General features: G+C 42.4%; 4 protein-coding genes and 2 long non-coding RNA genes across 14 annotated transcripts in view; 1 reads left to right on the top strand and 5 right to left on the bottom strand.

Moving 5' to 3' along the window:
- Nucleotides 1-19,241: 19,241 nt before the first annotated feature.
- PARVA (parvin alpha) lies at nucleotides 19,242-82,136 on the bottom strand. 2 transcript variants are annotated; one of them, XM_059475173.1, is made up of 13 exons: nucleotides 81,898-82,136; nucleotides 43,153-43,242; nucleotides 42,983-43,053; nucleotides 42,268-42,370; nucleotides 39,919-40,059; nucleotides 37,886-38,001; nucleotides 32,401-32,459; nucleotides 31,551-31,570; nucleotides 30,330-30,391; nucleotides 29,604-29,672; nucleotides 28,269-28,370; nucleotides 27,432-27,504; nucleotides 19,242-24,123 (listed from the first exon to the last, which is right to left on the bottom strand). In XM_059475173.1, the coding sequence occupies exons 1-13, from the start codon at nucleotides 82,031-82,033 to the stop codon at nucleotides 24,047-24,049; spliced, it is 1,119 nt and encodes a 372-aa protein (XP_059331156.1). In that variant the 5' UTR covers nucleotides 82,034-82,136; the 3' UTR covers nucleotides 19,242-24,046. The 2 variants fall into 2 exon arrangements, with proteins under 2 accessions (XP_059331156.1, XP_059331157.1); XM_059475174.1 differs by having other exon boundaries at nucleotides 81,884-82,119.
- Nucleotides 82,137-87,171: 5,035 nt separating this feature from the next.
- On the bottom strand, nucleotides 87,172-117,569 carry LOC132074221 (F-actin-monooxygenase MICAL2-like). The gene is made up of 10 exons (XM_059473854.1): nucleotides 117,410-117,569; nucleotides 115,267-115,459; nucleotides 111,252-111,444; nucleotides 103,000-104,158; nucleotides 98,852-98,946; nucleotides 96,900-96,992; nucleotides 95,404-95,497; nucleotides 91,510-91,609; nucleotides 90,995-91,068; nucleotides 87,172-90,255 (listed from the first exon to the last, which is right to left on the bottom strand). Exons 1-10 carry the CDS (start codon nucleotides 117,567-117,569, stop codon nucleotides 90,071-90,073), a joined length of 2,346 nt encoding a protein of 781 aa, XP_059329837.1. The 3' UTR covers nucleotides 87,172-90,070.
- A 10,446-nt stretch (nucleotides 117,570-128,015) lies between these two features.
- MICAL2 (microtubule associated monooxygenase, calponin and LIM domain containing 2) lies at nucleotides 128,016-204,021 on the bottom strand. Of its 6 annotated transcripts, XM_059473704.1 has the most exons (27): nucleotides 203,945-204,021; nucleotides 179,850-180,201; nucleotides 162,314-162,521; nucleotides 161,566-161,682; nucleotides 160,511-160,612; nucleotides 158,520-158,675; nucleotides 157,218-157,318; nucleotides 154,802-155,059; nucleotides 153,911-154,026; nucleotides 152,767-152,893; nucleotides 152,488-152,578; nucleotides 152,248-152,395; nucleotides 150,214-150,413; nucleotides 149,219-149,331; nucleotides 146,088-146,159; nucleotides 145,363-145,512; nucleotides 144,145-144,249; nucleotides 142,714-142,932; nucleotides 142,410-142,511; nucleotides 141,684-141,812; nucleotides 136,048-136,146; nucleotides 135,555-135,635; nucleotides 134,017-134,203; nucleotides 132,852-132,940; nucleotides 132,428-132,527; nucleotides 129,516-129,573; nucleotides 128,016-128,238 (listed from the first exon to the last, which is right to left on the bottom strand). In XM_059473704.1, the coding sequence occupies exons 2-26, from the start codon at nucleotides 180,111-180,113 to the stop codon at nucleotides 129,533-129,535; spliced, it is 3,375 nt and encodes a 1,124-aa protein (XP_059329687.1). In that variant the 5' UTR covers nucleotides 180,114-180,201; nucleotides 203,945-204,021; the 3' UTR covers nucleotides 128,016-128,238; nucleotides 129,516-129,532. The 6 variants fall into 6 exon arrangements, 5 of the variants coding, with proteins under 5 accessions (XP_059329687.1, XP_059329686.1, XP_059329684.1 ...); XR_009418591.1 differs by having other exon boundaries at nucleotides 129,516-132,527; XM_059473703.1 differs by having other exon boundaries at nucleotides 128,016-129,573.
- Nucleotides 204,022-204,635: 614 nt separating this feature from the next.
- Nucleotides 204,636-206,556, bottom strand: LOC132074174 (uncharacterized). The gene is made up of 3 exons (XR_009418593.1): nucleotides 206,469-206,556; nucleotides 204,927-204,973; nucleotides 204,636-204,820 (listed from the first exon to the last, which is right to left on the bottom strand). It is a non-coding gene; the product is annotated as an uncharacterized LOC132074174 (long non-coding RNA).
- An 11,115-nt stretch (nucleotides 206,557-217,671) lies between these two features.
- Nucleotides 217,672-226,654, bottom strand: LOC132074897 (uncharacterized). Of its 3 annotated transcripts, none has more exons than XR_009418663.1 (6): nucleotides 226,573-226,654; nucleotides 224,594-224,678; nucleotides 222,733-222,858; nucleotides 222,258-222,377; nucleotides 221,793-221,899; nucleotides 217,672-218,233 (listed from the first exon to the last, which is right to left on the bottom strand). It is a non-coding gene; the product is annotated as an uncharacterized LOC132074897 (long non-coding RNA). The 3 variants fall into 3 exon arrangements; XR_009418664.1 differs by having other exon boundaries at nucleotides 221,793-221,852; XR_009418665.1 differs by lacking the exon at nucleotides 217,672-218,233 and adding an exon at nucleotides 218,251-219,773.
- Nucleotides 226,655-243,740: 17,086 nt separating this feature from the next.
- DKK3 (dickkopf WNT signaling pathway inhibitor 3) overlaps nucleotides 243,741-243,793 on the top strand; it is a 24,002-nt gene continuing 23,949 nt past the window's right edge. The window contains exon 1 of the mRNA XM_059474388.1: nucleotides 243,741-243,793. This exon is cut by the window's right edge and continues 151 nt beyond it. Within this exon, the coding sequence (XP_059330371.1) occupies nucleotides 243,786-243,793 (8 nt within the window). The 5' untranslated portion in view covers nucleotides 243,741-243,785.

Here is a 243,793-nt window from a genome sequence, read left to right as displayed (position 1 = left end):
TCAAAGCACTCTATTCACACAGAGCAGTTCATTGTCACACCACCCCGATGCCCTGAGCATTAGTATTTCCATTTTACTAACTGGAAATTGGAATGGGAAGTCAGAGCAATCCTCACAGCAGCTAAGGTAACAGCAAAATTCAGCACCATGCAAATACACCTGCAGCACATCACACTTTCCTAATGCAATCACACACACCTCACTGCCTTCAAGTAGTTTTTCTTTCTTATTTACATACAAAAATCCTCCCAGCTCTGGTTATTCTTCCAACTTTCTGGTCTCTGGTAGAGTTGAAGAGCCAAGCTCCATTCCACAAATCAGGTTCCAAAACACTCTAAATGAGCACAACCTCTTTGTGCCCTAAGATATTCCACCCCAAATGTATCCCAGGTGCAACCAATACTTTTAAAAAGCCATCTTTCTAATTTATTCACTTCCTACGAGGTCACAGAGTCATCTAAATTCCTTGTGGGCACAGAACTGAGGTTCACTGAAAATCAGGCCCCAGCTGAGCTTTGGTGAATTCTTAAAGTAAGCAATTAAATGGCTTGTAAAAGAGAGGCATTTCCAAGCTGACATCAGTAACTCTTGGAAAGAGCTGAAGCTCAGAGGAGCTGTGTTCTCAGTTGCAGTAGAGCATTCAGCAATGTGAAACTCTTTCCAAGCACATGCAAAGGGGAGCAATTTGATTTATTAACAACAGTGGCCTGACATACACAGCTGTAGGCAGGTGAAGGCTTTGGAGTCACTTTTAGCGGCCAAAGGCAAGTAAAGAAGAAACCCTGGCTAGTGGTTAGACATAATTTGAATCCTGTGGCCCCTTCCTTGGGAACTGTTTCCTCCTCTAATCTTGTCCATATCAGCCAAGGGCAGTGGCACCCCTGCCGCCCTCAGCACAAAAGGTTCTGTGACCCACTCTGCTCCTGTGAGCCCTTCACACAAACAATTCCTTGAACAAAACCTTCACCAAAACACCTATTTTTTCATGAGAATATTGCCATCCACTCCCTTGCAGCAAGGCAGTCAAGCTGCAGTCCTCTCAGCACTGAAGGAAAATCAGGCTTGATGTCCTCCTCTGCCTGAGGTAAATCCCCTGCTCCGAGCCCCTCGGAGGGAGCCCTGCCCACAGAGAGCAGCAGGTTCTCCTCCAGAGACATTGGTGGCATTGCACTGTGCTCCTGGCAGAGGAAAGCAGTGGGTTTCTCCCAGAGTTTCTGTGCAAGGTTGCTATTATATCCAATAGTGGTTGTTGCCCCTTCAGCTGGGAACTGGAGTGGGATAGAATCTCCCTTTTCCATGAGACCAGAGCATGGCCACCAGTGGGGCTTTCAGAGAGGCAAGGGGGCTCCATCAGTGGTGTGGCCCCAGTGTAGCCTGGGGAAAATGTCCTTGTTGGCTTCATCTGGGCTGGAATGGGGCACTGATGCATTGTACCTCCTGCTCTCTCTGCTCCCTTTTGCAATAAAAGAATTAAGGGTTGAAAAAGGGCCAGAGGCAATGGGAAATCTAAAGGCAGTTGGAAGGAACAGAAGGAGCCCTCATTGACTTCACATCTCAATCCTGTGCTGGGCTCCTGACCAGGCATTATGGCAAAACAATGGGGAAAATAAACTTGCATGGGATGGAGTTGTTTCAGTAACACACCAACATAAACATCCTACCTGTGAAACACTGCCCACAGCTCCTTGGTCTGCTCCTTTTCTCTGGGTGACTGCTCATTAACTCAGGCCAGTAGAAAACAGTGAGTAAAAACAGTTTGTTTGAGATGTGGGATTGTTCTTCTGGCCAGGTTTGAAGGGTTTGTGGCCATTTACCAACATCTCATGAGCACAGGCTCACAAAAGTGGCTGCTCAGTTTTGTCAGAGCTTTCCATGGCATCCATGTGAATCCTGCAGACAGGGAATGAATCTGGCATCCAGGCTGCAGCACTGGGGAGGGACTTCTATTTCTGCCTAATTTTTTATCTCCAAAAGCATGAAAAGATCCATTAAGGTGTGGCAAATGGGCAACGTGTGCTGTGCTCTCCTATGGCACCACCACCACCAACTGATGGCCTGTGTTATTGGTGAGGAGGAGAGCAGAGCTATTAAAAACCTAATTTATGTCTCTTTCCTCAGCATGTGACTCAAACCAGTTTTGCAATCAGTTACAGGTTAACTAGCCAGGGTTAGGCAGGGTGGGGCCTGCAGCAGATTGCAAAACTGGTTTATTCAATTCACAGGGCGAGAAAACATCCTCAAAAACAGGCATTCTAGAGGAGGAGCAGATACCCTGCTGTCATTTACAGCCCCAGGTGGATGTGGGGTGTACCACAGAGCTGCTGTGCCTGAAAGCTTTCCTTTGGTGTTAAACTGAGGCAGGGGCAATACAGAAAAAAATAATTAAATTGTATCAAAAATCTCTTGTAAATGTGTTAAAATATGTGACAGATAGTTTCAGAATCTCACACCCTCTCTTCTTATCAAGGCAGTTCTTTTTAATATTTCCAGACAATACAAATGTAGGCATTGTACAACACTCAGAGAAAAGGTGAAGTATATGATATACTTTTCTTTATGCAGCCAATAACATGATTGTATTTGGGAGTTTTTCCAGTCTACAGTCTTAGAAAAGTCATCATAAACCAAGAGCCCTGCTTTCACTTGCATTAGTGGGCCTTTTGTGCTGCTCCAGCCATGTAAAGAGGTCCTAAGTTTTAAGTTAAAAAGGCACTTTAGCCAATTTCACAGATACCACAGAGTATTCTGGGTTAGAGAGGACTCACAAGGGTGGTTGAGCCCAAGTTTTGAGTGTAACACGGTCCCAGCAGTGAACATTTGTAGTGGTGAGACACCAGGACGGGCAGGGGGCTCAGAGGAGCTCCCTTCCCAGGGAGGTTTTGGGAAGTTGGGATGTGCACGTGCCAGGATGGTCTGGGAGCATTTGATCCCATTTCAGTGCAGGGCTAGACTGAGTGATTTCCTGAAATCCCTCACGTTCTGCAGTTCTAAACATTTCTGGTTCCCTATGAGACAATGTCTTTGTGTGTCAGTCAGTGTGGTCTGGTTCTATCCCCAGAACATTGCTCTGTATTTTGGTAAAGGCTATCAGCTTACCCACTGTAGTAGTGAAAATTAAAAACTGCATTCCTGAAATTGGCCCATATCCTAACAACATACCAAAGAAAATACACAGAAAAAGTATCACACATCATTTAAGTGAGATTGTTTCTTCTGTGTTTGCTACAGTGTAAACATATTTTCACTTCTTGCTCCCCCAAACTGTCCAGCCCAGCTGAGTTGTGAGCAGTGATCCTAAGGACATCCCACTATTGTGCTTTTAAAAAAATGTAATTCAAGATTCCTCCTTTCATCTATAGATCCCCCAAAACAGTTTGAAGTCCTGCTCTGTCTACATGGCAGGCTGATTTTTTACCCAGAAGATGTCGTTTTTAATCCTCAGTGCCCATGTGTGACCGTGGTCACAGGGCTTTGCAGGTGAAGAGAGACGAAAGTGTTGACTCCACGATCAGAAGGCTTGATTTATTATTTTATGATATATATATTACCTTATGACTATACTAAAAAGAATGGAGAGAAAAGTTCTGAGAAGGCTAGCTAAGCTAAGAATAGAAAAGAATGAATAACAAAGGTCTGTGTCTCGGCAGAGAGCGAGAACAGCTCTGCTGTGAGTGCTCAGTAAATCCAAACATCCACCCGAGACCAATCACAGATCCAGCTGTTGCACTCCACAGCAGCAGATAACCACTGCCCACATTCTCCTCCTGGGGCCTCAGCTTCCCAAAGGGAAAATCCTAAAGAAAGGATTTTTATGAAAAATATCTGTGACACCCATGCTCTGGGCTGCAATATCTCCTTAGTGCCCATGCTGTGCTCTGCCTGCAATATCTCCTCAGTGCCAGTGCAGCCCAGTTCCCAAATTTCCACAATGAAAAAGGAACTTCAGCTTGTGCAGACATTGCTGCCAGCATTTTGTAGTGTCCTATCCATGCTAGAGGCACTGGTCCCAAGGGAATCAGGCCAGAGCTGATTTCCCTGCTCTGGAAGGGAAGGGGAGCAGCCACTCTGGGTCACTGCAGCCCAGAACTTTGCACTGTGCGTTTCCTCCCTCAGGAGCCACAGGCTGCTTTGTTGAGATCACACACAATCAGGTCTCAGGGCACTTCTTGGTGGTAGCTATTGGGGAAAAAACCTCAGATAATTGTGAAATGCTCTGGTGGGACCTGCAGAAATGTGGGCTTTATTCCTGGCCGTGGGACCTGCTGGAAGACTGACTTCAAAGGAACCTTTTAACCCCTTCGTGTCCCAGTTCCCCTGGGCTGCAGAAGAGGCACACTGACCTGCTCTGTGCTGCTGCCATGCCACATGGGCTGAGCTCCTTTGGGGAGCAAGGCTGGCCAAGCCTGGTGCCACCTCCCTCCTGTCCCTGCACAGCTGGGCAGCTGCTAGGGCAGCCAGGACAGACCTTGGCAGCACCCTCATCCACAAAACCAGCAGCAGTTTTTATTGTTGTTGTGACTGCAGCTGCTTGACAGAAATCCCATAAAGCCTGAGGTTGTAAAAAATAATAAAAACATTTAAGGTTGCAAAAAAGTTACTTGGATGCCAAGTGGGCACGGCCAGAAGGGACCCATCACAAACACCAACACTGCTCTCATGGAGAGCCCTGGGTCACCCTGCACAGAGCCCTGACACACCTCAGCTCATCCCTTCCCAGAGAAACCCTCAGAGAAAGCCTCAGCCAAAGCTTCCTCCACTCCAACCAGGCTGCTCCAGCTGCTCTGCAGCTGTGCTGCCCAAATCCAATTCATCAGGCAAAAGTTCCTTTGCCAACACCTCACCCCCTGCATCCTCTGCATCCCCTGCACCCCTGCCCATGCAATGCCTGTATTTGGTTATTTCATGGAAGCCAAGCTCCTCGTTTTTAACTCTGATCTGCAGTTATGTCTCATCTCGGAATGTTCTATCCCAGCCTGTGGAGCATTATGGAAGTTGGTATTTTTCTAGGGCGATAAAATCTGCCTCTCAGAAAATCTATGATGAAGATTTATGAAAAAAAAAAAATTCAGGTAAAGTTTAGTTGATTTTAATTTTTATGGCTCCTCTGGATGGCAGGACAGCTGTATTGGCTGCATAACATATTTTTTAGAGTAAGGAATATATAGCCATCTGTTCAGCTCATAACATTGCGTTAATAGGTATCTCAAATTTCAACTCAAGAAATAAACATTTTAATAAATAACATAACAGCAAGAAACTTGGATTAATTGATGGACACTTAGCTGTAGTAGTAGTGCATCTGTTTGAGTTACTCATTACAGAAATATTCAGGTACAAAGCACTTGGCTAAATGGGACCTTTAGCTAAAAAGCATTTAAAACCTGCTTTTCCTGGAAGCTTGTGACTGAGACTAAAAACAAGACCTGGCAAAAAGATTTCCAGGTTTGTGTTGACACTTGGACACAATTTTAGAGAGATGAGAGACCTTCAGTAACCATTTATTCACCCAAGCTTCATAAACTTCTCCTACAGGAGATGAGCCAGAGATGAGCCTTTAGAGAACTTCAGACCCAGCTGGATTTGGAGGTCAGACCTCTAACTCTAGAGAAAGAATAAAGACCTTGCAAAATGAGTGAGTATTTTAAATTAATTAATTAAATTTAAATTAATTAATTAAATTAATCCCCAAATTGTGTAGCCCCTGTAGGACAGTATCCTGCTGAAGTGGTCTCAGTGCAGGCCACAGTCAGCTCTGAGCTTGTTGTTTCAAGCTTGCACAGGTAAGCTTGAAACAACCAAATAAAAGTGTGGTTTGGGGCTTTTTCTTCTTCAAAAGGCTCTTTTTGCTGCACAGTAAAAAGAAGTGCAAAGAGCTCTAACTCCAGGTGTGGATGCCAAGATGAAGAAAATGTCACCCTCAAGCAGATGGTGCTGCTGATGCAGAAGGTCAGAGACTTGGAAATTCATTTAAACAACCCAAAACAAAAGCAAGGGAAGGGTGGAGACAGTCCATTATTATCTTTGAATATTAAAAAGAGGGTTGAGGAAGCACAGCAGACAATGAAAGCCAGTTTATCTTTAGATTAGCTGCAGAAAATACATTTGACTTCTTTAATAAGAACTCGAGGGAGTCATAAGCCACCAGAATGAATCCTGGTGAGATCCTTGGACTGACAGGTGCAGATCTCACCTGAGTGTGAGGAACCCACGGAGGACACAGCATCAGCATCATGAACCTCTTCACACCAGGTCTCATTGCAGGGATTCCACTTGCCCACACTTTTACCTGGGTGCTGGAGGGGGCTGAGTGCCCTGGCTGGTGCTGCTCCTGGCCCAAGCTTTAATTTTAGGGCTGGGAAGAGCACAGAGCTGCTGACATCTTCTTCTGCCATCCCCAGACAGCTTCCAGCTCCAGCTCAGCAGGCTGGTGAATCCCAGCCCTTTGTGGCTGGCACAGGTCAGATGTGACACTGGAGAAGTTACAAGAATATGGCTTTGTGATTTCATAAAGTACCTTCACAGGAACTAATTAGGGGGTAAGTTATTAATGGAGAAACCACTGAGTTATGAATGAACTGCCAGTGGCTCTGCCAAGCAGCTTGCATCAGCAATTACAGCCCTAAATGTTCTGGGTAAAAGCACACTTAACAGGACCCTTTCAGGGGCTGGGCAGTCTCTGTCACAGGAACAATTTCGTGGTTCCTTTGTCTGTGCCAGCCACAGAAGGGCCTGGAAGATCTGTGATCTCTATTCAACTTCTGTGACAAGAATTTGCACCCATCTTTGCTATTCATTAACCACTTCTTTCCCCTCCCCCAGATTTTAGCTCTTATGCCTGGGGAGAAAATGTGATTCAAGCATATTTTGGAACAGCAAGATCTCCCTGAGCTTGCACAGAGCCTAATAGGAGGTTTGTGAATATATACTGCCCTATTCACATTGATCAGTACCTTCACTGGCCTCACAACCACAAAACTGCTGATTTTTCAGCAATATACCAAAACTGATTAAATTTTTCATGCGGGCTTTCCCAGAGACACAGTGCTCTACACTTTGTTTGTGTGCTCTGCTGCAATCCCCCAGCAGCAGTTCCTATTCCAGTGGTTTTCCTGGAGGCAGGAATCTGTGGGATTGTGGTGCATCACTCCCTCCATGCAGCCAGGCAGCTGCAGAGCTCACCTGTGGCCCTGCTGGTGTGGCCACACAGAGGTGACACCAGGAGCCCACAGCACCGGCCTCTGGATCTCCAAGGTTGCTCAGAAATGGGTATTCCCACACGAAAACCCGCCAGCCCATCCATCTGCAGGAGGCAAAACCAACCAGTAAGCTGTATTTTTTCCTTATCCCTAGAACAGCTTGTCAAAATCCAAGCAGCTTTTAACAGTTGCACAGTGAAACACAAGCATCGACAAGCTTCTGCAAACACACAGCTCCAAACAGAAATAATTCCCACACAAATAGCCTGCCACAGCTCAGCAGCACACACAGAGTCTGAAAACTCTTGCAAACAGAAAGAGACGCGGCATCTGACTGGAAAGAACAGCTTTCTATCTTGGTTTTAAAATGGAGTTGAAAAAAAAAAAATGATCTTCCATTTTCATCTGTTCTTTATTAAGAATCACATAAAAAAAAAAAAAAAAGAGAAATCTTCATCTTGAAGTTTCCTAAGTAAGAAACTGGCTGCTGGTACAGTATTTCCTATTTGTTAGTATCCAAGTACTTCCAGATTATGATTAAAATATTATGAGCTGCTTTTATGAGAGCTAAGTCATGTAAGGAGGTTTATATGGGCTATTGCAACCCTCCTATCAACTGCAACTTTGCTTAAGGCTACTGTTTATGCTTTCAGAAAATACTGGAGATATCCAAGGTCTAAGGCACCAGAAAAAAGGAAAAGCAGACAAGCATCTGTCATGCTACATGGAAAATGAATCCTTCTGGCAACTCCTGCCCAGCCCTAGATTAATATGGATTTACAATTAACATCATCAGTGAATCAAGCAGCGTTGTAATTGTTTTTGCAGCTATTCCAAAACTTTCTTCTGCACAGACATAACCTAATTCTAACTTAGTGAGACAGAACAGCTTGACACATTTGTTATCTAAAGACCACTTCAGCCAAAGAACATAATGAAAAAGCATGGGAACTTGACTCAGAAGCAAAGGCTCTTCTTTAATATTGGTTCTAAAAATAAAAAAGCCTCTCCCCCTTACAACTCTCATTATTTCTGATTCTTGAAGGTCTAATTTTGCCCCAAGGACTGCTTCAAAAATACATTCTCTTTGATAGGATTGCTTAACACTGCTCAGTCGAGTGGGATTAGAGCCTTCTGAGGAAAAGAACATATTTCTCATTCACTTTCTTGACTAATTAGCAAAGGTTACTTTGGGAACCCTTAGCTGTAGATGCATCACTCACCTCTTCCTCACAGTGCAGAGCAGGGGCAGGCAGGGCTGTGGCACCAGAGCCCCGAGGAGCAGCCCTGAGCCCAACCAGGCCTCTTCGTGAGAATTCATCAGCTTCCTCCCGTTCCCTTCCTGAAACTCAGTGCATTTGAACAGACACACAAAGTAAATAAAAAGAATGTGCCTGAGTTTGCTCAGCTCTGAGGTCTAAGAAGCAAACAGGGACTCTCACTCTGTGTGCTGCTGGGTTTTCACTGTGGATTGCACCATCAATGCATTCAGGTATTGACACCTGAAATAAATTCTGATAAGGCAAAATCAGATAATAAAGTAAATAAATTATAAATAAATCCGATAATAAAAATAAATTCTGACAAGACAAAATCAGATCCAGGGGTCTGAGTCTACAGTTCTCATTAAACCAAAAGCAGAACTGTTGTTGGCATTTATGCTAAATAATGACTCAGACCATTGTAATATATGATATGATATGATATGATATGATATGATATGATATGATATATAATATAATATAATATAATATAATATAATATAATATAATATAATATAATATAATATAATATAATATAATATAATATAATATAATATAATATAATATAATATAATATAATATAATATAATATCTATGAATAATATAAATAATATATAATATTGTTGGGAATTGTCACTTCCCCATGCCCAAAGAGCATTTTTCACTTGCTGGCAGAGGTCAGTAGATGCTAAAAAAAAAAAAAAAAAAAAAAAAAAAAAAAGAAGAAAAAAAGAAAAATGAATAAGAAGTAAAACCAAAAGAATCCAGGAACATCATTCTTAAAGCACTGCCAGAGCTTCCATTTAGACAAGAGTAGTTGGGGTTGGGTCTATTACAGCAGGTGATGAAATCCATTCCTCTTCATTAGACAAAATGGAACCTACCTGATCATAGGATTTAACTGCTTGCTTCTCTTTCTTGAAGTCATGTCCTAAAAAAATGGTCCCTGAGCTTGACAGCATTAGTGATTGATATTAATTCTGCCTGACAGCATTTTGGGACTTTTGCAAAGACTCCTCAGCTAGAGCTGAGCTGTGAAAAAATCCTCTTCTTCCCTAAATGCAGCAGAATGTGATGTGTTGCCATGTCCACCAACTGCAGACACGATTTTTCAGCAGCTCCAGGGATGGATGTAACACAGCTGTGACCATGAAGCTTCTGGGAAGCACAGAAGGACCTCTGGGACTCTGCAAGCCTCCCTGACACTTCCAGAGAGGGGTTCTACATCCAGATTTCTCCCTCTGGGCTAAAACCACCACATCAGGCACCAAGGAATCAGTGGAGTCTGAAAGATTGCAATGTAGCGTTTTACCTTGCCCCAGAACATCAGAGGGAGTGTGAATTGGCTGCTGAGCAAACCCTTCAGCAGCACATCTGGAAAGGAGCATCCAACAGGGCCAGATGTGGATGTTCATAGGAGGCCTTGGCCTCCAAAGATGCTGAAGTACCAATCTAGAGGGCTGTGAACAAACAAAAGCCTAGTTCTTCAATTCTATCTGGGCAGCCAGCTCCTAGCAGTATTGGCAGGCAGGAGGCCTTTAAGGATGTGGGACAGCAATTCAGATTTCAACAGAGCAGTGACCACCAGAGTCCTGCTTGACTCTGCTTGACTCTGTCAAGCTGCTTCACTCTGCCCCGAAGGCAGACATTAGGGAATGCCTGACACTGGCAGTGAAGCAGGCATATCTAAAAAATCCAAGTAAATTAGCCATGGTCTGGATGGAAACATGGTGGCAGAGTAATGAAAGGAAATAATTTTATTTCTAGAGATATGGTTGAATGCCTAAACTTCACTATGGACTTCATTTCAGAAGCTGTAAGCAGTCATGACAGAATAACTAAACCAATCAAAACCTTTTCAGAATGTTTCACTGATAATAATGCAACTGTCTGGTTCCTTGCTACAACCAGAAACAGATGCAAATAAGAACAGTAATATGATGAATTGTTAATACAAAATCAAGTTAAAACACTAATTAAACCCAAATGTCTATATAGAATGTACATTTGGTTATTAATCTTGCTGGGACAACGTTCTGGCCAGGAGGCAGTTAAACTTTTGTATTTTGAATTTGATCTTGCCTTGTCATGAAACAAATTTGAAAATTCTGTAGGTGGTATCTATTAAAAAACTTCCAGTCTGAAGCACATGGTTAGCACAGGACAAATGTTCTACATGGATATGCATGAAAGATTCTGCCTCAAAAATTTTCCTTAAATCAGAGCACTTTAATAAGCACATGTTCTCTATCCCCTGTTGGGAAGCAGGTCCTGTGGTCAGGTAGAGCACTCTGGGCAGTTTCACAGGAAAATGGTTAATGTGCATCACAACAAACTGTCACGCTTTTGGGAAAAGCAGCTCTGCCATGGTGTGTTCTGAATTACAGGCAGGCCTCAAATGGGCTCCAGATGCCAAGTCACCAGTTCAGATGTCCCATCTGTCCCAGCATCTATTGCATTTCTTCAGAAATTTGGGCACATTACAAAAAGGGGGTTTTTTTGGTGCCTCTCTTTTCCCTCTCACCTCCTCTGCCAACATCACCTCCTTTAAGATGTGAAGCCTCCAAATGCCTCCCTTTGGGGGCAGCTTTTGCAGAGGAGTCCCACTTTGGATGCTGTTCTGACTCACCACAGTAAAAGAAATCGTTTTTTCTTCTCCTCACACAGTAGTGCCCACTCCCAATTTTGCAATACAGAATCCCTGATCCACGTACATCCCTAATACAACTCTCCTGAAGTGAACGAAATGACTTCAAGAACTGTTTTGGCTGTTGATTTGAATACTAAAATAAAGTGCCTCATCCAGTGAGAAAGTAGAAACTTAACACAGACCTCAGTGTGTTAGACAGCCTTGTCACCACAGCTCTGTGTTTGCTTTTGAATAGGTTCATTATCCACATCCGTTACTTCTAAATCTGGATATTGCATTTGTTACGCAAAAAAGAGAATTACTTTAACTGCTCAGACAGCTGAGTTCCAGCACATGCTAACAGCCCAACTGCCCTCATTTAAAGAGATATTCAGACCTCTAATAGAATGTTGGTTTTTAAGAGTTTCCTCTCCTAAAGCACACGTAACTACCATGTACCATTGCCATCTAGTGGAAAGGTAAGTAAGGACGCAGGTTTTCTCCACAGCTACCCGTGATGATCTCTGAAGATTATTTTAGCTAAGTTGGAAGTGTATTGTTGGAGCCCACACATGTCTCAGTGCCTGCCCTGCTCCCAGGGAAATCAATACCTTTCCATTTTTCTTGTCTTTTGGTACGATAAGGAGAAGTGTTTGATTGCTGTTAGCAATCCGCTGAGATTTTTTTTTTTCCCTGTAACAGGGGAAACTTAGCTTGTTTCCTTATCTTTGATTAAAAGTAATATTAAGTACCTTAACAGAAATACAGCATGCTAGTGGATACCCAGGGTCGATGAGGATGTATTTCAGAAACAACTGCTGTGACAGGAGAGGTGGTGGAACAGCAGAAATAGGAATAACACTGCAGTAATGCAGCTTCTCCCTGGTTCATCTGAAAGAATGAAATCAATGCAGCTTTTTGCCATTCAAAGAGTATGGAAGTTTTGGGAAGGCTGGCAGAGTAAGCAGCAAATTGAGGAGCTTCTATACGAAAACTCTAGTCAGGCTGGAAGACTTACTTCTTGTAGCCATTTGTTTAATGACTTTACATCTGCTGTAACATTCAAAGAAGTCAGCAGAGCTCAAGTGTTAGACAGCTGCTCCTAAAAAACCCAAGGAGGGTGCACTTTGCTCATCTTCCTCACAGCCTTTACATAAGGATGAGAAATGTTACACAGACACACTGGAGAGCCTCAAAGACAAAATACACGATATCTAGTTTTACTAGATTCTTATCATTTGCAGTTCACCCTAAAACTCCCACACATTTGTTTCTTAATGTCCCTCATGCTCCGTTAAACCTCACTACAGCAATGTTCCCATAGGAATGTGGCCACTTGCCAGACTCTCTCATGAACGTTTCATTAATCTTCTTGGCTCTCATACAAACTACAAAACATTATTTGTTAGTAATTTAACTGTTTTGCTCCCAAATGTGCCAGAAATGTGATCTTTGCTATGCTTTCATTCAAGAATACACAAGGATAATTATAGAGTAAAGGAAAAGAGGTTTTTTTACATTTAGCAAGATACTGTGCCAAGAAAGGTGAACTGATTACATCTCGTTTCTGGAATTAATTCTCATGCTATCCTGGATGCCAAATCACTCTCAAATGTTAAGATCTAACTGAAACTTAGCAAAGTACATGTTTAGGTACAGTTTTATTTCATTACATTACACAAATATCTCTGACTTCTTTGAATAATTCAGATCATACCATATAACCTACTTATTTCAGAGGATAATTTAACAGAAAATATAATTTCTGTTTTCTAGAAGTCTGGCCTGACCCATGCCCAGTGGTGTGGAGAAAAGACAATTGCTGGCTTTGCAGGAAGGAGGAAGAGTCTTGGAAAGCCTGCAAAGCTTTCAAAGCACACATGACTAAAGAGAAGGAAAGAGATTTAAAGGAGCTTCATCTTCTACAGAGCAGGGGGAATTAATTCTAGACATGCAAATAAATACACAACGTTTATTTCAGAAAATGGGAAACTTCAGAGTGGGATCTGTGGATAAAGCTGTCCTCAGGTGCATATGACACTGTTAGGAGAGAAGTAGGTTTTATGTGGGCTTAAAACCCAACAGTATCACACAGACAGAAATGCAACTCAACTTCAAGTGAGAAGTGAAACATCTTAATTTCCTAAGTTCCATTACCTTCATATATGTAAAATCCATGGGGTTTGATTTTTTTTTTTTTTTTAACTAACTTATAAGAAGTACAGTTAATGCCTGAAATCCCATGTTCCCTTTTAAACAAGGGACTGTTTTCAACAATGTGCATCCATGGCACTGAAAGCAAAGAAATGTGCATCAGCAATGGAGGGCTGAAGAGTAAAGAGAGAATTAAGGCTGCAGCCATTTAAATGGACAGGAACAGAGAATTAAAGGGATGGGGATGAACAACAGCACTTTTATGGATCTGTTTTCTCTTCTGCCTTCTCTAAGTGCACACAAGATACCAAAACACTTGGGAGGTATCCAAGCTCAGGCTCTTTTGAGATTTTTCCAGTACATTTTGGATTTAATATTGTTCTGCAATGTAATGGGCAGAGACATGGAGCCACACTCTTCATGGTGTGCAGGCACTGAACTCCAGTCTGGGAGAGCAGACATGTATGTGACCAGCCAAGAATGAAGCTTTGCCCACAGCCTGTTTGCTGGCTCTGAATTTGGATATTTTTCTCAAAAAAAAAAAAATCCTCAGGAGAAAAAAAGAAGTTATTGCAAATTACGTTGTAGGATATGCTGGGTTGTGGCAAGAAGGGATTGATACAGCTCTTTCAATTCTACCTGTAAAATTATAGCAGCTGAAAACTGCAGCACTAGGAGTCAATAGAGCATAACTGACCTAATTTCTTATTTTGATTTCATAACTAAAAACAACTCCAGGGAACCCTGAGCACAGAGTCTTGCTCAACCCACACCATAATTGGACTGGCTGATTGAACTAGCTGGTTTGCTAAAATTGTGTTCTGATTAAATTGTAAGACCTTTTCTCCAAATGGCAAAGCTCTCCTCCCTGTAATTCCTGAGAGATCTACCCGAGAATTACAGTCTAAAGAAGAAGAGAGTGCACAGTGTCAGGCAGCCTCTGTTGTTCCCCTCAGCAAGTTATAAATAAATATAGAATACTAACAGTGCTCTGTACTAGAGAAAGCCAAGATCAAGGCCAAGTGTCACAGTCCTCCCTGAAAATAATTGCAGCATGCAATATAATCCCACATGCTCTAGCAATATGTGGTCTAAATAGAGATGAACAGCATAGAACTGGATTGTGGGTGGTGGAATTGTACCAGACCTTGGGAATTTTATGCTAATTAAGAAATGCTGATTAATACAGAATGGTGAGTTTTAATAAGCCAGTAATAAAAGTGAAATTGAGTTTAAATAACAGGTGTGTCTTGATTCCTTGAAACAAATCTTCTGATTTTCAATTGGGAGAATTAATCTAGTGGAAAATTTTGTCTGGCTTAAGAGAGCAGTTTTCTGTTGGTGTGTCATTCCCCCATACCAGGGGTCTGCCTGGGTAACTGAGCCATTGGGAGAGAAGTCTTGGAAGCAGTAGAAGTTAACGGGCTTGACACCAAAATTACGGGGTGAGGTTGTGTCACACTGGAGGAGGGAACAGAGGATCACAAGAGTTCTGGGGCTGAAGTGTTGAAGACCCAGCAGCACAGGATAGTTCAGGTTAAATTCCTGTAAGTGCTCAGAAGGAAAATTACAGGTTTGCTGAGAAATATTTTAATGAAGGTGCTGGGACTGTTGTGCCCACCAAGACCCATCCTCTTTCTCACAACAGGATCCAAATGCTTCTTCCCCCTTCTAGTGGCACAACTGAACATTCCTTGAGTACAAAGGGAAGGAGAGCCCTGGATCTTTTCCATTTCTGAGCATGCATGGTAACAGGAACATCCTGAGGTATGATGCAGATTTCCTTGTACAAATATCCCCAAAGGAGGGAGAGGTGACTCTGAGAAATTTGCCCATTACTGTCAAATCCACATCCTTCTCTGCACCCTGGTGTAGATCCACAATGCTTTATAGAATATATAAAGGAGCTCTGTCCAATAGAGGGATGTGACTATAAGCATAAAAAAAGGAATCTAGACAGGATTGGTGTGGGGGGATAGAATGTAAGAAAATAAAGATAATGCAGAAGGTAATCTCACCTTTGAGGAGTTGCAGCTGTACTAATCACCAAAGATTAGGAACAGGCCTGCCCTTAACAGGCCACAGCTGTGTCCAATAAAAAGATGAGTGCCACAAAAGAGTGGGTTAGCTGGGTGAGGAGAGAGTTGGAGTTTGTTGGTTGTGCTGTGAAGGAGTCAGTGCTGTGAGGAGGTGACCATGAGAAACCACCAAGAAGGCATGGAACTTTTGCAATAAAATGAAAACAGTTTGGTATATCCAACCTCAACCAGTGATGGCATAAGAAATCCACTGTAGCAAAGGAAACATGAAAAGCAATGGAATTGCTAGTTATCAGCAATGGAATTTCAGAAGTTAATGCTCAAAACTTCCAGCTGAGGCATACACACATCCTTGAAATGCAGCATGAATATTTGCAATAGCAATAGATAAATCCATGCCCTAACTCTGCCTCCTACCACCTGGGCAACTTTCTACAGTGATTGGGAATTGCAGAATCTAACAATTTTCTGCCACACCACCTTGTCCGGCACAGGAGGACAGTGTTCCTTCCAAGACAGAAAAACCTCTGGGTCTGGACATGGAGCTCTGGCTAAACGAAGCCGAGTCTGCTACGTGCCTTTAATTTCCTTGCCTTGGTGAAAGCTTAATGTCACCACTGAGGCATGGAGAAGGTGGGTTAGGGCTTCATCAGGAGTAACTGGCAGCAGGCAGAGCTGAGGGCACATCTCCATTAAGTGCTCTAAGCCACTGGAATGAAACTGTGGCACTGCAGAGTCTGGGAAGCAGTGGTCCCCACGCAAGTTTTCATTTCAGAGCGCCTCAAGCTCAGCCTCTTTTAAAACCTGACCTTTTCCCTCCAGCCCTCCCCTTCATGCTCCAGGTAGCCTGGGCCCTGCCAAAGCAGAAACCCAACTTACCAGACACCAGACAGCTGGTGGCACACAGAGCCCACTCCTGATTAGTTCATCGCTCTGGGTTAGCTTGTGTCCAGCTGGCCCATCCTTCCTGTGTTACAGGAGCATGCTGCAAACCATGAAGTGATCACAGCAACACACATTCCTTTCTTTTCCCTGCAGCCTCCCCTTCATTCTGTGCTGTTTCTTTAGCTTATTTACATGGCTCAGTGGAGCCATCCCACCCCACCACAATCTCTGAGTGCCTGCATTCAGAGCCCCTAAAGTGCCATGAGGAAATCTTACTTAATGATAAGTAAGATTCAGGCTTTGATTTCTGTCAGGATTACAGAGGGGTGGTTTTGTTTCCTTGGTTGTATTTTGATTCTTTTGAACTTGTGTAAATATAATTAGTATCACTTCTGTTTTGACAGTACTCCAAGTAGCGGCTCAGATAACCCTCCCTGCAATTTAAATTTGAGTTTATTTAATATTGCTTTATAAAGAGAAGGCACAATGACCCAATTAGAAATACTGACAAGTATACTGACCAAATCTTTACATTTTATCTTCAAGAAGAAAGAAAAGAAAAAAATCTCAGGCAGCAAAATTAGGAAAATCACAATGGGAACTGCCACCTTAAGACTACTTCTATTGAAATTCAAACCATCACAACTTTGTTTTCCATTTATCTGAATTACGACTGGAAATATTTTCCCAATGTACTAGAATTCTAAATTTTTTTTGTTGTTGTTCTTACAGTTTGCAAAGCAAACAATCCAACCATATTAATTCCAATACTTTAACAGTCTATCAAATACAGCAGCTCTGTCACTTACCTTTCAGGCTACTGCATTCATAGGAATCTTTTTATTTTGTAGCATTATCTCATATAAATACACATGTAAGTTTAGCACAAACCGTAAAAATGTGTTGTACACTTCAGCTAATCTAGTATCTTTCATTTCTAAGGAGGATTTGGGTGGAGGCCAAGTTAATTAAAACCAGAATAGAACTGGGTTCTATTCACATGAGTCATACACCTCTGATTCACAATAGAGTCTGTGCAGCTAATGGGTTAATTTGTCCTGATAACAGAAAAAAATAAGCTGGAGGTTATGACTGTTTGGAGTGAGTGCTGGTTTCAGACAGTAGATGTACAAGGTTTTTATGCCATTGAGAACACAGACCTGCTCTAATGATGTCCTCTCTCTGTCTATTCAAGTGCTGTAACAAACAGTTCAGAAAGATCTGGAGGCACAGAAGGCTCAGAAATGCAGGCCTGACGCCTTCAAAGCTCTATTATTGTAACAATGTGCACATGGAAGTGTTTAAGTCACTGTCACAGAGAGGGAAGTCTCAGCCACATGCAAGCAGCCAGCAATGCTGGCAAGAGGCTGATGGCCCTGCAGCATTCAAGGGGAAGGATTCCTCCCCCAGGCACCCGGGAAATCCACACACCTCCTTACCCCAGTGCTGAGCACCCACCTCTCCACCACAGAAATGTGGAAATCTTCTAAGCCAACAACCTGCCTCCTGTCCCTGTGCCCCTGGGCACTGGCACCACCCCAGCCTCACTGGTCACTTTTAACTCCTTGTTTTACACCACAACCCAAAGGCAGAAAGGGGCACTCGGTCCCTAATCCACACCTGTCATTCCTATCATGAGATAGAGAGGCTCACAGCACAGAATTCCCCCCTGCCTTCCTGCAGGACTGTGAGCCTCTCAAGACAAGTACTTCATCACCATCCCTGCACTCAGTGTATCATCACATATATATTATGCAGAGTGCTGGCAAAGAGAAGTAGAAGCTCAGCAGGAACTTTGCAGTGAAACAGAGGCAAGACAGAGGTCTGTCTGTTTTCTCTTCAAAACATGTTTGGGAATTTTAACAGTTTTTGATTGACTGAAATACAGAAGCAGGCCTTACAGGAGGCCCAGAAGACAGGTTCTTCCCCTAAATCCTTTTCCACCTTTTCAACAGCTTAATCACCAGCTATGCTCCCTCTTCTGCTCTCCTTCTGTCTCAGTTAATGTGGAGTTACTCTGCACACTGAGTTCAGCTTAGGCATCAACAGTGCCCCTCCAACAATAGTAAAAACACCATTTCTCCTTCATTTCATACTGCAGGATTCTAAAGAGGATGAGGAGTAACTCCCATGGCTGCAGAAGGGTATTAAAGCCAGATCTTTTGCTTTCTGTGTGAACAGCAATGAAAAGATTCAGGTAGCCAGACCGTGACCTTTGTGTTGTACTGCAATGTTTGAAGAAGAGCAAGTCTTGTTCTTCAGGACAAAACCCACAAAATTTAGGACAAAAGCTCCAAGTGCTTATGGTGGGGGTTGAGAATGTGGATCCTAAGCAAGCAGAATTGCTTCTATCCAGCCCTGAGTAAAACTGGAGACTGAAGACTGGCATTAAAACTCACCCTGTCTTTAGTGCTCCCTGTTGATTAGGCAGCTCTGCTTGGTGGTTTCAGCTTTACAAGCAGACCTAAAGATCAAACACCTGCTTCTGGACTCCAGCCAGTAATTCAGTGGCTATAAATGTCGATCTGGAGCACTTTAGATGCCTATATTTTGGACTGGTTCCAAGCTCTGCATTGAAGCTCCTACATTAAAAGGTCGCAACAAAAACAAGTTTATAAAAAAATAGATCTCAAAATCTTCCTAAATGCAATTATTTTCTGACACAGACATTATAATTTCAATGTTTTGCTAACATTTTGTTAGATTCAGAATTACCAAAATTGCTCTGCAGAGAATTGCATTATATCCAGGGGGGATATCCCCACTGAAGTGCCCAGCACCACAAAGTTAAAAGTAAAGGTGTTCTTTGCTGCTTTGAGTCAAAGACAGCATTTCCTGACCTGCTGCTGTTAATCATTTCAAACATATGTTTACATGATTGCTTTTGCCAGCCCCCGTTCAGCTGTCACCAGCCCCCACAGAATATAATAATAAACACCTTGCACACCCACAAAGGGGTTACTGGAAAAGGCTTGGGTGCATGGAGAGGTCTGGAAGTTTTGAGAACACAAAACACACAGCTTCCCTAATTTTTTGTCAGACAACTCATTCTTTGACCCAACAACAACATGCAGGGTTGATTTTCAGGTGCAAATTTTATTGTGAATCATAACAAAAGGTTTCAGGAAAAGCACAGGAAAAAAAAATCAGCAAGAGTGTGTCTTTTACTTACAGAGTACATATATTCTGTGAAAGCTACTAACTCTGCAGCTGAAGGCAATGCAGCTTAATTTTAACTAAAAATTATTTTCAGATGCATGTTCAGCAAATTTTGAAAATATTCTTTTTTTCTCAGTTAGTTTGATATTGAAATTGAGGACCAAATGTTTCAATGACTACTATTGTTGCAGCGTGCATGGTATTAAATTGTCAGACAAAAAAGAAAATCTCATTATTGCAGAAACAATCTCACAGAAAATATTTTCAGAATACATAAAATTAGCCCTTGTAAATGTTGAATGACTCAAAAGCTCTTTGGAAAAATCTGTGGATATTGAGGTACGCCTAATTTCAAAATTTTGGTGGTGCTATGTCAAGTTTTCATGTGACAAATCAAAGTAAAATATCTTCATGCAAGCTAATTGTAACTTTTTACAAAGGATTTCTTCAGTCTGTAATTGCACCTTGACTGTGAAGAGAAAGCCCACATTAATTCTTACAATAAAATGACAAAAGTCATACAGGTAACAGTCTAAAAATCATGCAAGAGGTCTTCAAGGCACTGTTTTCTCTTTGAATGCTTGGCCATTGATGAAGGTTGTTTTGAGAGGAAGACAAGAATAACAAAAACAAGACCTAAGGCTGGCATCTAGTATATTAAATATCACATATATCTTTACCTAATGAAATAAACTTCTAAAAGCCATTCTGCTTTACAACACTGTGGCTTGCAGCAAGGTGTCTGCTAAAACAACCTGAAACATGAATTTAAAACCATACTTCCAGAATGAAAAGTAAGAACAAAAGCCAACCAATACCCCAATCATCATGGTCTGCTTGAATGCAGCCATCCTCCAGCACTGCAATGCTCTCTAAGAGAGGCTCTGGTGATTCCTGCCACAATTCACTGCAGTGGATTAGGACCTCATCCAGCTCCTGCTGGTCCACTTGAATTCCTGAGCTATGGAGCTGCAAGGGCTGCCACCCTCTGTAACATGACTAGGAAATGTAAAGAACTGCATTCTGCAGTCAGCACATTTAATAGGAAACTTGGTTCGTCTGGACTCCATCAGAAATACAGAGCAATCCAATTCTGGGCGTTATGAGTGTGTCTTGGGTAAAATCATGCAAAGGTTCCTTTTTATAGGACTTGTTCTTTATGGCAAATAACAGCCAGTCAGCTGAGAAAGAAATCTGAAAGGAGCTGACCTCAAGATATTAGGATTTTAGGTAATTATCTTGACAACAGCTTATTGACACATTATGAAAAATCTGTAGCTCCTCTTGAAAAAAAAAACCCAAACAGCAAGTTCTGTGTGCTTCAAAGAGCACACCAGGATCCATCAGGAGGGAAAGGATGCCCATCTCCAGCCACAGAAGAAACCTAGATATCCTATTGCTGGATGCAATGGATGAATCAGAAGTCACAGAAAATTGCTCTTTTGGGGGGTTTCACAATGCCCCAGCAGCAGCAATGATTACTGCTTGATTGCCTCTCGAGGCAGGCCAAGAACTGGCCACTTTTTGGTGGGCCCAGCTGCCTGTGGGGCACATTGGTCTGGTGGGTGGGATCCCAAAACCACCACGAGATCCTCAGGAAGGGCCCTGGATTTACCCCAGCTGGCTTTAGGATCCACAGGGCTGAGACAGCAGCCTGGGGACCACAGGCTCCCTCTGGGACCAGGGGAGGAACTGGCCTCTCCAGGTGGCAGCTCATGTCTCACACGAGCTCAATCAATTGATTTGGGTCCACTTAATCATCTTAAGTAATTATAAATAAACCTGGGATTGGCTAAAATTTAAACAACTTCTATCTTGATATAAACAGTGAGGAGAATTCTGCTTTCAGCAGTATGTCAGAGTGCATTGCTGTGTATCAAGAATAAAAAAATGTAGGTGTGGCAGAATTTGGCCCAAATAACTTTTCCCTTCCCTGAAGGAAAGGGCTGGCCTACACCAACTGCTGAAAAGCAAACTGTCTACAATAGTATTCTATATTTCTCTTATATTCTGAATCAAAGCAATAAATATTAGATATAATCTCTATATTGGATGAATCTCTATATTGGATTTCATATTTATCTGATAGCTATTTAAATCTACATTGTCAAAAATATAAGCAGTGACCCACTCCTACATGGCAGCATATACTATTTGTGTGTAACTGTTCAAACTATCACATGGATCTATATTTACATAGGACACTGTTGTTTATATAGCAGATTTTCATTAACATAAATTCTTACCATGGGATTGATAATTGTGGAAAGGCTGGATATTATTTAAATGCTTCTACAGTTCTCCATAATTGCATTTCAATGTGAGGATTTAATAATTCTGTCTCAGTTTTATGTTTTATAAGGATGGAAATGGAGCCTGACAGATAAATCTCCAATAATGTTATACCCATATAGCACAAGAAATACTTATTTGCAAGTCCAGGCAAAGAAAACTGCTTCAGTGTTCACTTTACCCATACAAATCTCCTCTTAAAAGAAAGTGCACTCCTGAAAACAAAGGCTGTCAAAATCCTTCAGCACTGTTGAAATGTAAAAGAGTTGCAGCTGAGCATGGTCTGCAGAAAAAACATAATTTGTTTTTTAATTAGCTATTACAATTACTACTAGGTGTGCAAATGAAAAGCTTGCATGTTAAACATTAAAATAAGCTGAAATTGCTGCTGATATATACACGAGAAATTCTGTCTCCGTTTGCTCAAAAAAACTTTGGTTCATTCCTATTGTTTAGCTTCTCAGATACTAAAGCTATAATGAAAATGTTCATTTTCATTGAGGTCAAAATGTCAAAATGTCCAGCTATTTCTCCCTGTAAAGGGGAAATAAATGTTGTTTTCTGTACCTCTAATTTCAGAAACTCAGTTTAAAACACACAGGTAAGAAAATATTTTAACCAAGATATTTAGAGTGCTTCTTACTCAGATATTCTTAATCAGATAATTTCTGAGATCAGAGAACACCCAGGCATTGTCCTTTGAATTGAATATTGACTTTCCCTTGGAAAAGTTCATATTATGTCTCAGGAAAATAATTTTGTAGCCCCCCAGCAGAAGTCAGCATCACCTTATTACCAAATACCAGCTGGCTTTTAGCAAAGACAGAAAATCATTGCTGGAGTTCCCTCTGTGCTGACATTGTACTGGAAAGCTCTACATGAAAGAAAAAGAAAAAAAGCCCTGGCAAATGGAAAGATGTAATGCTTTACATCATGAGTGACACCCAGCTGTTACTGAGTGTCCCTGCCAGCTCTGCCTTTCTGCTGGTGACCATTCAAGCACTGCCCCATCGCTTCTCCTTGACCTGAGCCAGCCCTGCTCCAGCTGCAGGGCTGTTAGCAGCTCTCCTTCCTGCACCAAGCACTCCCAAGATTTCCGAAGAGTTACCAAGGAATTTCAGCCTGAGGAATTTTTTTCCTGGCTGTGTAAAGCAGGACCCCAAGAATCTGTGGTGGCAACGGAGCGCTTTGTTTCAGAAGTGATGCAGGCAGCCTCCAGCAGCTTCCTCTGGAAGCACAACTGGAGCTTGGTAACAGTCTAAGGGAAGAATCATCTCCCATTTCCCTTTTGTGTCTTTGTTAAAGCTAAAACCAAACAGATAACAGCTCAATTGGTGGTAATTAAATTTTTTAAAAAAATCTTTGTAGCCATGTAAAATCACCAAAGAACTTTACACTCTAATGGAATCTTTGGATGGAAGTAGTTTTGACCATTTCTAGAAAATGAATCTTATTTCTTCATGTTGAACATTATGCAGTTCATTATGACGAACATACATTCATCATAAAATCAACCAAAGGGACAATTCTAAATTCTATTTAGCAATGAATCTGAACTTGCAATCTGATAATCCTGTGATTAAACTGCCAAAATAAAAAAAAACCATTCTTCTACTTTTTAAACGTTATAATAACACAAATATTATAGAAAAGCTGTATTATAGAGGTGTGTCTTCCTGAAAAGTGTTCTTTGCAAAAAAGATCTCTTCCTTGAACAAAAGCAAGTGACAAGCTGCAAAGTGTGGTTCTGTGGAATGCTCAATAGCACATATTGAAGCAGAGCATCACATCATAGTAAGTCTGAAGGAATGAGTAGGCCACTTCAGTTTGTACCCATAAAATTAAAGCCTAATAATAGCACTGGAACTATATATTCAGCAGGTTAAGCTTCTTCTTCTTAGCTGTCATGTGAACAAGTGTATTTAACTGTTTCTCCCCATGCACATTCCTCACAATTAGAATGGAACTGTCTTATCATGGATAGAAAATATTCTTCCCCTCCCTAGATTAAAAAAAGATTAATGTAAAAAAATAATTAAGTACTCAGTACAGAATATTCCTATGATTGGCCCCAAAGGCTGATTTGAATCAAACTTACTAATTTTCTCTTCATTGTTGCTTCACCTATTAAAAACAGTGTGAAGACAAGAATGTCTCCCAGACAAGACAGAATTATCCCAGAATGAAGACATGAATTCTCCCAGAAAATACCCAGATACCTTCCCCCAACTCCTTTTTTCTTTATAAGTTATATTAGATTTAAATCTACTGTGAAAATAGTAGTGCCAGAATAATCAACTAAAAACCAAAAATTCTTCAGGTAAATGGATTTGTTCCTTTTAGGATAGAGATGCAGAGGAATACTTATGGAAGATAGGCTAGTTATGATGTTTTCTTTGTCAACACTCCTTTGTGACTCAAATAAATTCTTCACTCCACATTCCTGTATTTGGAAAACAGATTGTACAGTACTCTCAGTGTAGACTTCAAGTCACAATTTACAATATCTAGAAAAAAGACAAGGGAAGACAAATTAGTAACTTCATTAGCTCCAAATGTTTTCCAGAAAAAAGTGCCCATTCCCCACTCCTTTCCGTTGCTCACATTGATAACCATGAACATTAGATCACAAGGACAGCAAAAAGAGTAGAAATATCAATAAAACACAATTTTCAAACTGGCAACTCAAAACTTGGTGTTTTAACCACTTCTAATTAGGGATACAAGTAGCTCTTGCTGCTGATGATGAAACGTAGCCAAGCTCAGATGCTCCTGAGTCAAAGTGTGCCCAGGATTACACATACTTGTATGACTTCATCTTCAGACAGTTGTGGCTGGAAAGTAATGATTTTGAAAAAAAGTCATCAGGCAGCAACCAATGGAAGCTTCCTCTTATGTAAGAATTGTAGGACTTGGCACACTCTGGACTGCAACATCCTTCACTAGGCCCAATTGCAGCAGGATAGCTAGAGGCAAGTTTAAATTTTCCAGAGGATCTAAAGAAGCTAGGTATACAAGTACTCCTTGAACAAACATCTGAAAATTCTTTGAGTTAGCTGACATTCATGGCTGAATCAGTCCTCAGAAACTCAACATCTAGAGTAAAGGATTTATATGAAACAAAAAGCTAATGAATACCTTCTGTTTCAAAGAGCAGTTCTTGAGAAAGTCAATATTATTTCACAAGAAATCTATAAAACAAACTGACAAGCACTACTGCAGCAGTCTACACCAGTGCTTGAGTCGATATCAAACAGGGATTCAGAACTGCCCCAGAAAGAGCAGAGTGGAATCAGAATTGTCCCATCTCTTTCTGCTGAATGCATAAGAACTCAAATTCCTAACTGTGGTTCTTGGAATTGGCCAAAACTTCCAAGTGAGCCCAGTAAATGGTGCATATAGTCACCAGAGTTTAGCCATTATATTTTTCTACATTGATGTTTCTCACAGATTGTGAAGGGTCACACTTTAAATAATTAATCCAATCAAACCTATGCCTGGTAAGTGTGCCAACTAAAGACATTGAATTTACGTCCATGGACAAAGGGTGGAAACACTCAAGGCTAGATTTTATTCTGGGCCTTGGTCATATAACCAGAGCCAGCATTGGTTTGTGGCTCTTTATAAATCAGATGAAAAATGCTTGGTATAAAATGCAGAGGAAATGCCAAAAGCTGCAGGAAGGGTGCATTGCCCCCACAACATCCCACAGCAATCTCTAATACTGTTTGCATGCAACACTGGAAGTTTCCTCTTTCAGGCCAGCAGCAAGGTGCAGAATTACTTTTTTTCCAAATACAGAACTTCTATTATTAAAGAAGTAACTTTGTTAGTTCTTTGCAAAGACACCACGACAAAAAAGATACCACCACCACAACAACAAAATCCCACAGAAGGGCTCAAAGTAAAAGAAGCACACTCCCAGAGAAAGATGGGTTATTCCCATTGCTACATGGGGTTTGACCAGCACATGTAACATTTTACTGGTTGTAAGTAAGTTTCTAAAAGAGAAACTTGAGTTTGGCTTTGATGTACACATTGCAAGGAGCTCTGAAAAAGCTCAAACTGCAAATGAATTCACTATAGATTCAGCAGATTAATGTTCCAGCCATTTTTAAAGTAAAAGGTCACAGAAAGCTTTTTAAGACCTTTTTGATTATATTGCAAATAACCCAAATAAACTGTTGACCCCATAAAAATCATTGGTTTTCATACTCATTTATTTAACTGCATTCTTTTTTTTTCCCCACTAAATATGTTTCTCATATTCTAAAGCACTTTTCAGCATATTTTTTCCTCAAGGACCTCAAAGAAACAGTGTAGGAATTCAAAGAGTATTTAGTGTACACATTTAGGGTAAGATCCTTTTCAATACTCTTTTGCTCACTGGAAATTTTAAGTACGGGCATTGTGCCCAATGTAACAACACATAAAACACATGTGTTTTTCCATTCACTTTGGGCAGGAAGTTTCATATTAAGCATTTCAATAATTGCACAAGAAATGTCTTATATATGCTGAAATATCCTTATGGCTTGATTTATACTGGAAAAATTAGCTGTCCCCTAGAGCAATAAATACCTGAAAAATTAAATGCCATAAGAATTTTAAACCATCCATGGGGAGCAAGGGATCACAGATACTCTGTGTTTTACTTGGATCCCTCGATTTCACTGTTTCCTCGTTCTCACTTTGACTATTTCAGACATAAAGGCTTGTGATACACTCACCAGTGGTACAGCTAAGCATGACTGTGGATAAGAGTTCAACCAGTCAAAAGAAGTAAAAAAACCAGGCTGGGTAGGTGGAGATTTAATGCACAGGCTCGATCCTGAGATGCATTATTTGTGTGTGTGTGTGTGTGTGTGTGTGTGTGTCTGTGGCTGTTATAACCTGGAAGTTGGGAGGGATGGAAAAAACCCTGAATGGAGCAGAACCTGATTGAGCAAGCAGTGCCTGAATCTCCCAAGAGTTCTGACTGCTAGAAGCAGCACTCTGACATGAGCTTATGTCAGCTCCTCAGGGAATGACAATCCAATATTGTGGCAGGAAAAGACTGTGAAATGTAAGTCTGAAATTGGCCTTGAAAAGACACAGCTACGTTGATTTTTGTGGCAGGTAACCAGCAGGAGCCCAGATATCATTCCTGGTGGGAAGAGGGGAGGAGAAGCTGCACACCCAGCTCCTCACAGGAGGAGCAACAAGAGATACCCATTGCCCTGGTGAATCCAGGGCTCTGTCTCCAGCCTGAAAAGCTGGATTTGAACACTGTATGTGTATGAACAACGAGGAGTGGAATCCCAATGCTCCCAAAGTCAGCAGCAAAACCTTTATCCTCCCTGAAGCACATTCTACTGTCAGTCCCCAGCTCTACATCTAATTTGAATATGCATTATTAGGTCCTGCATCCAAAGGCAGGTATGTGAACATTTGAAATTCAGCTTCCACAACATCTCCTTCATTTGTGAAAATCTTATAAATTACTGGAATACTCAAGGTTTAGCGTAAAAATGTGAGATGGAGGAAAATGGAGCAATTGGAGCAACTGACACCTGCCAGTGACACCAATCACAACTGTGCTCTCTTTCTTTCAGGGAATATTGGAGTATTACTGCATATGTTTGGCCAATGAATAAAGGAAGCATTGCAACCTTTGAAAAAGAGCATTTAAAATACAGAGTTCCCTGAGCACTACAAAATGTACCTTGCCTTTTGCTGCTGATTAACTTTACCTTCACTTAGCCACACTGTAACCTTGTGAGATCTGGAGCCCACACAAATTTTTAAGGAGACAGAAAAAAGGTAGAACAGGTACCTTCTGGTCTTGGCTTTGGTTTTTCCAATCCACCATCCTGCATTAGCTCAAATGCAAAGGATACATTGACAACCTGGCAATACAACAGAGGCAGTCACTCTTGTGAACTTTACAGTGCAAATGGTCAAGACAAGACATATTTAAAAGATATTCAAAAGGAAAAAATAGTCAGGGCTCTGTAGATCTGGTCTTTGGAATCCAGACAGTCCATTGTTTTGCTGTTTCTGGGTGATGGTGGTTGCAGAAAGATAAAGGTAATTGAAAGTTAACATGAACTAACACAACCCTTAATAAAATTACTCTCAAGTAAGCACAGCCCACTTCCTACAAGTTCAAAAATTGGAACATGATGGCCCCTGAAGTGCTCTTGTCTTGAACAGACAGATGAATTGCCTGGATAGCTACAGACACTGATGTAATGTTGGTCTTAAATTGACACATTGTACATATATGCCTTTATGCTTCCAAAACCCTTTAAACCTTTCCAACATTAAATTCTTGGATTTTGGACACACAAAGAAAATCAATTCTGTCATCAGTGCCTGTGTGTAATCCTATATATGTTAATGAACAGTAGGTCTTGTATAATGACAGCACCACACAATGGCTCCCAAAATCTGTTAATACTTGCTAACCACCCCATCATTAATATAATTTTCTGTCTCATTCCAGCTAAGTATTAATACTGATTTTTAAATACTTGGAAATGGTTAGCAGTACAGTCCTTTCCTGACTTCAGCTATTAGCATCAAACTTATGCACAAAAGTTTGTGTTATCCTTCTACAACTAGACATATTTATATGCTTGGTTTTAACAGAAAGATGAAATCTAGTTACCTTTTGTTCAAAACTATCAGGAGTCAAAAAGAAGCTGTGCAGGGGAACAAAATAGCCTTCCAAGAGACCCATTAGCAGGACTAAGTACACTCCATCTGCAAACTGTGGAAAAAAAAAACCAAAACATTTCTCAGTACATTTTCTGAAAAATAGTTCACTGCTTTCCTTATTTGACAATGGAGTCCTGGAACAGATTTGCCCAGGGAAGTGACCAAGGCTGGATGGGGCTCTGAGCAAGCTGCTCTGGTGGAGGTGTCTCTGCAGGAGGAGTGGAGCTGGATGATCTTTAAGGTCCCCTCTAACCCAAACCATTCCATGTTTCTGTGGTTTTGTCACTCTCACTCCTACCCCAGTGGCATCAGGTCTATGGGTCTACCAGCCCATCACCTTCCTCAGGCAGGTGATTTTCCTTCAGCTGATGGAAATACAACCTCTCACTTCAGGGAATGCTGTTTCAGATAAATGCTTAAGGAGTTTCTAGGTACATTTGAATGTTTTCCCCCAAGGTAAATGATGCAATGAGCAGAAATAGGGAATGCCCTTTTGAAAGCCTTTACACACAATTTCCATCTAAATCCTAATTTTACCTTTGAAAAAATCTCTATCAGATGGGTAGGTGTGTAAATAAAGCAGAAATTCTTAATAACATGAACCAAGACGTAAAATAAAGCCTGACCTGAAGACACCTGGGGTTTTTTGAGAGTGCAGATCCCAATCCCTTCCTGCCTGACCCCGTAATTTTCTTACAATAACTGCTGCAGTTGTTCACATGGGGAGGTATTAATACAGCAGGATTAAGCTTTTCTTTTAGCTTCTTTTCAGCCAATTTAGCAGCTGAGAACACGACAGAAGAGCATGCAGCACATTATTTCTGTGGTGCAATCAAGCCTGCAGCCCAGCTGTACAGCTGCCTGTACACTTGAGCAGCTTTGCTCTGGAGAATCCTGAATTCCCCCTGAATGGAGGCTTTGTGATCCCATGTGCTTGTGCAAAGGTAGGCAGGAAACAACTGCTCAGCCTGGCACTGCAGCAAACCAAGTGCACACAACCCCTTCCTGACCAAAACAAGCAGGTCCTCCTTGCAGCACTTGGCAGCACCCACAAGGTAGCATTTGGTAATTAATTTTTATGTTAATGGAGATACTAAACTGTTTTAGATGCTTGATTGGTGAGGTTCTTCTTTGTATGTCTTTAGAAATGAAGGATTTCCTGCTGAAATAACATCTTAGAGCTCATTGAACAATAATTCAGTGAAATTTCTGGATAAAGCTGAGGGCACAGTGCACAACAGAGTGCAACTACCTCTCCCCTTTAAGAAAGGCTATAAAATCCTACCTGTGTATCCAGTTCAGTCACCTCTAAATTCAACTTATTCAGATGCTTGTTCACAAAGGTGATGAGAGTCTGAAATATGAAAACACTGCAATGAAGGCCTATTCAGCAGGGCAGCAGCTCAACACCAGCAGTGTGAACTCCACTCAGAAGAGAATCTGTGTGAGTGAAGAGACTGCAACACAATCTCCAAATTTTGAAGAACAGAACTAAAATGAATGTGGATATATATATATATATATATATATATATATATATATATATATATATATATATATAAATACACTGTTAAAACATAGAAAACCCCCAAATTTTTAGCAGACTAGGGAGAAGTGGGTAATTGGACTCCACTCAAATCTGACAGCAGCCAAAATACTCTAGGGTCAAACCTCTGGCAGCTGTAAACTGGATATCTCATTGGCATCAGTACAGTCAATGTACCAGTTGGGTTCTACTCAGCACACACTTTGTGAGAATTCTCCTGATGGAAACTTTGATAACTGTATGTTGTTCCATGTTCCAAAGTTAAGTTTGTGCTGCTAAACATTAAATAAAAACTAAGATTATAATCATGACTTTGTGTATTTAAGCATAAAGCTTAATTGTATTTAATGTATGCAAAGCATGCCATTATACATTATATCCACACACAGCACATCCACACCATCTGATACACACAAGCATGCACATGAGCACATGAGGTATTTCAGAAATAAAAAACCTTCCAACCTTTTTCACTACATTGAGCTTGTCTGGGGCATGGTCAAATAAAGTGTCGAATGCATCTCTTTCTGAAAAACATTCAGGGCCATTAATATACTGGGCAGCAGTTGTTCCAGTGCAGAATAAACACTTCCTGAGACACACATTCATTTCAGACAGCACAGTCAGCAAAATGGTTCAATACAGTCTCTGAATTCCAAGTGCCAAGGAGTTTGCATACTTCTCTCTTGCTGTGAGCTGTCAGTAACTTATTCTCTATTATTCACAAAAAAGCATCATTTTCAGGTAGGATTTGGGTCACCTAAAGACCCTGTTTCTCAAAAATGAGCTAAGAATAGCATCTTTATGCATGAGATCTTGAACAGCCAGATAGAGACAGCCAAGTAACCAAATCATTTCTGTAGAAGAACATGAGTTTACATTAGTCACTATCTACAGAGGAAGATTTTCCCCAAGGGCCACTGACTGCATTATTAAGCAGGTTTATGATTAAACTTCTGCAATACAATCCTTTGTACAGATGTTTTTGGCCATTCTCTGAGGCAATTTAGGACAGCCAACCTAAGGTAGCATGACTGGAGTGATACTGCAGCCACCTTCTGAAAAAAAGAGAAAAATACATAAAAAGGCACCAGAGCCTTTTCTGAGCAATTTGTGTTTCAACAACCACCTGAATAACAGCAAATGACTCAACAAACATTCATATTCCTCAATTTAAGAAAAAACCCAAAGGCATTTGTGGAAGGCAGACTTTACACCAAGCAAGACTCAGGGGAGTGGTTTCTATTGTCCAGCCTCAATCCTGGCAGTGAGACACACGAGGCACAGGGCCTGCTGAATAATGACTCCACATCTTTAAAGTATAAGTAGGTAATGGATGTGGAATATCAACATTCACCAGCTGGTTCATGATAAGACACCATTTCACATTGCTGGGAACTCAGGACCATCAATACCACTGCAGTAATGTTCTGCAGGTTAAACCACAAAGCATATGCAAATTAACAAGTGCTGGACAGCAATGAAATGTGTTTTAAAGATGGTCAGAGTGATTTTATTGGCTTTTTTCCCCTTGTGTTAACTGCCACAACAGCCTGTGGTGCTTATTTACCAGGGCAACCTGAAATCCTCTCCTTTCTTGCCACTTGATCAAAGTGACCACCCACTGCAGAACTCATGTACCCTCTGGCTGCCTCAAGAAAAGAGACAATAATCAAATGAACTTACCATGCCTTCCTGATAATGCCCTGGGGGGAAAAAATGGAAAAGAACGAAACAGTTACATATAATTCACCTGCAGATATTGTGCTGCAATAAAACCCAGCATACATGGTATGATCTTCATACCATGATCTTCAGCTTGTTGACTAATGGATTTAGGAGAATTTTGGGAATAACTTCACCAAGTTACTCCAGGGTTAGTCTGGAGTCTATCAGTATAATATCTCTAGTCTCCACCAAAGTCTCACAGGAGGCCAGATCCCATATTCCCTACTTTGAACCAGACCAGCACACCCTGCCTGAGTAAAGAAGGCTTTTCCATGTTGATTTTGAGAAAACTCTTCCCTCTGCTTCAAAGATGCATCTACCACACCAACCACAATAGAAATCCAGCCCAAACAAGGCTTGGGCTGGGTTCTTAGGAACTGCAGGATTTTGCTCCAGTTGATCCTTCATATAACTATCACACATAAATCCATACAGATTAATAATAAGTCAGTAGTGCAGCTTCTCTCCATTCAATTAGAAACCTGGATATTCTACTACTGTTCCCTTTTGGTTTGGAACAACTTTTCTGTTATGAAATGTTCAGTGAGATGGCACATACAAGGCTTACTACCATCATTTTACACACCTAAAGTCCTGCTTTTAGTTCCCCACCTCTCTATTTCCTCCCCCTTTTGTATTTTTAGATGGTTGTTTGCAGCTCTTGAAAAGGCTAAAATACAGTCACTGGCTGATGCATCATCTTCCCTGGAACCCCAATACTGAAAGCTAAATATCAGCAAATGTTTGAATTTCTGAGACACATCTGTGTTCAATTACTGTACTGCTGGCAAATGTGGTGTTGACATACTCAGTGTTACCAGTTATTTCCTCTTGGATTTGTCGAGACTGGAGGATTCCTTCTCGTTTCTGCAAAAAGGAAAAAAGCGACATTTTTCTCACTAAAGTTTAATGCTTCGGGTACAGTAAAAATTTGTGATCCACAAATATAATTAGATAAGAAACCTGCAGAATAAGACCTTTTCTTACACAAATTTTCACAAGTAATATATTATTTTACCTTGCAAGTATTTCAGAGAACTCTTTTATACATTAACAAGAAACCTGAAACTCCACCTGTAGAAGGAAGTATTTATTTTCCTTTCTCCATTGTTCTTAATTCACTTTTCTTTTAAAGGCCCCAATTCAGCGAGACATTTGAAACACCCAAACACACATGTAAGTATTTTGGTGGAGACAGATCTAGGTGAGCTGAATTAAGCCCTGTATTTCAATGAACAGCTTGGCAGATGGTGCCCATGCTTCTCTTTTGCAAAAATCGTGCTCCCAGGCTATTTGCTCTTTTTGTTCTTTTCTTTTTGCCCTGTTTGTACTCTTTTTTTTTTTTTTTTCCTCAGTGTTTCCTTTCTCTGCTGACAAACAGCTCTATAGGCTTCTGACAGAAACCAAAAATCCACACTGCCATGCTGGTCCAGCAGTGACTCTGATGTTCCCCAGATGGGAGCTGGTGCTGAGGAGCCTTTGCCCAGAGGCTGTGCCCAACCTGGCAGAAGCCAGCTCCAGTCACTGCTGCTTGAATCAGCTGCAAAATGCAGCACTTGAAGAGTTTGACACTGTTTCAGTTTGCTGATCACACTCATCTGGGGCTGCTGTAAATACCACACATATGTTTTGCCTCTCTTTGTGCTCTCTCTGTCAATCCTGTTCGCTGGTATTACCAAAAATTTGCAGTACACAGAGACAAGTCAGGCAAATGCTGACAACTCCATTTCAAGTCTAGACAAGATATCAGGCAATTACTCATGATTCTTCACTCCCTGTCATACAAGGAAATGAGAAAAATAGATTTATGCTGGTCCTATACTCATCTTCTATGTGGAAAAGCAAAAAGGAGAATTACCTTTAGAAAAGTCCTTCATGGCATCTGTCCTGGGGCTGCTGCTTTCTCCTTCCTTGGAGAAGACAGCACATCCCTACCTGAGGCAGTCCTCAGTGTGTGATGTGCTGAGGACTGAGCCAGGCTTGTCTATTCCTTCCACTACTAAAATACATTTCTTGATATATTTTTCCTTCTACATTGTATTACTAAAATATATCAATAAATATATTTATTTGTCAAGTAAAGCTGAACACGGCCCTCTGGGTCATTCCAGACTGGCACCTGGAGCAATGTGAACTGTCCTTGCAGCTAGATGACAGTTTCAGGGGGTTTCCATGCTATTTTTGAAAGTCCAGTTTCTAAATATCTTGCACATAGTGAAAAATGCATTGAGGGAGGACCCTGGAGAACTTAAAAGACAGAGGGGAGTCGAGTGTGTTACACTGTGGAAGAGGGGGCACAGAGCAGCTGCAGAGGCACTGCCTATCAAAGCCTGAGGAAGAATGACATAATTTAGAATGACATAATTTAGGGCTACCTCCACTCCCAGCGTGTGCAGACAGCAGTGAGTGCTGTCTCCAGAACTAACTGAAAGCCCAAGTCACAATCTAGCTCATGCTAGCACAACTTGGAACTTCACTCTGTTTGGTATTTTTGTTTATTTTTCCCTTTGCTGCAGGGTGAAAGGAAACTTTTATTTCCTCCTCATGAGGACTCTGATATGCCATTGATGCCTCATGCAGCAAGAACCCTGCTGCTCTCATCTCCCACAGGGGCTGAGCACCACAGCAATGCCATCTGTAGCTTTCAGTGATCAGACTGGGAATATGGGAACAGAAAAAGGTTTATAATGCTCTACACCTTCTCTCTGCAAGCACACAAAAACTGCCAGAAATATACTCCAGCACTGATATTAAAAATATTTGCTTTTGCGATAAAATGCAGCTAAAATATTAAAAGAAAAAAATCCACAGCCTTGTTGTTGACAATAACAACAAAAACAAACAAAAACCCCAAACCAAAATGATCCCAAACCCTTGTTTTGTGTCTGGCACCTGACCACTAACACTGATGGGATTTCCACACTGCCCAAACACAATGTGCATCCCCTGGACACTCATTTGACCAGCACATGTCAAGACAGACTTTCCTATACCTACGATTTGTAAAAAGACAGGTAAATTCCCAATGGAATGGACCCTAAAACACGGGTCTAAGCACCTTCTCTGAAGGCTGCTTCTCAGAATCTCTTGCTCTTTAAAAACTCTTCACTCAGAATTGACCCCAGCACTGACGTCACCTATTGTGAGGTTTGTCTTATACTAGACAGAGAATGACACAATATTCCTGAAAATACAGAGAGGTGCTGCTGAGGACTGAAAGACTATCCAGCATGTTTCTTAAAGGCAACAGTGGCTAAAATTAAAACAACAAGCTATAAAAATCAATTATTTGAAAGTCCCTGAGAAAAGAGGCATGAATTAAAATTCCCCATTAAAAAGAAAAGCTGGAGATGCATTCCAGTGATAACAGAAGACCTTAATGAACAGGCTTGGCATTTTCTTCCCTCACAGCTGAAAGACTTCAGAAGGCCCTGAAGATATTCCTAATCAGTTGCCATTTAAAATTGGCAACTCCCTAGAACAAAAAAAGGTAGTACATCTGGAATTAGAAAAGATCTCTTATCTCCTTTTGAGTCAGCATTTTTATGTGACTGAGGGCCAGCTGCTTAATTTCCCCCACAAAGCCCCAGTCTGAAAACCTTGCCATTATTTGGATGGCTTTTTGCCTATGTCTTGTTACAACTCATTTCACCTGGAGGACCATGTTTTATAATTGCCCCACCAAAGTGAAATGCAGAATTATTCTGGAGCTTGAAAGAACAAATGCATTTGTCAGGGGTCCAGAGAAGACTTCACTGGAACCTGGAGGCAGTGCTGCTCCAAACCCTTTCAGACCTTCCCAGGCAGTGGTACCAAGGATCTCTGATTAGGGCTGTGATTTACACACTCATCTCATCCCAATAATTCCCCAGCTCTGCCTAAGAGCAGTTCATGCACCCCAGAACTGCTGTCCCAGAACATGCTGAAGCCATTCCGGCTGCTCTGCCAATGCATTCTTACACTCTCAGATTTCCATCTCTTGGACACAAACAATCTGTCATCTAACCATCCGTGGATGGTAGAAATACATAATTTTTAAGAAGAGGCAAAATGATGACAAGACCTAGCTCTCCAAAAAAGCTCTCAGTCATTTCAGTAGATATGATCAAACAAAGCCTGGGCTTTGTTCAAAGTTATTTATTCTACTGTTATGGCAGGAAAAGAAAATAATAGAGTAGCTACAAAAGGTCCAACTATCGCATTTTTTCCTAAATCAGCTTAAACCCCGATTTCATATCACTCTCATTGCTAACAGCTTTTGTACAAAAGAGCCAAAGGAAATAAGCTTTCATAAGAACTAGGCTGATTACCTGTTAGACATGAGCACATTTTTTGTTTCACAAATATGCTTTTTCTATTTCAATAAACTACATCCAGCCAACATAGCAACCCTCACGTTTTATGTGTTTCTATGCCTAACAAAATCATGAAATGAATTAAGGGAGTCTTTCTTAAAAGACTTCATAAAACCACTTTGTTCCTTTATTTCTGTCTCTCCTGTTCTCTTTATTAAACCATGCACAGCAGAATTTTGAAACAGCTACTGCATAGTCTGTTAAGCTTCCCTAGGCTTGATCTTTCTTTACAGAATGCATAAGTGTTCAGAACATGAGGCGTGCAAGCCTGACCACTAAATCAGCCATTAGGACCTGCTGATGGTTGATTAAAACTTCTGTGAGTTCAAAGAGTACATGATGCATGATATAGAATCAGTCCCATCACACAGGATGCGAAAGACAGATTTAAAAAATAAAAATAAAACCTTCACCCACCATTAAAAAAAAAAGAGAAATGTCTGAAACAATTACAGCAATTACAATTACAGTAAATATACTGGCCCCCACCCTCTGTTAATAGGAATCAGCAGGAATCCAGTGAATCTGGAGTTCACTGGATTTCACCAAGGTCAGGGTCTGCAGGACAAAATCTCCTTCAACATGACTTGGAGATTATTCTGGTGGAACTGCCTCCCCTGCCAACCACTGGCGCCTGAGCTGCAGCTGTGCAACCAAGAGTGAGCCAGATTCTCCCACTACTTATTGTTTTAAATTGGTTTATCTGTACTGACTTCAGTGGATTTGCTCTTGAACTACATTAGCCTGTTAAACAAGAGGATAATGATGCCCACTGATTTAAACTGGAATTTTGTCTGGAGGTATGGAATGACAGCAGAGGTTCTGATTCTTTCTTTAAGGACTGTGTTATTTTTCTCATTTAGTTTTTCATCATTAAGATGCCCTGCTCACTGTACTCCAGTTGGTTTTGGTGGAACTTTGAGATAAACCAGTATAAATAATACATTTATAATAGCCAAAGGTTAGGTTTCTTCAAAGCCTTAGACATATAAGTGCAGATTCCCAGGGATTGTCCTTCATCATCTGTAGAGAAACCCATGAAGCAGAATCTGAGTCAATGAGTCACTACCAGACACCAGTGACACATTTACCAGAGACTCTCCTTCAGATTTCTCCCTAAGTTACAAAACTTGTCCTATTTGAATTCTACAAGAGAGAATGTTTACTTTCTCAGATCTGTCTTGCAGATTTTCAGCCACACAAAACTTGAGCAATAGCTCTTTCACCCAGTTACTTCAGGGTAACATCAGTTCAAAGACATAAATAAAGACAGTTGCAGTGTGAAAAATAAAGGCGAAGTTAATTGAGAGAAAGAAAAGCAGATTAAATGAGAAGAGGACAAATAAGATAACGAAAGTACAAGTTCAGCTGAAAGAAAAATGATGAACAGGAAAACATGAATTTGAATGGATGAGGGTCCAATAAGGAGACTGACAAAAGATTTAGTTGATGGGGATTTTTTTGCATGCTTTTGAGAAAACCAACACTGTAATCAGACTAAATTAGCATGCACAGAGCTGAAAAAGAAGTTAGTCACCTAACATAAATGCGAATGTAATAAACAGTGACAATTCATCATTCAGTGCCAAGAATAATTTGAATCTCTACACAAGTGAGAAGAGCATCAAAAAATGGGGAAAATAATAATTCTAGCGATCATTCCGGGTGATAAACACATTCCAACAATAATGTTTAATGTATTTTTACTGTCACAGTCTGGCCACTTCACAGTCAAAGTAAGACATTGTGAGGCACAGCTCAAGCTGGGAAAGCAGATTTTTCTCTTCTCATGCCTTTTCCAGGGAAGTTGCACTGGTGCTCCTTGTCAGCCAAGGAGACACACATGTGCCTGCCCAGCCAGAAACTCCTGGTGCATTTTTCAAGAAACCCCTCAGTCAACTTCACAACACTACCAAGAGCTGTTAAAGCCCCTCTTACCTGCACAACAACCACCTGGATGGACACATGGTCAGGGAGTCGGATTGGTGCTCGAAAATACTGAGATAATGCAACCAGAAGATGAAGTATGGCTACGAGACTTTTAGCATGAACAGCTGAAATAGACATTAAAAGCACAAGTTACAAACTGCAAAGTAACTAGGGCACAGATTTTTACTTCTGCTTAGGATACAGGGATTATGGGACTCCTTTCCTCTTGCCACCTGGAGCCAGGGGGCACCTTTAAGGCACCCCATCAGCACCAATGCACTACTCTTTGCAATATGTCTGAGTGTCACAGGCTCATGGAGATGGAAATCTAAAGCTAATCCAAAAGCCAGATTTTATGTACAACAGTTTAAGTGCTGTCTCTGCATTCTCCTTGCCTCTCTTTTATTCCCTTTACTTCAATAAGGATTTATGGACTATCAGAAAGATATTTTTGTACTCATAACATGCATTTATTCATTTTTAAGTGTCACAATGTCTGCAGGATGATAAATGAGCCTGTTTTGGCACAAGCCTTAAGCAATAACTTATTAAACTCAATGACTCAAACATTCCTCATGAAGTTGTTCTAGTTCTGTTACTGAAGGTTTTTTCAGTGGGTTTCATATATGGGTAGTTAACACTAACACAACTTACAAGACATCAAAAGCCAAACTGTAGGAAATCCTTGATCAAGCATCAAACCATTGGCATGCATGTGGATAATTTCCAATCCTTATTATTTTCTTTCTTCTTCTTCTTCTTCTATTTTGTTTTTGCATTCCCCAAAGTAGTATTGCTAAAAGATCTCTGACACTGCTGTGCACTTAGATTTTTTGTACTTGAACTAATCATTAAGTACTACCTTACTGCACTGCTGAAACTCGATCAGACTCACTAAAATGCCCTTCTCCATAATCCTACAGTGCAAGTCTCAGCTATGCCATGCAGATACACATTGCTATAAAATGTGGCATTGCTGGCAAATGCTGCTGGAGGGCCCATGGTCAGAGATGAGGTGCTTTAGCAGAACACTACAAAGATGTCTGTCTGCCTACCACCAGCGTGTGCTACAGCTGGACACAGCTGCTGCTCTCTATCTCTATTCCAGCTCTAAAACACATGTAAAACATTAAATTAAAACTAGGAGTTAAATTGTCAGGCCACTCCAAACACCCTGCCTCCATCTGCATAATAAAGAATGGAAAGAAAACTTGGGGCAGGTTGAAAAAAGAAGGGGACAAAAAATTCAGCAGGACCACAGACAGGGGAAAGTCAAATGGCCAAATATTCACTCTTCCTCCCTTGAGATATTTCTCTCCTTCTAACTAATTGTTGTGAATGGAACATGAAACAAAACTGCTCAGCACAAGACAGGTACAGGAGACAGGGAAAATGTGATGTACTGGTCAAGGTATTCACCAGCATGAAATGATTCTGAAAACCAAACTTAAAACAGATTAAGAGGCCTAATTTTCTACAACTGATAACCTGCTTTCTCCAATACATATACACTGAAGTGTCTTGTGCTGGGCCACTGAAGACATTTCTATGAGATATGTTCATTTTTAATACAATAGACCAGGAAAGGCACAGAATTAGTCTTGATTAGAGTTTTGTAACCAAAACTAGTGGTTCAGACTTTGCCTGAAATTATCAGAAATATTATTCATATCTATGTCACAAATTTCACACAGAGTTCTAGGACCTAACTGTCCTTATGTCCATCTGCTGCATTTCTGCAGGTACTTGCCTATTTCAACAAGCCAATTTAGCAATACAAAACTTAAGCTGGTATGCACACGGACTTCAGAGCAAAGCCACCACACTTGGACAGGCTCTGAGAAGACACCTAACTGGCACAGAAGGCTGACACCAGTAAAGAGGACAGAGTGGCACATCTGGAAGTGCCCTTCAGAGCAGTTCCTGCCATAAATCCCAGGTTTCAGCCCTCCCATGCCACTGGATATTTCAGAACTCCAGATGGCACCTACAACCTCCCAGCTGTCAACAGATGAGAACAGCACAGCAAACACAAAACTTACAGTCAACATTCCACTTAATGCTTCTTGGAGGGAGTTTAAGGGTTTCATTGATCTTTTCAAGCACTGTCTGTAGCTTCTGTTTCTGAGCAATTTCAGACTGAGTAACTTCTGCAACATTCAGCTTCTCACTTTCAAGCTTCTCTGAAGTGATAGAAGAAAGAATGGAAGAGAAAAAAATTATCAGCTCCATGAAGAACACGAAGACATTCCATACACCCAGAGGAACATTCAGGAGACATCAGACTTCCTAATTTTGTATCTAAGGTTTTCCAGAGCCACTTTTCCTCTACACTTCTGAGCTCCTAAAGATAAGTTCACATTTTGCCTTTAGTTGCACACTGACAAGGAGAAGGCTCTATGCCACACCACTGGCTAACAAACATTTGCTGCAACTCCCTTTAGGGAGCACCAGACTTGGACATAAGGCCCTTTACTTGTATTGCTTCTGCTTGAAGGTCATTCTGCTTGCAAGTGGCTTGCACAGCAGACCATCAAACCTAGCAAACAGACACCAACTTTATTTCATCAGTCTCAGCCTCCCAGCTTCTACCTCAGATGCAGGAGATAAAAATTTTACTTGGCCTAGTAGTGATAAAATGGAAGTGATTCCGTATTCATAGAGGCAGAGAATGCATCAAAGAAAGGCAAACAAGTTTTCATGAAAACAACTAAAACCTCAGGCAAATTTCTCTCTATGAAAGCACAGCCATTTTCTGCACTTAAAATTTGCAGTAGATTTTAAAATACTTTAGGAATTGGTTTGTTACAATTAGTACAGTTGCTATGTATATACATACGTGGTTTATTGTTAACCCTTAAAGAATAAGCAAAGAAAATACAGCAGCTCCCTGGTGACAATACCAGAAACAAAATGCTTGGTCACTTATCAATCTACTTCTACAAAAGAGTATTTTGTTAAGATTTATCTTTTTTGGTAGGAGCTGATCTTGTTCCTATCAAAGCCAACTGAGTATCTTTCCAAAGTGAGTGAGCCTAAACCACCAGCCTAAGAGCTGCTATCTCCTAACCCAGCCTAAGAGCTGCTATCTTCTAATCTAGCCTAAGAACTGCTATCTTCTAATCCAGCCTAAGAATTGCTATCTTCTAATCCAGCCTAAGAGCTGCTGCTATCTCCTAATCCAGCCTAAGAGCTACTATCTTCTAATCCAGCCTAAGAGCTGCTATCTTCTAATCTAGCCTAAGAGCTGCTATCTCCTAACCCAGCCTAAGAGCTGCTATCTTCTAATGCAGCCTAAGAGCTGCTGCTATCTCCTAATGCAGCCTAAGAGCTGCTATCTCCTAATCCTGCCTAAGAGCTGCTATCTCCTAATCCAGCCTAAGAGCTGCTATCTCCTAATCCAGCCTAAGAGCTGCTATCTGCATAGGTTTCTTGCACCTCCTCACCACAAGACTGAAGATTTAGTAAGCAGAGACCTGATCCACAAGGAATTAAGGGTAATGGAAAAGATTCCTCTGAAATCAATAAATGCTAGATCAGTGTATGCATATTTAGAGTCAGGCTGCACCTGATACACATGTTGTGAATTTTGGGTGAAGACACTGGAGATCTGCCCATGACAATCCAACTGCTCAGTCTGGGCAAATCCAGTCCATCACAATATATTCAACAGCTTAACCATTCATAGAAGGGAATAGTCTGTGAAGTCTTTATTAGAAGTGCTCACATGATGTTTGAAGATTCATTTAGGATACTGGAAAGAAATTTACTGGAGACTTTATGAGCTGTAATAACTAAGAAAATGGCTTTCAAGCCAACAGTGTAAAAAGCACATGCCAACACTGCATTAGCAGTTTCTTGTCTCTATCTGTTTCTCAGCTGAAGCTCAGATTGCAGTCCACTGGGCACCATTACCTCAGCCATGTTAAAAGCCAGACATCAAACCAGAAAGAAAATCCAACTTTCCAGGGGAACCTTGCGATGAACAAACTATAGCATGGAAGGAGCAGAGATTAAAAACATCCACCATGGCACTGAGACTGCCCTTGCCTTCAAACTTACTTTCCACTTGTAACATGGCAAAGTTTGTGCAGCCCATATGCAGGTAATAAATTTAATTGGAGTGAAGAGTGCTGCCAAGACAAGAGCCCTCCCTCTGCAGCACCCCAGGTAGGCTTTGTGCTGCTCTCACCAGCTGCAGAGCACCACACATTGCACTGAGCCACGAGGGCTGTGCACACAGCCCATTGCTCAGGGGGCTCATAACACAATGCTATTTTTGTACCACTTAGTGCCATAAATGTAAGATGATACCGAGGCTCCTGGGCAGGAACAAGAGATCCACTTCTTGACAAAGTGCTTTAACACCGTGCACGTGTATTTTTTCTTACCAAATAATTTCTGCAATACTTGTCCATCATACAGGTCTTCAGCCAAGTCTTTCACAATAATCCTCTCTCCTACCAACACATCATTAATCCAGTCAATTAATACCTATGTGGGAAACACACATTTGGCAGTATTATACACTATTCATTTGCAATTTAAACCACATGCCATTTTTCTTAGCAGAAAGAATACCAAAGCTGCAGTGGCTCAAAATACAGTCTGACATACCTTCAGGAGCAAACAGGAAAAACTCAGGAAGGACTCACCTGAGGTGGTTGTGCCAATGCACCACAAGGTCTGGACAAACACTAATTAATGCAGTATCTTCTGGACTGAAATCTTTCCCTTGCTTTCAGTAGAATTTTAACATCTTATTGTGTTAAAGGTGCTGAAGTTGATTTTGATGAAGCATCCTGCTAAAGTTCTAACCCCAAGAATCACAAAGACAAGGGAAGATCAGCATGATCTTCAATTGGGGATGGGATGGGACTGAGAATCTGGCCTCAGGATTTTAACAGAAATTTTAAAGTCTCCCTGTGCCACATCTAGAGAAAGATACTGCCACAAATGACCTCCCCATTTCACTGGGATGTACGCACCATGTGGTTCCAACTAATTAACATCTAACTAGTGCTTTCAAGTGCTCAAGTGAAAGAGGCAGGGGTGGCATTAAAAAATAGCTCCACTTTCCTGACAGGGTTTACATGCTTTCATTACCTTCATTAGTTCTTGCAATTTTGGATCATTTCTTGAATTTGGATCCACCATTGTTCGGACTTCATTTTCCTCTGGAAGGTTTAAAAGAAAAACATTAGAAACTATCCCAGGCACAACACTTCATTTTACAGCAAGTTTTCGAGTTGAGATGTAAAATTTTTGTGAATTACCTAGCATAGTGTCCTCAGGGTCTAGTTCAAATGGAATGGGACTGAGAGGTAAGTTAATGGCATTTATTCCTTCTTCCTGTAATTCAGACACTAGGAAATAAAAAAAGAAAAGCTTGGTCAAATTTCAATTTAATTTTACTTACTATTTCACTCTCACTAAAAGTAGCATTAATTGTCTTAATTTCTTTATAAGAACATGACTCTATTAGATAAGCCACTGGGTGTAACTACAGCAATAAAGTAAAGCTAACAAAAATGGGAGGCCCAGCCAACAAATCTTTACTTTCATGAGTACATTTTTCACGGATAATGGTGCTGGAACCAACACAATTATCTCAAATCTTTTCCAGGACATGGCCCATTGTCCTCAAAATTTTAAAAGGCTTGCTTGCATGTTAATGGTCCTGACACTTTAACACTAATGAATCATTTCAGCTGAGGGAGATGGTTATTGCTCTCAGTATGTCACCGTGGCTCTAGGGATGTTTCAAGTTTAGCTCCTTGGGAAGAGCTGGTGTGGCTGTGCACCCACCCACCCATGCAGGAGTCACCAGGCTGAGGAGCCATCCCAGCCTGAAGGTGCAGCACTCAGCACATTCTGCTGCCCAGGATGCTGATGGGTCTGCACTGTCCAGCTGGAGCAGGCTGCAGGATGCTTCTGGCCTGTGCTCTTGGCCTTTCCTCAGCAGAAATCACAGCAGCAAGACACAGTGTAGGATGATGAGCCCCCAGAAAAGGGGTTCAGTCTGCAGGTTAGTGTGCAGTCAATGCAGGTTGAAAAAGAACTTGGACATAGAAATGGAGAAGTAATCCAAGAACCCACAGTTTGGAGATGTTGTCACTAAATATAGACAAGGTCTTACTCAGCCAAAGTCCCCGAATTCTGCAAAAATCAATGTTCTTGAGAAGAAAAGACCAGAAAGACCCAGAGAAGTGGTGTAAAGGGAAGCCTGTCACTTGTTCTGTGACAGGCTAGAGCAACTTTGTTCATTCCTCTGGGTGACCCAAACTTTAATAGGTTGCAAAGACAAAACCCTCCCTTCAGTGCCCAAAGGAAGAGCCTCCCTAAGAGAGGGCAAGGAATCCCAACAAGGCCACACACCATCCTGTGCTGTGGAAGAGCTCCCAGCACGGAGCAGGGAGGGAACCAGAGCAGGGATCACACGAGTTTGTACCTTGCTTTGAGAACAATCAGTGCAAAGCTGATTCACCAATCCAGGAAAGGGGCTCACTGTCTTAGCCATGACCAGACAGTAATGTTGCTTTGACCACTCAATTTCCAACCAGAAGTGGTTGTTAGCTCATCTGTTCCAGTCAGAGTTTACACTTAAATAACTTAATCCAAAAATCCTACATATGGCCTAAAGATTCAGGCAGCTGTCCACAGCTTCTGACATGTACTGAAATATCTGACTGATGTGCAGATGCAAGATTCACCATCCAACAATTCAGATTTACCAGCTGATCCTTTCCCCAGTTTGTTCGGAAAATCACAGAGACAATTTGGTTTCTAAGAAAACAGAGAACTACTCTAAAGATCTTCTGTTTTATTTCTGCCCTCATGGCTGCCTCATAAATCAGCTTTACTTCCTTGGTGCATTAAGTGTAGCTAAATTCACATGAACACTGTGATCATCAGTCAGTTGGTGTGATAACAGGCTTAGAAATTTACAAATATTTTCTTACGTCCCATGAAATGTTTTGTGGTCTGCCAGATGAAATGTTTCTGTGCATGCTTCAAGGATCTGTGTAGCTGTATTCAAGCATCTATGAAAGACTCACACCAATAATGGCTGCCAGAATGTTTATTACTTTTAATGGTACAAAAATAACTCTGAAAAATCCACTACCTTCAACACTGAACCCATAACTTCACTCCATACACTCACCCTGCTTATGTATCTGTAACAGACAAATACTGAGCAGCTCTAAAGAGTCATAAACCCATGCTGACAATAACAGTTCCCTCGACTGTTGTATATCCTCTAAAACTGATGGCTGAAAGCAATGGACCAAATGAATCCCTGATGTAACTCCACTGAGTTCTGAGGAGTTACAGCAAGGATGAAGTTGGTCTAGCATGTACAATCTCGGGAACTGCTTGCACATTAAGTAATGGCAATTGTTGAAACTGCTAGCACTCCTTGGAGAAAATCACTGTTGGTTTCTTGGTTTCATTAACCTCTCTGAATTTTTTTTTTTTTTTTTTGTTATGGGCAAATGTCAGCGTGTAGAAAACATCCCTGTGGAGGTCTTTCTGCTCTGAAATGTTTAGCTCATGGAGGACTACACACAAAGCCTCCTAGGCAGAAAACGTGGGATTTTTTCACATCAGTCCCAAGGGGGAGCATAGTAAATAAAATCTATTCAAGCCAACTGCCTCCCCTGAGCTCTCCTGTCCCAAAGGGCTGGAGGCTCTGCTTGGGTGAGACACACTGGAGAAAGCAGTCAGCTCATTTTCCAAGTGAAGGACAGTAGTGAAAGCTTTTGGTTCCTCTCTCCCGGGAGCAGCCCTCTGGCAGAGCTTGCTGACAATTTTGCAAGGAGACTGAGTGGACCTTTCAAGGTGGAAAGTTATGTAAGGAATTCTTTACAAGGCCCACTGAACCTTGCCATACCTGTCCTCTAGCATGCACAACACTCTATCTTTAATAACATGACCTCCATCATATTCTCAGAGAAAATAAGAGAAAGCAAATAAACTCCTGCCACATCTTTGAGTGAAAAGTGAACATAAAATACAAGTAAGACAACAAGAAATATACAAGGGGAACTAAAACACTGGCATGTTCTAGAATGTAAGTGCTCTATTTACTGCCCAACAGGGGCCAAGCTCTGCTTGCTGTACACAGCTGTAAGCACAGACATTTTGCACACCTGCCAGAGCCATTTGCAGAACCTCCAGATGATCCAAAGATCCCAGATGGATCCCGGTTTTAGAGAGCACAGCTCCTCCTCACCTCTGCTTTCTGCAGGGCACAACCCATGCCCCAGGCTGGTATTAGCCCCCTAATAAAGGGACTCATGCCCTCCTGTCCCCCACAAGCAGAAAACATGATGCAGAAACCTTGAGCCTGACAGCATCTTTTTCATTTCTTTCCCACTACTAAAAAGCAGAGATTTAACTGCAGATTAGTAATGCTACTAAATGGAGCAGGTAAGCACACGCATTATAACAAGCTGTATTAAACTGAGAGAAAACGTACTATGTAGTATAGCTTCACTTTCTAAGACTTTCCATCAAAAAAAATACCATGACAAATCACTGCTATACACTTAGGTGTTTATAGAGCAACCACAAATATGTGATTGAGGTTAAGAGTTTGCATACCACAGTTTCAGTAGAGGAGTCCATTTTTCAGCCTCTTCTCATTAATTTGTTTTAATTAATTTTCATGGAAATCACTTCAGCAACTTAGTATTTTAATAAAAAGAAAGAACACAGCATTGGGGCAATTTTTTGCAGCAGCAGAAATTAACATAATCTAATTTCTTGAAATACTTTGAGGAGTGGCTTTGGAGCATCAGTAAGGGCACTCCAAGCCTTACAGGAAGGGAGGAGGGGATGGGATGGACCTGCAGCAGCTCAGGTACCACTCAGGCTGCCAGAGCAGGGCACTGGGAGCTGTGGCAGCTCCTGTGAAGGACAGCACCCAGGCGTGGCCACTGCACAAGGCCAGCAATTGGAGCTCAGACCCTCTGCTGTGACCCAGATCCAGCCCAGGTCATCAGCTCACCGTGCTGGCATTGGGAAGATTAGGGACTTCATCCCTTTGGGCACGACAGCAAAATCCAGCCCTCCTTTTTTTTCAGTCACTATGCTGAATGGAACTGGGGGAATGCACTTTCAAAGCAAGACCCTGAAAAGCAACAGCTACATCTGGGCCAGACAAGTTTCTGTGGATTGGCAATGTGGAAGTCCCAGTTTTAACTCTGGATGAGGAATGGACATTTCTGCTCAGACTTCTGATTCAGCTCCACGTGCCAAATTTCTTATGATGTAATCAAGTGCAACTCCACTGCTATCAGCTGTCAACAGACTTCCTCCCATCATGCCAGCACCAAATTTGGCCCCAGAGCCGGGGAGCCCTCGAGCCTCTATCAACAGCAACTACAGCAGCTATTTTAAGCTGGATGGAATTCTTACTGTTTTAGATGCTCTAGGATTACGAGGTCATAAACCTGTGCTATCAAACACAGGCGTGTGCTCTGAGCCAGAGCCCTGTGATGTGTGCATCCAGCTGCCCTTGGAGCTGCACATCTGAGATGCAGCACGGCCCACAGCTTCAAATTGCCTTAATTCCTCCAGTACATGCAGCCTGTTGCTCCACATTGTATTTATTAGACAGTTTCATTTGGGTTTTTTACTCATTTATTTTGTGTGCTTGAAGGCTTTTTGCTGCCCTATTTAGTATTCAGGGCTTAGAGTCATTCTGATTTGAATGAAACACATCTCATTATTTAACTGAGCTCAGCCATGCCACATCACCAGTGCACTCTCTGTGGTTTAGATGTATTTTATATCCATCAGAAGAATCATGAAACAAATGCAGCAAGATGCAGAGTAAAACAGCCTCTCCTCTGAGTGCTGCAGCCATGTCTTCCCCATGTAACTGGGTCTGTACTTACAAAATTAAAATTACTGAAGTGCAATGACAGGAATGGATGAATCCTGAAATTGTGCAATTAACTAGAACCAAACCATCATTTTGGAGGAGCACAATGCCACAGTGCTTCTAACCTCAATCTTTCAAATCCAGGAGGTTTAGATAGATGCATATACAACTACAGACATATATACATACATAACATTTCTGCAGGTCTTCAATATGCCTTATTTTCTGTAGCATAAGGATTTTCCATTCACGCTTCTCAGCATTTTTAAGGTTTCACATAAATTGAGTTGGGTTTTTTTTGTTTTGGTTTGGGTGTTGATTTTTTGTTTCTTTTTTTTTTTTTTTTTTTCTTTTTGTGGAAGCTGAGATTTGCTGACATTCACATGACTCCAAGAGTTTAAGCTTTCTATAAGAAAGGCAAAATCTCCCTGATATTTTAAACTGCCACAGTAGGCAGCAGCTTTACATGTCATGTCTCTATCTTAAGCTATTTTTTCCTGGAACAAGCACCATTTGGAAGGCTAGCTGCAGACATCATATTGCCAGAATAACCCTGGATATTTGCATGTATGCCCACATTCAAACATACATGCCTATGCTACACACATTTAGATAGGTAGCCAGAAATTACAGCCAGTTTAGAAAAATGCTGATTTTCAGCACGAAATGCCTTTACTGCTCTTGTATATGACAAACACTCAATTATAGCAGAGCCAAATGTAGATGAATTGGGTTTTGGTTTCACATTCCCTTTATTGGGTGCAAATTTCTGGTAAATGCCCACGACCTCGATGGTTTGCTTTTGTAACCACTCGGGCACAACAGCAGCTTTAGTTCTTCTACTGCCTTGATAGCCTGTAATGCAGACTTGAGTGTAAATGACTGTATCCACACAGACCTCAGTGGATTTGTGCTGATTTATACCAGCTCACTGGCTCAGCACGGCTCCTGTTCCCTCTGATATAATTCTAGTGGGGTAATTCTGGATTTGTACTGGTAAATGAGAGAACTGACCAAAATTACTTAAGACAGCTAGAGAATGAGAGGAAAAAAGAAAACAAAAACACTTTCAAAAAGTCATAGTTCAGGCTTCTATAGAATTATACTATTTAGTCAAGAAAACTTACATAATTGCTTTCTGGGCCATCTATCCAAAATGTTAATTTCTAATACCTGTGCATGTGGATCCAATATGTCCACAAAGGGAAAAGAAAATATTAATCTAAAATAGTACTGCCTAATTTTCTGTAATACATAATTCATTAAACATGGATTCTAGCAGCTCAACTTTAGCTCTGAAACAAAAGAAATCCACACAAAAGACAATAAATCTGCTTTACACATGGTACTAAAATGATCCAATGGATTTATAGATGTTTACAAGTTTGCAGAGTGTGACACAGCGTCCACCAGAAATTTGATATTCACAGCACAAAACATCATAAACATATGTCTGCAACTACAAAAGGGCCTTTTTATGTGGGGATCATTGTTAAAATTGTCTTCAGAACATAAACCTTAAGTTGTAAATGCTACTCTCCATTTATTCTCCAAGACATAACAAATGAGGGAAGAAAAGCAGAGATATGTTTGTAATTGAAAATGTTTCTCAGGAAATGATCTGTACAGGAACATCATTCTCATTCCATTAACTGCTGACTCCAAGCCAACCATTTGTAAAAGTAAATAAATATGCAAACTGGCTGACAACAATGTGCCTGCCTTTAATGTTTCTGCATTAGTACTCAGTCTCCAAAAAAGAATCTATTTTCTTTTCTCATTTCTCCATTAAACCAAACATGGCATGCACACAAAAAGAACAGGAGTAATGCTGTTCACAATAAAAGATAGGAGAAATGCTATTATTTGATTTTCATGTATGCAAAACAAATTAAATGCCTTTTACCTTGAACTTTCTCTGAAGTCCAAAGCCACGCTCAAGGACCTCAGTGACTAGTTTGGTGTTCCTTTCTCTTTTTGGAATTGGCAGGGAAAAAAAGCCTCCACAGACAGACAGACAGATGTCTGGTTTGGGTAGGTAAAAAACAACAAATCAGGAAGCAAACTCAGTCCTTTTTCAAAAGAGTACACGTGATTCTTTTTTGCCAGCTTCACTAAGCCTTCTATGCTTTCTCATTTCATTTGGGATGAAGGTTCTTTCTCAGAATTCCCCTCTAGTTTCTAAGAGGTAATAAGCAGTGAAGTGCCAAGCTAACACAGATGCCAATCATTCCATTCATTCCTTCTACACATCCTCTCAACACATCTTTTAAAATACCTAAGCAGTATCTGCAGACATTTTGAAAATCCTGTCACCCTTTAACACCCAACAGGACTGTTAAAAACCCTACTGAAAAATCCCAAAAGGCAATTTTGGGAATAAATACAGACAAGAGTTCAATTGATGCTGATTCTCATTCCCACTGAAGAACAAATCGTGCGTATGAGAAATGCTGAGACCATTCCAAGTTCTTATCAAAATGTGCTGTGTGGAATCTGATCCCAAAACAAACTCCAAAGAGCTTGAGATACGTTGGTACGGTGTTTGTGCAACAGAAACATGCAGGTTGTTAGCTGCTCTGCACGTGGTATCCCTACATAGAAAATAATTTATTGAAACAAATCCTTTGACAGCAAAGTACTTCATGGAAACCAATCCTCTGCCAGCTAAGATTTCCAACTTACTGAGAGATCTCTGAACTGATTTACTGAGGGATCTCAGAACAACACAGAGCACTTGGGGCCATACAGAGAGGAAGGGAAAGCATTTGTATCCTCCTCACTGACATTTTGATATTTCTCAAGTTACAACAAATCTGCAGGTAGTAATACCCAAAAGAGAGGCAGCCAGACCTTTTGGTGCAAGTGGGGGCAATTGTTCTTCTTACATGCTCACCAGCTTGCTGCAACATTTTTTTCAAACACTGAGGAGTGTAGAAGCAGATTTTACAGGGCTGACTTGCCTCATTTTGTGAATCACCAACCAACCAAGAGCAGCTATTCCAACATCAACAAGAAGCGCTCATGCAGAGAAGACAAAACCAAGGATCTGTTCCAAGAAGTCTTTCCCAGCTCAACAAGTTCTAGCTATTCCTGAGAGAAAACCCAAAATTAGTTCTCAGGAATGTGAGGGCACACTAGTAGCAAGCTGAGGATTTCCTGAATTTCTTGCTCTTTTCTTCTTGTGTATATAAGCCTTGTTCCTGAAGGACAGAAAGTTAAGAGAGACCCACTGCAGCTCAGTAATCTAGATGAGTGCATTTTCTTGAAAGAAAGAAAAAAAAAAATTACTACTTTTACTGGAAAGTTTGAGCTCCTTCTCATGGACTACAAACTGGTTTATGTGTCACACATTGTCCCCATTTTCAAACTGCAGTTACTAGAACTACTTGTGTTTTGAGATAAGCAACTCATCATCTTCAAGGAAAGACTGTGGCAAAGGATTAAAAGATTTTTAGTAAGTGGCCAAGCATTTCTATGTGCCAGAAGGAAAAAAAACCCCCAAAACACATTAGTATCTTACAAGAGCTTCAAGATCTTTGTTTACTATCAAAATCAACCAGGATGAAGTCTGGGGTTGACACCAAGGCTGGAGAAGCAGCAAACACAAGAAAGATGGGATAAGAATCACCTGAAGAAATTAAAATAATAATGAATACAAATATGTAGATATATTACTTATTTGCATAACTGGTAGTTTGCAGTCCACTTTTTGCTACCTTCTGTGTCAATCCTGAATGTCTAACCCTGGTTCTCAGATTCAGCAGCAGAACTGACTTGCAACATCTAATTCTGTTTTTCCTCTTGACTTTAAAGATTTTCAATTTCTTGCTATGTTTAATATTTGTGCCTAACACACAGATGGTTTCTTAAAGTCTCTGCAATATGTCCCAGGGAATTGGAGTTTATAGTCAAGGACAGAATCAGGGTCTAATTTGGGAATTGGGATCTAGAGACAGGCCTTCAACATGGCAAAAACAGGCTGTGGCTTTGGCTGGATCAACAGAAACCCAGCCACATTCTGAAAGAAAAAGGGATGGATTTGGTAAAAGGCTGCAAATGAAACCTTAAAATGGAAGAAATGTATCTTCTAGCATCCTGAAGACAAAACTGCCCTTCAGAGCTCTCATGGCCAACGTAGAGGTTAATGTGAATTTGAGAGCAGAAAAGCTTCAGGCTTTGACCTGAGAAAGGGAAAGCTCCTTATCTCACATGGGTGTGCACTGCCAAGCTGCACACCATTTGTGTGGAGCCCCTCTGCTTTTCCCAGCCATACATAGCTCAGGGATGAGAAGGGATGTATCAGGGCTGTCTGTGGAAACCCCTGGCTGGAGGGAGGACTTTGGTCAGCTGGCATAAATCACAGTGTGGTGTGATCAATAGTGTGGCTGTGCTATCCTCCTCAAACACATTTACACAAAAGTGCAAGATGATGATGCAAGACAGGACTTTGGTAGCACAAACTAGAAATTGTGTTTGGCTTAGGAAAGAAGAATTTGTTCTCAGTTTGCACAGGAAATAAATCAACACTTTCCAGCCTAGGTTTTCAAATCCCTTAATCAGAATTAATTCATTTACCAGAGGAAAACAGCAGTATCCTCATTCTGCAGCATAGAAAAAAACACAATTCTAGTTTAAGGCATTCATCTACATGTTTCCTTTCTGGAGACAAAATTGACTTGTAAAATGGAAGCCTAGCATTAAAATACAGCCTTTAAAGCTCATCTGTAATGCTACATTAGCCTGACAGAGCAGACAGGAATACCTGTACCTTTTGCTTTCCAAACCCCTGTCATGGCAAAGAAAACACCCCTTTTCCCATATAAACCAGCAGCAATGATTTTCATCCAGCCCTGTGGCTTGCTCTTCATGGGCCCTTCCTGGTACCCTCTGTGCATTCCTAATTTTGCTTATTTCCTTATAAAATCAAACAGCTGCTCCAGCTTCCAAATGCCCGGTCTAAAACAAACACCTGACTGAACTGTTCTATCTGATCTTGGTGTTTCTGTGAAGACAGCATGGTAAGGGCAGAGCTCTGACCTGCACCTGCACTGCCACTGCCTCTTCCAAGAGATCTCCAACATGCTGGAATTTCAGAGCAGCCCTTGCTAGCACCTGTCAAGAGCTGTCAGACAAGGGAAGCATCCCTGGGTGAACTCCTACCTATTAAATGCATTTCCTGGGTTGCTGTCATTGCCAATGTACCAATTTCATCATGAGGAACAATCACAGCAACAGTGCCTGTGGCTGTATTTCCTGTCCCACTTTGCAGGTGGGCATACCTAAACCTGCAGCTTAATCATTGATGTAGATAACCTCAAATGGGTTTTACTCCATGGCACTGACACATTTGGAGTTTCCCCAAAATAATCTGCAGCCTTCTGCTTTGAGGTTGTGAGTTTGTGTTACTGCTCCTCTTAGAAAGTGCATAGTACCATGAGGTTTTCATTTTAATAAGCATGAATATTAAAACTTACTGACTGCATAACACATAGTCCATTTGAAAATTGCTATCCCAAACATGCATTTGACTACAAATGAAAACTTGCCCTGAATGGAAATTCAGCTGATAAAAATCACTATTTTCACACTGGAGCCAGTGTTACCCCAAGACTGCATTTGTACTAAACTGAAGCTAACTGGAACACATAAACTTATGAAACATCACAGGGTGAAACAGCTAATTCTATTTCATATTGCAGAAATACTTCCACGAAATAATATTAAACATTAACAGACTGCTGTATCTTCTTCTTCTTCTTTTACCCAGGAAAAACAAAGTCTGACAGGAGTAAGAAGGAAATAAACTCTCATTCTTATCTTCAAAATATTGCAAACCAAAAATAAAAATTGCAAAAATTGTAGAAATTGTAAAAACACGGGGTCGGAAAGCAATAAGCAGAAAAGCAAAACAACCAGATGAGTGGGTCTGGGCTCCTACCTTTAGGGCAAAATGCTCCACAGCCCATCGTAGGGTCGCTGGGCCACCCTCATAGTGCATCCCAGGGGGAACTGCAGTCCTGGAGGTGCTGGAAGCTCTGGCAGGGCCCTGTGCTGCTGCTTTCAGAGGAGCTGGTTCAGCTTTGGAGCTGTTTTGCACCAGAATGGTCCAAGCACATCTCAACTCCTGGCTCAGAGCATCGCTTCAGAACAAGCGACTGACTGCCTATATAATTTAATATGATGCCACATGAGACTCATAGACCATCTGCAAAAGAAACTAAATCTGCTTTTTGCAGCTTGGTGAGCTGTGTTGTGAAGGCTGGGATGCAGTTTTGATTGTGTGCTTTTGTTATCAGTCATACAACTAAACAAAGTGCTCAAAGGGCAAGTGCAAAACGCACATTTTTAGCAATCCCAGTCTGTTTCTGTTCTGGGTAACTTGTACCTTTTCCCCTTGTAACTGAATAAAGTCACAGCTCCCCTCAAAGCATAGGAAAAATATGTGCATACACACTGCAACATTTGATGGGAAATTTCTTTCTCTTTCTTTTTTTTTTTTCTTTTGTTTGGTTTTAATTTTTCGTTTTAGTTTTCATTTTTGTTGTTGTGAAACAAAGTCTGATCAACAGGAGTTACTTGAATCCTGTTGTCTGAATTAAGATGCGTGTATTATATTACCAAATATTACCAAATTCAGATCCTGATCACAGTATTCTTTTCTCCACAAATACTTCCCTACTGAAATAGCAACACACACGGAACAAGGACTAAGCCCTGAAACAGGCAAAAGCATATAAAAAGCTAAAAGGCACAGGAAAGGAGAGGTATGAGCCATCAAAAAATAATAAACTACTGGTAAGAAATAAACTAGTTTTATGGTCTATGGGCTCTTCCAAAGGGGAACAGTAATGAAAATATAATCTAAAGCAATTACTTACTTGGGCTAAAAATCAAATTCCTATGAAGTTTTCTACAGACTAAAACCTTTCAGAAGCTATAAAATGTCAAAGTGCTTGTTTCAACTTGGAGCAGGAGGAGGGAAGTGACACATCCCTGGCTCATTTTGAAGTCATGGAAAGTAGTTACCTTTCTAATTTCCAATGGAACTCCATTTAAAATACCTGTGCCAAAAGACAACTATGGAGAATGGAGTGGTATTAACTGTTCAGGATTATTCAGCTCAGCTACATAGCATCCCTCCCCAGGTTTCATAACAGATGTGACTCCTTGCAGAAGTCTCAGAGCTCTTGTCAGTGTTCTGACACCACATTCTCTGCCAGTTCTAAGGAGTCTCTGATACACACAGGTCTGCAGCCTTTAGGTCACTCCTAAAAGCATCTTTCCCTGCCAGCATTTCTATTTCATGCTGCACTCACAAGCAGTAATGGGGCTCCCCATTCTGCCTCCTGGAGTCCCACTGCCTTCTGGCACTGAAAACCTGCATTGCTGGGCTGCTGAATAGCAGCATTCAACTACACACAACACTGAGCTGGCAGCTCTTTACCAGGCTTTCCTTTTCTTGATTTCTGAAAAGAATCACAAGTGTCCCACATACTTTATTATGGCAATCCTGTTTGGGACACAAGTACAGCTAAAGGAGAACATGCTTCACTTGAAATGTCAAGAAGGATGCTGAAAGTTATTATATATTAAATCCAAAGTCACAGTTACCTGCATCATCAATTCAATCACTTATTTTATAAGTGCTTATTTACATCTGTTCATAAAATAGTATATTTTTACATTATTATATCATGAAGTCCAAAGTATTTTTTGACATTATTGTATCATGAAGTCCAAAGTCACAGTTACCTGCATCATCAATTCAATCACTTATTTTATAAGTGCTTATTTACATCTGTTCATAAAGTAGTATTTTTTGCATGCACAAAAGCAGTTATTTTACAAAAAATAGTAAATGAAATTTGTTTCTTTTATGCTGAGCTTTTATACCTACAGAAGCAGACAAAGTCATGCCCAGGTAGTAGGTGAGGTTACAGCAGGGTAAGAAGGCTGCAAATTAGCTAAAGCAGAGCTCTTTCCTCAGAGAGTATGACATGGCAAGAAGTGGAAAACTTCAGCAGGGCCGAAGTACACAGCTTGGGGACCCAGTAGAGGAATTTCCTCCTTTCCATAATTAATTTTCACTTGCCACAAATGTAAATTCAAGCAGGGTTCGATTTCTAATTCCTGCAATATAACAACACCTTTCAAAAAGCCTGTGCACTCCTCCCTCCCCTTAGCAGAGGTCACTGCAGGGAGAAACCCAGCACATTGAGAAGATGCTTTGGGCCTAGAGTTTCCCCAACTGTTCCTGAGGGCTCATTCTCAACCCTGCAATTTTCAGCTTTGTAAAACAGAAATATACCAGGCAGGACTAAAGTCTTATTCAAGCCGTTTTGGCCATCAATACAGGAAACAATTCAAAGGCAACATGACACTGATAGCTTAATTTGTGAAAATGGATAAATACTGGATCTGCCACATAGCACATTAACCCATGTAACAAATAAATACAGAAATAGCACTGCAATACTTGGTTAAAAGGTTTTGGTTCACAGAGGAGGAAATTCAATTAAAGTATGTAATGTCAATTACTGTCATTTGTAATTTTATTTTGCTTCCCTAGAAACAATACAGATGCAGGATTCTAAAGTTACCTGCATGTTTGATGCAAATGGGATAAAATTATCTTGGTTCTGAGAAAATCCAGATAGTAGTAAGGAAAAAACCCCACAGTTTCACCTAACCTCACTCGTGGATGGTCTTCAGAGTGCTGATTACATGAGAACTGACAAGCCTTCCATTTAAACACATAAGCCAACAACCCAGACCTGAAACAGGACTTATATGCTTCAAAAGTGATATTAAGTCATCAGAAAGGCTGGGAGGAGAGCAACTGCTTAATTCTCAGCTACTGCAAATGGGCACAGCCTTACTAAAGCCAACAGAAGAGCACTGACTGACAGCAGAAGAGAATTTGCCTTACTGTTAACACTGATTGATTCCAATTGGAAAATTACAGGGTCAGGTCCTTAATGCTCCTGTCTCCTTTGCCCTGCTCTGTGTGAAAGTGACTAAAAGTCACGTGGAAGACTCCAAGCATCCCAGCAGCACAGAAACAAACATCAGATCCCACCAGTCCCTTTTCCCCTCTGCCACGGGAAATGCCCTGCAGCAGCAGCAGCAGCACCCAGCTCTGCCTTCACACCAACAGCAGAGCTCAGTGCTGCACAGGAGCATCCTCCCCACTGCATCTTCTGCTGACTCAGGAAACAATACAAAAATGGATTAACTAAAGTTACTGGTGCTGAAATAAATGCCAGGCATCTTTCTACCTTGCACACTACAATATGAGCTACACCAGAACTAGCAGAGAATCTGCTGTAAAGACCTCCAATCCAAGCCATTTTCTTTTAAGCATCGCCACTTCTAAATATGGAAGCATCCTGCCTTTGAAAACCCATACCTTCCTCAATAGTGCAATGCTACAGTAAAATGATGATTAGAATGATAGGAAAGAGCAAACAAAAGAAAGACTAAATCAATAAGATGCTTTCTTATGCCTCTAAATGATACACATAAATTGTGTCTATCAGGTTCCCCCAGGCTATTTCAGGAGCAAGCAGAACACAAAATGATGCAGATTCATTACAAAAAGTCTAAATCTAATCTACCTGAATTTAAAATGCCAGGAATCATGTAAATGGAAGCAAAGATGACAGACTTTGCATGTTATACATAAGCAGAAACAGGAGTCACATAAACTGGGAGTCACACAAAGTGCTCATTTACCAAGAAATTACAGGTGAGATCCTTGGCAGTGCCAACATCTATTGGTGTAAGTGCAGAGAGGACAGAGGCGTCTCCACACTGCCCTTGTGCCTTCCCCTGCCCTCCAGAGGATGCCATGAGCCTGGCACTGGGGCTCAGGGGTGGCACTGAGGGTATGGGTGACATTTAACCTCTCCTCTCCACCCACCAAGGCTAAAATCCAAAAGAGAAGAATTCCAGCACAGGCTGTGTGATGCAAAGGGAGAAGGTAGATCCCAGAGTTATGTTTTTAGACATGCAAATTAAAATGGTGTCCTTCCCAAATAACACATGAATGCTGACAAAAGTCATTTAAAAGGGTCAATCACAACTAGATCTGGGTGGCAAATGCAAGAAAATTAGACTCTTGAAAAATAAAATACTACTGATATGACACAGTTCACCTATAATATAACTGACATATGGCAAAAAATGCATTGACAAGAACCTGAGAAACTCCAGCTCTCCCAGAATCTTACTGTTATTTGCAATGCACCTTGCAAGGTCCAAGTGTTACTCAACACAGGCAGGCCCATGGCCTTTTCCCCTGAACACACAGGAGAAAGAGAATGATGTTATACCTATAAATACACACACTTTTTTATGCCTCATACCATAAACAAAATCTTTACTACAACCATACATGCACACAAAATTGGATCATTTGGAACACTCAATAGTACAGCCTCTCTCTCCTAACAGGCCAGCCTCATTCCCTGCCATTAAATCAAGACACATTCAGGTCTGAAACCTTCACCTGGAGCCAGACCTCTTGACTTGCTATGTGCTGACATTTTAAACTGAATGCAGGAATAGTTCTCCTCTCATTTTCTAAGCTATGCTGGATCAAAATCTAAACCTCAGCAATGCTCCTGAAAAGACAAATCAACCTCAAAGTCAACAGAATCTCAGCAGCATAAACCCAGTAAGCAGATCAGACCTAAATCATAACTCCTGCAGGTTTCTCTTGTTGCACAAAAATATTACTCAGCAATAGGCAACACAATTGTTTACCAAATAATTTACTCATTTTTATGTCATTATTTCTCAAGTGGAAAAAGTACTGACTTGCAGGGATGCACTAAATTGGCTCAAAGTTTGTGCCAGAGCAATAGGAAAAAAACCCTTGATTTATAGACCTGCACATTAACAAGTGCCTCTTTCTTGTTACTCTCTCTCTGCCTTCCATTTAGAGTTCATGTTACCGGAGCTGGATTTCCTCTAGGCTGGGCCCTATTCAGAGCCTGCATTACCAGCCCAGTTGCACTGGAGAGTCTGTTCCCAGAATCCTGCCAAGCTGGCAGGATGGTTCCTCAGAGACTACTTTGCCTGACATGCAGTAAGCTATTTATTGACACACCACTGTTCCCATTCAGTTCTGCACCTAAGCACTCAACTGGATAGCAGTTCCATATGTTGGATCTGTTACACTCCTCTGGAAAATTATATTACTTTGGGTAAATAAAAAGCTAAGAGCAGCAGGAAAAATATCATAAAAATGCAGCCAAATTTGTTTCATCCTGCCTCCATCAGCAAATTTGGTCTATGACCTCTGAATATGAGTCATGCAAGTGCTTTAAAACTTGCAATGATTTATATGTTCAGGATAGGAAGTTCAAGGCTTATATTTCTGCTCCCCTACCATACATTATTATTCTTTATACACAATTTCTTGATAATTATCTATCTGAAATATATAGGCATCTTTTTTCCCTACTTTGTGGTGCACATTAACCAAAACCATTCATCTCAATAACCAGTCTCAGGGTTCTTGGCAGAGTAGAGCTGAATGTGTAGGTTATTCCTGGAACCATACTAGGCTGATGCTCTCATCATAGTTTTAGTCATGGAAACAGGCTTGCACCAAGACAGGCATTGTTCGTTAAAAGGAAATTCCTGGCATATCTGTGAGAAAAGAGGAGTAATAGGGTATACCACTTAAAATGTAGTATTTGCACAGGGCTCTTCATTAGAAGGCTTTAGTCTGCTCTACAAATCAGGTGATGCTTTCTGAAGCTTTGGGCTCGTGTCCTGCTGAGAAACCACTCTCTGTATTCACAGTCCCTCTGCAGCACAGCTTCACTCCACGAGACCTCCCTTCACACAAGAGCAACGAGTTCTCTTCAAGCTCTGAAGAGATCCAGCAAAAGAGCTGACTTTCCAGTTTCTCTAAGCATTAGTAGTGGGGCTTTTTGATCCACAAACCTGCATTTTCTATGGCATATTTGACCTTTAACACAACACTTGCAAGGTTTTGAGGAGGGTCTCTCTGCCTTGAAAGGGATAATTTGCTTCCCTTGTGATTCAGCCCCATGAGAAGCACAGGGCAGCTCTAGCCATGGCTATGTGACTTCACCATGAGGGACCAGCTCTGAATTGTAGCGAGCTGCCACTGGTTAAGCACTCTTTTCCTGTGAAATTCAGCAAAGAGCACCTTCACTGAATAACAGTGTAAAAATCTATCTACACAGATAAATTCTTTGCAGCTCTAGTCTGCAGCACTTCCCTCTGTAGGACATTTCAAGACAGCAAAAGCAAAGTGTCTCTCTCATCAGAGTCTGGGGAGTTTGTGTGACACTGGTGTTTATCCTCTTTGCTCTCTTGGACTGGTCCTGCCCAGACAATGAAAACCTTTTCATCTCATCTCTCCAGAGTACTAACAGAGATCAATAATTCTGCTTTATCAAATGTAAAATCTCTGGGGTCTTGTGAATCATGTGCTGGCAGCTTTATTTAGATGGAAATCTATGTTCATCCCTGGGAAGCCTTGCTTTATAAAATGATTTTCTGTAACATTCAGACTTCAGTTGATCTTTCAAATAATTTCTGGGCTGAATGAGTTAAAACACAGGTGAAGTTTCCCTGCTGAATGATCAGCTCAAGCACAAAACCTGACCTGACAGATCTGGATCAGTTTTAGAAGTCGGCTGCAAAATGTTACATCAGTGAGCAAGTTAATCCTAAGGCAGGACCTGAAAGCTTCTGTTTTTCTTCAAATGTTTCCATTTTCATTAGTACTACAGGGCATGTCAGGCGAATCCTGCCCTTTGTTACTTGTGCAGCCCGATTGCAATTAAGCTAACAAGTCTGCTGTAGTACAGGATGGTGTCCAAACCCTTTTCATAGCTGTGGTAGCTCAGGAAGAAGAAAGCAAACCCTTAATTTGTCACTGAGGTAAGCATTTATCGACTGTGGGACCAAAGGAAGGTCAACACATCTCTGCTGTTTCACAACTACAATGGCACTTTAAGCCTCTGATACCACTTTGATGCAGACAATGGCCATTATCACTATTTCATGAATATGAGAACAGACACATAGAGGGAAAAAAAAAAAGAAAGAGAATTTGCACGCAGCCCCAGAGCAGAGCAGGATTAGTGCTCAGAAGCCGCTGGCTCCCAGCACAGGCTCAGTCCCCACATCATCACTCTCACCCACATCCCCCTCCCCTCACCCTCCGTCCTGATTCAAGCTGGTCACCTCAGCACTGCTGTCCCCTTCCAAGGCCTGTGTTTGTTATCACCTTTCCAATCTCCCACTCCGCCACTCGCCCCCCACGGCTTCCCCCTTCTGCGCCCTACAGCTGCAGGCAGAGAGCCAGAGCTGCTGTGTCCAAGGAATCTTGTTTTCCAGATCCCACAGGCAGCAGAACCAGATAGGTAAATGATGAAAAACAGTGCCCCATGTTGCCAATCTAATTTATCATATTTTGAATGAAGGTATTAAAAATATGAAAATTATTATTGACTCTCTCTCGTCCCATTTAGTGGCACCTTAGACTGATCATTTGAACTTTGCCTTAGAAATCTGTTTCCAGAATTAACTGCTGATTTTACATTACATCCTAGACTGACTATTTCTCACCATAATCTCCAGCCCTCTCTGCTCCCTGTAAAGCATTTCAATTTCTGAAAAGGCTTTAAACAATATTAGGAAGAGAATCTGATAGTCTATGCTTCTAGGCAGAACCAAATTCAAAACCACTGTACAGGCAAAAAAAAAAAAAATTTTGTGGATCAATCAAAGCTGAGTTCAAGAAAGAGAAGCTGTTGCCTTTAAGGTCAGAGGAATCTCCCACCTTGTGGAAGAGGCTGAGGCAGGCAAGCCGTGCTGAAGAGCAGAGAGGAGACTCTCAGAGCCTGGCCAGGTTCACACAATTGCAGCTCCCTGTGCCCCAGCACAGAGCACCTGCATGCAAATGCAGCAGCACCAGCCCAGGGGCTCCGAAGGGAACCACTTGCCATAAGTAAATGCACTTTGACAGCAGCTCCTAATAAGAGGAAGGAAATGAGGGAGAGAAAGAAAAGTGATAGGAGACAAAAGGACTTTATAAAACTGGGCTTTATTGCTTTCATTTGCAGCATTTTCCCTTTGTTCTGTTGAGCCTTCCAATTCCAGATACTGCACAAAAGAGATACCTGTCTAAAAAAGTTTATTTCAATCTGAAACTGACTTGTAAGATGCTTCACTAATTCAACAGCCCATTATCAGGAGCAACAATGAGCTACCTCTAATTAATTTGGTGCAGCCTTTGCTTCTGATACCAATCAAATCAATATTAATGGGGAGTTTGTGCTCTCTCATTATAGCACAAAAAGGGTACCAATCTTCTCATGAAGATTTTTGGACCATAAACTGTGTTTGAGGTCAGCATAACGGGCTTCTTCCCACACCCTTTTTTTCAACCAGAATGGGAAAAAATATATAATGACGTGCTATTTAGTACCTGGATAAAAATCTACACTCAGGCTGCCTACACCAAAAGACTGAAACCAGTTCAATATGAAGAAATCTCAGTCTAAGAAAATAAAGATTTTAGTAGCTCGCAGAGCTCAAATTAAACACTTAAATAGGTAACACTAGATATTTCTCATGCTGCCTCACATTTCTCTATTTATTTTTATCTGCAGGATCAGGCGTGTTAGAGAGGGAGGCCTGGTAAGAATTGCCTCAGCCATCATTCTTGGTTACTTACATCTGTGGTCAATTTTCCACACTTTCTTCCATAAAAGGTAAACGAGGCACTGTACTTGCAACAGGATAATCTAAACAATATGAACAATGTTACTGTTGAAGACCATCTGGCTCATCAAGCACAGCTCCAGACTTTTAACTCCTTGAATAAAGTGTGGAACCCCACAGTGGTTTTTGTTTTTTGGGGTTTTTTGGGTTTGTTTTTTTTTTTTTTAATCCAAAATTCATTTTTAAAATGGTAAAACTAGAGGTCCTGGAGACACGAGGGATTCAGACAGGGAGAAAACTCAGTTTCTGGTTTTATCCTTTTTGTACCTTATGTATGTTGCAATCCAGGCTGCATACAAACGCTTGGACGTCAAATTTTCCTATTTAAAAAAAGCCCTCCTCGAGTAACTGGTCTGTGTGGGGTTGGTGTTCCAGAGGGGAGACAAGAGGGTTAAGTATTTCATAACTCACTTCAACTTAATGGCCTGATTCTGCCACTTCTTAAAAGGTAATAAAAGTCAAAGGAGGGTCACCAGGAATTAGAGGAAAACAGGGGGGAGGGATAAGGGTGAATGCCTCCAAAGAAGGCTTTTGCTAATTGCACACACAATTTCTTATCTGTAGATAAATTAACAAGTGGCGGCTCTCAGGGAGAAGAACGTGAAAGCAGCACAGGAACAAAACAACCTGGAAGAGGGCGAGCCAGCAGGGAGAACACCGCGATCCCCAAAGTCCAAAGAGCAGAGGAAGCTCTGGAGCTGTTTGTGCCCCATCCTCAGAGGCAGCCCATGGCTCTGTGCCTCAGTTTCCCCAGGGCAGCTCTGCCAGGGCTCACCTCAGCTCTGGAATACAGAAGGGCAGCCAGTCGTGGCTTACAGCACAACAGACACACAGGAGTTAAATATTCTTACACTCACAAAAGGCCACAGACCTCAAATCACGCTTGGTTTTCAGCTGAGCAACACAAAGAATTAGATTTTGTTGTGGGTCTCGGTTCAGTTTTCGCTCAGCTCCCTGATTTCTCTGTGCACAGAGCGGGTTAAAAAGCCCTGTAAGCCTTGGCTGTAACAGGGCAGGGCTTTGGTCCTCAAGGGGGCTGTTATCCTCCAAAGAAGTTTTAATGGCATTACAAAAACCAAACCAAAACAAAACAATAAAAACATCCAAAACAAAACCAAAACCCCACAACCAACTGGTTGCTGAAATACTTCAATGCTTTTTATTTAATTTCTAAACATATTTTTGGAAAGGAAAGCAAAGAAAAGGAATTAGACCATAGTTGGATTTTTTTTTCTTTTTGTGTAAACATAAAAATTAATTTTCATATTCAGCGGTTCCTTGCTTTAAATTCTGCATCTTGCTTTAACTAGAAACATCAGCCTATCTGGTTTCTAGGTAGAGCACACACAGGGCTGAACCTTCCCCTACAGTAAATTCTTCCAGCCACTCCCAAAAACATGTGCCCACAGCCCTTTTTCAAAGTCTACTCTAATTCAGATCTAATTTTCATTGAAGCTAATATATCATAAGCCCACTGCAAGATGTACTGACATACATATGCTGAATTCTTGGCTTACAAAATCATTTTAAGATGCAAGAAGGACTTTTAAAAATTATTTTTAAAGAAATTGTATTTAATATATGCTCATGACTCATCAATTGAAAGGAAAAAGCAATGTTACAGTAAGCAAGATCAGGCAGTTTTATGATTAATGGGGTCAAAAAGTTAGAATTCATGTTTAAAACTTTGGTTACTCACACTGAAACAATTAACCCTATCTATCGAGCATCAGGCCCCCAAAAAAATGCAAAATTTCAGAAAGAAGCAACTCCATGTTACAAAACACTTATTTTGGTGTGTGCTCCTTCACTTCAAAAACAGAGCAACAGATTTCACTTTTTTACCAAGAGATTCTCTGTGTGTAACTCGGAGAACTTCCAAAGCAAATCTGGCTTTGAAGCCTGAGACGTTAGAGTACAATGTATAAACCAGGCTTGCCCTAATGCCTATTTTGCTGCAAAAGCACCCTGTTTTCTGCTGCCCCAACATAAAGACCCTTTCCTCCTACTTGAGCTAATATCAGGATTTGAAAAATGAAAACAGAAGTCATTTGATCAGCAAGGAATCTGCAGCCAAAACCTCCCGTGCGATCGTGACAGCCCCGGTTACAAAAGCGCTGCCAATTGTATCGTAGCTCAGAGAAAAATCATTCCTTTATGTTGCCCTGCTTTTTAAAGATTTTTAAAGTCTTCTGATGTTTACATTCTTGTAATGAACCTTCTCACATATTATCTGTAAATAACTTATTGTTTTGCAATCTTTTATGGAAGAAGAGAAATTTGATGGGCTGTTGGTTTGTCCAGTGTCATTGGAGAGGTGGCACTATCACCCTCCAATCCACTGCCACTTTTGGAAATCTATAAATGTTGGAGTCAAAAATAAACTGTTTTTTCTACCTTGAGAACAGCAGCGTGTCCGTGTCGTGTTGTTTTGTGTCTTATAGTAACATTTAAATTAATTTTGCTGCTAACTTGACTGAATGTTCATGATATTGATCATCAAATGCACTGTAAGCAGCTCCTGGATTTTAATTAAGAGCATTCCACAGGAATAATGCTAACACGTGCTGAGTGATAAACATATAAGCACTAATACTGTTCTGTAAAGCCTTAAATTACACGCTCCACTGTGCTGCATTTAAATCCTAGAAGACACTGGCACCAATTGCTGGGATTACAACTTTCAATTAAACCTAGAGCTAAATTACTGGATTTCTAACCATTTCTTTAATCCACACCTGTCTGCTAAGCTTTTCACCACATTCACACTCAATAACCCTTAACATTTTTCATTGAGAAAGCTCAAAGGTTCTTCCAAATTTAATCCCCGTCACCGCTCCACTTCACACATCTGGAAACTGAGGGCACACAATAATTAAATATCCCAAACTAATGCAGGAACCTGTGCCATGGCCACTGCTTTTGAAAGGGGCAATTGCACCTTGTTCCACACTTGTTGATCAATCTCACTCCCACCTGATCATCATCTCTTGTGCGAGTATTCACATGGTAAATTATGCCAGGAAAGAGCTTCAGATTAAAACTGAGGGGTAAAAGGAGTCACTGCATGTAAATGAACACAGCTGTAGCCATTATTTATGAGGCACCTCTAGGTGGGCACATTTCTAGGCTTCTTCTACACCTTTCTATATTGACTCAGCACAATCAAAGTCTACAGCTGCCTTTGAAAACCTCAGTCATGTTCTCATCTAGTTGAAAAGAGATAAAAGAAGAAAACAAAACCAAAATATTTTTTCCTCCTGATTCGGGACTGTTCTCTAGATTCATTTAGTAGCCTGGTAAAAAGTAGTCTGTTGAACAGATATGCTCTGGGCATAAGATCTGTCACAAATCAAAATTATTGAGAATGATTCTGTCTTTCACCCAATGTTTGATATATCTCATTAGGTATATTGAAATCCTTGTACACACCAGAAGAAAATGGTCTGAGTATTTTGAGAAGTGTGAAGCTAACATGTATCACTTCTGAGGAAAAATATTACCCTCTCCTTTTTTGGTTGTCATCACAAAAGCAGGTAGTTGTTTCCTGCAGATGAAATCCCTGAAACTGCACATTCTAGTCTGTACTCTGCAGTAACTGCTTTGAAGCAAAAATAAAAATTCTTGGGTTGCAGCTTCTTGTGCAAAGGTTTCCATGTCAGTAACAACAATGTGTGTAACACTTTTAAAGCCTGATGAACTAGAAGACAAGGAGGACTCTGCTAAACACAAAATCCCTTACAGTGCCTGGGTAAAACAACTGAAGAAAACCGCTGCAGCTGCTTGTACTGTCTCTAGGTTTTGGCATTCATTATTTAAGTTCAGTGGAAACTGTTCAGCCTTGAAGTAGACTGACTCATGCACTTTAACTTCCAATTTCCTGCAAACAATCCATTAGTTTTTGGCAAGTTTCATACTGTACAGTACTTCCCTGAAAAGGGCAGCTCCCAAACTCTACTGATTTCTGCAGCATTTTTGCAGTTTAATCAAAGTAGAATTTGTACTTGTGCCCTTGCAATACTGAGTGTGATCCCCACCTGAAGGTGTCTGACACACTTATCAGAGGCAGATGAATGACTTTGCTTAGAAAGGTTCTCTTCAAATGTACTTGCTGGGACAAATCCTACTGGGCTGTACTGTATGGGCATTTCTCACAGCTTAGATGTGCACTGTTAAGTTTTACCTGACAAGGAAAGCAAAACCAATATTTTCATACTACCTACACCTCTCCCAAAAGTGCACTACCTACCCTTACATTTCTCTGCTTTTATAACAGCTGAAATGAGTTACTTGCTAACTAAATGCTAATTCCATCATTTGCAGCTACAATGGTTTTAAAATTTAGCATTCCCTTCAAATATTTTGTCCCCAAGTGATATCTGAAATATGTCAGTAACTCAGAATGGAAAATACCTGTGGTAGCTCCATTGCCACCAGTGGGTAACTGTATATAAATGTGGTCTAGTAAGCAGGGACTAGTAAAATAATTCTTCCATCCCCAGGATGCAATTATTTAAAAATGAGAAAAGAGATGAAAGCATCAACATAAATACATGTGCATACTCTTTTCAAAGCACTCAGTGGGATTCCAAATCTCCAGTTTAGCTGACACAGTAGAAGAGCTTTCGACATTAAAATTATTTTTTTTTTTTACTCTGTGCACCTTGCAGAGGTGTGTGGCACTGGAATCTTGAGTTTATCCACATTCTAAAAAAGCTACAGCAAACAGCAGCACAGATTTTCTCACCCCAGCACACCAAATCTCCATCTACACAAGGCAATCATAAATAGGTTGCACAGTTTTCATGTTCATTCAGGGCCTTAGCCCTCTCTCCTGGGACTGTCAGCAAGCACAATTTAATAACTGCGATGTGCAAACTGCTCCACTCTTTACAAGAGCTGAGCCCATCTCACCCAAGGGTTTCACTTCAGTGATACAACCATCAAATGGGTAGTGGCCATCGTGGCAGTGTCCCCCTGCAACCATCTAGGCAAGGTGGTCTAGTAGCAAAAAAGTTGACCAAAATGTAGAAGCAAGCTCTAGAATGTTTTGAAAGGCTTGTTTCTAAGTGTTTAAAAATACATTGTGACTACCAGGTGATTTTAGATATTGTGGGAACTGAAGTGGTTATGGCTGTGGAACTTAAGCACCTAGACCTGCTATGTTATTTGTGTGTTCAAAAGACACCTACCAGTTAAAAATGAGCGAGATAATAAAGCTCTACAGGTGCCTGCATTCCAGCTGAGAGAAGTCCAACAGGTATTTCCATGCTGCTGTACATGAACACAGTCATAAACCTGACTCCAACAGCAGGTGCTTATTTCCCAGCTTCCTTTCCCAAGCTAGACTGTGCACAGGCATTTCCACTGTAAATAAGATACACAAAGATGGCAGACCAAAGTTGTAGCAGTTATTACTTACTGCTGAGGGTACCTTCTTTTCTGCACAATTATGTGATGTTTCATAGCAACTCTAAGTTTGTATTATTTCTTGGTATATGTGTTGTTATCCTCCACCTCAGAAAGAACTCTCTCCTACCTTGCTGAAGCCCCTGGGAAGTAGCCCCAAAGACTGATTAAAAGTTCAGATAATTAGCATAAGCTTCCTTTCCCTTTTTCCTTTCCTTTCCTTTCCTTTCCTTTCCTTTCCTTTCCTTTCCTTTCCTTTCCTTTCCTTTCCTTTCCTTTCCTTTCCTTTCCTTTCCTTTCCTTTCCTTTCCTTTCCTTTCCTTTCCTTTCCCCTTTCCTTTCCCCTTTCCTTTCCCCTTTCCTGACATTTCCTGTCCTGACATTTCCTTTCCTTTCCTGACATTTCCTGACATTTCCTTTCCTTTCCTTTTTCCTTTCCTTTCCCTCTTCCTGTCTGTTTTTTTTAATAGACTCCCATTTCCCCACTTTTAAAAATGTGCAATTTCTTGCAGCTTTCCTTAAGGCTGATAGCTCCATTCCCTCTTTGCACTCCATTTCCAAGCCTTAGCAGAGAATGTGCCTATTTAGTCCTTCAGCTCTGCCTACTCTGACACGATCCATGTATGCACCTCTTGGAGCCATCAATGCTTTCTTGACTTGCATCTTTGACTTGTCTGCTTGCAGGCTCATTGTCAGGAGGGGAATTAAGTGGTTTGTCAGACTGATCCCAAGTGCTTAGCATCTGAACAGCGTGAAGTTTTACTCCACTGAGTAAGAAAACATTTCCCACAACCTCATCCCTCCAGCCATAAGTGACTACATACAATTCTACTTCCCTGACAAAAGAATAAAACTTACAGACATCCTTATCTCCCTGGGATTTATTACTGGAGCTGGAGACTGACGGTTTGAACTGGGGAAGTGAATGAAGCAGAGCTGGCACGCCAGTCATCCAGGGGTTAAGCTAATTTGTTAGTGCCCTTGCTGTTTCTTGCTGTCAGCCACAGTGCATCCACTCTTTAAATTCTGAAAAGAACACCGACCTTTAATCTGTGGTATTAGTTCCTTTGACAAAATGGAAGATTATGTCCTTCTCCCACAAGCCTTCATGCGAAGCTTAGCCAGCTTCCATCTGGTCTGGCTAATTAAATGTAAGTTAACATTAAGTTAAGAGCCAGCTCCAGCCCACAGACCTTCTATTTTGCAACGGCAGATTTATTAATTGCCTGAACTATTTGAGTATTTAATACCAATTTTTGATTACTTTTATTTCCTTTGCTCTTTCATGAAAACGGGGAAAAATGTTTTTGAAGACATATTTGCATAATTCAGTTCAGAAACACCAAACACCAAGATGTGCTAATAAGATTCTGAGCAGCCATAACACTGTCAGGTTTTTTTCTTCTGTATTTGACATGTTAATAAAGTACCATCATAACAGTGTGAAGGATCTGCCTATTATGCACAAGATGTGGAATCACTGGAGCTGCACACTTAAAGCTGGCCCTGACCCACAGTCTGGCCCTACATGTACTAAAAGTACAGCCAGTTGCTGTATTCCTTATTCAGTCAAAACTTTCCTTGACCTTAATGGGCGTCTTGTCTGAATGAAGAACAAAGGGATTACTTCTAATATGGGAAGCTAGTAATTAGAATCATGCCCACAGCTGACTTTTGATAAAATTAATTCGTAAAAATGAAAATACAAAGAATTTACAAAGTCAAAATCATGCTTTGCACTGTTTTAATATTAACTCTATGTAGGTCTGGTGCCTAATCTATTTCACTGTATTTAACATTAGATGTTAGAGAAGAAATATATACACTTCACTATATATACTTATATATAGTATATATAAGAAATATATACACTACACTATATACTTCAAGACTTTTAAAATAAATAATACAGTGAAGTTAGATTTATAAATTTTTTTAACATGTGACATTACTTTGAGAAAGACTGTTATTATGTCAAAGATCTTAAACCTCTTAACCAAGCCTTCCTTCTTTGGGATAGAGTCAACGATCACATAAAGAAATGTTATTTCTTCATATATCTATTTAATATAATTCCTGCTGCTACTGTATGTAAAGCATATTAAAAATTCAAACTCCAGGAAACTTCTACCTAGTTCACATATAAAAACCAATCGACCAACCAATGAGCCCCAACCAGTTAAAAGTTCAGTTTCGTATTAAAATCTAAACTGTATCAGGACACACATCAGAGAGTTAAAAAACCAACCAAAACCATGAATGGCACAAAGCTGCCTAATGGAGCAAGACTAACCACAGAAATGAGGAGACCACTGCTTCCTTCCACTTCTTTGCCTGCAGAAGATCACATGAGAAAATCAATTCACCTTTTCTGTCTCAGTTGCCCAAGCAGATGGTGCAGGGAGAACAAACATTTCTCCTTTTATGATCTCACCTTAAAATTCTCAGGTGTTTCAGTCAGACGAGATGTTCTGTGTAAGGCCAGATTGTTACCAGCTAATATTATGTTGGGAATAGCAAAGGACAAGCAATTTACTTCTAGGAGACTCTGAAAACAAAACTGCTATTTTAGAGGGTGCAAGACCAACAACAGCATTTCTGACTATCTGTTTATAATATGGGGTTTTCTTATCAACTTATTCTCTTCTCTCATCTATCCATTAAATTATAATGACCTGTTTCCAGAAAGCCCAAACAATCCAGACCAAAAACCCCAACCCCCTTCTCATTAAGCTTTCATTCTCTGTCTTATCTTCTGTCCTGCTTACTTTACATTTGTGTTCTCTCTGTGTACACCAACTCTGTTTATTTTGATAGCTTACCCCGGGAATGCTGTTCTGCACAGAATTATCTTTTACTCAGGCAACAGGAGAATGTCTGATAAAACCCACAAGGGGGAAGTCCCTCAAAAACGAAATACAAGAGCCCAAACGCAGTCTGAACGTACTGGTTTGACTCTAAGGCCAGACAGGGCTTTCTGCTACAGGCCATTAGGATTCAGCTCGTTTTCAGAACAGCAGGCGTGCACTCAGGATCTGCCGAGCTCCATTGCGACACAGCAGCAGCCGATTCCTCCGGACTCGTTCCTGGCACTCGGGCTGCTCACACCGGCTTTCCCCGTCAGCTGGAGCCACCTTGTGCCCTGCAGAGCACCTGCACCCTGCGGGCTGCTGAGACAAAACTGGCGGTGCGTGCTGGCTCCCTCTGCATCACGCAACAGCTCCTAAAAACGTTTACTCGGGTTCTACATAAACCGTTTCATTTGGGAGTCACCGCGACAAGTCGGTTAAGGATGATTTATTTGCGGGTAACTATTTCAAGTCAGTTAAAAGTGAACAGGATAATAAAGCTGCAGATCAACTGGATGCTGATTATTTTGTTTCCAACTCAACCCACCACTGCAGTAAGGATTTACGAGTAATACAGGACACTAAGTCACTTGAACACTCGTGGGATAATGAGGAATACCACCACTATTTTCCAGTTTATTCCGTGTCCTTACATATGATTGAGAATTATAACAAAGCAGCGACAAGAACGCGAGACCACGAGCTGCTCTGCTGCCAGTTTTACTTTGCAGTCAAACAGCAAAGTATCTTTCTCTGCAGTAATGAATTTGAGTGCACAGCATAAGAATGTTTAAAAGTGCTGCAATTCAGATTTGGCCGCTAGCCATAAAATTCTAATGCAGCTTTCAAACATGTCTAAAGTCAGAGTTCATTTTTTTGGTCTCATTATAAAATAGGGATCACATGAATCAAATAGGTGTGGACAAACTTCCAGAAGCTACTGGGGCAAATTATGACTTGGGCCCAAATCTGCCATATTCCTGTTATTCTGACAGGATCAATATCAAATGTGTTGAGGATATGAGGGTACTGAGCCAATAGATATCTCCTTTCCTTCTCAAAGCAAGAGTGATGTTCGTTATTCCAAGTGGGTAGGACAGATGTGATCACACCTTCTAATAAAATTAATACTTATCATTTAAACACATGAGACCTGACATTTCTTCTTAAACCTGAAAGCATAAGCCACAAAAACCCACAAACAAACCACAAAATCCAAACCCCTGAACTACACAGTTAGAATGAAAAGTGTTCTGACCTTTTACCATTCTTCTTCTTCATGCATCCTGACGACAAGTTAGGCATATCATCCTTTGAATTCAGCTCTGCAATACATTATACTGCATTTACTCTGAGCACTCTGACATTATCATTATCTTCTTTTGTGCCCAACAGCAACTGCAGCTCCTATAATACCATTATTGTAATTAAGAACAATCTGAACCATTGACAGCATTGCCTCATTTGCTCTAGAATCCCCTGTGCATTAGTGTTCTTCTAAACCAATATTTCACTATTAATAGTTTGCTACTTTAGAACTGCCTATGGTTAAAAAAAATAAAAAAATTAGGCCTCAGCCTAACTCAGTGGCCAAAGAAAAACCTGCTAAGAAAAAAATAAATAAAAGGCTGTGCACTGGCAAACTGTTACACTTTTCTTTACATGTGTTGAAAATGGATTCACACCCTGCCAACCTATTCAGGCCGTTACCCAGGTGAGGAAGCTTATTTTGGCTTGCTTCAAAAGGACCACCTGGACAGATACAAAAGAAAACATCTCTTCTCCCACTAAATGTACCCAAAGTCTAAACTCTAAATGTACCCTGTCTAAACTCTCCCTTTCATTAATCCAGCTCACAGTTGGGTAAGTAGGGCACAGCAATTTAGGCATTCTTGTCTGGGAGATTCTGACCTTAACTCCCGGCCCTGCAGCACACGTGCTCTGCAGGCTGCCTGCACCCTGCCCATGTGTTTGCTGGGGGGACACCTGCCTGTCCCTGGGCCAGGAGGTGCTCAGCCATAGCCCTGTGACCAACTAACACCCCTGACACATTAACATGCACCTCTCAGAACCCAGAAAGCCCAGAAATGGCCCCGTCATCAGAGGCAACTTCCATTTTCCCTCTGCACTAAGGGAGAAGCTGGAGTGCTTAATTCTACCAGAGAAGAACCCAGCAATCATTACCTGCACGCTGTCTGTTACCATGGCTGGTAACGTGGAGTTTTAGGTATTTGTAGTAGATGTGAACATGGGAAAGCACCGTACGAAGATGACAAAAGAAACACGGCTAGTGGAAAAGAGCTGGTAACTCCCAAGGAAATTTACATTGATGTGGCAGACTTTTTCTGCTTCTGAACACGTATTTCATTGAAAAAATTACCAACCTTATGTTAAAGGAATATTCAGGAAATGGCAATGCTCAGGCTACGTTTGGAATTTTTTATTCTTTCAAAGCTTTTGCAGTGTGAGATTGTATTTTTATGTCTGGGAAATCACTACTGGGCTGGAGCTGCTTCTCTCTGCACCAGATGGGGAACAGTGCTCACTGACAATTGTTGCACCTCTCTCTTCCTAAAGTCCCTTTTCCCAAGTGGGATTTCATGGGTTTCCCTATGAATAAAAGCTAATATCACTCATCACTGGATCAATGCCACAGACTGCTCTACCACTCCACTGGAAGGGCCAAGAACAGCAGCAGCTCTGTGCTAAGCAGGAGCAGAGAAGCCAGAGGGACTTAACCATAACTGCAACTACCAAGAATGACCCACAGAAATTCATATTCCAGGTTTTTTCTTTCACAAAAGTAATTATCTAAGAAAAAGTAACATATTGTCAACCATGGTACACTGTGTGCTGCTTGACACAAAGATCAATAAGAAGTCAGGAAGGGAAGTGCTAAGATTAAAAGGAAAGCAGTATTGCCAAGTCAGGACCTTTTGTGTTAAATCCACATATATGATCAGAACATTTCATAGCACCACATGCAATTATTTCCCATGGACTACTACAAAATTGAAAGGAAACCAGAGTATTTGGGAGACTGTAGAGCTTTGTTATTTCACCCTGCAGTTCTTTAATATTTTGAGAAAGATGACTGCTTGCTGAACAGTGGTACAGTCTAGAGGCAGGTGCAGGATTTGGGTGAACAGATGGTGGCTAATCTTCCTAATACAGCTCTGCCAGCACAACTCACTCTTGACCAGTCACATCCCTAGGTTTTTTCTGGCCCTTGGTTTTCCCTGGCCTCAGCACAGCTTTTCAAGGGGTAGTTGCAGAGTAGACTAAGGATTCACAAAAGGCTATTGATCTGATTTTGCTTGTGGTCCAAGACATCTTTTGTTTGTATTTCAGTTTGGTCACTAAAGTGAATTAACTCACTGGTGCACTCAACACAGACATACACACCCAATTCCAACAGGGACAAAGGTATTCAAGCCAAATAACATTATCTATTAGTAAGTATTAGCACACCAAGCAGAAAATGCATGAGGATGCATGCAGAGAGCAAGGCTTTGCTGCTCAGTGCTCCAACTACAGAGCAGCACAGGAACTCCTACGAGCTGGAGAAGGCAGACAGAACACACAGAGAGCAAGCTACACCTTCAGCCCCAGCCCAGCAACTGCTGATTTCACCCACAGCAACACCAGCATTTTGCTGAAAAAGACTGCAGAACTCTGGATTAAGTTATTAGGAAGCACTTGATCTCAGATACAGTGACACAACAAACAAACTGGACTGTCCTTATCTTAATCTCCGTGAGAAAGGCAGAGAGGCCAGCACTGAACAGTTCTGCAGGGAGGGCATCATTTAATGGTTGGGAAGGGCATTAAAGAAAGAAAATAAAAATTAGGATACATCCCAGAGATTCTGTCCAAGGGAGACTTCTAGAAGCACAGACCTGTACTTACAGGAAGCTGCCTTTAAAGTGAGGGGTTTCAGAAGATGTAAATCCAATTTGGCCTCTAGGTCTTCTCTTACCTTCAGGGCAGATTCCTTTAAATGCTATGGGAAATATCAGAGCCCTGAAACTCCAGATTCTCTTGACAGCTCACTCACTTCACTGAGGGTGAAAACTTTATCCTCAGTTGAGCACCTCATATTTATTCTACAGCATTACTCAATTATATCCACTTTCACTCTGCAAACCAGATATATGTTTTTACGAGGATGACCTAAGGGAATGCATGTTTTAAATATGGATGTGTAAAGGAAAAATTAGCACTGAAACAAAAGTGCATCAATCTGAGCTGGTGCCTAGCTGGTTTTGGTGGGGGTTTTTGGGGGTTTTTTTTGTTTGTTTGTTTTTTGGGGGGGTTGTTGTTGTTTTGTTGGTTTTTTGTGGGTTTTTTGTTTCTTTGTTTTGCTTGGTTTTGTTTTTTGGTTTTTTTTTCTTTTCCATGGCTCCATCCTGTAATCTGAAAGCACTGGAGGCTCTTCAACCAATTGTTCAATGCATGTTTATTTTTAGCTGAAACCTCAGCTCAGACGATGAAAGAATTACTGAAATAGGAAAAAGTCAGGAAATAAAAGGCATACTTCTGCAGCAGCTGACTTGCCCACATAATTTAGGCTTTTGCAAGTCAAATGCAAAGACAGAGTTCAGTGGCTCTACTGCCCTCATGCAGGTAGTCAGAGAACAGCAGAATTCTGGTTTGGGTCAGAACAGGAGGTCAAAGCCCAGGGTAGAAATGCCTGGCAGAAATGCCTTCTTTCCAATACTAACAGGAAAGGGCAAGCCAACAGAAGCTTCGTAACAGCTTCATAATGCTAACAACATGTCACAACAGGTATTTTATGATTTCTGAACACAAGATGTCTCTGATGGCCTACGTGATTCACACATGGACCACTGGAGACATATAAGATCCACACAGACTTGCTTTTAGCCCCCACCCCCCATTCCTTTTAAAAAACACTTCTGGCATCCAAAACACCTCACAGCAGTAATTTTCAGAAAATAATAAAATAATCATGCACACACTCAGCTGTACCATGATAGCCCAGCTCTGGATATACTCTCATTTACCAGAAAAGCTGGCACCTGGGACTCACATATTCCTGCAGATTTGAGCTGCACACGAAACACACAGACTGAGCATAGCCAGACTGGGCCCTGCATGAACTTTGAAACAATGATTAACAAGACATTTTAAAACAAACAATTAAACAAGAATAATTTCAGGATCATATTTTATTTTTGAGATTCAGAAACGCATTCACAATATTTCATGTCTTTCTCTGAACCACCTGGAGCCAGAGGCTATTAAAAAGGGGGAGACAAAGAAAGCTCCACCTGGGCAGAGCCCAGCTGGACAGATGCTGAACAGCCCCAAGTGGCGCAGAGATGCCATCCACATTTATCCCTGGGAGCTCTGGCATTCACATTCTCTGAAAAATCCCTTTGCCCAGGAGTTTTCTCCTGGGAAGCTAAGAAGCCTCAGAGAAAAAGGGAAACAATAATTATCTCATTTGCTTCTCCTGTGTTGTGCTCATGTGGAATGCGTTTGGAGATTGTTTACCCACAGGTGATTGTTTCATTGGATTCATGTGAGTTGTTTTCACTCTTTGGCCAATGAATGCCAAACTGTGTCAGGACTCTGGAGAGAGTCAGGAGTTTTCATTAATATCTTTTTAGCCTTCTGTAAGTATCCTTTCTGTATTCTTTAGTATAGTTTCGTATAGTATTCTTTAGTATAGTTTCGTATAGTATTCTTTAATACAATATAGTACCATAAAATAATAAATTAGCATTCTGAGAACATGGAGTCAGATCCAACATTCCTCCCTGCCAATACAATAGAGCTGCACCTGCAGGGCCATTGCCATCCCAGCCCAAGCAACAGGAGGGTGTTCAGCTTTCAGAGGCAATTCTCTTCCTTCCCACTGAGCAATCCCTTCCACCAGCACAGCACAGCACAGGCCTCCCCAGACAATGCCCTGACAATCTGGCTACAAAGCACACCACCAGCAGCCTGGTGCTGTCCTCCTGAGGAGTTTCTGTCCTACTGCACACGTGCTCAGAAGGCCTGAAGCAGTGAAGTGACAACAAACAAAGCAAGTGGACCTCCCCTCTACTTTTCTGTTTGTCCACGTTCCTTCCACAGAACAGAAGTATTTTATGTCCTTAAGAGAACTTGCTCCAAGGCAGTAATTCCTTCAACGGTGATGCTAGCAGGTTTTGCCCAGCATCACCAGGGACACGGAAACGCGCAGCACAGAATGCAGGGAAAGGATTCTGAGCACATTGCAGGTGCTGTGCAGTGGGGCTGGTGGAGAGCCACGGTCATGTGAGACAGCAAAACCAGCAGCTCAGGCACTCTGATGGCACTGCAAGGCCCGGGGCGATGCACTGGTACGTGCAGTGAAAGGCAGAATGGGAGCAGCATTGGTGAGAGTGACAGTAAAGCCTTTCCCACATCTCCTTTCCCCAGGAGACACCGCATGCCATCCTCTGAACACCAGTATGAAATTAGCACCCAGGAGCTCATTTCCATCATTCATGAGATACATCAGCAAATACAACGGTAGGACACAGATCATTTCTTCCAGCTCCTGATTTTAAATGCAGCATCAGGGAAGAGCAGAGGAAAAGAAAAGCCTGCTGAGTGTTTCAGCCAGCCGAAAATCTCTCACACAAGAAACAGACAAGCACAAACATCTACTGACACAAAAACTAGTCATTTACAATTGCTGTGCAGTAAGTTGCAGAAACAGGTCCAAAGAAAATGAGTCAATTAAAATCTACCAGAACACTTCTTGTACATCAAAAAATAAGTTCCTATTTCATTGGAAAAAGCCCAGAGCAAGACCAAGGCATGATCTTTCTGTCAGTGAGCCCCACAGCAAAGCATTTTACTCATGGATTGCAGAAAGACAATCATTCTATGTAAAACACCTGAAAAGCTTTCATCAGCCTACATTTACTCTATGCATTCTGAGATTTTTCTGATTTCATATTATACCATAAAATACATGAAGTAAAGATTAAGAAAGTTAAGGTTATTATCAAAACCCATCAGAATTTACAATATTTTACACTGTTAACATACTCTTCCCTGAGGCACATAGAGAGGCACACTGCCACATACCAAAATTAAATCAAAACAAGACAAACACAAAAAGAAGAAATATCACAAGTGGAGGACAGCAGAAAATTCATTCTTTCTCCTGCCCATCAGCCCCAAATAAACTAGGCAGAAGAGCAGTCAAATTACCGAAATTGATGTCACATCTATTGGCAAACTGACTGAGCCTGTACAATTGCTCTCCACCAAATTCACGTCTTCAAGCTGTCTGTTCCCCATCTGCTCCTCTGCAATTTAAGCAATTCTGAACTTCACTCTCTGTACCCAAATGTGTAACAGGTTTATCAGCATGTCAGGGCCCATTCTTTACATTCTCCACTAAGGTAAGCTATTAGGGGGAGAAAATTTTCTGTGTTTATAATAGCCAGGCCAGGAAAATTCAAGGAGGACAATCACACATGACCTTACTAAATCCACCATGAAAAATTCATTAGATAACACAATCTCCACTATCCCCCCCGCCCCCAAATGTTTTTTAAAAAGGCCATTTTGTTCTCTTACATGTGTTTAAAGGCATGTTTAGTACACAGTACAAAATACTGTAACAAGCTTACAGAAAATCGAATTTGTGGGCCTTTTTTGCTCATATGATGAGCTCCACCATGTATGTGAACCCCTGGCAGATAAGGACTGGGATCCTTCACTAGCATATATGGGGTGGCCAATCTTTAAATGCCTTTCAGCAATAAAGGGGAGGGAACCTTATTAAAAACCACAAACAACTTTTGCACACCACAGTTCAGTTTGCAGACAGGCTGTCAAGTATTTTAGTCTTTGTTCACAATTCTCTCACTGCCTAAAAAGCTAATTTAATTAATTCCAAACATAGTTAATAATTTGTAATTTAGCTACCTTAACAGAATGCATGCTCCATTTAGAGATGCAGCTGCAGATGCTCTCACAGGGAAGAGCAAAGCACAATGCTCTGATCCTGGAATTACACCACTGGTGATGAGATGCTGTAAATGAAAACCAGACTATGGCTCTACGTGACAGACAACATCAACAAATCTGAGCTCCAAATTCCAGATTTTACCAAATACTCTCTAATATGTAATGGCAATGTATTTTCCATATTAACATATGTCTTATGCTATGACTGATCCCTGCTTACATCCTGTGTGATATCTCAAGTATCTCAGGTTATTCTCTTTGTTTTGGTCAGTAACTTGTTCATTTCACTTGTCTAAACTACCCTCACCTCTTCCACTGGTGGACCTCTTACCACTGCCAAGAACTTTGAAATACATAAGCAAAAGTTTGCTATATATTTTATATATATATGTATGCATATAAATTACCATCAATACTGAAATTGCATTTTATGTTGTATTATAAACGATTTCTGCTACACCTAGAACTACATAAACTTTACTCTCTTCATAAATAATCTACATTACTCTTCATCATAAAGTCACTTCAGATCCTAAAGGATTTTCATTTGGTGAAGTACTTTGGCACTGGCTCTGTTGTTGCAATATACAAAAGTGTAGTTTTGACAACAATCAAAACACCTCTTGATGACAAAAATACAAAACTCACAGACATGTAATAATGTATCACCTACAACAGTTACCCACATATATAGCAGAGATGGTACTAAAATGTAACCAGCATAGCCCCTACAAGAGATAAAATATATTTTGCATTATTAAAAACCACCAGTTCTTAGCCCTTGAGGTGAAACACTGGAGTAAATCAGTTTGCTTCTCTCCTCTATGTAACAGCAGAATTTACACCAACTGAAAGACATGGAAATTTTTCAGATGTCCCTCATTTATACTGACTTATACTGACCATTTTCCTATACAACCTGTGTGTAAGCAGCTGAAAAACCACATGCACTTCTATGACCGAGACCCACCTCCATGGGAAACCTGCCACAGGTTGGTCAAAGCAGGGAAAAACCACCAAAGCTCAGATCCTAGATGAACAAGCAAACTGACCTCTGAAATTCCTACCTAGGCTTCAAAAACACCTGGAGCACCACAAAAAAACCCAGCACAACTTAAGATGGAACCTATGTGGGCCACAGCCAGCAAGGCACAATGCTCATTAATTGTTTGCAAACTTGTATGTATTTTTAGTAGAGAAAAATATCAAGAAGTAAGAAAGTGGACAGGCTTCACAGTAAGGCTCAAGCCACCTGAATGTGTTAAAACCCATAAATCAATAAAAAGAAAGATAAGATAGCATACTATCAATTTCACTCCTATATATGCTTCCACCAGATAAAGGTCACAAATACACACTCAAGTAAAAATTTAACAGTGAATTTAACACAATACATTTTTGTCCATCAGCAAATAACAGTCATGACAAAGTTAATAAAAAACCCCCAGCTCTCTAAACCAGTTATTTTTAGACAAACCTTGGAAAATTGGGAAACACAAAAGACAAGGACAATGCAGTTTCAAAATTTCAAAAGGACAGATGATAAAGAAATGGCAGGTGCAGGTTTTAATCAATAAATGTAATACATTAATGAGAAGAAATATGATTTCACAGAATAAATATTCTTGTAAGATTACAAGATATGGATAAAAGTAACTGCTGCCTCTAACAGTTTGCTGGAGATTTGTGACTTCTGCCACTAAGGAAAAATGCATTTAATAGTAAAAACAGTACTAATGACAATGTAATGGACATACCCAAACCGCCACATAGGCTTACTTAAAGACCTCTAAACACATCTACAGCATGGACTCATCAAGGAAGATTGTTGCTAGTTCAACGTTGCTAATAAGTCACAAATACACAAATTTTGAAAAGTAGGTAATTATTGGAGCTGTCATTCTTTACTATTTCATCAACATCTGGTCCATCTGCAATGACCAGAAAAAGCCAAATAATGTGAGCACAGTTGTGCAACATGGATCTAATTGAAAAGCAAGGCCGTACATCACAGAAAGATGACGTGACAGCTACAGAATGAGGAGCTGAACCCTCCCAAGTGGTGTCACCCTGATCCCCAGCACTGGTGCTGCTCTGAAACGCTGCGTGCCTGGCTCCAGCGCTGTGTGTGCATGGGGAGCAAGGGGCTGCTGAGCCTCACACCCTTCCTCACACTCACAAGCAATGAATTCTGCTTGAAAAACTCACTGAAGCGACTGTTGCGTTAGCTCTATTTGTATCACATTTAAATTAAGTTCAGCTGTGAAAACGATGGGTGAGCGAGGGTAAATTTCCATTCTCTCGCTGTCATGGGATTTCACACAGGAAAATTCAGCGGGGGGCGGGTACTAACTCGCATGTACGGACAAAGAACCAGTCCGTTGTACATGCTCGGCCTTCTATAAAGGTTCTTCTTCTATAAAGTAGAAGTATTTTGCTCAGCACGAGGATAACTGCGCTCCGAGCCGCGGAGGAACGATCGCTGCTCTGGAACTCGTGTCAGAGGCGTGCATTGCACAGAGCGCTGTGTGCTGACCGCACCGCACCGCACCGCTGGGTGACTCACGCCAGGTTTGGGGGGCCCACGGCACCGGGTTTTGGGGTGGCCGCACCCCAGCAGCGGAGGCAAATCCCGCTGAGGGAAAAAATCCCCGTGCGCTCCCAGGCCTGCGGGGCCCGCCGGGCGCCCGGGCCGCTGTGGGCAGCGCTCCTTCCATCCGTCCTTCCCCGGCCGGGCCCGCAGGCGGACCGCGGGAGCGGCCCCATACACAGATCCAGCACACAAACGCTGCACACACACTGCGGGAGCGGCCCCGCACCCAGATCCCACACACAGACCCCGGGAGCGGCGCCGCACCCAGATCCCGCACACAAACGCTGCACACACACTCCGGGAGCGGCCCCCCACAGAAGGCCCCGGGAATGGTGCCGGCGGGCCGGGGCGGCTCCTCCCTCGTCGCTCGCCTGCCTGCCCACCCCACCCCGCACGTCCTTCCCCGCCAGCCCCTTCCTCCCGCTCCCCAGAGCCTTTTCCTCTCCCCCTGTCTCCTCCCTCCCTCCCCCCCACACAGTAAGGTAACTCCCAGGAAATATGCGAACCTGTTAATTTTTACCTTCCTTGGCTTTCTTCCTCCTGGCCAGCGTGCCGCCGAGCTTGCCCAGGAAGGAGTCATCCTTCTTTCTGGAGGGGGGAGATTTCGGGGTGGGGGACTTGGGGGAAGAAGGGGATTTCTGCGGGGAGGTTGCCATGCTGGGCCAGCCGCCGCCGGCGCTGCGGGATGGAGCAGCGGCACGGCTCCGAAGCCCCGCTGCCGTGGGAGGCTGTTCCCGGCTCTGAACGGAAGCGGAATTATTTCAAGCATTTGAGGCAGCTCCTGCTCCGCTCTCCCGGCTCTCCCGCTCCTTCCCTCCCTCCTCCCGCCCTCCCTCCCGCCGGGGAGGGCCCGCTCGCCTCGCACGGCTCCCGGTGGCCCCGGGCGGTGCGGGAGCCGCTCCGCTCCCGGCTGGGGGGAATCGGCATTCGGGGGGCCCAAGGGAGCCGGGGCAGCGCCTCGCCCCCCGCTCCATCCTCCGGCCGCGCACAGGGGCCGGGCACAGCGGGGCTGGGTGGGTGAGTGACCCAGGTACCATGGGTGCCGAAGGGTGAAGGTAGGTGTGGGCACAGTGCTCACACCGCTCAGTTCAGCCTCAGCTGCCCCACAGTGAAGGGCAGCTGAAGGATAGCAGGGTCACAGCTGCCAGCAGATGTTTGTACGTCCATAGGAAAATAGAATCATAGTCAGGGTTGGAAGGGTTAAGGATAATCTAGTTTCCAACACGCTGCTATGGACAGGGATGCCTTCAATTAGACTTGATTGTTTAAAGCCTCGTTTAACCTTGCCTTGAACACTTCCATGGATGGAGTGTCCAGAGTTTCTCTGGAGAGCTTGTTGCAGTGTCTCACCACCCTCCCAATAAAGAGTTTCTTCCTAATATCTTGTCTAAACCTACACTTCTTCAGCTTAAGGCCATTTCCCCTTCTTCTGTCACTACCTGCCCTCGCAAGAAGTCCCTCTGAGGTGTCCTGTAACCCCCCTTTAGGTACTGGCGGGCTGCTAGGTCTCCCTGAAGCATTCTCCAGGCTGAACAACCCCAACTTTCTCAACCTGTATTCATGGGAGAGGTGCTCCAGCCCTCTGAGCGCCTTGGTGGCCTCCTCAGGACATGCTCCATCAAGTTCATCTCTCTTGTGTTGGAGGCCCCACACCTGGGCACACAAAAGAACTTATGAAGCAATAAAGTCTCACTAAATAGTTTCCTGCAAGTTAAATTTCAAGCGTACTACAGACATTTCAGTCTGGATAACATTTTGCAAAGCTCTTCTGCCTGCTCGTCCTCTGTGTCTGTGGTGAGAAGCAGCGGGCAGTCATATCCACTGCTACAAAACAAAACAACTGTTGTAGGCAGACCAGTATAAAAAGGCTGTGGAAGGAAAGGTGACTTAACATGATAGATTGCCTATACCAACCCTGCTTTGATTTGCAGATGAGCAGCTTAAGGAAGGTTTAAAACAGATAATTTGCTGTGACTGGTTCAGGAGGCATCCAGGAGTGGAACAGCATTAATGTCATCTGGATGCACTACTTTCACTTACCACTTAATCACTTGATTAACAATTCAGGCAAAAAGCCACACACACTTCATGCAAATATCTAGCTATCCATTAGGCATAATAAGTGAAATGAAATTACCATGAGGATATTTCTAAATCAGCTAATAATTGTTGTGTTTTTACAAGCTGGTAATGTTGGTTAGCTGATGAGAGGTAGACATCAATGTCTATTTGTTGCATGCAGTTTGTGTGTGCCCTGGAAAAAAACTCTATTCATCCATCCTGCTATCAGTTATAAACAGGAATGAGCCCGAGGCTGAGCACAATCCTTTCCTTACATTTACCCTCTGGTTCTAGCACCAGTTACTGTCTCAGGCCTTTTCTCTTTGGATTTCAGCCTGAATTTCACACATTATTCTCTTTTTGCAGAAGTGCTGCTTATACAGTGTATGTATCATTTTAAATAACATAATAAACGACAGCTTCAAAAGGAGAAATACACACATCATGCGCTTTTTAAAATATGCCTGTAAACCTGTGCTATTTACAAACAGAGCAGTGACCCAGCTGAATCTCCATTTGGAGCCAAATGACTATGCATGGATGTCAATATCGGATTTTGTGGGCACAGCAGAAGAGAGAACATTTTGGTAAGCACAAGTGCACTTGCCTTTGTACCCCTGTGTTTGTGGTAAATACAGAAGGAACAAGCCAGATGCCTCACAAAGAGCAGTGGGTACTGAGCTGTGCAGTACAGAGTGGTCAGAAATCAACAAACATTTGTCAATTCCCTCACAAAACTCTTAAAAAGACACAGAATTGTTCCTATTTCTCAGCACTCAGTATATGTAAATTAATGATAAATACAGTGTTACTTATTTGATAGCCTTGTGAACTATGGGAGTTTGACATCACAAGGTGAAAAAAATTAAATGAAACAAAGTGTTTAAGATGAAATTTATCAGATCCGGAAACTCAAATTCTGTGTGCTTTAAGTAATGATGCTAAACATCATCCTGGTATTCACTACTTTTGGTAACATGTTGTTACATCAATTAGTCATTCATAAAACTGGGCCAAGTTTACCTGCCTTTACAACTGTCCTTCTTGAGATAGCTTCAGGAAAAAAAAAATCAGTATTATGTTTTTTTTTTTCCTTAAGAAGTTTCAGTTGTAGCCTTTGTTTGGGCCTGTAGTTATGTACAGGTGTGTTACACAAATGTTCTAGCAAGCACAATACTGGCATGCAGTGACACCATGATATTCCCAGAAAAATCCCTTCACCAGGATTTTTCTCCTGAGAAGCTGAAAGCCTCAGAAAAGAAATGTGAACAATAATTATCTGATTGCTTGGAATGTGGTCTGGAGGTTGCTCGAAAACAGGTACATCTTGGATTGCTTCCATGTGAATTGTTTTTAATTAATGAACAATCCCAGTCCAGCTGTGTCAGACTCTCTGGTCAGTCACAGGTTTTTATTATTCATTCTTGTTAAGCCTTCTGATGTCTCCTTTCTCTTTCTTTAGCACAGTTTTAGTATATAATTTCTTTTAATATAATATAATATCATAGCATATAATAATAATAAATCAGCGTTCTGAGAACAAGGAGTCAAATTCTCATCTCTCACCTCATCCTGTGGTTTCTTCTGTTACTCATGAGAAGCAACAGAAGAAACCACAATTTTTCTCATAAATATCAGGCAAAGAGATCTGTGTGAAGTCCAGCAAGTACCTTGCCCATTTGAAGGAACAGCATTTGCATGCTGCCACGGCAAACCCATTGTGCTAAACAATGCCAAAATGTGTGGTCAATGAAAGCCCAGCAGGGACAGCTTAAAAACAAAAATCTTAACAGCAGCAAAGTCACAAAAGCTACACAGTGTCTCCAATCTGCTATGCCACATCCTGTTACTTGCTCAAGCAAGGAAGAAAACAGTGTATCTCTCATGGAAAATAACTACTAAACTAATGCAAAAATCTTAGTTGAAATCAGAATGCATTGGGCTACAAAACAGAAGTTTCAAGGCACAAGACCTTTAAATTTGTTTCCTATGGTCAAACACACTGAAAATCAGTGAGGTGTCCTTTTACCTTGGAGGCAAATGGGTTGGTCTTGGTTCAAACAGTGATTTACAAAATTGTTTTCCCCAAGCTTTTTATAGAATCACAGAATTAAGTTTGAACAGACCTTTAAGATCAAGTCCAGCCATTAACCCAGTGCTGCCAAATCCACACTGAACCACATCCCTAAACACCAACTGAGTTTCTTTAGACCTGTGATCTTTTGAAAAGGGGATAAGGAGGGTGTGTGCATGCACTGTGATTAGAAGAGCCCCAGTAAATTCCTGTGGTGGCATTTCTATTCTGCTCCTGGGACAGAAAAGTCCACAAGATGGAAGGGAAAGGACATGACAGTGAAAGGAAAATCTCAGTTCAAAGATGCCAGAAATGACACTGACCTCTGAAGAGAAGCAGCTGTCTGTCAGAACCCAGGAAATTCCTCTGGCTGCCCCGGAGGACTCAGGACCCTGCCCGGGGGGCTCAGAGACCTTGGCACAGAGCCCAAGACCCCTGTGCCTTTGATTTAGCCCTTGGAGCAAATTACCACCTTTATCTGAAGAATTACAAGTCAAGAGAGTTTAAGTAAAATAATAGTTTGTCACAGGGTGAAAAATAGGATTTTTGGGTTTTTTAGAATGGGGGCTTGGGGTCCCAAGATGGAGGAATTTGGGTGTACCCTGTCCTTCTTCTTTCTTCTTCTTGGCCTCCATCTTCCGGGTGATGCTGGCACTTTTAGATTGGTTTAGGGTAGAAGCTCACTGTCTAACACAGGTGATAGGTGTTGGGAAGTTATGGTAAATAATGTACACGTAGATTTTAGTATAAAAAGATAACACTGCCCGAGGGTGTGTGCCTCTGTCCTGCTGAGCAGATCTCAGCAGGCCAGAGAAAGAATTTCATAGATAAAAAACAATAAACAACCTTGAGAATGAGAACTGAAGAGCTCTGACTCCTTCTTCGACCGCCGGGCTGGGAAGAGAGACTTTCTAACCCATCTCGGGTCACTGTGAGCAGCAGAGATTCTGAGAGCTGTCCGTCTGTCCTGTGAGGAGGAGAGACCCATCCATCAGTCCAGAGTCACTGAGCAGGGCACAATCATGCTGGCTTATCCTCTTCTCTCCTCTGGGCAGCACATGGTCTGGGTCAGTGAGACTCTCCCACTGCTGGAAAGCAACAAAACAAGATGACCTGATAGAGGGAAAGTTAGTGCCATTGGAAAATTGACAATTAATTGGCAATTATGATTTTGATCACCATTTTGTCAACATTTTTCCTTTGAGTCTTGAAGGAGCTGTTGTAATTTGTGTGTCAAGCCCAAGGAAAGCAGCTGGTGAATTCCTGTGTAAGTATGTGTGGAAGTTGTTGGTCTCCTGGGGTTTGTAATCTCTTCTGTTAGAGATGCCCCCTAACCCCAGTGTCATTATTTCTGAACCACAAAAGGAATCTGTGCGTGGCAAGATGCTGTGATTTACTTACCAGTACATGAGTTCAGAAAATGATTTAATTTCTTTAGCTAAAGATCTGTCCTCATCTACCATTATTGTGCTGTAGGTATCAGTAGAAAGAAATTTCTATGGAAATTATCTGGGGACTTCAAGAGTGAGCCAGAATTTTATTCTTTCAAATAGATAATTTCTCACAACCAGCCCATTTAGACACACTCAGTACATTCCAGCACATCACGTTATACCCCAAAATGACAGTGCTATACCCCAAAATGACAGTGCCATCAACTTGAAAATGAACAAATCTATTACAAATGAGGGAGCCAAGTTACAGAAAACATTGAGCAGCAAGAAAACTGATAACCAAACCTGTGTTTAAATACATTTCTAGTAGCAGCCAACCATAATAAATTGACCTGGCAACAGTGCACATAGCTTCTCCTTTTTTTAACACCCTTCTCTACTCTCACAGTACACAAAGACCTGCTTTAAACGACTTAGGAGTTTATGATTTTCTAAATCACTTGCACAGTTTATTTTTGGGTCTGATCTTGTGAGGTACTTAATATCAGGCAGGGCAGCAGTAGCCTGACAGGTTTTTCCACCCAAGAGCAGACAGTTTTGGGTGGAACCCATGTAACCACCACAGGGCATCTAGAAAAGTGCTTCTTTAGCAGAGAATGTTTTTGATGTCCATAAAGTTCTGATGGCCCTCAGCTCCTGCAGACTCTGATACTCTCAAGAGTGCAAGTCTTTGAAGCTCAAGGGAAAGCACCCTTTGGAGTTTGGTTTTATAGCTGAACAGGTATCTATCTGCTGTAAACTGAAATCTCAGGGCATATTTGCAGCAGCAAGACTAATGTGAATGGGACTACTTAATTGTAAAAGTGAGGTGAGAAAACCAATCTTTGATATAACTGGAGATTTCTGCAGAATTCTCCTCCTTTGCCAAGCTCTAAGAATTTTGCTTTCAAACTTTTGAAAAATACCTTGAAATCATTATGATTTTCACAGAAAATGATGACATTCCCTAGACTGTCTTTTTCTACAGGACTGCATGAGGGAGGATTGGGGACAGTGATAAAACCCAGAAATTTTCTCCACCGAACTGGAAATACCAGCAGATCTCAACAGAGAAAATGAAAATATTTATTGCTGCTCTGCCTCTCCTACTTTGTGTCAGTCTTAAGTAATAGAGTTAGTTTAAAGAATCAATCACTGCAATCCATCTCAGTAAAAATGTCATCTGAAGATCAGGTATGCTTAGCCTATGAATGAGAGGGGGAAAAAGTCTGGTGGTAAATTTTGGAAAACATTTAAGTATTTCTTCCATATCTTTTCACTGTGATGGAAGACAAATTGTATGTTAAAGCCCTGAATGCTGTGTTTTAAGGGTATCCCTTCAAGTTACAGTCACTGAGAACACTGTTTAAAATCTTAATTCATATTTAATTGCTAATTATGTACCAAACCTGTAAAGCTGTCTACTCTACAAGGCATAGTTTTGCTGTACACAGCTGTTAGAAATACACATTTTTCAATCAAAATCAGAGACAACATCCAAACTGTAAGATGCAATCAGACACTCTTACCCTCTCCAAACAGTCTAATAAATAGATATAAATAAATATTGCAGAGCAATAGTATAAAGCTTGCACCAACAGAGGTATATTATTTATCTGTGACCAATAGCAAAAACTTGCTTTTACCTTTAGAAAGGATATTTCAAATTTCTTGCAATAAAGAATGAAAAACAAAAACAAAACCAAACCAACCCTAAAGATAACTCAGAAATTATTGTGACAGGATCCAGTGTGTCTGTTACTTTACCAGTACCCACCAAGAGGTTTTTCAGTTTAAAGCTTTTTTAATAGGAATGCTTCTATCTTTGGCTGTACCACAGGCAGATGCTGCAAATTTGCACCATTCACAAAATAATGAGAACATCAAATCTTCTCAGAGCACGAGGTAAAATGATAGTCAAAAAACAGTCTTTCAGTTTCCTCTTGTTTTTTCCAGTTAGAAAATCTAGTGTATCACACATACAGCTGGGAATATTACCAATCTTAAATTGGCAGAATTATCTCAGATTTAAGAAGTTATTTAAATTAGAATATCTGCATGCCTTTTTGCCAATATCTACAAATGCATGTACAAAAAAGATAGGAGATCGTCCCTTTAAGCAAAAAATATGCATATATTCTCAAGCAGCAGGATAAATGTAATTGAAATACACTCACAATATTTTCTATCAAATGTTGATACTAAAAACTCAACATTTTTGCAGTTCTTTTATGGGATGGTTCTCGGGGAAGTCTTTAACTACTATACCATTTATTACACCCAACAATACAATTTGTGATGTGTTTTGTGAAGAAATTGTAAAGTATGCCCTAGTAAATTCTGCCCTATAGTCCAATTGGGACTGAATTACTATTTTTAAATTATCTTTTTGCTGATTTTAAAGACCTTAGTCTCTGATATACAGAAACCTTTTTGTGCATGTAACAGCTGTAAGGATAGTCACCCCTTTGATAATCCCTTACACTTTTACAAAATGCAGGCATTTAATAATGCTTTAACTTCTTGTTCAAAAATACACAGTGCAATAAAACTTATAAATACCTGAAAAATTAATTTCTGGTGTTGCATTTACAGTAGTTTTAGCAAGTGCTCATATGTAGTTATTAGTCAAATGACTCTTCCTCCACCAGAAATAAAGACTAACCCTATTTTTATGAGATGCTTGTTTTCTGACTTTTCTATACTTGACCACGGCTTGGCTGTGCCAAAATATTAACAAAGCCACACAGAGATTCAGACAAACAGATGGAGAGTAAGGCTGTCTCAGAAGTACTAAATGATGTCATCATGTTCCTCAGAAACTCTACTCTCAGCATTAAAATAAAATTCCAAGAGCATAATGGAGTTCTGATTTGCCTTTCACTGGCCCTGGTGCCTGTCAGACAGACACATTCAGTCCAAATCTGGATCCCAGTGATCCTTTGAGCTCACAGTGAAATGACTGTCTCTGGTCTAAGCAAAAGACCTGCTTTAAAGCTTTTGATAACAAAATGACGTGCTTCCCAAATAAGTTGATTTAAAATTTGAATTCCTTCATTTTCCAGAAGAGTGTATCTCCGTGAGAGGGAATACTGCTGAAAGGATGTTTATTTGCATGTGGCTGTTTAAATCCTGCTCAGCTGATAACCTGTAGATAAAATAAGGCTTTCAAAGTGCTGGTCTTCTGCTCTTTCTTTCACTCTCTGCTCTTCTAAGGCACATACGAGTCTGTCCCTTTCTTCAACCACTTTCATCATCTCGGTAAAAATTTCATCCTCCTCGTTCAGATCCATCTCATCTTTAAGGCTGTCTAAAAGGCCACAAAAAAGAGGTTAAGAACCAGATCACTGTTTGCATTTTAACTGTTGGTGCACAGCTTGAATTAACATTATCATCAACGACAAATGTAGTCAGTAGCAATTAGTATGGTTAAAGTTACAGCTTAGGAAAATTTTCTCCTGGATTTGGGCCACTTGAAGTTGATCATTTGGGTTCCTAGAGTCTATAGTTGATCTGGTACAAAATTTAGACTGGAAGGGATAGGAAAAGCACTACTTAATTATAGAAGCAATTAAGCTGTAGTTTAAATTTAGCTCACAAGGTAAAAATCCCTACATGAAATGTAGTACCTGTAAGGAAATGGAAAGCATTTTTCAGAAAATGTAGTGAAACCTGCCATCACTTGCAATCCACATGCCTAGAACAAATCAGGATATTTTGGGATACTCAGTGCTATGGAAGCACTCTTCTCCCTGCATTGCTCCTCCCCACGCTCCTTTTCAAATCCCAAATGAAAGGACAAACCCAGGCTGTAATCCCAAGTACTTCACAGCAGTCCCAAAACACTGTGGTGCCCAGCAATGCTGCATAAGAGCAGAAAATCTCTTCTCTTAGGTGACAGAAGAAGTCACTTTCCATTGGTGTCCATCATCAGCTGGCCTGGAGAGCTGCCTGAGGGAGCACAGGAGCCTCAGCCACCCTTTTTGGAGCAAGCAGGGTTGGCACAGTCTGTCCCTGGGGGCTGCAGCACACTGTCCCCTCTGACTTACCATCAATGGCCATTTTCTCTCTCAGCTTTTGCTCCAGCCTGCTTTGGTGGTCCTCCAATTTTAGCTCTTGGGCTCTGGGTGCAGCAAAAAGTATGTTAAAGAAGCAGCTTTTTTCAGTGAAGACATATATGTTAACATGATTTCAATTCTGGGATTCTGTGTTGTGTTTATCTGGTATTTTCTCTTGCCAAAGCTGAAAGGTCTGCCTGTGCCAACATCTCCAGAGCAGCTCCAGGAGTACCACTGCCACCTTTTACATTAGGTATGGGGTTAAACTCCCCCATGCACAGCAATGCTTAAGGCTTTGAACCACCTGTGCTTTGCTGGTGGCACCCACATTGTAATTCTGCATAGGGCTGAACCCACACATGAAGGGCCTCCAGAGCTACTCTGGATTTTATTCCTCAGCTGTCTCAAATGCAGCACACAGGAAGGTGTTCAGGTGTATTGTGAGTTGTGAGTACATTTTTCCCTCTCCCCTCCCATCTTTAATACTTCTGCTTGTTCTTACTTACATAATCAGGAGCTCAGACTCATAACGCATTAATTTATTCTTCTCCATGACCAGCTCAAACCATTCATGTAGCATCTGATTTTCATCCTTTGTGCCCGAATCTGTGGGAAATAGGAGACTTCAGTGTGCTTTCTTTCCAATGCTTTTGCCAACTAAGCTCTCCTGTGTAAGCCCACATGACTCCAAATGGAGATGGTTTTGGTGTGACTTACCCCAGTAATGGCTGAGTACAACAGGTATGACATTTTTGTCTATTTTTGGTTGACACTTGTGGCTTATTGCAGCTAAAGATGCATTGGATTTAAAAAAACTTTCGTCCTTAAGTTTTTCCTTTCAAATAATCACATATTGGGCACTATTTCTGTCTCTTAGCTCAGTGTCTCCTTTGAAACTGGGCTTCAGAGCTGAACTGTGTCTTGGTGGATATTCCATTAACACCATCTGCCTTCAGGATGTGCACACTGGCAGCTTAATCCCTGCTTCCAGTGGGCATCAGACACACCACTGCAAATCCTCTCCAAATTTCCCTTCACTTGTCAACTGGCCTCTAAATCTGTATCTGCTTTCAATGACAAATCTATGATAACTGGGTGGTTTTATAACACAAGGCATCACTGATGGACAGCCTTTCTCCCAAAGAGCTCACAGCTTGACTCTGCCTCGCTGTAGAAAAGGGTGGATCTCTCTCACTGGGTAAGGACCTTTACTCTCCTAAAATACCATCTGAACAAAACTCCTTGGCAATGAAGAACCCCTGGGTGTTTTCAAATGGCAAGTCAGAGCACATATGTATTTCTTTTCCTTGCTGTCCTTTTTAACATCCTCGTGACTTCACATTTCCCATTCATTTTTTCACAAAACAAAGCCACCCCATCTCCCTTTGATGCAGAGTTACAGCAACACTGATGGCACTGCCAGCACACCTCCCACATCTGTTCTGCCTGTTCCTGCTGCTGCCACACTTTAGAAACTCTGTCTCTCTAATAAAAGACTGTGTATTGTAGCTTGATTGAGGTAAGCAAAGATACTGCAGTTTGCAAAAAACCACTCGTTTTCATAAAATCCACAAAAAGATGCAATAAAAGTAGCCCTTGTTTTGCCTCCTCCTCCATCCCACAGAATCCCCCTAAGCGTTCCCAGTGGCATTTTTCCCCTGAGCTTTTCAAATGTTTGTTACTAGCAATTTAAATACTTATTTAAGTCTGATGGAGCGCTCAATGCCTTCCAAGGGCAGAACAAACCAAAGAAGCATTTTGGATGATACAGTTTGACAGATATTTTTAATAGGTTAGAGGAAAAACAGTTTGTGAGTTTGTTTTGTGAGGCATGTTGGCTTTTCCCTACAGCATTGCTAAAGCAAACCTGTCCTGGTTTACCCAAGTCTCTTGACTGAGATCCATTTGAAAGTCAGCCATTCTTCTTATTACATCAGAGGCATTTCTATTTTCATCACTTTTGAGGGAATTGTATATAGGCTGTGGAGGAGTATTTACTGAACACTCCTCTCAAAACCTGAACCTTCTCAGACTGATGCTTCACTGTCCCTTCTTACAGTCATCACACAGTAAAGGGATCTTGGCCAGTTTGCACCTTTTTAGGTACAGTTAAACCTCATATTCCTTATTTCTATTGCACCTTTTTAGGTACAGTTAAACCTCATATTCCTTATTTCTACAGGCTTGCAACTGATTTCTTTTGACTCTGTTGAAAATTCCGAGACACCTCAGATATGTTTTTTGTGAAATCAAAAACTAGCTCCAACATGTGCAGATATTTATTCACCTTCCAAAGCATGGAGACATTTCCTAATGTTCTCTCAACATAGGTTTTCTTCTTTACCATCATTGTTCACGACTTGATTAGTCAACTGAACCCTTATGCTAATTTCAGTGGAAAACGTGTTTTGAGATTTTTATTTCTGTATTTTCTTGTAGGCAGAAGCTCTCCATAAGCCTTCACAAATGTCAGTGAAAAACAAAGCAATGGTACATCACTGATTTATTATTTGGTATTTTGAAGCAGAATAAAGGAAATAACGAATATGAAAAATTATTCATAGGACTGATATTATTTCTTCTCATTTTTGGGGGTGGCTTTTTTTTTGGGTTTGTGGTTTTTTCCCTAATGCATGAATTATTGTCACTACAATTACAAGATCATCAAAACCTCATTTTGCTCATCAGTCTTCATGGCAGTTGTTTCACACCCACGCATGTTCTCTTCTAATTCAGTTGAGGAGCTAATGAATAACTCCCCCTAACAAAGAGGCCATTCATCCCAGGCTTGCAGAATTATTAGAGGAGAGTTGCGTAAATGTCACTGCAAACTGCTGTTTGCAGGCCTGCCTCTAAATTTGGTTATTCACAACCTTTGCAGCTCAATATTATTGCTGAACTGTGATCGTTTTCTAATTACCTTAATAATACCTATTAAATCACTTGAATTGCATAAGCGCAGACCTGCTTAAATACAACTTAACCTAATAAACACTAGTCATTCATTAAAAAGTAATGCTCATTATTTTTAGGAAGCTTGAACAGAATATTAAACTCAGCAGTTCCTGCATCATTACACATATGTTATTGTGAGCAACAAAGCACTCACATTTTGTCTGGGGAGCTCATGGCTTTTGCACCAGAAGAGTTATTGAGAGACAGTAACATCCTACCTTTCAGTATCTGCCCTATTTGTAACTGGCCACCTACACACAAACAATCAACAGGGAGAAAAAAACAGTACTTTCACCTTAATGAGGGCAATCCAATTACCAGGGATGGTAAGAGAATGAGAAGTATCGATCTCTTGGCAGGCAGCCTTCTTTAGGAAATGCGATTGTCAAAACAGCAACAACAAGAAGTGGCTCTAGGCCATTTATCCTGGCATTCTGTGCCTATCCCAAGAGCTAGAAGCTTCTTGTCCCTCTATATTTTTGAGGTTTACAAAAAAGAACCGCCTTCATAAAAATCAGAAGAAAAAAGCTAACTCTGTAATTCTCACAGCCTTTTTAGCAGACTTTCTCACAGGCAGTGAGTGGGGTGCTGTTTGATAAAGGGTTATGATTTCATTTAAGAAAAATAGATTATAAATTTTTAGATAAAATTTGGAATAGGCTGACACAGTCAATTCTAGGAAATTAGTTAATAAATATGAAAGGTTGGGTGAATGCTCTCTTGCTGAACTTAGTGTTCAGAACAGGGGTGAGAGCTGCTATGAAATGTGGTCAAAAGACCAGCATGGAGGGGTTGGACTGGATTGCCTGGTTAAGACAACAACAAGATCAGGTGCCAAAACATATCTGGGTTTTCCATGTTGTGCAAGTGCCTGTCAGGAGAATACAAGGCTGCCATCCCCTGCCATCCTCTGGGGGAAGAGCTGTGCTGGTGGGGTCTGTGCCTGTAGCCTGCTGTTGCTATAGCATGGCCACTGGCTCTAATCATATTAATGGCATTTCACACTCCAGGAAAGTCATTAAAGACTCTGTTACTAGGCACGGGCTGCTGCTGGCTTGGTAACTGAGATACAGCTCCTGGAAACCTCACTGGTTCCCTCCACAAGATGAAATTTAGCTCAGAATGGGACTTAAAAAAAAAAAAAAGTGTGGGGGAGGTGGTGTTGGGGGAAATGTAAATTCACATTCAATAGCATTGTCATTAATTCCAAATCTATGATAACCAACAGAAAATTTAAAGTATTCAATGTAAAGGTGCTTGAGCTAACAGAGAGTTTGAGAAAAAGGTTTATCAATCATTTTTGTCGTGCCAGTTATTGTTCCTTTTCGGATTTTGCACCAAACTATTTCCATGACAACCATTAAAACCCTGTGTTTTGGAACAGGTTAAAAATCCCACCACAGGTTAAAAATCCCACCACTGAACAAGCAAACTGCTTTGTGTACCTGCTTCTCCTCTTAGTTCTCTCTCCAGTTCGACACCAAAAATCTCCAAAGTTCTTTGTCTTTCCTCCAGTTCTTCTAACTGGCGCTGGATTGCCTGCAAAAATGTAATGATAGAAAAGCTACAGACACAGCTTCAAAATTCAGAGCCAAAAGATGGCCTCAGTTCTCAGAGAAACAGCTTGGAAAGGTCTTGGAGGAGTCGTGGCTCCTGCCAACTCATTGCGTGTCCCAGGCACCTAAGCAATTCAAATATGCCACCAGGTGCCTGTCACAACTTTATCTAAGTATCACAGGCACCAAAAGAACCTCAGCTTTTTCTGAGTTGTAGCTCTCCCATTGTAAAAAAAGAGATCACAACATTTCTGTGTCTCACAAGGTGCAAAAAGTCAATATTTTCACATTTAGAGACATAGATTCTGAGATATTACATTAGTAAAGCTCATATAAATAGGGAAGGTTTACAGCTGGAAAGCTCTGCTTGCTTTTTTATTGTCCATGGGAATTTTGTTTGGTTTGCTTTCATATTTCACCACATTTTGACCCAGAAAGAAAAGGATCTAATAGCTGTGACAATTCAGTGGCACTTCAGGAAGGATTTCTACATCCATTGTCCATTCCCTCTGAAATAAGACTTTTAGAGGTGTGGTGGGGATAAAAAGCATGAAGCACCTTAAAAGGTTGAAATGTCAAAGAGAGATGCTCAGCAGTTCCCATTTCAGTCTGTGTTAGGGCATTCCAAGCCAAGCCCTCAGCAACAGCCTAACAAATACAAAAGATCGTTCAAAAAGTTTGGATTTCATTGTCTCCACAAAGCATTGAAACAAGAGTAGTCACATATGCATCTAATGTCACCTGGAGATCATTTACAATTCTGAGATAAAAAACTAAAACACAGCTTCTCTTCCCATGTATTGAGCAGGATACATCTGAGATCAAATTGTGCAGAAGTGCATGTACAAATCTTAAACTGTAATTGGAAATAATCACACATCAGTAGAGTCCAGAGCTTTCCTAGCATGCTCTGAACAGCAGGGCCTGTATAAAATGAAGTGGCTCTCTGTCATTAAGGGGAAAAATGATTCACTTTCGTTGTTGTAGCAGGGAGAGAACAAAAGCCATCACTGCATTTTTGTATCCTCCTGTCATGCACAGAGGTAATGGCTCAGTTTCATACATTCTACAGGGCTGATGTTACTTCCCCTTTCTATCTCTCTCCCTCTTCAGTTCCCTTCTCTTATTTCCAGCCACTATTCCCTCTTGTTCTTCATGCACATTTACAAAATCATGATGCCAATTATGATGATCTCCAGGGACTGACATGGGTTTGTCAGGGCCCTGGCACAGGCTCCTTCCTGCTGCTGCTGCTGGGGCATTTCAGCACAGAGAGCAGAGAGCCATGCTGAGGAGTGAGGGGAGCTGCAGAGCCCCTTTGGGTCCCCCCATCCTCACCAGTCACTCCTGGGGACAAAGGGGACGTCTGTGAGCTGCATTTTCACCTGTGCTTTGTGAAGCCTCTTCAGCTCCTCTTGTTTAATCAACTGCTTTGTCTCCTTCTCCAGCTTCCTTCTCTTTCTGAGAGCCTTTTTTGCCTATAAGAGACACAGAGGGAAAGAAAAAGGCAATCAAAGCACGAGCCTGCCATTGCAGCTTTCCTCAAAGCTCCCCCAGAACCACGGAGCCCCTGAGGGTGGGACTGACCCTGGGGACAGTCTGAGCCCATCCCCTGCCCTGAGCAGGCTCAGCTACTGCAGGCAGAAGGGAAACAGCCATGTAGGAGCATTTACAGGCATTTGCTATGCTGCCTTTAAAGCTTTACAAGCTCCCAAGGCAGCCCTCAGTGGGTGTCAATAAAACATTTCCAAATCACAAAGCTGGCTGTATACAACATCCCACTATACACGGCCATGCAGAGGCTGGGGAAAGCACCAGTTTAAGGAAATGCAACCTATTTCCCTTGCTGGAGCTCTAAAGTGGTGAATTCACATCATGGGACACTACTTGAAGCCCTGTGAAACCTTCCCTAACGCCATTGCTGTGCTGCATTACAGAGACTTTTGCTTTTCCCCAGGGCACTTATTGCTGCTGTTGGGAGACCAGGACAGCACAGGGAATCAACTGCCAGGGAATCACCTGCCATTTCTCCATCTTGCCTTTGACCCAAGCTGTCCTGAAGTGCTTCAAGGCTGTGGTGTTCCCATTTTGGAGGAGGCAGGATACATGAGCACCATAGACGGGACAAAATTAAAAACTTACCCAGCCAGGAAGTCACTAAAATTATTCCCACCAAGTTTTGCCAGACACAAATGGTGGCACTGGCAAAATAGCAGCCAGAAGTGGCATGAAAAGGGATGGTAGGAGACTGCTGAAAGAAGCACACCGAGTGGGGAATGTGCATCCAAACTGAGCCACTGGTAATGCCCATGTGCAACAGCTGCTCCTTCTTCCCCTTTCTGGCAGCTTTCCTGGAGCTCTGCCTTCTCCCTGCCCTGGTCCTGCCCTGCCTGAACTGCTGGGGTCACTCCTATCCAGCTTGTTCCTATGTCTCCCTTCTTTTCTCTATTTTATTTAAACCTGCTTTAATTCCCCATGACATTATTGTACTGCAGATTGCCTTTCCTGTAACAGGCAAGATGAATGAAGAATTCCTGCCATCTCAGCACACCCTGACACAGAGCCACTGGGGACAAGTGCTGCCACACATTGCTCTGCTTTGGCTCCACTTTTTCCATTCAAAGTCCCACTTGGAACAGATATTTTTCAGTCTTTTTCAGTACTTTGCTTTCCTTCCTCTTCCCCCCCACCCCCAAAGGCATTAAATCAAAAGGCCCCCTCATACTATAAATCACATTTACTGATATCCTACACAGGAAAGAGATATAACACCTTTCTGGTGGGCCTTCAGACAACAGAAGCTGTGTTTCCTCACCTCAGAGCTGGGTTGGAGGGTTCAGGGGGCTGTAGCCCCCAGCTCCTGCTGTCAGCCCTTTTGGGGTACAGGGCCTGGGGGGGATTTATCCTAATCAGCACAAGTGGGTGAGCCACAAACAGAGTGTTTTCCAGGCAACCTGCCTGCAGCTCTTCTCCAATGAATCTGCATTCCCCCAAAGGAAATCTGCATCTGTTTGGTTTGGTTTTTTTTCAATAGCTTGCTTGTTGGGCTACTTATTTAAGGCCACTTAAGGATCAGCTTCAAAGCAGCTTCAGTGAAACATTTCTGTTTGTCAGATGAAGACCTCCTCTGTCAGTGCTGGTATAACCAGGGGAAATTGAAGGTCCAAAGAGGCAAAAGAATTGTTGATGTTCATCAGTCTTAATGTAATGACATGTAACCTCCAATGTTCCAATCCCCACTTTGAGGAACTGCTGCATGTTTTAGATCAAAATCATATGACGAATTTTCAATACAGCCCAACTAGGGAAATACCTTTCTGTTTCCAACTCAAATTACCTTGTGTGTTAATGAAGGCTTGGATTCAAACTCCTCATCAGAGGATGAAGTAGAATAGTCAGTAGCTTGTTTTCTGACAGGTATGTGTTTATATCCTAAAACACAATAATAAAACGATCAGTGAAGCAAAAAATACTGTTCTTTAACTTAAACAGACACTTTGCACCTGCCCTGAGTACTAATCAGCAGCACCTAGAGCAATTTGGACATTCAACTGACAACACTAATTAAATTTTTTATCCCTGTCAAAAACTGTCTGGCCATATATTTTATTTTTTTCTAGGTACTCCAAACAAATAAATTAATTCCTTGAGCACCCTGCATGTAGCACGCTGTTCTGAATGCACTCAACATTCATTAAAATGTATATCTGAAGTTAGCCATATTACCCAAATGATTGTATAAGGCTCACTATACAGTGTAATTGAATGCACAAAGTCTGAGCCAGCTCTTAAACAAATTACCCTTATGTGGCTTGTAGCATCTGGCACCCATTTTTACTACATGACATCTGCTCAGTGTAAAATAGTTGGCGTCAGAATGTCTGGTCATATAAAAAAATCACAAATGTAATCAGAAGCAAATGGACTAAGAGAACAGGGCTTTATCACACAGCCTCATGCAACATAAATATTTCATTAATTATGTCTAAACAAATGTCACTTATTTTTCTGCTTTAGGAATATTATCACATCATTGGGCTGTTGATTAAAATGCCATAAGAAGTCAGGAAAATCTGTACATCACAACAATACACTCCATAAGGAAAACTCAAAGTCTGCCTTTGGAAGAAACATGCTTTCAGAATTATAAATTAAATTACATTTAATTGCAGCAATTTCATCTTGCCTGTTTTTCCAGCATCTTGTTTCAACTGGGTGTAAATATTTGAATTTCTTCTTAATTTGTCTAATGCGTAGCTTCATTCTCTTTAATTCAGAAAATAAAACCTCTTTTGGAACATCTGTCTCTATGCTTCAACCTGCTGCAGGGTTAATGATTAACAGCTGGCCATCTTGGAAATGTACATAATTTAAAGCTAACACTGTTAGTTTTTCTTTGTATCTACAAGGCAACAGTTGGCTTTCTAGGTGTGTTCAGATTGAAATCTCCTCCCCTTCTCCCAGTGTAGATATTTCTTCTTTGCCTTGCTCTGGGTCCCAGGTCTGAATTAGGACTTTTGCCTCCAGCCCTCATTTAAACTCAGAATCCATGAAACGTTGTTCATCCCATTGTCCTCCCCTTTGGGTGATATCAATAATTTAGGAAGCATTACAAGGTCTGGAGGAGAAGCAGCCTGCTCCATACAATGAGACAAACAAGCAACAAAAATCCCCAAACCAAAACCCAAAAAAACCCCTCCAACCAAACAGGGTGAGATAGGCAGAACTTAGCCAACAGCTGTGAGAATTTGGACAAAACAAACATAACAATGTTCAAACTTAGGGACTTTACTGAGTCATTAAGATCTGACATTTAGAACTGCAGTACTAAAGTTAGATGATAACAATTTGCCTCCAAATATGACAAGCCTAAAGCTTGAGCTGCTGCGGAGCTGATATCAAAAATGTAGGTTCTTTTCCAAATATTAACTCAAGTCCTCCAGACATGGGCTTTCACTTTCCAGGCATCTCATTCCTTCAGACTGGGAGTTATTTATTGCATATTTCTTATTTCCTGAGTACTCTAGCATCTCCCTCATTTCCAAATTAGCATATGTCATGCTAGAGCTTTCCCTCCCCATGGAACAAGCCCTCAGATGGAAGTGCAGTGCTTTTGAGAACCTCTCCCTTAACATGAACACCCAAGGTACTCATGTTCCCAGGTAGCCTGAGGTCCCCTGGAAAGCAAGGGAGCTGTGATGTGAAGAGCTCCTGAGGTGATGCCCTGAGTTAGATGTGGGAGCATTTCTGATTGTCCTGCAGATTCCCAGGGAAACCCAGCCCTGGTGTCCATCTGCCTGTCACAGCTCACTGCCCTTTCCTCCCTGGGCTGTTTTTGTGCCATGCAGCCTGAACACACAGAATGTCTTGGAGCAGGAACTGTTCTGATTACATGATGCTGTATTCATCTCTTGGCTTCCTCCACAACTGTCCAAGACTGCATATTTTTGTAAAGTCATGGGATTAATCCTGACCACTGTAAGAACTTCAGTGTTTTACAAGAGAGAGAGATAAAGTTACACACATCTCCTGGGGCACTGGTGTCCAAAATGAGATGGAAGCTGGTAGGAAATGGAAGGAATGGTCAGTAGGAATCCAGAAGAATGAGCAGCAGAGAGAGAGGACTTGGCTTGGTTTCATATCTCTGCTTCTCCACAGATTTCTCATGTGGTCTTATGCTTGTAATGAATTTTCTAGTGCCTCAGCTCCCCTTCTAAAATACAAAATCAGTGCAAAAGCAGTGTCCTCACTGAGCAGACACTGCAAACACACAGAGCTTCTGGGGCACAACAATGCAGTAATGGGAACCTGAAACATTTGCAAGCAATCCCTTCCCAGTCTGAGTGAGCACAAAACCAGCAAAGAGAGCTCACAGCACGTTAAATTTCCTCATCAGCTGAATTGGCTATCCTGCCTAAAGTATCAGTAATTAACATGGCACTTTGGCATTTTTTTTAATTTCAAAAGGTCAAGTAGGCTTAGGAGAGAACAGTTAGCCATCTGATTGAACAATTTCATTGATCAGTTCTTTGGGGGCAGTTTTACTGCAGGTTGGAACACAAAGGAAGCATCAGAGGACAAAAGCCTTAAAGATATTTGTGCAGTAAATAAAAAATCTGAAATAGGTGCTGGGAGTACTTTTATCCCTTAAAGAAATTTTCTGAAATTTGTAGTAAATTTCAAGAGAGGAAAATAATAACAAGAAGTGTGTGCCTAAAGCTTGTCATCACTTCATGGCTAAAGTTTGCCAAGCCTGGGCCTCTGACAAGGGCCTGTATGAGACAGAAATGCCATTTCTGAGAGTCAAACAGGACTCAGCTCTTTACTAGTTTTACTATTTACAGATTTACTCAAATATGAATGTTTTAAAAACTTCAGAGAGCTACAATGTTGAAACATTGAAGATAACAGATTACTGGGCAAATCACTAGATTAGAGCTTCATTTTCTTTTTTTTTTCTAAACAGATTTTGTATTGCCTATATTCAATAATTGTAATAATTTAATAATTTCTCTTCTGGCTTGGACAGCAGAGGAATCCAACATGTTACACCAGCATGTTATTTCAAAATATTTTCAGCATAAATCAAGTATAGCATTATTCAAACTTGCAAGAACTTTTCCCATTTCAGTATGAGCACAACATACCAATTACTGCAAAAATATTTCACACCTGAATCTGTGCTGCACTTAATTCTTTCTGAGGCTCTGCTCACATCACTCAGACTGCTCTTGGTCTGGCATCAATATTTCTTGGACTTGTCTGCAGTTTTAATACTAACCTTTCTCTAGCAAGCAAACAAGAAAATTGATGCCTTTTAATCACTGCCAAGATAGACTCACAAATAGGTCAGAGGAGGTCAATAAGGTGCTCTCTCCTCTCAGACTGAACAACAAGGGGATATTAATGACACTGCAAAGCTCCCAAAAGTATGTCCACAGTGGTCACTGACAGCAGAGCTGAGGAGACACGTGCTGAGGAAGCACAAACACAGAGCAAAGCTTCTTGCTGCTGCAACCATATTGCTTCAGTCTCTGGTTCCTCATGCAGGGAAAACAAATATACTCTGCACTGCAAAAACTGGAGCTTTTGGTGCTTGTCCTTCTGCTTGCCTGCTCTCGTCCCCCTTCCACAGCCCAGTGTCAGTGCAGAAGCTGCTGTGCCCAGCGTGCCACTCTGCCTTGCCACCCCTGACCCAAACATGTCCCAGCAGCAGGGAGCAGCAAACCAAACTCTGGTCCAGCAAGATGCTTCTGCTTGCAAGTCCACTCCACTCCTTTAAATCTGTAGCAACTCCTGAACTTTAGCCACAAAATTGTAGGAAATACCTAGAAATTAAACATAGCACACCACAGGTGTGTGCCTGCACGGGCATGCACAGGTCTTTCAAAGGTTAAGTGCTATTACACAATAATAATAATAGTGATGATGATGATAACAGTAATAATAATAATAATAATAAAGTAATTCCTCTGGTGTCCTCACCTGTGAAAGGATAGCACAACCTCTCTGGAGAATGGTCCTTAAGGACAGGCAGAGATGACACCAAGGAATTCCGTTCCCTCTCATGAGCTTTGCTTCTCAGTCTGTTGAAGAGTGACCCTTTCTGTGCACAGTCACCCAGACTGTCCTTGGGCTCTGCAGATGAAAGGGGAGTGGACTTTTCCTTACAGACACATATTTCATCCATGGGAGTCCCCAGAGGACTGTCCTCAAAGGTGAACTTTTCTAGGAGTCCTGGGACCTCCTCCATCCTAGTGCAAGCTGGTTTCTGAGGTATATGGGCTGTCTTGGAGGGCCTGTGGGGTGTGAAGGATACCTCCTCCCTGGAGTCCCTTAGAGATATCCCTTCTGAACCCACAGAAGAACGAGACTGATTTGAGTAAGGGCTCCCATCCCCTACATATTTTCCTGCCCACTCCCTTATTTTAGGATGCTGTGACTGAGTGTTGTTGTTGTTCCTGTTCCTTTGGCTCAGGGAATACCCAGGAGCGCTGGGGAAGCTGAAGAAGGCTTGTTCTGAGGAGGCTTTGACTTTGGTGTCCAAGTCCTGCTTTAATCCTTCTGGAGCTGAGGTCAGAGGCTCCCAAATGGACCTTCTGATGGCATGGGCTATGAGCCTCAGTGGGGACTTTGGCTGGGTGGCTGCATGCTCCCTGGACACCACATCTGGAGCCCTCAGAGCACCCTTGGTGTGCACTGATGAAGCTGGTGGAGAACCATCTGCAAATAGGGGCAGTTGTCCAGGGCAGCCAGGGCGTTTGAACGCTTCTTTTGTCCAGGCAGCATCCCTTTTGTCCAGAGCCATGGGGGCTCTGTTCTTTGCCCAGCCTGCACTGCTCCCTCCTGGCTCTGTCCTGTCTGAGCCACACAAGGGCTGCTGCTGCCTCTGTTTTGCCTCCTTAAATTCTTGCTCAAACTCCTCTTCTGGGTGCCTGGTGGCTTTGCCATCTTTCTCTTTCAAGTCCAGAGATGACTGTGTGTTTGTCTCCCTGTTAAGGTGCTCTGGTTCAAAGGTGTATTTCCATGTTTTTTCCTTCCAGTCCCAGGTTGAGCTGTCACTGTCTGTGTCTTCAGGCTCAGGAAAATCAGCAGCCAGTGTCTGATTCCCAGCAGGGCTCTGTGGAGAGCCCGTGGTGCTGCTCTGAAAGGGACAGTGGGGAACATAGCAATGGGTGTCTTCAGGCATCCCCCTGGCTTTTTCTTTTCTTTGAAACACCGGGCTGCAGGGTTTGAAATGTCCTCTTGGAATTTCTGGTGATTTCTTGTAAGAAGCCAACTGTGAAGTACATTAAAAAAAATTATTTTAGGGATATAAAAACACTGCTTTGTGTAGCTTGTATTTCATAAAATATTTTATTCCACTTTAATCTCAGCATAATAGTAATGAACATAATGTTTAATTTATACACAAATACACGTGTAGATGATAATGTGAGAAAAGCTTTTCTCCCTAAAGGGCTAATATTTCTCTAGGAGTAGCAATCTAATAATAGTGGAAATTTTAATAGTCTAAAAATAATGTTATTCATCTTTATGAATTACCTTTAATATTTTCTTTAGAAAGAAACAATCCTATATCCAGGAAAGCAGACAAGAGCAGATCTGCTCTATTCTCCTGTGCATTCCAGTTGCATCACCTTAGAGTTTTGAGCAAGCAAAAGAGACCATTATCCATCCTCTTCAAATTTCTAATAAACACTACATGTTTATGTAGTGCAGGTAGGAATGGAAAAAGTGACCCAGGAAAGATTATAAAATGTAAAATGGTAGTTTTATACAATTAAATTAGTTCCCTCTCGTGGTTATTTTTCCTTTGGTAAAGGCTTAAATTCATTACTCCAGCCACCAAAATCTTCTGCTAAAGATAGTAACAGGGATAAATACCCACTTTATGTAGCCAGCAGAACAAAACTAGAGTTCTTCCTTCCTTCTTAAAAGGGAGGCATTTTATCATCAGTGCTATGTGATAATGGATGCTGTGAAGATTGAATTCCTGCTTCCACTTCTGTACCAGATACCCAAATTCACATGGGTGAAGCCATTAATCTGTCTGACTTTTCACTTCCCAGAAGCAGCAGAAGCAAGGCAATAATGATTGCACTTTGTTTGATGACTAAAGTTGTTACTGGCCAGGATTTTGGATTAAAAAAGAAAAAACAAAAAACCCACAAAACGTAAGAAACAATAAACAAATAAACACCCTGTTAATCCTTGCTTTCCAGCGTAAGGAAAAGGGCTGTGAGCAGTGCTGGTAGGGCAGGAGCTGAATGGAGTCAGGCAGTGCTGTGCAGCTCTGCTCCCCTGGGACCTTCCCTTCCTGGCCCCATTGTCCTGCACCGGATCTCAGCCACCACCATGGACGTGGAAGAGTTCATTTTTTTCCCAACACAGGCCCAGAGGTCAAGTAATTTTAGTCATGTTTAACCCAAGGGTGGGACAAGTGTCCAGGGCATGGAGGATGTGTGCTGGTCCCTGCTCCACCTGGCTCCAGGGACTCTTTGCTCAGGATGGGCAGTCAGGACTCCTGCACTGCTGCACTCATGGCAGGCCCACCCTTCCTCATTCTTAAAAAAACTAAAAATAAAAAGCCTTCAGAAAACACCATGGAAATCTGAGGTCCTGAAGGACCCAGAAGATGCTCCTGAGCAGTGGGAGTTGTGAAGTCCTTTTCCAGCCTAAACTATTCTGTGATTTTATGACTGATGCGACAGATTAGTGGCTAACTCCTTGTGTGACTGAGGCCTGAGTCTCACAGACACTTGATTTGGGAATGATCACATCAAATCCAAGTCTCTTCCCTCTGTACAGCACAAGTCTGGCTCCACCCTCAGTGGTCACTGTGAGGACCAAAGCTCTTTAAAGGAGCAGGGACAGCTTGCTGAGAGTCCCAGCCATCCTGCTGTGCACAATTCCCTTTGTACCTGTGTCTGGGAGTGCTTCTCTGCAGCACCATGCTGGCAGCTCCCTGAGCTCTCCTTCCCTTGTGGCCCAGGTCTCTTGCTTGACAGCAGAGGAAAGCCTGCAAAATACACAACTTTTACCCTCCCATTGGTATTGACTTTGTCTATAAATATCTAAAATGAAGCCTGCAATTGAAGAAGAAGAGCAGAAGATTAAACAGCCTCCTGAGTAGAGTTAAACCTGAAGAACTGACCTGCAGCATGGAAGTTTATGGCCTCACTCACATATGTGTGTGCCTGCTGTGCCAAACACATGTTGATATTTTCAGTTCAGGACCTGAACTGCTTCCACTTCAGGGCTGGATGTAGTGAAGCAGCTTTGGAGTTCCAGGAAACTTCTGGAAAGCCAGTCCTCTTTAGAGGGCCTTCAGGCCTCAGAAGCAGAGGCAGTCAAAGCAACCTGTGACTTTTGAACTTTGGGTAATTCCAAGAAATGAAGGAAATGGATGACTCCTGAGAGGGCTGTCCATCACAATGGGGACAAAATAGGAGATGCATCCACCTGCAGGCAGCAGGGACAGAAAAAAAGTCCCCCAAGTCAGGACAACAGGCAACAAGATCTGCTGGGATCAGGCAGGGTAATTAATTACTAAAGGAGGCAACACCCACCTGAAGGGAGGCAGGAGAACTTTCCCTACTTGTGCCTATGGGAATTTTACATAACAAATAATCTTTGGACAAACAAAAGTATCCTGATCCAAGATATTATCATGTCCAGCTATAACATGACAAGTATATTCACAGCTCAGTCATTAACTCCCAAACCCAAGCATTAGTCTATGGGGAGAATTCCTGCCCACCCCAGCTCTCATGGGCACACATGAGAACATTGCTCCACACAAAGCCACAGCCCCCACCTGTCACAGGGAAAACAGTTTCGTTCCCACCAAGATGCTGAACCTGTATTTTCAGCTTTGCTTTCAAAACAGGATTTAAATTTTTTTAAAAAAAAGTTCCCTAGGGCACTATCATGATCTTCTTGGCCCCAAATCCCAAGATAAATTAGGAGCACGGTGTTCCCTGTGGCTGTGCATGGGGATTAAAGGTTTTGAAAGGTAATATCCTGCTCTGAGCCTTTCAGCCAATATAGCCATGACACTGATTTCCTCTCCTTGGCTGCCTATCCTGTGCTGTTTATGAAACATATGTGTTTGGGGAAATATGCCTGAAAAGGAGACTGAGGTTTTTTTCATGTGACTGATGATCACATCAATTCCTTTAATCAAATTGGATTAAATATAGAAACTACGACTTACAGTCTTCCTCCAGAGAGTAAAAAAAGCTTTTATTCTGCTCCCAGTGTATGCTGACTGTGCTTTACACCTCATTCTAACAGCATACTTGAGCTGCAGGCAGACTCATGCAGCACATTGCTTCCCTCTCAAAGGCTTTTAGCTCCCTCTACAGCCCTCGAGCACACGGAAGATTTTAACAAAATGATGGAAAAATTAATTGGCAAACCTGTAAGTAATGCCCTTGCTGAGAACAAGCTGAAAATCAGTCAGAATTAAGAGTGACACCCCCTCCAGTCTTCTCTGCTTTCCTCTCTAACAATCTTTCTTACCCCACACACAAACCTGGATCAAGAACCATTATTGATCTTTTAAAAACTGAGATCAATTCAGGCAAGACTTTAAATCCAAGCCTTTGGTGGAGCCAAACTCTGCTGTCTCTGCCAATTCCCACGTGCTCTACAGTGCTCCAGAGGCAGAGCCAAGGCTGGCAGGGATGCCAGGAGACCCTGGGGACACCGTGTCCCACCTGCTCATGCCAGGCATGGTGGGGCACCCCAGGAGCCTCTCAGAGCCTCCTGGCACAGGCAATCCCAGGGCATGCAGCCCTGTCTGTCTGTCTGTCTAGCACAGCTGCCTCTGCAGGGACAGACCTTCACAGAGCTTGTGGGAGCCTCCTCTCAGGAGCATGGAATGGCTCTGTGTGTGCCCTACTGAGATTTACTGAGTTATCCTGAGGCACCCAGGCCTCCAGGGCACTGTGGGTGGGCAGTGACAGTGCTCATGTGTACCTGATTGAAGGCAAGGCTGATGCCAGGAAGAGGAAATGCATCTTATCTCATCATTTGAGATATAAAAATTCATCCCACAGCACAGGGACTTGACAATAATCTCAAAGCTTTCTTGTGCATTCAAAGCAAGCTGAAATGCCTCTGCTTGAGCACCGGTCCCAGCATGGGCACAGGGATCCTGCCTGCTTCAGCAGCAAAGCCATAACTTCTCTGGGATGCTGGGCAGCAGCAGAAATGCCCCTGGCTGCAGAGGGCAGCTTGGGGCAGGGTTAAAGAGCAGCTGTCCCCACCATTCCCAAATCCTGCTGTCCCTGTGCCCAGGCACTCAGTTCCCTGCACAGATCCCACCCTGCTGCTGCTGGACACGCACGTTTCACACTCCAGCCTGCCAACACCCCCACTCCCAAACACAGCTGCACCTCTGGGGGGCTCTGGGGGCTGCTGGGCTCCCCCAGCCCCTCTCTGGTGAGGCCATTCCCAGCAGGAACCTGCCAGTCCTTGGGGCACAGGCAGGGAGGTGGGGGCTGTGCAGGCACGAGGGACATCCAGCCCAGGCAGCAGGGCTGAAACCAGGGCTGGTGTCTGTGCCATTCACATTCTCTGAAATATCCCCTCTCCCAGGAGTTTCACCTGAGAAGCTGAGAAGCCTCAGAGAAAAAGGGAAACAATTCTTATCTCATTTGCTTCTCCTGTGTTGTGCTCATGTGCAATGTGTTTGGAGATTGTTTACCCACAGGTGATTGTTCCATTGGATTCTGCTGTGAGTTGTTTTGGCTCTTTGGCCAATCAGGGCCAAGCTGCGTCAGGACTCTGGAGAGAGTCACAAGTTTTCATTATTATCTTTTTAGCCTTCTGTAAGTATCCTTTCTGTATCTTTAGTATAGCATTCTTTAATATAATGTAGTATCATAAAATAATAAATTAGCCTTCTGAGACCATGGAGTCAGATCCATCGTTCCTGCCCCCATCTGGGGGGAACCCAAATACAACAGGTGTATTGTCTGGGGACCCCAGCCCAGGAGGAAGGTTACCTCAGCTGGGAGGGGTGACCACACTGTGTATCAGAAATTAATAGAGACAATCTCTGTCAAAATCACTGCATTCCTGTGTGACTCCCACAGGGAAAGGCAGGTCAGCCCAAAGCAAGGAAAACTGCTACAGGACAAGAACCACTAACACTTATTTTCACCATCTCACCTCTTGGGATTGGCTTTGTCCCTTTCACCAACCCAGAAATATCACCTGGGGGTTTTTTACCCAACAGAAAAGAAGTGACAGCACCAGTGGGAGTGTGTCAACAGGCACCTCCAGGAGCACTTCCAGTGAGTGACACCAGGTCAGCCCCAGAGCCACACCTGATCAAAGACAATCAGTGCAGGCAGGCTAGAAACAAAATCTGCAGCTCTGGGACAGGACTGTGTGTTCCCACCTGGAGAATGAAGTGGACACCACCTGCCGAGGGTGCAGTCACACAGAAAGGGAGTTTGATCTTTTGAGGGTAAGAAAATGGAAAGAAACATTTGGTGTGTTTTAGATCTCTTGTTTTCTCAACTAGTGACTCAAAATACAAAACTAGTAGTGACTAGTGACTCAAAACCACAGAAACTCTAAAGGAAAAGAGGGAATACAGACAGCTAAAGGACAAGAAAACAGCATGAATAGTAGATACAATCACTTCTCAGGCTCTACTCACTTGTTTGGATTTTTCTCCTCCAATTCTGATACTTATTTAACGCCGTGGACTGGAAACTGTTGGCTCTCTGGAGTGCTGGGCAGAAACAGAGGGGACACAGGGTAAGCTAATGCAGCACAAGCCGGAGAGCAAACGTGGAGCTGGGGAGAACAGGAGGCAGGAGGAGCAGAACCCCAAATTCCTGGGGCAGGGGCTCCGTTCTCCGAGCAGCTGCAGCCGGGAGAGGGCAGCGCGCATCCGCAGGGATGCAGGAGCAGCTCCGAGCCCTGCCTGACCCCGAACCCAACAGGGATGGGGCAGGAAAACAGCCCAGCAAACAGGGATCCACCCCAGCAAACAGGGACGGGAGCAGTAAAAACACCCCAGCAAAAGGGATGGGAGAAGGAAAAACCCCCCAGCAAAAGGGATGGGAGAAGGAAAAACCCCCCAGCAAACAGGGATGGGGCAGGAAAAACAGCCCAGCAAAGAGGGATGGGAGAAGGAAAAACACCTCAGCAAACAGGGATGGGAGAAGGAAAAACCCCCCAGCAAACAGGGATGGGGCAGGAAAAACACCTCAACAAACAGGGATGGGAGCAGGAAAAACACCTCAGCAAACAGGGATGGGGCAGGAAAAACACCTCAACAAACAGGGATGGGAGCAGGAAAAACACCTCAGCAAACAGGGATGGGGCAGGAAAAACACCCCAGGATGGAGCAGGAAAAACACCCCAGAAACAGGGATGGGGCAGGAAAAACAGCCCAGCAAACAGGGATGGGGCAGGAAAAACAGCCCAGCAAACAGGGATGGGGCAGGAAAAACACCTCAACAAACAGGGATGGGGGCAGTGGGAAACTGGGGACGAAGAGGGACAAAATCCTTTGGTGGCTACATGGAGCCACAAGCTGCTGGGCACCTTTTGGTCTGCTGCTGTCCTTTTGCATCAAACAAGGGCTCCTTATTCAAGAGGGGATTTAAATTGCTGTGTAAAATTCCCTCTTTTCTGCTAGGATTAAAAATGCATATATGGATGTGGGAGTGGTGGGAGATGGGAAGAAAGGAACGCTGGCAGCCTTTTATTTTCTGCAGAACCATGTCTTTGGCTGTTTTGTGCACATCTTTTAGTTGTGACCAGCTCCAGAGAAGAGTTTCTTTCCAGTCTTTGAAGGCAGACTGCTCCCAAACCCCTCCCCACCTCCCTGCTAGCTATGTCCTTTCCTCCCTGTGCTTTCACTGGGCACAAAACCATGCAGCAGCTACCTGTAGAAACCCAAATTGTTGCAAGCAGAGCTCTCCAGTGATTCCCAGCCTCACCCTTGCCTAGGCAGTGCTGCAGATTACCTAACACCACCCTAACAGTTTACTGGTGGGAAAACATCCCTCCCACCCCTGCAAGCCAAGCACAAGGCACAGCTCCTCCAGGCTACCCTGCGCTGTGGGAATGGTGCTTTTGGGCAGAAAAAAGACAGAAACCCCCCCAAAAAGACAACCTGGCCACACTGCAGGAACAGCCTCCACTTTGAACAGTCTCCCCCAGTCCTACCTGCACCCTCAGAGAGGCTGCTGGAGCACCCCCACGCCAGGGTACTGCTTACCATCAGCCACTTTGGATGTTTTGGAGCTTTCCTGGGGCACCGTGGGGCTCCTGATGAGCGATGCCCACCTCGGGATGGGGCTGGAGCAGGCGGGGGGCGAGGCTGGCACCAAGGGATGGGCTTCACCCACCTCTGAGCTCGAGGAGCCCCCGGGCACATCAAACTCCAGCTCAGAGCTACAGGGGAAAGGGAGAGAAAAATGCGTGATTGGCTTTTGGCAAATATTGAAATGAGTATTATATGGGTTGTGTTAGAAAGTTATGCTGTATTAATTCTCTTAAGCATGTGGTAAATATAGTTTTAGGTTATAACATCATGTTAAAATAGAAACTATGCTATGTAGGGTACTTTTTTTTAAAGGGAGGACTCACAGTGAGACAGCAGCCACAGGACACCTGAATCTTTCAGAGAAAGAGAAAAAGAATTTATTGCCCCATTATCAGAAGAAATTAACTTCTTCCCACCTCACTCGGCCCTGAAGATGCCGTCAGGATTCAGAGGAAGAAGCTGACACTGCCCAGACAGAATCCTGTGTTTGAATGGAATTTATGCATCATGTATGAGGTGTATGAATATGCAACAGGCTGTTGCTGTTAAGGGTTAATCCTCTGTTAACGTGGGTTCTTTTTCGGGCTTATTTTGCCCAGAAAAGGTACCTGGACCATCTATAACTCTTTGTTTTTATTGTCTCATATTGTTCTAATCCAAATTGTCCAAATTATTATTACTCTAACTATATTACTATTTATATAACTATTTTATTACTATTAAACTTTTAAAAACAAGTGATTGGTGGTTTTCACAAGGGCAAGATGGAAGTGGGACATTTCAGGGGGTGCAGCCAGCACCAGCATGAACCCTGACAGCAGTGTGGGTGTTTCAGAGGAAGAGGTGCCTGGCAGCCAAAGCTGATGGCCTCATTTTCCTCCTTTCATCACCACGATGCCAGGACTGTGATTTGCTGTGGGTGCTACCCAGCTGAGCTATCCCCATTGCCATCAGAGTCTGGATTTGCACCCACAGCCACAAGGTTCAGCACCTGGGATCAAACCCCTCAGTGCTCACACAGCAAGGCCAGGCACTTCTGCCTGCAAGTATGAACTGAGGGAAACAGCATTTGCAGTGCTGGGATTGGCCTGGAAACAATGCACCGTGCCCTGTTCACATTTTTCCTGCAGATTTGTGAAAATATGAGGAGAAAGGAGCCTGGAGGAGAGGCGTGAGGACAGCCACAGGCCCAGCAAGCAAGGCTGAGTCAAGAAGCTGGAGAAAATTGTAAGCATAAGTCTAGAGAGAGAGGATTGGGTGAAGCTACTTAAGCAGCCTTCAAACGTGCAAAAGGTGTCTGTAGGAAAGAAGGAAACAAACTCTGCTCATTCCTGGGAGCCACTGGGCCAGCCCATGGAACAGTGAGCAGCACAGGGAGGCACCTGAGCTGATCAGAGGCAGATTATGGCATCCCCTTGAGTAAATGTAATTAAAAATACACCACACAAACACACCATGCACATCCTGACCTTGCCTCAGGGCACAGCAACCTTTTGAGGTGATTATTAGCCCTTTTTCTAGTAACCAGGCCATTTCTTTCATCTCTGAAGTCCAGGCTGTAGGGAACAGACACCATCAGCCCTTCTGATGTGACCACGTTGCCATTGCAGCCACACATGAGTGCACTGCAGCAGGATCCCTCTCAGCCTCTTTTGCATGCCAACAATACTGCCAACCTAATTTATTCCCACCTAAATCTATTCCTCTGATGATTAATAGCTGTGCCTCAAAAGAAGAGGATTTCACATTGCGAGCAGTCCTGCTGGCATGGCAGGAGAACGCTGCTCTGTGTTTGTACAGAAGAAAGCAGGGTTTTATTGTCACAGCCCAGCAGGAAGAAGAGGAAGAGGAGAGGCTGCAGGCCTGTATAAAGGCACACATGTGGGTAGCACCCACCAGTGCTGGCCCCCAGCTGCGCCCAGATCCAGCCAGCAGTGCAGGGAGGCCAGGGCAGGCAGGACAGCAGGGAAGTGAGCGCCTCTCCAGGTGCACTGCTCTCTGAACAGCAGGCTGAACCACAGTGGCCTTGAATGTCATGCTAAAACACACTTTTTAAGCTGCCTTTCAACCATAGCAAAGTCAACCATACAGATAGATACAGACATATATATGTAGAAGTATAAATATATAAAGTCTTTGACCCTGTGTGAGACCCGGTGTGGATGGAGAGACACCACACTGAGATTGGGCAGAACGCCACACCAAAGGAAAGGAAAAAGCCCTGCCATGAACATTGATTGATATCTTTCTGTTTTAAAGAGCAAAACATGTATTTTCCTTGGCCAGCAAGGAGGTAAGTGCTCTAGTATGAGGTTTCTCCTCTTGTCTCTGCTGGAAAGGGGGTCATTATTCACATTATTCAAAGCCTGAACTGCACAGCTGTCACTGCTGGTTTTCCCAGTCCCCCCGAGTTCCCTGCAGCCGGCCCAGCAGTGCCATTTGTCACTTGCTGTTTCTCTTGTCCCCCCTTTCAGGCAGGGACTGTCCTGCTGGAGCAGAGGGGGCATTCACTCCTGTGCCACTGGCACCCTCTGTGCTGTCACCCCTGTGCCAGGTCCTGCTGTCCAGCCCCAGGGGAAGGAGCTGATCCCTCAGATCAGGGGATTAGCTGGCTTCCATCACTGCCAGGACACCAGGAGCTGCAGGGTGCTAGCAGGGGATGCAGCACATGCTCTGCAGAGGAGCTGTCAAACAGGCAGGAAACCCTTCCCAGTGTTCTCCATTTCCTCATGGACAGGCTCATCCTTCCCTGTAAGAGCACCCAGCACTCACAGGGCACAAACCCCATTTACAGCCACCTCAGGGAACAGCAGGAGGTTGCATTTCTCAGGGCCAGGCTGCTCTCTAAAAGCTGCACACAGCACTACAAGTGGGTGTTTAGAGAGTGTCAGAAATCTGAATGAGCTTCCCAGCAGAGCAGCAGTGTTTGCATCAATTGGTCTCTTGGGTTTGCCTTTTCTCCTTTTTGTTTTTCACTTCCCCTCTTACTGTTTAGTTCTCAGTAAGGAAAAGTGCTTTACTCAGGGGAAACCAATCTAATCTTCAGATGGAATGAACTGCCACAGAACCCTGCCCAAAAGCAAATATATTCTCATGACTATGTAGAAATTGGGCTTCCTCTGACAGCTCCCCAAGGTTCATCAAATTTCAGATTTCTTAGGGATGGGCAGGCTCTCAAAACCCAGGAGAGGCCCAGGGTGTGGAGCTGCAGGATGGGCCCAAGGTGGGAGGTGGCCACGTCACAGGATGCACCTTTTGCCATAACACACCCACTGCCCAAATCCCAAATCCCTGTGTAACAAAAACTGTCCATTCCAAGAGCTGAACCCAAGCTGATCACAGCAATGCTTTACCCTCTGATCCAGGCCCCTGTGTGGGATGGGAATGTTTGAACATTTCCTGCAAAGTGATTCATGTGCCTTGTAGGGATTTATGGTTGCGGTTAAGAACAACTGTTATTCTGAGCATTTGTGAGGGTTTTTTTTTGTTTGGTTCTTTTCTCCCACCCTCCTTTGTTGTACATACATCCAGTACTATATTATGTTATGATTTTCTTTAGCATTCCAGAGAAAAGCAAACTGCTCTTGCAGCTTTAGTTGTGTTTTAGGTACCTGCTAGCATCACTGGTGACTATGACTCGAACAGCCAGGAGGTTGTGCTCAGCCATCTCCTCCTCAGGGATGACCCAAGGAGAAAAAGGAAAAGCAAACTGGTCTTGCAGCTTTAGTTATGTTTTAGGTACCTAAAAGCAAACTGCTTTTGTAGGTTTAGTTGTGTTTTAGGTACCTAAAAGCAAACGGTTCTTGTAGCTTTAGTTGTATCTTAAGTACTGCTAGCATCACTGGTGACCATGACTCGAACGGCCAGGAGATGCCCAGCCATCTCCTCCTCAGGGATGACCCAAAGAGAAAAGCAAACTGCTCTTGTAGGTTTAGCTGTGTTTTAGGTACCTGCTAGCATCACTGGTGACCATGACTCGAACGGCCAGGAGGTTGTGCTCAGCCATCTCCTCCTCGGGGATGACCCTCACGATGGCCCACTCGGGGGAAGGGGGGCACAACCAGGGCTCCAGCTCCTGCTCTTCAGGGATGCTCCTTGCCTTCTTGGGGGAGCTGGGCTCATCAGCCACGGGCAGGCAGCAGCCTGGAAGGCACAAAGGGGACAGCAGGCTGTTAGGGGAGGAGGGAGTCCATGGGGCACCTTGCCCCTGCACTTGAGTGGTCCTTGGCTGGTGGTTTCTGCCTGGGGTCCCCAAAGGCACAGGCAAAGTGTGTGCACTGACAGCCTGGCATGGCAGAAACACCCCTCCAGCCCAGGACAGCCCTGTCAGGGCTCCTCAGCTTGGATCCAGAGAGAAGGAACCTTCAGGGGCAGCCTCAGCTTCTGCAGCTGCGGGTCCGTATTGTATTTGCTGGGACCCCCGTGGCAGGCAGGAATGATGGATCTGACTCCATGTTCTCAGAAGGCTAATTTATTATTTTATGGTACTATATTATATTAAAGAATACTATACTAAACTATACTACAGAATAGAGAAAGGATACTTACAGAAGGCTAAAAAGATAATAATGAAAACTCATGACACTTTCCAGAGCCCCGACACAGCTTGGCCCTGATTGGCCAAAGAGTGAAAACAACTCACAGCAGAATCCAATGAAACAATCACCTGTGGGTAAACAATCTCCAAACACATTCCACATGAGCACAACACAGGAGAAGCAAATGAGATAATTATTGTTTTCCTTTTTCTCTAAGGCTTCTTAGCTTCCCAGGAGAAAAATCCTGGGTGAAGGGGTTTTTCAGAGAATGTGACAGGTCCTGTGATATCAGCCTGGTGCCTGGTGGCAGCAGTGCCACACGTGCCAGCCACACAAGTAGGGATTTATGGACTTTTTTCCAGCCTCTTATGGACCTGTGTGCATGGCAGGAGGCAGATGAACCAACCTTGCTTGGATGGCTGAACCTTCAGCCTCACCCTGCAAGTTTAGGTCAGTTTAGGACAGCAGGAATGAATAAAATAAACACAGACCTCCTCAGGTTATTTTTGATTGCGTACAGCAAATACAGAACCTGGTTTGTGAAAAGCAGCAGCATCCCAGCAGCTGAACAGTGCTGTCCCTGAACTTCACATTCAGGCAGGGGAAGTAAAGAGTAAAGCCATGTTTCCCTCGCTCAAGTGGTTGAGACAGGAGATAATTTCTCCCTGTGAAATCCTTCACTTCTGAGCAACCTTTTCTACCCACAATTTCCCACCCAAGCAGATACAAACATATCAGCTGCAAAGTTCCCTGGGGCTGGGTGCAGAAGGGACAAATGACAAGCTCCAGGAGAGTGGCTGTGCCCATGTGTGGTGCTTTACCTGCATCCAATTCAACACTGTCCTTCTAATTTACACCTAGACTGGGGGAAAAAACATCAAACTTGGGACATGGCTTATTTTCTGATCTGCTGGAGCAAACCATCCAGTTAACATCAATTAAACTATTTAACTTGCAGTGCCTCCATTTATTGCAGGAGTGCACTCACTCCATCCTTCTGTTTGCAGGAGTTTTTAGCTTGAACACGCTCAGGCCCTGCATCCAGCTCAATAGCACCACAGCAGCCACATGTTTCTTGACTGCAGAGGTTTCATTTCCTCTGGGAGATGTGAGGAAATTCATACCTCTCTGATTTTTATGTCTGACTTCTAGTTCGGCCAAACCAGGCCACCCACCCAAGGATGCAGCTAAGGAAAATTCAGTGTTCTGAGCCAATTTGTAAACCCCAGATCTTCCAACTCAGCTTTCTCCTTAAAAGATGGTGCATTTTACATGAAAATCAGAGCAAGCAAATGCAAATAATATTTTACCAGCTCGTTCTATAAGTTCTGCACCCATGCTGGCAATAAACACTGCCCAAGGTCACTTCAAGGGGCTGCCAAAGAAAGTCAGTTTTGCCATCGGCTCGCACACTCAGTGTGTTCCTTCCCACCCCACTCTACTATGCTTTCCCTGCCACACTACCAGGAAAGAGGAGAAAACATGTTTATGACTAGCAGACACACAGCTGGAGACCATCAAAACCCACAGCCAGACAGACAGACAGACTACCTACAGTGATTGCTAGCACGGTTCCTGAACGTGAACACATTTCCAGTCAACACGTCCCTCTGCAATGCCTTGCTGCACATCCAGTTTCCAACCATAACAGAGATGGTGAAGGACCTCAGGGTGCCACCATCAGGACACCAGATGACAGTGATGGATGGCACCATTACCTCTCTGAAGAGGTAAATTTCTGTGCTTGCTTTTTTCTATTGCATTCTTCTTTTTTTTTTTTTTTATTTCTTTCTGGCATTACAACCTCTCCACTTCTTGAACTCTGCACCCAGGAGCTGACCCTCCCAGCAGGCTGTTAAAACAGCAGAGTCCTTTCTGAGCAAGTTCAGTTTACATCCACAGTGATGCCAAGCAGGTTCAAGACCAGCACCCCTGCCCATGGCAGATCTCTGTAGATCCCTTCCCACTCAAACCACTCAAGGATTTGAAAGCAAACCCACTCCTTACTAACATATTTTATCAGTATTTGTAGTGAGACATATAAATTGAATAAATTACATTGCACTCAGCTCCATCAAAGCAGAAACTTGACCATCTTGGTGTTCCTGTGCGTGGGACACCCACATGGGCATGTGAACTCCAACACTGGCTTACGCATTCTGCAGGGACTTCTTTACAGCTCTTATTTTGCACAGCTAGAGAAGAAGGGCTATGTGAACTAATTTCTGCTGAATCAGCCCAGAGGCTGAGTACTCACACAAAGGTGAGGCACACATTTATGCTGCTGGACAGATGTTAGGCTAAATTAGAAGCAGGTCATTCAGAAATTTCCAGCCTCACAGCTCTCCCTGAATCCTGAACAGCCAGCCATCCTTGGTCCTCAGTGAGATGTCAGCACAGCAAGGCTGAGCAGGAGGACCCTGATTTTCTGGAATTCTGACTTCAGGGTGGAAAGCAGGCTGTAAACCTCAGTGCCCATCATAGTGCAGATTGAGACTGCCAGGACCTCAGAATGCCAGTGAAGGACTTCAGGCTGCTGTTGCTTGAGTCCTTTACTAACTCTGTGCCTGGCTCTTGAGTATCTCCAGCAAGGGACACTCCACACCCTCCCTGGGCAACCTGCACAGCCACTGCACAGCACAGACGCTCTTCCTCATGTTCAGGTGGAACCTCCCGTGCACCAACTTCTGTCCATTGCCTCTTGTCCTAGTGCTCAGCGCCACTGAGCAGAGCCTGGCTCTGCCCTCTTTTCACCCTCCCTTCAGATACTGATAGACTTTGATTAAGTCCCTCTCAGTCATCTGTTCTCAAGGCTCAAATCTCTCAGCCTGTCCTCATCAGAGGATGCTCCAGCAGCCTAATCATTTCCTCCCCAGGACAGGAGGTTTTTGACTAGAAGCCAAGAGGCTGAGTCAGAGGAACTGAGTTTATCTAAATTAAAGCTGCAGAGGCATGGTGTGTGCAGGATGGAACAGGCACAGCCCTGTTCCTGCTGTGCAGAGGGTGCCATGCCATGACCTCTGCGGGGCCTCACCAGAGGAAGCCCCACTCCTCAGGAAACAGGCCCTCAAAATAGCATTTGTGTAAGGAATTACTTCATTTCCACCGTGCTCACTCCACGCGTCCCACTCCCTGTGCCTCAGCATCCTACAGACTTCCAGGAGGGAATTTGCCTGCTACACAGCACACTTTGGGCTGGAGGCCCTGCTAATCCTTGGCCTAAACACCCAACTGACCCAGGGAAAGGGGGTTTGTCATAGATGCTACGTATAAATTCGTGCTGAGGCTATAGTAATCTCACCTGAAGAAAATCCTGGCATGCCAAAGGAGGATTATGGAGAAATTCCCTCTGATGAGATTGCAGCAATATGCACCAAGATCCTAGCCTGAATATTCATCTCCAGAAATGTTGATTCCAGAGGATTATTCATCTGACCAAACCCCAGCAATATGCATTGAATATGCATCATCAGTAAGATAAATCTGTGTCTCCTAGAATGTATATTGCAGGAGATTTTCCTCTAACAAGGTGAATTATTTACCAGCTTTGGGAAACTCTCAGCAAGAGCAACAGCAAGGAAGGAAAAACTACATGAATATGCCAAGAGGATAAGATCAACATAAGAAAGCAAGAACCCCTTCCCAGCAACCTTCAGAGCTTGGAAATGCATAAAACAGACTTAGTGAGAGCTGTCTCTGGGTGATGCACAGAGGAGAGGAGCCATAGTGGCCCCCCATCTCACCCAACGCTGTGAGCCTGGTTCAGCACTGATCTGAGCTTTGCTTGTGGCCTTTTTACCTTTGTATTTAAATTATGGAATAAATTCTCCTTATTAATCCAACTGCCTAATTCTTTTATAACAGGCTGGAGGAGCAGGACAAGGCCCTGTGGGAAGGTGTGAGCATTGTGTCACCCACATATGATGATCCTTCTCATCCATAACCCTGCCCCAGTCTTTGGCTGACTTGCATTTAGAGCAAAGAACATGGCTTTAGAGTTTGTGGGGTTTTTCTGTTTGTTTGCTTGTTTGGTGGTTGGGGTTTTTAACTTTTTTTTATGCAAGCAGTGAAGCTTAGCTGCCTTCAGCTGCTTAAGAGCAGCAACACATCCAGTGATTTGAACAGAACAATCACATATTCATCTGGCCTTCCCACTCAAACATGATGAAAAATGTGGATAAAAACAATTTCTCCTTTGTCTGCATTTCAAAACTCACCTCACCCTCCTCACATGGGCAGAGAAACGACTGTTTTCCTTACAGGGCAAGGATTTAGCTAAGCCCTGTGGTAACTGAGAAGTATTCCCAAGGCTTCAGCTTGCAGGGCTTGTACCTGGGTTGGCTCTCACCCAGAGGTCAGAGCTGGTCAAAACTGACTCCTATCCATGGGCTTGGCCAAAGAGCCCCTGCAAACCCCAAGGACAGATACAGATACAAACCCCTTCCCTTTAAAACATAATTTTTCTCTCCATTAAGTGTCATGCCAAGTGTTTTAATTCAATGTTGTGCCAGCTCATCTTGGTATTAAAGACAGAAATGTCTGCACCAGGCCTTGAATTAGTCAGAGATGCGGCAGTGAGGGACAAAGACATTATAAAAGACCTTTCCCTCCATCTCTCTGGAGATGCTTTCCCTGGCTGAGCCCTTCAGGAAGCTCATGGGCTCAAGGCCTTGTCTTGCTAACCAAAAGCAGGCAAACTCAGCACAGCTCTTCTGCTTGCTCAAAGTTCAGTGCAACCCTGAATTTGCAAGCCTCTCTCAATGACAGACTTGTAAAATTCACATTGCTTACAGAGTGATTATCCACCATAACCTAAAAAGCATTTCTACCTTTTTTCTTTTTTTAAATAACTTTTTGTAATGGCAGCCTCAGTCTGGATGCATTTCAGCATCTAACAGGGCCTTCATGCAGCACCACTGTCCTGCAAAGGCTCGGTGCCTGTCGCAGACATCCTTTTCACTAAAAATCCTTTCTTTAGGATTTTCCCTTCTGGGAAGCTGAAGGCCCAGAAAAAGAATGGAAACATTGGTTATCTGCTGCTGTGGAATGCAACAGGTGCACCTGTGACTGGCCCATGTTGGATGTGTATAGTTAATGGCCAATCAAGGACCAAGCTCTCTCTGGGACAGAGTGGGAGAGAGCTCCTTTGTTATTCATTCCTTTTCTATTCTTAGCTTAGCTAGCCTTCTGAGAACTTTTCCTTCTATTTCTTTTTAGTATAGTCATAATGCACTATATATATATCATAAAATAATAACTCAAGCCTTCTGAACATAGAATCAACATTCTCGTCTCTCTCTTCACCTGCAAATCCTTGTGACCACAGTCACAGGTGCCCAAGGCAGGAACATGGCAGTGAAACCTGATGTCCCCACAGTTGTTGCCTTTCCTAATGGAAATTCTTCCAAAACCGTGCCTTGGATCAACTCATTTGGAGAGCCAAAGTGATCCCAAGGTCCAGAAACAAGAATAGAGAAATCTCCTGGTATGTGGGGTCAGGGCCTCTGGCATCTCAAGAGGTTCTGCTGATACTTTAGGTTTCCTTTCTTCCCTGGGTATGAGGGCAAAGCTGACAGTGCAGCAGAGCAGTGGAGAGACCTTCCCTGTCTGTATTGTGCTGCCTGTTGCAGACACGAGCCACATGGATATTCTTACAGCCTGAAAGCTTGCAGTGACACCCTGCTCGGAGGTGAGATGACAATGGGCTTTGCTGAGCTGATGAAAACACCCTGGGAGTCCCTGGCACGGGTCCCCTTCAGAAACGTGCCCAGCAGCAGTGTGCCACTACAGCTGTGCCAAAGAAGCTGCCCTTTCCAAAGGGGCTTAGCTCTACCCACCCGGGACACCCTCTCTGATTCCCAAGGCAAGGCATTGATCACTGCAGCATCCCAGTGCCCCCAGCCCTAGGGCCAGGGCTGGCACCAGGCACGAGCAGGAGATGCTGGGTGTGCTGCCAGTCCTGCCACACAAGGCAGCCTGACTCCAGCCCTGTTGGGGAAGATGAAACAGGAAAGCCTTGTAAATATGATTGTCTGGCAAAAGATTTTGAGAATATGGAAAGTATAAGTGAGATTGAAATGAAAGCAAGCTTTGAGATACCTTAGCTACTGAACAACTGGAAAACAATGGTGTGGCTGGCTGAAGGCAATCCCCTTTTGATGGAACAACACCCTCTGCTTGCAGACAGGCCCAAGGCTCAGAGCAGACCCTACAGCTCGGCAGAAGGGGCCCAAAGAGGAGTTTCAAGGGTTTAAAATGTAACACAGTATGGTAATGCAATGATTCTTACAGGCTGTATGTAAATGCTATAGGATTTGTATCTTGTACTAGATTGGTTAGTGAGAATTAGAATATTCAGCACAGAAATTATTTATGGTATTGTAAAGGGGACCTCGCTCTCTTAAGCTTTTGCTCTCTTACCCCTTTTTACTCTCTTATCCTCTCATCCTCTCTCCCCCTCTCTTCTCTGGGCCCTGCTCTGAGCTGTGTTTGGCAGCTCCCAGCAGGGCCCTGCACCCAGGCCCTTTGCAATAAACCCCAAGTTCCAGCAGGGCCCTGCACCCAGGCCCTTTGCAATAAACCCCAAATGCCAGCAGGGCCCTGCACCCAGGCCCTTTGCAATAAACCCCAAATCCCAGCAGGGCCCTGCACCCAGGCCCTTTGCAATAAACCCCAAATGCCAGCAGGGCCCTGCACCCAAACCCTTGGCAATAAACCCCAAATCCCAGCAGGGCCCTGCACCCAGGCCCTTGGCAATAAACCCCAGTTCCACAACCTGGCTTCAGAGATCTCTGCTCTCTGTCTGTCCTGACCATCCTACCCCCAAAGCTCCTATACAGCCTGGCTGCTGCTGCTGCTCCTGACTCATGTGCCAAGGCAGATGACACTGCTGTGACCTGGCACGGAGGTGACACGGCCCTGGGAACCTGCCAGCTTCAGGCAGAGCCAAGCTCCTGCTGGGGCAGCTGGACCGGGTCAGCCGCCTCCTCCCCTGCCCACAGTGGCACAAAGCCTGGGCTCTGCCAAAAACCATTCCCCTCCCTGCCAGCAGCCACGCAGCTCAGACACCAGCTGGCCCAGGGCAGCTGCCTTTGATCAGCTCCTCCCAGGAGTGGCTGCTCCCCACGTGCCTCTCTCCAGCACGGACAAAAATGGTCAAAGATGCTCCGGTGAAAATCCCCAACCAAGGCAGCTGCAGCCAGCTCTCCATCAATTGGATGCTGCTGGGCCACAAACAGCAGGAAGTGTTCCCATTTCTCCTCCCTCCTCCTCTGTAGCTGGTTTTAAGTTATGTGAGGGGAATTAATTTTTAAGCAAATCCTGTGGGATTTTTTGGCTAAAGTGAGTCAGACCAAACGGGAGCCCCACATAAGAGGAAAGGGGGAGTGAACCTCACCAAGTCAACCAAAGTATGAAAGCTCACACAAACCCAGAGAACATCTCTGAAGGCAGATGAAAAGCATGAACAGAGGCAGGAAACAAATTTTAAAATTATATCTACCTTTCTTCTTTGGCCTACAGCACACTCAAGGTATTGGTGGTCAGGAACAACCAGTTTTATGGGGAGGGTGGTACAGAAAACAACAGCAAGAACTCCTGATCTGCCCAGCCTGGGGTCCCCACACACAAACACAAGGTCTGGGGGCTGACCAGGTGGAGATGCCCCAGCAGGACCCTCAGAGGGGACAAGAAATTATCCCTCCCTGCTGCAGGCAGTGAAAGGGGACCTCATCCCTGCTCCTCAACTATGGAAAAGTAGACAAGAAGCGATTCCTTGTGAGCCTTGTTTGGGGGATAGGGAGGAAGAATGAAACCTCCTGAATTAGTTATCCCAGCCTGCAGTGGGGATGTGATGTTCTGTGGCACACCTGAGGGCTGTGAAGCAGGAACAGTACAACAGTACTTACCCCAGGAGCCCCAGCCGCTCAGCACTGGCACGGGGCTTTCTGGTCCTCAGCTGAAAGGCACCACCAAACACAGAGCAGGGTGTGGGTGCCTGGCACCCAGGGCTGGCAGAGGGCTCACCCTCCCTGCCTCATTCCAGGCTCCAGCCTTGCTGGCACCCTGCGTTCCCCGCTGGCAACCCTGAGGCTCCTGGCCTGCCACTGCACTGTGTCACCTCATCAGTCACCCACAGGGCAAGGGCACCCTGCCTGGCCTTGTATGGAGCTGCTGACTCAGGCACTGAGAGCACTGGGCAGCTCTGAGGTGGAGTTACTCACAAACGTGGGCAGCTCTGATGGTGAAAGCAAACACCAGCTGGCATCACACACCGGCATTAGGAAACTCGGTCAGCAGACCACAAATTGATCTGCAGCACACCCAGCCCGCTTACTGCCTGACTCCTCACTGTGCAATAAACCAAAAAAGCAATCCGAGTCCAGCTTACGAAACAGCAGTGCTTCAGGAGAGCTGTGGGGACAGAAGGGAGGTGTGCCAACAGCAGAGCTGTGCAAGCACTGCTGAAATGAACCCAGTGAGCTCAGGGGCAAGATCCCGAGCAGAAAGCACTGTCCAGGAAAGCACAGCCCACGTGGGACTGGCAGAGGGAATGGGAAAACACCTCCAGCTTGGTTAGACCTTGGTGTTGCTGAAATACAGGGCTCAGCAGCCCACACGAGTGAGACCCAAGCTCAGAGCTGTCAGAGCTTCAGCTGCATCCTGCAGCCTGAGCTCAAAACACACAAGGCTGCATGGGAGCACTGCCTGTGTCACAGCTGGAAACTCTGAAGGAAGACATCCCACTGAGGTATCCCACAGATCTGCCTTAGGAGGCTATCAGGCTTCCAGCAGCATTCCCAAACTGATGTCCTGTCCCAACTTCAACTTTTCATCCCACCTGCGAAACCACCAGGTAGGTTTTTGCCCTTGGAAAAGGATTCGTACAAAAGGTATGGTGGCTGACATTTCACAGATTTCAGTTCTTACCACATCTCCTCTTCTTCCTCCTCACACTTCTAACAGAAGCAATTTCCACTTTGTTGTGGCCAGCACATGGCGAAGAGTGAAGGGCACTGCTGCTCCCATTATCCATGGGGTGGCACTGAGCACCAGATCAGCTGCCTGCCTTCCAACCAACACTGCCTACAGAGGCTTTCCTGCCACCTCTTCCCATCCCTGGTGCAGGGATGAGCCCCCTCCTGCTGTCCCCATGCCAGGAGACCATCTCCTCACTCTCCTGTGAGCCCATGCCAGCACCTACACAAGTTCCTCAGCAGCAAAACACTTTCTCCAAGTCTCCATCACCTACTTCGTAAACACTTCTGAATTCTGACACAAAATAAAACCATGGAATTTGGAGCTCTCAGAGCCAGCCAGAGACTCCCATGATTTTTTAATGCATCTGAGGGCACAGTGCACATATATGTGCTAATACAAACTGCACAAAAATTAACAAAGGAGAAAAAAAAACAACTTAGAGGAAACCTATTAGATATACTGAATATGTGTCTTTAGGAAAAATTGATTCTCAAACAAAACCTGCTATGATAGCATACTACTTCTATCACTTTAGAGTAAGTATATATTTAATTAGAGCAATCTGTGTTAGTCTGGTATATTAAGGCATGTATTAGTTATGAATTTGGAGTGCAGCAACACCACTTTCAGTTTCCAGTGTCCTTCAAAATAGTATTTTTGGACACAGATTCAAAGCACTAAAAACCTTAAAACAAAGACATGAATGAATGAATACCTACAGAACAAATGCTGAAAGGGCAAATTCAATACTATAGCAACACAGAAATTTCATCATTTCACATTTCAAAAAAACAGTTCAGAAATTCCATCAATTTCAAACAAGTTTGGAGCCCACCACCTGATGAGATTAAAGCCTCACTTCTTTTATGTGAGCACAGCTCATGAAGTAAAGGAAAGAGACTTGGGGAAATATTTACATGACTAATATGTATACCTGCATCAGGCATTGATACATAACGTCTTCTTATCTTCAGTGACATGATCTTTCAGGCAAAAAAAAAATCAAGTCATCTGCAAACATATGTCTTTGAAAACATAAATATTAATGCAGAACTCAGTGCATTTCAAAACTCAGTGTTTTGATTGGAATGTGAGGAATGAGTGAGCCAGAAGTGAATTAAAGCCAATTATAGTAACTAATTGCCATAATGCTGTGGAAAAATGCAGATCATAGTCTTTGCTTGAGGTTGGAAGACATACAGAAGCAACTTTCACTGGCATTTTACAGCTGTAGTAATTTAGAAGAAACTCAGAGGAGCAGAAATTACTCTTCTTGGTAATGAAAGGCTGGTGTTTGAATTTGAGCAATTTTGAGAAGTTTTGTCTGTATTCTTCTATTCAAATCAAGTATGTTTAACACCTGCAAGATCTTTTTAATTTTAAAGGCTTAGCACAATTATAATAAAGGTGGGTTACCTTTAGTGGATGCTGACATGTTTGATTTTCATTAACAGACACCTAGGCAGTTAATGCTGCTTGGCTTTGAGGATGAAAGGCTAGCCTGGCTTTTCAAAAAAAGAAAAGGCTCTGCAGAGAACTCCAGGGCACAGCAGGAGGAAGATCCAGGTCTCCTGCTCACACAGCAAGAGAAGGAGTCCCAAACCAGCTTGTTACATTCACACAGCCCTTAACCCACCAGGCTCTCCCTTCAGCAGCACCACCAGCAGCAAAACAGGGAATGTGTGGTTTTATTGTGTACTAATTTGGACCAAGAGCGAGGGAACCAAGACAAACATCCTCCTCTCACGCTGATCACTTTGTCTGTTTTATCTCTTATCCATACACTGTGTCCTGCCTTGCCCACGAGTGCGTGGGCTGTCTCCTGCAAGGTGATGCCCCTGCTGACAGGATTGCCTGTGATGTGACTGCCTGGGCCTCCTGCACCTCTGGGAGAATAAACCCAGGCTCTAACGCCACCCCAGTTCCAAGTTACTGCACCGATATTTTAGCAGGAATGAGCAAAACTTTATGAGAACAGCATGAACAGCTGATGCCTCTCAACGCTTCAGTGCCACACAAATCATCACCTTCTGCAGGCAAAAATGCCCTTCTCATGTTTCCCTGTCACTGCCTCGGCCTAAAACTGTAAACTGTGCAGAGAGCGAATTCAGTTTTACCCCAATTGCTTTGTCTGATACAATCAAGTGCCAAGGATTGTCCTCAGTGCCATTTGTTGCCCCATGTTTTCATAATGGATATCATCTTCCCCTCAGACAGCAAACTTTTAAATGAGCCTGGTGGCTTTTCCTTTGGCAGGGAAGATGGAAGAGTTCATTGAGAATAATATTTGCTATTCTTTGGCAATGATGTTGTCTTTAGCAACAATTTTTAAAAAAATAATTTCTGTCATTCAAACAACCCCAGTGAGGTTCAGTTTTAATTCATTAAGAAAAATAAAACCACACAATCTTTCCATTAAACTCTTGGGACTATTCTTTCTGGGATTTGTTTGTTTTCTGTTGTTTTTTTTTTCTTGAAATGCAAAGGAAGAGATTATAGCTTAAGAATTGCAGAGTAAGCAAAAGAAAGAAAATGAAGGGGAGGAAGACTTAGGAAAGTTCTTTTGGAGAACCTGTTGTTTAAAAAGAATTCCACCACCAGCTTAAAATACAAAAATTAAAATAAAATTTTAAAAGAGTAATTAAATAAAGCAAGGCAACTGTTAACAGGCAATGGGTCACCACCAGCTTCAGCTTCCAGAGGTCCAGCAGGTACTGGGAAGAGCACTCCAGAGCGAGTAGCAAAGGTAAAGATTTATCCTGGGTTATTGCCTGCTTTTCCTGAACAAAACAAAAAACCCAAACACATTAACTAATTACCTTTATGATATATGTTAATATGTAAAATAGCAGTGTAAGGAAAGGTAGCAGAGGCCAAAGAGAGGAGGACAGCGCTGTTTGTGTGTGCCCCCATGCCCACCAACACCAGCTCCTCATCCCCAGGAAGGGTGAATCCCAGCACCAGTCACCCTGGCCAACTCCTTAGGGACCTTGATGTGCATCACAAGGGACACACATGCAATGACACCACCACAGGGAAACTCTGGGGCCTCTGCTCGGGCCACAAGCAGGGTAACACCACAGCATCCACCACAAGAGGAAGGTGCAAACCCAGCGTGAAGTCACTACTAAGTCTCTGAACCCAGGAAATCTTTATAAAAGGAAGAGATGAAACAAGGAGACTTATAAAGAACTACATTTATTTTTGTTTACAGCAGATATCATAAATAAAGCTAAAACAATTTTCACCATGTGCAAAATACAGAATTTCCATGTGAAAATTTAAATACAGAGTTAAAAACTATTTAATAAAAATATTCAGTTAAGATTATAAAGTAAAATGAAGACAGAAGATTTAGGAAGAGAAGGACAGAATCCTCACTGAGCAGGAAGAGCAAGGAAGACTCTGCAACAGAGAGTAAAAAAGCAATAGGAAGGGTTTGAAATGGCAGACCTTTATGTCATTACCTTCATATTAAAGCATGCTGAGCTTTGTAACAACACACGGCAGCCCTGAAATACACTGGGAGTCACATCCCAGCCATTTGTGCAGGAAATGACGTTTGAAACACTGAGAGATTCTGTGAGGGCACAGCATGGGACTTTCAGAGCCATCAAGTCATTTTAGGATACCCACACAAATAAATACAAGTGGCTGAGTCGTGCAAATGTACAGACCAGCAAGATAAGAGCTCTGGCCCTGCTGCCTTCCACATTCCTGGCTGAGGTGTGTGAAATGGAGTAGATGGCAGAGGATGTTTGGCCCCTCCTACAACTGCTCCTAAGATCAATTCCCAAAGGCCCTTCCTTCCCTTTGAGAGGGGTCCTTGGCAGGGACAGCTGGGTTATGACCACATCAGCCAGACCCTCAGTGTACTTGCTGGTCACCCTTGGGTCTTGCTGGGATTCATTTCCCCTTCTAGACCGTCACCTATACAAACTGAACCTTACGTAAAAAATTCATACAAAACAATGGTGGGAGTTGGTCATGGAGAGGGGAGCAGCAAGAGGAACCCAATCATCAGAGTGCCAGGCAAGGCCCAGGCAATAAAACCACCCAAACCAAAGCACTCTGGCATGTTGGTAGTTCAGCCTGAGAACTACATGCACTTTTAACTTATTACCTTTATGACATACGTTAATATGTAAAATAACAGTCAATTTTAGGCCTGTCTACAATGTCACTTGGGGTGGAAGATTAGAACTTGCATAGTTTAGGCTACTTTGCCTACAGAACCTTTTACACCACACTTTTCCAGTAGGAAAGCAGGGAAGTGCTCAGACACTGCTTGCTCATTGGGTGTGTGAGCTCAGTGCAAACAGGTGCTCATGTTAACCCGGAGAATCAGCTGGGCAATCACACCCTGACCTTATTACAGATCTTTCCTTCAGTTCTTTGAAAGAAATAAGGCTTTAACAAGTTCTTTCAAGAAACCCTCTACTGCCTAACTTACCTTAAAGGCACAGGGAAGCGCACATGCACAGACACAGAGAGAAAAACATTACTTTTTCTAGAACTGTGAACTCAGCAACAGGTTAAATAATCATGCCAAAGCTCTATTAATATACCAGACACACAGATTGCTTCAACAGTTAAAAAAAAAAACAAACCAAGAACACACAATGAAATGCTTTCAAACAACAGGGTTAGTCATGTAATTTTGGAACTGGAAAAAAAATCACCTGAGAGCAGAAAGGCTTCAGCCAGTGAGCGGGTGCAGCACCGGAATGTTGAATTGGACTAAAAGCAATGAGGGAGATTGGCAGAGAAGACAGCAGGGAAGAAAACACAGAACTTCACTTGGTTATGTAGGAAAGCATCAGGAAGATTACATAGGTACAAAGAATAACTGGCCAAAATGGAACTGCCTTTTTTCATTTAATTATCAACGAGGACAAGCAGGTATGAGTATTACTAGCACAACAGCAAGATGAAGAAGTCAAAAAATTGAGCAATTGGAGTAATACCAATAAAATAACCCTCCCAACAGAATCATCTGCAAAATCCCAGTGGAATATGCATGGCAATTAAGATTCCTCAGGAAAACATTTTCATTACTCAAGTTCCTGAACTCTGCTGTGGAAATGTAGGGATTTATGCCCCATTATACAAATCTATACAAAATCAATACCATATTTTAATTTGTTTTTAATCTTATTTTTACACTTTCTACTAGTAAGATTCATTTGGTTTAAGTTCATTGGCCAGAGATTTCCAAGTTTCTTGGAAATCTTCTACATCTTCTACAAAAACTTTTGTAAATCACCATTTTCCCTACGTTTACCCTTATGCTCTCTCTGCCATAGTAAACAGCAGGAGAAAACTTTAGGAAGAAGTGTTCCTAAAGACTCTCCTATTGACAAACTGAAACCAAAACTGATGGCAGCCCCAATTTGGAAACTCGACTGCCCAGCAGTTTGCTGTGCTGCAGGAGTAACTACACTACAGACTGCCTCCTTTTTAGGGTGAAACAGTTTCTATCATTAGAAAAATTATTAAAGAGAGTACAGTGTTTCCAGGTCAGGTTTTTTAAGTACTGTAAGAAAGGTACAGATACATTACATATATACAGATGGCCACCATGTAACTAATTAGTGCTGTGTCCACTCAATGTCATAGCAAAGTTTGGCTGAATACATGTTTGAGCATTAAAGGCAATTTTTGTCAAAGTAATGCTACCTTATATCTAATAATTTTCTTCAAGCACTTTTTCAAGTTCTGTGCATAAAAATAACATTTTTTACCCCAAAATACATAACCACTCTTAAATGTGAAAAGCTCATCCTCATAGTTTAAACAAAGTCAAACTATCTAGTAGGAAGATCCAGTTTGCCATTTATTTTAAACAGCAGACAAATTTCCTTTTCATACCGAAGAGGCAAAACAATTCAAATCATCTTTTCCCACATTATAGCAAATCAAATCAAATCAAAACAAAACAACAAACCCCAAGGCCTGCCAGCCCATAGGCAGCACTGTCATTTGGGACCACTGGCAGGTGATCCTCAGTTTTGGTACTAACTGAATGCAACAGTATTTCCTATTGTTTATGACACATTCTTCTGGCTACAAATAAATGCTACAGATGCTTTTCATTTTAGGCTACACATATTAGATTTACCTATTTCCTGGTAAACTTCTGAATATAAAGAAGTACTTGAAAGGCAGGGAGCATGCTTACCTCACTGGCTAACTAGGCTGAAAGTAATGAGCATTGGGATGTCACTGTGTCCTTGCTGCTTAACAGATTAAGGCAGACCTTCTGATTAAGGCTGAGGGACATCTGAAAGAAATTTACTCATCTGCTGCTCCAGATAATAGAATTTCACCTTTCTGCCACTAGGTGCACACGTTGCAATTAATTACCCAAGTAAGAAGTTATCACCTAAGAATACATTTTTTGGCTTTTGATGTTTGTTCTAAACCTGCATTTTAAAAAAATTCCAAAAGAGACTGGGAGCAGTGCCTGCACAGAGGCACAACAGGAGTGACTTCACTTACAGAGGAGTGCTCCATAAATTGATATGCCTCATATCAGCCACCAAATGAGGAAGCCTTGACTTGAGGAATGTTCAGTCTACTTCTTTCTACCAGTTTCTTTGACTTAAAATTTCAATCAAGTCTTCACTCAACTATCATTTGCTCTTCAAATTTATTGAAAAACTTCAAATAAATTAGTAGAACAGATAGTACCCACTATCAACAAAAGGTATCCATCACATGTAAAGCAATGTAAAAGGCATTTGACTTGGAGCAATGTGAATTATGTACACTATTTTTTTGAAACATATTAACGCAAGTAAAAATCTCATAACCTAGAGCAAAGATGAAAGCAAGAAGAAATAAAAGCTACGTGCTTTACTCAGGTTTCAAATCCCAGCCATTTGTCAGAAATATTCCTGAAAGAACACACATTTTTTCATGGTCTAACGGAAAAAAGAAAAAAATAAGCTGGGGAGAATAGGAGGAAAAATGGTTTCAAAATGTACCATCTTCTCCAACAGTCTGATCACAGAAAATAACAGAGAGGAAAATAATCTAGAAAATATCCTTCATATGACTCCATGTTCTGGAAATGTGTTTGGACACTGTCCTTCATGCTCTAACATACAGTACATTTTGTGTTGAAAATTTCAATTGTACCTCGCTTCCATCAGAAGGAATCTACCATTCAATGAAGTCACGCGTCACATTGCACGAAGAGCAAAAACAAAGCCCTCCAAACCAAAAATTCCCCTCGAGAAAATAGCCAGGCTGTTAATTTTGAAAATTTGAAAGGCACAACTGAGCAAGACACGCGGAAAGATTCAAACCCTACAGAATCTTTTCACCCATTCAAGCATGTTTTCAAGTGATAGCTCTGCTTCCCGGTACATGTGAGTGAGTACCTCTAGGAGAGCGCAGAGGAGTGGCACCCCAAGGCTCAGGAGTTCGTACAGGTAGGTATAGTTATATGCATTGTCCCTGAAATGGAGGTGGGTAGCGTGCAGGACACCATGCATCCAGTTAGACAGGCGGCTGGGAATGTCAAGCAGATCCCTGGTCACCCGCAGGGGCCAGCTTAGCGTGCCCCCTAAGAAGGAAGTCAGGATACCTGGGGACCTGTCCTCTGGACTGCTAGCAGTGGACAAACTGCTTTCTGTGGTGATCTCTGTGGGTTTGGCTTCCACTTTCTTCCACGCGTCTATCGCCTCCTTAGGAAAAGCGGTAATAAAATAAAAAGTGTTAAATATGTTTCTAAAGTATGTAAGTCCAGTTTCTGCTACTGTCTTCAAGTCTTTACATACATTTTCATTTCCAGTTGCTCTGAAGTTCAACTTTACTTTGCATAGAAAAGCTAAATTCCATTGAGAACCAGATTATTATTAGATATGCCAAGCTCACAGAAGGAGGAGGTTTGTATTTTAGCACTGATTTTCCTGCACATGAGGTAGAAAACATCCACACACACACATGTATTTCACTTTGCCCCAGATAAAGGTGCCTCAGCATTGCACTGACAATAAAATTTTCCATACCTTTCCATGGATCTGTATTGTTGCCCTTCTCTTTCTGTGTTTCGTACTGATTTTGCAGTGTGTAAAATGAGGTTTACAGTAAAATTTACCTACAAGAGGGAAAAATCATCAGTTACAGGATATATTATCTATACATATATGGAGTGAAAAATCACTGTTGCATCTATTAAAAAAATGAAACCAGGATAATGAACAGTTGGGTGGCAAAAGGAAAGGGAAACCTGGCACTGATTCTGACTAACAGCTCTGAATAGGTTTCTTTTACAGATTTGCACATTAGTTCAGCAACACAAGATCATTTATCTACCTCTCAGGTATAACATTAATAAACAGCAAAAAAACAACATCCCATAAATACAAAGTTACAAACCAACACAAGACATCAAGCAGGAAAAAAAAGAGGTCAATAATCTGCTCAGAAGACATCTTTTCAGAATCTCCACACTTAAAAAGAAAAAGAACCACTTTGACCTTGAATCTTTAGTATTTTTGCAGAGGGAGATCAGGTTAATACTCTGATCTACTCAAGTACTTTGGAAGGGACAAGGGAATTTCAATTCAGTTTGATAACTCCGTTCCAAACTTTAAATGAAAAAAACAAAAAAAGAAAAACGAAGGAAACCCCCAGGATTTAGGTGGGATGAAGCACCCAAGATCTGAACCTCTTGTTCTACAGCAGCCTGGAGCCTGGAATAAATCACACTGTGCTTGGTCAGTCCTACTGCTTTCAACTCCTGACCATAACACTGTAACAGAAATAACCTGCATCCATGTAAATCTGCCACTGTTATGGCTTGTCCTTATAGATCATGTTATTTAATGGCCAGCTTTAAATGGAGATAAGAATAACTTTACATTATTGGAGAAACCTCACCCCTTTTTTCCCCCCTTACTCTGACCTGTGATTTGACAAAGTGCATTTTGGTTACTCAACTTATTTTCCACTGAGGATTTCTTCATTTACAGCTCAGGTCCGTTATAACTCAACTCTTCTGAAAAACTAGGACTGCATGTACAAGGACTCAAAGATCAGCTGGGACACAAACAGCACACTTGGCAGACCTCCTCCTGACCGTGCTACCAGGACAGACCTTTCTCCTTAGTTCCAGCAAGAGCATCAATCTCAGACATTTTAAAAATACTCCCAAAATAGCTCCTCCATTACCTTCTTCAACATCAAAGGCATAAATTCCTAAGCGGAGTGTTGTAGAACAGATTTCACACTTGAAGCACTCCCTGTGAAAGAAGTGGCCCTCTGCACTCAGCCTCTCCATGACATAGACCCGTTTCTTGCAGAAATAGCAGATGTCACTGCCCCCGATGGACTTGGGGAATTCTTTTCGCAGAGAACCCTGTTCAAAGATAAAAACAGAACATAAAGCTGTGGCTCCACACCCAGATATAAATCCTTATGAAAGGGGCAGCTGCTTTAGCTTCTTGAACAGTTGTACAGCACCCTCCAAGCAAAATTACAGTACGCATCAGTCAGCTTTTTAATTAATCATTATTGCAATTCTGTAGGTTTATGCAAAAATTAATAAATCAGACATCACAAGGACTTTAAAGGGGTGACTTTGATGCTGGACTTGCATCCAGTTTCCCTCTGGGAGTCCACCAACATTCTGATTACTCAGGTCCAAGAGCACCATCATCCCTGAGTGCTCCCTCATCACCCTGCACCGTCCTGGCTCCAGGACTCGTGTCTGTCTCAGAAGGTAAAGACACACCTCACCAGCCTCAAACAGCAGACTTGCATCTGCAGCCAAGCAAAAAAAACACCCTGAACTCAGTTCAGACACAATCTGGAGGAAAATGCAGGCTTGTGCTTTAAGTTCCAGGAGGAAAAGCAGTCTTCAAACACTCCATCCTTCCCATGGCCACAGTCGTGCCCTCCCCTCTCAGCCGTGCTCCTCCTGAGACCACAGCCCAACCTGGGGCTTGGTTAGCTTTAAAAATCACTTGGTTTCCTACCATACACATTCAGAACATTTTTAATGCATTCAAAATACAATCCATATTAACCACATGAAACTATTTTGAAAGTTTGCTGCAATTAGGCTGGTAATGAACATTCTTTAATTGCCACAAATTTCATCCCCTCTTACATACACATGCAAAAGGTACAGAAAAGTGAACTAGAAATTGATTAGATGCCACTGGACTTCCCTTTTCTTATTAGAGGCAGGTATGAGGGTGTTACTTTGCATTACTGTATTATAGTTGGTACAGGTGAGCGTGCTGTGCCTGCCACGTCCATCACCACCTCCCTCCCCTTCCACTATCCCTGCTGCCACAGGAGAGTTACCACATGTGGCATGGAGGAGGAAAGGTCCAAGGCACATTCAGACAGTAGCACACAGTCCACACAACTCATCTTCCATTTGTGAGCAAAAGGCAGCCTTGGAACAATTTTAATGTTAAGTAGAACTCACAAATGTCATTGTCACGTAGTCTTGTGCTTAAAAGTTGAGAATTCTATATCAGATCTGCCATTAGTAACCCATTTTGCTCTGATGGATCATTTTAGAGCATGAATCTTTCCAAACAAACCACCATGCAAATGGAAAACCACACAGATGTGCTTTTAAAACCATGGTGTTAATAGATCAGATAGCTACAGTGAAGCTGAAACAACTGAGTTTAGTGCTGGCTGGTAAGTAAAGTGTCATCAGAACAACACAACCTTACTTGGCTTCCCAGTACCTGACAGCCCTGAGTGGTGGAGGCAGCAGATGGAAAGTGAGGAATGGGGCAAGAACCTGCAGCTCTGTCCAGAGACCGCTTCTGAATTCAAATTCAACACAGAAGAGTGTCAGAGTTGAGAAACAGCCCTCTTCAAAACGAGGCACAGTGATTCAGCACTTGAGTGTTAAAAATAACTGCATAAGCATGTACTGCACAAAACTATCTTTAGAAGCCATCCTGAGTAATAACTGTCTTCTGTTACTACTTCTACAGTAATTACATTTAATAAAAGCCTCCTGAAGTTTTAATTCAGTAACAGAAATAGAAATAGAAGACGTGGAGAGCAACATTTCCATCAGCACATTGTGCTGATGTGCACTTGATTCTTTCATAAAGTGTTAGACCTTTCATAAGGCCTCAAGTGCTCCACATCTGGGGTCTTAATCAGGATGGCATTCTGGGAACATTACTCTAAAGTCAAGTTACTGTTTCTTTGTGGGTTTAGTCTTACCAGTTCAAGCTGTGGCTTGGGTCTGTGATCATTCACATACAGATTTACAAGAACTTCAGCCACAGCTCCAATTGCACGTGAGACCTTTCCTACAGTCATCTAACCAGGAAAGGGAGGAAGATGAAGAATAGAAGGAAGAGCTTTAGTTACCCTTGAAAGAGAATTTAAAGACAAAAAAGGACAAGAATGATTTGGGCACATGCAAACATCGATACAGGGAGGCAGGAGAAAGAGCAGAGGGGAAGCCCAGCAGAGCACAAGCATGTCCATGCGTGACCAGCGTGGGGCCACAGAAGGCTTCTGTGCAGCCCACAGACTTTTCCCTGAGGATGATCCTGATGGGAACAAATGCTTCTCCTCAAGGCTTCCTGCTGTGTCCATGAAAGGCTGAGCTGGGAGCCACTGCATGGCTATCTGAGCTGGACGTTCTGACATTTAAAAAACCCCTATTGTTCACTTCAACTTCTCTGGGACTTGGTCATAACATTTCAGAACAGAGGGTGGGATTGAACTCCATATTAACACTCCCCAAACTGTGACATTTCAGGGAACATTCTATGAAAATGTATGAACCAAGTCCCACACAGAAATGTTTTGTTGGTGCTCACAGGGCAATCATTTGCCCTCTCCCCAGTGACTCATGGCAATGCCAGGGAAGACTGGAGAAACCACGCTCATGAGAGGGAAACTTCTCCTTTAATCTGCTTCATCACACTGCTGCAGCCATGAAAATTAGGCTGTTTTTAACCAAATGCATCAATCAGGCCTGCAAGAAGGCAGCAGTGGCTTAGGCTGTGCCTCCAAAAGCTCAGTAGACAGACCAATGACTGCATGGTGTGTGCTTCCCTGCCCAAACCCCTGCCTGGGCACCGGAACAGGGGAAAAGGGTCTGTGCATGAGTGTGCAAGGGGCAGCAAGCAGGCAGGTACTCTGCTTCTGGAAAACAGACAGTAAAGGCTTCACAGATTCACAGAAATATCTTCTGCTGTAAATCAAATTTCCTGTATTGATTGGGATTCCAGCTTTCTAGTCAATGTAAGGTCCCACAGTGTCCCTGGCAGCAAATACAGCAAGGGCCATCCTGGTCTGGCCAGGGGTATGGTACTCTGCTTCTGAACTCAAGGCACTGCTTTTTTCCATGAGGACAGATACATGACATCATATCTAACACTCCTTTTGCCTCTCACAGAGCCCAGATCTCAAGGAAGTCACTCTCTTCTCAGTGAAATAATTTGTCTACTGCCACCACACCAAGTCCTGCTAATTGAAGGTTTTAAAGTACCAGAGAGTTACCATGAAGAAAGGAAAAAATATAAATGCAACGGTATTTGGAATACTTTAAAACAATTTTAAAGCATTTTTGATCAAGTTTAAAAACACTTATAATGCATTGTGGGTGTGTTTTCAAAAATTATTAGGGATTAAAAAATTCAAGGGAGTATGTCCAACCCTTTACAGCTCCCCTTATCTTTTGAGAGTTATCTCATAATTAACTTGATGTCCAGGCAGGTACAAAATATACACATTAAGACTACAAAGGCTATTTAAGGGACAAATTTCTTTCCTGTTTGGTTTTAGTTAGTATAAAAAGACTTAAAAATATTATTCAGTATCTGGACAATTTGTGGGTAACAACTGCAAAGTGAACTGCTAATTTCATACTACAACACTGTCCCAAGTGGCACATCAATTTATAAACCCCTACAAGAAGTGCTACTTGCTACTACAGGAAAACTATGTTCCTTTGATGTTCCTTTGATTTTTTTTTTAAGAACATGGAACAAAAAAAAATTTCCTCCCCAAATTCTGCACTTGTGAATATCCAGAGCCATTTCCAGGCCATGTTGTACATGTACAAGTAATGTACATGTAAATGTACAAGTTCTTGTCCACAAGATCCAAGGTAAAAGAAAGTGTTCAAAGTCAGTTGAAGCAGAAAGTTTTCCTTGAACTAGATAAATACTGGAGCAATCAGTTAAATAACAAGGTTGTGCTTCAATTTCAGGAAAAGTATCCTTGAGCCTGAACTACACCTTGAAATTCTTCAGGTTGGCTGATTTCTGTTCTCCATCCATTGGAACAACCTATGTCAACATTAAAGCAGTCAAAACAAAAAAAAAAAAGCATGTTTATACACACTTTAAAAATGCTATTAAAAGGAAATGTTCCTATAACAAATGTGAATTCACATTCCAAGTAAAAGCAAGTGAGATCTCACTTTAATTTAGCAACAATGCCCTTAAAACCATGCTTTAACTTTTGGTCAGCCCTGACTTGGTCAGGGCACAAGATGTTTGCTGTACCTCCCTTCCAATAGAACTACTCCGTTCTGCTCCAGTGCCACTCAGTCACCAAACAGAAGCATCAGGGCAGGATGAGGATCCATCAGGGCAGCCCCAAGGGCACCTGCCACCCTCAGAGACACCAGAGAATGTCCTCAGTGCCCCTGAGGCTGCTGCTCTACTGAAGGCACACACAGCTTTGTAATGCTGGGGCCACTGTCTGTATGGAACAGGCTCCTGCTCACAGCTAAGGCACCTTTAAAGCCCTGGCTGAACAGGAATCCTAAAGAGTTACCTTACATGGTGAATATCAGGCGACAAGCAGAAAACACTTAAGAATCCCAAGAGTTTGTGATTTCCTCAGACTGTTGAGCTGCAGTGGCACACTGCTTTTCAGCAGGTTGACCAGGGTGGTTATTGCCATGGGAAGAGAAAGCTGCCTTCTGTATTTCCCTGTGTTATTATTCAGAACTGCACAGCCAGCCAAGTAAGCCTCAGTAGCATTCTCATAAAACAAAGGAACTATGCTCTCTGCCTCCAACAGCATACAATGCTTTCCCTTTGTTCTTTCATATCCTTAATGATTTTCCTGGTCTTATTTTGCTTTGAGGGTGATTTATTTACTTTGTGTACAAGCTGCTACGTGTATTTTCCCTCTGAGATAAACAACATTTGAGTAATAAGTTACTGTGTGTAGGAAACACCCCAGCCCTGCTTACTGCTGGCAATTAGAGTCACGTCACTGAAGGGAAGTTGTTGGTCCAAGCTCTGCAGGGAGTAAATTGATTGCAAAAACTTCCCAGTTCTTACAACACACAGTGAGGACTCACTCATACAAAGCTCAGATGAACAGTGTTTTCTGAAGGTCAATTCAACCTTGAGCAGAAAACAGGAATAACCAAAGCCCAGCCTGTAAAGTAATATATGCTAACTCATTATTCTAGCTACGTGAATTTTGACAGTTGATTGAAGCTAGAAGGTACTTTTGATTACTATTGACATATTGCACACAGAAGGTAATTCTTACTAAGTTGTAATGACTGCATGTCTTGAAAGAAACAATACAGTCCCACAGTCTTCTTTTCAAGTGCTCCTTGCAGGACTTAGACTTAATAACAAGTTTCTGTAATTACAGAGTATGATTTCATAGCCACCCTTTTCAATAACTGTGTCCCCATAACTAACACTGTTCCAAGCAAAACTGAACAGGTGCAATGGTTTGTCATGTCTGGTAACAACCTCAGAACTCACCTGAAATTTAAATGACAGCACTAGCTATTTAAAACCATGGGAGGGTGCTGATATTTATAGGTCATACATCATGAAGCCTTACAGAACTCTAAACACTTCTATTACCTTCTGTCTGTCTGCCGGGGAAAAAACAGAAACACTGACAGCAACACACTGCAGATCTTCCTGTTGGTTTATCAATCCCAAACCACTTTCTGATACTGAAGTCTATACTCAGCTAATGATACTTCTCAGAACAGAGAGCAGAAATTCACATTTTGAGACCCATAATCCCCCTCCTCAAGATAATGGAGAAATAGGCAGTTCCTGGCATATTCACAGCAGAGGTCCAAACATACTGTTGAACAGCACTTGAAAATGCACTATGTGCATCTGAAATACTGTTGAATTTTTATTTATATAGCACTGCATATTTAGTCAGTGTTTTATAGAGCAGGATAAAATTTTCACATTCTGAAAAGTGTGCAATCTGTAAGGATAAAACACAGGGACAACTATTTGACTGTGAAAGGGCAGGGACAGATTCTATTACCACCTGTGCCCCTGAAAGGAGGAGCAAAGATCACCTGCTCATTACTAGACCTGCTGTTTAAAAATTCTCCAAAATGCCACACAAAATGCACCACATTTACACCTATGAAATGCATAGTGTACAAGAGGCTGGCAGCCTGTACAACACATGGAACTGGGTATGTAGGCATCAAAATGCTCATGCATGTAGATCTGCCAAAGTGTAAATGTAGACCTACTTAACCAGCCAAATATTTACCCAGTGAGATGAACGTGTATTTACTGTGCTGGTGACAGAACTCGATTTTCTTGCTTCAGCTGAACTGCATTCTACCAGTATCTCTAGAGAGAGCACTTTTCAGCTGAAGTAAGCCCAGCCTGAGTGAAACCAAGTAACAACAAACTATTGCCACACCATTTAAGTACAAAGGCAAACTAATCAAGGCAGGCAGTACACTGTAAACAAAATCCAGTTTTTAAAATATCCAGAAAAAAGATTGGTCGGGACAAAGGTTCTCCAAGAAGTGATGTTAAAATCCCAATGAAATTATTTCTCACAGAGTTCCCATATGATTAAAAGCCTATTTCTCATATTCTAAAGGGTTTTTTCAGATAGCTTGGGTTTGAGTTTTGGGGTTTTTTTATTCTCTTTGCAGAGTCACAATAGTCCTCCAAATCAAATGAACATCAGCTCCCAATCTTTTGGAAACCATGACTTAGCTTAAAACCCATCACATGCTACACCTCTTAGCTCATAAAAAGTAAGAGGTAAATCCAGGCAAAGGAATTACTTTGAAGCTGAATGAAGGGAATTAGGGGATTACTGCAGCAAGGCACCTGCTGAGCTTGCAGTGTCCTTGAAGGGCCGTGTCCCCTGGATTTCCCTGGGGACTGGGAGCCAGGCAGTCACTGCAACGCAGCCCATGAGCATCAGCCTCTGTAGTAAGAACTGAGTATCTCTGACCCAAGTGTCACCTCCTTCTTTCCAAGTATGGATGTTTCCAGAAGTTCTGCGGCTACAAAGAAATGTATTCTACCTATTCACATGCAGAAGCAAGTTTAAAGTACTAATAATTAAACAAACAATAATTAAATGTCTGTATTGGTAAATGCTTGTACAATTCTAAGACATGTCCAGTCTAAGATGGGGTTAAAATAACCATCATTGTGCAGGTTTTCCCCTGCAGAGCAGATGGATATTCTTATGAAAAGAAACATAAATACCACCCAAGAAAACTAACCAACCCCACAGCACACAGTTTGCTTTATAATGTGAAGCTTTCCTCAGCATGCCTGTGGTATCATCCTACAGCAGATCATTTAAAATAAGCAGCGATGTAAAATTTTCAGAATTGAAGTAAAAAAATGTTAACCATTTGCTTTGTTCTTCAGCTTTTACCTAAGCCATATCTGATGACAACATTTCTCTTACAAACATGCAGAACTAACAACAGCAAAAAAAGGAAAGCTTGATTTAAATGTGAATTACAACCCATACAACAGGTTTGCTGGCTGCACCTTCCATCCAAGCCATTTCTCAAGCAGCTTGAGCACAAGTCTGGGTTTTACATGAAAAATCTCTTAATAGAGTACCTGTTGAGAAGAAACAGCAGAGGAAGCTGAACCAACAGATGATGAAGCAGCAACAGCTGAATGATGAGGTGGAGGGCAAGAGGGAGTTGGGGGCTGAGAATGGGGTAAGCCTTTAGTAGGTAGCTTATTCTGTGTAGAGCAGAAACAGGAGAGTTATCCAAGAGACACTGACATCAACACAGGTTAAGTTCACAGTCATGCATCAAAAAAACCAGAAACATAACAATGACAGATCTACTCTTCTTGCTACCTCTGCACAGTAAGGGCCCGTGGAAATCATCATGGCATCTTCATGGTAAATGGTATTATTGTACTATTTCTTTAATAGAAATATTCACAGTGGGCAGTAAGGTAAGATAGTACTGGGAGAGAGCATAATGAAATCCAGCAAAAACCAGAGTGCACCAAGTACCATTTCTCAGCAGCTGATCAGAAACTGTGAGCCAGCAGTGTGTGCTTAAGCACAAGACAGTTTATTTGAACACATTTCTCTCCTGCTAAAGCACTCTGATTAGCTTTAGGATTCAGATTGTTTCACCTCAATTGAACTATACAATAATATTTAAACAACACTTTTTACTGGTTTCAGTGGAACCCACATTACTTTTCAGATCCACACAGAATGAAAGGAAGTTAAAACCAAAACTACTTTAATTTCTTTCCCTTCATGAATTCTTATACATCTTCCAAATAAGCAGTTCTTCAGGTGCAAAACTTAAAATTCACCTTTGGAAACTCCATGTATCCAAACATTGAGGCAAGATGTGCTGCTTTCTCTTTAATGTTCTTTTTATGGAATTCCCTATTTGCTATGGTCTGAGCTCTTTTCTGCAGTGACAGCCAGGGAAGGACAGCCAAGAAAAGAAAGAGAGAGATTTCAGTTAAAACCACATCCATCAACAAAACACAGAAGTTTGTAGAAAGACATCTTATTGTCTTAATACAACCTACAGTCAACAGAGAACAAGCCAGCAAAACCACAGTACACAGATTATCACAGAGACAGAAAGGAAAAGAAGTTGCTTGTCACCTGTTTCATTTTTTCCTCCAGGTGCTGAAGACGCTCAAGCACTCCAGAAAGTACAAATGCAGCAGAACAGGCAGAGGCGAGATTTTCAGAGGTTTCTGACAGACTGGGCTGGGGATCTGTTTTGTGCACAGTCTTTGCTCTCCTGGCCATATGATCAGAACCATTTAAAGACTGTTTGGGTTCCCTGACCTCGTGCTCACTCCTAGCTACCACCTGAAACTGGGAAACACTTGAAGTGAACAAAACTCTGCTTTCTGCACTACCATGCAAGATATGCAGCTTTTAAGGATGCTTCCAAAAGAACGGCGCAGTCATGCACATAACCAGAAATAAAATATTCTCACATCACTCTTTGCACACTGTCTACTGCACTTGTGGCGCTTGTGCACATGCACTGAAATAAATCAGTCCTACACAACTTGTGCAGGCCTTGACATCCTTCTGTATACTTGTGAGTTTTTGTGAGTAACCTTGGACAGCAGCAGTGCAGAAGAACATTTTCCTCTAGGGTTTACAGCAAAGGTTTTGGGTTGGGGTATTTTAGCAGCACATCTGCCTAAAACTAAGCTTGCAATTATATTTATGAGGATTTCAACAGTCATTCCTGTCATAGTTCTAGATCTAGTCTGACCTAAATCAGCATATCATGTATTTCAGATTTAAGGCATTTTTTGAGGAGTTCAGAATGCATCTCTGAATTTGAGTTTTCATATAAAATACGTTCTGATCTGCTGATTTCCATATGCAACACGGATCTCATTTCACTACAGACTGCCCTTGAAATGCCATTACAGGATGCTTACTTCAATTTAAAACTCTGATGAAAAGTGAGTATCAATACTGTTTGAGATGAGATTGCTTTCAGTCAAAGTACTAAGAGAAAAATTTAGACTACATTTTTCCCCATATATGTGATGCTGCAAAAGAGCCTTCAGCAGAAATTCTTACCACAAGTTTTACTTATAGAAATAAAATACCTGGGCACCAATATCAACTTTTCCATGCTCAAGCCTTTATCTTAGATATTTTTGCCAGGTTTCTCTCTTAGCCTTATCATTACAATAACCCAAAGCATTGGGTATATGCACAAATTTTCAGGTACTGCTGTAGTTTTCTCATATGTTAAAAGCAGCTGTGTAATTACATTCATACAATTTGGAGTCTAGATACGGTAACACAGAAATCAACACTTATGTTTTCAGGGTATTTCCATACTTTCAGAGAGTTTTCTTGTCTGGCAAAGCAGATGTAAAATAGCCTTTACTTTCTACTGGCATTTTTACAATTCTCAGCTAAACGTGTCTGTGAACTCTGCAGTTTCCATCCAAATATTGCTTTGTATCTTATGTAGCTCTGCAATAGCAGCGAGTTCCCAGCAGTGAGAGAAATGCTGTGCTTGCCAGGTGTTTGTTACCCACAGGAGCTTCCTACCTGCCTTTTTGGTTGAGGTGGAAGAAGGCTTGGATCCATAGGTTTAGCAAAGCGAGGATTAACAGGAGGGTCAGAGGAGAGCAGGGCTGGTCTATCTGTTAGCTCCTTGTAAAGCATTTTTAAAATTGCAAAGACAGAATGAAGGAGAAGAAAAAAAAGGAAGACAGTAAATAGGATTCAAAGAATTTCTGAGGCAGAAAGAAAGAAAAGCTTATTTTAAAGACGCATTACTATGAAGCTTAACAACACATTTTGCATATTTTTGCCACCTACCCATTTTATTAGCAACTTCTACCATCAAAGATATACTTCAAGATGAACACATTCAGTACTTTTAAACAGAGTTTATCATCAAAATAACTCCCTTCAGCATGGCCAAGGAAATCCCTGGCCACTTACCACACACTGAAAGCTCAGGGCATTGACAAGTAGCCAGGCAGTGTGCAAACAACTTTGGCTCAAGGATAGACAAAGTCACTCGACATCTATAAAGCCTACAGTACTGGAGGACCTCAATATTTCAATAAACAAACAGATACAAGGATGAAGAATTAAGAAAGTCACCATCTTTGTCAAAACATCCACACTTTGCTCATCCTTCCTTCAGGTCTTTCAGATGACAGATCTAAACTCTGCTAATTCCAGCTGTTTCTGGCTGAAGTGTGATTTTGAGCTTCTCCCCTCTACCTTGGCAGCATGGGATTGTTTTTAAAATACCTCTAGTCACACTAACAACAAACCATGAAAACGCTGTACAACGCACAAAATATATTCCACTCTGCCTAGTTTTGGAATGGAAATGGCAGCCAGACATATCTTGCAAGAGATTAGGTTTCCTTTTAACACTTCCTAGGTTTTCCATAAAGACAGACTCCACAGGATATGCAGTGTCCTTTATTTGAAAAACACAGGCCACAACAGGCCTTCTGCAATACTGTATGCAGCCACCTTAGACTTCCAAATAACACAAATTCCACAGGCTGGCCTCCATGAGATTCCTAGACACTATAACACAGCAATATGTTATTGTTAGATGCATTAGTCAATCTATATGACTTGTATTGAGAGAAATACTTTTAATTTGCATAAAGTATTAAAAAAGACAATCCACTCCAAACACCTAAGAGACTCCTGTCTTCCTGGGAAATCTGCATTACCTCCACAAGAACGGACTACAGCTCAATTTCAGAGATGCTTTCATGTTCATCTCTAACCTACCTGTCTCCTCAGAACTGTATTTGAAGCATTCTCTTCAAACTTTGCCAGCAGCTGAGTTGCCATAGATTTGACTTTGTTCTGGTTCACTCCTTCTCTGCATTCACTCTGTTCTTTCCCACTGTTTGTCCCCTGGCTTGGAAAGCCTGAAGTCTGCAAGGAAACAACAAACTGTGTATTTCTTATGTTTCCTACAACACTCATGAAGGGAGAGGAGGAAAGAGGTAACATCCTTTTCAGCAAAGGGTGAAAGGAAATATAGTCTGCAGTATATTAAAATGACATGTTTAGCATGCAAAAGTCACCCAAAAAATATTTTCTTGGGTCCCAGAGTACAGTAAAAGGGAACATTAATCGGTGCTGCTAATCATAAAGCAGAGTCACAAAGGTGACTAATCAGAGAAGGGCTGGAAACCAAGCTGCAATGTAAACTCTTCAAATAAAAAATTGTCTAAATAGACAATTAGGAAAAGGAAAAACAAACCAATACCTTAAATGTTCCTGTGTCAGAACAAAAACTAGTGCAATTTAGTTAATGCTCTACTCCCTCCCAAATGATTAAAATTAATTTAGCTCTTCTTTAGTGCACACCACAGTAAATTCAAGATTTCAAGGGAGAGGATTTTTCTGTGCCATGCTCCAAAGGCCAAACCTCATCCCCCCAGCTCCCACTGCTTTCCCAGCTCTGGTGCCCATGTGGACACGGGTGGGCACCACTGAACACCAACCTGCTCAAAGACACCAAAGAGGCCTTTCCGACGCCTCTTGTTCGTCTCATTCTCTTCTGTTTTCCCTTCAGCCTGAAAGGGCAAAGCCAAAACAAGTTCCATGGGTTACTGCAGCAATTCCCAAGTTTACCCCAGCAGCTCCTCCCCAGGAGCCCAGGAGAAGCTCCATCCCCGGGCAGGTGAGTCTGGGCTGTGCTCAGCCAGGCACACACGGTGAGCAGTGCCAGCATCAGGGGGTCTCGCTGTCCCCCTGTCAGAGCCCCCAGCTCACAGGACTGCTCCCCATGCAGGCGTTGGGGCAGTAAAAGCCATCACACAGCCCCTGACTGGGAGCTCTCACTGCACTCCAGTGCATGAGAACACGTGCTTGTACACTGTGCTGAACAGGCCCCACAACTTGGTGTTTATCTTTCCCTCTTTCAGTGCTGAGGAGTTTAGAATTCATAAAGTATTAACACATCCTTGAAGAAAAAGGTTTTACAGCATGAGTAATTCTCTGAATTTTCAGCTAGACTGCACTGTTTTCCAGAGAAGTAACAAAATCCAGAAACCCCTCAATCTTTGACTGTAACCCCCAAATCTCTCTTGAACCATCTGTCTGCATGCAGATCATGAATTCATAGCACAGTCATACTTTCATTTTTGGCTGCATTAAAGGTCTGTCTCCCTCATAAGGTTCACCTCCCTGACTATGGCTGAACATTACAGCACTTAAGCAAACAAATTGCTTATTTTATGCTCGAGCCATGAACATATTTCACTATTTTACTCAACTAGAGATTACACAAATCAGTAATACTTCATACTCAGTCTGCACAAACTTGAAAAGTAGTCAATGCTGGCAAATTTTTATCACTTCTTATAACATTCAGTCGTGATGATTTGATACGGTGATAATTTATGAACAATAAACTATACTCCACTTATTGGCATTTGCCCACATTGTAAATTAGTGTCGTGTCTGCTCAGCCAACTTAAAAAACAAATAAAAGGAGTAAAAGGAATTCCTTAAAAAGAAATAAAGAAAGAGCAAAGAATGCAGGCTTCCTTTTTACATATAGACTGTAATAAATCATTATGCAATGAAGACAAGTAATCCCAAACAACCTGTGGGCAAACACCAAAGGATTCAGATGACAATATTTCAATTACTTTGCTTTACTACGTTGTCTTTCAAGCAGCGGCTCAGTAAAACCCAGCTTTGCACTACCTACAGTCATCAGTCCACCCAGAAAGGGTGAACACAGAGCAGCACAATGTATTCTGCATAATAGCCTGGGCCACATAAAAGCAGATTTTGCTTGAGTGAGTGGAGCAAAGCAAGATGCTGCCTTTCAGAGATGGGGCAGAAAGGACTCTCATTAACACGCTGACTAAGAAGTGAAAGACAAAGCAATTTAATTGCCGAGCAGGACTCCAAAAGGGCTGCGCCCTGCATTGTGTAAACACCTCCATTCATTTATTAGTCTGGAGCACAGGAAATCTCAGTTCCTCTCCAGCCGGGCTGACACTCCGAGGAGAATGGAAAACATGACCCAGCCCAGCACAGGCTGCCAGAACAGCCACAGCCAGCCCAGCTCCAGGCCCCGCTTCCTGGTCTCTCACAGCCCAGATAAGGATCCCTCCTCCAGCCCAATCCAAGGACAAACTGCAAGCCATGGAAGTTCAGAGAGCAACACTCTCTGCTCTGCTAAAGCCTGGACAGAACATTTGATATATATACACCTTGATAATGCTCAGCACCATTTTCTGCAGGGGAAAGAACCCTAAAACTGAAACCACAGCCAGACCCTGAACTCAAGCAATTGCTTTCCAAGGAGCTTAATCTCTCAGCTAGTTTCAGCTGGTTATGGCACTCCCAAGTCTGTCCTACTCCAAGAACCCTAAGCCACCTTGCTTGGTTTCACAGCCCATCCGTGACAGAGCTGCAAAACCTCGCACACAATGCCTTGTTTCCCAAGCTGATTTGGGAAATAACACTTCCACTTCTCATTTCCAATGGGCTCCCCTGGTGTGAAACCAGAGGGGCCCTTCAAAGCAAATCACCTCGTGCTTTCATGTACTGCCAAGAACTCCAGCTCCTGCTATGACAGAAGGCTTATTTCATGACAAGAGGTTAATCAGAGGCTCTATGGCTCAGTAATGGAAAGCTCTCCCCACTGCTAAAAGTCTGTTTACTTCTGCAAACAACTCGTTGAAAAACAACACTGTGGTCATGATAAAGGTTTTCCTTCTAAAGAAGTCACCCACAAGAAAAAGCAAAGTTTATTCTGCCTGTTTGGTTTCTCACAGCTTGGCTATCTGGGAACCATGTCACTTAGTTTTGTGTATATGTGGGTGGCAGGAAAAATTATTTCCTAACAAGGATATTTTAAGTTACTGGACAATTGATCGTCCATAAGTTTTGAAAAAGAGTTTGCAGGATGGAAAATATTCAAGACAAAAGTCAGTGTAGGAAGTATCTGGAAATTCTGGAGTAATTCTTCAGGTGAAAAAAACAGAAATCACATTTCTACAAGACAAGAGAGCAACAAATTTAAAAAGCAGTATATTAAAATACTGAGAAATGCAGTAGATGTGTACATGTGTTAACTCGGGCCTCGGCAAAGCTTCAAGGCTCTGTAGTCCTTAATCACAGCATACATGGGCATGGGGCTTTTTTTATAATACAGGGATATAACAGGGCCTGTCAGTAAGTTTTCATTAATAAGTAACCAAGAGAGAAAAGTACACGGGCATGACTAAGAGATTGTTATCCCAAAGTTGCTGATCAACCTGCCCACTGTTTGTCACCATTGCAGGTTTCCTCTGTAGGAGCTGGAAAGCTTCTCTTCAGAACCCTGACAGCATCCACAAACTGTGCAAATCACTGCTTTTTTCAACAAGCAGCACTCCCTCCCAATCAATAAACAGTCTAGCATAGCACTGATTATTTGAACTGGTATAAAATGAAATGGCTGTATATTTAACTCCAGGAATACAGAGCTACAGGACTCTTTCTTACAGGTAGAAATAGCTCAGAAAATTATAGCAGTGTATATATAAACCCCTTATTTCTGAGTCTGAAAGGTTATTTTCATCTTTTCAGAAAAAAAAAATATTCACAGGGCAAGTCTTGCTTCACAACTCACCTTTGGTACTCGTTTTCTTGGTAAAGTTAAATTTATATAATTATTAAAGATGAAATTTGATGATTTTAGTGAATCAGGATCATTATTTTCTCCATTTTGCTTCTCAGCAGCATCTGTTGAAAAAACAACTGCTTAGGATATTTACTTAGATTTGTTTTTAAATTATTCTAAGCCAAAGTTTTCCAGTTGAGTGCTGGTAGCAATTATATACAAGAAACACAGACAAATAAAAGTAAATACATACAATGTAGGGTGGCTTTTTAAAAAAAGGAGGAGAGAAACACAAGCATCAATGTGCTACCAAGGAATCACACCAACAACTTGATACATGCCCTCCATGATGTCAAGCAGCAGTTATCCAGCTGCTCCTACTCCCTGAAACCACCAAGGACCCACAAAACCTTGGTCTCCAAACAAATTCTCCCCCATTTCCTGTGTTAAGCCCGAGGTAACTCTTACAGGCCTGAAGGGCTCTGCTGGTGATTTGTGGGAGCAAACAAACTCCACAGCTTTTGTGGAAGTCGTAAAGCTGGTATGTTTATTACAGTGCTGGATGTGGGGATCATCACCCTAACATGACATGCGTACCTCTGGGAACTCCAGATCCTTTTTTATCTCCCTCTCAAACACATATGCATGCAATGTCACAATAAGTTCATTTTACTGATTTCATGTGATATCTGCCACTAATTCTTCTTTATCAGAAAGAACTCCTGGCTCATTTTGACCCTGGTCTGTCTCTCTGCCCCCTCCTTATCTCTGTCCTTCAGCTGAAGCTGTTTCTCTGAGCATAGGTTTTTGCGAGAACAGGCAGTCAGACTAAACAGCCATGTTTGCAAACGACAGATTCAAAGATGTACATTTCGCCTAAATCAAAATAGTTTGATTTAGGCGAAACAGGATTTCTCTTCTGGAAAATTCCCACTGTGCCTCAGCGGGAAAAGCCTGTTGGCTGGAGAGCAGTGCCCATCAGCCGCTCGGGGCGCGGCGCTCACCGACTGCGCGCAGCGGCGTGCCGCGGAACAGCTCGTAGAACTTGGACAGGTAGAGCACCATGCTGAGCTTGTCGGGCTCCCCGGCCGAGCCCAGCTCCTGGCCCGTGGTCACCGGGGGGATGCCGAACTCCCGCTCGGCCACGTCGAAGGCCAGCTGGTTGTTCCTCACCGCGTCCTCTTCGTTCAGCGCCTCGAAGTCACTGCGGGGACAGACAGACAGCGGCACCGCTCGCTCCTGCTCCACTCGGGGACGCACCGCGCTCCCGTGGCACAGCAGCACCAGCATCTCACTGGGCCAAAGCTACAAGAGCCTCACACAAATCCCCTCATTGCAAATACTGACTTTGCCAGAAATGGAATTTAAAAGCTTTTTCACTGATGTCCTTGATGTGGCCTCACAAAAAAAAAATCTTTTATTTATTGGAGAGATGCAATTCTTCCTCAGAAGTGCTAACAAACCTTTTCCTTCTCCAAATACAGCTGAACTACTACAGACTTCATCCATTAGCAAGAGATTACTTAGGTTCAATTAGTTTTATAAATCATCAAAGCCAGGAGGAAGACATTTAGGACAGCATTCTATGGAAGTAGCATATTATGTGTGCACACACATGCACAGACACTACCTTTCCTTTTTTAACGTGTTACGCACACGGTTTGAGCAGGGACCTCCTGCCCAGGTCATAACTTAATTTAGCAGCGCACTAAATAAGTGCATCACACATCTGGAACTCTGTTATTCACTCTCTAATCCATTTTCTATGAGATCTATTCTAAGACTCTGATCTTTTGAACAGCTTCCAAAATTCATGATTAAAATAACCATGTAAATAAATTACAAAGCTCCAGGCAGGGAAGTTTCTTTCTCCTCACAGTGGAATGCGAGTTTTTGAATTCCCAAAGAATTTCTCCTCTTCTCTCACCCACCCACTGCCCATTTCTGGAGCTAGGAGCTGTCACTGGCAGCCACCTCTCCTGCCTGCCTAGCTTTCATCCAGCCAAGTCCTTCAGCAGGCTCACTGAATGCAAGAAGCCAACAAGATCCAAACACAACATTAATTGAACAGCAGGAGGTCTGTTAGCTCAAGATAAATTTATCGACCTTGTAGAGAGCACTGTAGAGAACATGTTTTCCACAGTCAGCAAAGATTACTTTGCTTTCTGTATCCACTCTCCCAAAAACATTCAGAATTCTAATTCTTTTAAACCAACCGAAGGCCAAAAAAAAATTCCTGTTCTTAAAATCTCAGCTCTTCCTCTGGCAAAACTGTACAAACAAGCACTCTAGGTACCACTCCTATTCTTTTCCAATTTATCACACCTCATAAAAAAGTTCAATCATTCCTTTCATTTACCCACAATAAAGGGAGGATAACAGTAATTCATGTGTGACTCCTAAGGCTCTGCAGGAAGACAAGAGAATGCATCCACTGCATTTTGGAGACTGGTGAGAAGAGAGAGTCACCCCGCCGACTGCACCCAGCAGTGCCAGCAATTGCTATTTCCTGACACCTGTTACACACTGACCTTCCTGTATCTAACTATGGGACATTACAAAATATTCAGATGCATGGAGTTGGGGCATGCAGCACTAGGACCCCAGAAACTGTGCCAGAAGGGGAATGCTGGCTTACACACAAGCCCTAGGGCAGTTAATTTTCAAGGCCCAGCCCTTGCTTTGCCCAAGTGAGAGGACTCTGTGCTCTCCTGGACAGACTTGTGCAAAATCTCCATCTCCACAGTCCAACATTTCCCTCTTTGACTGCCACAAACACGATAAATCATAGGGTTCAAAACCCTCCTAGCTCTTTGAAAGCACATCTGTTTCATTCTAAACAGCATGAGATGAGCAAGGACATCTAGAAGAAACACAGCAAACCCAACGCCATCCTTCCCCCCTCCACACCTGGCCATGGTGCGCAGTTCCTTGCAGAAAGCAGCCACACAAGGGGACTGCAGAGCGCCAGGGCTGCCCTGGTCTTACCCTGCCCTTTGCAAATGCCTCAGCCAAGGAGTTCCCCTGCTGTCACTTACATGAGGTCAGGCCTGAAGCGATGGATGATGGCACACAGGGCAAGGCCACTTCTCCAGGAGTTGGTCAGGTCAGTGACGTTGACATTTCGGTATCCCTCCGTCTGCTTCTGGCACCACGTCAGAAGCTTGTTAGGTCGAATATCTGACTCTGCAGAGAGGGGAAAGCAAACCTTGCAGTCAGCTTCTCATGCTCAGAAGGCCACAAATGTTAAGCCACAGCAAACAGGAGATGCCACTTACCCTGTCTTGTGAGGTTCACTGATCTTCTAATGGAGCTCACTCTCTCAAGAGGACACTGCTGTAGCTCATTGGTAACATATAATTGTCTCACCTACAAGGAAAAGCAATCACCAGCATAACATCAGACAAAAAACCAGTTCTGTTTCCAGGTTAACTTTATCAGCAGCTGGTTCTAAATTAAGGATTCTCCTGAAGATTTTGTTTACACACCCCTTGCAGCCCTATTTACTCTTGATAAAATAAGAACTGATTTCACAAACAAGTCTTTTAAGTACTGACCTGGTGAGGTCGAACACAGCTCGAGTTCAAGTTTGGGTATCTTGTTCCTGGGTCAATGGTGTACTGGTCAAAGTTCTTATTAATGTTTTCAGGGGTCGTCTGAGGCAAGAGTCGATAAATGCTCTCTCTTGGAGAGGAAAAAGATGCAAGATTTATGTATTAAAATAAATATTTATTTATAAAAGATCAGGGGTTTTTTGCAGCTGCCTAAACTTCATTTTGTTTCTGCCAGGACAAGTGTTAGGGACCAAATGCATAATGTATTCATCCCATTCCTTATCCCCACTCAGCAGAAGAATGCCAGGCAGAAAAAGGACAAGACGGACACTCAGAGATTATGCCCACATTTTCCTGAGGCAGGAAGTGAGCAAGAAAAAGGAGGAAAAAAAAAAAAAGAGGTTACATCATCTAGTCATCTGGTTTTGCTTTAACATCTACTCAAGAAGTAACTTTTTTACCACATAATAGCACTAAATCCTGTCATCCTGCAATTCCTACAACCACCACAGCTTTTTTTACTATGCTGTTCAATTTTCCATTTGGGATTAGGCCGTGTTTGAGTCATCCCACAGGCTTCTACCTTAAAAATTCCCAAAGTGCAGTATTTAGTAAAGCTCCTGCTTGCATTCCCACAACCATGACTTCCCCAAAACAGCCTGGGCAGCTGTAGGAGAGCAGGGTGGCTGCCAGCAGGACCTAAGTCAGCAAATTCAACCATCAGACCATGATGACGCCAAGACTGCTGCTGTACTTAGCAACAGATTTTGTTGCTCCAGTCAAAAAAAGTTTCTGGTGCAGCATTATAATAATTCTCCACATATTTATCAGCCTAAAGAGAGTACCACTATGCCAAAATGCAGAGTTAAAATCACAGAGACCAACTCTGAAAGCTGTTACTGTTGAAGAATTTATTTAGACTCCTTTCACGATTTTTATTTTGATGATAAAAAACAGGTGTTGAGATGGCTGGAGGTTCAGGGTTTTTTGATACAAGGTCTCTTTGGTCTATTTCTTTAAGGACCACACTTTAGTGCCATAAATCAGTGATTTAAACCCTAACACTATTTCTCCTGACAGCACTCTGACATCCCCTGCCTCGCAGCCCTGCAGTGGCTCTTTAAAAGGCTGGGAATGCAGCACTCACCGTTCAGCCAGGATCTCCAGCGGGGGCTTCCCCTGCGCCCAGCCCCGCACCATCCACGCCGTGTCAAAGGCAGCCAGGAAGCCTCGTGCACAGCCAGTGCCCATCGGCCAGAAGGGCTGCAAGGAGCAGTGACACTTTAGTTCTCTGCACTTCCTAAGTTCTTACCACAACAGCAACTTTCAATGTCAATTTGGAGTCCAGGGTTACATACTGTCTCGGAAAAACAGCCCAGAAAGAGTCAAAATGCAATACAGGTTTTAAATGTGCCTCTCCTTTAAGTCTTAGGCAGGGGAAGAAGATTACTTTTTTCACTTTTTCCTTTTTTTTAACTTCTATATATAGAAACAAATTTCTTAGCTGAGAATAAAAAGAAGACTCAAGAATGATTTAAGGAAAAAAAAGATGCCCTTTTCACCTCCTAAATTTGCTTTGGACTGCTCTTTTCAAATGCCTCAGGCTGTCAGCATGAATTTAAAAAAAAAGTTGCAGCATACACTTTTCACTTCAGAAAGAAAAAAAAGGGAACACACTAAGACAAAGTGACTGCAATAATAATTTGGATCAAGTTTTTGTCTATGATGGAATTCAGTAAAATTATGCCATGCACCCAAGCTGAGGACACGGAGCTCACAGTTTTCAGACAGAAACACAACTTGCATAAAGCAAAATGGGATCTCAGCCACAGGCTGCCAGCCAAGCATTAGCTATGACAAACTATGGCATAATAAAGGAGAAAAGAAAAAAGGGGGAAAATCTATTCCAAAGAAGGCACCACTGTTTCAAGACATGTAAAAGACGATATTTTATACAGGAGGCTAGATTGAATGGTTGGATTAAGGAAGTAAAGTAAAAAACCTGAAAATACTACTTGGAAGGCATTCCAAGATATACCTCAAGCAAACTATCTCCAACAAGAGCCACCAGGAGCTGATGTCTGTGCCTCTCTCTCACCAGCGCAGCGTTTTCAGATGCATACATGGAGGTAAAATCAAACATTGCTACATCTGGTTGGCCATAATGATTAATTGCAAAATCCAAGGAAGGCAGCTGGTAGTTGGTTGCAAAGTCAGCAGCTTCTCTGGCGTAGGACAGCAAATTGCTCTGGTTCACATTTTCCCCACAGAGCAGCAGCTCAGTGTCAACAGAGTCCTGCAAGGAGAGAAGGATGTGGGATGAGAGACTCCAATGTCCTCTCTGAACTGGAACACTGCAGTCTCACAGCAGGACTGGGAGCCACACATCTCACAGCAACAAGAAACAAGTGACACTTGTCATCTCCAAAAAGCCAATGCACAAGCACAGGTACTGCCCCAAACAGAAACTTTCCTTGCCCACACTGAACGAGCAGCTTTGTTTGCAATGGAAAATTACAGCTCCTCCCGGTTCCTTGGTGATGTGATCTTTTCAGAACATTACTTCCCTCACATCAAAAGATGTCATCCACATCACTGCAATGCTTTTCTGCACACGTACACCCCCCATCTGAAACCACAGGAGAGCAGAAGCACTGATGCTGTGACATGGGAGGCTCAGCCTCAAGGCTTGACTCGACATCTCAGTAACAACTTCACACTCAAACCTGGACTGTAGCAGCTTTTCTGTTCATTTTTGGGCCAGGTTTTTCCTTGGGGAAGAGTGGTAAAGGACCCTGCCTTTATAGGTCATCCTACTTAAAGGCAGTGATTATTAATGAGGCAGGTTCTATTTCCAGCCTAATCATGGATGAGACCCCTAATCACAGATGATACCACAGAACTGCTATTAGCCCAGTTGCACCAGACACACTGGGGTGGTTGATTTTTTTTCCATTCAGAGCTGAGTAGGTCATGAAAGCAGCTCTGATGAGCCACAGCTGCTGCTCCTCTGCTCCAAACTCTCCACAGATCCCCTGGGACTGCCCTCACCTACAAACACCAGCCCCACAATCTCAGGGCCTACACCTATCAGCAGTGATGAATCATCTCGAAAACATCATCTTAAACAGACACCTTTTTATGGAAACAGACACAAAATCACAGAAAGTAAAGAGGATTTCAGAAAATTGCTTGAAATGAAAAATACACAATTGATATTAGTCCCTCCATTTCCAAGCTGTTATAACTTCAAAGCGGGGTTCAAGTAATCTAGTGAGCCCACAAGAAACTGAACTCAATGTCATAGGTCATCTTTTACAGAACCACAGGTATGTGAAAAATGCCATGGAGCTTTTGTTTATTTACTTTATTTATTTTATTTTGCGTTGCTTGGTGCATTTACTGTACAGATGAAGTTACTTGCACTTAATAGAAAAGAAAAAGAAAAAAAAAAGAATAAAGAGGGAAAAAAAATTGCCTATGTTTGAACAAAGCTTGAGGCCAATGAACTCCAGGAGGTAGAAGATGGTGGGTTTGATTTACCAAAGCCCATTAACAGTTTAAGTTAGAATGCAAAAAAACTTGACATAATATTTCCTGAACACCATCCCTTGCAAGCTCTAGTGGCACTGCATTTAGACCAAGGGGTTTGACCCTTCCTCTCTCCTGCCCTAATTGGTCATGGACAGCAACTCTGCCCTGGGAGCCCCTGGCCTCCAAAAGGGCAGGGAATCATGGCCCTGAGCTGAGTGGTCCTATCAGAAAGCCAAAAGCCCTCTTAACAGCTCCCCACAAGTACTTCCTTCAGGAAATTACACTTGGCTGTTTTGGCACTGCTTTGCTTTCCAAGAAAAATTGAACTCTTTTGGGTTTCCAGAAAGGGAAATTTAAGTGGTGCCATAACACTTCCTAGAAACAAAAGAAAATAAGCCCTGTATTTTACAGAAGAAGAAAAAAAAGAAAGAACAAAATACCTCAAAATCACACATACCCCTGAAAGGTCAGGCCATCATGTTTATAGCCTTCTTCTATTATGTTTCACCCACTTTAAAGAATTTGCAATTTCACCTAGGGTAGGTTTTTACACTTCCTTACTTGCCTGATAAAACTGAACATAGCTGTGCTAAGTTCACCCTTAAATAACTGAGGTTTTTATTTTCTGCTGTGATGATCCCACCACGAATTTCCAAGGTGAGTCAAGATCCCATTTCAGCCAGTTTCAAAACTGATTAATTTAGGAAGTATTGTTTTCAGTTCTCTATTGAAACTTTGAGCTGACTGAAGGGAAAAAGCAAATCCTAAAAATGTCAGAGTAAGATCCAAGTGGCCTCAGCTTGAATGAAGTGATTAAGTCTATAAACACCCTGTCTAACATCCAGCAACATTTATGCACATGTTCACACTTACTCTGTGCCAAGTAAATAAAACAAGGTTTAGCCAGCATTTTTACATACGTTAATAATCACTCCTTTGTCCAGAAGACTCTGCTTTTTTGCTGTCATCACAAAATAATGCGTGCTGTCTTTATAGTAAACAATATTCTCCAGGTCAATCCCTGAAAAGAGAGACAGACACATTTGTCACTGAACGCAGAGCTCTGCCCGTGTCATTCACCAACAGCACAGGACTGATCCCAGCAGGTGCCTCTCCTTCTTGGGCTGCATCCCCTCTCCCAGCTGGGATGAAGGATTAGAGGGCAGAATGCTGTGAAACAAAACAAGAGAGGACAGTGGTCTCACCCCTATCACTGTGGGACACAAAGTAACACAATGCAGACATGCAGCTCTTCCAAGGGCAAAAGAGAATTTTTAATTTCTGACTCCAACATTTATAGATTTCCAAAAGTGACAGTGGATTGGAGGGTGACAGTGCCACCTCTCCAATGACACTGGACAAACCAACAGTCCATCAAATTTCTCCTCCTCCATAAAAAAATGCAAAACAATGAGTTATTTACAGCAAGTGTGTGAGAAAGTTTGTTACAAGAATCAGAAGGCATAGAAAAACTTAAAAAATCAGGGTGACATCACCCAACCGCAGTTTTTTCTCAGCACAGTTTAAAGTTACTCAGCATTCTTTCAGGGAACATCTAGTTAACTACAGCATTAACAGCTCCTGAGGTAGAACTGGGTGCCAAGGGAGCAAAGTGTTTTTCAGGTTGCCAGGGCTCTGGCATTGGGTCTAACCAGGGGGTTTGGTTTCAATTACAATAGTAATTTTTTTAAAAAACAGTGAATGCAACTATTCTGAACCCCCTTTCCATTAAGATGTGTTTCACAGTTTATATTTTTAGTATTTATGGCAGATTCTAGGTCTTCTCAGTTTATCAGCTCCACACATCAAAAAGCAAGAATGAACTCCTCCCAGAAGGGCAGAGATTTTTTCAAAGGGTTTAAGCTGTTCAGCATGTGAACGGATAGAAACAAAACAAATCATGTCTTAAGGGAAAATCTCTGGGCCCTGAAAATGCTCTTCCAAATTTGTTCAACATAGCAGACATTTTTGCAGTTGAGAAAAACTTAAACACTAAAACAAGCCATGATGTGGCAACACCCAAGCTAAAAAAATATCCCACTGTACCATAAATGGACACCTCCATCTGCAAGCTTCTGACATCAACAGTATTTTATCACTTGGAAATATTTTACACAGATTATTCAAAACTGATGTTACCAGGAACAAGAGGGTGGCCTGGCACATAGAGTTCCCCTGCTGCCTCTTGTATTTGGTAGTGGAAAAAATGAGGATGCACTCACCCGTTTCCTCTTTCAGGTCCTGGAAGAACTTCTGATTGAAGATGAAAGCAACCCCACTGATTTCTTCTACCTTGGCTTCTGCAGTTGTATTTCTGTTTATGAAATTGGCAGTGATTGCTATAGCCAGCTTTCCACGAAATTCCTTCCTCCTGAAGCCTGCGGAGCAAAGACAGGAATTAAAACCACTGCAAACCTCAGACTGGACTTTCAGGGAGGGTCAGCTCAAGGCAGCTCAATGTCTTTCCTACACTTCATCAAACAACATGCCGTCAGTAGATTCCATCATGCCTCCAAAATTCCTTTGAATGTAGAGTCTTTTCTCCCCATTTTCAGCTGCAAAGCTAGAGCTGCATTCAAGATAAAGTCTCATTGAAAAATGGTTGGATGGGGAACTAAGGGAAGAATTTCAGGAAAAACTACGACTAAAGAAAAATGTGAATTTTTTTTTTTTTTTAACATGTCTGGGAATATAACAGGTCAATTTCTGTGGAGGGAGACATTTTTAATATGCTAAATGGCAAGTTAGGTATTTCTTATATAGGCAGTAAACAGCTCTTGAAAAAAAAATGCAAGAGATCAGCAGTCAAAAAGCAGCAGAGAATGATGTGAAAAATAGAAACCTCTGTAGCAGAGCTTAGGTGCACACACTACCAGCTAATGAGATTTTCCACAGGTATTTGGAATTGAAAAATATTTAGTGGGTTAACTGTTTATTACCAAGGTGAGACCAACTGAGAAGCTCCTTGCTCCATCTTTGCTTTCACTTTTAACTGAAAAAAGCCCTCTGAGCCACAATCCTGCAATCACACATTGAAGTTTTTCCATCTGTATGTTCCCCTCATCTGTTACTAAATTATGAAGTAGAACAGAGGATCCTTAGTGTATTTTTGGCTCACTGGAGATGGCATCATATGAACGCTATTTTATAGCAAGAAATAAATTGTTTATGGATTTTAGTCTCTGTGCTTCTTGATATGCTCTCGTTATTTCATTGGGATAGATTTGATAAGACAACACCAGCTTCTGTACATATGTTCAGTGCACCTATCACTCCCCTAGATCCTGGTATGATGATAAACATTAACCTCTTGATAGAGTCTGCAGGTGAGGTAAGAATAATTAGGTTTTGATGGTGCCTGACTATTTAAACAGTGTTTTATGGGGGACAGCCAGATAATAGTGTAGGGAAATTTCCAGTACAGCATTATAAGGAATTAACTGGGAGCACATTGTAGTTGGCAGATAAAAGAATAAGCAGACAAACTATGAAGCCAATAAAAAAAAAAAGGAAAAAGTGTACTTAGAGAATGGAAACTGGCTTGGATATAGTTAGAGTTAAAAGGGAAATGCATAATTAAGTAAAAGGTTTGTTCCTGTGATGCAGGAGCAGCTTAGCCAGTGTCTCTCTAAGAAACACAGCTCAGGTGCTCTGAATTCTCAGCAGTGACTCAAGTTCAGGAAACATTTACACCCTCCACTCCCACAAACCTTAGAGCTATTTATTACCTTTTACCATTGTTTCTAAAGGAGCTGCTTCTGAAGCTCAGTCTCATTTACAAAGAAGTAAAGCCTCTGTTGCCTTCATTAAATACCTGACAGTCACCTTTTAGTCACGAGTTCAAGCACATAGGGCAAATTCACAGCACAACAGCAAAGGCTATGCTATTCCTGACCTATATCTTGTCAGCTTCCTTCAAGTTAAATCATCATATAATTACTTAACCTTGAAGCAAGCCCAATGGCACCACAATGCATTCTGTATGCACTGCAAACACACAGAGCTCAGAAGCAGTAATGACATTAAATGTCTTTTACTTTGAGCTATAACTTAACAACAAAACCAAAAGGTACCACATAAAATAACAGCTTTCACACAGACTTCCATGGATTGAAAGGTAACCTGCTGCTTTGTTTCTTTCTTTGCTCTTACTTTCAGATCTTTCAAGGTACCCTAAAGACAGTAATAAGGCTAAAAACACACATTCACTCACCTTCCAACGTGTTCCTGCGGCCATCTGCACCAATGATAACATCAAATTCATACTCTGACAAAGGGTGATCCATGGGGAGAAACTCAGCTCTCCAACCCATCTCTGAAAACACAAATAATATTTATTAATTCTTCAGTATTACAACAGAGAAGAGATTTCAGAGTCTGAGGAAAGGGCACTGAGATACAGGGGTGCATCTCTCATTCTCTGGATCACCTAATGCAGCAGCTTCCTCCCAGAGCCACACCACAAGAAGATGCTCAAGCACTTGATTCTCACAGAAACAACCCCTCAGCCACCTTACCAGGGCAGTACATACATGTGCTTACTGCAAGAAAGAACTGGCTACTAAAAGAGGAAAAATAGCATTCCATCATGAGTGCTTTTGTCTTCTAAATAGAAATTAAATGGAAGCTTACTCACAAAGCTAAATTTATTCTTTTTACAAAGCTAATTATGTGAAAGTGTTTGTACTGTCCGTGTTTTAAAATTATATATACTTTATTTAAACTAATCTACATGTTCTGCTGTCACTATGTGACCCTTTGAAGAGATACCACAGAGTTTAAATTAAAATTTTAAAATATTTTAGTGATACTACATCCAAAAAACTAATATTAAAAAAAATAGAGAATTAGAATATTTTTCTATTGTTTAAAAATCTTGCATAAGAATGCTGATAAGCCTCTGTGTGCCAGTGGGAGTTATATCAAATGTGAATGCAAAAACAAAGCCCTGGGCACTTCATCCATCCTCAATATTTATATTATCAAGAAGATCCTGAGAAGCCACACCAGACTCCCTACAAAGCCTCAAACACATGCCAGAAGGTATAGTGCAAAACCTGAGCTTCTCAGCCTGGGTTGTGTTTTAAGATTTATCAGTGCTCTGTCACACTGATACTCATCACACTGCACAGAACAAGGATGGCTGAGTAAGAAGGGCAAAAAACTCTTTATTTCTGTAAACAGTGTTGGACTGCCTTATGCAACTTCACGTAACACCTGGCACAAAAAGAAGTTGCTGTGAGCAGAATGTATTATGATAAATAATACTTTGGTTTTCTTGATCTTCAGGAGGCTCCAGGACTTTCACAAATTCCAGGTTCACGTGAATTTCCACTCCAAGGATAAGTGCAACTTTGAAGAGGATGAGTTGAAGCTGTCGAATACCTGTGGGGAGCAAGTGACAAAGATGTATTTGATAAGTAAGCAACCCCAGCTGCCACCAGCCTGCTACAGAACTGAAATTCATTGTTAACACGAGTGTGTAGCATTTCTCTTTCCCATACTGTAATGAATGCAAACATAGCAACTACCACAGGATGTTGTTCTCTTCCACCTCCCTTTCCTCTTGCAGCACAATCTTGTTGGCAAAACTCATTTCAGCTGAGTTTCTTAGAATACTTTTGTAGAGGTTTGCCTCTTGATGATATTTAAAATGTGCTAACCAGCACATTTTAGAATACAAAATTTTACAGCATATTTCCCTGTAAAATAGTCCACTCTGTTATTTGTGTCTACCTTCAACATACTGGAATAAATATCAATATTCTTCACAACTCATAATCAAAACCTGTTGTTTAACCATACCAGACTAACAAGAAAATCTGCTCCATAAGACTGTGACTTGTTCTATTTCCACCTTGCTTAAACAAGACCATTTTTTTCCTCTCTGTGTTCACACATGCACTGGCACATGGCTAAAGTAGATGAACTTTCCGCCAAACCACGAATGTCTCCACCAATCTTCTGATCCTGGCAAGCTCTTATCTCAACAGTGCCCATGCCCTCAGATACTTACTGATGTGATCAATAGATCCTGCGCAGAACTTGCCATAAAATTTCTTTGCTCCCAGTCCCCGAAGGTCGTGGATGGTAAAGGGCCAGAGGTGCAGCACGTTGTTCCTGGAGAAAGTGTCCCGCTTCTCCACCACGACAACCTTGGCTCCCAGGAAGGCAAGCTCTATGGCAGTCCGCAGGCCACAGGGGCCACCTCCAATAATTAAACACTGGCAGAGAAAAGGAGGGGTGGGACACAGGGTTTTGGATTATTTCCACACAGTTTCCATCTTGCTCTGGTTGGTATGACTTGAAATACAACTGGACTTGCACTACTGAGAGCACAAACAAGTAATTTACTTAAATCAACGGAATTTTTCTTGTATGTGCTATTCAGCCTATGTAAAAAGAGGATAAACTGTGCTTAATGCAGATACAAAAGCATCTGATGAAGAGAAGTAAGAGAAAAAAAACAACAAAAAGCCGAACATTTTTGAGCATCTGCTTGCACATTTCTAACCCTCATTTAGCATTTCTCAAGTGCTTGCAGCTGTTTCTCAACAGCATTACAGTTGTGTAAAAGGGAGGGGAAAGGAAATAAGTGGTCTTAGTGTAGGCTTTTTTTATTTTAAAGAGGAAATGGGTGTACATTTACTAGATTTGTTGAACAAACCCACGATAAGCCAGTAGCCTTACACTATTAGCTACTCTCTTTCAAGTGAGGGTGGATGTAACAGCCTGGTTCACCCACTGATGTAAGGAGGACATGCCAAAGGAACTCAGCAGACTTGCCCTCCTCTGCCAGAGCCAGGGAACTCATCCTGTCCTATTCCATTTCACCCAGTGCTAAACATCCTCACTTTCAGGAAAATCACACTTCAGAAGCTTAAATCTATGTTGGAAGAATCTCTTCCAAAACAATTACAGAGGATTCCTGCCCAAATTTTAGTTGACAGCTGTAATTTTTCACAGACCAACAAGGAAAGGATTTCCAGAAAGCAAACTAATTAAACCCCAAGCTATCTAGTGCTTACATTCCCTTGACTGATTACTAAAACCTGATTAGAAGCAGTCTTACAGCTGGACAATGCTGTTGTTCCCTATCTCCTACGAACCCCTTCCACTCCTCCAAACGCCCCCAGATTTCACAAAATCCCTGCTGTGAGTTCCAGCTGTGCCGTGGCTGGAGCAGGGACAGCTAAGGTGGGTCTGGGAGGACGGGAGAGCTGCAGCACAGCCAAGCTGGGCCGTGCTGCCCATGCCAGACCTTTGTGTCAGAGGCCAGACACGCTGCTGGGTGTCCCACACACAGAGCCAGGCACTGACTGCAGTTTCAAAGCAAGCCAGGCTCTATCTGCAGCCTCGCTGGATTCCAGTCTGGTTCCCATTACATTGCAATTGCAGAAAGTAGAGTCATTTGTTTATTTTGGTTTGGTCATCATTTGTTTTCAGATCCAACAACTTGAGCAAAAAGTATCTGGTGCTGACTTCTGTCCAACCCAAATCATAGAAGTGCAAAAATGTCTTTTTTCAATTTAATAAATAATTCTAATAAATTCCCATTGAAAGAAAAACTCCTGTGAGGTGCTTTGGCTTTGCTTTAGGCAAGTGTTTTGTTAACCAGAGATATTAAAGTTAGGCTGTTGCCTTAGCCACTTGGCTTTGTTCCTTGTAAAAGAACATATTTAATTCACAATTTCTGAAGAACACTCCTTGCTGCATGGTGAATATTAAAAAAAAAAAAAAAAAAAATCAACAGATGTAACAATATAAAGGAAGAATAATAGAGGGCACATGAAGCCTAGCTGAAGAGGACCTTTTTGCACATGCTCCTTGTGATTAGCATGGGAACTCTGAGGTCTGACAAGTGAGTGACTCAATTGAGCCTTCACAGCTTCCAGTCATGTTGAGCAGGCAGTCAGAACCATTTTACAAAGCAAGCCCATACATGGTCTGATAAGGTGAGGCTGTTTTTTTTTCGCTTACAAGCTGTATTATACATAAATAAATGCAACTTTAAAGAAAATAAAAAATAAAAAGAAACAGCAGTCTTTGGAGATTTAGTCATAGCAGACCCTGCCAAATAACAAAACCCACACAGAAAACCCTTCGTTCCTCCTGGTGCTTTGCAACACACTATGTTAGCATTTTAAGGAGGATTCTGCCCTCTTCTCTCCTCCTATCACATTGACAAAGTATCTTCATAATTGCATAGAGACACCATGAAAAATGGTTGTATGTTTGCCACCACCCGTGGTTACCTCCAGAAACACATTTATCTACATCTCAGAGCTATTTGTTCCAAGATTTATTGAGGATGCTTCCTGCTGGTGTAGAATTTACTCTTGGCACTTCTTCATCTAATTTTGAAACTTCTGGGGTCAAAACCAGTACAAAATCCTTGCAAAAGTAATTCTTACTACATTTGTGTTCCTAACTTTATTAAGCAAGGGAAGGGCCCATGCCACTCCCCTGTGGTCTGCCTGCCAACAGACTCCCAGAAGAAACCTTCCTGCAGCCAGACTAGCAGGAACTTCGAATGGCATCCTATTTTCCCCTCCAGTTATCCCAGCCTCCTGGCTCATCAGAGCCTGCTTTTGGAACTAATTTCTTGCAATTTAACACAAATCATGACAGCTGGCATCACACAGGGAGTCTCAAACAATCAATCCTGAATGAACAAATGCCAAGGGCTTCTTGACATCCCCATCACCATTCACACATCAACTGCCTTTTAACAGTGCCAGATCATCTCCCACAAAGCTAAAGGACAACTTGACTTTTCAAAGCATCTCTCACAAATTATCCCAAGTAACAGTTGCTGAAAAGAACAGACAAAGAGCTTTTGCATATTTCTTGCTCAAGCTGGAAACGAAGGGAGAAAGTCTTGCTTAGTTTTATGGAAGAATAAGATCATGACCAGACTTCTATAACCTGCCTGAAGAATCAGTATCATGTTGGATGTTACATCTTGTTTTACCACTGAGATAATAATACTGAGAGAAGACATTTTTCTTGGTGAAAACCTCCTAGTGCAAATGGCTGATCTTCTGTCTGCAGATGTGCATGAATATTTTCTGTCAAAAGAGAAGCTTCATTGAATTTAACATATTTCCCAAGAACAGCACCTATGTTAAGGCAAAATTACAGAAAGAATATGGGTTACAAAATTCCCATTGAATGAAACTAATGTAAGTTTCCAGGCCAGTAATAATTGCCTAGTGACTAACTTGGGACTATTTCAGTTTAAATTCATACTTAATAAGTAAAGGATGGACATTTTTGCACTTCACAATAAAACACTAATAAGCCTATGCATATTTTATAAAAGTTGTTTATTCAAGTTGCTGAGTAAATAGTCTGTTTCTATGATACTGTTAAAAAGTATTGTACTCTTCCCTAAAAGATGATTGTTTCTGTATAAATCTTGTCCCACACTACAACCAAGCACAGTACACAATGCATTATTTATTTTCAGACAGAAATAGAATAGAACTTCACTGATTTTTTCCTTGTGCAATTTAAATATATCAGAAATTTCCACTTATATTTACTAATATAAACACACATAGCATTTGGTAAGTCTCATAAGCTTGATTGCACTCAAGGGTCAGGCTGACTGTAAGAGATGCTACTTTCTCTCTCTATGTTTAGGAAGAGCAGTGCCTTGAAAATCTTCAGGAAATATTCCCAGTGCTGAGCTAAATGGCAGCACAAGTCACCTCTCCAATAGCAGAATGGCTTCTGTGCCAGGCACAGGATTTTGATATGATCTCCTGTAGATAATGTACTCAAAATAGGAGGGAAGGGAGAGGGCCTCTTGCAATCCCTCCTTTCTCCTGCTATTAAATCAGCAGCAGCCTGTGAATCCAGGCACCTGCATCCCCTTGTGGAAAAACCATATGCAGTTAAACAGCTGAACATCACCACTATGTTTAACAAAAAATACCCAAACAAACCGAAAAAACTCCAAACCAACAAACAAAAAAACCCCACAACACCAACAAAAAATGCAAAAAAAAACTACCTCAAAATAACACTCCACAACAACCCAGTCACAAAAAATCTCATCCACTATAACTGAAAGGCTGAATCTATTCATTGACCTTGAAAAATTAAAAAAACATTAGCTCTCAGCATTTAGATGCTCAAGGAATCTAGCAGGTGGTAGTAGCATGGGGGTGGGAGATACAACAAACAGCATCTCTTGGCATAGCTAAGAGCAGACAAATCCTGTTGTGGCCCAGTGCGTTATCCCATGGCTGTCATCCCACTCTAAACCCCTCACTCCTCTCCTGCCCAAGGTACCCAAATATAAAATTCATCTTGGAAAATAAGGGGGTGTTAAATGATGATCCACTCCCTGTATGTCCTTGGGATGAAGACAGAAGCTTCAATAACTCCAGGAATCCAAGATTTCCTAATTTCTGCCTTTCAGCTGTTTTCGAGGTGATAAAAAGGGGATTATTTTTAGCCTCCAGCTCAACAACAGCTGGACAGACACAGGCACACCCTTTGTTGTCTTATGGCATGCCAAGCCAGAAGCATCACTGCTACTCTTCAGTGGAAATAGTGAAAAACCAGCAAAACCCATCTGCCCAGGTTACTGAACTGCCTTTAGCCAAACCACCAAATGGAAATTGAACTACAGGCATGGATCGTGCTCCCAGAAAGGAGCAGAAAGGGGGGGGCTTTCCCACAAGCCTCAAAGCCCCCCGATCATGGATCATGCTCCCAGAAAGGAGCAGAAAGGGGGGGGCTTTCCCACAAGCCTCAAAGCCCCCTGATCCTCACAACCACAGGTGCCCTCAGCAGCTGTGGGCCTCCCCACCCAGTGACAGGAGGCTCTGTGCAGGACACAGAAGGACAGTGCTTTGCTTTTCCATGGCAAACATTCATTTCCATAGTCACCAGGTCGGGGACCATGAGAGAAGACAACTTTCACACCGGCCCAGGCCTTTGTGCAATACCCAGAGTGACAGGGGTGCACCAAGGACTAATTTGGCTGATTCCAGAGGGTCACATCCTGCATGGATTTGGACAAGTGCTTATTGGTGATGGGGCTTAATGTGCTGCAACATGAGACAGGCACGAAACAACACATTTTCTGTGCCCGTTCCCCTGGAAAGGCTCCAGACAAAAGCAGCTGCACAAGCAGCTAAGGCAGAGGCCACCAGGAGCTTCCTCCACCACGATGCTTTCCATGCCATCCCCTTTACTAGATATGAAAATTCTTCTGGCAAAAATAGGACTGCTCAGCAGGACATTCCTGACTTACTGACTTATAGTTCATCTCCCACTTGCAGCTCCAGATTTTAGCACATAAATCCACTGACAGCCACCAGATTCAACACTGCAGCCCAATGCACCCTGAACCCACCGAATAATCAATTTAAAGTTTGAAACATCATAATGGAAGATACTGAAAAATGAAAATCTATATGCCACTTCAGACAACATTAAAAATGGCACAGGCTGAAGCTTTATTGTTAAGAAAAATCAATTCTTCCATCTTCTCCCCCAGGAAAGGGGGAGAGAAGGCCTAGGAGTAATTAAACTTGACTACAAAGGTTATGTAATCTTTAAAAGGGTTTTTTCTCTGTTGTACTGTTTAATGAGCTCCTTACAGAATTAGCAAGGTTAAAAAAAAAAAGTCATTTGACAAAAATAATATTCACTTAGATGTATTTTAATGAGAAATCCTAACTCTCCAAAGGGTTACATGAACAATTCTTAAATACACTACAGATAGGTCTAAAAATCTACCTTAAAATACTATTAAGATAATACTATTAGCTGGATCTTGCTGAACAGGCATTTTTGGAGAGTGAACACCACATAAATACCACTGCTGGGGAAGTTCAGAGGTACCTGGGAACAGCAAGGCTCACACACCCCTAATTGCAACAAAACCTTGCGCCAATGCACGAATTCAATGCCTCACTACAATTCCACTTCTGCTTTAAATCCCTCCAGTATTTTACCCTTTGTACTCCCAGCTGAGCACCTCAGAAATGTGCAGTTTTGTCCTCTCCCAGATCAGTGATTGGCAGAAATGGAGCCACAGCTTTATTTTTTTCCCCCCTCTAAGACTGTACCATGGATCTGAGGCCACCCAACCCAGGGTGACTTTGGCCACAGCTCTTTCCCAGCAGCTGCTGCACTCGCAGCTGGACGCAGCACAATCCAGGGATCAGAGGATCTATCTTTACTGCCCTCCTGTTTTATTGAGTCAAAATGCCAGAAGTGAAACATTAGCACATTTATTGCATTCATCTGGCTCATCTTTACCGGGATTTTTTTCTCTTTTTTGGAAGATAAGCTTCTGCACGGAAAAAAGTACGTGCCTTCATTTTTCCTGGATGTATTTGGACACACTTGTCCATCCATCCTCTCTGTCACATGGATAGATGAACTAATATTAGACCTGTGTATTAAAAAAAAAGCTCTTTCCATAGTTTGAAATTAAAACAATGGTATGAACAACATCTGTAACTCATATTCTATTCTATGCCACCCATTAAAGAGGGGCAGTGTGCACTCAGGGTGTTAGAAAGTCAAGAGTGCCTTCCATGACGCATCAGAGCTGTCAGGACTTTGGGGCTTTTCTGAAGAACTCAGGTGGCATTTGTTGTATTTAAATCTGGTGACTTGATCTCAGATCTTTTAGAAGAATATGCAAAAATACTTCTTGAAAAAATTGCAACTGACAGTCATAATACAGCAAGAATGCGTGGACACTTCCCGTTGCCCTGCACCAGTTACAGTTATCCAAAAAACCTAGACATTACTAACAAAAAAATGTTACACTCATTTCAGTAAACATATCCACCAGAAACCTGGCAAGTGCTTTAATCCAAAAATCTCCTCAAAAAAAGCACAAAATAAGCCCTCCAACATCCTTTGGAATTAAGTGTGTTTGCTGTTCTCTTACCTGCCTTTCATTGTAATCAAAACACAGGGAAGAAAAAAAGAACAAGTCCACACCCAAAATCCAGAAGAGATTGCTTTCTTTTCTTTTTTTGGCCAGCTGCTTAAACAATCAAAACGAAAACAAGATAAACCTTGCAGAAAGAATGTTGCCTGACTATCCCAGCCATGAACGTGGCTGGCAGCATGTAAGTACCTGGCCTGTCACACCGAGATAGTGCTCTGAGGCTACACTAAAAACTTGGCAAAAACAAAACCACAAGACAAAGAATTCATCCCAGAAACAAAAACTGATGGAGAGAGATAAAGGCAACAAGAGCCTCACCTCTGAGCATAGCAGAGACCAAGCCATGAGTCTGGGGAGCTTTGTGAGCAGTGACAGAGAGAAAATGGTTAATCCCCTCCCTGGTTTCCAGGGGCAGGGGCTGTGCTGGGCAGCCAGCAGAGGAGGAAAGGATTTCTCATGCTCTATGGCATCTAAAGCATGCCGGCAGGTTGGTCAACAAGCACGGCTTGATTTCACCAAGAGCTTGGTAACATGCTTTAAAAATACACCCCTGCTGCTCCAGTCCGGCCCATCGACAGAGAAACCTGGAACTTTTAACCAAACATCACAACAACCTAACAAACAAGCTGAGCTTCCACTTGGAAACTGGCTTTTTCAGCTAAGTGGGGCGTTACCTTACTTTGAGGGTATTTCACAGAATATTTTAAAATACATTCTAAAATTCACTTTTCTATTAGGTGAATTGTTAACCAATACCCATTTAAGACATGGTTTTTAGAAGCCAGTCCTGAGTAAATGAGCTCATATAGATATAGATATCAAATCTCAGTCTGAATCCAGATTTTCAAATTTTATTTATTTTTAAAGATTCTAATAATTTAATCCCAGTATTCCTAACTCTCCTAAGCAGAATGACTGTACAGCAGTGTACATCAGCTACAGATGAGCTCAAAGTGCAATACAGTACCAGAAACCAACAGTTCTGGGCTCTTGGAGTCCTTTTTTTCCCAGCTCATCATGCAGCCTTCAAAGTCACTGCATTTCTACTGCTGACACTCACAGATATTTAACTAGCAAATCTAAATACAGGTCCAAAAGAGTGATAATCTGATTTTTTTTCTAGTTTACCTAGTCACTTGCACAAATCAGTTCACCATAGGTAGATAGTGCCTTTAATTTTGACACTTTTTCTTACAATCTGAGAACACTAGGAATTACTAACCAGCACTTCTTATTAAGACAGCATCCAAAAGTGCCAGCAAGCAAAATGGACTTGAATGTTCAAACAACCAGAATTAAAAATATTTACCTTTAGCACATTTTTAAGAAGGCTTCTGATAGCGGGGAAAGTTAACAGCACTCACAGAACCCACAAATCAAGCTGCTGGCAGCATATCACAGTGAAAGTTAAATCTTAGCGCTTCTTGCTCTTATTTCCAAAACCTTTTTTGGCTGAAAACAAGGGTAGTACATAACCCTTATTACTAAGCAAAAGACTCTCAAAAAATAAATATTAAATAGTGAAAAAATATAAAAAGATGCACACATCAAAAAAAGGGGCAGAGAGCTGGAAACAAACTTTGGCAGCAAACTGCACAACACGAGGCGCAACACTCTCTTCTACACCAACATTCCATCCGACACAACAGAAAGGAGATAAACATACAGCAGTGTTTATTTACACGTATTAATGAGTCTGTTTTCACATTCCAGGCTGGGTGAAATGCAGATGGAGGCACCAGCCATGCTTGTTCTGCCACTATCAGGGCTCTAGCTGGGCTGCCAGGCGCTGAACTTCCTAGGCCAGGTGCCTCCAGGCAGGCAGGGCATGCAGAACCACGGCAGCAGCCCCACCAGGAATGGCTTCCTACCCCATCCCATTGTTTCCTACCTTGCTAAAGGACAAGTAAGAGAAAAAGCAAGGAGAAGAAACCTGAGAGAAATGTCTTTGCTTTCCACTGAGTGCTTGCTGATCTGCATAACTTGTCATTACTGCTCTGGGTGTGTAGTCCTTGGCAGGAAGCTCACTGCCATCTCCTGAAATGTCTTCTAATCTGAGTTGCAATTTACCCCGGAGCAGTTGTTTTATCTGAATTGTAAATCCTGCAAGGATGGCAGGCAGGGTGCAGGCAGGACAGGACCAGGAGGAAGGAGCACTTGCTGTTGCACAGGTCCCTTCAGAGCTGCTCTCACAAACCTTTCCAAGGGGCAGGAGAAGCAAACAGCACAAGGCTAACTCTCAGCACAGCAGAAGCACATGGTTTCTGCTCAGACAGTATCTCAGTCAGATGAACAAATCCAGAGAGTGCTGCAAGACAAGGCAGGCAGTGTCTCTTGGCTGGTTTGTCCATTGGAAACAGCGTGCCCTTGGAAAAACAAGAGCTGCTCTTCAGGAGCAGCAAACGTCCAGGGCAAACGGCAAACTTTGAAAACCTAATCAGAACTTAATCTATCAGCAAGATGACAAGAGGCAGAAGGAGAAATGCCACAGCAGTTCTGTATGGCTTGGCACTCCAAACACTCCCATGGTGCTCCCCTTGGGCCTTCCCTAGCACAGATTAGGCGAAGGTATGGAAGCCTCTTCTGCTGGTCCCGTTCTGCAGAGCTCTGACCATTCCTCCTGCTCTGCTCTTGCTCCACTTTACCTGCCAGAACATTCTAGCTGGGGTTTCATCTGCACTAAGGAGGTGGCTGGATGTGTGGGTCCTCAGAAGCACCAGATAATTTTCTGCAGCATATTCCCAGTTTCCTCAGAGTATTACACTCCTCTAAGGCAAAGTTCATCATCTCCAAGTAGCTTCTAGCAATTTTACCCTGTTGATCCCAGGTTAAGACACAAATATCCCAGAGACCTGAGATGCAAACAGTGTGCAGAAACCTGGTTTCTTGTAGAAACAAATTCTGTAAATGCAGACTTGTTAGGGAATGTGGAAATTTCAAGAACCATCTGACAAAAATAACCCCTCTTTAAACAGCGTAGCAGAGAAAATAAAGCAAATTAAACCAAGGGCATTAAAAGGGAATTTCTACTTTTTCTTTTCAACAGATACCAGCTAAACTTCTTTTTTCACCATGAATGCCATCAATATCATGGCTTTTTAGAGAGAAAACACAAATAGAAATTGTCTTGTTTGCTTATGAAGATAATCTTCTACTAAAATATTTTACATTTTCTCTTCTTGTACAGCATCTTAGAACTGTGATATTTTGCATACTGCAAAAAGAATATTCAAAGCTATCTGCACTGAGGCCTAAGCAGCAGATAATGCAGAATTTTGTTTGTCAGCAGAAAGAGAGCAACCACATCCCCAAACCCCTGTTCTCAGGGCAGACATGGGAACCTCAGGAAGGACCTCAGCTGCAGGAGACAGGAAATTACCTTATTGTCTGAAATCTGGGGTTTAGCAGCCAAGTGTTTAATCACTTGTTGGTAGCAAAAGCTCTGTATTTCCTCACTTATCAGTACACAAACATTACCAGAGGGAGGCTGGAAGCGTAGCTAATAACAAACCCCTGATGACCACCTTTGGCACCAACCCCACAACAACCACATGCGTCTCTTGGAAGGCAGGAGAAAGACCTGGCCCAGCAAAGCATCCTGCCCTGGAGCTCCCCTTGCCCCCCACACCAGCCTCCCTGGTGGATGGACACAGCCCAGCTGCTTCAAAGAACCAAACCCCAAAGCCCCGCAGAGCCAGGGCCATGGGAACACACCCTGTGGTAACCTTTTGTTTCATTCAGACCTCATTAAGCCACTTGTGGTGACAATAGTGCTGGTTTGTGTGAAAGTAACTGTGTGTCACTCCCTGTGGGAATCTTCATAAAATATCTAGGAAATCAGGTCAGGGTGGGACAGCTTCCTTCTCTCCATTACTTGCAAAGCCATTAAGTGAGGGACAGAGAAACAGCACAGTTCTGTTAAAATACAGATGTAAAGCTACTGTTACCTTCCGAGCCAAAAAAAATTTAAATTCCACATGCCTAAAATGTCTTATCTAGCCTGTCTGATTGCTCTGCTTTGGCCAGGCTTCACTGCTTTTCATAACTGATAAAGCTGAAAAAACTGTGTGTTTGTGGAAGTGTCTCCAGGATAATGAAAATAAAGTGATTTCATTACCAAATCACATGCCAAACATTTGCTTTTGCTGATGTAATTTGGCCCAATCTCAGCTTAAAACACATCACAAAGAGTCAAATACTTTGTTTTGCTTTCAAAAAACTGTCTGTTGTGTGTCCTGTCATCACCCCAGCTTCTGCCTATCCCCGCTCTCAAAATCCTTGGAGAAATGAATGTGAATGCAGTGCTCAACAACTGTGGTTTCACTGCATGTTCATAGGTGATTTACTGGTTCTCCACTCATCTCAAGCAAACCTCCCCTGCCACTCATCCTCATTAGTCCTATGTTTTCTAGAGCTTTGAAATAGAAGTTGCTTATTAAAATATTTAAAAATAAATCTACAATCGAAATCTGGTGCAAGGCTTTAGAATCCCTGTCCTAAAAGGCAAAAGCAAAGAAGCACCAATATCAAGATCAGCAGCTTGTCTTTCAAGTGTATGAAACACACCCAGGTGCCACTTAAAATGTCAGTAGAATGTGGCCTTCAATATTCCCAAAAACCTTGACAGCTTCTGGATTCCACTATCCAAGCATTATTTGTTTGTTTCTTTAAAGAAAATACACACACACATACAAAGGAGCTGAATGCCTCTTTGTAAAAAGCCACAACCTTTCATTCACTCAGCTTCCTAACTTGGCAGTCATCTTCTGGCTGACTAGTTCAAGTTCTGTGGACTTCACAGGAATGCTTTTTTATTAAAATAAGCAAGCCAGCAACACTATCTAATATATCTGCAACAAGTTTGGTGTGTTCATTATAAACCCTGATTATCAGGTTTGGAAATCTCCCTATTCCAATAATTATTTTGAAGAAAATAGTAAATCTGGCAAAAGGGATCGGTATTTACTCTTTATAAGATGAAAGAGGTTACAATTTTCATTATAATATGGATATTTTTTCTGTTGGAGCATAACTGGCTTTGCCTTCTTTCATCTTACAATTCAATTACTCAATTAAAAACCAAATGTTTGTCTTGAGGGATGCAATCAGTCAGGTCAGTTGAACACTCAAACTCACTGGCTTCTGTACCAGTACATACAGCACTGGAGTAACCTGGCCGAAAATCCCCATTGCCTCTGAAGGATCAACAAATGCCAGCACTTGGGGAGGAAATTTGGCCACTTTACCTGCAGGTTCATACACGCTGGATGATTTGCTTAATTAGGAGACAAGTATTTGTTAAGCAGGACAGAGGAAGACATGTGGAATCCAATCTACCTGATTTACCACGAGGGGCAAGGCTGCAGAATGGGATGTTTGTAATCAGCTGAGGACTGGGAGGAAGGCACTTTGTACCCAACAAGACCGCAGAATGGGATGTTTGTAGACAACTGAGGACTGGAAGGAAGGCACTTTGTGGCCAACAAGAAGCAGAGAGACCTGGCACCCTGTGCTCATCCTGCCCATTGCCCCACGGCTACGGAACAGGGCAGCACCCAGACACACCAGGAGCTCCTTTCCCTTTCTCAGCACCAGCAAAGTAGGTTTGGTAACTCCCAAGGTATTCATTTGGCAGTCTTTAGAAATGGAGACAATGTGAAAAGCAGTGGAAGGGGTTTGCAGATAAAGACCATCCCCCGTTTTATTGCTGATAGGTACACCAGTCTGGTTAGAACAGGGAGACGTGGCTTGGGTTCAGTCAGAAAACCTCCAACCCCAGCTGTGACCCAGGGCTCCTCCTCTGCTGACTCACACCCTGGCCCAGCTCCCCTGAAACCACAGGCTCTCTGCACTGCTGTGCTGGATAAAGCACCACCATGGAGCCCTCTCTGCAGCAGGGACACAGATGCCACCGGGTCCTGGTCAGACTGACAGCACATGACAGTACCAAAAAGAGCCACTTCATCCTTATGTAAGTCCTGGAAACACAGTCAAAAACAATTTTAGAGTCATTCTCTTGCAATAAGTCTCCCAACAGGAGTTTTTGGAAGGAAACCTCATCTATTGTAAAACAATATTTGAAAGGCTGAGTTCAGGAATGAGTAAAGGAGAGGCATCTGAGGACCACATTTAGTGATGAACACAGTGGTGTTGAGTTAACCAGCTGCACTCAATCTTAGAGGCCTTTTCCAACCTAAATGATACTATTATAAACTTCAAGACCATTGAATTTGTTTTTTAGGGTTTTATATGAGTCCATACACACACATACCTACAAATGCACATATGTATGGTTTTAAATGCACAGCTTTCAAAAGTTCTTAGCTTAATTTTATTTCCTTGCTTTATGCTAATATTGTTCAGCCTCAAAACAGCAGCTCAGACTGTACAAGTCTCCCGCCCAGGAACTGTGCCCAAGGTAGGGTCCAAAATGCAGGCAAATGCTCAGAAGAACAAAGCTGCACCCAGGCATTTGTCCCTCCTCAACTGTAGCTTTGTCCCAAAACTCAAATACCCAGAGAGAAATGCCAGAGTCTACCAAGGCAGCTGATAATTACACAGTAGCACTTCAAGCATAGTTTTCTTAGTTCTCAAGTGTAAGCATGTATTTTGCAAAAACAGCATGCACCTTTGAAGGGGAAGGCAACACCACATTTGCATGCTTCAGAGAACTAACACCCCCTTCTCAGAGTGAGCCTGGGATGTTTCCATGTGCAGAAATTTCTGCTCCCCTGAAGCATGGGAGAGCCTGAATTTCGGGTGCACAGCATGAGCCAGGTGCTACCCCCGATACATATTCATAACTATCTCTAACATCAGTGGGAGCCTCATTTACATCTGCATGCACATATTCCTATCATTTACACAGGTAAACTGAAAGTAAATGTAAATTAAGTGCAAGTAATGGATCTGCTCCATACAGAGAGGCAGCATTCACAGATGTCTTAAAAAGGCTAATGAATATACTAACACTAGCTGGATATACTCTTGTTCATTATTGCATGATGTTTTGCATGTTCAAAAATTTAGACTGATATTCAAACTGCTAACGTAGGAAACAACATGCATTAAACCTTTAATGTTCTTTGATTGTCCAGCTCCATCCCCCAAAGAAACAAATAATCACTTCAGAGTCCAGCCATGCTCCTCTGCATTAATTAGTAGAAGATGAAAACCAGAGAGAAATTTTGTCAGCATTAAAAAATTGTGCTTTTTCTGCACATATTTGCAAAAGAAACACAGTGCGATATCTACAGTTTTGCCTGGTTAGTACAAACTTTTGTTTCTCCCTAATGCTGGTGAACTAGGCAGGTGCCAGCTCCAGAAACAAATTTTGAACAGGACTCATTCCCATCTTAGAAGTTCAAGATTGAAGGAAATTTATGTTTTGTGAAGATTTAACACTCACACAGGCAGACTCCTACAGTTTCAGAAAAATCATTTCTGCCCCAGTTCTGTTCATGTCTTTCTTCAGCAGTCTGGCTTTATTTTGGGGCAGGTGGTTTTGCTTATTTTCCTACAAAGAATTCAGGGAAAATAATGCTCCCAATAAAACAACTCTGAAATAGCAGTGGGTTTAAACTTCTTGAAAATTGCTCAACCAGTTTTATTCATCCAGTTTAAAACCGTATCATTGTAGAAACTTTGAAAGCCATATTTGGCAATGTTCTTCAAGAGCAGTTAAGACACAGGATTATTGTTATTTAGCTGGAGTGGAACGTTCTGTATGCATAAAACTTGTGCATATTGCAATGAGTAACTCAAGTGTGGCTGAAGAGTTTACAAGCACAAAGTCAACAAGTACAGCATTCAGCTCTTAAATACCATGCAAAAACAAAAAGAAAGAAAAAAACCAAAGCCCAGCAGTTTTGGGATGAGGCAGTAGATTTTAATTTTGTTTTAAAAAAAGCCTCAAAAAAAAAAAAAAAAAAAACCACAAACAAAAAAACCAAACAAAAAAAAAGCACCAAAAAAACCCACCCCAAAATATCCAAAAACAAACAAAAAACCCAACAAGCCTCCTCTGAGTCATTTAGAACCCAACTGCATCTTCTCTATCTCCTCCAAAGATTGGGAAGATTGCAAAGCCATATCTAAGAGCCATGAGCTGCAGGCTCATCTACAGCATTCAAGGCCACAACCTCATTTAAAGCCTTGAAGTCATGTATTTTTTTTTAAGTGATGCCTACTAGCAACCTTGGCTCTGCAACAACAAAAATCCACTTAGCTCATTATTTCTCAAGTTGTGATGCTGCTTGTTAAAGCAGGGTTTTTACTTGGGGCAGATGTGCCTCGAGCAGCCCCATGGAGGTGAGCACTGGGCACGGCTGCCAGCTGTGAGCTCCTGTTCCACCACTGCAAGCAGCACAGAACGAGACACAAAGCTAAAATCACCAGCTGCACTGCAGGTAAGGGTGCTGTGCATGCTGCAGCCTGACCTCTCTGCACTGCCTGGGCTGCCAGCATTTCTGAGAACCCCTTATCTGTGAGCGGGGCAGTCAGAGCCCACCGCCGCAATGGCTGGGGGGCACACTCCTCTCCCAGCACAGCAGCCTCCCCTCCTGCAGGGCCTGTGATTCACACCCCAGGAATGTCTGGTAGATATCCCCACTGTGGCTGCTGCTCTCTCATTGCCAGCAATGTGAAGATTCATGTTTCTCTCGTTAAATCAGCGATGACACGCTGAAGTGCAGGGCTGGGCACGGGCCAGGCTCGTGGTGAACATCTCCAACTATTTCACGGAATATCTGTACCCACACTCTTGACATGCAGACATTCTACAGCCATTTGCAAGTTGGTCATATGTGCATCATAGAAATGTCCATTAATTTCTGCAAATACTTACACCATGCCACTAAAAATAAATCTTTCATCTCAAGGGGCAGTAATACCATACTTTCAACACTGTGGAAGGTGTTGATTAGCTTCCTCCTTGGCAACACTGTAAAGTATTACACAGACTATATATTTTATGCACCAACCCATTTCCACAAAATCTTCTCACAAAATAAATATTAATCACTTTGCTTAGGAAGCTTACAGAACAAAGCCTTGGCTTTGTAATGTCACCATTTGAGAGAAGACTTAGTTTTTACATTTCACATGGGTCTTAAAACTGCTTTTTTGTGTTGCAAACACTTCCCCAAACTTAGCACCACAGAAATTTGGACCTGGGGCTGTATGTGTATGGTGAGGTACGTGTGGAATATTTCCTAAAATTTGTTAATCATCAGACACTTTCTCATTCCTTCCCTTTCCTGTCTGTTTTCATCACAAAGATGTTCCATGACATATGTTGAAGGACTTTTCCAAAGAACAAAAAGGGAGGAAGGAAGCACAGGTCAAAAAGGGAAATGAAGGGAAAAAGGAGAGGAGAAAACCAGAGCCTGCCAGGAACACAGTCTAAATAGCTGTGATGACACTCCTTTACTATGTAAAACTATATTAAGGACCCTTATGACCTTAAAAAACATTAAAAATCATTGAGAGCTTACGAAAAGTGAATAAAACCAGAGGACTCTCTATGTACTGAAGGTAACTTGGTGTTCTTCTCATGCTTTTGAGAAGTTTCTTCTGGTTTGCATCATTGACAGAAAGAGACTTGCAACACTACCTGTCTACTGAGTCCATGAAAGAACACTTCAGTGATAGTTTTAAATAAAATGCTTCACATTTTGGTGTCTAGTTATACCCCAGTATGCCCCTCCTCTCTGTTCTACCTCTATATAGTCAAGTAGCTTCTTAAAAGTTACCCTTCTTGGGGCAACATTTAGCCATCACTTGGCAGAAAATGAATGAATTGCTCTTGGGACAAAGCTAGTAGAAATATTCTGTGATAGCCAGATGAAACAACTGGCAGGAGTATTTTGTACAGTTTTGTCAAGATTTAGAGTGCTCATTGGTGCAATCTATCAAAATATGTAGTGCATGCTCTGTGAAAAGATCATTTCCTGTCCTCTCCACAACCAAGCAGACCATTTCCCTCAGTAACTACCACAGAGCAATTACCCACACTCTGCCTGTGAAAAAAACACTACCAGGAAAGGACTTCAATCCATAAAGAGAGCAGGATTGTCTTCTGCTGTTGTACAGCAACTGGAGCCAATGCCAAGTGACACCAGGTGACAGAGACAGACCCCCAGACCTCCAAGCAGCCCCTTCAGGGAGCAGCTTAGGAACTGCTGCTGAAACACATTTGGCCAGCCCTGGTCTCTTACAGCATGCACAAAGCTGAAGAGCCTGAATATGTCACAGTTTGTACTTTGCAAACCCCTGTTTAATAAAGCAAGCAGTTCTTGAGAGTCTGTAATGAATGCAGCCTATTTCTTCAGGAGTTTGCATCTTACACCTATTTGGTGATGAGATATAAAAAGGACAAAGTCTAAGACAGACTGTAAAACAGGATGCTTTAAGGCTCACTCATATATTGTGAGTTTCCACCGAACTTTCAGAAAAAAAAACACTTTAAAATTTGTCCAAAACAGTCAATAACCAGTTTCAGCATATTAAAGGAAGGGTTACTGAACAGACACACTGTATGTGACAGAATAAACCTTGCTTCTGCAGAAAAACAAGTTTAAAAATTCCTAAGCTATGAAATCCAAAACTCAATTCTACTTACCTTAGTGTTCATACAAGACTTCCCACGTTTATACTCTTTGTGACTTGCTCTCTTATCAAGCTTGTTCCACAAAGCTTTGGCCTTCCATGTGGTCACTCTCGATTTTAGTTTGGTGTAAAAGTTTCTGTTGTCCAAAGGATCTAAGTCAAGTTGGCGAGTGAGAATATTGAAGGCCTGAATGGTGCCTTTGCATGTTGATGCCTGTACAAAGTTCTCAAATATCTGGCCAGCTTGATTGTATTTTTCATCATCATTTTCCTCCATGTTCTGAGAGCAGAGAATTATTAAGCTGGAGCTCTCGTGCTGGAGTACAGGTGATCAACAATAGCAAGTACTTCCATGCATGTTATTCCTAGAAAAGATAAACGCAAGTCATATTCAAGCAGGTTCTGTGTGGCAAAATTAAATCCACCAACTGCACATACAATATGAACATAAAACCCCAGCATACAGTGACTAGACTGTTGGGAAGGACGAAAGTTTGACAAGAAAGCCTCACAGATATGTGTGCTTAGCAGAAATATTTTTAAATGTAGAGTCTGATGAAGGAATAGAGATGGAAGCAAGTTTTGATATAGAAGAAAAGAATTGCTGAGCCAGTCTTACTGGATAACCAAGGAGGCAAAGGTTGTGTATGTGTGTTACAAACAAACATAACATATCCGTGCTGTCACGACTTACACTCACAAAGACTGTTATAAAAACCCTGCTAACTCAAGCCTACTGCTACAAGAAGAACCAGCTTCACTGAGAGCTTGAGGATTTTTTTTTTGTTCAGTCCTAGATAACTGATGTACAAACCCCAGAAGTCCAGATTTTTTCCCCAAGCAGAATTTATGTAACAGCAAGTGATATTTTGGTCTTAAGAAGTCATGGAAACCTGCAGCCAAAAGTCAACATGGTTTGATGGATTTTTTTTTTTTTTTGCTGTTGCACAAGTTAGGGCCGAGGGTGCAGCTTACCCAGAGCAATTTAGAGTTGGCACAATCATTTGCCACAAGCAAATGTACAAAACAGGCTAAGCAGAAACATCATCACAAGTTACACCAGAACAAAAGGAACCAGAAAACAAGTAATCACAGAGAGCCCCCCCTTTTCCTAACACTCTTGCCAAAATGAGAAAGGGTTTGGTGCTCTAGCACATAGAAAGGAATTTTATCTCCACGTCTCCACATGCTCCATGCTGAAGTTATGTGTTTGGAGTCTTACCTTGTCATGTGCTGATGATATAAAGTAATGATGTTTGTCCTGCTAAGCCCCACTGGCTTTTCCTAGTAACATGATCACTGTTAAAACTGTGCCTGATATTCCAGATTAATGCCCTTACATTCTGGAAGAGCAATGCTATTCTAAATTAACACAAGTTTCAAAGAACTAAAATACTTTCATTGTGGCACTCCCTTATCCTTCTTTAACCTTGTTCTTCATCCCTAATGGGGAGCATCTTAGAGTCAGCCAAAGTCCACAGAAAGTATCCAAGTGGCTTTCACATTTTCCAAGAATATTGTTACAGGTTATGTATAAACTTGTCCTCAGAAGAAGGTTTACCTGGACTCAAGTTCAGAAATGTAAGTCATGTATTCTTTTTCTTGCTATTAAAGAATTATCTGCCAGTCCAAGAAACCAAAAACTAAATCAATGCTTGCCTAACTTCCCACATAATTAGTTATTTTACTTGGAACGTCATCTGTTGGCTGATAGTTTCAGAATAAATTGTTAGAAAGGCCTTTGAAGTCATGCTTCTCAGTCTAACACTGTTCACAAACTACTCATTCTCTGCTTGCATTTCCTCCAAAGAAGAAAAAAGAAAACATAACCAGCGTATTTAGGTAAAGAAAAGCCCCACCATGTCTGTTTTACCATCTTCTAATACAGAAAAATATTATGCAACTTATTAAAGAGATCCCACAGGGAGATATAAGGAAGCATTTGGAATACTCACATTCCCTGTCTGTGCTCAAAATAAATAACCTTTGTATGCACATCATCAGTCTGTTGTGGGTTTGTGGGTAAAATGAATTGGCAATGTTGAGAGTTGCACATTTTCTAAGACCAAATGTCATGATTAAATGTTTGGTGCCAAGAAAAAGTCAGGAAATTTTTGTTTTCCCCTCTGAATACTTCATTTATAGTACGTTTCATGCCCTCTTCTACAGAGCTTTGTGAAGGAAAAGCACAAACGTTTTACACGCCCCACCTTTCAGAAGATCTAATTTTTCAAGCAGCTGAGTACCACGAACTCCCATTGCCTCAGAAGGAGCCCAGGCACGGAGCACTTTCCCAGGTTGGAGCCCTGGATGATGAATGAGCAATGTCAGCAGGAGGGAGCCTGCCTTTGCCAGCCCCGGGCAGGTGCGAGGGAGGCCCGGCATTCCCCTCACCCTGCTGCCTTTGGGAATGAGAGCACACAAAGGGTTTAGGTTGGTCCAAAAAGGACCAACAGATCCAAAAGTTCCACAGGAAAGGCAAGGAACAACCATGAAACACAGCACAAGGTGCTACCAATGAGGCTTGAACAGCTTGGTGTGCATGCACCTCAAGATTTGAGGCCCACTAAAAAAAATACTTAAAAATCAAGGCTGAACACTTACTTTACCCAACGTTTATACTTCCCTGAGATATTTCACTAACAGAGAAGTATTCATTTTCCTTTTCTCTTAAAATAATTCCAAGTGGCTTCTCAGGGAGCGGGGCAGTGTCAGCAACACATCCCGCTGAGGGCACGTTGCTGAGGGTGGGAGCGGCAGCCACACACGCTCTCCCCTTCTGTGCCATTCACATTCTCTGAAAAACCCCTTCACCCACGATTTTCTCCTGGGAAGCTGAGAAGTCTCAGAGAAAAAGGAAAACAAATTCTTATCTCATTTGCTTCTCCTGTGTTTTGCTCATATGGAATGTGTTTGGAGATTGTTTACCCACAGATGATTGTTTCATTGCATTCTGCTGTGAGTTGTTTTGGCTCTTTGGCCAATCAATGCCAAGCTGTGTCGGCACTCTGGAAAGAGTCACAAGTTTTCATTATTATCTTTTTAGCCTTCTGTAAGTATTCTTTCAGTATTCTTTAGTATAGTTAAGTATAATATTTTTTAATATAATATAGTATCCTAAAATAATAAATTAGCATTCTGAGAACATGGAGTCAGATTCATCATTACTTCCTGCCACAGGGCACCCTGCAAATACAGTACTCTGCCACCAGAAACTCAAGTTCTGCTCCTGCTTCCTCTGCACTGCTTTATTAGCTCACCCCAAGATGCTTGCATTCATAAAACACAAATATCTTTGAAAGGTAACTCTTGGCATAACTGGTAAGCGCGTGTGATCACCAGCTCTTAACTCAGTGCCTTTTCCAGCTCCCAGAGACTGGAGTTTTATGGCCTCAGCTGCTGCCGTCCAGCAGAGAAGTGGGGGAAGAGCAGAGCTAAGAGAGGAGAGCAGTATCTGAACCAAGCAAAGAAGAACAGCAAGCATGAGGCAGTGCTGGTAACAGCAGGGACAAGGCAGGACCCACTGCAGACAAAGGGAAGGGACAAAAACATTTTCAGCATGGAGTGGAAGTAGGTGCTGTACACACACAACCCTGGCTTAGCCTTCCTCTGCCTTTCCATTGGAGAGGACAGGCAGGACTATCTCCAGCCACAAAACCTCCCTTCTCCAACACCACTGGGACTACTTTTTCTGGGCACAAAATCTTCTCCTCAGGAACTGCCAACACACTCCCTTCTTGCCCATACTGACAAACTGAGGAGTGGCACTGGCATCTCAGTAGACATTTGCTCACTAGTGAAGCATTTCTCCTTGCTGTGTCAGAGGTCACATTCTCCAAAAAAGTAACATTTTGTGGTCAAAAAAGCAGATGAGACAGGAGACTCTGGTTACTAAGGTTTCTGGATTGCTGGAAACACCACTTAATGTCTCCTTTTTTTTTTTTTTGGCATGAACACTGTGTTGACAGATGACAGAGCTGAAGATGGTGCTCTAAGTATATGCAGCTGATGGAAAATTATGCATTTCTTTCTGAGGAGTCACTGATATTTCACTGCAGTACTGCAAATAACTCACTAGAAGCAATGTAATAAGGATAAGGAGTTCACCAGGGTCATTCTTGCCTATAATTATAAGTTTCCTGTTCTGTAACTGTCTCAAAGACTTAAGAGGCAATGCATTAACTGCTTACCTGTAGCAGAAAAATTAACAGTGTTTGGCAAAGTACTTGAGTTCTTAGAGTATTATAATTTATCCTTTTACTTCCTTCATCATATAGATCACTCTAGGGATGAAATATAGAGCCAAAAATCTCATCAAGGTGACTATTGATGCTGAAACTGCAAACCATGCTTTTTGAAGTGACTTGTAAACTTCCTCTAGTAGCACAATCCAAAAATAAAATGCATTTTATTTTAAACTTCATTGAAGTGGTGCAGAGCCCAATAAAAATTTGGGTCAGTGAAAGGAAAAGAATGAGAGAGCAGGAAACAGGCTGCACAAACAGTTCTTTCAAGTCAGAACTGAAGCATCTGTGGCTTAGACAGAAGAATTGCCATTTTAGGTCCCCTGCATGATGTATTAAGCACACACAAGAACTTGGCCTTGCACACAGCTTCCCATGGCATTGCAGGAGTCTCTGGAGGACACAAAGTACACTGGGAAGAAGAAGGGCTCCATTTCCATGGTTCCTCCACTGTCAGAAGTTATCCCTGGCTCCTTTCTGCCTCCAGCCAGGGCCAACAGGAATGTCAGATAAGGAAAGCTGAGAAGTGCTGCTCATGCCTGGTGGCTGCCCAGGAAGAAAGTGAAGATCTTGTTACAACCAAAAGGAAAGCAGTGCAAAAGAGGCAGAGAGAAAGCAGAAGTTAAAGCAATGGCACGTGCACAGATGTATCCATAGGAAAACTAATGGCTCCAGTCTTGGCTGACATTTCCTGTCAGCAAAACAAGCTCTGCTACTGCAGACAGTCTTGAGAATACTGAAAAAAGCAGCTCCACTGTCAGGGCAATTCCACTAAGTGTCTCTAGTCAGATGGATGTATGGAGCTGGCTCACATCTGCACATGGAGTCTCTCAGCAGCAGCTGAGCAAGCAGTAAAGCTGACATATATGAGTCATTATAGGAAAATAACATAACTTTTTGACAGCAGCACCGTACAAATTGCTTGTCAGCAAGGTCTCGAGGTACTACCAACAAAAATTAAAACCCTCTTTTGGCTTATGTGTCCCACTGGAACAAGAACAACCCTAATTTAATTCAAAATTGAAGCACTTAAGTTCCTCCTCAGTCCCTTAATGCGCTGCTTCTAATACTTGAGAACATGTTCCTTGGGGAGATCAGAAAAGGATTCAATTCCCAGCACTCAATATCACTAATCCTGATTCCACTTTCAATACAACCCTAATTCTGCAACGTTTACCAAGAATAAATTCTTTTCTCGAGACTCCAGTTTGGCACACAGGATACAGTACATTTACTGTTGGCTTAAGGTTAGAAACAACAACAGAAACAAAAGACTGCAGCAATCACAGCAGTCATCTACTCCAGCCCTTCCTCATCATGAGTTTAAAGCAGAATATTTCTGCTGCCTCTTTCCCTGACTGAACTAAGAGATCAATACCATCATAAAATGTGAAGTTTGCAAGTGAAACTGGCTGTGTTACAAAACTTTGAGTCTTTCAGTTTAGTTTCTATTGTGATGCACTTTGTTTTTGTGGAGACCATTTTAAATGTAAACATTTCTGTCTAAAGGAAACACAGCTTTTTGGTGGTTTGGTTTCTTTGCATGCTGTCCTAAAAATGACATAAAATGAAAATAGAATTCGATGTAATTCTGGTAACAAGTGAAGTTCTCATTTGCTTTGCTTATAAAACTAGTTAAAAGCATGTTAGCCTGAAATACTAGTTTTGTGCTGGCCACAAACAGACAACCCATCCCTTAAGATGCACAGTCCTACCACAAACATCAGTGAAGGGAAGCTGCCTCTGAACAAAGCTTCACAAACTGTCTCTCTAAACAGCCAGATTACTCTTCTGTATTTTTACAAAAAGCCAACTTCCATGGAACCCCTGCAAAATAACTTTTTTGGGCCAAGTCTGGAATTCCAAACAGCTCCTGCTGAGACACTGTGTGCCTGTGAACTTACAAGGTTACCATGCACGCTATCAGCTTGTTTTGCAGTGGTTATATGAGACATTTCAAACACAGCCTTCCAGCAAGTGCTGCTGTGCCCGTTTAACCTGCTGCAGCTGGAGCACCCACAAAAAAATACAGCTGGAAATGTGCACAAGAGCACTAAGGTTTAGCACTGGGTATTTTAGATTCGTTCACAGGAAGCATAAAATAAAATTACCTATCTGCAGGGTTTTATCTGCCACAACACAGACTGAGTCACATTCCACACATTTTAAAGCTGGAAGCTTTAAAAACAGTCGGGTTTGTTTCTTGGTGTTACCAATCTGAGCTTTGCTGTGGGACTGCACTAAGGACAAATAAAGTGAGATCGGCCCCATAAGGCAAACAGCAGCCTGCAAGTGTCCCCACTCATGGAAACACACGGTGCTGGCAGGGGTGAAGAGTGGGAGGCTGCCCCAGGGGCCACATGTGCACCCCAGGGATGGGGGCTCAGACCTCTGCTGGGCCCAAGGACACAGCACTTGCCAGCTTTCAGATAAACCCCACAGAGAACTGGCAGCCACAGGGCTCACACTGTTCTGCTGCCTGCACAAGGAGTCCTGTCCTGTAAACATCACTAAAACCCTCAGATACTCATTTTGCAAAGCAAAGGCACAGATTTTTCAAATGAACGACAATACATAATTTTGTATTGTATATATACTCAAAGTACTCATCTACTTATCAGTAATACCATCATTTCTGAAGAATAAATTATAAAATAAAGAAATTTTCTTTTTATTTTAAAGCAATGTTGTTGTAGCTACACCAGTGGAAATTATAACTAAACCTTCAAGACCAATGGTTTTAAGGAGAAATGTCTCCAGCTCAATTCTTATTCTGTGCAGGTTACAGTAAGTACTTTAAAATTATTTTTTACAGGCCTGCTAAAAGCTCTGCTGCAAAGTCCAAGTTTCCATACAGTCTGCATCTTCAAAGGTAACTGTAGATGATTCTACCACAGTCATTTGGGGTTAATGCTATGCATAAACAAGATATTAAAACCTGACTCTTGTTTAGACTGGTTATGAGGAAGAACATTTTTCAGCTCTGGTGTAGTAGATGAGAAACACAATATAAACAACAGTAGAAAGTTTATGCTGATGTTTTCCTAGGTTAGGATCACAAGAACAAAGAAAGACAGTATACCAGAAGGGTAACATCAGCCTACCTCTTAAGAAAAAGAAAGCATACTCTTAAGAAAAAGCACCTGTTATTTAAGCTAGAAAGATGTTTTGGATGTAGTCTCAGTGAAAACAATTTAAGCTCTTTGAAACTCCTGCCTTTCTTTTTCTATAGTGACACTTATAATTTCAAGCTCACAAGCTAGAACAGCATAGATAGTAATCACAGAATAGGCAGTGCTGGCTGTCCTTTGATCAGCACAAGATTTTCTACTTTCAATAGGATGTTTGGAACACTGAGCCAGACTAACTTGGAGAGCAAGTAATACCCTATTTTCCATTCCCAAAATCACAGCAGCAGGGAGATGGCAAGGCCAGACACACTGAGCAGGGATGGATGACACAAGAGGATGATGGAGAGGGAACTCTGGCACCACCCCTGCCCAGCTGCCAGTGGGAACTTCGACATCCCACTTCTCTCACAGAAGTGGGATCCTCCTGCATCCTCCTCTCCGTTCCTCACCCTCAGGTCACAGGCAAAACTTTGATGGCACAACTGTGACCATGAGGAAGACAAATAAAAGCATACCCTGTAGCTGACAGAGCCCTGTCAGCAGAATCCCTGCTATATAAGAAGTTAGACCAACAAAACTGTGCCACATTTGGCAGCAGTTCCTCTACTACAGCATTCCCTTTATGCACGGGGACATAGTTACGGAGGTAAACACACCATAAAAGAGAACAAACACATGAAGCAGTAAAAAGCAGACTCTCTTAGTCAGCAATCACAGAAATGATGCTGGTTTATGGTACTTGGAGAATAGGAATAATGCAGAAGGACGGGGCAGCAAGACAGGCTGACACAGCAAGGTGACAGTGCCAGAGCCCAGGAGGGGCCACCTCATTGCTGGTGGACCCAGCAGGGAGCAAGGCACAAAGAGTGCCACCAGCCTGGAATCCTTGATGCCCACACACAGCCCATCTGTCCCCTCACTGATCTCCCCCAACCCAGAAAGCAAAACAGAGCAGCAATGGTGCTTCTCTGAGAGCTGCCCAAAAATATCAGCTGGAGACACCAGAAAGTGCCCTCAGAGAACACTGGATGCCAAAGCAAGGCTGTCTTTTTTTTCTCCTCACAATTTCTGTGAGAAAGGAAATTAATATTTGTCCAGGGTTTTTTGAAGCAAAAATATGAAATTATGGCTGTGCTGAAGCAAACACTCCAGGCTATGTCTTGGGGGAGAAAAAGAACAGCACCAGCATTAGTTTTCATAGATTTGTGCCAAAAGCTCTCAGGAGTGTATTTCAGATCATCTTTCCAAGCATGGATCTGGAGATATCTGCTCTCCAGTATGTGTCCCTCTGGTTACTGGGGCTGTGGCAATTACCCAAGAGGAATACACAGCTGGCACTGGGGCTGCAAGACCCTGAGGGCTCCAGGCCACAGTAATTCATTTGGCAGGGCTGCCCTCATCTGCAGACATCAGACTTCCAGATCAGTAGCGAGGATTAATCCATTGAAAACACAGACAGGATTGCTTTGCCAATGATCAAAGAAATGCAACGTTCTGGGCAGTATTTCATATGCATACACACACATTTTTAGGAATCAACACATTCCATTTTCCATTACTGCAATTTTATCTTTTTTCAACACAAGGTATGACACAGTTCTTCCTGTGTTTTACTGGGGCATTAATGTTATCAGTCACACTGAAATCCATGGAAACCACAAAGTTAAAGAATCAAAGATGCCCAAAAATAGTTTTGAGTTGTAAATGAGGTTCCTTGGGTGCAGTAATGCCAATTCCAAAAAACAAACACCAAAAACCAGCCATTGAATGACAGTGAAGAACTGAGAAGCTGCATCCAGACAAGTCAGCCAGAGGGTGATGGGAAACCAGAAGATTAGGTTAAACACAAAACTCTGCTCCAAGGAGTATTTACATAAAAAGACAAAAACAGAAAGCAAGCTACTGTGTTAGTTTTGTATCTGTTCTATGTTTTTTGTCCTTGTAAACTGGACCCACAGTTACCAGAAGAGATTGGAAAAGACATAGTTTCTGAAAGTAGAAACAGTATTTTTGGAAGAAAATGTGCAGGACAATTTCTACCCTCCCTCTGCCCAGACTTCCCAAAAAATGAAGAAAAACAAAGTATAAAAAAAACCTAAATGAAGATGCCAAGAGAGTTACAAAAACATAATCCATTTCTGCTGCAGAAAAATCCTCCTGGTCAAGCTATAGAATACATCTTGAAATATTAGTTTTGGGACATCCACCAGAAAAAGAAAAAAAAAAAAAGACCCATGGGAGTAATATGCTAGGAAGTAGTCCCATCAAGAAATTAAAAAAAAACAACTCTGAGGGCAGAACATCATTAACCAGCAACAGGAGGGATGGCAAATGCATCACTGTTTTTACAAGGCAAGCTGAGATACAGTCATGATTACATTATGATTCATCTTCTCCAGCACAGCAAAGTTTACTGGAAACTGTGAAATACCAAAAAAAACACTTCTTAATCGTAATTGTTCATCACACAGCCCAAAGTTTTTCTAAGTCCTATCAGTACTGAAGGTCAGAGGTTGTACCTTCTGTATTGAAGTTTTTATTCAACAATGGCCATTTGCTTCCAGTCACCTCCCAAACTGAATGACCTGTGCTGTAATATGTAGATGTTATCATCCTGCTCTTCATTAGTCATCCATTCATTTGGAAAACTTACTTTATCATGCACGTGTACTTCACTGCATGTAAGTGGGCAGACATTGTAGAATGCAAGCACTTGTAAAGTGCCAAGGCAAAGGACAATGTGGATTTTTTTTTTTCCTAAAAGGCTCTTTTTCTCACTGTCATCTAGTCCTAACATTCCTTTTACTGCACAGAAGAGCCAAAATCTCTCAGTGAAAGCATCTGTGGCTAGCATCAACACACATACCTGAAAGGCAACGTGAACAGGGCATTTAAAGAGCTGAGCCTGTGTAAGTGCAGAAACATCACAAGCATGTCACACAGACCCAGGAAGTTTTGAGGCAGCACAGCCACTTCATTCCCATTTATTGCCATGAGGCTATGTGGAGCAGCCACAGCTGACTGGGGATCCTGAAATGCTGCCATGTGTGACTGCATGGTGCTCACTTGAGCGTGGTGTTTTCAGGGCAGAGGAGATAAGAGGCATCACATTTCCCCCTACAGCTACAGGAAGCCAGAGCTAAGCTGCTTTGGTGCCCCAACTCTCAAAGAGCCTGTAATTTTCAGAAAGGGAAGCGATTAATTTGTTCTGGGTTCACAGAGTGCCCAGTACCCAAGGTGCTGATTAGAACTGGCTTTGTTAGAGAAAACAACAATTTAGGAAGGCAAGTGGTTTGCAGAAAACGTCTTGGGTCAAGCTGGTTTTGCTTTAGCTGATCCCCTGGGCATCACATTCCTCCCTCACTGTGCCTGCTCTGCCAAGAGCCAGGACTGGGGAATGGGGATGTTCAGCACACGGGAAGTTTTTATCCAACTGCTGATCAGGAAACCCAGAATCCATTCATCCAATGTACCTACACAAAGCAGACCAACTGAAGACACCAAAGATGTGTTTCACTATTACAGTCCCTTAACAAATAGCTCCAAGAACTTTAGTATTCCCCAATTGATAGAGACCAAGAAGAACAGAGAACAGACCTTCAAAAAAAGGACGGAGAGAATAATGTGTGAATCTAAACTATCCACACATAAGAAATACTGTTTAGTTCTCCACTTTACAAATATGATTTTTTAAAAAACATTTTGTTACTGAGCCCAAGACCTTATGTTGGCTTGGACTTCATTCTGTTTCTATATTAGTACAGGTTTCTCCCTCTCTTCTGCATGCAGGTGAACAGTATTGCTTTTATTTCACTGAAATGTGTAACCAGATCTTTATCTATGCTCCAGTTATCAAGGTCTAGTTTACTAGGAATAAGGAGTTGGCTAATGCCCTAATGCTGTATTCCCAGTGTGATTAAATACCAACACTACCAGCGCCCCAAAAGCCATATGCACAGAACAGCCTTTGTTGCAGTGTCTTTCAAAAGAAGGACATCCTTGGAGCTCACTACATGGGCTCTGAGGTCACAAACACATGAAAACAGCACAAAAACTCAGCTTTTCTACCCAGATGGGGATCTTTTTTAATATATTTTATCCTCTCCCAACAATTGCTTGGAACTGCTACTTGGAGTACCAAAGAGAACAAGTCAGTGATATACTGCATAAAAAAAAGTTTGGGACAGTTGGCACACCCGGTCCAAAAGGATACAATTTACACACTATGAGCTCACCCACACCAAGGGAAAAAAAATTGAGTCAACAGAAAAACTAAATCTCAGGTGAACATTAAAGGATATTAATATCAGCTCTGGAAACAACATTTTCAAGAAACAGTGCTTTATTTTGCGTGCAAGTTATACCACAGATAGATACTACTTCAAAGAAAACGCTCACACCAGTAACCAGAGTAAAAAAAAAAAAAAAAAACAAACAAACAAAATAAAAAAGCTCATATGCCAAGTATTTCCATAATGCATTTCTAAATCAGAAAACCTTATGAAAGGAAGTCTGTAAGTGACTGCAACAGTCACTGAGTCAGCCCATTTCCTTAAGGTACAACATGAGAGGTTTTACCCCTGCCCTCATTCCCGCCAGTACAGAGCACTGAAGCACATGAAGTTCAAATCCTCCATCACCTCCTGAGTGCAGCACAGGCTGGGAACATCCCTGTCCCCTTGGTGCTGCTCCTGGTGTGGCTGGGCAGGGCTCTCAGCCCTCCTGGTCCTACCAAAGCCAGACTGAGCACAACTTCTCCACTGATGCTATCAACTTCAGGCAATTCCTTCCAAACTGGGCCCATCACACAGACCAGTCTGTGCCTGTGGGAAATGGGCTCCTCTCTTGGCAGATTAACCTGCTGCTGCCTCAAACTGCCTGTTTAAAACCACACACACACGTCCAGGCAATATGACAGTGATTTGGCTTGGGAGCACATATTCCAGCACTCCTGCTGCCACTAATGACGTGGAGCCTTCCACAGGAGAAACTTTTTCTGCATTTCATTTGATGGTTTATCCGTCCTCCACGATCAGAATTCTGCCTCCCTCCAACCACACACAGCAAGGGCTCTTCCACCCCTGCCCTTTGCTGACCACCAGCCCTGCCAGACAGCACAACCAGTGCCCTGCCTGGGGGAGCAGCACAAGGTAACACACAGAAAAACCTTGGTAACCAAGGGTTTGCTTACCACATACCCCAATCCATAAATCAACCACATCCAGAATAGTTTAGTCCTAGCTTGCTGTCATTGACAGGACAAGCTCTTAGTGCTAGAATCCTGTTTTCTTCACTGGCCAAAAGATGCCATAGGTTTGCATAAAAGAAGACTAAAAAAAATGCGAAGAGGTACAAATTTGTTAAAAATAGGTTAAAAACTGTTGTAAAACAGTTGATAGATCGTTAAGCATGTACTGTTAGTGTGGTTATTATATTGTAAAAGGGTTAAAAGGGTAGTTGTAAGAAATAGGGTACTCAATATACCATATTACAACTAAGTGAAGCACACCACCCCCAGAGAAATGAGCCCGCCTGGACAGAACTGTAATGGGCCAATCCAGTGCCTTAAACCTTCATGCAAATGAAGGATCCAAACAGAAACCAATCCAAAGGGACAAAAAACAGGATAAAAAGGGGCTTCTGACCCACTGAATGTGTGCTGCTCCATCTGGGATATCGGGAAGTTACAAATGTTGAGTTGGCTGCTAAACCCTGCTTATGCTGCCCATGAATGTATAAACAGAGTCTAAGGGAGACTGCTAGAAAAAAGTGCAGAAGGCAGCACTTTGTTGGATTCCTAATATCCAGCATATCATCTAATTATGAATCAACTTTTGCAGAGCCCATTTCCCCAAGGCATCTTGGCAGGCAGGGCATGGCAGCACATGAACAGTTCACCTCAGTATTTTCAGGTCAGTGCAGCACCAGGCAGAGAGCACCCTTGCTTTCCAAAAACAGGAGCTGACAGCTTTGCACAGGCCCCTTCCAGCCCGAATTCTTGCTGCTGGGGCAGCTGCACTTAGGCGCTGGCTCCTTTACCTTTCCTGGCAGGGCCACCCTGTCTGGTCTGGCAGCTCTTAGGGCAGAGCTCTGATCATCTCCAGCGGGTTAAAAGGTCAGCTGAGTAAATCTGCTTAAGGCAGAGCCCGGCAGGCAGGGGCAAGGATCACAACAAGGACATGCAGCACAGCCACTTCTGATGTGGCTTCACCACTCCCAGTCTGCAAGTGCTGGACTGGGAGAGGAAACACCCTGGGCATCTCTGCTCACCTCTGTGGAGTTTAAATCTAGACAAATCTGGACAAAATAAAACCTGAGTCTGGAAGAGGCACTGCATGTATCTGCTACAGCTGCTCAGCATGGCAGATGTCTGAATTTTGTAGCAGATTAAACAACATGACTGTGGTGTATTGATAAAAATCAAACCCACCTGCCTTTTCCTGCAGAAGCAACATGAAAGGCTCCATCTCAAGAGCAGTCCCTGCACACTAACCCTGACTGGTGCAGCAGTTTGGCTGCCAAACTGCCTTCATGTACCTGCAGCAGCACAGAGCGGTGTCAGGAAAGAGAACTGCTCTGGATCAAAGAGAAAGGGCTCACCCATTTCCTCATTACAAATTCTTGACTGGCAATCTGGTCTCTCTTTGTTCAGAGACTTGAAATTTTGCCTTTAAAACACCTGCTGGAAGAACATCCACCCCAATAATGACTCAGTTGACATTTCTTACACATGTGCCCATAAGAGCATAACAAATGTTGTGAGGAACAGTGATGAGGGGGAAGAGCGCACCCAGCTCTGACACACTCTGACTGCACAGGCACAGACACTTCTGGGGTTAAATACAATAAATACAACGTCCTTGCACTCCCAGACAGAAGGATTTTAGCAACAGCTACCTACACAAATCCCCTTTCTTGCCTACACCCTATTTTTCTGAACTCTGCAAGGCTGCATTCACTGGTGCACCTCACAGCTCAAAGCTGACAATTTTACTGCTGGAAGTCTAGTCAACAGTGGTAAGAACATAATCTAGAATACAGGCTTAGGGGAGAAAAGAAACAGGTAAAGGCAAAGAAATGGAAAAAGCAATTAAAGTAGAATTTGGGCGGAAGAACCTTTAGCCTAAGTCTCAGTGCCACTCTGACACTTTGCGACAGAAGTTCACAACAGCCTTGTAAGTGACACTGACCAAAACCTTCAAGTCACAGCACCTCTAGAGAAATTTCCAGCAAATGCAACACCAGCAAAAAGCTCAGCTGTCCCCACCTCTCCTGAGCACTGGCAAGGTTATCATTACAGTGTCAGCGCTGTAAAACAAGCCCAGTCATCTACAATTGCAGCGGGGAGGGAGGCGGTGGCTCTGCTGAGAGCAGGGCAGGGACTGCCCCGGCCAGGGTGTGCCAAGCGAAACTTGCCATCAGCACGGCACATGACTAAGCACACACTGCCCATGCCAATACCCATATGGAAGAAAGGGAATTTCTCCTTACCTCCCCCTCCCACGGACCAGTGAATACGGGCAAGCCGGAGCACTGCAAATGAAGCTTGAGAAACCTCATGAATAATAAAAACAAAAAAGGCCAACATATCACAAGATGCAAAACAAAAACAACTCTTCATCCAGGACAGTGGCGACAAATACTCTTTTTAAGATTAAACTTTATCAAGTAAGAAATATCAAATGTGGATTCCGTTGACAAAAATAGAAAGGAAATGCATATACAGTTAACAGAGACTCTCCATGTGAATACAGATCTGTTTGGTAATTAAATAATTAATGTAAATTTTACCTTTTTTTGCTTCATTCTAATTGTGTTGCCAATACTAGTTTCTAGTCATGAGGTCCAAAATAATCTATTAGTTTTCATTTTAAATTCCCCAAACCTGGCAGAAAAGAGACAAGCACTCACTGCTCTGCATATTCTTCCTGAAGAAATCAGAATCACCATTATAATCATACTAGAATCATCAGCCAAAAGGAAGAAAACACTGTTTGACTTCATCTGCTCCTCCAAAATTAAAAAAAAAAAAACACTTATTTCAGCTCTGTGACTGGTAAAATATCCCAGCTAAATATTTTACAACAGACAAAACCCAAAAGAAATGTAGAAAATTTGGACTGAAAACATGAGGTGCTTCTTAGTATGACAAAGGCGCTTTTTTTTTTCTTTAGAGGAATCAGTTATTAAAACTAATGTAGCGATGGCTCCATGAACTCACCAGAGGCTCTGATCACAACCTTACACTGCCTCATGAAAGCCAGCAGGGAAGTTGGGCAAAGTCATGAACTAAGTTGGCTTTGTAGAAGTCCCAGTAACTCTCTCTTGCCCACACTTCCAATAAATTTTGCATGAGGGTTGGCCTACCAGCTGGATAACAACCAATTAGGGAGAGAGACAAGGAAAACCCCGCCATCCTTTGCTACTTCAGTAGGACAAATCAAACTGAAAACCAGTGATTCACATTCTTTGTTCACTAGAACTTATTAAGGCAAAAAAACCTCTGATATATCTGCATTAATATTTACCTCTAAATTAAATCTTGTGTGCAAGTGTAAATCTGCTATACTACGTATGTTATTCCTGCATTTATCTTGGAAATTAATGAACTAAGAGAGACACTCCGATAATTTCACAGTTGGTTTTCAGAAGCCAGTGGCTGTAGTTCTATTGGCTTGAGATTTCAAATGAGCCAAACTGAATCACAAACATGTATCCTATCAAGTTCTGGGTCGCAATCCACAAAACTTTACAACAAAAGGCAGAAGTTTCACACTGACACTGCTCTGCAGAACCACCTGAAGGATGCATACAGGTGCTGCCTTAGAAAAAGCCGAGCCAAGAAACTCTGTCAAACGCAGCATTAAGTTATTCATGTGCTTTACTGAGTGTCAGGCAGAACCCTGGACTAACCTCTGCAAGGGAAGAGTATTGTGAACAATGCACAAAAATATCTCACCTTGCTCTGAAACAGCCATATGGTTCTTTTCGGTCTCTATTAATGCCTGATAAACAAAATAATTGGGAAGACATGCTTTGATTCCATAACTGAGTTTCAAGATTCTTCTACACACAGGTTACTAATACCATCAATCATTAAGTCAGGTAGGAGCTGAACAAGTAGCTATAGACAGGTGTGGTGGTCCATATCTAAATGCATAAATAGGGCATTAAGGTGTCAAGCTTCTGCAGTTGTCATGAAATAGAATCAGAAATTCTGCTGGAACCCTCTAAGTGCATGCACTCTGCAATCCTCTGTGTGAACATATTCAGCCAACAATCACAACTCCTTCCTCAGTCAAAAAGAAAGCAGACAGAAAGAAAATAACATTGCCCTCTGCATTTTTGCATAGGGAAGTGTGAGATAAAACCTTGTGGCCCTCCTTTTCCACATAAATACACAGAGGTGAATGCTTCACTGTGACTTTTCATTCCCAGGTGGGAAGGAAGCCAGGAGGAAACCCTTCTCTCAGAGTGAGGGTGCAGCACCCAGCCCCTGACACTGCTCCTGGTGCCTGTGCCAGCATCTCCCAAAGCACACCTCCCTCCCGGGGCTGCCAGCCCCAGCTCTGCCCTGAAGCACAAACCTCACTGCCCGAGGTCAGCATCCCCCTGAGCCCCCTCCAGGGAGGAGTAACACTGCTCTGTTCTGTGCTGTCTTTAACCTGACACTGATATGTGAAGTAGCCGTCAGAATTACTCCACGGGGGATACCAAAGGCAGTCCTTGCCCCACAATGTGCACAAGGCTGGCCTGGTGCACATTAACCTATTTCCCTGTCTGCTTATCTAAGCATCCCAGCTATAAATAAGACGTGGCTGAGCTGTGGCACTCGTGGTTGTGCCCCCCTGCAGTGTGCAGAGCAGCTCTGCAGTAGGTGCTGGGGAGGGCTGTGAAATAGGGGTCTCCTCGAGCCAGGTCTCATCAGCTCTTGGAGATCTAGTTCTCACCCAAGATAGCTCAGCTGCCTTGGAAGGCATAAAATCAGCAGGATGGCTTCTGTGGTTTGTATTTCATACTTCTAAAGTCCCGTACCTTCTCAGCAATATTTCTTGGGGGCAGTCCTTCACAGCACAGACTACTTCTTCTGCTCATTGCTGCTTCTTAGTCAGGGCTCCTTCCAGGCTCTCCCTGACTGGCCAAGCCCACCCCCTTTTATCACAGTTATCTTCACTAGCTACAGCTGCAGCCCAATTAAGGACATCACAGCCCATCAAGAACAACCGGGGCTTATCAGGGCAAGGCCTATAAACAGATATTCAAATACAATACAGATATTTTACTAGGACTCCTACTATACTGCGGTAGTGTTGGAAACAAAAAAGTTTTAATAAAAGGCAAAATAACAAAACTCTTTACGAAGAAAAACCGAGCCAAGTGCAAAAAGTTCTTGCTTTTAGTAAAACACCTCACAAAAGCAATTCATTGTTTTCTTCTCTTCTTTTCCTAGTAAATTGCTCAAGACTTTTTAGCTTCTGTCCAATTGGCTGTCCTTAAGTTTAAAGTGAAGTCCCCCAAATCCTATGAAGTGTCTTCTCTAAAGGAAAAATCTTGTGAGCATTTTTCTTTTTTGAAAAGACAAAAGCCAGTTTTGTCACTCCATCACCAAAGAGCCATTCCCACAGTGCTGTATGACCCATCACCGCTGTGCTACAGCTCAGACACCCACTGCCAGACAGATCCCAGGTAGCCAGGACAAGGCCCAGCACACCAGGGAATATTTGCACAATTCCCTCTGCCACACAGGGTTACTTATACACCGTGGCAGGGCAGCATCACAGTGCTGTGTGCCAGCAGTGCAGGCAACAGATTAATCCAGTCCCTGCTCCTTGACACTTTCACAAGGAAACAGGTCACAAACAGAATGATACCTGCTTGGTGCACTGAAAAATGCGTGCTGTTCGCTTCCAGAAAATAAAATTAACCACCCTACCCCTCTTCCCTCTCATACACAGCCCTCTAACAGAAAGATGGTTTCTTTTGTCTGAACAGGTTCACGGTCATGTATTTAGCTCTCTACATAAGCTTCGCTTTCCTAATGCATTTTTGGGACACCTAATGTTGACTTGGTGCAAGGGCAGAGTTTCTGAGAGTACAGCAAGAATATATCCACAAACTCAATTTTTGAATGCACTGATAGTTCATATTTATGGAGCTTGTGTGCAAGCCTTAAATATGTGCATGTTTCTGACATTCAGTCAAGCACATGAATGTTCTGAACACAAATATTGTACACAGGAGTGTCAGCTGTTACTTTTAAAAATCCATATATAGAAACAGGAGGAACCTACACTCCACATTCACACTCTGAAATCTTAAAAGTGGCTCCAAACTTCAATATTCTTCTGTCCCTACAGCCATATAATTACTGAAACAATTTCTGAACTGACAGAAACAGTTGTCTGCATTGGTGGCAACCATAGGAATTTGTAGCACTCAGAGAAAGGGGAAAATCAAATACCAAGCAGAAGGCCAGGAGATCAGATCTGAATGAGAACTCGGTCACATAAATTATCCAAGCTCAGATATCACATTCCATCAGAAGTTCTTGGAGTTCACCTGGGATGGAAATGAGACCTGGAGAAGTAAGCTCTTGTGTCAGCATGCTCACTCCTCCACTGCCTCTGCAAGGAGCAAAGCAATGGCAAAGCAGATCCTGTGTCTGACCCACAGCTGGGGTGAATGATGACATGGGGGCAATTAGCACTGACTGCATATTTACCACCATCAAGTCAAGCCCAACACCAGCCCATTTTTTCTTCCAATCAGCTCAGTTTGCCATTTTAAATTATTCCCCAGATCAGCACAAGGTGCTGCAAAGACAATCAATAAAGAACAGCCTGATAACAAGCATGTACAACAGGTGAACCTGTACGAAAGGAGGTCAAACTATGAATGAGCAGAAGCCAAAAAGTATCTTGTAAAGCTCTTTAACCAGAGGGTTCCTCAGCTAGAAAGGGTGTCAGCAGAGAACATTGCATTCCATTCTGAATTCCTCCCTTTGCCTTTAGCAGCTGCCTTCAGAGCCTGCACTTGTTTCTGTAAACCCCCCTGTGCTGCTCCCCGTGTGCGTGAGTTTAGAGGGCAAGGGTACTGCACATCCCTGACCCACTAACAGATGGGGCTCACCTCAGCCAATAACACAGATTATGGGCTTTGCAATACACTCTTATCCGATTACATGCAAAAAAAAATTCCACTATCTGCCAAACACGAGTCTTCTCAAAGAGAGGGGAAAATTTGTCTTCTGCTCCACCTTCTGCTTTGCTGTTAACAAAACTGTTCCTTGTTTTCTTTTCCCCCCTGGACTCCATCATACATGATTTGCACATCATAGGCTAGGAAAAAAAAAAAATCTTGGCAGACTTAAAATGTTCCAGTTAGCTATGGGAGTCACCTATTTAGGTATGAAAATGGCAAAATATGTTATCAGAATCAGGTATTTTAACGTCCTTAGTCTTCTAAAAGTAACACCATATAATAAAAATATCATGGTTCCGGTGTCTCACCACCCCCACAGCAAAGAATTTCCTCCTGATAGCTTATCCATCCCTCTTTCAGTTTAAAGCCATCGCCTCTCATCCCATCACTACCTGCCCCTGTAAAAGGTCCCTCTCCAGCTCTCTTGTAGCCCCTTTTGGTACTGGAAGGGTGGTCTAAGGTCTGATGAATTAGCACAGGGCTATTTAAAGCTGATTACAAAGCATCCCTACTTATTCCCAACAAAAATTTCACATGGCTTTGGAAATTCTATTTTGATGCTTGGCGATGGCAGCAATAGAGAATTAATTATGAACTGTAGCACCCCTTTGGGCATTACTGAAGTCTAAACAGGCAATAAGCTGCAAGCTTAAAAGGTCTGAGAAGGATTTATGGTGGACTAACAGATCCAAAGAAACTGCTTTTGAGGAAGCTAAAACTCCACGACAACACAATGCCAGGCAAAGTCACTTTAAAAACTGAATTGGTAATGTCCCCTCGGCTGAATGCAGCAATTGGAGAGGCCAGAGCCAAGAACAAAAGTTTAAATCTAGTCCACATAATTCCATCACACAATTCCATAAACCACCTGCCTCACCACGTTTTGCCATCCCAACTCTAGAGGGCCAAAAGCAAGAAAAAACAAACTCAAGTTTTCTCCGAATTACATCAGTGTTACTGGGACATTGAAATAAGAACAATCAGAATTTAACTGACTATAAGCTATCACAGTAGTGTCTTTCTAATTTGTGTTGTGGTACCACCTACCTTTCCTGACACAGAATGGGGTTGCTCTTGTTCCTTTCCCCACACAGTAAACTGCCCACAAAAATGTGGAGGAGATAAATAAAACCTCTGAAAACCTAACCCCCACTGAACACAGGGTTATCAACCCAGAGCAGAAAGAAGGCTTGACACCACACAGCTCAAATTTAGGGACAAGTCCGAATTTTTTTCCTTTCATGGAACTAGGAGTCTAAAGATAATTTTGGGGAAGTTTTTACTTGCTTGTAAACGTTAACTATGTATACATGAAAGAGTTAGTCATCTTCTCCAGGTCAAAAATAAACACAGCAATTTCCACAATGTGTCACAATACAATATTAACTGCGTATCTGCACAGTCACTGAATCAGTGGACGCTTAATAGCCTTAATTTAGAATATGTATATTTTCCAGAATCAGACTTCTGAACCCTGAACTACTAACACCACTTCTGAAAGGGTCAGTTTGCTGTATAAACACCTCTAAAGCTGGTGCCAGTGATGAGAAACAAGCAGTGTGCCCTCCCTGACACAGAGAGGAGGCTGCGCTTTCCAAGTCCATGGGCTCCTCACACAGAAAGAGCTTGAACAGGGAACGTGCAGCCAAGAATTTGCTCACACACAAAACTCACACCCCAAATTCCTGTTATATAGGTACACATCTATTCTAGAGAGGCAGGCAAGCCAGGCTGCCAGCACAGACACAGAAAGCAGCCCCTCAGCCTTCCTGTAGTTCCTTGACTCTGGATCCAACACGAGAGCAAGCTGAGAAAACAGAAGGACCACGGGGAGGCAGATCTCAGTTTCAGACACCTGAAATTGTCTTCATTTTACGGGAATCAAAACACACCGTGCCCTTCAGATGCAAAGCCTCTTTCACTAGGAAAAGAGAGCTTTTCTGCTGACACCAGGGGAAGCAGAGGGAGGCAAAGAAACAGACACAGGTTACCAAGCATTCACAACAAATGAACCAGCCACGTGGGAGAGCCCCAATGGCAAACATATAGCATTTCAAAGTTTTTCCTTTTTTCCCCCCTTTTCAAGGTACTAGTTATAAAATACCCGAGCAGTGAGACAGCTGGAGCAGATACAAGGCATGTGCTAAAAGAGGTGAAAGACTTCAAGCATACTCATGAAGAGACTGGAGAGCAATCACCTCTGTTTTCTAGTTTCTTACACTTAAAGAACATCTCCAGCCAAAACATAGGCTCCTCACATCCACAAAAAATGGGATATTGACAGGAGACCAGAAAACCCTGCTTCAGCACATCTTAACAAAAACAAAACCTTTTCAGACCATCCGTCTAGATTCTAGGCGAAACTGAAGGAAACCTGATCTCCCCACAAACAGCACCACCCTGATATCAGGGCAATTAATTAAAAACAAGCAAAAAAAGAAACTCAGAGTGAAACAGAGACAACTTCCCATTTTTATATGATTTCCTTTATACTAATTTGTTAAAAAGTCACCTGATTTTACAGACAGGGCAGGCAAAGTCACATCACTTGTGGCAGACCACACGGCAAGAAGAAGTGGAATGAAGAATGCTTCAGTTCCCCTGCAGAACTTCATTCCCCCACCACACACACACTCTGAGATGCAGCTGCAATATTTTTTCCGAGCACCATGAAAAGAACAGCACCAGCAAACATCAAACAGTGCTTTAAAAGGTATCAGCGCTGGTTGATCAAGGTTCATCAAGGCTGTCGGGTATCAACGCTGCAGGTCCATTTAGCACGGGGAAGGACAATTCTGCAGCCACAATGGTGAAAAGAAGTGAACCAAAGGGACGAGCCAAATGCCGTGTCACAAAGCAGCCTCCCAGAACACAGACCCGATAAGGCAGCAGCGATAAGGAGGAGATGGGGCAAGACTCAAGTCAAGGGAGTAAAGTGGCTAATTACTCCTCTGAGCCGCAAGTAAAGCGGTTAAAAATATACATTTTATACTCTAAGGCTTGTATTTTCAAGGAAAGAACTGTAAATTTGTATGTTTCCTCTATTTCTAAAGAGGCAAAGCATGACAAAAACGGAGACTACGGTAAGATTTAGGCGGAGTAAGATTTAAGATCAGGGACATGCTGAGAGTTGAGTCAACAGTTTTAATTCTTAAAACCTTTACTGACCTCATAATACACAGAGAAAAAACTGTGTAGAGTTAGGAGCGAAAGTCTGTTGCTGCTTCAGTGCAAATTCTCATCCTCCAGAAAGGACAAACCCCGCTGTTTTTAGAGAAACACCGGACACCTCAAACTAAGCATAAGTGGGCACACAGAGTGCCCGTGTCAATGATAACAGACATGAAATCCAGTTCGGTTGTCAGCCAATCTGCTTTCCACCCATGTAATATAATTAGCACCCAAAATAAAGTGGCGAAATAAAGAGGGAAGCAAGATGCCCTCTTTTCTGCCAGATCAAGGCACTTCGTGAGCATCAATTAGATGTTAATGTCCCTGGGAGGCAAGCGTGACAAGTCTCATTAAGCCATTTTAAAGATTAGAACACTGAGTCACAGATTAAGAACTTCCTCAAAACCAAAAGCAGAGTCAGAGAGGGGGGCAGCTACACCCCAGCTGGGACTGGCAGCAGAGGACAGCACCTTACTGAAAGGTTTAGAGTCTCTGCTGAGAAAGAAAGGCAGGGGGGAAAAAAAAAGTCCACGCTGCCACGAAGTTTCCTGTCCATGCCAACACGCCTATGTTTTGACCTGCAAGGGACCATCTTTAGGTACAAGAACGCAGTTCCATTTCCACGCTCAGATCTCGTTTCGGCTGAAGGCACCAACAAGGTTGCCAATTGTAAACAGCTTTTAAAGACGACAGAGACCTCCAGATCTGTTTCAATAAACTTGAGAGAGAACTCAAAGCTTTTTGATACTGGCTCAACTTTGCAGGCATAGGGGGAAATAAACGTACAGTCACCACTCTACAGGGCAGCTATCTGAATTCAAGTCACATGCTGAATTTAGACACGAAAAACGGAGTGAACACGACAAGACAATCACTGTTAACAAACACTTCGAAGCGTAAAGAGAAACTCGGCAGATGCCGTTCTCAATTACCCCAAAAGGTGAGCAGAGAAGGATGTTACGCTGATTAACACACTCATTAGGACGCGTCCAAACTAATACCCCGCTCCAATCGTTGTAACATGTTGGGAAGGCGCTCGGCTGCCTTACTCGCGGGCTACTCACTGAGCGAAAAGATTATTTTGACTTTTCCTGCGTGGCCGTCCGAGCCAGCGCGGTGCCACCGTCCGGGAGGGCTCCCGGAGCGCCGCACCCGGACCCGCCGGTGGGGGCACGGCACAGCCCGGCTCATCCCGGCACGGTACGGCACAGCCCGGCCGGCCCCGAGCGCCGCCGCCCGCGGAGCAGAGCCCGGTTCGGGGCGCTCCCTCCCTCCCGCCCTCGGACGGACCCCCGTGCCCGGCGCCAGCCCGCGGGTCCCGCTCCGTGCCCCGCTGCCCTCCCCGCCCGGCCCCGCCGCACCTGCTGCGCCTGTCCCGCAGACCCAGCGGCTGCAGCGGCGCCGCCGCTCCTCATGCTGCCGGCGCTGCCTCGGCACGGCTCGCCGGGCTCGGGGCGGGGCCCGCGGCCCGCCCGCCCCAGCCCTGGCCCTGCCCGGCCTCGGCCCCAGCCCTGGGTGAGTCGGGCGGAGCGTGCTGAGCCCCGCGCAAGGTGTGCGTCCCCCGCCGCCCCGAGCGGGGCTGTTTCTGAGGGGCAGTTTCTGGGGGCAGTTTCCACGGGGCTGTTTCTGAGGGGCAGTTTCCACGGGGCTGTTTCTGAGGGGCAGTTTCCACGGGGCTGTTTCTGAGGGGCAGTTTCCACGGGGCTGTTTCTGAGGGGCAGTTTCCACGGGGCTGTTTCTGAGGGGCAGTTTCCACGGGGCTGTTTCTGAGGGGCAGTTTCCACGGGGCTGTTTCTGAGGGGCAGTTTCCACGGGGCTGTTTCTGAGGGGCAGTTTCCACGGGGCTGTTTCTGAGGGGCAGTTTCCACGGGGCTGTTTCTGAGGGGCAGTTTCCACGGGGCTGTTTCTGAGGGGCAGTTTCCACGGGGCTGTTTCTGAGGGGCAGTTTCCACGGGGCTGTTTCTGAGGGGCAGTTTCCACGGGGCTGTTTCTGAGGGGCAGTTTCCACGGGGCTGTTTCTGAGGGGCAGTTTCCACGGGGCTGTTTCTGAGGGGCAGTTTCCACGGGGCTGTTTCTGAGGGGCAGTTTCCACGGGGCTGTTTCTGAGGGGCAGTTTCCCGCAGCCGTCCCAGTGGTTTCGGGCCCCGAGCGGGACGAAGCGGCCCCACCTGCCATAGGGGAAGCGCTGCGAGGGACAGCGTGGGAGCCCGGGGCGCTTCCTCTCGGCTGCTAAAGTTCTGGTTTTGAGAAGGATAAAGGTTGTCACGTATTCGGCATGTTCAAGAAGGTTTCGGTCTGCAGGCAAACAGAAAAGCACTGGGGAGAAAGTTCAAGATCAGCTACCTGCGCTGGCGCTGTAACTCCCAATTCCCATCGACAGTAACATCTTGCTGACGGCAGATGTGGTTGTATAAAAGAGGAACAAAGGAAAATAATCAGGAATTACTTGAAGTGCAGAAAGGGAAAATGAGCTAAAGCCCATATCTGCCAACCTAAAGGCTTGGCAAAAGCCCCAGCGGGCCCACTTTATAGGTAACCTCAGCCAGCCATAAATACTTTGACACATGCCCCCACAGTCACTGCACCTCAGAGGCGCTGCAGAAGGCTGTGGCAGAGCAAGGCAGCGGGACCCTTGGCCTGCCGTGACTTGAGCTCTGACCCTTTTCTCACCTCAGCCAAATCTGAAGCGGCTTTTTGGGTAACAAGTGTGAATGGGGCCCTTTTCGTCCTTGTACAGCTGAACATAACAAACTCTCTAGTGACCCAAGTGGTTTAGCCAGCTCTCTAAAATAATTTGTCGATGTTAAGGCGAGAATTTAGTTGTAGAAAATCTCTCATTTGGGTTGAAATTTGTCTTCTAGTTTTTTTGCATTGTGCTTGGCTGAACCCAAGTTTTACTCAATGATTAACTTTGAATTGCAATATGTTTGTCTGCTGATTTAACTTCAGGAGATTAACTGTACTTTCTCCTCCAAGTGATAAAAGCAAGAATATAGAAATAATGGTGCATACTATTTCCCTGTTATCTAAAAGACTATCCTCTTTAGCAGCCTTGGGGAAGGCAAGAACAAGGAATGAGAAAATACTCTTGGCAAACTTCCAGGAAAAAAAGTGATCGGTAGTTATCAAAGGGGCATGTGTGTATGAAAGAAATAATATTTCTATGATTTTTACAAAGTCTTTATAGTTTCCACTGTGTTGTTATTATATTTCTAGAGTCCCAAACCTTCTGGGTGGTTTTTTCATAAGCAGCTCTTCACAGCAGTGTTCCTCCTGCTTCTTTGTCAGAGCTCCTCCAAGGCTCTCCCTGACCAGCCAACCCACCCCCTTTTATCCCAGTTATCTTCACTAGCCACAGCTGCTGCCCAATTAAGGACATCACAGCTGGAGCCCATCTAGAACAACTAGGACTGGGGCAAGGCCACTTATACAATACATAGATTTTACTATGGCTCAAAGGCCACCTATACAATACACACTAAGCTTCAATGGCCACCACCATTTAATTTCCCCCTTTTCTTTTAACAATTATACAATTACAATACATATAACCCACCATGACTCAAAGGCCATGTACCTCCACAACTCCTTGACTCAAAGGCCATATTTCTCACAGCTCTCAGGCTGCCACAGCTCCTAGCTGTCCTATCTTCCACAGCTCTCAGGCTGCATATCTCTATCACATCAGGGTCACCACTTGTTATATTCATATTTCTAGAGTCCCACACTGTTGTTGTTAGATTGCTAGAGTCCCATACCCTCTCTCAGTGTTTTCTTATGGTTGTCACAGCTCCTTGACTCAAAGTACCACAGCTTTTCACCAGTTGTTGTATTCATATTTCTAGCATCCCATACTGTCACAACCATGTTTCTAAAGTCTCGTACCTTCTCGGTGATATTCCTTGGGGGCAGCTCTTCACAGCTGCCCCCACAGACTTCTTCTCCTGCTTGTTGCTGCTTCTTAGTCAGGGCTTCTTCCAGGCTCCCCCTGACTGCCAAGCCCACCCCCTTTTATCACAGTTATCTTCACTGGCTACAGCTGCAGCCCAATTAGGGACATCACAGCTGCAGCCCATCAAGAGCAACTGGGACTTACCAGGGCAAGGCCTATATACAGATGTTCAAATACAATACAGATATTTTACTAGGACTCCTACTATATTTCCCCCTTTTCTTTTTCTTACAGCGACAGGTTTTACATATTCTACTTACAGTTATACAATACATATATTTTCACAGCTCTCAACTGTACAATACAATACAACTAGGACTCCTGCTATACCACTGAGGGTCAGAGAACCCAGAAATATAAAGTCTGAAAGACTTTAGCCCCTACTGGGAAATATTCCAAAACCTCTTTCTTGAAGATAGCTGTTCCTTTTTGGTTAGGAAAGATGCTTGCAGCACTGGTCTCCCACATGTCTTCACCTTCACAACTGTCCTCTTCCCTCCATGCCTCAGAAAGAGTTAGTAAGTCCATAAAAAGATAACCCTTTCCTGCCAAGTTCTTCCAAAGCTTTTCTGCATCATCAGGGGCTGCATGAAGACCAGCGGGAACCTTGCTGTTTATTAACTATAATTAGTGTATTTACTCATTGTCCTTCACTGTTTGATCTTTGAAAGTGGCTGAAAGATGACTGTATCATTTACACTAAACTATTATCACAACCATCTTTAAAAATTATGTTTCATTAGATGTTACTTAACCAGAATTAAGAAATTCTTTATTCACAGTCACACCTACCTCTCTCCAAAGGAAAACATAAGTGAGATACTCAAACTGAGATAATCACTCTGGGCTAAGATGAACCCACATCAGTTAAAAGATTAGACTAAAAAGCATTAATCAGGAGCCACCAGTCTGGCATTACATGGGGCTCTGAGATATCCTAGCCCACCCTCCCTCCTTGGAGGTGAGGGACACACAAGCACAAAGGGAGAGAGCAGCTTCCCCAGGTGCTGCACAGCCTCACCTTGCCAGGACCAAGTTCCTGACCCTTTTTTTAACATTGTGGCTGCTTTGTAATTGTTTTGTTCAATCCTAGCCTGTTCTGCATTGAAAGGAGAGGAAAAAGGAGTAAGAATGGTCCTTACAAAAAACAATCCAGCCTTATTAGCTGGTATAAATACAGCTGCTAACTCTGCTGTAGGATATTGATCCCACTCTGTGGCTGGTGATGTGCAGCACCCCCTTTCCTGAAATGTGCAGGCTTGTCTATTCAAATTCTTGTAAATGGATTCTTATCTACATATCCAGCACAATATCCAGTTTGAATACCCTTTTTGTGGTATTCAAACAACTTGTCTGATCCTTTCTGATGAACTGTGGGTGTCTTCAAAGTTAACTGAATTTTTCATACAAGAGAGATGGTCTGGCTGTGCCCTGGAGACCACGCTGAGCTCCCTCCTCAATCATTTCTTTTCTTTATGACTTGGAGAATTCATCATGTATCAGTTTGTGATCTGTAGGGTGCAGATAACAGCACTCTATTCCTTCCTTCCCTTATGGGGGTTATAAGGATAAAACCCTCCTATGAGGCTGAAACTTTGGCATTCTGCTGCATCATGTGAAAGACTATGGGTATTTTCCTGCTCTTGTTTTGAAGTTGCTCATTGTACTCATCTCTGGTGAGAATCAGTAGTTAAATACAAATTTTCATGTTCTCTTCCTTCATTAATGCTTGGTTTGTATCAACATAGAAAGCCATTAGGGTGGTTCTTTTAAAGGAATTTTGCTTTATAGAGTGAGGAAAAGAAAACAGATCTAAGGAAAGGAAGCTGGATTCTTTATGTGGGAGCATGTAATTTTCCTGGGGCCTGGAATAGCTGGATTTTCTTACCACATGTGCAGGAAATAGCCCTTCCTACCCAGTCCTGGGTGTATCAGATAATACCCTTGGCATATAAAGGAACTATTCCAGTGTGAGACACCTTCCAAACAACAGTTGTGTTCAAGTTTCCAAGCACATTAACAGATTTATACAGGTCTATTGAGGCAGAGTTCAAAACACTTTGATTAATTAGAAAAAAGCAGACAGAAATACCTGTGAAGCACACACAGCTAATTTTCTAGCCTTTTCCCACGGGAGGCTCCAAGTTCATTTGTTAGGAGAGTTTGGGGATGGGTCCTTCATCATCCTGCCTTCCTCCTGTGATGTTTGTTTGATGCATGTTACTGACACAAATCTAGGAAATTTCACTCTTTGGGCCTTTTCTGGCTATATCTCCCTGAGGCTAAAAAGGGTGTGAAATTTTTAATAATGCACCAAATCTGGGCACAGGATGATCTCTTGCTTCTGGTATCATTCAGCATTAATTGATTCATTTCCTAAGACACTTTGCTAAATGCAATTTCAGAGAGAGACAGACCAGCTAGCCAGCACCGGCCTCTTCAAAATCTTCAGCTCATGAATCAAAAAAAATTCCTTCTTTGAAGGCAGAAGAAATTAATCTTAGAATCTGTAGGATAACTTTAATTTTAGTAAGGCATGAAATTATGGTCCCATATTTATTCCTATAATGGAGTCATGTCTCAGTGTCATTTTACTTCATTAAGGGATAATGTCAGCTCTGGTGATGCTGTAATTACAAATCCTGGAAACTTTTTTTGAGTTCTGAAAAGCAACAGTCACAACCCCAAGAAGTTTTAAACCTCTTATGGGGCACATATAATCTTGTAAAGTGTATTTGAATTTTGAGAAGACTTGACAGATAATCAAATAAGGTGGACATTATGAGGGGTGGAATAAACCATTATGAAAAAGAGTTGCATCTTTTGCTTTCCTCCTTGTAGCCAGTCTTTTAGTCAACTCTTAAAAGATTTAGTCTTTCAGAAGGATATGTTTTTATAATTACCCTTAGGAATACCACTAAAAGCCTTCATTTTATCAATGTTAAGTCATCAGAGTTTATTCCACAGATATTTAATATTTTCATTTCTGACACTTGGGTTTGTGTGCTCAAAAGAATAAAAAAAGAAGTTTTTGATTCTGCTTTGGTTTGCAGAAGTCAGTACTTAGAAATACATGAGAGATATCAAAGCCATGGAGCTGCTTCTGTTGAAATAAATGCCAACATCTCACTGACTTCAGAGAGAAAAGGATCAAGTAATTAGGTGTTGTTTTGCATGGATTCCAGCAGGCTTTGGATCAGGCCTCATTTCCCCAGCCCGTGCTTGCAGCATTGCTGCTTTGGATTGTGCTGACAAACGACTCTCTGTAAAACCAACCCACCGAGCTCAGCAAAGCTGATAAGATTTCCTTCCTGCACTGCCGTGCTAGCACCTTCTCTGAAAACGTGCTCCCACTTTGGCCATACCTGATTTCAGACTGAGGCTTTGCAGAGAAAAATGAAACTTCGATGTGATAAAGTGATAAAGGAATTTAAGTTAATGCACACTCTTCCAAGCCAAGTGATTCCAGGCTATGTGCAGCTGGGAAATAGATTCTGCCTTGCTGGGGTGCTAAAACACCTGCATGAGCCAGTGACTACCAGCTGCTTGAGGGATTGTCACATTGCAAAACAGGCAGAGAGGGTTCAGATTGTATCTGGAGAAAAACAGAGCTCTGTGAGAGACATGTTGGGGAAATTTTGTGAGAAAAAAAAATAAAAACAACCAAACCCAAAAAATAGAAACAACTCACACACCTGCGTGGAAACAGTTCCTAGAATGTGACTGTCAGTGAGTAAGGGGAACATTCTGTGAATGTATTCTTAATACAAATTAACTTTTCTGTATGTGTTGTCAGCAAGAATCTAGATTATTTCTTGTCTGTGGGAAAGCTTCTGTCAGAGACAAAGATCACTTTCCACATGCTTTGATCTTAGCATATTAAATCTTAGCAGAGACTTTATTTAATTAAATGTTATTTATGTTTTGTGGGTGTTACTGAACAAAGAAAGACTTCCCCGAGTGTCATTAATGGAAAAGTGACAGAGGGTTTGAACCAGGGAGGACCATCAGTCTGAATGCAGAGATATTTTAGGGAAATCACCATTTCTCATTCAGCTGAACACTCAAACATACTTGCCTAACTCAAGGTGAAACCACAACACTTCTCAGTGCCATCCTTCCAGTCTCTCAGAGTCTTCATTTTGAAGTTAACCACTGAAATTGCTGCTTTAATTGCTGTGATTTCACACACATGAGCAAAGCTCTGTTACAAGGCTGGTGCTGAACCTTGGGGAAGGAGGTACTGAGGGACTTTCTTTGGCAATGCCAGAGTTTACTTTGGGACATTCTGGTGACTGATCACTTACTGTGCTGTTATTGCACTGTGTTAGAGGAGAGGTGACCTCACTTCTCATGCTCAGCCAGGAAGGAGTGGCCAGGAAGAAGATATGTTCTTTTTTAAAAATCATCTAACACAAATGTTTCTGACCTGCTCTATGGAGATAATAGAAAACAACCAGCAACTGCTGGGCATGAGTTTTGTCTGTTATACATTATTGTCTGTCTTGACAGCATAAAATTAATAAACTACATGTATTCAAACCCCCTTTGTTTGAAAAATAAGGTTGCTAAGATACAAGAGTTATGCACATTTAATGCCATTTATGGTCAGAGGATCCTGTCAATAGGAGGGGAATAACTGAGACCTACAGGTTCCACTAAAGTTTTGCTCATTATAGTTGAACATACTTCAGCAAGAAGTGCTGATAATGATAAAAATTTGGTTTACCTATAGGTTTGCGTTTCAGTATGATTTAAATATGTTACAAATAATTGTACGTGTGAATTTTGTCCAAAACTGGTCAGTTTTCATGGGCCAGGAGGTTAAGTGGGTATGCCCAGGGAAATGTGCATATTGATATTTTTCACTACTGTCCTTATTGTTAAGAGAGAAAATTAATCCAGCCTCTTACATTTCACTGGAATCAACGCTATGCTCATTTAGACCAGAAACCAACTTGTCATCTGAACCTGCTCATGGCCAAAAAAGAGAAAAAAAAACAAAAGAAAGAAAATATAACAACAAGTGGCAGTGCAGCAACACAACTGCTAAACCTGAAGGTATTCCTGGCACTGCCAGGCTGCCCATAGTACACACACAGAAGAGACTTTTCCCCAAACTTGGTGCTATAAAATTGAGAGCTAGAGGTCTCTAATCACTACCTTAAACTTAGGAAAATTATCCTCAAAAGATTGCATTTCTTGCTGGGTAAAAATACAGCCATGTTCTCAACCTGCTACTCAAGAATATGCTCTTCAAAGTTTAATTGCTTTTTAACTACTCACTGCAACTCCAGTCTTTTTTCTTTTTTAATTTTCTATCCAGCTACAGCAGCACTGAAGATTTCTCTTTCTTATCTGATCACAGGGAAAAAAAAAAGAAAAGGAAAAAAAAAGAGCAGCTTGTTTCTGCTTCCACCCTTTCATCCCTGGTTTCTTGAATGGGGCCTGAAGCAATTTACCTGTTTAACCTTGTGGGAGAATTAAGTTATTCAAGCTTAGTCAACTTCAGTTTCCCAGTTAAACTGGCCCCCTGCCAGCATTGTCAGTTTTCCATCACCCTGTGGGGAAGGTTTACATAACATCCCCACTCCCAGGGAGGCTCAGTGCTGCCTTGGTGATGTGCACAGACACCAGCACTGCCAGAACCCCTCGCCACATTCAGAGGGGCTCAGGAAGGGATGGTCACATTCACATTCTCTGAAAAACCCCTTTGCCCAGGACTTTTCTCCTCGGGAAGCTGAGAAGCCTCAGAGAAAAGGAAAACAATTCTTATCTCATTTGCTTCTCCTGTGTTGTGCTCACACATGCAATGTGTTTGGAGATTGTTTACCCACAGGTGATTGTTCCATTGGATTCCGCTGTGAGTTGTTTTCACTCTTTGGCCAATCAGGACCAAGCTGTGTCGGGGCTCTGGAGATAATCAGGAGTTTTCATTATTATCTTTGTAGCCTTCTGTAAGTATCCTTTCTGTATTCTTTAGTTTAGTAGTTTAGTATAGCATTCTTTGATATAATAAAGTATATAATAAAGTATATAATAATGTATATAATAATGTATATAATAATAATAATAATAATAATAATAATAATAATAATAATAATAGTAATTAGCCTTCTGAGAACATGGAGTCAGATTCATCCCTCCTTCCTGCCATGGGGCTGCCAGCAAATACCATGGGGATAATGCCCTTCAGCAGTGCTAACAAGAGGAAAAGCCAGTGCCCCAGTCCCCCTGGCACAGCCAAACAGGGGTTTTAGTGAGTGTTTGACAGCGTTGGGACCGTGTGTGGGATGAGGCCATGGCCGTTCTCCCTGCTGTGGTTTTGGGGATGCTGAGGATGCCGCCTCCCCAGGGATGCAGGACCACATCTCCTGCCAGCACTTGGCCATTAGCTCAGTGCTTGGCAGAGCCGTGCCAGCCCACAAGTTGTCACCAGCTGCCAGGGTGACAGCAGGGCCTGTTGAACAGCCTCCTTTCCCTTCCCTGGCTGCCTCAGCGCACACGATGGCAGCACCAGCAATATTGTTCCTGACAACCTGCAAAATATTTGTGTGAACTTCACCATTTAGTGTTTAAACATGTCATGGTGGCAACTTCAAACAAACAAGCAGAGCTTACGGCGAGACCTTTTCAGGCTTGCACCATCTGCCAGTAGCTTTCTTGTGTTCGTGCCAGCATTAAAAAAAAGGAGTATTCTCTAATTAAAAAAAAAAAAACAAAAACAAAAACAAAAAAAACCAGGTCTTGTGCATCTGCAAATTTGTCAGCAGGGCAGATGGCATCCCTTCCTGCTCCTCAACAGCCAGAGTCTGAAATAACACTGAAGAGGAAGAGCCTGAACACACTGAGAGCAAAACCACTTAGAAGTGCCTGGAAGGGCAGCAGCAGCACTCGGGAAGGGAACAAAGCCTGGGCACAAGTGCATTCCCTCAGCCACTGAAATGAACACTAACAATACCTCATTCCCAGGGCAAATCCTCTTCAGCAGAAACCCTGGCCATCAGCTGGCTCCGGGATTGTTCCTCTTTGCTCACAGAGCTGACATTTCTTTAAGTGCCTTTTTTTCTGGCAATATTTGCAGTTCCCAATACGTGGGAGTGGGATGGACCTGTGGAACAGCACAGCTCAAAAAGCTCCTTTCTGCGTGTGAGTGCTCCTTTCAGCTCCCTGTATTGCATCCTTGCAATTCCTTAATGAGCAGCAATCATGCTGCTCTTTCAAAATACCATCTGCCATCATCCATTCACCAACACACTGGTTAGCAATGGATAAGATAAAGATTAAAAGGCATTTTCAGAATTAAAAAAAAAAAAAAGTCAGTTTGAAAAATCTCCACTGGATTCCAATGGTTTATTTACTTCCTGGTGATCAAGAGATTCCAATGGTCTATTTACTTCCTGGATCAAGAGATCAATGGCCTTTTACTTTCACTCCCAGAGACAAATATTTGTTATCAGATGGTAAACAAAAGTTTAGTGGTACGTGGATAATTCATATTGAACTTCAATACAATAGGAATGCTATCCAAGACTGTTTCAGAGAATGGTTTCTTGTGAAACTTCACAGATGAAACTTCCTTATTAAAAACAACAAAAAAAAATTCTGCATTTTGAGCAGGCTCCCATTTTAATGAATTGAGTTAAAGGGCTGGTTTCCTTCATGCCACTTCTCTTGTCATTTACTCCAGGCAGTGACAGAGCAGGACATTTTTCCTAGTGCACAGTGTTAGGATTTTTGCTGGGTGCTCACGGAGAGAAGATTTATATTTTTGTATTTTTTATTTCACAACATATCCAGACTTTGGAAACTTGCCAGGTCTCGCCTTCAGTTTGGCTTGAAACGTTAGTCTGCAAAGCACCAATAAGCATCTGAAACTAAACTAATGTCTGCATGTCATTACTTCTAAATGTGTAGGTGCTTGTGGTTTAGCATTTCTGCAGTACTTTTTGTTCCAGACTGTCATTTTGCCTGCCCCTGATAGTGTGTGCAGCCCCAGTTTCACCCTAATAGCTCTGGCCAAAGGGGTCAGCTGAGAACAAGGCCTTGGAGCATCTCCCAGGGCCTGGCTGGGCTCTGTTACCAGCACTGCTGAGCACAAAAATGCAAAGTTTAATGAAGTCAGTGGAAAGACTCCTACTGGCTTTGGGTTAGCTTTGCATCCAGCTGTAAATTATGGGACTTGGATTTTATTTCCATTACTTGTCCACAGTGTACTTTGCCTGTGTTAACAGCATAGCTCCTTTTTAAACAATGACAGAACTGATCTTTCCAGTCAAGTGATCCATTTGTCAGTAAATTACACTGCAATATGACCAGATAGGCACCCTAAAATTGCTGCTGGATGGAAAAGAGTGAAAAACCTCTTTCTGGGTTTGTGGGCAGTCACTAGCTTCAGGGGAAGCACCCAGTGTCCTGTCATTCTTTGTATTCAGCATTCTGAAATGGAGGAATAGTTGCTATCCCACCTTTCCAGAAGAACAATGTTATCTCCTTTCTAGAAGATAAATCAGAGCTCTAGGAAATGATAGGAAAACTGGTCTCCTGTGACTCCCTGGCTGGCCAATGGCAGAAGTTAAATTAACACAGGAATATCTAGCTTATGTCCCATTTCTGCTCTCTCTGTTCCTGTGACATTTCCAGACTGTGTCACAAAAGAAAGCCCATAGGAAGTGCACAGGAAATCAGGATTTTGTCACTTTAACAAGTTTAAAGAAATACATGTTCTTGGAATTAAAAGCAGAGGCCCTGAAAACAAAAGAACTGCTATGAAGGAAGTTTAATTTTAAGTTATAAAGTGATTGCTCTCCCTACACACTCATCTAAATAAAATTAAGATGTAATAAATAGTGTTAAGTAATTAAAGCAATCTAAATTAAAAAAAAAAAAACAGGAAAATTTTCATTAAGAATACTGGTGGTATGTCTGTGCAGTCATGTAGCAAGAGACTTTGCTCTCTGAGAAACAATTTTCCCTCAGAACATGTTCTATTTATAACCCCCCTAAGCCTTTTGCAGTATGTTTCCTGTTCAGACACCAGAAAATGACTCAGCCAATCAGTCCAGTCACTTCCCAAACATGGGATTCAAAACTAGGGAGAAAATCAGGAACATGCTCAAAACTTGACTGATGAGTCAAAATACTCTTTAAACTGATTCTTTTGGGATTTTTTTTTTTTTTTAAGGTACATGTTAGAAATGGTTCACCTTGTCATTTGGGAGCACTTAGGTGCTTGTTCTCCGAGAATGATATTTCGTTCATTCATTCACTGTGAAATGCTTTCTATCTCTGTAATTACTCTACCACTGTATTATATTTCAAAAGTAATGGCCAAAAACTGACATGGACAAGTCTCCCACTGCTCTTCTTTGGGCTGTGGTGGGCATTATTATGAAGAAGCACTTTATACTTTTAGCTTGCATAAGAAACTATATTGGAGTTACAACTGGTTAAAATTGTGATTTTCAGCTTATTTACTAATTCACTGCTAATTTTTAAGCTCTAGAATATGAGAGATGTTGCTACATTTTCCATGTACAAAAGTGAACACTATTTAAATAATCCATAAACCGCCTCCAGCACACTAATCTGCAAAAAAATTGGAGATGGAACTGGAACACAGAGCAGAAGCATTCTCAATTCTCCTTTCAAGAGCAGGAACATTATCAAAAACAGGATGGAGTTCCATCCTAAAACAAGAACTGATGCATAGCTGCAATCTGCATGATTCATCACGGCTACAACCACAGAAGTTCTTCCACACTCCACAGCTGAAAAAGTGTTTCCTTTTGTCCAGATGTAAAAGCACCACATTTCTGGCATTTCAGCCATTTAGCTTAAAGAGAGCATCACCTGCAAGTCTTGTCCTAATCTAAAAAACCCCAGAATATTCCTGACCCTTTGGAACCTGAGTCATGTCTCAGAGTTTATGAGATCATGGCCTGTTAAACAGAAGAGCACATATGATTCACAGCTAGAGAATTACCTGCATTTGATACCTACTTCAATTTATTTAGGTTTGCTTTTTTCAGAGAGATTAAACAGCCTTTCTCTAATGCCACTGTGGTTTTTTTTTTTTTTTTTTCAGGCAGATCCTTAAAACAGGTTGGAAGTGGCAGAGGAATGTGGTAAACAGCTACAAATGAGAGAGGGAGTTTGAAACGAAACTTTTTCCACATTGAGGTTTTGAAATTAAACCTTTTCCACAACGAGGTTTTGAAATTAAGCCTTTTCCACATTAACTGAGCTAAATTCACATTGAGGGTGTTGACAGGCCATTTGTGGGCCTATGGCTGGCATGGCTTGGGTGCCCCATCCGTGCTTTGGTGCCAGAAGCCGTGGGATAAATAAGGATGGGGTGTCGCTGTCAGGCTGACAATGTCACGGTGAAAAACGGCCCAGGGCACATTCCAGCCCTATCACTGCTGCTCTTTCATCTGCAGGGGCTGCTCTCACTGCCTGCACCAAAGCAGAGCTCCAGAGCACATGGAAAGCATGCAGGGATAACTGCCGTGGAAACATCAGGGGAAAATCAAAATACCCGCACGTTTTCAGCTCCAAGTGCAGTTTCTGATGTGGTACCACCTATGTCTGCTCCAAGCTTTGTCCCAAGCACCAGCAGTGCTCACTGGGGGTTCAGGATGGAAAACTGACACGTGTGAGCAATGAACTTGCTCTTACAAAGTGTGTGTCTCACTGCCTTCAGAATGCTGTGGCTTCTCCCATCTCTTCTTGGCATTTCAGCTTCCAGTTTCCTGCCTCAGATACCCAGCGATATTTTTATGGCAATAATGAAACTGCTCATTAACTCCAGACATGCTTTGCTAAGTCTTTTCTCTTAATTAGGAAAAATTTATGTTTCTTAGGTAATATATACCCATTGTCCCTCTTTTTTTCCAAGCCCAAGTTCTTGTCCTGTATGGGACAAGGTCACCCTGAATTCTTCTGAAAAATAACATTTTTATAGCTTGACATGGTGCACATGTTTACTGGGAGTGGACAGAGAGATGGGTCTGCAACACCATCACAAGACCCAGGGCAAGCACACGTGACCCTCGCCCCAGAGCTGCAAGAAGTTTTGATTTAAAATTTTGTTTCAAAATAGATTTGGACAGCTGCCCAAGTCTGAATGCCTGTGCTGCGTTCTGCAACAGAGAGGGAAGAGGCAAAGAAGGGGGAAAGAGGGAGGAAATTGGATTAAAAGAAAACTCCCCAAGTAAACATAGGTGAAATAATTAAAGAGAGACCTTGGAAAACTCCATCTACTTTAAACTTCTTAGAAAATAATGATTTGGAAATACAAGCCAAAGTATAATTAAACAGTTCAACAGTGTACCTTTTATTTAACAAAAAGTCATTATACAACTGCATTTTTCAGATTAGATGGAGCAAAATAAGTTGTGTGCAGAACAAAAAGTAACATTGGGCGTCAGTGTTACTTTCCAAGGCCCCTGTTTCTCTGGTGTTCTTAAAAAGTCCTTCACCTCTTCTGTGCAGGGTAACTTGTCTAGTTTCTCCTCTGCCCTTTCCCCGTGCCCTGCTATGATGAGTTTGGATGTGGATGCCAAGAGCAAACCTGCCTGAGTTCAGGTTGGTCACACCCCCTCCACAGGGGATTCTGTGCACCATTCCTGGGAGATCACAGAAGCAAACTTCATTGGGACCAGGCAAATTAAGAACTGCTGTTGATCAATATTTCCTGCCAGACAGAACAATTAAACCCCTCACCAAGGAGCAAGATATCAGCTGGCCCTCAGTTAAGAGCGCTTAAGAAGCAAGGATCTGTCAATTATGCCAGAAATAGTTCCAAAAGGAGCACAAACGCCACAAACACACATGACAAAAAGGTGAGGCTGCAGAGAGGAGAGGCTGAATGATTTCTGAGCTCAGTTATGGCCTTTGGCTGGGGGCTGCTGCTGCCCCAAGTGCAGCACCTTATCCAATAGTGATGCAGTTGTCATGCAAAGTAAATGGAGCATCTCAAGCCATGCCATTTGCTGAAACTGGACATTAAAATACTCAGAGTGATGGATTATTTTAAAACAATTCACTACCTTGCCAGTCCTGATAAAGTTCTCTGTGAATTGTTTTATGTATGTGTTTGAGACAGCAAATAGCAGGAATGGAGCCATGTGTTCTACCAGTTCAATACAGGTTGAATATACCCCTGATAGCAGAGATTACTGATAATCAGAAGGAAAATAGGACTCAGAGGAAGATACATAAATAAATGAGTACCTGAGGAACTTTATCTTAATTTGATTTCCTGTCTAACGCCAGTTGTCAATTTTTAACTATGTTCTTTCTGTATATAGCATTATAGTACCCCTTTTACAAGTATTTTTGCCTTAATTAAAAAGGCTGAAATATTAAAGAAGCTTCTGAAATTGCAGAAGAAGAAATTGCAGCAAGAGCTAGCTTGCCTCAGAACAAAAAAACTCCTGCTGCTGTAGGTTATTTGTAGCTTGAACTTATCTAGTTCCTACTTCCAGATTTAGGGTGTTTCTTCTGCTTGGTTATGGAGCTGACAGTCTCCTTGCCTTTACTATCATTTAACCAGGTATTCAACACTGCATTTCTCTCTCTCTTTTTTTTTTTTTTTAAGTCAGAATTTTCTAAGGACAATTTAATAATATATTCAATAATCATAGGTGTGTTTATAAGCCACACTTACATGTTACATGTCCATTGTCAAGCTCTATCACCCATAAAACAGTCAACTGATGCTGTTTATGGCACCATCAATTATTTATTTTCTTTTTCTTTTTGCAAACTGTCTTGAATTTGGTCTGACTTTGCCTTTGGCAGTCTTAAAGTAACTATTCTGAAGTCCCTTTTCCCAGTTAAAATACTGGTATATCATCTGGTTTTAGTCCATTTTATCCGTTTTTACAATTCAGTAAAAATGCTACTTGGTCAAAGAATTCTTTAATCATCCCAGATATACCCCTGAAGTATTGGACTACAATCAAAGCTGAAAATATGGTTTTGTGTATAAAATGAATTACAAGAGGGGCATGTCATCACACAGTGCAAAGAATCAATAATGAAGTGACTGGAAAATTAAAAAATACTATAAATTTCTGCTCTCACTGTGTTGACTGTAGTAAAACCTTCTAACAGCAGTGTCTGAGCAGGAAGTCTGGCAGGGCTCACAGTAATCCAGCCTGAGGTAAATAAAGGTGTGGGCAAGTTTCAAAACATCTCAGGTGCTGACAGGGTCAAAGCCTAGGACTCTCCTACAAGTGGTGAAAAGAAAATGTTCAAATGCTTGAAATACTGTTCCTCAATGGGAAAATTAAAAAATAGCACAACAGCCCGAGTCCAAAAGGGTACAGTAGCTGAAAAGTAATTCCATATAAAGAAAAAAAATAAAATCAGTAAATTCAGTAAGTGGTTATATTTAGAAGGCCTCAGTGCCAGCTGGGTTTTGGGCAATGAATTGTTGCCAACCCTATTCCTTCTAAAGATATGTCATATCAAAGAGGCAGCTTTTGGTCACCAGAAACCAACACAAGGGTGACCAAGGCTTTGCAGAAGCAGATAGGGAAAGGCTGCACTGGATCATACACAGTAACTATGCAGGGATCAAAACCTGATATTGTGGATTTCTGTGGCAGAGTTACATCTGCTAGAAGAAATTATTTCATTCACAGGGTTGACACTCTTGGTTCTCACACAGGAAGGCCACATTTACACTGGCCCTAAGCCCATTCACCCTTGAACAAAAATGAGTGCAACACTAATCAGGGCAAAATCAGCACACAGAACACGACAAATAATGTTTGACTTTGAAAAGTCACAGTGATGTTTTATGTTTTTTGAAGAATTTAAATCTTCCAGTAACTTGCTGTTGATACTCTGCAACTTGTTCTGAGTTAAGCTCTGTTCTTGTCCCATTGATAGATTTTGTTTGTATAATTTACACAGAATGATTGAGTGGATTAGGGGTCGCTGGTTATCCACATGGGAGAAGATTCTTCATCTAGTTAAGGCTTATTCTTGTTCCAAACACTGCTGGATAGGCCAGAACTGGTAAGGCATATTGAACAAAGTCCAGCTTGTGAAGAAAGCTGTTTGTGGGACAAGCAAACTACGTTCATTTTGTGCAAATTCACAGAATCACTGGGTTGGGAGAGACCTTCAAGATCATCCAGTCCAACCCAGCCCCAACCCCTCAGCTGAACCCTGGCACCCAGTGCCACATCCAGGCTTTGTTAAACACATCCAGGGATGGGGACTGCACCACCTCCCTGGGCAGCCATTCCAGAACTTTATCACCCTTATGTAAAATACTTTTTCCTAATATCCAACCTGTATCTCCCTTGGCACAACTTGAGACTGTTTGATTACTCAGAACACAGAACAGAAGCTAAACACAGTCTGGGGCCTGATTCTTTTCAAGTCCACGACTCAATGTTCAGGTTTAAGTGTTTATAGTTCAGAAGAAGTAATTTTAGCTGTTTTAAGGAATTAGTATCACCAGGCCAAGACAGCTGTGGTGACACACATGACACGACAGAATGATGTCTCTGCACAGCAACAGAGCTGTGTCAGCTGGAGATCCTAAATTTAACCCCAGCAGCATCAGGTTTCAGATATGCACCAAAACCACCTACATGTCAATATTTATTTGGTCTTTTGGATCTGTAGATACATTTGAAAGGAAGAAAAATGCTCAAGGACAGCAGATGCACCGAGTTCTAATCCCAGTTCCTGTCTGAGTAAACTTGGCTTCTCCTCTCACCTTCTACAGGATGTAAAAGTATTTAGAAATGTTTCTTCTCTGTGAGGAAGGCTTTACTCATGTGATTAGAGGGTTAAGAGGTAAAGATTAATGATTGTAAAGTGCTTTGAAATCCAAGATGAAAGATAAAGGTATTATGCAAGAATGATTATTTTACACCAGTTAATATCATTTGTTCCTTATGATGTAACATAATGAGGAAGGAAGAATGCTTAAACTAGACACCGAGGTCTGGCAAGGGAACTGGGATTCTGGCTGCCACAGAGTTTTCATGCCCATATGCTACACAGCTACATCACAGACCCTGACCACAAAAGAGAAGTGATGAAAGGGGTTTTTTTTCCCTTAGTGCTATTAGCAGAAGTAATGTGTGTTTGAGATGGGTGTGAAAGTGCTTGGGTACACATGCACACCATATAACACATCACAACAGGGCTATCATCACATCAGACAAGACAACATTTCTGTAGGTCTGAAACAAGTGGCAAATCAGATGGGGAAAAAGAAATACCTTTTTTTTCCTGCACATAAAGTCTTTCAGTCTGGCTCGCTGCTTTCCTTTTCTGGGCCTCTGTCAGTACAGGACACAAAATAACACTATGTGGACATGCAGCTCTTCTAAGGTGAAAAGAGAATTTTTAATTTCTGACTCTATTATTTATAGATTTTAAAAAGTGACAGTGGATTGGAGGGTGACAGTACCACCTCTCCAATGACACTGGACAAACCAACAGTCCCATCAAATTTCTCTTTTTCTAGAAAAGAATACAAAACAACAAGTTATTTACATAAAGTGTGTGAAAAAGTTTGTTACAAAAATGTAAAGATCAGAAGGCTTAGAAAAACTTAAAAAATCAGGGCAACAGGCCTCCAGCCTCTCTGGTGCAATAGCAGATTTACAACACAAAAACAAAAAAAGGATTCACCACAAGAAAAAGAGATTTGGGAGGCCTTTTTTTGCCTAGTTTTCAATCACCTGGTTCTTGGACCTTCAGGGCACCCCTCTCTCACTGTTGGCTGTATCTCCTGCTATCAGGTGAAAGAAAAAAGAGCCAAATCTCTCCCTGTATCACTTCCCCAGCTCTGCTTGCCACACCTGCGAAACAAAGGGGAGTTTCTCCTGAAAAGGGAAGCAGGGAGGTGAAGTGAAAGGATGCAGGTGGATGGAGGTGATGCTGTCACTGCAGCAGGTGACCCACTTGTGTCACACAGGCACTGGCAAACCCCGGACACCTCTCCAAGACACAGCCTGGATAAGTAAATCCATCTGTGTGTGTGTGTGCAGCCACAGAGAGGAAATATTTACACTGCTAAGCATTTGGACGATGGAAGCATAAACAAAGAGAAGGCTGCTGGAGCCACTGGAACCCATCAGAGGGGTGCCAGCCCCAGCAGGGTGAGCTGCTCCACATAATGTGCCCTGGATGTGTCAGACACTGGGCAAACCTTACCTTCAGCAAGCACTGAAGGCAGCATTCTAATCCCCTTAGTATGGCTCTGGTACACTGATCACCAAAATCTAGGGCAGGCCTCTGAAGTAGCTGGATCAGGCTCTAATACTCCCTTAGATCGTAATCCTGCAAAGATTTAACATTTGCAAATAATTTTATCATGTGAGTGGTTAAAAGGGATGTTGGAGGAACTGGGTCAGAACTGGAAAATTCAACAAATTCCAACTTTGGTTATATCCATCAAGGATACTGCAGAAATGAGGAAAATTCAGGGTGGCTGCTGAGAGATCCTGACTATTAGGAAGGCAGCATTTCAAGCCTTAGATATCAGCTTAAATTCACCCACAAATATTCACTCCTATCAGCCTCAAAGGATTTTAATCAGCATGCAAAGCTAAGTAAATCTGCAAGAGATAGACTGCTATAGCCCAGTCCCTTTCTCCTGACACAAATATTCTGCACTTTGCCCTGACCCCATGCCTATTTTAGAGTTTTACCACTTTTGTTGCTAAGCTTTCTTTTTTTCAACCTTCATCCTCCAAACTGGACACCTCAGCATACAAATGCTGTGAGGCTTTTACCTGCAACAGCCATCAAGATAACACTAGAAATAGGAGAGCTGAAAGAGAGAAGCTGCTCTCTAATTTAAAAGCTGAGCAATGAGTGCTTGCAGCCCTCAGCTGAGCTTCCTTACCACCTGAAAAATTCTGGCTGTGGATTTGACCTCTTGCCTTCTGTGTAAAGCACTGGAAGTTTAATTTAAGGGAAAATAGTTGCATTTCTTGAACAAGTTTTGTGTGGTTATTGTGGGAGGGAGGAGGAAACTGAGCAGAAGAAAAAAAAATATATTCTAAAAAATTGGGCAGATTACAGATGTGTCAGGTGAGAAGTATTTGTTTAGTCACTGCTAGATTTGATATTGGATAATTGAAAAATGTATCAAATTTTCCATGGATATTTCTGCCTGGGGATCTGCTACAGCCCTGCTGTGTTTAGGCACGTGTTTGTCATTAGAAAGCCTCTGCCCTGTTGCTTATGCATCTTCTCTCACAGGGAGAATAAACACTCACAGAAAAATTAAAAGTGTTCTGGAAACAAAATAGGAAGAAAATAACTTTTTAATTTTTTTTTACTTTTTTGCTGCAATAAAAATGAGACCAGGAAAAAAGCCCAACAGTAATTAATGCTGGTTTTGTAGATCAGTGCACAATTAAGATTCAGATACCAGAGGAAGAAAAACTGGGTAAGACCAGAGTATGAACAGTAAGTTCATCAATTCCTGCTGGTCAGAAAATGTGTGATTGTTCAAGTACTGAACAGTGCAGTATCAAGGAACAAGCTTTAGCATGTCATTAAGAATCTAACTTAGTTCAGACTCTGTCCTTTATTTATAAAATCATCTATTTGATAAATCACAAGGCAGAAGTGCTTGCCCTGGTGAGGGAACACTTGGGGCAGATGTTTCTGCAGAGGACATCACTGCCTGCTGTCCTCCTTAGCTCATTTCCAGTCCTTGTGCAATGAGCCAACTCTGCTTTGACAGGCTGCAGAGACACAGTAAAACTCAGCTGATGAAATCAAAACTGTTTTACAGCAGCATGTCCCTGCTCCCACAGCAGGTTCACAGCTAATGTGTCCTCTGTGCTTGCTTCTGTACTGATTCCAGTCCTGATAAACAAATAAAATTCCCCCTCTCTCATTACAGGAGGTTTGGTGCAAAATTCAAGGTTTTCAACAAGCCTTCACATCAAAGTAGCTTATTAAAAGCTTCAATCCTAAGGTCTTGAAAAGCTGCACGAGCCAGAAATACAGGAGCAGAGGCTAAAATAACAAAAAGTCATAATATAATAAAAGAACTGACCTTGCTAAATTACATCTTATTCTTCAAGTTCCCATAGGTACTTAATTCCTTGCAGACTGAAGGTCTATAGTAGTTCTTTCCCAGTCTGTCAAAAAAGTTTCCAAAATTTAGTTTAGACAAGTGAAAAATCAAGGCACTAATTGAAGCATCTTTCTACACCTTCTGTCAGCAGAGAAGGATATGTTACTGTTGTTTACTGCACAGAATTCTGTGTTAATTAGGTTAGAACTGACAACTTGAGTGCAAAGTTATTTGTGTAAAAGAAAGGTGATAGGGTATAAAAATAGGCTGCTGTTTTCAAGCCACCCAACAGTTTGGAAGAAAAAATTAAAACCCTTTTCCAAGTAAAACCTTGAAGTGTTGAGGGGTTTTTTTACTATTCTATAGCTAATAAAAAAATTTATTTTTAAAAAGCTATACAAATCCTATTTTTTTCCAGTCATTCTTTAAAATACTGTGTTCATTGTAGGTGTTTCCAAGTAACTAAAGGCCACACTCATTAAGTAGCTCTGATATTCCTGGTTTAGAAAAACTCATAAGCAGGAGATCATCTGACCAGCCCATAAATACATTTAATTTTTATAATAATTGGCCAAATTATTAGTTACATTTCTAGATATGTTGAAAACTACCATGTGCCTAAGACAGCACAGTCAGTAAATATGTCTAAATAGTCATTAAATTCCTAATCCAGAATGTTTCAGTAATCCTATCTTGTTGCTTGCCTGCTAACAAACAACAAGAAAATATGTGCATTAAATATCATTGATCCCAAGCATTTGATAATCATGGCCCTTGTCTGAGGCTTTCTGATAATAAATGTGCCTGTAATTTGCTTTTCACATAAAACTGAGCAGGTTATTAAGTGCTTTTCAGCAACCACAGCTTAATAGGTAAGGTATTTTCATATTTATTTTTAAGTTAAAAAAATCCAGAAGCTGTAGCTCAACAAAAAACAGACCACCAAAAATCATGACACTCCCATGACATTGTGAAAATCCATTGACAAAACACGGAAAAATGAACTGATGCAGGGGGTTTAAAAAAGCTGCTTATTTATTTTCATCCTGGCATGGCTAATAGACCTATCCAACAATTTTAGCAGGCATGATAAAAGGCTCTTTTATCAAAAGGAATTAAGGGAAGGCAGGCAGGGTATAAAACAGAGTCCTGAGACATCAAAAGGAAAAAAAGAAACTATTTGTTGGCCTGCAGGAAAAGCAAAAGCTCATTTAACTAAGCAGGTAGGGAGCTTGAGAAGTTCCATCCGTGGTACAGTTTATCTTGTGTGGAAGCCCAGGGCACCACAGGGAATATTTCCCTGTCTGCTCTGGGTGCCCTGACCCCCAGGGCAGCACTGACTCTGACCCTCATCCATGGAGAAAGTTTCCCAGACTTCAAGATAGACTGGAATCCACAAAAGGGTGAAATAGATTGTAGAGAGCAGTGTGGGTGTATCACTGGGTGAGAAATGGAGGGTTTGGGATTTTTAGTGTGTTGTGAATGGAAGCAAAATGGAGGGCACAGGGTGTCATCCTGGGTTTCTTCTTCATGCTTCTTCTTCCTCCTTCTCCATGGGTTTGGGTGGCATTTTGTGATTGGGCAGGAAAGTCCCCATTGCAGCTCTTTGGGATCAGTTATTGGGTTAAAAGGGAAAATAATCCAGGTGTCAGTTCTTAACTGGATAGTTTAGTCTTAAAAGCCCTTGTACCAAGAGATTGTTGGCCATTTTGTGCCTTCTAATGAAAAGCTGCTGAGCTCACAGTAGTGAGACTGTTTCACTGATAAGAAATAACAAACACCTGAGTCTGAACATGAATTACTGTCTCAAGTGCCTTCAGACCCAGAGAAACCCACAACTGGCACCCCCACACTCTTGGTTCCAGCTGTCTGGCTGGGCATGCACACAAGGACAGGCTGTTATATTTCATATTTCTAGAGTCCCATACTGTCACAATCATATTTCTAAAGTCTCGTACCTTCTTGGCAATATTCCTTGGGGGCAGTTCTGCACAGACTTCCTCTGCTTATTACTGCTTCTTAGTCAGGACTCCTTCCAGGCTCTCCCTGACTGGCCAAGCCCACCCCCTTTTATCACAGTTATCTTCACTGGCTACAGCTGCAGCCCAATTAGGGACATCACAGCTGCAGCCCATCAAGAACAACCGGGGCTTATCAGGGCAAGGCCTATATACAGATATTCAAATACAATACAGATATTCAAATACAATACAGATATTTTACTAGGACTCCTACTACAACAGGCGGCCACCCTCTGTTCCCTGCTGCAGCCACACAGCCCAGGCTGAGCAGCCAAAGCAGAGCCAGAGCTGAAGCAGGCACTGCTCTTGTACCTCCCTGTCCATGTGGATCTGAGAGCCAGCAGTGTTGATGCTGCCTTTCCTCCTTGCTGCATCCCAGGCCATTGCTGTAAGGCACATGCAAGGCTCTGTGCAGAGGAGAACAAGGGTTCTGTGAGGATTTCAGTGATCTGCCCAGTTCCCTGCAGAGCTGCTGTGGAGGGAAACTGTGAGTGCTCATCCAGCTGTGCTCCAGCCCCGTCCTCACACCTTCACCACAGCTGGATTTCACAAGAGCCCCCGGGGCAGAGTGCAGCCACTGGGTTTCAAAACACTTGCAGAATGTTTGGGCCTAATTCTTTGGGGAGGATTTAGTTTTCTTAATGAGTCTGAGTAAAATCATTAGCTTTCAGTGTGGCACAGGGAATACTTTGGGAGATTTTATGAGGTATGCTTCAGCACAGCACAACAAGACAAAGTCACACCAGTTGGACATGTGATCTCAGAACACAGCAAGCTGTTTTTCTAATATCTCTACTGCACAGTATGTTTTAAAATACTGAGCAAACCAATCACACTGATTGATTTTACTACACCAGAAATCATACACAATTTTTTTCTTTACAATGTAATTGATATTCCTTTTTGTGTCATGATTTTACCATAAAGACCCATACTGAAGTGTCTTTATCCCTGGAATCAAGTAAGGAATTATTATGGAAAGTGGACAAGTGGGAATCTTACACCTTTGGAGCCAGGTCCTTCTCAGTGTTCCCTGAGCACATGCCATTTTCTGTGCGGATCGGCTGTTTGTCTCTGCCCGGACACGCATAGGATGGGTCTGGGCCAGCCCGCGCTTCAAAGGACGAGTCTGGACTCTTCAGATTTTCAGTCTTCGGATTGTTTATTATTTCTTATCTATAGGATTTTCTTTCTGCCCGACAGAGGTCTGACCAGCAAGGCAGCCAAGGGCACTCTGACCTCCCGCTGTGCGGTCGTCTATTTTTATACGAAAAACTACGTACATTATATTTACCTTTATTTCCCAATACCTTTCACCCATATTAGCAAGTGCACCTTCACCATGGAGCAATCCCAAAGTGCCAACATCACCACAGAAAATGGATGATAAGAAGAAGAAAGAAGAAGGACAAGACACGCCCTGATCCCTCCATCTTGTCTCCATAACCCCCCTGTACCAAAACCCTAAAATCTATATTTCATTCTGTAAATACATCATTCTTACACCATTCATCCCCAAGTGATTCTGATGTCCTCAAACAGGTGGCACATCCCTCGAAGGGTCAAAGTCAAGCCACCAGGTACTTTTGGCTAACATTCCAGGATCTCCGAGCCCCCCAAGGGTTGTCTTGGTAACTCTGGACATCGGGAGTGATGTGCTGAGTTCCCACAATTTTCTTGCTCTGTGTCAGTGGCCCAAGATACAGAAGCTGCTCTCTGGAAAATGACTGTGCCTGCATGAATTGCATGGGCCATGAGTCCAGTACCTCTGGGCTCCAGGTAAGGCAGCATGGCTGGGTTGTGTCACTCTCCACATCACTGAGTCACCCCTGTGACACTTTCCCTGGTGACACTCCCGCTGTGCCACCTGCCTGGCCTCGCTCAGCAGAGCGCGGCTTGTGCAAGCAGCAGATGCTGCAATCTCCCAGCGGGAAGCAGGAGGCCCATGGCAGCAGTGGCACCCTGCAGAACAGGGCAAAGCACTCCCAGAACCAGCCCTGAGTACAGCCTGCTGTAAGAACCAGCCCTCCTGCAGTTTATTCCTCATTGCCTCGTGCCTGGCAGCAAAGAACACAACCCCTGCAAATCAGCCCTGACTTAGGTGGCAGGGAGCTACAGGAAAGGTGGCACTTCAGGCTAGCACTCCCTTCCCCCTGCTCTAACCCTTATCATCAAATAGCAAAAAGAATGAAAACAAACTGTGGCTGCAGCCAATGGTGCATTACATTTTCTGTTCTCACCAGCACATTTTGCAGGTCACTGTTTGGCCAGTGAAACGTAACACGGTGTTCCTTCACCACTTCCCCCTTGCGCCTCTTTTTAAATTTGAAAACAGGTATCTTCTTCCAAGATAAATACTTTTAACTACTGGACTTCACAGAAAAAGAAGGTCACAAGCTGACTCATCAGCAGGCTGGACTCTTGAGGAGCCTGGACAGGACATCAGGGCACGTAAGTTATAAATGCCAGGTACAGAGATACTCACCACCCAGGGAAACAGGTGTGTGTGTTCTTAAGGTTTCCTGTGATTTATGAAGTAATAAACATATTATGCCAGGCCAAAATGTCCTGGGCCTGATTTTCCACTGCTTATGATCATGTACATGTGTTTGCATCTTCTACAGCCCATGCACGGAGTAAGCTTTCAAATAAATCAGAGTAGAAGGGGTCATGTCCCTTGGTGTGAGGCATAAACACACAACTGTTGACTTTTAGAAGCTGACCTGCTAAGTTCACTGTGAGTGAGAGGGACAGTTGCTAAGAAGAGTCTAAGACTTTATGCAAACAATTTGTATTCCAAGCGTTCAAAATACAGAAAAAAATCTCCTTTGCAGTTACTATTTGGCACCACCAGCTGGATGTTCTAAGGAACTAAAATCAAGATTTTTTTTTTTGGTACTGCTTAAAACTGGAAATACCAGCAGTGTGATCCTGTGGTTTATAGTTCTGTACTTTATTTTGCCTTGCTGGTAATGTATAAATAGCTGGTCCCTTCTGCACAAGAAGGGGACCCTGCAAGAAACAGAGGAAAAGATTCTGTTCAGACCCTGCAAGAACAGAGGAAAGCTGTTAGAAATCAACTTATCAGCTCACAGGATTTTTTTACAAAGGCCAAATTTACATTTTTTTACTACAAGTACTTGGCATGTTTCATTTCTTCAGTGTAATATATAAGGTGAGTAAAGTAGAAGCAAAACACATCATTCCATTTCTTTCTGTACACAGGATGTACCAGAAGTGTGTGAGCTGAGGGATGCACAACCTCAGTCTTCAGTGAAGAACAATACATCATGTGTTCATCATCATCATCATGTGTTCATCAGTTGTCCAGCAGTGTTCTGCTGCCCTTATCCCTCTGCCAGGGTTGATAAATGCCATGAAAGGAAATTGAAGTGACCTCCTGCAGATTCAGAACAGGTGTGGTGGTGGCAGGAGATTGCATCTCTCCTCCCGGTGCTGGAGCCAAAACTCCTGCACCCAAATGTCTGATTTGTCTGGAACTGGGTCCTCCTCTCTGCTTTGGAAGGTGAGGTGGTTCTGCTGCAAGCACAGCGAGAGAGGGGTGAGCAGCTGCATGAGATGACAAGTTTTATGTCCAGGGAGCTCAATGTCACCGTCCCTCCTCACAGTGACTCTTGGTGTGACCCTGAAGTTTTCAGGATGATTTCCCCTGTCAAATTTGCAGGGCACGCCCGACAAAGGAAGGAAATGATGAGGAGGGCTCCACTGATATTCAGAAGGCTAATTAATTACTTTGTTATACTATATTATTCTATATTACATTATATTACATCTAAATATTATTCTATACTATGTTACATTACATTTCATCTAAACTGAATCTGCCAAGCACTCACTGTGCTCACAGTGCCCAGAATCTCGTGGCTGTCACCCACAGTCCCCACACACACACCTGGTCCGGACAGGCCAAGGGAACAGAACACCCTCCCTGTGGGTGAACAATCTCCATATTGCATTCTGCTGTGGAACAACACAGGCACAGCAAAGATTCACAGGATCACAGAATAATGAGGTTGGAAGAGACCTCTAAGATCATTGAGTCCAACCTGTGCCCTAACACCTCAACTAGAGACATGGCACCAAGTGCCATGTCCAGTCTTTTTAAACACATCCAGAGATGGTGGTTCTACCACCTCCCTGGGAAGAGCATTCCAGTACTTTATTATTCTTTCAGTGAAAATTTTTTTCCTAATATCCAACCTATCCCTTCCCTGCTGTAGCTTGAGCCTGTGTCCTCTGGTTCTGTCAGACCAACCCCACCTGTCTGCAGCCTCCCTTCAGGAAGGTGTAGAGAGCAATAAGGTCACCTCTGAGCCTCCTCCTCTCCAGGCTAAACAGTCCCAGCTCCCTCAAACATTTCTCACAGGGTTTGTGTTCCCACCCCCTCACCAGCTTTGTTGCCTCCTCTGGACGTGCTCAAGCATCTCAAATGAGATAAGAATTGTTTTTCCTTTCCCTGAGGTTCAGAGAATGTGAAACCCAGAAATCCTTGGGAAAAACTGTGCCTTGCTTTTCCCTGTGAGGAGAAATGTGGCGACATTCCCCTCCTCAGGCTGAGCTGCAGGCACACACCCCACTCTGCAGCCCTGAGGAAGCAGGTCAAGTGGCACTGTGACAAGGACTGGGGATGGAAAAGGATTAGAGAGGCTGAGTCAGTCATCATAAGCAATGATTAACTTCGGGGTTCTCTGCTTTTGGCATCCAGATCATGTAGAATCATGGGATTAGTGCAGTGCCAGCCAGCCTCGTGTCTGGGCCCTTCCCTTCATAGCAGGCACGAGGAGGAGACCTACCCAGCCAGCAGAGGAAGAGGTGAAAGCTGAAAATGCACAACAGCTATTCACAGTAACTTCTGCCTCACTGCAAGCACCGCTGTAGCTGTAAACAAATAAACTATAAAATTTGGCACAAGAGGGGCCCAGGACTGGAATAGCAGGAATGCTGCAGATCAAGATTGATGTGCACTGGCAGAGCTACCCAGAGAAACATGCATGGCACCTGTCCCCATGGTGCCTGCCTTGAGCTAGGGATACTAATCCCCTGCTTTCACAGCCACAGAGCTCAAACCTTCAGGTTAAAACAACACCTTGGGCACTGGAAAACGTTTTGAGGGAGATTTTGGTGAGAAGGAAAAACATGAGTAAGCAATATGTACTCATAAGTGTGTTTGTAGGGGAAGGACCTTACCTGTTCCTAGGAATATGTGTGTGTGTATAAAACTAGGTATGTTCTGTGTGTTGATAACAGGATCAGCATTAAAAGATGTAACAAGAAAGATAAGGACTGTTTACAGTTCCAGCCACATGAGGTGCTACATGGTCCATTCCAGAAAACCTTCTCAATTTCTGCCTGGGGTGTTCTGCTGGATTTAGGGCAGAAATACCTAGCCTGGATGGGATGGTGGAGGACCTGAAGCCTTGCTGACAAATATCAGCAGCAGGCATCTGATTAGTTAGATGCCATTATTCAACCATTCTAAAATAACTATGACACCATTGCAGCCACTAATCCTTTCTGAGAATGACAAGCAAGAAAGCATTAATTGGGTAACCATTGCTGACTGTACTTTCTGTGGGACTAAATGTACTGCCATTTTTGTCGTGCTCTTTTCCTTCCTGAAATATTCCTCACTAAGCCCTAACACTATTAATGTCAAAACTCCTACTAATTTTAGTGGGTCTAAGAAAAAACCTTTTTTTCCCCCCATCAGCTAAGAGCAACTCCCTCAAAAGATAGGGGAGGGAGTAGATGCAGAATTTTGTAGCTATGTTTCACATTAGGATAATACTGTATTTTCATCTTTTCACATGAATTTGTCTTGAACACAGTAACAAGCAAGTGCAAACATAGCAGCTCTCAAACCCTAATAAACTCCTTCCTCTTACGTAAAATATATTCTGAGAAAAGCATTAATTGTGGGCAGAGTATGTCAAGCCTGAAAACTTTTCAGTGTTTTTAATTTCTTTTAAAATGGATTCAGAAAATTTCTGGACAAACCATCAGAGATATTTTTGTGTGTTTTAGGGATAATGGAGTGTGCAGTGAAAAAAGCAGAGCAGTCTGTGATGGAAACTCCACACTAACCATTGTACGTGGCTTTGGAATGCCCACGTAAAATTGGAAATAGTTTTGCAGACAGTAGGAGGTTCCTAATTTCATTTCCCTTGAGGAAAATAACAGATACAGTGGAACTGCTGTAGAAGCAGTGTCCTGGTGTGTTTTCAGCCCGGGAACCCCACTAGATGGGGACATTTCCACAGGACACTCCTGGCTCCGGGCAGGGCTCAGAGTGCTTGCACCAGCACCAGCTCACTCACCTCTCAGACTCTCCCCTTTGGGACTGGACCAGCTCATTCACCTCTCTGATTCTCTCCTTTTGGGACTGGATCAGCTCACTCACCTTTCTGATTCTCTCCTTTTGGGACTGGATCAGCTCATTCACCCCTCAGATTCTCCCCTTTGGGACTGGATCAGCTCACTCACCTCTCTGATTCTCTCCTTTTGGGACTGGATCAGCTCATTCACCTCTCTGATTCTCTCCTTTTGGGACTGGATCAGCTCACTCACCTCTCTGATTCTCTCCTTTTGGGACTGGATCAGCTCACTCACCTCTCTGATTCTCTCCTTTTGGACTGCACCAGCTCACTCACCTCTCAGACTCTCCCCTTTTGGACTGGACCAGCACTAATTCATTATAAGTACTAATTCAGGGCAGTAACTAATTCAGTTTGGGGCAGGCTTTCTGATTAAAGAGCAGCCAATCCAAATAATTTTTTTTTTTTACATGAGACCAGATGAGTGTGTGCCTGTGCACAAACACACACATATGGGCACACACACACTTGCACATGTAGGTGCATTCCAGAGCCTAAATTGAGTGAAAATCCCCCTGCTCCTTAGTTGGAGTAAGTTCTACACCCTTTGAAAGTTAAGCATCTCAGACATGTGAGACTTTGGGCACAGATTCATTTTTCAATGGCCTTCTGATTTTTGTTAAGACAAGGTTTAAACTCAGCTTTACATTTCAGAGGTATTTGCAGGATACTTCTAAAAGGTGTGCTTGAAAATCAGAAACTTGCATTTTGTGTATGTGTAAATCCTTTTCTGCAGCCCAGTGTTTTCCAGTCTGTAACAATCTGTGCAATGGGAACAAGGCCTACATGGAGTTGTCACTTATTCTGATTATAAGAAACTACAGAAATGTTGAGATTTATGAGGTCCTTTTTCCTTCACAGGTGCTAGCATCAGAACATGGAAATATACCTTATTTTCACTTTATGTTGCACAGATTTGGGGATCTGCTAGAGATCACTTTCTCTTTGCAAGATTCATAGAACCATTTAGGCTGGAAAAGGCCTCTAAGATGGCCCATCTATTAACCCAGCACTGGCAAATCCCACTAAACCATGTCCTTAAATGCCACATCTACACATCCTCTAAATCCCTTCAGGGATGACAATTCCACCACTTTCCTGGGTGGTCTGACCACCCTTCCAGTGAAGAAATGTTTTCTGATATCCCATCTAAACCTCCCTGGTGCAGCTTGAGGCCATGTCCTCTCCTCCTGTCACCAGCTGGGAGGAGAGACTGGTCCCCACCTGGCCACAGCCTCATTTCAGGCAGTTCTAGAGAGTGATAAAATCACCCCTCAGCCCCTTTTCCTCCAGACTGAGCACACATAGTCATGATTTTTAAATATTTCTGTCCTCTTTTACCAGTATTTTATCTGTGCTCTCTCTGCCTCTCTGTGTTCCTAATGTGTCATACCCCACATAACTGAAGAACAAATTGTTTGGTATTTCTTGAAATCACTTCCAATTAAAATGCTCTTTCTGTGAGCCTCAGGGAAACCAGGTTGTACATGAACTCCACAGGTCCTGCATGAACTTCACACACTCCACAGCACAAAACAGATTCCAGAGACCTAGGAAGTCATCACAAATACCACTGAGCTGAATCACTGCAGAAATGTTATCTTTGTTAACTATTTATTCCCTAAATGTTCTCTTTGTTTACCATTTATCATTCCCTCACACCCACAAACTGGATAAGAGCACAGGAACCCACACCTCACTATCAACAGGGACACACTGCTCGTGTTTTTTGGTCTCACCTCTTTTCCATCACACTGATAACTGTGGGGTTTTGCCAGCTGCAAGCAGCTCTTGGCTGGCATTTGAGAAATAACTCAGCTGGTGACTGGGAAAAGTATGTAGGGATGATCCATCAGAACAAATTAACTCCTTGCTCTCTGCTGTATTTCTGTGACACAACTAGCTTTTCTTTTAGTACCAGGTCCAATTCGGATTCTCTGAAGTGCTTTCTTTGTCCCCCTCTTAATTTGTTCCTTCAGATGTGTCTCAAATGGCAAATTGGAGGCATGCTTTAAGCTAGAGTATGTATAAAACCCCACAACTTACAACCCCATCTGCTTGCTTGTACACAGCACAAGTAAGAAAACTGACACTGCATCCACAGCCTGCAGTTTTTCTGAAATAAACCATCAGACAGTAATCCATGCAAGTTTAATTCTGGACAACTTTCCAGCATTGGTGACAAAACCCAGTGGAACTGCTGGAAATCATTATCCAAGACAACCTAAATAAAATTTTTATTTAAAGGAAGGTGCCCTTTGTAACATCATGTTTTCAGTGAAGTGTTTGCCCAGTCTCTTTTTGTTTTTATCAGCAAATTGCTCCTTCTTCAAACTGTAACACCCCATTGCCTTAAAATAATTAACTTAAAATAGCAAGTGCTGGGGGGAGCATCTTATGTCTCAGTTTGACTACACACCATTGGAAGAAAATAATCAGAAGCTCTGTTTTAAAGGCTTTTCTTGATAATTATAATTAAGGTAATTAATTTTATTGATAATTACATGTTCTTTAAAAAAAAACAAACAAACTAAATTAACTTCATGCATGTGCAATGCTGGGATCCCTTTTCCAATACATAAAGTGAAAGAGCTGGAAAGAGACTGGTGCACAGCAGCTGAGAGCTAGCCCAAAGCAGCACATGAATTATAGACAAGAGTAAAGACAATCATTTATAATGAGTCATTTTTAACACTGGCTTTTACAAAAAAAAACATTGCTCACTAGAAAATGCTTTTGTTACACCTTTGTTGTGTTCCATGCTGCAAGTATGACCTTCTCTTATCTTTTTATGAAAATGCTACCACTATCATGGTTTGTGCTGCTCAACAGCAAATCTCATTCTCACAGCTCCTTATCACACCAGCACATCTTTATCCTTCCACATCATTCCCACCATGGGAGAGAGTGAAACAGTTTTAACCAAACTTCTCAGAGCCTACAACAGTTTTGAATGTCATTTAGAAGCCACTCTCACCAGCTGAATAGCTGTAGAGACACCAGTGATCTCAGAGCAGAGCCAGTTCTGAGCAGGCTTACGCCCAGCAGTGAGCTCAGTGTGTGCCATGGATCAGCTTCAGCCCAACCCTCATTTCAATTGTCCCAGGAGAAACCAGAGAGAGACTGTGACTGAAATGGGGGAAAAAAAAAAATTTGAATGGATTCAATATTCCAGTGCTGCCAAAGTAGATAACTTAGGGTGAAACCCTTTTTCTTTCATGACTGACCCAGTACATGCAGCAAATGCACACAAATCCACCCACTTCTGTGAATTATGTACCACATATGCATCCCAGAAGGATGAAGGTTACAGCAGGATCAGAAACTGGGCTTTGCTTTTGCAGGACTTGACAGGTCAGTGGTGGTGAAAGTGTTTGTCTGACTGGAGGCTTGGGAGCAGTCAGGCAGAGATAGAAGCAAGGCTGCAGCCCTGTGAAATGGAGAAGCTGAAGTATGGAATGTTTTATTCCAGCTCAGTGAAGGTGGCATGTCCCCAGTCAGCTCCTGGCCACAGGTTGCCTGTCTAGGAAAAAAGTGAGAACTCAACTTGCAAATCACAAGCCTTGAGATATGGAAGGATGTAGAAATCAAAGATACCTTGCATGCCCAGAGTACTTTTTGCTCTGATAAGGAGAAAACAGAAACTTCTGGCTGCAGCATTTACTTTATTACTCATTTATTTCTGCAGCAAGATGTGTTTTCATGGCATAGATACAACAGAATTGTCAGGGGATATAGCCCAGCTTAAAGATTACCAAAACCCAAATAAATGAAATCTCTTTTTATCTCCTTGTCAAATTTTGTTCCAGAGTACAGATGATAGCAAAAAAGAAAAAAAAAAGAAAAGAAAAAAAAAGAAAAAGAAAAGGGTCTTTACACAAAATTGAATTATATTTCTATAGTGTTTTGTCCTTATTGTTTCTTACTGCACTGCAGGAATTGTTTCCTGTCACCACCACCTTACAGGTCAGACAGCTCTTAGGGTCTGTGGTCCTGTCAGCCCCTTTGCTGATGCTCAAAGATGCTGAAATTAAAAGTGGGCTCTTGGAAGACTAACAACCTCCAAAGGCCAGGGAAGTCACACTACTCAAAGCCAGAAAGGCTTCCTAGGTGAAAAGAATGTGCTTTGAAAAGTGCCTAGAAAATGACTTGGTCACCTCAGTGCCATGAATCCCTCCTTGCACTGCCCCTGAAGTTGTCTCACACCTGCTCTGCACTCTGATCTCATCTCCAGAAAGTTGCCATGATTGATTTTGCTGCAGGCTGATAATTGTGCTGATTCACTGGTTTACTCTGAAGTATGACTGTGTTTGAATCAGTCAATGATTGCCTGGCTGTGTCAGGCACATCATGTTCCCTCAGTTTCCCCAGATTCTCTCTTTTGAGGAAATGGTGATTTCTTTTACCCCTATATTCATTTTGGGCAAATCCTGGATGTTTCTTCCTCTCTTGAATAAGGCAATAATAAAGTGGCCATTGATAATGCTTTTGAGATATTCTTGATGAATTTTCTTCTCTGATTAATTGTCTTCTCTCCACAACTTGTTCTTTTCCTCCCAGTTATTCCTTACAGCTAATGAGCATTCTGCTTTTCAGCAGGCATTGTGATTCTTTTGCCTTTTCTTTGTTTAAAGCCTAGCCCCATCATCAGCCTTTCTTTTATTCTTTCTGACAGCCAGTTTCTAACCACAAATCCTGTGTTATGTAGCAAACTCTTTCTAACCATCCTTCCTCTGCCTGTGCTTGCACAAGTGTAGGATCAGCACCAGGAATGCATCTCCAGGCCTTGCAGCTCCCTGGCCAGCCCTGTCTTTGGGCCGTGTGCTGGGTTGACTTTGTGATGCTTTTATCCCCAGTCCTCTGTTCTGTTTATGCTGAATAATAAGTTTTGCACCTTTAAGTCTTGTTCCAGAGAGTGAAGGGGGAGAGAAGAAGCAGCAGTTTGTTTTCAGACACTGCACTCACTCCTCCACATTCCTGCTCCTGGATTGTGTTGTCTGTGGATGGACAGTCAGCAGGACAGAGCTCTCCTTTGCTTTTAGTTAGTTTAGCTAGCTGAGGCAGAGAAGTTCCCTGGACTGGGGTTTTTTCCCTTTTCTTTGGCCCTGTTTAACCTGCTCTGGCCTGAACACCCAGGGCAGCACCGGCAGCTGCACCTGAGGCCCACCAGGCCGGGCCTGGCCCGCGACATTTCCAGCACTGAGGGACTGATCAGAGCCTGAGTGAGCTGAGCTGCACCCCAGGGAGGGACTTTCTCAGTCTGTCATCTCTCTTGGAGCAACAAGGGGTTTTAGTGTTTAATATTGTTTAGGTTTTATTGTTTAATAAACAGGGGTTTTTCCGCTTTTCTCTAAGGAGGTATTTTCTCCCAAACCAGTTGGGGGAAAGGCCAATTGAATCTGCTTTGCTAAAAAAAAAAAAACTTTAAGAGTTCTCTCCCAAATTTGTCCTAAAGCAAAACAAATCCAGGCTGAGTGCTTGTCAGTCAGGCTGTGCAGCAGCAGGTGATCCTGCTCAGCTGCAGCCAGAGTTCTGATAACATTTATGGCCAATCCTTCCTGCCCCACCCGAGCTGCCTCCGTGTCCCTCCAGCTGCAGGGCTGCACCATCTGCTGCTGCCAAAGCCTCTCCTGCTGCTGCTTGTTTGTACTTTCTGACCATCATTTCTAGCAACATTTTAGGGTCAATGACAAGCTCCATGTTCCAGGAGCTTTGGCCAGATGGCTTTCGTGGTATCGCTTGTTTATTTTCACAGTTCTTGCAGCAATTCTTGTTGCCGTTGCTACCCACACGCCACTCCTCTAGCACATTTTACCCAGCACATTTTATCTCTCCTTTGTGAAGTCAGTGTCACCTAGGGGTTTTTATTGCATGGGGTTGGCAGGCCCTGTTCCTTTACTGTGACCACAAAAATTCACTCCACAGTAGCATTTTGGCCCACTTGCATCCAAGCATTTCAAAAGGACTTGTTTTAATTTTCATAGTTTTGTCTTTGCCTCTGCCCCTGACCTGTCCTGATTCTTAAACACAGGACTCCATTAAAAGTGGAATCCTCCCTTGTATTGAACTATGCAGAAGTATTTGATTTTTTAAAAAATCAGAATGCTTATGAAAACCTTTTCCTGTAAATGACTCTGTTTCAATTCTGTTATCTCAGTAGATTTATGGGGTTTTTTTACATAAAAAAAAACTTTCATGTCAAAAACTACAAAGGCTACCAGTCCTTGCTTTCCATTGTTAAAAATCCTGAATTTAAAAGAAAATTGCTTTAAAATGGTATTTGTGCATAATAAACTTGTGTTAAAGTTAAAATGAATAACAGTTCCAAATAAACTTGTGTTAAAGTTAAAATGAATAACAGTTCCAATAGGTTGCAGATAATGTGAACTTACAGAGGAATGTGCTTCAGGGCTTTTTTTTGCAGATGATATTCCATATAGATTATGAACTTTGCCCTCCATATTTCAATAGGAACTCATGTAAGCATCTTGCCAGGAAAATACTGGGGAAAAAAACTGGAAAAAAGAAGCCAAACTCACAGAGAAGTGCTAAAGTAAAAAAACGTACTAATGCAAGAAAAATGGTTTTTGTAACGATTCACAAACTCAAGCAGTCAAGATGGAGAGGGCACCTAGATTTCCTTAATGAAATGCATTTCTTTGTTCTGAGGCACTGCCTGGCATTATCTTGTGTACTTTGACAAAGACCATGTGCAGGTTAAATATCAGCGTGGCAGTGACTTTGCACTGGCTCTCGCAGCTCTGGAGATTCCCAGCCAGCTCAGAGCACCGGCCCTGCCTTGAGCAGAGGGATTAGACCATCTTTGATTTACGGATTTTAAAAGTCAGATCTTTGCAAAGGAAGGATTCATGTGTTTTTGTAGCCTCAGGGAAGCAGCCAGCTGTGAATGGCTAACCTTTATTGTGGGATTTCTGTTCTCTTTCATGTAAGACACAAACTTATTCACCATAACAACCATTAAAAACTGTGTGGCGTGAAACAGTAAAAGAACAAAAAAGGCAGCAATACCCATTCTTGAAGAAATATTAATTTAAGCCAGCTTCATTTCCATAATGGAAAGATGTACAAAATACTGTAATTCACAATGGCAGGCAATTTTAAACTGGAATTGTTGGAGCTGCTCCTCTTACATGGGTATAAATAATGGCAAATCTGCTGAAACCTGTGAAAGTACAATGCCTAATTTTGGCTTGGATTCTGTTCTGGCTTCTGTGAAATTAACAATGTGATGTTAGATACACACAGGTGAAATAAGTTCAAAACATTTAAAATAGCAAATGGGAAATCAGAGTATATGAATGCTTTTTTACAAGGTTTTATCACTTTGTTTGCATTTTTCTTTATTTTGAAATGGCAGTGATATTAAACTAAGTTTTGACTATGTAATAAATAAGAAAATTTGAATAATAAAACTCACAGTGCATTAATTAGACCTATTTTTCTAGGTCTTAATTAATTAAAACTAATGTTTTTGATGATTTAATATATAATTTTGTTTTCCTCTTAACTTCATAAATGTTTATGGTATTGCTAAACATCAGGAGGTACAGTTTCTGTATTCCACTCCCAGTTGGCTTAACCACAAAGTCTTAAAAACATGAAATACTACCACAGTCCTCACGAGGGTGTCTGTGGATTGTCAGTTGACACTCTCCCCCCTCTCCAGGAAAAACGTGTGCACACTTGGGTAAAGAGAATTAACTTTTTCATTCATCAGACAATATTGTGCTTCCTGGGAGGTTGGAAAAAAAATGGCATGCAGGAGTTTTAAGGCATGAACTGACTGTATAGAATCAGAGAACCATTGGTAAGGGAAAAGATCCTTAAGGGCACTTAGAGACTGTCACTGTCATATTTTCTGGAAAATCCCTTCACCTGGATTTCTTCTCCTGGGAAGCTGAGAAGCCTCAGAGAAAAATGAAAACAATAATTATCTGATTGCTTCTCCTGTGTTTTGCTGCTTTGGAATGGGGTTTGGACATTGTTTACTAAGTAGTTATTGTTTCATTGGTTTGATGTGAATTGTTTTCACCTAATAACCAGTCATAGACCAGCTGTGTTGAGGCTCTGGGAAGTCACAAGTTTTTCATTAGTGTCTTGTTAAACCTTCTGTAAGTATCCTTTCTCTATTCTTTAATATAGTTTTAGTATAGCATTCATAATATGATCTGATATGATTGATATAATATGATATAATATGATATAATATAATATAATATGCCTTCTGAGAACATGGAGTCAGATTCATCTTTCCTCCCCATGAAGGGGGACCCCAGAAAATATCACAAGAGACCTTAACAACTGTTGACTTTCCACTGCCACCCCCAGCACTAAATCACATCCCTGAGTGCCACATCTGCCTACCTGAATGCACATGGACAATACATTTGAGAAGCAAAAATATTCCCATCCATTGCCATGGACTTATGCATTACAAGTAAAAATAAATAAATACTTTCTTAAAACTTTCAGAGCCTTTATGCCACACAGCATTATTTTTAAGCGGAGGCAAAGTCTTGGAGAGGCATTTCAAGTGTCTAGGCCAGGTACCAGAGTGCAGCTGCTTGCCTGCATACATGATCTGCTCTTGTGGCAGCAGAGGAGAGCCCTTGCCAGGCTGTGCAGTCTGTGCAAGTCAGGGCAAATTCAATGTGCTGTATTTCTGTGCGCTGGATGGAAAGCAGATCCAGGTTAGAGGTTTCATCTGGTCTCCTGTTGTCACAGCTCTGATAAGGTCAGGGAGGTGACTCACTGCTCCACCTGGTCATGAGGAGCTGACACAATGCAGGGCACTCTAAGGAAAAAGCACTGGGCATTAGTTAGGCCCTCACCAGTTAAAACCTGGAGTACCTTAAAAAGAAAATACGGCCCACAAAGCAATAAAAATGAGGTCAAAGTCTGTTCCTGTTTCAGATGGATAGCTGCTACCTCGCTAAATAATGAGCCATTAAAAGTGAACAATATTTGTATTAGTGTAATTCTGTTTTTCCTGAGTAAAGTACAGCTGCCACATGAGGGCTGTGCTTGAGGAAACTGCCAAGGGCATCCTGTGTGCTGGTAGGTCAGTGTTTAATGACCCCCTGACATACAATAATCCAACTACTAGGAAATTTTACAATAATCCAGTAACTTAAAGTTCTTGTCCCAACATTTACAAGTTTCAATACTACAAAACCTCCTATGAGTGGAAAAGCATTCTTACAACATCTTGCTATTCCTTTTTTCTGCTGCTGACCAATTGATAGATTGTCCACACTACAATTGTTGGAAAGGGAAGAGAACTATAAAGTAAATTGCTAAATGGACACGCAAAACCCCAGATGTCTGAAACATGGACAACAGAATATAATATACTGTATCTAAATGAATAAACAATGTGTGGGAAAAAACTAAATCAAAGATGTACGACTCCCTACCCTGCTGCTCTCAGGAACGTGGTCTTTTGTCTGCAAACTCATCCAAGCAGAAGGTGATTTCTATTCTCCAGAATCACTGGATCAGATGATGCCTTTGACAAGAGTGTATTCCCTGTGACAGGGGCTGGTTTTGCCTCCAATCCATCTCTCAGGGGCTTGTATTGACACTCACTTAAGTCTTACAAATTCCTTTCATGTAATAGCTCTGAAATGTGCTTTTTCTAACTATGTGTGTATATATTCTAAGATTATTCTGGCTCATTATGTTCTTTCTAAATTAATAAATTATACCTTGGCAAAAAGATCATATGTGTTCTTGTGTGATGTATGTTTTTTCTGCTATATATCAGATGCCTTTTAGCTGTGTTAGTTTGCCTCAGAAAAAGTTTATCTCTCTGGGCTGCACCTTAACTATATAAATTTGTTATAGTCCAAAACATTCTCTAGCATCCATTACTTACCTAACATCCTTTTGGACAAGACTTTGTTCCAGTCCAACATAAGAACCTACTATTCATTGTTTGCTTTCATACAGAAGCAGTATTTTCAATAAACATGACATTTTTCCCATTGTAAAAAGTTGGTATAGAGAGCCTGATTACAAGGGTTCCTTTATATTAAATGCAGATGAGTTTGGCTTGTTGTTTTTGTTTGGTTTTTTTTAATTGTAGAGTTTGTCTCGGTTGCTTTAATCATACAAGATAAAAACAGTAGAACAAATGACCAGAAGAGGTGATCAATACTACAAACTCCTTCTGATCCTCAATTATTCTGTTTAGAGTGTAAGTCCTTCTGGAACTTATGGGAATTTGGTTTGAGGCCCAAATTCACAAAGATATTACAAAGAAGTATCTAGCTTTCAAAGTTGGCGACTGGGTGGATTCTACTACGATTCTACTACTATTCTACTATTGCCAGCCGGATGCAGGTCATCCCTCTGAGCCGAGAGCATCTCGGAAAGCAAAGCACACGGCGGAGGTGCCACGCAGCTCCCACCGTCCTCTTCCTATCAAATCTGTCCGATTTGATCTGTCCGATTGGAGAAGGTCTCGGCTCTGAGCGGGAAACTCGCGCTGCTCCTTCCCCTCGGCATCTCCGCCGTCTCTCAGCATCCTCCCCGCTCGCAGGGCGGGCGCTGCGGCTCCACCCGCCCGGGCCGGGCCCGCCCGCCGGCGCTGAGCGCGGAGCGACCGCGGGGACAGCGGGGACAGCGTGGGGACAGCGGGGACAGCGGAGAGACAGCGTGTGGGGACAGCGGGGAGCCAGCGGAGGGACAGCAGGGCCGGCAGGGCCAGCGGGGGAGCCGAGGGCCGGTGCGATGCGGCG

Source organism: Ammospiza nelsoni, chromosome 6, assembly GCF_027579445.1.
Source record: "Ammospiza nelsoni isolate bAmmNel1 chromosome 6, bAmmNel1.pri, whole genome shotgun sequence".
Taxonomy (NCBI): domain Eukaryota; kingdom Metazoa; phylum Chordata; class Aves; order Passeriformes; family Passerellidae; genus Ammospiza; species Ammospiza nelsoni.
Note: the sequence above shows the minus strand (reverse complement) of the source record. Positions and strands in the feature narration are given on the sequence as shown.

Coding starts and splice junctions, on each gene's coding strand:
- PARVA (XM_059475173.1), bottom strand. CDS start 82,033: ATGGCAACCTCCCCGCAGAAATCCCCTTCTTCCCCCAAGTCCCCCACC. Junction 38,002..39,918: donor CATTAAGTGGAATGTTGACT/GTAAGTTTTGTG, acceptor TGTCTATTTCAG/CTGTTCATGCTAAAAGTCTC. Junction 30,392..31,550: donor GGCATTATCAGGAAGGCATG/GTAAGTTCATTT, acceptor AATGTTTTTCAG/AAAGAGATGCATTCGACACT.
- LOC132074221 (XM_059473854.1), bottom strand. CDS start 117,569: ATGGTGCCATCCATCACTGTCATCTGGTGTCCTGATGGTGGCACCCTG. Junction 115,460..117,409: donor GAACCGTGCTAGCAATCACT/GTAGGTAGTCTG, acceptor TGTGCCTTCCAG/GCTGCTGCCTGCCCGTGGCT. Junction 91,610..95,403: donor AGAACTAAGAGGAGAAGCAG/GTACACAAAGCA, acceptor TATTTCCCACAG/ATTCGGGCACAAAGGATGAA.
- MICAL2 (XM_059473701.1), bottom strand. CDS start 180,113: ATGGAGGAAAATGATGATGAAAAATACAATCAAGCTGGCCAGATATTT. Junction 158,676..160,510: donor CCGCAGGAACACGTTGGAAG/GTGAGTGAATGT, acceptor TTTGCTCCGCAG/GCTTCAGGAGGAAGGAATTT. Junction 142,512..142,713: donor TGGAGGAAAAAATGAAACAG/GTGACAAGCAAC, acceptor CTGTCACTGCAG/AAAAGAGCTCAGACCATAGC.